Here is a 288358-nt window from a genome sequence, read left to right on the forward strand (position 1 = left end):
AGACTCCAGCTGTACGTTTTTACAGGGTTTCTGTGATCGAGTGTCTAAAGTCAATAAATGCGACGTCACACTCGAGATGTTAATCATGTGACAGTAAAGAGTTTTTAAATAACTGTCTGACAGCAGAAACAGCTGCACGTTAGACTGCAGCCAGTGTTAAACCAGGATTACTGCACAAAAGGAACGACGTTTAAACTGCTTCATGTTTGTTCACGTCTTTGGTTCAGAGCTTTGATCTGATCGTCACATTTACATAAAGTGTCATTAAGCTACAGCGAGGCTGCTTTTACAGACACTCTTCATCACACTCCTCTTCCTCACTTTGTCTGCAGATCAGTTCCTTCATTTATTCCTGTCATAAAAAGTTTCAATGGGAGTTCTCTTTGAATTCAAACTTTATTGACTGTTTGATTTTCAGATAGGTATGGAAGCCTGTTTGTGCCAAAAAAAGTATAAAAATGACTTTATGTTGCCAGAGCTTTAGTCTCATAATATCAATAAATTGACTAATTATGACTTTCGTGCTATCATACTTACAATTATAACCAACATGTATGTGGTTCCATTTTATGATGAGAAAATTGAGGTTTTAAATTTTAAATTCATAAAATTGTAACAAAGTAAAAAAAACAAAAAAACAAAAGATGTTTTTAATTAATTACAGCAAAAAAAGATTTTGAAAGCACAATATAACATCTTTGCTTCTGTTTTTTATAAATCCACAGCTGAATAATCAACAATGAGAACTATTTGATTTAACCTCCTAAGACCCGAACTCTTCCACGGCATGCATTTTTAATTTCTCTTTGATATTTGGGCTGAGTGGGGCTCGATGAATGTAAAAACAAAGAATTACCAGATTTTTTTTTAACCTTATTTTTGTTTTTAAGAAAAATAAGAGCCACATATGAGGATATTCGTTTACAATTTTGATAGAACAGTAGCAGTATAATGTCCTCGTAAGTGGATATCAGGCCCATGTAGAGCAAAATTGAGTATTTTAGTCTAAATAACCCAAAATGTGATGTCCACATATGTGGACGCCAGGTCCTAGGAGGTTAAAGCTTCAATAATATGTAACGTTGGAAGTTTCTGTGTATATTAAAAACATAAACGTGGTTATTTGTCATCAACATGAAACCAGAGTGCAGAGAGAAAGAAACTTGAAATAAGAACATGAGTGGAGACAAACGTGGAAACCCCACAGTGACGCTTGTCACAGCACAAACGAAATCATAAAATTCATCAAAGATTTGTGTTAGTCAACATTTCAGTCCAAATTCTGCCATGAAGAGATTTTAAAACTAAAACTCTTCAACATAAACACAGAATCATGTCTAAATAACAATGTGGTGGATAAAAACACTCCACAGCAGGCTGTGTCACATGTGGCCTGAAGTGGAAACAACAACGAGCTCCATTTATTTAAAGATCATGAACCTGTGAGAAGATCCACTGCATCACTGCACTGACTAATAACATCCATCATTGTTGTTATTATTATTATTATTATGGTTTTTAATCAGCAGTAAAATCAGGAACTAAAGAGTTAAAACAGCACAAACAGTTTTTAGATGTTTGATGTTTGATGGTTATAATTATTTGGAAACAGCTCATTAAATGTTGAAGATGATGGATGAGTTTACAGTATGAAGCACCTTCAGCTGACTGCTGTTGTGACTGGTGCTGCATAAATAAAGTTGAATTGAATTTGTGTTTATATCAATGAAGACAAACTGGTCCATGTCCACACTGAGGACACAGCAGAGTCCGTCTGTGGACACGATCAGTGTTTGGTCAGTTGACCTTTAACAGTTCACACCAGAAAACATTTGAGTTTTTCATCAGACTTTCTGTTGTATTTTCAGGGAAACTTTTATTTCTATTTAAAACCACATCAGTTTGTTTTTGTCCAGCATGCTAATCAGAGTCATGTTGTTCATCTCTGTGTTAGCATAAATGTTCTTTGTAAAAGTGCAAACCTGCAGCTGCTGCCGTCCGTCAGACATTTATAGCCGCCGTCCGTCTCACCTGTCTCACAGCTCTGAAACTCAAACCTCTGAGTGAAGCTGCAGAGACACTCAGCACATTTCCATCCAGCTGCTTTTAACTACATGTAAATGTGTCCCTCAACACAAACCCGAGTAGAGTTAATTACTTCATCAATTAGTCAAATGCATCCTGTGTTCCTACCAACCCAGGCAAGCACGACATGCAGATACAACTCTGAATGCAGAGCTCAGAGTTTGGGTCACCTCAGTGTAAAAACTGGATTTCTTCTTCTACTCTGTTATTTACAGCAGTGTAGTTTAAACTATTCTATAGTTTATACTAAACTGCTTATCAGCGCGGGGACTCAGTTTGTGCAGTGTTTAGATCATAATAGTCAGTTAATGCTGCCACTGATGAGCCTTTGAAACACTTTGTCAGCGTCTCTGATCGTTTGAACACTGCTGTGAGTCCGCAGCTTGTTCATCGACGTGCTCACGGAGACGTTACTTAGTTTGAAGTTGTTATTAAACCAGTTTCACTGACAGGAAAAAGACTCTGTGTTAAAAGGAAGCAGCTCTGCCTGACTGTTACATCATCCTGCTGAAGGACTGATGAGGCGTCCTCACAGGAATCACTTGTGACCCTTTCACACAGTGGTTATCTAACACGTCTCCACCCAAAGTGTGCTCCATGAGTCGCAGTAGCTGCTGCGTCGGTGTCTCGATGGGCTTTCACAGGTTCTCGTTTCCTTCGTGGTTCTAACGTGACAGAGCTTTCTGTGACACAGACGGGCTCTGTGGACCGATGGACGGAGCTGAAAGTGTACGAATGTTCTTCAACCTTTACAAACAACGACTAACATCAGAAAAGTGTTTTTGTTTTATGTTGGTTACATCTAGAAACACAGTTCTGGTTTTCCAGAGGATCCACAGCACCATCCCAGCGGGGGATGAGCTACACCTTAGCATCGTCACAAAGCTATGACATCACAACAACACGGCCAATCAAAGGACTGAGAGAACAGAGAATATAACAGCCAACATACCTGAGTGCACGTCACAACCATTTACTCACCTGTGGACTGTCCAGTGTGAAGAATAAAGAAATCTAAAGGTTTAAACAAACAGTCTGGGATATGCACATGTAGGACATCAGAGACATTTGTACATTATTAGGAAATAAATGTATCACACAGCAATAAAAGCAGCAGAAAAACATGTTTGTGATTGAAAGCAGAGAATGGAAGCTGATTGGTTCACAGAAGGCAGGCAGAGTGATGATGTCAGCATCAGCATGGGAAACAGGAAGTGATGTAAAGACTAGGATGAGCGATCAGCACTAGAAGAAAGAAATGACTGAATGAATCATTTATTTTATCTCAATGAAAGTAAAATTTGACAAAACAAGTATTTAATATAAAACTTGTTTTATTAGTTTTAAATTTGATTACAGACGATAAAGTTCAAATACGGATTAGAATAAACTAGTAAACAAAGGTTGCAACAAATAACACAGCAGCTAAACTGAAACTGAATCATTGAAGTTTTCTGGAGAAACAACATCATGAGAAGAAGCATCCACAATGCTCCACCTCCGTCTGCAGCTTGGCCTCCATCTGCTGCTCCACCACCTCGGCTCCCCTGCTCCAGCCTGAAGCCGTCTGATTGGCTGTTCTGCTCTCATGTTTCTCTGTATTTGCTCAGATTAGGTTCCGCTCCGGTTCCTCCGCTGCTCTGCACGCCCAGCTACACCCACAGCTCTCCACACTTTTTGACCCAGTCTGCACCATCAGCACTTATTCATCTTTCATCTCACTGCATCGATCTCATGCAGCCATAAAATCTACATATTTGTAAAAACTTGTAATCTTGTTTTTGTCCTGCAATGACTGAAACAAAGTGAAAATCTGATGATTTTTTCATTCGTATTAAAAAGGCTGCAGGTTTGTTTGTATCTGCAGCTGTTAGTGGCTGCTCTTCTCCTGCACTGGTTTAGTGGCAGCAGGTGGAGAATTAGCTCCACCTGCTGCTGGTCTGTCAGTTTCTCTGCCAATGAAACCATGTAAAGCCTGTTGCTGTTTTCTTTATTCTGGGCTGATCACCTCGTTTGTGTTCCAGGGTGCCGATCATCATGTCAACTCAAGCGCCGACGTTCACGCAGCCGCTACAGAGCGTCGTGGCACTGGAGGGTAGTGCCGCCACGTTCGAGGCTCAAGTTAGTGGTAAGAGAAACCTGTGACGGTGATGATGTTTGACACTGTTGTGATTTACACTGGAGATACAAAGAATGAGCAGATGTTTGACTTCATTAGTTAGAAAGGAGAGAAATAATGTTAAAAAAGTTCATATAAAAACTATTAGACATTGAAGCCATGCAGCTAATACAGAGCTGCAGACTGTGCAACATTCATATCTGGACTCTTTGTATTTATAGAGAGAAATGATGGACTTTTGAGGGTTAAATGTTCTCGTCACCTTTCTTTCTTTTCTGGTGGCGAGCGAGGCTTTTACAGGCTGCTGCTGCTTTCAGGGACATTCTGACATTTGGGAGGTTGGAGTCAGTGCCTGTGATAAAAATAAAGGTGACAGAATTTCAGCAGATGCCTTTCCCTTTCAGGAACTCAGGGGAAGCATGTGCCAACATTTACACAGACAGCTCCTGATTGGCTCTTCAGCTTTTCTCCCTCAGTTTTCTGTTTTAAGTTCAAACAGCCCAAACCACAGGGAGCTGAGATGGTTGCTGCATTGCTGCATTGCTGTTTATTGTTGGTGGCAGTGTTTGAGGGGAGAACAGTCTGCTTCTTGTTGCTTCGACCCAATGACTGCTTGACTTAAAAGGAGAAATGTCATTTGTTCTAAGTTTAACCAGTGAGTATAAAAGCAGCCCCGGGGTACGTCCTTTATTCTCCTGACAGACTGGTGCAGTCAGTCACACAGGGACGGCTCTGCAGACACAGCAGGTCGAGCTGGTTAACGATAAAGCCACATGAATGAAACATGAAGCTTCTGAAGTTTAATCTTGATTCTATAACAAACCTGATGGTGACGTTTTTCTGCTCTGACTTCATCTCACTGACGGTCTCATGATTCAAAAGAATTACTCTTTGTTGTATTGATCTTAGTTCTTATTTCCTTTAAATTTCTCGTATATTTTAAACAGTAATTGTATTTTTAAATCCATCAAACACAAAATCAAAATTTGATCCCAGTTTTAAAATGTTTAATTTCTACATTAGCTAAATAAATGTCACATTTTCAGTTTCTATATTTTTAAACAATTTGAAAACCTCACGTGAACAACGTTCCATCTTAAAGATGATTTTTTAATTTCAAATGAAAAGTTGAACATGAAAATTTGCTAAACTCTTAATAAAGTTTCTCCCACTCGTTCACCGTTTGCTTTTCCTTTCACGTTTTTGTTTCACGCATTGAAATCTCACTGCTTCACTGACAGCACAGACTTTGTGGCTCAGGTCTTAGTCCTGGATCCTTTGGTGCATGTTGGTTTGTGGGTTCTCTGACAGAGTCTCATTCATCTCTTTGCAGGTTCTCCAGTTCCTGAGGTGAGCTGGTTCCGTGATGGCCAGGTACTTTCTGCTGCCGCTCTGCCCGGCGTTCAGATCTCGTTCAGCGATGGCCGCGCTGTTCTGAGGATTCCTGCTGTGACCGCCGCGCACAGCGGACGATTTTCTGTCAGAGCCACCAATGGTGCTGGACAAGCCACAAGCACAGCCGAACTCTTAGTTACAGGTGAGCTCACAGGAGGACTTCAGGTGGTAAACTAAAGCACTTCTGCTCCATCAACATTTCTTTTAATTTTCATAAAAGCTGCTACAAACAGCAAATTTAAATTTTAAAAATAATACACCTGACATTGATATTTATAGATGTTACAGAAGGTTCATCTGTGTATATGTTATCATTTAGCTGCCATCCAGATTCTCAGAGGATAAACAGCAGTGGATAACGGTCGGCAGACGTTGCAACATCATGAGCTGATTTTTAACACTCGTCTGAATCAAACTGAAAACAAACTGTTATTAAAAATTCAGTTTTCTAAAAAGTCATAAACTGGCTTTATTTTATTGTGTACTTGCACAACGAAATACTGAGATCAGCTGATCTAAAGCGACCTGTGCCTCCTTCTCCAGCGGAGACGGTGCCTCCGAGCTTCATTCAGAGACTACAGAGCTCCACGGTGAGACAGGGCAGCCAGGTGAGGCTGGATGTTCGAGTCACCGGGATCCCCGCACCTGTGGTGAAATTCTACAGAGAAGGGGCTGAGATCCAGAGCTCCACCGACTTCAGAATCATCCAGGACGGAGACCTGCACAGCTTGCTGATTGCTGAGGCCTTCCCAGAGGATTCTGGGACGTATTCAGTGACAGCCACCAACAGCAGCGGGCGGGCCACCTCCACAGCCGAACTGCTGGTTCAGGGTAAGAACCGTTCATCTCTGCTTCTTCTTCCTTTTGGAAATTGCTTTGATGACAAACACAGACTAAAGAAGAGACGTTTTCAGGCGAAGAAGCCGTTCCAGCAAAGAAAACAAAGACCGTGATTTCAACCGCCCAGATTTCAGAGACCCGACACACCAGAGTAGAAAAGGTAAAAAAATCCTCAAAGAAATGTGTTATTGTGTAATTTACTCATACTTAATCTAACCTCATGAACTCTGCTGTCCGTCCCCAGAAGATGGAGGCCAGTTTCCAGGCCTCTGCCATGATGGAGATGCAGATAGAGGGCGCAGAGCTGGCTCACAAGACTCCACCCAGAGTTCCTCCGAAACCCACATCCAAGTCACCAACTCAGCCATCTCTGGTGGCCAAGGTGACTGGGGGACGGCAACAGTCACCGTCACCTGTCAGACATGTGAAGGCACCCACACCCACACCTGTCAGGTGGGTGGAGTCTGGGAGGGGTTAACGCTGGCTGTTATTTGCCTGTTCGTAACTTTTACATGGAAAGAAGTCAGCGAATGATTACTGACAGAGATCTGTGATCCGGTGTGCTCAATGAATAAACCAATCAGGGCAGCTGTGTAACTCTCAGTCTCACCTATCAGGGCAGTCCCGTCCCCTATCACCGCACTCAAGCAGGCCGCCGGTGACGTCCTCCCGCCCTGGAAGCAGGAAGACTACGTGGCCGAGGGCAGGACTGTCACTCAGTTGGTCCGGGAGCAGCAGGTCACCATGGTCAAACAGGTGAGGGCTGGCATCCCTGGGGTAGCACGACCATATTCCCATCCACAGATAAACCATTCCAGGAGACACTTCACAAAAAATGGGCATTTTCAATTAAACGTGAGGTTCCCAGATTCCTGAGTCTTTCTTCTCTGGGTTCAGCTGCGTTACCCTCAGCTCCCTGACTGTGTTTGGTCATGAAATATTATTTCCACTTCTCTATTTGTGACGTTCATCTAGAATGTGCTGTCTCACAGCCTCTGTGGTGGATTTCAGGTCCTTGTTTAAAGGTACTACGGGTTTACTCTGAAAAACAGAACCCGCCATCCACCGTCCTCCACCTTACAGCCAATTCTTTTCCATGTGTTCCTTGTTTTAATGTGCCTGATTGTTTGGCCTGCTCATATTCACATCATTGGCACAGCATCACACAGCAGTCTGAACATTTGGTCTTTGAAATGAAAAGAGAAGCTGATGATGTGAGTTTTACCCTGGATGCTGAGGGATGGGACAGCTCTGCAGGCTGGGCGGGACTGTAACTTCTTTCAGCCCCACTCAGATTCATACGGTGAACATGTGAAAACTTTAAAAACCATGAAGCAACATCTTTACTCACAGAAGAGGAGGAAAAATACACCCTCAAAGAGCTGTGTCCTCTGTGTTTAACCACAACACTTTAGCACCTGTTTCCAGTAGAGAGCAAGCCTGGCTGGGTTCAGCTGACGATGCTGTCAGAATACCCGGCCTGATGTGTCTGAGGCTGCTTCAGCTTAACTCAGAAGACTGCTCTTATTGTTTTATTGTATCGCCACGAGATTGTGGCTGTCACTTTTCTTTGCAGTCTTTATTCTCCTTCAGCTAACTTCACTGCTGACAAACAGATGAACCAATGCGCTGCCTTCAAATGACTTTAAATCTTTAAGCTTGCATGGGTCAGGCTTTAAAAACAGGTTCAGGTGTTGAGCTGGATGTCAGTCATTATCTTTGTGCAAACCTGGTCTTATGTAATTGTGAGTTTTGACATTTGGGATTCCCTCAGAAGCAGGAGAGTGTCGATCAGTATAATAAAGCAGAATTTTTTCATGTTCTTTAAGTACTTCATTATCTCATTTAGATAACTGGAGTCAGGCTAAGCTTTGCAAAAAGCTGGAAGCTGGAGCAGCAGCTAGTCTGACTCTGCCCGTAGTCCAAGATCTACCTCTGAAGCTCATTCAATAGCCTCTTGTTTATTGGACAACCATCCAGCCCAGAGTTTTAGACCTGTGTTAATAGAGTCAAGCTAACTAAACCCAGTCTATATGCAAATTTGGGCAAATCAGGTCTTTCTCCCAGCTCTGTATTTTAAACACAGTTTTTCTTTGAACGAGGGGATGGAGATACTTACCAAAGTGATTTCCCCCATGAACCTGCCAGTTTCTGTACCGCTGTGCTGGATGTCCTGAGATCTGTTGTGTCTCCAGGCTGAGGGAGGGAAACGAGCGGGGGCAGTGGCCACCGTGGTGGCTGCCGTCGACCTCGCTCGTGTCCGTCAGCCCGCGCTTGTCGAGGGGGGTCCAGCTGAAGAGGACGAGGCTGTAGAGGTGGACTTAAGGCAGCAGGCCGCCGCGGTGGCTGCTGATCAAAACTATCAAGCTGCTTTGACATCAACGAGAGTGCGAAGTGGGCACATGCTTTCTACTGCTCAGGAGTTCACACGTGAAGCAGCCGTGCTGCAGCCTCAGGTTAGCTAGGCCTCCAGCGAACAACGATTACCAAGAGATTTGACCAAACTAGCAGATTTAAATTATTTCATTTATTTTTTATTTTGGTATTTTACCCCCCCCCCGCTGAAGAGAACAGATGGATGTTTTATTTTCCATCAAAATGAAAAAGTTACAAAAAATGATTTTGCACAATTACAAAAAAAGTATCTCAGAAAAAACAGTCCATTGGGCAAAGTTTTGTTTGAATTATTTGGTGAATAATGAGCGATTCATCTCTGTGATCATAAGTCACCTCAGAGTCAACCATGAAAAAGACATTTGAAGCACAAATCTCTTGATAATCACACAGTTATCTTCTAAATATACTGTGCAGATTCTAAAATCCTCCTGAGGTTCTGACTCCTGTTGTGTTGGTTGCTCCAGATTCAGGGAGTGACAGAAATCTCCTCCCGTGTGGACACTGGTCTCACCCCATCTCCAGTTCCACAATTCACAGTTTCTAAAGTGTCTGTCCCAAAACTCGAGTCTAGCAGTGAGGTAAGACAGGAAGCATCAGGCGAGCAGTGGAAAATAATAATGTGATAGGACCGTTGCTGTGGCAAGCTTATTGAACTGCTGATTGGCTGAAATGCAAACTTGTGTTTTAATGCAGTGTCAACGTGATCAAATATTATCCATAAAATAACTGAATCAATCCTCCCTTAACCTTCTTTTGCTTCATCCCCTTAATTAATACACTTGATTGATCCAATACCTTCTATTAATCCATCTTAATGAAAGTCCCTCTATCTGACCCTGTTGTAGCATTAATCAGACTAACGCGCCATAGCTCCTCTGTGCTGTGGTTTAACACACATTTCAGAAACGACTCAACAGTATTTTCTTGATGACGGTGTGGCTCTTCCTCTTTGGGTCGGTCAGGTTTCCATCGCCGGCTCGGCCATGGCCACTCTGCAGAAAGAGTTATCCTCGTCTTCTGCCACCGTTCGAAAGATCATCAAGCCCGTCAAGTCTCCCAGTCCATCTCGCAGAGTAGCAGAGACCAGAGAGATGCTGGAGACCATCCCACCACCGTTCAAACACTTCACTGACAAATATCAGAGTCGTTCTGAGTTACAGACCGGGGTGGTGTACTCAGGCAGAATGGAGAGAATGTATGAGGACTGGGGAGCCCAGGTTTGTAATGTAGCTCAGAGAGCTGGGTCTAAACAGGACAAGAAAACCTGATGTGGATGTAAACGTAAGATCTATACGATCCGTTAGCTGCCAACAGCTGGCCAAAGTATCGTGAATTTTATCAGATATTTTCAAGATGATAAATCCTAATATGAGCTGCCTGATTAGATCCTCGTTCACAGGCTGAAAAACCTCAATTTGAACTTTGGAAAAATCTGATTGAAAGGGCAGAAGTTCCTGTTACCTCGAGTTTGAATGCTCCTGATTTCATTTGTCATTTTCACCATTTATTAGACTAAAGAACAGCTGAAGAAAAATGTTGTGGGACACAGGTCATACTTCTGGTTTTTACAACTTCTCTTGATGGTTTTCTTGATTTCTGTGAAAATCCATAATTAAATATCCCTGTAATAAAACTTTAACTGGCTTCTCCATGCTATTGACAACCTCATTCTCACCTCTGCAGTCCATCCAGCCTTCCCTCCATCATATGTGCTGTGTTATCTCTTCTTCATCGTGTGTGTGTGTTGGTTTTGTGTCCATGTGTGGGATCTTACAAATAGCTGCTGTAGTTTTTCAGCCTAATGTTCCCAACATACCTGTGAATATCTTACAGGTGGTGGAGGCAGCTGCGGTGCCTTCTCCCGGTGGTGCTGTGGTCCCTCCCACGCTGATTTCTGTGAGTGGACTGCCCTCAGATCACATGTCCACACTGTTTAGGGAAAGACGCCTTTTTGTAAAGATGTTGTGATATTTTTTTGTGCAGGGACTGAAGAACACAAATGTGATCGAGGGCGAGTCTGTGACCCTGGAGTGCCAGATTAGCGGTCAGCCCACCCCCATCATTATGTGGTTCAGAGAGGACTACAAGATTGAGAGCTCCATTGATTTCCAGATCACCTATGAGAATGGATTTGCCAGACTGGTGATCCGTGAAGCATTTGCCGAAGACAGCGGCCGCTTCACCTGCACCGCTACCAATGAGGCGGGGACTGTCAGCACGTCCTGTTACCTGCTTGTCCAGGGTCAGTGCAAGCAGAACGCAGTGTCACTCACACAGGAAGTTTTCAGTAATCTTCTTTTGTAGTATGCTGTAACATACTGAGGAACGATGTGCAGCAGATATCAGGATAACTTTAATTTGAGCCCTTTTTTCCTCAGAGACTGTTCACATGCACGCACCGAGCCCTGTTCTTGATGCACATAAGACCTGAAATCTTCCCGTAACATAATCTCATCCCTTCCCGTCTATACGTTTTGCATATTCATGTGTTTACAGTGATGAAATGAACTGTCTTTCCCCACCAGTGTCTGAAGACATCGAGAGCAGAGAGGAGATTGCTGTTGTTACAGAACATGTTGAAACTGCTCAGTGAGTCACTTTGAGTTACATTCATCAAGTGCAAATCGTCAAACATATTGGTTTCTTATTTTACATCACTGAAACGGATGACAACAAGCGGTACAGGTTGGGCCTGAAAATAAGGAAACATTTTTATTTCCAGATTAAGAGAAACCAGAGAGGAGACCCAGGTGAGCGTGGTGGAGTCAGAGGCTGCTGCTGCTGCTCCCTTCTTTATCAAGAAACCAACCATCCAGAAGCTCGTGGAGGGTGGAAGTGTTGTGTTTGAATGTCAGATTGGGGGAAGCCCCAAACCACACATCATCTGGAAGAAGAGTGGTGTCCCACTCACTACTGGATACAGGTGAGTAACACCTGTGCTCAGGTTTTCACTGTCCTTACATGGGAAACCTTTGTGGTTTACGTGATCTATATTTTATCTGACGTGTGAATGCAGCTGTAAAACAAATCCCCTAACTCAAGGACTAAAGTGCTAAAGTCATCACTGTAAAATTGTAAGACCAACAGAAATGAACACGTCATTAGAGCTCAGCTTTCTACCAGAATACACAACTCGGACCCCCCCTCTCAAACCCCACTGAAACTGAAACCAATCCTAAAGTCCCTGTCACAGGATTAGCAAAACCAAACATCTGGTTCATGGTTCAGCTAAGGTCAACTGTCACACCCAGTAATGAGCCACCAGCACATTAAGCTACAGCTCCTTTAGACCTGAATCCATGAGTTTATCTTCAGTGGGCTCTTAGGACAAACGGTACTGGTAAGACTAAGTATGGGTAAAATATTAGGACACTGTTTGCTCCTATTGTGATACAACACGCTGCAGCCTTCAGGGGCCTGTAATGCTCATTCCCCTCCATCAGATACAAAGTTGCCTACAAGAAGGAGACTGGAGAGTGCCGTTTAGAGATCTCCATGACCTTCGCTGATGACGCTGGAGAATATGCCGTGTTTGCCAAGAATAAGCTCGGAGAAGTCTCTGCCTCCGCCAGTCTGCTTGAGGAAGGTCAGTAAATACTAGGGCTGGGTATCGTCACTGATTTCTAGAATCGATTCGTTTCCGATTCACAAGGTCCCGAATCGATTCGATCCACAATTCGATTCAATTCGATTTGAATCTGGGAAATTTTGACAGTCAGAAATATTATAATTCAGATCAGTACATTGACATATTTTTGTATCTATAAAAAGGAAGCTGACACACGCAAGACTTTATCAAAGGTGTGAGCGTCACAGCAGATGCGTTTGTGTCAAAGTAGCTGAAGGTAAAACACAGAAAAACATGAAGGTGGTTTTCCTGGCCTGGGATTTTATAAAAATATTCTGCAGTACATCAAAAACGAAAGAAAACCATTAATCAACATATGAACGTTACTTCTGACGTTACAGAGGTTTTATTAGAGACACGGCTAAGCCTTTTGCATTTTGCATAATTTTAAAAAGTTTAAATTTGTTCAGTATTGAACGGCAGAAATTAGGTTTTCTTTTCGGAAGTATGTAAAACGAAAAAAAACCCAAAAAACAGCGGCCGACAGCGCTGCAAACAACGGTAGACTTGTGCGTAACAAGCAAGCGAATAATGCAGAAAACAGATTTTTAGACGGGAAACTGTTCTTGAAGTACAGAGAGAGAGAGAGAGAGAGAGAGAGCTGTGCATGAAGTGTGATTTTATCGTGGGTAAAGCAAAACAGAAAAAGTCAGAGTGAATTCATGACGATGTTTATGTGAAGCGTAGTTTGGATCTTCTTTTGTTGCTGGTTCGGTCAATATTGTTTGGAGAGAGATCAAACTAACAGCTTTAGAATCAGCGCAAAAAGGGCGTGAACACAAAGCGCGGACCCGCCGAAACATCAGAATCAGCGAGCTGTCGGCTTTCAGCCCGACCGTGTCAGTGCCATCAGGTGAGAAAGGCGACAGCTCACTGATTCTGATCCGCGGGTCCGCGCTGTGTGTTTACGTCTCTGTGCAGAATCCGTGTTCCTGCTCTCATTTACTGTCTTAGCTGTTTGGTGGTTGTTGAAATTTTGTGAGGTTTCACCTGAGATTCTGGCGTTTCGGGCAAAATAAATTTATATTAAAAAATCGATTTCACGTTATCCAAGCCAGAATCGATTTTAATCGATAAATCGATTATCAAAACCCACCCCTAGTAAATACTGCAGTGATGGCAAACTGCTGTCCCAAAGATATAACACAAGGAGCAGCGATAAAGGGACTGTCAGTGGATATTATGCCATACAGCTGATGCAGAAACAGTTAGCTTACACAGTCTTTAAAGAGATGATGGAAACTACTTGAACTCATAGGATTATTTTTTTTATTTTGTTTTTTTGCCAACAGAGGAATATGAAGCCTACATGAAGAAACAGGAAGCAATGTTTAAGACTGAAGTGACATCCATTGTGCAAGAGCCCAAGGTGGGAGATATCCCCCCTGTCACTGTTACAACAATGGAGAAGATAACCACCACCATTATCTCTGGACAGGTAGAGAATCTTTAGCCATAGCTGTAATCATAATACAATACCAAACCATGTCAAAGCCGTCATAAGGAACTAGATGGTAATATGGAGTGTTTGTCACTGTCCTGTGTAATAGTTTCTATGAGCTCCAGTGAGCTGTTTACAAGAAAAAGGCTGGAGATGCCACAAAGTCTCAAATCCTGATAGAACAAGGGTATGAATGATGTTAGTATGTGGACACATTTCACCTCTATCATTTTGTTATATATCACATCATGACGATGAGTACAGCACAAACCTAAGTAAGCACGTTACCTTGAGATTAAGTAAAAAGCTGGGGTCCCTGTAGCTGCAGATACTGCTGTTGTCAGTAGTAACTGCAGCTCATATTGTAATTCAGAGCGCACTGTCAGACTAAGCTCTCATTAGAATTGGTGTCGTTGAATTTCCCACACTACCTGGTTGACTATCCAGCTTTAGTAGAACCTTTATGTGCCTTCAAATATGCGTTAAATATGCACATTGGGAAGAAAATGTAATAACCGATGCATAAAAATTAAAGCAAGCATAAAAATCGTCATTTTCGTAATCTACAAAGACCTTTCCTTGGGCTTGACTATGATCAAGACCCACTGACTGACATCATATCATATCTGCAGGAATTCCATCTGTCTGTCATCGAGCAGAGGATCATCCAGGAGATTGAGTTAACCATTATGAAAATCAGCTACAGAGAGATTGTGACAGAGGACGGAGAGTTGATGGTGACTGCCACTGAGACTGAGGCGGTACAGCCAGCCTTCGACACTCCAGTGAAAAGTTACAGGATCATGGAGGGGATGAGCGTTACTTTCCACTGCAAGATGTCTGGAATGCCGCTCCCCAAGGTGCTGAATCTTTAAGAAATATGTCACAATTAGAGAAATGGTCTCGAAATACATAAAAAGCTCTAAAGTAGAGTTCACATGATTTTACGATCACGTCGTATCTCTTGGCAGATTGCTTGGTTCAAAGATGGCCTGCGTATTAGGGCGGGAGACCATTACCAAATAGAGGTTCTTCAGGATGGACGGGCCAGCCTTCGCCTGCCTGTAGTGATACCTGAAGATGAAGGCGTGTACACCGCGTTTGCCACCAACATGAAGGGTAATGCTGTCAGTTCTGGGAAGCTCTATGTGGAGCCATGTGAAACAGTAACACCTCAGCAGTTCACACCACAGCCAGCAGTGCAGAGGATCAGGTAAAGCTTTTCTTAAACAACAGAGACATTCACAAAGCTTGAAACAGGGAACACTGACGATAAGGGAAATGACAAGGATCAATACATTCTCAGGTCCACATCTCCTCGCTCTCTGAGCCGCTCACCTGGCCGCTCTCCCAGTCGGTCACCTGGACGTTCTCCTGCTCGTCGGCTAGATGAGACTGATGAGGCTCAGCTAGAAAGACTCTACAAGCCTGTTTTTGTCATGAAACCTTCATCATATAAATGTTCTGAGGGACAAACTGCCAGATTTGACCTGAAGGTTGTGGGCAGACCAATGCCTGAGACGTACTGGTTTCACAATGGTGAGTACAACAAAGAGGAAATCTTCAAAAAGAGTTTGAACAACATTTGTTGATCTCACAAGCTATTCAACTATCTTCCTCTCAGGACAACAAATAGTTAGTGACCACACCCACAAGATCGTGGTTAAAGAGGATGGCACTCAGTCCCTGATCATTGTCCCAGCTTTGCCACAAGACTCCGGGGAGTGGACTGTGGTGGCTCAGAACAGAGCTGGACGCACATCCATCTCCGTCACTCTCGCTGTTGATGGTAAGAGTGCAACTTCATATTCTCTCAACATGAAGTTTCTTCCAGAAGAAAAAATGTTGGGGGATCGGCTTACTTTCATTTAACTTTCTTTTTCAGCCAAGGAAACCCTGGTGCGTCCACAGTTCACTGAGAAACTGAGGAACATCAGTGTGAAGCAGGGCACGCTGGTTGAACTGGCTGTCAAAGCCATTGGAAACCCACTGCCTGATATCGTCTGGCTGAAGAACAGCGACATCATCACCCCGCACAAGCACCCGAGCATCAAGTATGTTCTGTGACTTTAGCATTAAATGTAGATCACATCTGTTTGCTTCAATGACCTTGATGCAGTAACTTTTTCAATGAAACACTGTGTTTGTGGAGAGTAAAAGTATTCCTCAAAGCAACCTGAGATTTTCATTTCAATTAAAAACACGTGTCAAAGGTCAAAGCTTCTCTAAAGTGAGAATTTGATTTTCCAGGATTGAAGGAACCAGAGGAGAGGCTAAATTCCAGATCCCATCAGCAGCTGGCTCAGACAGTGCCTGGTACACTGCTACAGCCATCAATAAGGCTGGCAGAGATACCACTCGCTGCAGAGTCAATGTTGAGGTGGAATATGCTGAGCCTGAACCAGAGAGGAAACTCATCATTCCTAAAGGAACATACAAAGCCAAAGAGATCGCTCCTCCAGAGGTGGAGCCGCTTCATCTGCGATATGGTCAAGAGCAGTGGGAGGAAGGCGACCTTTATGACAAAGAGAAGCAGCAAAAACCGCAGTTCAAGAAGAAGCTGACATCTGTCCGCATGAAGCGCTTCGGTCCAGCTCATTTTGAGTGCAGACTGACTCCTATTGGTGACCCCACAATGGTGGTGGAGTGGCTGCATGACGGCAAACCTCTGGCTGCTGCTAACAGATTGCGCATGGTGAATGAATTTGGTTACTGCAGCCTGGACTATGAAGCCGCTTATGCTAGAGACAGCGGCGTCATTACCTGCAGAGCGACCAACAAGTACGGAGTTGACCAAACCTCAGCCACCCTGATTGTCAAGGATGAGAAGGGCCTTGTTGAGGAAACACAACTTCCTGAAGGAAGGAAAGGTGCCCACCGGATCGATGAGATAGAGCGTTTGGCTCATGAAGGTGGACCTTATGGAGTCACTGCTGAAGAAGAAACAGAGAAGATGAAGCCTGAGATCGTCCTTCTTCCAGAACCAATCAGAGTTTTAGAGGGTGAAACGGCTCGATTCCGCTGCAGAGTGACCGGATATCCAGCACCAAAAGTTAACTGGTACCTCAATGGACAACTTATCCGCAAAAGCAAGAGATACAGACTTCGCTATGATGGCATTTACTACTTGGAGATAACTGACATCAAATCATATGATTCAGGGGAGGTCAAAGTCGTAGCAGATAACAATCTGGGCTCCGTTGAGCACGTCGTAAAACTGGAGATTCAGCAGAAGGAGGACTTCAGAACTCATCTGCGCCGCGCCCCTGAGGCTAAGCCAGCCGAGGCTGCACCTGAACCTGGAAAAGTAACATTTGAGGTAGTTAAAGCTGAAAAGCCTACAGAGGACACTCAGCTGAAAGAGGTCGTCACACTCAAGAAGGCCCAGAGAATTGTCCATGAGAAAGCCAGTGAGGAGTCAGAGGAGCTGAGGAGTAAGTTCAAGCGCAGGACAGAGGAAGGCTATTACGAGTCTATTACCGCAGTGGAGCTCAAGTCTCGCAAGAGAGATGACTCCTATGAGGACCTGCTGAGGAAGACAAAGGAGGAACTGCTTCATCGTGCCAAGGAGAAGGAGGAGGCTGAGAAGAAGAAGGAGGAAGAGCGTCGCCAAGTTACTGCCAAGCCTCTAAAACCAGAGAGGGTCAAGCTCTCACCCAGCATGGAAGCGCCAAAGATCCTCGAGCGTATTACCAGCCAGACAGTCGCACAGGGTGACGAAGTCAAGTTTAGAGTCAGAGTTGTCGGCAGACCGGAACCTGAGTGTCAGTGGTTCAAGAATGGAGTTCAGCTGGAGAAGTCTGACCGTGTTTACTGGTACTGGCCTGAGGACCATGTTTGTGAACTGGTGATCAGGGATGTCACAGCAGAGGATTCTGCCAGTGTCATGGTTAAAGCTTCCAATACTGCTGGAGAGACTTCAAGCCACGCTTTCCTGTTGGTGCAAGGTAACACAGATCTTGATCATGTACATATCATTCTGATTTTAAATCCTGCATTCTCTGAATAATGCTCTGGTGTCATTTCTGCAGCAAAACAAGTCATTAACTTCACTCAGAAGTTGGAGGACGTCAGTGCCAAGGAGAAGGATACCGTGGCTACCTTTGAGTGTGAAACCAACGAGCCTTTTGTGAAGGTCAAATGGCTGAAGAATAATGTGGAGATCTTCTCTGGAGACAAATACAGAATGCACTCTGACAGAAAGGTTCACTTCCTGTCTGTGCTGATGATCGAAATGAGGGATGATGATGAATATTCATGCGTGGCTGTAGATGATGATACTGTCAGGACAGACGCCAAGCTTAATGTTGAAGGTGGGTTAGGTTCTTCATATTTTGTTCATTAGGTAATGAAATCAACACAGTTCATTATTAATTATTCCAAATACATCAACGGTTACCTCAAAGTACCTTATATGGTGTATATATACTTTGTGACTGACTTGAACTCTTGTTGTATTATGTGACCAATAGGAGCTCCCCTGGAGCTGTTAAAGCAGCTGGAGAGCACCGAGGTGCCTGAGACTTACTCCGGAGAGTTTGAATGTATTGTCTCTCGTGAAGATGCCGAAGGCAGCTGGTACTTTGGAGATAATCTGCTGACTCCCGGCAGTAAATACGTCATCTCCTCCCGCCGTGGAAGACACTCTCTCTCTGTGAAAGACGTCAAGAAGGAAGACCAGGGAGAATATACCTTTAAAGTGGGCGAGTTTAAGACAAGTGCCTCTCTGAAGATGAAATGTGAGTTGCTGTTCCCATGGCACTGAACTGGATATGGAATGATGAAACTCTATTATTGTATTTAAGAAGTAAAGTTAAGTCTACTGTTCAGACCACAACAAAATGTGTTACTGGAATTTGGGCTAACCATCTTCTCCTGTTTGTGGACAAACCATTTCCACTTTTCCTCAAAATACATTTAAATCTAAATATTAGGTTTTTATAAAAGTGCCACAAACCCAATTCCAAAAACGATGCGGTGCTGTGTAAAATAAAAATTAAAAACAGAATACTTTGATTTGCAAATCTCATAAAGCCATCTTTTATTCATAATCAAACACAGAAAACATATCAAGGGGTGAGAAAGGTGAGAAAATTAACCATTTTAAGAAAAGTTTATTTTGTATTCAAGGCAGCGACATGTCTCAAAAACAGGCCCACGTGTCCCATGGTGTAGCATCCCTGCGTGTTTGTTGCAGTTTAGCAGCGTGCTGCTCAAACACACGTCTGCATGGAGCAGATGTTTCTCTCAAACCTGTTCATACCTTTCAGCCCCGATGGAGCCTTTCCACACACACACACACACACATACACACACACACACATCGCATGTAGAGTGCTAACAGTGATATCTTTATATTTTAGTGCGTCCAGTGACCTTGATGCAGCCTTTGTCTGACATGATCGTCTGCGAGGGTGACATCGCTCAGCTTGAGGTCAAGTTCTCCCAGGAGAATGTTGAAGGAACCTGGATGAAGAAGGGGCAGCCCGTCACAGCCTCCAGCCGTGTGCATATCGTTATCGACAAACAAATTCACAAACTCCTTATAGAAGATACAACCAAGGATGACTTTGGAATGTATTCCTTCGAGGTTCCTGATCATGGAATTTCAACCTCTGCAAAGCTGGTCATTCAGAGTGGGTCACCTCAGATGCACGTGTTTTTCTTTAATGACTTTCTGTTTCAAAATAAAATCCTCTAATCAAAATATCTCGTCTTGCAGCTATTGGCATCCTGATCCCACTGAAGGACAGTCATGCAATTGAGGGTACAAAGGTCGTCCTCGAGGCAAAGATCTCTGCTCAGGACATCAGCTCAGTCAAATGGTACCACGATGACAACCTGCTGACAGCCAGTGAGCGAATCCAGATGGTGGCAAAGGGAGCCAAGCAGCGCCTGGTTTTCACCAGAACATACGCCTCAGATGAAGGATACTACAAACTGGTGGTTGGCCGAGCTGACACCAGCTGCAGATTTACTGTTGAGCGTAAGTTACACCATCATAAGGTCCAAGCATGTTTTGGATTTTTACTACTGTAGTTGCATCATCTATATTCTGGAATGACCTGGAAGCTAAGTTTATGAATCTTTAGGTCTAATAAACCATGACCACCACTAGTCACATGAAGTTTACCTGTAGAAAACTATTAAGAAACTACATGAGAGTCATGACATGAGAGTCTATGCTTTCAGCTTCCAGAAATCTTATTCAAGCTGATTACCTGAAAAGGGTCACTAATATTTGCTTGGCAACATAAGAAATCATTTTTCTGCTGAACACAATAGTTTCAGATTCTGCTGAATGCAACTTTCTTTAAAATCATATGAAAACTTGCACCTGCTTCTTACATATATAGTCTGACATGAACATCATGACCTCGTGGCATTTACAAAACTAGAACCGAGCCATGGAGCTCCATGTGGTACATCTTTATTATTACATGTTCAGTGAGTCAGATGGATAATTGTGAAAAAGTGAAAGCAAGTCGTCTACATTTCCTACAATTTTATTGTACATGTACAATAAAAGGGCTATTCTATTCTATTCTATTCTATTCTATTGTACTGTACATCAGTTTGAGGCTTAACTATCGTTCTGTCTCAACAGCTGTCCAGATTGTGACACCAATGAAAGGCAAACAGTGCTCCGAGTCTGAAAATGTCACCTTCGAGGTCGAGGTCTCTCACCCAGGCATTGATGCTTTCTGGACCTTTAAGAGGCAGCCGATTAAAGCTGGTCCCCAGTACAAGATGGAGTCCAAGGACAAGAGGCATAGGCTCACGGTCATGAATGCAATGAAGGATGAAGAGGGCGAGTACATGTTTGCTGCTGGTGAGAAGATGTGCAGTGCTTCACTCACCGTAACAGGTACGCAAAACACACTTTTATTGCACGTTTAAAAAGTTCAGAGGAGATTTCTGTCACCAGGCAGTAACTGGCTATCTCCTGTCCCCAGGTGGTGCCATTAAGAAGCCCCTACATGATTTGGTGGTAGCTGACTCCCAGACCGCTGTGCTGCAGTGTGAAGTTGCTAACCCGTCCGCAGAGGGCAAGTGGCTAAAAGACGGTCAGCCTGTTGACTTCAACGAGAACGTGCTGAGCGAGGTGGACGGCGCTGTCAGACGCCTCGTTATCATCATCACTAAGGCCACTGACGTTGGAGAGTACACTTACCAGGTCGCCACCTCCAAGACCTCAGCCAATCTGAAAGTCGAGGGTAGGTCCAGCTTTCACCGTGGAAACACACGTAGATCATACAGCCAATACGGATCAGGAGGTTAGGAAGCTGAATTTGTTTGTGAAGGTGCTTAAAGTGTTTCTTTGAACATGGGCTGCTTCTTTATTCATGTCCAGTCCAGTTTTCAGAGTAATTATATTTTTCTTTCTTATGTCTCTTCACTGATATGAAGAAATATTGTGTCGACACATAACAGACAACTGAGCAAAGAACCAGTTTGCAGTTGTTACCAGCAACCTGCCACAGAAACACACCATTTGTTGACTGTATGAGTGCAGACATTTCTTCCAAATGATCAAATGATACTTTAAATTTAAATCATTTAGATCTGGTCTGCTGACTCGTACCTGCCCATAGCAACAACCACAAAGAGCTACCCTGTCAGAGTTTAATTCTGGACTCAGCCACTTCACTTGTTTAACTGTTACCTTGCCTCTTGGTGTTTTTCTCCACAGCTGTCAAAGTCAAGAAGACCCTGAAGAACCTGAATGTAGTCCAGACTCAAGAAGCTACGTTCAGCCTTGAACTTACCCATGAGGATGTAAGGGGAGCACAGTGGATCAAGAATGGCGTTGAGATCCAGCCCAGTGATAAATATGAAATCAGTATTGAAGGCACACTTCACACATTGAAGGTCAAGAACTGCAGCACACAGGATGAGTCTGTTTACTCCTTCAAACTGGGAAAACTGTCTGCAAGTGCCAGACTCAATGTGGAAAGTAAGTATTAACTATTGATTTTGGAATAAACACAAAAAGCTTTTTGGCTCGGTGCCTACGAGGTTGGGAAATTTACCTAAACCACATGGGACCTCTAGATTCCTAAAGCTCTTTACCAACAGAAGACCTCTTTTCCCACAGCCATTAAGATCCTGAAGAAGCCAAAGGATGTGACAGCACTGTCAGGAGCAACAATTGTATTTGAAGTTGGCATCTCAGAGGATGACATCCCAGTGAAATGGATGTTCAATGACAAAGAGCTGGTGTCTGACGAGCGCTACAGCATCGTCTCTGAGAAGAAGAACCACAAGCTGATTGTCCACGACGTGGACGACAGCATGCAGGGCGACTACATTGCTGTTGTAGGACACCTGCAGTGCAGCGCTCACCTCATTGTTGAGTGTAAGCATTATCACATCAGTAGTTTTTGGACGTAAAAAATGCTAAAACACAGGCCAAGGTCACGTTAGGACTAAACATGTTTGTATTTTACTCTTAGCTCTACGTGTCACAAGGCCCATGAAAAGCGTGGAGGTCGCAGAGACTCAGGTGGCCACATTTGAATGTGAAGTTTCTCACTTCAATGTCCCGTCCACCTGGCTGAGGGATGGTGTGGAGATTGAGATGAGTGAGAAGTTCAGGATTGTGGTTCAAGGAAAACTCCATCAGCTGAAGATCATGAACACCAGCACTGAAGATTCTGCAGAGTACAGCTTTGTCTGTGGGAACGACCGCGTCTCTGCAACGCTAACTGTTAACCGTAAGTTACCATCAGTGAAACTTAAACCTTTAGATTTACAATGTATCAATTCATCAATTAGTTCTTCAGAGACGTTTGACATGTTGCCGAATCATTACAATGTATCAAACCATGGAATGTCTTTAAGTAACTTTAATCGGATTCTTTCATTTCTCCTCCGAGTTGGAAATCTAAACATTTTTGTTACTAAAAAAAAGAAATAATTAGTACATTGAAATTTTCTAACTGGATATTTATGACAAATTATAAGTATAAGCCACTTTCAATTACTTTGTAGTTTAAGGTCAAATTTGAAAACTCTAACAACTAAATAACTGATCAGATGTTTGCACTGAGGATGAAGTTACAGATTAAAAAACACAACTTTGTATTCTTCACTGTGCTTAAACATCTCTTCAAACTTCTTATCACTTTGCTGTTTTCCAGCTATTCTGATCACAACGATGCTTGAAGACCTGAACGCTCAGGAGAAGGACACGGTCACATTTGAGGTGAATGTGAACTACGAGGGAATAACGTACAAGTGGCTGAAGAACGGCGTGGAGATCCGCTCTACAGACCGCTGCCAGGCTCGCTGCAAACAGCTCACTCACTCTCTGAGCATCAGGAATGTTCACTTTGGAGACAGTGCCGAGTACACCTTCATGGCTGGCTCTGCAGTCACTTCAGCTAAACTTCACGTTGAGGGTAAAATGCTTTGATTCTAATTTAACTTTTCAATTGACTTTTCACATTAGATGTTTTTGGACTCCATCAACTTCAAATAAAATTATTTCAACACCTCACTGTGTTTTAGCTGGTTTTTAAATGTGTGTGTCTGTCGTTTGTCTGTACAACCATCTCTGTTACCCCTGAAAGACATTTAGAACATACTGAAAGACTCTTAAAGCTTCTCTAATGGACTATCACCAGTAACTCTGAAATAACCAGTAGAATCTAACACATTTGACATGTAGACTCGCTCACAGGACACTTTGAACTTTTCAAAGGACTTCTGGAAACTCCCCAAATAAGTTAATCCTCGTTAATGCCACAGGAACGCATACACGATTCTTTCTGTCACTACTAGAACCTCTAAAAGGTACCCTTCAGACCTTTTCTTACGGCCATTAATATTACTAATAGACATTTAAAACCTCTTTTATGTGAACGTGCAAACTTCCCCAAGGACTCCTTGAATCTTGTTCTTAGTGGTACCTCCTCACTGAGGAAGAAAACCTTGCAGAGGACGACTAGAGCCTCTGGGCTGATGAGTGATTTGTTTCCATAAGGTCAGACACACTGATAGATGTAGGGAAAGTAACTGTATCTATGTCCCTGTTTTAGCCCGTGTGGTTGAATTCACCAAACACCTGCGGGACCTGAAGATCACAGAGAAGAAGAGGGCAACATTTGAATGTGAAGTTTCTGAACCAAACATCCAGGTGATGTGGATGAAAGATGGTCAGGAGCTGGAGCTATCCGACAGGTAGAGTCCTTGATAGTCAGTTGTGGGAACTGTTACTGAGTTTTACCAACATAGTGATCAACTCTTAAACCTTCTACACCTTCTTTGTTTGCTACAGGTACAAAATGACATCGGACCAGTTTGTGCACCGTCTGGTTCTGCCCTCTGTGCGTCTGTCGGACGCCGGTGAATACACCGCTGTGGCCGGTTCAAGCATGTCCAAGGGCCACCTGGCAGTCGAGGGAAGAGATGTCAGAATCTCAGAGCCAGCCACCAGGGACATCACGGTAAGATTAGGTCTCCATAAAAATGCACCAAACCCTGGGATTTTAATACTGTCTGTCAGTTTATGTGTGACAATGACAGAAATATTTCTCAGACTTTATGATCTTTGAGAGCGCACGCTGCCGATCATTTAATATATTCTTTTTCAGATATTTTGTCCTGCAAAACAGGAAGCGAATTCTTAAAAATTATGACAATGATTATTTTTTAGAAATACTAGAAGGAAGTTTCTGGTGTTGAGCTAATCATGTGGTGTTTTTCAGGTTGTTGAGAAGCAGAGAGCCACTTTTGAGTTTGAGGTGAACGAGGATGATGTAGAAGGTCGCTGGCTGAGAAATGGAGTGGAGCTCCAGTTCACTGTGGAGGAGAGGTTCAATTATGCCACCATCAGGAAGCTCCACCGTCTCACCATCTCTGAGACCTTCAGGAGCGATGCTGGAGAGTACACCTTTTTAGCCGGCAAAAACAGGAGCTCTGTGAACCTCCACGTCAGATGTAAGAGCTCCAGTCCTGCATCAGTCCAGCACTGCTTTCCTTCTTTGCATGAAAATAAAAGTAAAAAGCTTAAAAATGATACTTGTACTGTTTAGATTTAAAAACAGATACATTTAATCTTTACTTTCTTCTATTATCATCAAAGTATTCTTTGACCAGCGGACCAAGCAGAGTATTAACCTTTCTTTCTTCTACTTTCCTTCAGTGCCAGAGCCACCTCAGATCATCCGGGAGATGCAGCCCCAAACCGCGATCTCAGGCAGGTCAGTTCGCTTCTCGGCACAGGTGAGCGGCCTTCCTCAGCCTCAGGTGTTCTGGTACAAAGATTCTGAGGTTCTGTCCACGAGCTACAAGTGCAAGTTCCTCCATGATGGAGATGAGCATACGCTGCTGCTGCTTGAAGTCTTCCCTGAAGATGCAGGCATCTATAGCTGCGAGGCCAAAAACAACTACGGAGAGGTGACGAGCTCTGCATCTCTCACTGTGGAAGGTACATATGGAGTGTTTTTCTGCTCTTTAGGCTTTTATTGGAATTATGAATTCTTAGCCACCAAATCGAGTGATGACTTACGGTGTCTTTGTCTTTCCTGCAGTTCCGGAGGTGGTTGAAGCCGTGGCTCAGGTTTCCCCTCCAGTCCTCATCACTCCCATGAGGGACTTGCTGATCTCAGAAGGACATCCTGCCCAGTTCCAGTGCAGCGTCTCTGGGGAAGGTATTGACCGTTACTCCCCTCCTTTACGGTCATACGGCATTTTAAATACTCATTGACCATAAATCCTCTCGCAGCTGTCATCAGTGTGGTGTGCCGTAAACGGTTTTTCCTGACTATGAGAAAACACTTTCTCTCCAGATCTGCAGATTTCTTGGTTCTGCAATGACAGAGAGATCCAACAGTCGGACATCTTCAGGATGTCTCATTATGATGACACCTGCCAGCTGGAGATTTCCCGAGCTCTCCCCAGCCTTGAAGGAGAATACTCGTGTGTTGCTACAAATTCGGCAGGAATGGTCACATGTGCCGCCACTCTGAATATTGATGGTGAGTTCAGCAGACGTTCGCATACTAATTGGATAAAACTGACAGGCTCTTACTGCACGTTCATCAGCTGCCAAGAAGGCCCTAAGTCGGTGCATGTTCCTCACAGGACTGATTTTAATTTTAGAATATCATGTGGATTTCCTGTAAGACAAGGTCTGATATGTATAATGTCCAACTTATCGAGAACCGATAGTCAAAGTTTAACAGCACTCACTGACTACGGTGATATGATGATGGCAGCATGTAAGCACGTTCTGATTAGCCAGGTGTGCTTTAAGTCTCCCTCCATCCCTCCGGAGCCATGAGAGCGTGTTACACAAGAAGTTTACTTACTGGCAAAATATAAAAGGAAGCATCTATTGGCAAGCAAAGCAAACCTTAACTGAGCCAATAGAAAGATGCATGGTTCAGCCGGGGGAAGTGGCAAGCATGTCAGCTGTACTGGAGACCAACGCTGCTGGCTGCACAAAGATTTTCCTTTTCTTTTAATATCCTCGTGGAGGATAGAGCCTAGCTTAGCATTCACAAATAAAACTGATCAATATGTAAAAACATTTAAAATGTCGATTCAGGACAAATTGAATCTACTGCAGCTGTCAGCGGCTAGCACTGACGCCATGTGGGGAAAACCAAACCATGAGCCCTGCTCATGTTACAGTCACTGTCTTGCATGACGTCTCCTGGATCTTTGTGCAACCAGCCCTTGGATTGGAACGATTTCCCAGCCACTCCATCAAACTCAGATTTCATACTTTCAGTGCGATGATGTGAGAAACTGACTCGTTTCTGTGAGCATGCAGCTGCTCCGCTCTGAATCTGCTCTTATCCTCACTGGAAGCATCGTCTTAAAGGTCTCTTTGCAATGCATGATGTCTTCTCTCCAACACAAACAGTATTAATGGTCTTTATTGCGAGACTGGAGTTTTCATTTCAGAGGAATGCCGCATGGTTCAGGCACTGCTGGACTTTGGAAATGTTCCTCACACTCAAGCACGGACGTGATCGCTGTTTTTCTGTTTGTTGTTGTTCTGTTCCAGTCAAGCTTGCATGATTGACAGCGGAAACCCACCACTGTCCACTCCCTCACTCATCATTATTGATCCTCAACGCGCCACTCCCACTGCACTGTTGGCAACAGGCTGTGACAGTAACCTGGAGAAATCCGTAGAGTGATGATGTGTTGACCTAATTCTTCTACTCTTTCTTATTGCCCAGATAAAAAAGCCTTAGCTAGCGTGTCAAGCACTGGGGCTGAGGCTAAGCTAATTCAGAGACTGGAGGCTCAGAGCGAGAGTTTCAGCTCTCTGTCAGTGGGACAAACAGCCCACAGTGTTGAGTTTACTGAGACGATCACTGAGAGCTCGTCTGTGTCTTGGAGCACGATTGAGATAAGCTCGATGGAGAGGAGCTCTGAGAGCAGCTTTGACTTCAGACTCTCAGCCAGCCCGAAGCTGCTGATGGAAATGAGCGATGTCCGAGTGAAAAGTGGTGAAATGGCAGAGTTCAGCTGCTCATTCGACGGCCAGCCCTTCTCCGGGGTGGTATGGGAACATAACGGTGAGAGCCTGGTGGACACCGAGCGGGTGAGAAGCTCTCAGAGCGGTGGCTTTTTATCCCTGGTCATCCAGGGCGTCCGTGTGGCGGACCAGGGCGTGTACCGCTGCACCGCTACCAACGAACATGGCCAGAACAGCTCCTCTGCTCAGCTCACTGTTGAAGGTGGTTAATCTTTCTTTTTTTATCAGCCTGTCTCTCCATCTGGTCCATCCCACCTTTCCAGCTGCTCCTCCCGCTTAGTGCTCCCCCACCCCATGACTTAATATTTAATATGTTATCCTGTAACCTCTTGTAGTGTAATAAAATAACAAACCCTAGTCCAGTTTATCCTCCCCTCCTGTCAGCTTCGCTATGCTAACCTCATCATTCATCCTATTAACCCTTTAGCATTTAGAGTCATGGCCATGTACTCTGTGACCCCTAATTACTTTTCCTAACTCTATTCTTACCCAGCTAAAGAAGCAAATCTCAAAGCAGAAACCCCCATCCCTACCGATTCAGTGCGCAAAGTGTCACAGGCACACAGGGAGACCCCTAGAGATCCCTCTGACCAAGACAAGCAGGAGGTGGTGGAGAAGCCGGGACCATCACCTCCATCTTCCCAGAGACCTTACAGCCTCATCAGCCTGTTGTATTTCCCTGACGTCGTGCCTAATGAATACCGAGGTCATCGCCCTTCCAGCTGCCCCGACTTCCTGATCAAACTCCCCCCTGAGCTGCTGATCAGAAACAAAGGCAGTGGCTCCCTGAATTGCGTTGTGAAGGGGCTTCCCACTGCGTTTGTCATTTGGCTTTACAACCAGTTGAATTCTGAGGAAACTGTGTGTTACTCTGTGAAAAATGAAGACCCCTCGAGCTGTATAAAAGTTAACAATGTGGGACCTGGAAAAGGGGGCTCTTACGTTTGCAAAAATATCAGCTCAGCCGGGGATGCTGAGCGCAGCACGGTGACGAAAGGTTGGCATCTGCATGCTTTGGTCCTTCTGCTCGCTAAGGCTTCTTTACACCACTCATTCACACTGCTCTTCACCCACACAGCCAGCAGAGGCACACTTCTTCACAGGGTAACAACACTTCTTCAACAAGGTCATAACCACTGTGTGCTCACACCACTTAGTGTTTGAAAAAAAGCCCAGCGGTGCTGCACACTAAAAGACCAAAAGGGAGCATGCACAAACGTCAGCTAAACGAAACAAAAAGCGGACGGATGCACGAGCCACCACAGGTTCTAACAGTCTCCCGGGCAGCTTTAGGAATGTTTTTAATTTGTGAACATCTGTGTCTTTACAGTCACTACAGAGGAGAAGGAACCTGTGATTCAGGTCCAGGAGGAAATAAAAGGTAAATATGGCTTTTATCCGTGATGTCTCCATCCTTAGTCTTAGTTGAGAAGTTGTTTTTGTTCTTTGTCTACAGGTTGGGTTGGTAAGAAGTTCAAGGGCACTTTTACGAGTTTACTTGTAACTGAATCAAGTTCAGAGTGGACTCGGGACTTTTATTATCTGACTCTGATCATGTAGAATTTGTTTTGATTGAGGAAAAATTCAGTGACAGACTCTGAATCATGGATGCAGCGTTATAAACTGTAAGAAGTTTTAGTCAAACATGTAAAACAGTGCTCCTGTACTGGGATTAATTGAACTGCAGTTTTTCTGTTTTCAGCTGTACTGTGGTTGGAGTGTGTGGCTCAGCTGATTTAACCTGTGATTATTCCACTCAGTCTTCTCTAGCTCAGCCGTCAAAGTGGAAGAGGAAACCCAGGAGTCATACTTCACTGGCATAAAGTTAGCAGACAAAACCAAAACACTTGAACTCGAACCAGAGTCTAAACGCTTCTCCAGCACTTTGGAAAAGAAAAAGGAAAAACCAGTTTTCCTCAGTGAACTTTCTCCAGCATCTGTGACTGTCGGAGAAACGGCTACGTTTACCGTCAGAGTGTCCGGCTTCCCTAAGCCCACCGCTCAGTGGTTTCACAACGGGCACACTATAACCAGTTCATCTGTGTATACATTTATTCACGAACACGACGAGTATAGCTTGGTGATTAACACAGTTCACAGGGAGTGTGAAGGAGAGTACTCCTGCACGGTCAGCAACAGATTTGGCCAGGCAACCTGCACTTCTTACCTGCACGTTCAGGTGAAGGAGCCAGAAAATGAGAGAACATTTGCAGTGACTGGTAAGCGCCCAGAATTCACTAAAACTATAGAATCTCTTCAGCTGCAGGAGGGGGCTCAGGGTTTCTTCAGTTACACTGTGACTGGAGATCCTCTCCCTGAGCTCCAGTGGCTTAAAGGCACTTCCCACATCCAGCCTAGTGGGTTCTGTATCATTGTGAACAACCCGGATGGATCCGGTTTTATTAACATTAAGAGTGTCAAACGGGAGCACAGCGGCATTTACACCTGTAAGGCCTCAAACCAGTACGGGGAAGCCTCTTGTACTGCAGAGCTGCTGGTGTTCAGGGAGAAAGCTCAGGAAGAGGACACGTTAGTGCAGAAAACAAAAGGTCTGACAATATCGATGGCAGAACAAACCACAGAACTGAGATTACACCAGGAAAGATCCCGGTCTGAACACATGATCTATACCATTAGTACTGAAGACCGACAGATTATTCCCAGTGAAGAGGTGGAAACGCTCAGAGAGCTCAGTATCTCTTCTGCCACCCTTCATCGTGAGCAGCTTACCCACCAGGCAGCGGTGCTGCAGTCCCATGAAATAGAGGAGAGAGTTTCATTAGCCCCCAGCCATCCACCTCAGGTCTCAGCTGTCCCTATTAAACAGCATCACGTGGCCGCTTTCTTATCCTCGGTCCAGGAGAGACAAAAGATCACAGAGCAGCACTCTGAACGGATTCTCAGCCCCGAGGTAGTTGAGCTGGAGTCGGCCAAAGAGCAACCGCCCAAGCTCGCGTCAGCTACGTCTGAGGAGGTCCTTCCCCTCAGCACAGTGAGAGCTGAGGCACTGATAGATCAGAGTCCAGAACACGTGAAGACCTCCAGCGAGCCGAGGCAACTGGTTACTAGTCACCAGGTCGAGCTCGCTGTACCTATCGCTGATGAAATCTCAGAAGACATGCACAGACAAGAGGAGGAGAGGAGTTTCAGAGTCACAGAGGGGGTAAAGATTTTATACTCGGCTCAGTATGCAGGACAGCTTCAACTTACAGAAGGACACACTGAGCATCTTCCAGCTTTAGATGCAGACATTAAAGGTTCAGCTGGCAAAGAGCAGCCGAAACCAGTGGTAGCACCAGTGAGTGAAACCAGAGTGGCTTTATCCAAAGAGCAAAAGCTTGAAATACAAAGAGCAGAGCAGGAGAGCATTACCCCATGCAAAGACATGGTTTATAATTCAGCCGTACATACCGAAGAGAAATATGAGCTCTGTGCTGATCAAACAGGACAAGTGCCACATGGGGCATTTTCTGTAAGTGTGCAGCCACAGCAGGAGGGAGAACAGCTTCTGAATCTGCAGGTTATCAGTGATCAGGATGTTTTACTGTGTGAGGGAAGGTTGAGCAGTGAAAAACCTCCAACTGAACAAGCAGAAGCGAGGAAAAGTCCGACTTTGCTGCATTCAGTGACTCAAGAAGAACAGAGGACTGTAGTTTGTGAGGCAGCTTCAGAATTCGAAACACAGATTAATGCCACCTCTGTCCAGCCAAAGCAAGAGTTGGTGCAACCAAAACGCCTTCAGTCGGTCCATGCTCTAACAGTTTTACCAAAAGAAGGCATACTCGCTGTCACCAAACCTGACCAGCAGGTGGCAGCACAGAAACTGGAAAAGGCTAGATGGCATGCAGCTACCTCAGAAGAGAGAATGGAGGTCACTGCGGATTACCACAAAGATCTTGACATGTCTGTGATCAGCACTCGACCACAGCCGCGTACTGAGTCCAGGCCTCTGTGCAGCCTTGCTGTGTCCTCCCAGCCCATGCAACTCCCAAAAGAGACTCCTTTTGCTACGAGCGTCACGCAACAGCGAGCATTAGTCCAGAAACAGGATTACTGGAATATCATGCAGTCTTTGATCATCACAAACAATCAAAGTCTGGAAGAGGGTCACACTACTAGCTTCGAAACCGATGAAAAATTTAAGCCTGAGATTAAAATTGAGGCCAAGATACCAAAAAAGCCAGTTTTCATAGAAGAAAAAGCAACGGCCACCGAAAGCTGCACTATCTTAGAGGCGGCTGAGGAGGACTTTGCAGTCCAGATCCAGGAAGGTCAGTCAGTCCGACAGTCAGTGTTTCTGGAAGAAAAACAAGTCATCGTAGGAGAGCGGTCGAGTGAGATTCATAAATTCGAGGGCTCCGCGGTCAGTGTTAAGACACAGCCTAAAGGGTTTCTTTTTGTCCCAGAGGCTCAGGATGCTCTGACTCTACCTAAGGAACTGAATTTCATCATTTATGCCCCCAAACCATCTAGTTTGAATGTACGACATCAGCTCAGAGATGCTCTTCACTCAGCTGTGGCCAGTAATCCACCAGTTTTATTGGCTGATGTTGTTGGAAGACTAGAGGCAGCGGAGGTCCATGAGGTCAAGGTTCAGAGAGAGCCCAGGCAGGCTGCATGTACCTATCTTATCACATCTCCGGGTTCCCCCCTGGAGATCACGCTGACTTTTGAAGGTGATTACCCTCAGACAGCTGACCTTAGGCATGAACTCCAGGTAGCTTTGCATGCTATGGTTTCCCAAGAACTGCCAAGTCTTACATCAGAGCAGCCGGGCACCATGCACATCGATAAGCCTCAAAAAGTGCAGGTCAGCTCAGTGTCCTCCAAGGAGGTGTTGTCTTCTGTGGTGGACTCTGTGGTGGTGGCAGAGAGCGCAGGCAGTTTACTTCCTGCTGTATCTCAGTCTGCAGCTCTGACGACAGAAGCCAGGGCTTCCTTTCAAAGTGCGACACTTCAGAGCCAAACTGAGGTCCACGAGTCCAAGAGCAGCAGGACGGTTAGATCAGAGAAGGACGTCACAGTATGCCAGGCTGAACAGCATGTGGACATTTTTGTCCACAGAGAAACCAGAGAGGAATATCTTTCAGAGGCAATCATGATCAGTGAGTCCTCGGACAGTATCACTGATTATCCCGTCATCGCAGATGTTGTGGAGGATGTCTGTGCTGAGGAAAATGGCAAGGCTGTATTTACTGCCAGTGTTAAATACGTCACCAAAGTTAGCTGGTTTTTCAATGGGAAGCTGGTGAAATCTGGCAAAGAGTTCAAGTGTTTTAAAGACCGTGACACATACACACTAGTTATTGACAAAGTTGTCAAAGACCGCCATCAAGGAGAGTATGTCTGTGAGGCTGAGAATGAAGTCGGCAAGACTACGACATCTTCCAGGCTGACTGTGGTCCCACGAGGTTTGATGATGGGAAATTCTTTGATATCATCATCATCCACTAACTTCACGCTGTGGTGAACGTCTGCTGTCTGCAAACCTCAACCAAAACTCAAAGTTTAGCAAATGAGCACAAAGGCTACGGCCTGTAAAACTGACTAATGTGCGCACTTATGTCTGCATTTTTATTTTGTTAAATACGAACACAATGATAGCAGAAGTGCTGCCACGTGTGTGGGCAGGCAGAGAGGACCAGTGACGCCTCATTGAACTACTAAACAAACACAGTTAGTGAGGAAAAAAATTTCTCGTTATAAAATAGTTGAAATTTTGAAAAACAAACAAAACATTTTCAGAAGTATTTGTGGGAGTTTGCTTGTTTGCTTTTCTTGTTCTACTTGAACACTAAAGTGGCCGTCCAATGAGAGGACGCTGCCAGCCCACAGCTCATTTACCTTCGAGACACAAAGAATTTGGACTTTGAGGCTTTGAGCAGACAGCAGTGACATGATCACATCCCATCTACTCCTCTACAACCTTCACAGCCGAGGAGTCTCCTTTGACCACCTGCCTTTAATCATTCGTTCATGTTTGCATGCCTTCTCTCCTTTTGTCATCACAGACTTCCTGTTCATCACTTCAGCCTAAACCAGTGCATTTTTTCTCCTCCACTTTCATCCCACCATAACTTTGTGTGTGTCACTTTCCGTCCCAGGTTCACTACATCACCGTCTCCAGTACAAACACTAATTTTTGTTTCTATTTCATTTCAGCAGCTGCTGTGTATTCACATGTTCTTGTTGCCTTTTTTCTCTCTTTTGCAAACACAGTGAAGCCTGTGTTCAGGCACAGAATTGTCCCAGTGGAGATAAACATCGGCAGCTCTGCCAAGTTTGAATGTGAAACTGAGGACGCTCCAAACGTGAGCTTCAAGTGGTTCAAAGATGGACACCCCATCAAAGAGGGTGAAAAGTACAGGATTATCAGTCGCTTCAGCTCTTCCTCCCTGGAGCTTCTGAGGACAACCAAGGATGACAGTGGCGAATACACCTGCAAGGCGTCCAATCAGCACGGCAGTGATGAATGCTCCGCCTCCCTCAGTGTCACAGGTAAGAGCATTTTTCCTTCTTCTTGGCTGGTTGAGTTTGGAAGTCATGTTGTTTTTATTCCCCCTCCGAGGGGATGGACGGCGTGTTTTCGTCTTTGTGCTGGCGTTTTGTTTGTGGAATTGTTTTTAAGCTTTCTTGCCCTGTTGGTTTGATTTTGGTAAAACTTATTAACACTGATTTGTTTCTCTTCTTCTTAATCCCTGTAGAACAATTTCCTCCTGTCTTTATAAGTAAGCCTGACCCTCAGACTGTGTATGTTGGAAAGAGGGCTGTAATACAGTGTGTAATAGCAGGAACTGCTCCTCTGAATGTTGTCTGGCTCAAAGACAACCAGGCCTTACCCAAAGTGCCCGCACACTACCAGAGCTCTTGTGAAAAGAATAAGCACGCTCTTGAGATAACCAGTGTTGAGGCAGCTGACAGCGGGCTTTATGTGTGCGAGGTATCTAACAAAGCTGGGACAGCTGAGTGCCACACGGAGCTGTGTGTTATCCATAAACCCAACTTTGTCAGGCCCCTGGGTTCAGTCGCCGCTGTGGTCGGAGCTCCTCTGCACCTTGAGTGTCAGGTGGATGAGGACACTGGAGTAACTGTCACCTGGACCAGAGATGGCAGAAAAGTCCACCAGTCTCCCGACTGTAAACTGTTGTTTGAGGATAAGACAGTTACTCTTGATATCCTAAAGACCACACTGAAAGATTGTGGAAATTATGTGTGTACAGTGGCAAACGAAGCTGGCAGTGCGTCTTGCTCCACCACGGTGAAGGTACAAGGTAAGAGCTATCTAGTTAAGTTTCAGGGAAACTGCAGCATTTGTAACTTTTGCAAATCTGCAGTCCTGGAAGTTAACACAGTTCAATTCTCTGGTGTCCTTTTTAGATGATAGACAGCAACTTAAATCTCTCCTCTTTCATTGCGTGGTTGCTGTTTTTAAATGCATTCTTTGACTTCACAATAGCTCTTTCTTAACCACACACCTCTGCAGAGCCACCGGTCTTTGTAAAGCGGCTGGAAGCCACAACGATTTGGAAGCAGGGCAGCACCGCTCGCCTGCAGTGCACCGTCAAAGGATCCCCCGAACTCCACACCACCTGGTTCTTGAATAACAGTGAGCTGTCCACTGGTGGCAGACATGCTGTCGGTCTGAAGGACGGTGTCGCCACTCTCGAGATACACGATGTCATGTTGACTGACAGTGGAAACTATACCTGTGAAGTTCTCAATGAGTGCGGGTGTGAAAGCTGCAGCATTAAAGTAACAGTGAAAGGTGTGTAGAGTTTTTGGCAACAAAAGGCCCAAGTCTGTGCAAAAACGCATATAACCGAATATGTTCCCCTTTAGAACCTCCGTCATTCAGAAAGGAGTTACTGTCCACTGAGGCAGTCAGAGGGTCGGTAGCTGTGCTGGAGTGTGAGATCGCAGGCTCTGCACCGCTCGAAGTGTCTTGGAAAAAGAATAGGAAACGCCTGTCCTCAGATAAGAAGTACAGAATAGTGTCACAGGGATCGCTGGCCTCTCTGGAGATCCAGTCCTTTGAGAGCGCTGATACTGGTGAATACGAATGTGTTGTATCCAATGAGGTTGGGTCAGTAACCTCAAAGTCAGTACTTAAACAAAAAGGTTAGTGGTGTAAAAAAGGACTTTCATTACAACGTCCCACAGTCTGGCAGGTGCTGACATTATTATACCAATCGTGTTATTTCAGAGCCACCTGTGTTCTCAAAGAGGATTGAGAGCGCTACAGCAGTTTTGGGAAATACAGTGAAATTACAGGGAACCCTGAAAGGTTCAGTTCCCATCACCATTAAATGGATGAAAGACTCTGAGCTCCTCAGAGATGATGATCCCAATATCAAAATGTCCTTTGTGAACAACATCTCTAGTATTTCCTTCTCGTCTGTTGAGCTAAAGCATGGTGGGAAGTATACTTGTCTCGCTGAAAATGAGGCAGGACAGCAAAAATGTGAAGCTATCTTAACTATTCAAGGTTAGAAAACATTCCATTACAAATGTTTACAGAGTTCAGATCTAACTGTTTGTTAAGTGTAAAATTCAATGTGTTTTAGAACCTGCTCGGATTTTAGAGAAAGCAGCCTCCATCAGCGTGACTGCAGGCGACTCTGCCACGCTGGAGTGCGCCGTTTCTGGAAGCCCTGAACTCAAAGTCAAATGGTTCAAAGACGGCAAGGAGATGATCAGTGGTCGTAAATATAAAATAGCAGTTAAGGAGAACACTGCCGTTTTAAAGATTCTCGCAGCAGATAAAGGCGACACTTCGGAGTACAAGATGGAAGTGTCCAATAAAGTTGGAAAAGACGAGTGCACGTGCTCGGTTACAGTTATAGGTCAGTTTTAGTCAATAAAACATCATTAACATCAATTTGTCCCATCAGCACAAGTGGAGCTTGTAATATGTTTGATATACTTCCCTACACAGATCGTGCAGTTCCCCCATCCTTCACCAAAACTCTAAAGAAAGTGAATGGGAGCATTGGCAGTAATATCACACTGGATTGCAGGCTTGCTGGATCTCAGCCGATGGCTCTTTCTTGGTACAAAGACAATAAAGAAATCCACAGCCATGCAAAATATAAGCTTGATTTCAGTGAGAGTACAGCCTCTGTGACAATAACTGGCCTGGATCAAAGCGATGGTGGAGTTTATACATGCAAAGCTTCTAATGATGCTGGAGAAAAAGAAACCAGTGGTACTCTTTCCATCAAAGGTCAGAGAAGCTGCATTACCTCAAGTTAAGCAGTAGCCATTATAGATCAGCACAGGCTTAATGACAGGGTGTGAACTTATTTGCTGTATTTCTTCCCAAATGACTCCAGAACCTCCAGCCTTTACCTCGAAACCTGAACCTCTCGATGCATCCCCGGGATCAAATGTTGTCTTAAAGTCTGACTTTAGGGGATCGGCTCCACTTATCGTTAAATGGTTCAGAGAGGAGAAAGAGATTTTCACTGGGGGAAAGTATTTCATAAAGAAAGACTCCTCTTCCAGCTCCCTGGAACTTCATTCTGTGAAACCCAGTGACTCTGCCAAATATACATGCCAAGTGTCCAACGACGCTGGGAAGGTTGACTGCACTGCAGCGCTCTTCATAAAAGGTGCAGAAAAGCTGCTGCTTTCGTTCTTTCTTTAAAAAGTGTTAAAAAGCTGTTTTCCTTTAATTAACCTCTTTATCTCATCTATAATTGTTACTCTTAATTTACAGAAGCCCCAACATTTATGATGAAGCTTGAACCTTCAAAGCTGCTGAAAACAGGACAACCTCTGAAGTTGTCCTGCAAAGTGCAGGGCACTCCTGTTATTACTGTCACGTGGTTTAAAAATGGCTCAGAAATGGTTTCAGACCGCAGACACAACATGTCCTTCGACGGCTCGTTGGCCACTGTGGAGGTTGAGAGTTGTTCTGTAGAGGATAGTGCAGATTACGTCTGTGTGGCATCCAGCGAGGCCGGCAGGGAGCAGTGCAGCAGCTCAGTAACAGTGAAAGGTTGGTTCACTCTTCACCGGTCAAAGACTCAGTTTCCAACACCAAGATTAAACCTGGTTCAAGACGCAGGTCTTCATCTTCATCTAGGTTTAGTTTGTGAAACTTGCTAATTGATTTTACTCTTGTTGCTGTCCTCAAACTTTAGATTTGTTTCCATCTAAAGTCTGGTCCACATGTTCAGTGCTGCATGCATTATATGGAAGTCAGTGCAGGGTTTAGTTACTCTCCATCAAAGCAGAGATTCCCAGTAGCTAGGAGGGGATTACTGGGGTTTCTGGCCTGACTGTTGGTGTAAATGGTTGTCAGCCATGTTATTAACAGCTGACCTTTTCAGGTGTACCTCCCAAGCACGTACAGATGTTTAATGGACAGACTGCATTAACTGAAATGCTCTGAAATGTCCATGTTTTATGAGCGTGTGTCGGCCCTTTGCTTCAGCAGATGGTCTAAAGAAATAAACTCATGACACATTACCTGTAACCCAAGGATTACTAGTCATTTAAAAACCATTGTCCGGTACAGGTTCACTGTTACCTTCTAAAACTAGAATTTAAAGGCACCGAACAGCTAAGTGAACTCTGTGGACCAGACTTTCCACATCAGACTAGAATTATTTCTTCATGCCTGTAAATGTAATTTTATTCTATCTGTTTTTAGAGCCTCCATTGTTTGTGAGGCCTTTTGAATCAGCTGAGCTTGTTACGGAGTCTGAGATTATCTTGGAAGCAATCGTTTCAGGTTCCCCTCCGTTTGAAATAAGCTGCTTCCTCAACGATAAGCTGATCAGAAATGACAAAAGGCATAAAATCAGTGTGGAAAATGATACAATCACTCTTCAGATCTCACACTGTGAGACCGGAGATGAAGGAACGTACAAGTGCACTGTTTCAAACGATGTTGGGGAGACATCTTGCTCTTGCCAGATTTCTCTAAAAGGTCAGTGGCGGGAGAGTTTGCCTCGCTGCATGCGTCCACTTTCTTTGCAAAGGCTTAGGATTTCAATTTCATTTAGACTGCCTGTGGATGATGACAACACATGTGTTTTCTCACTAGAACCACCATCATTTGTTCAAAGACTAAAGGACATGTCCTGTATTGTGGGCTCTGAAATCTCCATGAAGTGTATGTTGTCTGGGTCACTTCCCATGACTTTGTCCTGGATCAAGGATGATCGTGAACTTACGGAAGACGAGCATTTTAAGATGTCCTATGAAACCAAAAGTGCCATGTTGAATTTGAAAAATGCTCAGTTGTCACATGGCGGGAAATATGTCTGTCAGGCGCAGAATAAAGCCGGGACTCAGAGATGTGCCGCAGTGCTCATAGTGACAGGTTTGTACGATCTTCATGGGTCTTAATCGTCCGCTTTTGCCTTTGTGTCAAGCTTGCCGCTTCATCTGTCGCATGCAGCGCAGTGATCTAAACTAAGTTACCTTTGAATCATTTTGTTATCGCAGAGCCAGCAAGTATTTCAGAGCACCCAAAGTCCATCAGTGTAACCCATGGCGACTCAGCCAGATTTGAATGCAGGTTTTCAGGCACTAAACCGCTGAAGGTCAGATGGCTTAAGGCGGGAAAGGAGCTGACGTCAGGGCAGAGATACAGAATACAGAGCACAGACACGAGCTCTGTGCTCCAGATTATAAAAACAGAGAAGAGCGACAGCGGTGACTACACCTTCGAAGTTTCAAATGTTGCTGGGCACAGTTCGTGTGACGCATCAGTTACAGTCTTAGGTCGGTTTGCCCAAAGCTTTGTTGAATCTGTTTGCAGTTCTCTCTACAGTCACCCTGACAATGGTTTGTTTTTCCAACTTGTATGTAATAGATCAGATTATTAAACCGTCCTTCACAAGGAAACTGAAGGAGACTGAAGGTATAAAAGGATCGTTTGCTCATCTAGAGTGCCTCGTGTCTGGTTCTCTGCCGATGACGATACAGTGGTACAAAGATGAAACGGAGATCCAGACCTGTCAAAAATATAAATGCACGTTTTTCGAAAATGTTGCTTTCCTGGAAATCGGCTGTCTCGACAGTAGAGACAGCGGGAGCTACACTTGTGTGGCTGAAAACGAGGCAGGATCTGCCCAGTGCTCCGGGATTTTGTCTGTTAAAGGTTTGATCTCATGCATCATCAGTATTTTTTCATAGTTTTTTACAGACTTGTGTTGTATGATAGCATTTTGGGGTTTTTCCACCAACAGAAGCACCACGCATTCTTGAAAAACCGGACTCCAAGAATGTGTTGCCTGGATCAAAGGTTAGGTTTACTCTTCGTGTCTCTGGCACACCTCCGCTCGCCATCAAATGGTTTAAAAACAAAAAGGAAATCCTTCCGAGTGCCGAGTGCTCTGTAATCAAAGACAACACTTCAAGCTTCCTAGAGCTCTTTGTTGCCAAAACCTCTGACTCTGGAGAGTATGTCTGTGAAATTCAGAATGCTGTGGGCTCCACTTCATGCAAGGCAACACTCTTTGTAAAAGGTTAATATTGGAGCTTCATCCTTTTTCTTCACTTTGAAAATGATGACCGTCTTTAAGTCACTTCTTCATGTATTTATTTCAGAGCCCCCGTTTTTCACTGAAAAACCTGAAGCGGTGTCATTAGTGAGTGTCGGAGGCAGCAAGGTGTTTGAGTGTAAGGTTGCTGGTACCCCAGAGATCTCCATGAAATGGTTCAAGGATGGAGTTCAGATTCACCAAAGCCTCAAATACAAGATATCATTTTTTACCTCTGTTGCCGTTTTAGAGGTTTGTGTAGTTAGTCAACAAGACAGCGGGAAATACTTCTGTGAGGCCTCCAACGAAGCGGGCACAGAGAGTTGCATTTTTGAGCTTGTAGTGAAAGGTTGGTTTTCTTTTCTCTGTTTATGTTATGTTAAAATGAAGATCAAGTTAAATGTTAAAGTTCTGTATGTTATTATCTTTAATTGATCCAAAGGTTTCTTTAGAGCGCTTTGCTTTGCTATTTTCAGAGCCTCCGTCGTTTGTTGAAGAGCTATCATCTCTGGAAGTCGTTAAAGGCTCCACGGCAGCGTTTGCTAGCAAAGTTGCAGGAAGCGCTCCGTTCAGTGTCACATGGTCTAAAGATAAAAAGGCAGTTTTATCCAGCCAAAAGTACATTATTGTTGATAGTGAAAATGTGGGCTTAAAAATCCAGGACTGTGACGTGGATGATGTGGGCACCTACCAATGTGTGGTAGCCAATGAGGTTGGGAGCTGCTCTGGCTCGGTGGTGTTGTCTCTGAAAGGTTGGTTTTATTGATGACTCCACACTCAATGTGTTATATATGCTCTGGTATTACAACAGTGTCTTCTCCCTGTTAGTGCCTCCAACGTTTATTAAGAAGATAAAGAATGTCTCCACTGTTGTGGGAGATGCTGCAGTGTTTTGTTGCTCTGTGGAAGGGCCCCTGCCACTCTCTGTGCTATGGAAAAAAGATGAAAACTGGATCCAAGATGATCCGAAGATCAAGCAAATTTTCCAGAACAAAGAGGCCACTCTCAGGATTCTTGCTTGTGAGGCTATTCACAGAGGGAAATACACCTGCCATGTTGTAAATGAGGCTGGGCAAGATGTGTGTTCAGCAACACTGACTGTGCAAGGTACATTTATTCAAGCAGTTTATCTAATATTAGGCTGATTTCCAACTACACCAACAAGTACATTCACTTCTTCTTTTTTTGGCATCTTAGAGCCACCAACGATTCAAGAGAAACCGGAGTTTGTTAAGGTGACTTGTGGAGATCCAGTTAGCTTTGAATGCAGGGTAGCTGGAACTCCTCATATAAGTGTAAAATGGATCAAAGATGGCAAAGAGCTCCAGTCGAGCAGAAAGCATAATCTCTGCTATGGGGGCAACCTCAGTAGACTTAACATAATGTCCTCTCAGCTGGAAGACGGTGGAGAGTACATGTTTGAAGCCCAAAATGCAGTTGGGACTTGCAGATGTAAAGTGAAGCTGGTTGTTTTGGGTTGGTAGACTACTTTTTACAGCTTTACATGTGTATTTACCATAGTACAAATAGAAGACACGAATATTTGAAGTTTTTCTCTGACATTAATTATCTTCTGCTATCATTTTAAACAGAAGAGTTGATTCCTCCCACATTCATTAAGAAATTAACAAACATTCAAGGAATTATGGGTTCAGTGGTGACCATGGAGTGCAGAGTAACCGGTTCGCTTCCTCTGACAGTTGAATGGAACAGAGGGAAACAAAAGATTACAGAGAGCTCCAAGTACAAACTTGTACACATTGAAAATAGAGTCTTGCTGGAGTTAAAACTTACTGGGAGTGTTGACACAGGAGAGTACTCCTGCAAAGTTACCAACAAAGCAGGCAGCTGTGTGTGCAGTGGAGTCCTCACAGCTAAAGGTTAGCATTCAAAGTTTATGGATTTATCAGCTCACGGGCTCTTAGTCACGTATCATCATCATTCTTCTCTGTTGGTTTTAGTGCCGCCAAGATTCATAGATGAGCTTAAGTCTCAGGCTGTTGTTCCCAAGTCTGACGTATTCTTCAAAAGTGTCTTTGAAGGGACGTCTCCGTTTATGGTGAAATGGTTCAAGGATGACCTCGAACTCATCACCGGGCCATCGTGCAGAGTTAGACTGGAGAAATATTCCTCCTCTGTAGAGCTCTGCTCAGTGGGTACTCTGCAGTCTGGGACTTATTCCTGCCAAGTTAGCAACGAAGCAGGCACGGCGAAAAGTGCAGCACAGTTACTGGTGAAAGGTTGGACTATTCTTTTTTTGTCCACCATCATCACCGTGCATTTAACTCCATCTTTTTTCTCCATTTTTCACAGCTCTTCCCTGTCTTCATTTGTCTTTTCTTTGCTTTATTGCCTTCCAGAAATATCTGTGTTATTTTCAGTCCCCTGCCACAGCAGCCAGTCATTTGTCTGCATCCTCCATCCGTCCCATTACTGCTCAAGTGCTACTTTATGCTGAGGATAGTAACTTGATATTTTTCTTACTTTGCAGAACCACCTCAGTTTGTCCTGAAACTGCCTCCCACTACGTTTGTGAAACAGTACGAGGGACACTGCTTTGAATGCAAGGTCACCAGTGTACAGTCCCTGAGAATATGTTGGTACAAAAATGACCAGCTGATAACTGATGGAGGGAACTATAAAACAATGTGTGTTGACTCAACTGCATACCTCCAGATCTCCAATGCAACATTTGACGATAACGGAGTTTACACTTGTGAGGCTCATAATGATGCTGGCAGTGCAAGCTGCAGCAGCGTTCTCACAGTTCAAGGTCAGCTTCTGAGTAGAGACTTGGCTTGTGGATTTTGCCTCCTCTAAACATATGTTGCATGAGGAAAAGGAAAATTCCCTGTGTTGGAAGCTTGAATTCGCTGTTTCTTTCTGGAATCGTGTCTTTTTTCTTCAAAATCAAATTTCTTCCAGTATGTTGGGGAACACGATTTAACCTACTCTCCTATCATGAATATTAGGACTTTGTCTCTCATGATGCGCTTTTCTTTTTCTGTTTAACCCTCCACAGTATTTCAATTGGTTGAAACTGTCCGGATGAACTGCTTGCTTCGTGTCAAGTCTTCATGAATGCTTCATCTGTTAATATATTTCATTGTATTTTCTAGAGTCCCCAGCCTTTGTTAAAACTCCAAGCCCTGTGGAGGGCATAAAAGGCAAAGATGCTAGTCTGCATTGTGAGATCTCTGGCACCCCACCTTTCCAGGTTAACTGGTACAAAGACAACAGGCCACTAAAGGAGGATAGAAAATGTAAGATGGTCAATGTGGGCAGCTTTGCTACACTTCATATTATAAAGCTGGAGCAAGATGACGCCGGGCTTTATGAGTGCAGGGTGTCAAACAATGTAGGAAGTAAATCGTGCCAAACTGCCATTACTCTGAAAGGTTAGTGTAATATTAGTGGTCATTTCCTCAAAGCTTGGCCACGTGTGATCACCTCTCCTCATCTGTGATCTTTCCATCACTGTTCAGAACCACCAGTGTTTGTGGAGAAACTGGTCGAGCAGTCAGTGAGACTCGGTCAGCAGCTGACGCTGACAGCTACCGTGCATGGCTCGGCACCACTGACTGTGTCTTGGGTTCAGGACAAAGATCATATTCTCAGAGAAGATGACAACAGGAGGATCGCCTTTGAAAACAATGTGGTTGCTCTGGTAGTGCCCAAGGCCGACTCAACCACAGCTGGTAAATACACCTGCCAGCTGAGGAACGACTGTGGAGCGGTAGAGTCTGTCTGCCAAGTGACGGTTCTAGGTTTGTAGAACTCCAAAGTTAATTGCATTACCATTGCAATTAATTACCAGGATTTCTTTAGCCTAATACGTTCTTACATAATCTTTAGAACCTGCTGCTATCGTGGAAAGCCCGGAGCTGTTGAATGTGAAGTCAGGAGAAACTGTATCTCTTGAGGTAACAGTATCTGGCTCACCAGAACTGAAAACTACATGGTTCAAGGGCAACAAAGAACTCTCTGCTAATGCAAAGTATCATCTGAGCTTCAAAAAGCAGCTCGCCACCCTGAAGATTCTGTCTGCTGACAAAGCAGATGCTGGAGAATACACACTACAGGTTACAAACCACGTTGGAACATCCTCTTGCAAAATTAAGCTCACAGTCTCAGGTTTGTGTTTTTTGTGTTCGCTGTCCATTTGTGAGCTTTGTCTTCTTAATGTCACTCTTTTTAATGAGCAATCAGCTCTCCATGTTGTTGTTTCTTTACAATAGATAAGTTGATTCCACCGAGTTTCATAAAGAAGCTGAGAGACACCCACCTTGTTGTGGGTAAGCCTGGTGAGATGGAGTGTAAGATTACCGGTTCTGCTCCTTTAACAACTTCCTGGTTCCATAATGGCCAAGAGATAAACAGTGGGCCAAACTATGAGATTAGCAGCGTGGATAATGTGTGCACACTGAGAATTCCAATGATTAAGACATCAGATTCTGGCAAATACACATGTAAGGCTGTGAACGCTGCAGGAGCCAGTGAGACAAGTGCTTCAATGAATGTGACAGGTCAGTAATCCAGAGAACAGAATATTTTAAACATGGTTTCCTCAGCCAGGATCAGAGGTTTGGTTACAACAAATCTTTTTTTATTTTGAATCTTTTTATTGGAAACCAGAACCTCCATCTTTTTCTGAAACGCCTGAGGCTCGAGAAACGTTGCCTGGCCAAAGTGTGTCTTTCTTGGCTAAAGTGAAAGGCAGCATTCCCATAAAGGTCAAATGGTTCAGGGGAGCCAAGGAAATGCAGCACGGGAGAGGCTGCGAGATCTCCCTGAAGGATGACGTCGCCACACTGGTGCTTCATAAAGCTGAAAAGTCTCATGCAGGAGAGTACACCTGCCAGATCATTAATGATGCAGGAAAGGACAGCTGCTCAGTTTTTCTGTTTGTGAAAGGTTTGTTATCATTATATATGCCCGTCTTACAATTCATGCACTGATTTTTATTTAACTGACGATGGACTTACCCCTCTCAGAGCCAGTCCACTTTGTGAAGAGGCTGAGGGACATTTCCATTGAAAAGAGCAAGCCTCTGAGGCTCCAGGTCGCATATGCTGGAACCCCAACTGTAAATGTAACCTGGAAAAAGGATGGTAAACTCATCCAAGCCTCTTATCTGTACAATATGATCGCCACAGACACCTCTTGCATCCTGGAGGTTCTTAACTCTGAAAGGATGGAGGCAGCTGGTAGATACTATTGTGAAGTAGACAATGGAGCCGGAAGTGACAAATGTGAAGCGCAAGTTACAATCCTCGGTAAAATGATTGGTTGTGCATGTAAATGTGGATCACTCTGTTTTTCTTATGGTGACTTATGACCACACATTCATTCATTTGGCCATTTTTTTTAAACACATTTTTTCATTTATATGTTTACACATCTGTACTTAAACTAAACCACCCTGATCTCTCACTTTAGAACCACCTTACTTTGTTGACAAGCTGGAGCCAGTGGAGGTATCTATGGGTGATGCGGTGACCTTAGAGTGCAGGATTGCAGGAACTCCTGTGATCTCTGTCGCCTGGTTTAAAGATGATGGAAAGCTGCGCAAGTCCAACAGTTGCTCAATGGACTTTGCAGATGGCGTTGCCACTTTGAAACTGTTCAAATCTACCAAGTCTGATCACGGTGAATATATCTGCAAGGCCGAGAACCGGGTTGGTTCAGCCTCCACCAGCTGTAGCGTGACTGTGAAAGGTGATGCTCGCGTTCACTACTTCATTTTTCTACATTAATGAAGCCTGGTGTGACTGTGAATATTTTAAAGACATTTTTCGAGCTGCTTTGTTGAGTTACAAGGAATCTTAAAAGTCAACAACGGGCTTTAGTCCAGTTTCATATTTAGAGGTTTCCCACCTTTCAGACAAGTACTGCAAAAGAGCAGTTGAGATTGAAGATATACTTGAAACACCCAGAGGACAATTCCCATGTTTATGTAACATGAGTGAGTGAATAATTCATAGATGCCAGTCATGTCAGAAAAGGTGGTCCACGAACCAACACGTTTCCTTTGACTTTATCTGATTCCCAGATATCGTTCTAATCACTGATGCTAACTGTTGAATGTAGCTGTTTCCTGTGGTCTGCTGACCAAATGCCCCTACATTTCCCGAGGTTCAGATTGAAGCACAGGGATTGGCCCTTTGCTGTGGCTTCACCTAAACTGTGGAACATTAGACACTTTCAAAACCCGCCTGAAAACCCTCTTATTCTCTTTTAAATCAGAAGAAGTTCTGATTACTTTTGTGCTATTTCTTACTCAGATCTTCTCATTTTATATTTACTTTCTTAAATTCTGTTGTCTTTTGTCATCTTTTTATGCCATTTGACTTTTCTTTTAGATGTACAGCACTTTGGTGACCAGCTGTTGTTTTAAAAGTGCTATGGAAATAAATTTGACTTCCTGTGATCTTGTGCTTGCCAGGAATAACCAGGATGATATTTTAGGGTGCATTTTCAGTGCTTTAGAGTTGGCTGGCTCTGCGTTTTGTAGGTCTTGAAATAAAGATTTACTAAGCTTTGAGAGATGCCTGAAACCAAGAGCGTTCTCCGGCTGGGAACGCCGTAATGGTCAGATAATGGTCTTTTTCATAGACAGGAGATTTTTGGTCAGAATCTCTGATGTTTAGTATTTCTTTGCTTTTGTGTTGTTTGTATGTTGTCTCGTGTGCTGTGCCAGACTCTTTCCTGAAGCTGTGGTAAAGGCCCAGTGGCCTGAACTCTTAAACTGGAATCTCAAACTTCCAATGCCACTGCATGGCATGATTTTCTTTCTTATTTTCTTCCCCACTAACAGAGCGCAAAGTTCCTCCAAACTTCACCAAGAAGCCTTCTGAGTCCATGGTGGATTCAGTGGGTAAGACTGTAAAGATCGAGGGCCGAGTGTCCGGCTCTCAACCTCTGACCATCTCCTGGTACAAGGACGACAGTGAGATCCACGCCTCGGACAAATATGATATCAGCTTCAAAAACAACATGGCCGTGCTGTGTGTCAGAGGCTCCACGGGCTCTGACGGTGGTGTTTACACCTGTGAGGCCTCCAATGAAGCTGGCAAAGCTTCTTGTAAGGTTTCTCTCACAGTAACAGGTAGGACTCTGTAGGATTTGATCCTTTTCATCCATGCAGCTAAAGCTGATGTGACTCTACAGGATGTTCTTATGACACTAAAGATTAAAACCTGATTATGACACCTTTCATTGTATTAAAGTAATGTTTGGGTAATATTTTACTATATTTGGGTAAAATTATGACTGTTTTCAGGATGAAATACAGTGACTTGTTTTGTTAGCATCCATCCAAAGTTTTCTGCCAGATTTTGGACGAGCTTCAATTTAACAGTTCACTGTTTGAAAGGTGAGTATTTGTAGTCATCCTGTCGGTTTTTCCACCACTTCTCCAGAGACTGGCCAGGCTCCCAAATTTGATGTTCCTCTGGAACCAGTGACTGTGGGTGAAGGGGAGAAGCTGAGCCTCCAATGCCACGTCACCGGCTCTACTCCAATAACCATCCAGTGGATGAAGGACAGGAGAGAGCTCGTGTCCAGCGGAAACACCAAAATCACATTTGTTGGTGGAACGGCCAATCTGGAGGTCAGCCAGGTGTCAAAGGCGGATGCTGGAGATTACCTGTGCAAGGCCAGCAATGCAAATGGCACTGACTTCTGCAAGTCTAAAGTCACTGTAAAAGGTAATCAATCTGTGGTTCCAGTTTTGTGTAATGAACAATGAACATTTGCACATCTTGTCTCTCCACTGCACGGTGGGAAAAGTATTTACTGCAGTGAAGCTAAACCAACATTACTACAAAACTTTGTTTTTAAAGTTGTTTTATGAGAAATGCAGTGCGTTTATTTCTTTCTGCTGGTTATGTGTTTCACAACATTTAACTCACTTTCAAATCCTTTCAGATAAAGGTGCTAAGGCCACACCCGCTGAGGCTGCTGCCCCGGCTGCAGCCGCCCCGGTCAAAAGGCTCGACAATCTGTTCTTCATCGAGGAACCCCAAAATGTTTCTGTCACAGAGAGTAAGCACGAGGAGCCCAGGCTCTTTTTGCTCTCATTCATTATCTCTAAAGGTTTCCATTTTGAACTAACTTTGTGTATTTCTGATTTTGGCAGAGGGTACTGCAACCTTTATCGCCAAGATTGGAGGTGACCCAATCCCCAGTGTGAAGTGGATGAAGGGCAAATGGAGACAGATCACCCCCGGCGGTCGAATCTCCATCGAGCACAAGGGCCAGGATGCCAAACTGCAGATCAGAGAAGTGACCAAGTCTGATTCTGGTCATTACAGATGTGTTGCCACCAACAAACATGGAGAAATTGAGAGTGGCGCTGATATGGTGGTGACCAAAAAGGAGGAACTGGGAGAAGTGGGAGACTTAAGAACGAGGCTCAAGAAGTAAGGCATTAAGATATGGTGGCAGTGTGAAATTCTTTTCTGTGCAATGGCTCTTTTATCAAAGCCTAAAGGAAACAGAAGAGCAAACATCTGGCAGATATCTGCTTCAGAGAAAAATCTGATCATGTATTTTATTTTTTCAGGACTCCTTCCAAGCAGAAGAGTCCCAAGAAAGAAGAAGAGGTCAACATTGTAGAGTTGCTTAGAGGTCACGACCCCAAAGACTATGAGAGGATCCTGCGGGAACATGGAATCCATGACTACCGTGCCATCCTGCAGGCCGTGGAGTTCCTGAAGAAGGAGAAGGAGATGGAGACTGGAAGAGCGGTAAGACAGAAAGTGTCAGCGCAGATGACCGGACATCGTCCCACATAGTACAGCTGTGTGAGAAAGCAGCAGAATTAATATCACGGTTCAGCTTTACAATCTGTTAGCAGGAAGGATGGAGACAAAAACTTTACCTCTAAATTCCACCAAATAAAGGGCCAGATGGCCCTCAAGCCTCTGGACTGGTAACTCACTTCTGGGGTCTCCAACATTTTGGCTTAGCTGTGGAGCAGATAACAATTTGCCAACTTTAGTCTGCAAAAACTCACTACCAGCAGCTTCTAAGTGTGAGTATTTGGTCCCATATTTAAACTAAACCTACTTTGGGGCTTCTTAGTCTGAGTTGAGAGCAGCTGAACATAGTTGATGCAGACAAATAAGGTAGAAAAACAGGCATTTTACATATACTTCTCCTTTCCAGAGAGAAATTTGGACATGGCGAACGTGATCTCTCCCTATTTTGTTCCTAAAGCAGAAAGTAACAGTTTGCTACCAAGCCAACTTTATCTGTAAAGCACTTTAAAACAGCAAGTGCTGACCAAAGAGCCGAGAACAGAATAATGCAAAGTTAAACAAATTAATAATAATAATAAAAAAGCACGAATGAATACCATGGAAACATGGAAAATATTCCCTGAAGCGACTCTCACAGACTCTGTCCTGCTGCAGGAGGTCGAGAGTGGGGCACGAGTCGAAGAAGAGGACATGGCCCGACTCATCGAGCAGCTAGAGGGACGCGTCAGCATGGAGGTAAAAGCACCATCTAATTATGAGGCCATTAAAAAATAAACACATCGTGTTTCAGTATATAATACTGGAAAACTTAATATGATTCCTGATAATCAATGATTTGACAATACACAAACGGGTTTTTCTTGCTCAGCCTGTCTCTGTGATGGAGGACATCACTGACCAAACCATCATGGAGAACCAGAGCGCCACCTTTGAGTGCCAGATTAAGATCAACTACCCAGAGATCACGCTCACCTGGTACAAAGGCACCCAGAAACTGGACAACAGCGAAAAGTACGACATCAGCAGCGTGGGGGACCGCCATTATCTGAAAATCAAGAACTGCCAGGTCAAAGATCAGGGCAACTACCGCGTGGTGTGCGGTCCTCACATCTCCAACGCCAAACTGACGGTCACAGGTAAGAGTCAGAGCGTTTGATCCCGATGTCTCTGTGTGTCTGTAACATGTCCTCACGTCCAGCTCTTCCATTTTATTATCAGGAGCTGCTCGTAAGACAGGTAAGAAGGATGAGTCCAAACTAACACGACTCAGACTGACCTCTTTGAACCTGAAGCTTCTCCTCTACCTTTGTGTGTTTGTTTCTGTGTCTTTTATACTGAATCTGATTTTAGTCCAAAGTCTTAACACTTAACTGTGACATCAGATCTTCACATTTAAAATGCATATATCGGAGGCTCACTCTTATTGTCTGGTTCTAGTCGATCAAATTCAGTTCACTAAAAGCATCCGAAGCATCGAGGTCAACGAACGCCACTCTGCCACCTTCGAGTGCGAGTTGTCCTTCGACAACGCTGCCGTCACGTGGTACAAAGACTCGTGGGAGCTTAAAGAAAGCCCAAAATATAACTTCAGGACTGAAGGCCGACGGCACTTTATGACAATCCACAACGTAACTGCAGAGGACGAAGGTTTGTTACGCAGCCAAGTTACTGTTTCCTCTGGAGACACTTTCTAATAACTAGACCAAAGTTTAGCTATTTGAGTAGTATGCATCATCTTATAGATTAACATCTGGTTTTAATGGTGCACAATAAAAGTATTAAAAAATAAAAGTATTCTAATCATGTCATTGAATGCATTTAGCCGTTTTAGCTGACTCACAAACACACAACAAACAGCAGCTGAATATCTTTAAGCTAAAAAGATGTTAGTGGGCGCTTGAAGGGGGCGAATTCTGCTGTTACTGATTCATAGTAAACACAAAGTTCTTTGAAAAAATACTGTTTCCAGCACGTTTTGGTATTTTATCAGTTTTATTTATACAGCACCAAAACACAACAACAGTGACCTGAAGGTGCTTTATACTGTAAAGTAGACCCTACATACAGAGAAAAACCAACAATCACATGAATCGATTTGGCCAATCGGGAAAAAGTTTGCTTTTAGGGAGAGGGGCAGTAAAAAATAAAGGACCTGAAGTTATTTTTAAGCAGACAGAAGACAAACTGATGATAAAGTAAGAAATAATTGAGAATTTTTAGGAGGAGAATAGATCCCCTGTAAAATGAGTACATGAAAAACTAATCAAGGACCAAAAGAAGACCTGTCTGCTAACCTGGTAACGTTCAGCCTCAGCTGCACAGACTCAATGCAAAGATGTGAAATCTGAGTAAAGTTGCGGTCACACCAGCATCGTTTAGTGGATCCTGCTGCACATCGACCCGCCATCGTATTACAGCCGAGTCGCTGTCAGAGTTCAGAGCAGCACATGTGCTTTCATTTAGCTTCTTAAAACTTGAGCTTTACTCAGTAATCAGTTTTTATTTTTCATTTTTTGAATGAACCGAACAGGATACCGTCAAATAGCAAAACTAGCCAACGACCATATTTGTGTACCAGCAGCGGTTTAGCATATATGACTTATATAAACAAATGTAACTTCACCTGGACGTTACTGCAGTGCTGACGTTTAGAGAGGATCAGCTGGGCTCTCTGGTGTGACCGGCCTTTACCGCGATTTCTTCTGTGAGTGTTTAAGGGACAGTTTGGCCTGAACTCCCTGATGTTTCCCCATCAGGCGTGTACTCGGTGATTGCTCGCCTGGAGCCACTGGGAGAAGCTCGAAGCACAGCCGAGCTTTACCTGTCAGGCAAAGGTCTGTACGTTTTTTACACATTACTGACATCAGCGTGATGTCATCAGCGTGATGTCATCAGCTACAATAACGCTTCTGTACTTTGTCCTTTCACAGAAATTGAGTTAGGGAGGGTTCCTCAGGGTGAGTATCTTAAAAAGTGCAGCAAATAAACGACAGTAAACCTGAACACGTGTTCACCTGCAAACTCAGACACAGGTTTACGATTTTACAACAAGGTCGAGGTCGCACTGGTCATTTCACGGACACTTCTCCATTTTCACAAGAATCACGGCTCATCCTGTTTGCGAGGCTCCTTGACGTCTCATTGGTTTGTGCAGTACAGCCGAGCACTGCCAACAAGGCTTTCACTGTACTGTGACCGTGACTGTGGGGTTCAACAAACATTATCCTGACTCACTGCATCATCTCACACGTCACTGTGATTTCAGTCACACCGAACAAGTGTTAAGTTTTACTGTCAGAACATAAAAACAACAACAATAATAATAATAATAGTAATGATGATAATAATAATAATCAAAGTGTTTGTGGCTGAACCTTTAGATGTCCCCGACACAGCCGTTCATGTGTCAGAGGCAGCGTCTGTGCTCGCGTGCAGAGGTGAGTCTGGGACCGTTCAAACTGATCACAATTTCAGTAACTCTGCTCGTTTCTGTCATTTACACGATTGTTTTCTGCCACAAGATTCCTCCGAGTTTTATCACTTTGAGGAGAGAACAGAAGTGAAAGGTACAGCAGTCATCACTCTAAGATCAGCACTAACCGCCGTCATCTCTACAGTTTGCGTGACGAAACGTGAAAGACGGATTTTCTGCATTAAACCGTTTTTTTTAACCGTCATCACCCTCAACTCCATCATCATCATCATAACCATCATCATCACCTTCTTCCTCCTCCTTTAACCTTCATCCTGAGTAACTGTGTGCTTATTTTAAACATCATCTGTACACGACCCGTTTTAATATCCCAAATATAATTCAGCTTTATTATCTGAGCTGTGCAGACGAGGTCATGTCAGTGTTTTCAAATTAATCCTGATATGACGAGATTTAAAATTCAGCCAGTTTAAAGATGCGCAGTTCTTTTTATTTTATTGTAATAAAGAATTACAAGTTTCTGACTATAATTATGATTTTAATCACGTTGTTTTCTGAATTACAAAAGTGTCAACATTCCTGTTTTAAAATCTGATTTATTATATTCTCATTATGGTTTTTGTTGCCTCTCAGACTTCGCTGCTCAGATTTAAAAAATAAAAATGAGGTTTTCAATAAATAAACAGTAAGTCAGATTTTTTTATTTTTGTTTTATTAGAAATGAAAGCTAAACTTAAAATTGGATTATCTCACCTCAAATTTTGAAAGTCTGAACTTTGATCAATTAACAGTATTTTCACATTCAGAATTGTGGAGTTTCATTTGAAATATTTAAAGGTTTCACGACCTGATCGTCGTCTGCACATAAACTGTTCACCGATCTGACGTCTAACGGATGAATATCTTTCCGTGGTCTGTAGTGTTTCAAAGTCTGACACATGAAGAAGAGATGCTTTCAGTTCAGTACTCGTCCGTCTCAGGTATCAGCTTTAATCACTTTATGAAGTCTAATGACTGTTAACGTGCTGTGGACGTGTTTTTGTCTGAACTGCTGTAGCGTGTTCATCGCCCGCACCCGTCTTCCTGTTTCGCCTGTTATTGTGTTTCGTTTTGTTTTTAGCAGCTTTGGATACTCGACGACCTGCAGCAGCTTTCACATGTCAGTCGTTCTTTTTCTAAGTTTACATTTTTTTCCTCACCAGGAGAGAAAAAACCTGTTGAAGAAACTGTTGAGTGGACTGAGGTGGAGGGCAGAGGAGAAATCCCTGAAGGTATAACTGCAAATGTTCTTCTGGCTGTTCATAAAGCTCGGAGCTGAAATATAATGAGGTGCTGCCAATCAGCTGACTGTTATGTTTGTCTGCCACTTAAATTCCACTTAAATGCTTCAAACACCAACTGCTGCTTACAGAAGCTGTTCTTCTTCTCCTCAGGTGTTACTTCTATGATTCTGCATGTTTCCTGTTTTTGTCATGTTTTGGTCTCATTATTATTCTGTTCTTGCCTTCATGCTCTTGTTAACCTTCACTGGAGCTTTCCATGCAGTAGATTTGGCAGAGTAGACGGTAGAGCTTGACTGAAGTAGTTTTAATGTGACCTTTCTTGATCTTTCAAGTTCCTGAGATTTACAGGATGCCAGAGGAGAAACCCTCTGAGCCTGAAGCTCCGCCTCCACCTCCGGTCAAAGGTATCTACAAATGTCTGTTCTTATTTATTCTTCTTCATGTGCTGTTTGTCTTGTTGGTATGTTACATCTTTTCTTTTTTATTTCCATTCTTTATTTTTTTCCTAAAGAAATAATAATAAAGAAACCTTGATGTTCAGTTTAATGTGGTGAGAAACTGAAATGAATGATAATGTTTTAAAGTACCTGAAGCAAAGAAGCTACAGCCTGAAGCCCCTGCTCCACCTCAGAGAGAGGAACGTCCAGCTGCAGAAGGTAATGTTCATGATGCAGTGAGTCACTAAAGATGTCTTATTTTATGTGTTTGTGGGTCTTTATTGGCTCACGTTCTCAACTGTTTATGTAAATGATGCGAATTACAAATGTTTACCAGAAAGCATCATACTTTTACACAAACTTCAGGAAATCTCATGATATATTATATTGAATATTTACACTATATTTAAAGCTTTGGTCAAGTTTTTGTAGCACAAACTCACCAACTTTAGCATCAATATGAAATTCAAACTATTCACAATTATGCTCTCAAGATCTTTCAGATTTAAAGAATATTTTTTAGGCTTTTTTTGTCTCTTTAATTGTTGTCTGAAGTATTTTCTTGCTGTTCTTACAATGCGTAAATAGCATTGAGTTCTTGCTGTCAGGTTTTATGTGTCTCCTCTTTGCCCCAAGCTCTTACAACTGTGTGTTTCCTGTGTTAAATGATGGTAATATTTCTCTGTTAACCTTGAAGAACCAGTAGTCTTCACCCAACCTGAACCTTACCGACCCAAACCAGCAACACCAAAACTGGTTCATTCAGAACCTGAAGTGGAACCCGTGAAACCAGTGATATCTAAGCCTGAAGTGGCTCAAATTAAGCCTGAGCTCCAAGAACCAAAAGCTGTCCCCACTAAGAAAACGCCAGAGTCCCCAAAACCAATAGGTAATGTAATGAGCACTTTGTTTTTCTGCTGTTCAAATGGAAAGCCATTACATCCCAAGTTCTTCTAGTTTTGTTTCATGTTGCTGTGACCTAAGTGTGCACTTCTTAACGTGTTCTTATATGTCATGGATGTCCTAACCTCTTGATCTTTAAGCATTAACACTGTCTATAGTGTGGACCACACGTGGTGTTTGGAGTGTTTGAATATAGCCTTTAATAAATACATTGCTTTGGTGTATCAATAACAAATCTAACAAATTTTGACCATGAAAATAATTCTATGGTAAGTAAAAGAGTAAACCTTTAAACATATAAATGTTGTCCAAAGTGCCAGCTGTAGACAAACTAGCAGAAGCCTCAGTTCAGCCAGTCTCTACAACGATTACTTCAACAAAGACTGAAGCTAACAGGGGGTTGGGAAGCTCATCTGTAACTGGAAGGTTGCCAGTTCGATCCCCCAGCTCTCTCTGTCCTGGTCGTTGTGTCCTTGGGCAAGACACTTCACCTACTGGTGTTGGCCAGAGGGGTCGATGGCACGATATGGCAGCCTCGCTTCTGTCAGTCTGCCCCAGCTGTGGCTACAACTGTAGCTGCCTCCACCAGTGTGTGAATGAATAGTGGATTTGTAAAGCGCTTTGGGTGCGTAGAAAAGCACTATATAAATGCAATCCATTATTAAAAGGTAATGAAGGGACATGTTTTTCATGTGTGACACTAACTCTCTTTACAACAAACACGGCTTGGCTGTGTATTTAATGTACTGTGATTGTGTCTTTCTCTAAGCACTCGATAGAGTGCTGACGCCATCGTGGTTACCAGTAGGTTACTGAACATATACACTGTATGCATTTTTTCCTTTAAAGTACCAAAACCACCAAAGTCAGAAGAACCTGTACTTCAACCAAGCGCAGTCCTTGCTTCTCCATCATTGGAACATCTTCCAGCTGAAGGTATAGATTGTTAACCAAAGTCGTGTTGCTTCTTTTTCTCTAATATCATCTTCCCTACTTTGACTTCACTCATTAAGAATGTATCTTTGATTCCATATTAATCTTAATTGTTAGCTGTTGGATAAAAAATACACAATCTTCTCTTAAGTGCAAGAAACACCAAGACCAGAAGAACCTGTACCTCAACCATCTGCACCCAAAGTTACTCCACAAAAAGTTGAAGATGTCCCAGTTAAAGGTACTACAAAGAGTTTCTTGATAGGTTGCTGTGTTGTGCCGGTTTCTTTTATACTTGTTAGTATAACTTTTGCTTTTCTGAAATATCTTACATGAATATCTTTCAGCATGCTAAGCACTCGTTAGAGTGTGACTACAAATTTTTGGTATTAGAAAAAAAATCTTAAATATTAAATAAATCTTCTTTTAAGTTGCTTTAGAACCAAAGATACTCGAACCTCCAAGAAAACCATATCTGCTGGCTGATAAACATCAGCAGGAAGTAACTGAACCAAGGGACCTGGAAGCTCCAGAAAAAATCAAGGCTCCTGAGGTTCCTGAAGCACCAAAGAAGCTTCCTGAAGCACTAAAGGTTCCTGAAGCAGCAAAGAAGGCTACAGAGGAGCCAAAGCAGGTTCCTGAAGAACCAAAGAAGGTTCCTGAAGCGGCAAAGAGGGCTACCGAGGAACCAAAGAAGGTTCCTGAAGAACCAAAGAAGGTTCCTGAAGCAGCAAAGAAGGCTACAGAGGAACCAAAGAAGCTTCCTCAAGAACCAAAGAAGGTTCCTGAAAAACCAAAAAAGGTTCCTGAAGAACCAAAGAAGGTTCCTGAAGAACCTGAAAAGCCTCCCAAGGAACCAAAGAAGCTTCCTGAAGAACCAGTTCCAGAAACACTGAAGAAAGTTGCAGAAGTAGCAAAAACGGCTGTGGTAGAACCACAGAAAGTTCCAACAGCACAGGTTATAGAACGATCAGCAGAGCCAGTGAAAGATCTAGAAGTGTCAGCAGAACCACAACATTTGGAAACACCAATACAACAACCGCAGGTCAAAACGTCTGAAGGTAGATATGTCTGTCAATACCATTTGGTTGGTCTTATAACCACTTACTAGTAACTCATCTTGACCTATTAACACAATAAGTTGGCCTTGTTGAAATGCCGTAGGCTGTCTTCAAAGATTTTGTTATGATTTGTGTGTTGACCTGTATGTTCACTGTTTGTTACTTCAGTCATCCAAACAGTCAAACAAAGGGGGATACCAACAGCTCTAGCTAAACCAAAGCTGGAGGCGAGTACACCAGTCAAAGGTATGCTTTGACTTTCAAAGTTTCCCTGTGGATAATCAGCATTTTTATGAATTCCTTAGAACATGACTAGATATGTTTGCCTCTATAATCAGATGAGATCGTTGCTTCTGGAAAAGTAGAAGACGAGCCAAAGGCCATAGAAATCCCTCAGCAGAGAGGTAGAAATTCATAATACTAGTAGTTATAAAATAAGGGTCATAGTTGAATATGTACCACACTAAAGTTTGTATTTTTGTGTCTTGGTGGTGTGTATGTGTCGTGTTTTCTTCTTGGCCACCGCTCCATGGTGCATTTCTTCAATCTTGGGTAATATCTTAAAATTGATCCCAGTTCCTCTGAAGCCTCACCTGAAGCCAACAGCTGAGGTTGAAGGCAGAAAGGAGTGTCCTGCAGAAAAAGGTGTTGAAGAAAGGATTTCCCTCACAGAAGCTGGCTACAGGAAACAGGAAGTCGACACATATAAAGAAGGAGTCAACAAGTCAACTGCAAGAGAAGAAACCATTTTGAAAACTGAGATAATGGAACAAATTGAAAAGACAAAGGAGGTGGTTTCTGTATCATACAGAGAAGATCATCAGGTAGAGATTATAGAGCAATCAAAAACAGATTATGAGGCTGAACAACTGGAGTGGACTGGACCTTACAAACCTGAGAAAATAGAGAAAGAAATGTCTCTGTGGTCTGCTTCTCCAACTCTAAAGGGGTCTGCCCATTCTCCTGCAGAACAAGATGTCGCACCTCCACCTGAAATGTCTCATCTTTTGCAGAAAAAGGTTTCTTCTCCTGATGTTGGAGAGGCTTACAAGAAGAAAGAGCAGGCCGAAGAGGCTGACCTTCCTACTGCGTATTTACAGACAAGAGTTACTGAATCATTACATCATGAAGAAATTCAAGAAGACTCTGCAATAGAGGAACTTAAGTCTAAAAAGGTCACCACATCAAAGAAGCCTAGAGCTCTTACAGAAGTAATTTGTTTGAAGCAAGATGGGTCTGTTGAAGGTAAAGCAGGTGTTCCCCAAACCACTCTTTCTCACCCTGCAGCAGTTTCTCCTACAATGGTATCTTCAAGTCAAGACATGGTGAAAACTCCTAAAACTTCCATATATGTATGTGATGAAGATATTCTACCTCTGGACAAGCCAAGTCTTGTATCAGAAGATGCATCGATTAAACAAAGTAGGGATGGATCACGTTTTGTTACAGCTCAAACTCCTTCACCCGAGGAGAGACGCTGTTCGGAGGAAGAAATTTCTCCAGCAAAGAAGTCTGTTCTGCCAACCAAACACAGCTCCCCTACACTCTCTGAGGCGGTTTTGGGCCTAATAGAAGATCTGTCCCTTGAAGAAGACACTCCTGTCAAGAAACCTATTCCTTCTGTGCCTGCTCCAGTAAAAACACCTCAAGTTCAGCAAATCTCTCCATCTTTGAGAGTTTCTGAGGAAGCAAACAACACTGCAACTAAAGCTAAACCAACAAGAGCAGATGACAAGAAAGCAAAGAAGCCAACACAGAAGACTGACCAACAGGCTCTTGATGCAGGTATTTGAGCCACACAGGCTCACGATCGCCATAAGATCATCCTCTCTTAAACTTTACTTTCACTAATGTCTTGTACTCATCGTGGTTAACAAGAAAACCTTAGTCCATATTAAGCTGATCATTTTAATGATGATTCGAGCCAGTCTTGGTCTGTTAACCTCTTTTACTGCTGGGATTTTGTTTTCATTCATCATCTTCATTCTTCAGCTTTCTTCCACATCTTTATCTCTGTCGCTGTTTCTGCCTGTTTATGATGTTTGGAGAAATGTGCCTGAAACATCTGTGTGTAGTCTTGGCTGACTGTGCTGTTGTCTCGGTTGTGACCTTGACATCTTGTATTCCTAAAGCGCCTCCTCCTGAGGAGAAGAAGCCATCTGCACCAGTGCCAAAGCCTTCACCTACTCCTCCTCGTGAGCAGAAGGTGGCTCCCCCTGCTCCTGAACAGAAAGTAGCTCCCCCTGCAGGTAGCCTGTTCAGTTTGTTCCTCATCTTTGCTGAATCTTAATGGGCCAAACTTTTTCTAATCTTCACCTTTATTTGTTTGTCCTTTCTGTCTAAGTCATCTTCAGATTTCCGTGTTTATTTTTTGTTTTATGTACTTACTGTGTGTCAGTTTGTATTGATCAAGCTTACTGTTTTCTTGGTCGTGACCTTGGCATCTTGTATTCTTAAAGTATCTCCCCCAGAGGAGAAGAAACCATCTGCACCAGCACCAAAGCCTTCACCTCCTGCTCCCCCTGCTCCTGAGCAGAAGGTGGCTCCCCCTGCAGGTAGCCTGTTTAGTTTGCATGTTCCTCATCTTTGCTGACTCTTCATGAGTTGACCTTTTTTGTCTTTGATTTTTTGTATTCTTCCTCTTTAAGTTGTTGGATTTTTTTTAAATTAATGTACGTATTATGCGTAAGTTTGCACTGACCAAGCTTATGGCTTCTTGGTCGTGACCTTGGCATCTTGTATTCCTAAAGTATCTCCCCCAGAGGAGAAGAAACCATCTGCACCAGCACCAAAGCCTTCACCTCGTGCTCCTGAACAGAAAGCTGCTCCTCCTGCAGGTAGTTTCTTCACTCACTTTTGTTATTGTTGTAAATGTTGTCTTTCTGTTTGGTTTCATTTGGTGGGTGACAATCGCCTCACGTTTGCTGTAACTTCACTGGCTGACTGTTGTTAGTCCTCTCTGGTGTCTCTACTGACCATGTGGTAACCTTGGTCATGATCTTGGCATCTTCTATTATTACTTCCTTCAGAGGAAAAGAAACCATCTGCTCCAGCACCAAAGCCTTCAGCTCCTGCTGCTCCTGCAGCCAAAGTTGCTCCTCCTGCAGGTACTTCTGTTATACTTCTGTTTGTTATTATAAAGATTCTCCATGTTGTCTTATTCTGTTTCTGTTTGAGTTACTTTGCTGTTATCTTTGTTGCCCATGTAAACTTTTCCTCCATCTTAACATCTTTATATTGTTCTCTGTCTGTTCCAATTTGTTGGTACTTTCGTGTCTTCTCTCTTGGTCGTAACCGTTGATATTTTGTACTTCTAAGTGTCTCCTCCTGAGGAAAAGAAGGTACCTCCACCAACAACCAAGCCAACAGCAGAGAGAGTGGTTCCCCCCGCAGGTAGTTTCTACTGTTTATCATTAATCTTACTGACTGTTCTGTTTGTCCTGCCTTTGAGAAATCTGTTGTGTCTTAACAACAGTGAATTCTGTTTGTCAGTTGGTTGTTGCTTGTTGACCAGATCTTTGCCAGTGATTTAATCATGTTGGCATTCTTGTAGCTGAAGTTGCATCGTTGGAGAAGGAAGCTCCTGCACCAGCCGTAAAGGCTGAACCAGCTCCAGTATCAAAGGAAATCTCGCCGCCTGAAGGTAACATCTGTTCTTTCATGTATGCTCCTCTCTTATGTTTGTCTTCTACTTTGAAGCTTTTTTAATATCACAGCTTCAATCTTCATACCAAACATTTTTACCTTTTCTTTTAAAATGTGTTTCCTGTTTACATCTGTTGGTCTGTTTCTATACACAATAGTCCACTTCCACGCTTTGATCCAATTCACTTCTTTAATATTAACACAATTTGCTGAATGAAGCCAAATAACCTTTTAAAGGATTTTTAAACATCTGGGTGCATCATATTTGCAGTAATGAAACGTGTTAAACAGCTGATGAACTTCCTGCTTCTTCTTAAAGCTCACTGTCTCTGTTTCTGCAAAGTATTCTGCTGAAAGCTCAAAACAATAAAACAACCCCAACAACAGCTGCATGCCGCAACCTCTGTTCCTCAAACAAATGAACCATCTCTGGCTTTGACTGAGCCTTTTGTCTAACTCTGTTTGCATTGTTTGTACTTATAATGATTTTATATAATTTTTTTGCAGACAAGGAACCAGTGTCAGCACCTGGACCAACAAAAGGTATGCAAATTATAAAAAAAGTACAACCTGCTTCAATTTTTTGTAGCCTTTTAGGATATTTTAGTTTCATCTACATGTGTAAGTGTGATTCTGTGTTATACTGTAGAAAATATTTTATTTTTTTCTGTGTTATTATGGTGATATTATAAAAGGTGTATCTGCTGCCCAAACCACAGTGCCGTCTCTTAAGCAAAAGGGTAAGATTCCTGTTCAGGAGGCAAAAACACCCGAATCACCTAAGCTGAAGAGTAAGTTCACCAGAATACCGAAAGAGAAAGAACCAGAACCAGAGGTCATTAAGCTGAAGAAGGTTCCAGTGAAACCTCCAGAGCCGGAGAAACAAGTCGTAACTCATAAGGCAGAAGTGACGAGGCATCACGATCCAGAGCTAACAGTTCGTGGGCTTCATGACAGAGACGATCGAGAGATAATCACACTTGGTAGAACTGAACGAGTATTCACTGCAGATGAGGAAACTATTGAGTTAAGCCATTTTGAGCAAATGGAAAGCCTTACAGTTGTGCAAAAACCAGAATCTGGCGAATGGACAAGAACCTTAAAACCTCAGAAAGACGAGGCGCCGGAGGAGCCGCACGTCGCAAAGAAGAAAATAACTAAATTGCCAAAAGCAGATGAGCAACAAGAATCAGTGAAACTAAAACCATTTGAAACATTTGGGAAACAAGATGCTGAATTACAAGCAATCAAACTGAAAAAGGTGCCACCTAAACCAAAGGAGCCTGAAAAGGAAGTCGTAACTCATAAAGTTGAAGTGACAAGGCATTATGATGCAGAATTAACAGTCCAGAAACTTCGTGATAGAGAGGATCGAGAGTTAGTAACAGAGAGAAAGGAACGAGTTTTCACAGCAGCTCAGGAGACATCTGAACTCAGCTTTGCAGAGGAACCTGAAAAACTGGAGGCAGAAGATGAGAAATCAAGATGGGTAAGAGCCCCGAAAGCACCAAAAGAAGATGAACCTGAGTCAGATTTAAATAAAAAGAAAATAAAAAAATTACCAAAGAAGGACGAGGACCAAGAAGTAGTTACACTGAAACCATTTCAAAAACCTCAAAAACAAGAAGCAGCTGAACCTCCGAAGGCTAAGACAGAAGCTGAGGCAAAAACAGATACTGAGCGTAGTCCTTACATGAGAGGTGAGCTGCCACAAAGAGATCAACCTGCCGCTGCTGGAAAACACCAGAAAGATGATGATGCTCCACTGATGAATGACAATGCATCTCCAGATATCAACAAAGACCAAAAGGAAATCCCACATAAGAAAAAGGTTGATCAAGTACCCAAAGATGTAGAAACTACAGCGGCCGAAAAGCTCCGCGGAAAACCTAAAATGATTTCTACACCAGATAAAGAGAAAGAGCAGGTTGTGTTGAAACCATTCACTAAAATCACCAAGCCTGAAGAAAAGCCAGAAAAAGCATCAGAAGAGAAGAAGAAGCCTTTGGACACAAAGGTACCCAGTCAAGCAACTAAAGAGCCGAAGGAACAACTTAAGAAAGCTGAGAAGACTGTAACGCCTAAAAAAGACAACGAAGCCCCTCAGGAGAAGGAGAAACCAGCTGAGAAGCCCAGTCCTCCAGGTCAGAAAGAAGAAGAGAGACCTCAAAAGCAAACCGATATCCTGAAGAAAAGTCCAGAAATCAAAAAGACTCCTTCACCCAAAGCCAAGATAAGTAAAGATAAGCCTGAAGAGGAAAAGCCCCTCAAACCTATTGAGCAGCTGAAGAAGGTTGAACTAAAAAAGACCCCATCACCCAAGATAGAGAAAATAAAGCCAAATGAAGTGGAGCAAATTCCCATCGAGAAGAAGCCAAGTGGGGAAAAAGTCAAAAGGATTCCCAAGACTGTTTCGCCAAAAGACTCCACTGAATCTGTGACACTCAAAAAGGTGCCCAAGAAGCCCTCGCCAGAGGGGCCCTCAGAACCCGAAAGGCCTGATAAAGGGCGGATCCCTCTGGTGAAGGAGATCTCTCCTGGAGCTGTGGAGATGAAGCGGGTGACAACCCAGCCAGAGGAGGAGGTATTTGAGGAGGAGGGTGAAAAAATGGTAGCTGACGAAGATGAGGAGGTCTGGGACTGGGAGCTGGTTCCACCAGAAGACTGGGAAGGTGAAGGGGTGGATGGGGCGCTGGAGACTCCTGGCATGCCCGGCGCCAAGAGAGGTGAGGTGAAGGCCGGTGAACTCGTCCAGCTGATGTCTCTGGAATCGCCTCATCCCATTTCAGACGATTCATCTAATCTTCATTACATCCAATTTTACGTTTTTAATCACGTTATATACGTGTTCATCTATTTGTCTGTCTGCTCATTGTCCATCCATCCATTGTGATGTTTAAGTGGTCATCATCTTAAATCTGTCCTCAGGTGTGTCATCAGTCATTCGATGCTCATCTTCATCACTGTTTTTATTATTCACTGTAACAGTTTTTCCGTTTCCACCTTCATCCTCATCACTGAACATATTTTTTTACATGTGTGTAATTTGATGTTCAGCTGTGACGTGGATACGATCTTGAATCTTGACTGTTGGTTTTGTTAACATCTTTATCTTGGTTTGTGTTGGAGACTAGGAGAGAGCTCTTGCAATGAAGCTTAAAACTTGTCTTACTCTTTCTTGTCCAGATGGAAAACCAACAGAAGAGCCAGCGAAAGGCCGAGGTCGAGGATTTGGGGGTGAGAGCTCACTAACATTAGACCTCATCAGCACCATTCGGCACTTTAATTTGCTCCATACACACTTGTAAAGCAAAAGTTGGTTTTTTTGTGTGTCTTTCGAACAAAACCAAAAATATATTTTATGTTACGATTTTAATTTTGAGTTCAAAGCTCATTTCTGATTGACAGCTGTGTCTGTGTATCGTCGTCAGCATAAATCTAAAGCTTTTTTGTCCCGTGGGATTCGTTGTTTGTGTGGACTTTTAGTTCGGTGCTTCTCCAGAAGAATATGTTAATAGAGATTGAAAATGTGACGTCATTGAGGGGTAAAACCGCAAAGGATTGTGGGTATCCGTGGCAAGAGGTACTAGCGCACGCAGGCTTTCAATTGAAATCAGTTACACAGCGATAAAAAGAAACAAAAAATGGCAAGAAGCTGTTGTATTATTAACTGCAATAGCCGGTCGCATGACAGCCACGGGAAGTCGACGGGTAAAGAGATCGGTTGTTATCGGATTACGTCGTTGAAGAGAAATTGTTCAAGCCATGTTTCCGAAGTAAAAAAGAGCCGACCGATGGCCTGGATTGCAGCCATTCAAAGACCAAATATAACGTCCCAGAACACTCCAGCTCACATGTTAGTCTGCTCCAAGCATTCCCACAAAGGTCAGTGTTTTGTAGTAGTTAATACGTCATTTTTCATAACATAATTGGTGATATAGGTTACAAGCAAGTCTGGCGCTGAACAGAAATTGTCGCGCTATGCTCCTTTGTTGATTGTGCATAAATAGTGAATTGTCCTGACAGAATATTGCGTTTCGCTTCTGTTATTACCACGGTACATTGACAAAAACGTATACTTTTATTCACAGGATAAAACAGTTTTTTGTATCACTAATTGCCCAGTACGATTACAGCATACAATATTATTGTCACTGCTACATTTCTGTAATGCGTACCAGAAATTATTTCCACTACTAATTAATTACCGTTGAGCTCAAAGGTTATATTAATAAACGGTTAACGAATGTGTATTTATGAAGACGATTTGTGAGACTGGTAAACTTACGATAAGTACGATGGTCTTGTGTTCTACACGGTGCATTTCAAGGTCCTGTACCCATCCGTCGGTAAACTGTACCTGGGCTTGTTGCAGTGACCTGAAGTTACTAAAAACTTCATGAGTGTATGCACTCACTCCAAGAACCGTATAATTATAAATCTGAGCGTGGTGAAAGTTGGGCAGCACGCTGACGTCTTTTGTCCACTCTGTGTGCTCCTAAGGGTCTGACCCTTTCACTCCTTTGATTTTTTCCTCGTACCTTTTCTTTGCCTTTTCGTCGAGTCTGTCTTTGTACGGTCCGGCATTGTTCTCCTTCGTTTTGTACATTCCTCTTTTGGGGGGCAAAGAAAAAGCAAGAAGGTATTGAAACCGGCGAATGAACGTTTTGTGGTGCTGCAAATGCTTGCATTTGATGCGGTACTTTGATTGTTTTGCCACGGGTTTCCGGCATGCAATGCGCGAAAGTCACGTGGTCTGTCAATCTCTATTCTTCATCGGTTTTAGGCAGAATCTTATTTTTTGTGCTTATTTAACATTAAAATCTTTTTACTTTTTAAAGATGTTTAAGTCACAGTAGGTAGCTCACAGTTTCAAAGTAAGCTGCTGTCTAATTCGTCACTTGCCCCAACATCTGAATCAACAAGAGGAGTTCTTGTGTCTGATGTTGCAGCGAGACAAACTCCATCTCCTGGTGATGGAGGCAGGGGCCGGGGTCTAAAGCCAGGTGGAAAAGGCCCGTCACCTCCCGAGGAACCATTTGGAGGATTCAAGCTCAAACCTGTCCAACTGAAGTTCATTAAGAAGCTTAAGGACATTGTGCTGCAGGAAGCTGAGTCCATCGGCTCCTCTGCGGTGTTCGAGTGCGAGGTCTCGCCTTCCACGGCCATCACTTCGTGGATGAAAGATGACAGCAACTTGCGTGAGAGCCCCAAGCACAAGTTTACATCTGATGGCAAAGATCGCAAGTTGCACATTATTGATGTGCAGCTATCTGACACTGGAGAATACACGTGTGTGGCTAAGAATGCGGGCAAGGAAATAACATGCACAGCCAAGTTAATTGTTGAAGGTAAACGATTGTTTTAATCCAACATCAATTTTAAAAAAAATTATTTGACATTCATGAAAACACTTTTAATCACCTTTTTCCCACAGAGCTGCCTGTGAAATGGGTGAAGGAACTGGAACCAGAGACAACATGCATTAAGGGTCAGCCAATGTATCTCACCTGTGAGCTGAACAAAGAACGCGACGTCATTTGGAAACGTAACGGTCAGGTTCTGAAAACAAAGGCCGGAAAAGTGGCCGTTAATGTAATTGGCATGCAGCATGCTGTGACCATCCAGAACTCCACCGATGAAGACGGCGGCGCCTACACCTGTGAGGTAGATGGACAGGAGGACGTCAAGACTACAACTAACGTCAAAGTTATTGGTAAGAAGTCTGCAGAGTATAAATACAGTCACTGTACCGTCCATCATTCAGGGTGAGTCAACCTACAAGCTGGATCAGTCCCAGGCTGAAACTGTCCCCCAACAGTTAAAAAACAATATGAAGGGTAGCTACCATGAACAGTAGAGCTTGTATTTATGCACCATTTAAAGCCTAAGTTGATCACTGTTTGAGTTGCCTTATGCTGCACCAGAGAAAACAGTGGAGACCATGGCACAACCAAAATTACTGTGACGGTGTGCAGTCTCATTGTTCTGGCAAAGATGGCTGCTCAAAGACGGGGACCCCTCGCCATCTTTAATCTGACCTTGATGCATCAAGATGGCAATAAAGCTGCAATAGGACAGTGTCAGTCTGCACACTCAAGCTCTCTTGCAGCCAATCTACCGATCCAGTTAACCAAAGATTTTGCCTAGTTACACAGAAGTCGTTGTCATATTTGTTTAGTGTGACTGAGGCATAAGAGTGTGCCTTGTTGAGCAGTTTTTCACTGTAGGAACAAATATAATGGGAACCCTTCCTCCTCAGAAACCATCAAAGACTGGCTGGTGAAGCCTCTGAGAGACCAGCATGTGAAACCAAAGGCAAAGGCCACATTCAAGTGTGAGCTGTTCAAGGACACGCCCAACTGGAAGTGGTTCAAAGGAGAAAACGAGCTTACTCCCTCTGACAAGGTCGAGATCACTAAAGATGGAAAGGACATGACGCTCAGCATCAATAACTGCCAGCCTGATGATGTAGCAGACTACACCATCCAGGTGGAGGATCGCAGATATACAGCCAAACTGACACTTGGAGGTTGGTGTATCCACGTTGGGAAAGCACGAGGACCACGCTTTTCCAATCGCAAAGATTTCTAACTTTAAATTTCTTTGGGTACTTTCAGAGCGTGAGGCTGAGATCCTGAAGCCACTCTCCAGTGTGGAGGTGGTTGAGAAGGAAGAGGCCAACTTTGACACTGAAATATCAGAGGACGACGTGGCTGGCGAATGGAAGCTGAAAGGCCAGGTGTTGACTAGATCTCCGGTAAGATATTTAACAATGCTTTGTCTCAGAGTAAATTATTGGAGATAAATATCTGAATTTCAGGAGTGGGACCACGCCTCCAAACACGCTCCGTCCAGTTCTCATCTATATAGGTTCCCCCAGTTCACCAAGCTGTTCATTCTCGTTTACGTGCCCCACCCTCCCTCCGCTTTTCAATTCTTTAACTTCTTCACTTCTGTTTAGTACACGGGGATCCTCCAGGAGCTGTCGTCAGCTCAACTCATGTCCAAGTATCACCTTTACCTACTAACGTGCTGTCAAACCTAAAATGAGGACGTGGGCCCAGCTAGTGAAATAGCAGCTAAACATGTGGGCTCGTTGCAGGACTCAGGCCACTCGAAACCACAAATGAGAAGATTATATACTTCTGTGCTGTAGTAAATTTAGTAGCCTGTGAAATGTGAATCAGGAAGTAGCACTCATGCCCTCTGCTGTTTTTCAGACCTGTGACATTAAAGCTGAAGGCAAAAAACGTTTCCTCACACTGAAAAACGTGCAGCTGGATCAGGCTGGTGAAGTGACATACCAGGCTCTGAACGCCGTCACCAGCGCTATGCTCACCGTCAAAGGTATGGATTTACCAGAGACAAAACTTTATCTGTTGCAACCTGCTGCATTTTGTTGGTCATGGAAAGCTGATGTGTTGCAGAGCAAACACGGTAAGAGAAGCTGTGGTTGTGTCTTTGTTTCTGTTATTAATTGCCAAATCGTTCGCACCTCTCAGAAATCGAAATGGGCTTTGTTGACCCGCTCAAGGACCTTTCTGTGCCTGAAAAGAAGCAGGCTAAGTTTGAGTGCACCATCACTAAGGACGTGTCAAAGGTCATATGGTTCAGGGGGACAGAGATTGTCACCCCAAGCCCTAAATATGAAATCATTGATGACGGGAAGAAGCACATGCTGATCATAAACAGCTGTGAGTTTGATGATGAGGCTCAGTACACCATCGAAGCGTTGGGTCAGAAATCAACGGCTCAGCTGATGGTGGAGGGTAAGTGGCAAAGAGAAGCGCCACGCTTCATGTTGTTCATGTTTCCTCTGTGAGCTCATTCAGTGGCCAATGTCTGTCTGCGCTGACTCGATGTTTCCAGGCATGAGGCTGAGTTTTGTCCAGCCGCTTCAGGACCAAACGGTCAAAGAAGGTAACTCGGCACGCTTCGATCTCGAGCTGTCTCATGAGAACGTGCCAGTGGTCTGGTACCGAAACGAAGTCAAACTCCACGTGAGCCGAACGGTTCTCATACACGTGGAAGGAAAGAGACACACTCTAGAAATGAGGACACTGAGTCTAGATGATACCTGCCAAATTAAGGCAGAGGCTAAAGGCATTTACTCCATGGCCAAGCTGACGGTCGTAGGTAACTGCGCTCCCTCGTTTCCTGTTTCATTTCACAGTAGCGTGACTTACATGACTCACTTTTTGCATTTTGATATTGTATACTGCATTACAAGACTGCTCTTCACAGAGAAAAATTACAAAAATCAACAAATTATTTGTAATAAACCAAAACCACCTGACTTCCTGTCTGCTCCAGAGGGCGACCCCATCTTTGTGGTGAAGCTACAGGATTACTCAGCCACCGAGAAAGAAGAGGTGACCCTGGACTGTGAACTGAGCAAAGACGTTCCAGTGCTTTGGTACCACGAAGAGAAGGAAATCATCGCCTCCAAGATGGTCATCTTGAGGTCAGAGGGCACGCGCAGGTCTCTGGTCCTGAAGAAAGTGGAACTGAGCGACAAAGGCAAATATGTATGTGACTGTGGGACAGACAAGACGTCAGCCAACATCAATATTGAAGGTAAGCACGGTGACGTGATTGCCTATATTCTTTTAAACATAAAAATCAGTTGAATCATAAATTAATCGTAAAGCTGTCAAAGGTTACAGCCGCTCTCAGATTTACAGGTTGTTAGGTCAAAATAAACCCGTTCAAGCCTTTCACTGCACAAGGAAACATGACTCCAAAGGGAGGTCCAGGCCTCGTCAGCCTAGTGAGCGACCCCGTAGCAACCTCACGTCTCTAGGAAAAATGCACATCTCCACACCGGTCTGGGAATGACACATTGATGCCTGCAGTTCACATCAAAGACAGCAGCTTCTCTGCAAACACTCACTGAGCAGCAGTAAAACCTCAAAAAGAGATGCAGAGAGCACACAGGCAGAGAGCACGCAGAGAGCACGCAGAGAGCACGCAGAGAGCACGCAGAGAGCATTCACCTTCAGAGTAAAAGTTGTGCCTCACTGCTGAAATCACCACAACTTTAAAATGAATGAAAAATAAAATCTTTGAAGGCGAGCGTTCACAGTTTCCAGTTTGTTTTGAACTTTTCATGATGAGCTGTGGGCGAGTTTGCAGCCGAGTCAGCGTCTTCCATGGGAACTGCAGGAAACCATGGCAACGTGACCCAAAAATCACTCGGCAACCAGAATCCACATTTTCCCCTAACGACTGACCGAGGCCGCCGAGGCCTGCATGTCTGTGAGGACAGACTGATGGATTTACTTTTTTAAAAATCAAAATAAAAAAAGAACTTTGGAATAAAATGAGAAATCCGAGGGAACAAAGTGAAACTGATAGTTTCCAGTTTCTTCTTCCATGTTTTGTTGTTTAGCTGTAAACATCAGTCCTTTCTTCCAGAAGCAAAACAAACACTGCATTTTCATATCGTGACCTTTTTTTCCAAAAGCACGCGACATCAAAGTTGTTCGGCCGATTTATGGCGTGGAGTTGTTTGATGGAGAAACGGCTCGTTTCGAAGTGGAGATCTCTGAGGACGACGTCCACGGACAGTGGAAGCTGAACGGAGCGGTGCTCAGTCCGTCCTCTGTGAGTGCTTCGCTTCATCACAAGCGCCTCATTGGCAGCGCTCTCCATAACAGGAAGCCGGTTTATCAGTGACTGTTTACGTCTTTGTTTAACAGGATGTGGACATCATCGAGGAAGGAGGCAAGCACACGCTGATCCTCTACAACTGCAAAGTGTCCATGACCGGCGAGGTGGCGTACTCTGCTGCTAACGCCAAGTGCTCCGCTAACCTCAAGGTCAAAGGTAAACCAGCCCGCTGACCTCATCATATTTCATAAAAAACATTTTAAATCATTGTAACCTAAAAATGTGAAACTAAAAATGAGAGCGTCTCATAGAATAAGCCAGAGGGGGATCACAGCAGTCAAACCTCCCTCTGAGCTTCACCTTCTCAGGTCTGGTTTCTCATCAGACACTGAACAAAGACACCATATATAAAAACGTCAATACTTTTTACTCTGTGTTGGTTACTGCCACAGTTTGGGGCTCATTATGACGAGAGGTATCCTCAAAAATGAACTATACTGATAATTACTTATGATTATTTAAATTCAACTAAGAGGCTAAGTTTTTGCAAATATACGATAAATGCCAGTTTTCTCACTGTTTTTCTTCAGAGCTCCCGCTGAACTTCCTCACACCCATGACTGACGTTCAGGTCTATGAGAAGGATGATGCGAGGTTTGAGGTCGAGGTGTCGAGAACTCCAAAGACTTTCCGTTGGCTCAAAGGCTCACAGGAGCTGCAGAGCGATGAAAAGCACGAGGTGATCCAGGAGGGAAATTTGTACGTTCTGGTGATCCGATCGGCCGCCTACGATGACGAGGCAAAGTACATGTTTGAGGCCGAGGACAAGAGGACGACGGGCAAACTGGTTATACAAGGTAACGTCATGGTTTTATTCACTTTTTTTAAAAACTCCTTTGGCACCAGTGAAACCTTAAAGAACCTTCAGAGAGTCAGGGCACATTATAATCATATTTAGATCAAATTATTATAGTTTTAATTTGCCAGATAAACACTTCTGTCCGAACCTTTTCGATGAATCTTCTCCAGATGAATTCAGTTTGGCAGATTTTTACCTCTGCTTTGCTTTCTGGTTCGGTCAACTTTGAATCACAGCGCTGGTGCTCATTTCTGTTTGTTTGTGAGTCACAAATACAAATCTGCTTCTACTCAAAGTTAAATGTACCAATGTCTGATGTCTTCCTGCGGCAGGTATTCGCCTAGAGTTTGTCAAAGCAATCAAGGATGTGACAGTAAAGGAGCGTGAAACAGCTGAATTCAGCGTGGAGCTGTCACATGACAAGATCCCGGTGGTCTGGTACAAGAACGACGTCCGACTTCATCCCAGCAAAGTTGTTCACATGTCGGCACAGGCGAAGGTTCACACGCTGGCCTTCAAGGAAGTCATCATCGACGACACGTCCATGATCAAAGTAGAGGCCATGGACAAGAGCTTGACCGCCATGCTCACTGTCATCGGTCAGTGCCTCCTTTCTAAAGCACATTTGAAACAAATGACATAGAAACATAGGACCAGATGACAGGACTTTAGAAAGAACAAACATTAAAGCAATCACAACTCATTCTGATTTAAAAGCCAAAGAAAATGAGTTTAGATTGAAGAAAACAGGTGTAAACAAAGCAAACGCAAACAGGTGACAGCAAGCCACACCCACCAACATCCAAGAGTTCATCTTGTCAAACTGATTCAGACACGCTTCTCTGACGCCTGATTTTCATGATGAAAGTACGTTTCCCCACACAGAGGGTGACGCCTACTTCACCACTAAGCTGCAGAACTACACGGCAGTGGAGAAGGACGAGGTGAAGCTGGTCTGCGAGTTGAGCAAGGCTGTCGCTGATGTGAAATGGTTTAAGGATGGAAAGGAGATCACCCCCTCCAAGAACATCGCCATCGTCACCGATGGCAAGAAGCGCATCCTGATGGTGAGGAAGGCAGAGAAGGCCAACATCGGAGAGTACACCTGCGACTGCGGCTCAGACAAAACCACAGCCAAGCTGAACATTGAAGGTAAACCGTGGATCTGATCAAACGCCTCAGAGTTTAGTTCAGACGTTATATTTTTATAACAGTTAACAATGTAAACGTCCCAGCTCTCATGCTTTATGCATGCTGCTTCTCTCACTGATGTCCTCTGAAATTCTCTGAACATGTTCAGCTTTTAGCTGTTGGTAAAAACCCATGTAAATACAATCAGTCTGACCTTTGACCTGACAAACAGACAAACAGAGAAGTGTTTGGTAACGAGCTGAGACGGTAATAAACGGATTATTTGGCATCTGTAGCCATCGTATCTGCATATGTGCTTTGTTAGTTACAGTTCAGCTGTTTGAAGACCTTTGATGTTTTGTTCTGATGAGCACAGAGGTCACCAGGCTGTCAGAGCTTTGTCAGCATTTCTCCTCCCCTCTCTGTAGAAATGTTGGAGAGAAGCACCGGTTGGGTTTCTTGGTGGATCCTCAGCCTTGTAAATTAGAGCCTCAACATTAGCAAAGTTAAATTTGACTGCTTTAACAAACAGACGCTCCAGGGGTGACGATGTTGCTGGTTTTTATAGTGATTTCTGTCCTTTGACTTTTGCAGAGCGGGATATCAAAGTTGTCCGTCCGCTGTACAGTGTGGAGGTCACGGAGACAGAAACAGCCAAGTTTGAGACGGAGATTTCTGAGGAGGATGTCCATGGAAACTGGAAGCTGAAGGGAGAAGCTCTTCATCAGTCAGCTGTGAGTCTGCGGCGACCCGCCTGGCGGTCGGTTTATATTCATCGCCACAAAGATGCGCTCAGCTGACTTTCATGTGCTCGTTTTTACCTCAGGATGTTGAGATTAAGGAGGAAGGAACCAGACACTTGCTGATCCTCTACAACGTCTGCATGGACATGGCAGGACCCGTTGACTTCTCTGCAGCCAATGCCAGATCCAGCGCCCAGCTCAGAGTCAAAGGTCAGAGGTCATTTTAGTCCTTACTTTTTTAAACGATGGACAAAACGTCTCTGAAACCGAGGAAGCTCCGTGCTGTTTGGCTGAAGCTTTAAACGCACAAACAGCAGCCCTGGTTTCTGTCACACACAGGTGTCGCATGTCTCTGTAAATGTTCAGCCAATCAGGGCCTTTGGTTATTTTCACCACTTCAGTCTTTATCTGGAGGCAGGCTGCTCTCTGATTGGAGGAGCAGTGACCTGAAACACGAACCAGACCACAGGATCTCCAGCAAGTGCACGCCGGTTCATTTGTTGAAGGAGCTAACCATGTCTTTACCCTCAGCTCGGTCCATCACGCTGGTCCATCCTCTGAAGGACGTGACGGTGACGGCTGGAGAGACGGCCATCTTTGAGTGCGAGCTGTCGTACGAGGGCATCGCGGTGGAGTGGTTCCTGGGAGGGCAGAGGATGGAGGCCAGCGACCGGGTGAGTCTGACCACAGCAGCGCCCGCCTCTCCTGTAACTCGCTCCACACCGGAGAAACCCCGGAGCTTTACGTGAAACCCTCACAGAGCTTTTCCTCTTTTTTAACAAAATGTTTCTCTCGAAGAATTCGCTCACTCATAAAACTTCTAGTTTGCCACAAAAGAAGAAGGAAAAGAAATGGGACAACAGAAATAAAGAGAATTAGTGTGAATCCAGTAAAACAATAAAGAAATAACGAGCGTTACTTTTATTAAGCTTTGAGAATTTTAGCGATTTCCTGCAAAAAACCGAGTCAGTGCAAAAAGAAATGATTTTATAGTTTCTGTTGTGATCACACAGACAACATTTAATGAAATACTATCTTTGTGATAAGAAAGCTATGCTTATATGATTTATATTTCTGTTCTCACATTTTTAACATTTTCACTCCAGATTTGGAAACTTTAACTTTTCTCTTTGGTCAGAAAATCCAAGCATACAAACCTTTTTTAATGTGATTTATCGAAAATGTGAGATGGGACCTTTTAGTGGAAACAGTTTTTCTTCAGGCACGTTTGCCAGGCTCTGATTTGTTCCTGTCTCTGAGCAACAATGCTGAGTTTTAAAAGGATTTCATAATCTGAATCCCAGTTTGGATTATGAAGAAAAGAGACGAGTTTTGTTTTGCAGAGTTGTCTTTGTGATGTTTGATGTTTCTCTGTGTCTGCAGAGGCTAAAAATATCCCGGAGATAAACATGCGGCTCTTATCTGTAACTCTGACCCTCGAGTGTCACCTTACATGCACAAAGCCCTCAGATTCATTCATCTCCATTAAATACCTCAAACAAACGTTTCTCAGCAGGTCGAGATCATTTTGTGTGTTTCCGCAGAAACCCGAGTTGTTCCTGGTAGTTTCTAAACATATTACATGTGCACATGCTTGAATTCATAATCATGTTTTGCATTATAAGGAGTGTATCAGTCAAACTAAATCTGCATACTACTCGACCATTATTTGTTCGAACGAAGATTCCCCTAAGATACTGTTTTCACTGTTTAGGTCCTCTTTTAGAGCACCAGATCCTCTCCCTGCTCACCTTTACTCATCGTCCTTTTGCGAGTCTCTAATGTTATTTTTCTCTAAGAAAATCCACAAAATACACCAAGTCCTGGCCTCTGAAGTTGCCTGTAGTTCTCCCTCTGTAATTCCTCTCCCATCACACTGTTTTTCTGCTTTCCAGCTTCCCTCTGTCACTGATATCTCAGATCTCATCTGTGCCTACCTGTCAGCTAGACCCCATTCCTACAGTTTGGGTCAAAGCCTGTCGACCCTCTCTGCTTCCCCTCATATCTGCTATCATCTACTCCCCACTTACCACTGGATCTGTTCCTGCTTCCTTCAAAGTTGCTGTCATCACCCCAATACTGAAAAAAAAACCAGGGTTAGATCCCAGTCATTTTGATAATTTCCAATGATAATGATTGATAATCTCCAATTTACCATTTCTATCAAAAATTCTTGAAAAGACAGTCGCCACACAGCTCCACTCACACTTAACCAATAATAATCTGTATGAACAGTTCCAGTCTGGTTTTCGTCCCTCCCACAGCACTGAAACTGCGCTAATAAAAATACCCAACGATCTTCTCGTGGCAGCTGACTCTGGTTTACTCTCCATTCTTATTCTCCTCGATCTCACTGCTGCTTTTGATACTATTTCTCGCTCAGTTCTCCTCAGTAGGCTAGCCTCCATCGGTCTCTCCCATACTCCACTAGGCTGGTTTAAATCGTACCTGTCTGATCGCACTCAGTTTATTCGACTTAAATCCTTCACTTCTCAGCCCTTTCTGGTTGCAGGCGTGCCCCAGCGATCTGTCCTGGGGCCTCTTCTTTTCCTTATCTACCTTCTTCCACTTGGAGACATTTTCTGTAAATACAATATTCAGTTTCACTGTTATGCTGATGACACCCAGCTTTATCTGTCCACTAAACCTGATTCTGCTCTCCCCCCGTCCTCCCTCACCCTCTGATTAGCCGAACTAAATTCATGGTTCTCTTCCAATTTTCTCAAACTCAATAGTAACAAATCTGAGCTCCTCCTGGTCGGCACTAAACAAACACGATCCACAACTAACAGCTTTTCTATTACAATCAATAACTCGCCGGTCTCCGTTTCCCCATGTGTGAAAAGTCTGCATGTCATCCTCGATGGTACTCGATCTTTTAACTCCCACATCAGTAACATCTCTCGGTCTGCATATTTCCAACTCCGTAGCATTAATCGTCTCCGTCCTTTTCTCTCCCCACATGCTGCTGCCATTCTTGTTCATAGCCCGGTCACCTCCCGGATCGATCACTGCAACTCTCATCTTTTTGGTCGTAGTCAAAAATTTATCCATCAGCTTCAACGTGTTCAGAACTCTGCTGCTCGTATCATCACCAGGACCCCTTCTATGCACCACATCACCCCTGCTCTGCAGCAGCTTCACTGGCTTCCGGTTAAATACAGCATCAATTTCAAGATACTTTTGTACACATTCAAGGCTATCCATCATCTCTCGCCTTCATACCTCTCTGACCTGGTTCAGATCACCGTCCCTTCCCCCCGGTTAGCCACCGTGGGGCGCAGGGCTTTCTGCTGCTCTGCCCCCCATCATCCCTTCCTCCTGAGATAAGAAACATCACTTCCCTCCCTCTTTTTAAGTCCAGACTCAAAACTCACCTGTTCACATTAGTCTAGTCCACAGAAACTTTTCCATCCTGCTACTTTAATTTATTTATTTGTTCAACGTTTTATCCTTATTATTTTATAAATTGTTATGTTTGTTGTTGTTATTGCTTGTGTACAGTGTCCTTGAGTGTTTCGAAAGGCGCTTTCTTAAATAAAACGATTATGATTATGATTATTATGATTATTATTCCATCCATTCACTTCCGCTTGTCACGGGAGGCGCTGGAGCCTATCCCAGCTGTCATAGGGCGAGAGGCGGGGTACACCCCGGACAGGTCGCCAGTCTGTCGCAGGGCCAACACACATAGACAGACAGCCATGCACTCCCACATTCACACCTATGGGCAATTTGGATCAATCAATTAACCCATCCCCACAAACTATTATTATTATTAGTATTAGTATTTATTAATTATGACGTTTTTTCAGAATTTTAAATATTTGGCTATTTTTGAACAGTGTTGTTTAGCAGGTGAGTGTCTGAACCCAAATAATGAATTAATAAAGCTTAATTATGAATTAAACATCACAAATGAGTTTTATTTAAAAACACAAAGGAGTTTAATTCACTGCTGGAGAAAATGAGGTTAAAGTGGAAAAAACAGCCGGGTCATAAAAACCTGCCTGATCACCGCTGTGTGTGAAACAGAGCAGTTCTTCTTCTTTCTGCTTCTCCATCAGCTGAATAACAAATTAGTAAAGTGAAATGTATTCTGTTGATATGAACAAAGTTTTTCACTCATTTATAAAAACACATCTGCAGAAAATTCTTAAATATTTTATTATGATGTAGCTTCTCAAAGTGAATCAAGGCTGAAAGTTTGTGGACAATAAAAAATAAAAATGGTGTATTTTACCCTGATTACATCAGTTATCACTCAGACTCACCGCCTGTTAAAAAACGAAGCAGAATAAGTGTAATTATTATTTATAATGATTATTTAAGTGACCGTCCTGTATCTGTGTTCATGGTAACGCGTTCAGCTCGTGTTGGTGTGTAAGTGTAACGGTCGGTTTGTTTTCGGTTTCTGCAGGTGAAGACTCGGGTGGCGGGCCGAGTTCACACTTTGACCGTCCGAGACGTGAAGCTGTCGGAGGCCGGCGAGGTCAAACTAACTGCCAAAGACTTCCAGACTCAGGCTCAGCTTATCGTCAGCGGTACGGCACTCGCTCAGACCGGGCTCCGAGGATCGAGGACAAAGCATTTCTAACAGGAGGCTGTGGTTATCACCTGTTAACCACGTCTGTCTCTCTGTACATTTAGAGCCACCGGTTGAGTTCACAAAGCCTCTGGAGGATCAGACGGTGGAGGAGGAGGCCACAGCCACTCTGGAGTGTGAGGTTTCCCGTGAGAATGCTGAGGTACGATGGTTCAGGGAGGGACAGGAGCTCAGAAAGACCAAGAAGTACGACACCATCGTGGACGGACGCAAGAGAGCTCTGATCATTCACGACTGCTCTCCTGAAGATGCCAAGTTGTACACGTGTGATGCCAAAGACTTCAAGACCTCTTGTTTCCTGGAAGTTACACGTAAGGACCTTAACCAGGCTTTAATCATTCAAATCTGTTGTCACACCTCCAGCTGAACATTAAAATAATCTAAAATATGAATCTGAACCATAGTGTAAAGCATAACTGTGCTCATGCTGTGGTCTTTTCCATTCACAGCTCCGTATGTTGAGTTTACGAAGCCTCTGCAGGATGTTGAGGTCAGAGAGAAGGAGTCTGCCAAGTTTGAATGTGAGGTTTCTCGTGAGTCTGCCAAGGTGAGCCCAGCAGGATGAAAACAGTCGCTGCTGTCCTGTCGATCAGACCGAAACTGCTCTCACGCTCTCGACTAACCCTCGTGTCGTCGTTTTTCAAGGTTCGCTGGTTCAAGGACGGTGGCGAGATCAGGAAAGGAAAGAAGTACGAGATCATCGCCAAGGGAGTCCAGAGAATCCTTATCATCCACAAGTCTGTGTTTGATGACGAGGCCGAGTACGAATGTGACGCGAGAACCTCCAAGACCTCTGGCATGCTCACCGTCATCGGTGAGGAACATTATTCATCTATTTCATGTGTTTGATTCATGTTGAATTTCCAGTTTCACCAATCTTCCAATGAGAAAAAAAGTGACGTTTTTATTCACGTCGGCCACAGATGTTTGTTCTGCTGGGAAATAAAACATCCTTCACTGATGATGTTCAGCTGTTGTGTTGCAGCTCCGAGATAAAAACTATAAACATACAATTTTAGGCTTGACTTGTATGAAATAATAGATGAATATTTCTCTGTAAATGAACTCCTGGTGCTCGTGTTTCCTTCAGAGGAGGCAGCCAGGTTTACAAAGAACCTGTCCAACGTGGAGGGAACAGAGACGAACACCGTGAAGATGATCTGCGAAGTGTCGAAGGCCGGCGCTGAGGTTACCTGGTATCGAGGGGACGAGGAGCTCCCAGAGGGAGGTCGCTATGAACAACAGACGGACGGACGCAAGAGAATCCTGATCATCCGGGACCTGAGGATGGAGGACGCTGGCGATTACAACTGCAGGCTGAGTCCCACCGTCAGGACATCCGCCACGCTCAAACTCAACGGTAAAAAACATCGCTTACTTTTTGATTTTATAGAAGAAACTGAAGTCACCAATTACCTGCCCAAGTCATTATCTTTCTAAAGTATTTTCTTTGTAATGATTTCTAAAGCAATCTGAAGAGCAAAACAAAGAAGAAATCCACTAATCCCCCAACCTTAACTCCGTCTTCTTCTCCTTTCCAGAACTGGCAGCTGAGTTCATCGCCCGGCCTCAGAACCAGGAAGTGGTGGAGGGGGAGAAGGCAGAGTTCTCCTGCTCTGTCTCCAAAGACACCTACGAAGTAAAATGGTTCAGAGGAGACAAAGAGATAGAAGCTGGAGACAAGTACAGCATCATCAGTGAAGGAAAACGCAGAGCTCTTATTGTGAAAAGCTGTGAGCTGAAGGATGAGGGAGGCTACACTGCACACATTGGCTCTGTTAAAGCCGTGGCAGATCTGCTAGTGATCGGTAAGACACTTATTGTCTTTGTCATATCTTATTACAGAGATTTCAGGTTTGGTTTTATTAAGTTTGAATTCTATTTTAGAAAAACTGAGGATCATAACTCCGATCAAAGACACCGAGGTGAAGGAGGGAGGCGAGATCGTGTTTAACTGCGAGACAAACACGGAAGGAGCAAAGGCCAAGTGGCTGAAGAATGAGGAGACCATTTTTGAGAGCAGCAAGTACATGATGGCTCAAAGGGACAACGTCTTCTCTCTGAGGATCAGAGACGCCCAGAAGGCTGATGAGGCCGTCTATACCGTTAGCCTGACCAATCACAGAGGAGAGCACGCCAAGTGCACTGCCAGCGCTAAAGTGGCAGGTAAGTAATGTGGGCAGTAACGGTATTTGAGTGAAGTTACAGGCTGGATTTGACTCTTTAATGAAACCAGGGCCAGTTTCCACCAGAAAAAACAGAGTTTGCATGTTTGCTGAGTGCTGAGCTCAGCACTCAGATTAAATTGCATTTTGTAGTTGTTCTTGTGACTCTACTGTACACACAGCCTTATTTTATTATCTGTATGTGGCTCACAGTAATGTTGAAACATATTTAGGAGTTCATACAACTGCTGTCTCCATTATGTTTAATATTATAGCATGGTTGTTTTTGGCAGGTCAGTGTCCTAAACCGGTTCTCAGTAATCGCAGACGTGACTTTGAAAGACAGATGGATGTGTCAGCTTTGTTATAAAGCAAAGAAAGCTGAAAAACTGTGAAATTCAAATGATTCACTGTCATCTGAAGAATTCAGAATAACTAAAGTTCTGTTTCTTCCAAGAGTATCAGTACGTTTGATCTAAAGCAGCCGTTTCTTGCTCAGTGACTTTGTTGCACGTCCTCCTTTGTTTCTTTACGTTCACCCTGAAATCATTTGGTCCCCCACAGAGGAGAAACTGAGGTTCTTGGAGCCCATCGAGGACAATGAGACTCAGGAGAAGAAGACCATCAGCTTCGTCTGTAAGGTGAACAGGCCCGGGGCGACGGTGAGGTGGCTGAAGGCTGGTCAGGAGGTGACACTCAGCAAACGCATCGTCTACAGAGTCGATGGCCTGAAGCACAGCCTGACCATTAAGGACTGCGTCATGGAAGACGAGGGCGAGTACACGGCCGTGGTCGGAGATGACAAATGTGCAGCTGAGCTGATCATTAGCGAGGCGCCCACAGACTTCACGGCGCAGCTCAAAGACCAGACCATTACAGAGTTCGAGGATGCAGAGTTCACTTGCAAGCTGAGCAAGGAGAAGGCTGCCGTCAAGTGGTACAGGGAAGGACGCGAGATTCGAGCGGGCCCCAGGTATGACAGATCTGCGTCTGCTGTTGTTTCGATCCAAAGGAACACAAATCAAATGCTAAGAACTTCAACCAAGAAAATATTCAGAAACTTAAAATTTGGGATACGTGGTCATGACGGAAAGTGGATTACAAAAGCCTAAAGCATCTGGGACCTTGTGCTACCTTTGATTTAAAATAAAGTGCAGTGGTGTACATAGGCAAAATGACACAACTGATGCTATTATCTAACTCTTATAGTATCATATACATGACTGTACCAAGTTCCTGATGTTTGTTGTGTTTTTACAGATATCAAATGGAAAAAGAAGGAAAGACATGCAGACTGATCATCAAGGTGTGCAGGCCTGATGACGAGTGTGAATACGCCTGTGGTGTGGACGAGAGGAGGACGAGAGCGAGGCTCTTTGTTGAAGGTGAGATATTTGTTTCTTTTTGTCTTCAAAAGCAAAGATTTATTCGATGAATCTTCTTGTGAGATGTGTTTTTATGTTCCGCAGAGACCCCGGTGGAAATCATCAGACCACCTCAGGACGTGTTCGAACCTCCAGGTTCAGACATCGTGTTTGAGGTGGAGCTCAACAAAGACAGGGTGGAGGTGAAGTGGATGAGGAACAACATGATCATCGTCCAGGGAGACAAATACCAGATGATCAGCGAGGGTAAAGTCCACAGACTGCAGGTCTGTGAAATTAGACCCAGAGATCAGGGAGAGTACAGGATCGTGGCCAAAGACAAGGATGCCCGGGCCAAGCTGGAGCTGGCAGGTGAGTCAACAGGAAGTGAAACGCATTTCAAGAAATGTTAAAGAAATCACTGATTTAACAGACAACTTTTTAGAAAGCTGTAAACAAACAAAAAGATTTGTTTGTTTACAACTTTTTAGAAAGTTGTAAACAAACAAATCTTTTCTTGACACTTTATGAAGCATCCAAGTTGTTTTGGGAATATAGTTATAGATGCAAATCATAACAAGCAGTTTTATTTTAAGATAATATTCACCAGTTTGGACTGCTCTGTGTTATGCAGGGCAAATTAAACAGTACAAATGTGTCCGCTGTCTCTCCTGCAGCTGTTCCAAAGATTAAAACCACCGACCAGAACCTGGTGACAGATGCCGGTAAACCCTTCGTCATGACTGTGCCTTATGACGCGTACCCTCGAGCTGATGCCGAGTGGTTTTTTGAGGGCACCAGTCTTCCCGTCCAGAATATTGACACCTCTTTGGAAAAGACCGAGTACCGCCTGAAGAGCCCTGCCAAGGAGGACCAGGGCCGGTACAAGGTGGTAATTAAGAACAAGCATGGTGAGGGTGAAGCCTTTATCAACCTGGATGTGATTGGTGAGTCTGGAGGGTAAATTAGAGTCATGTGGTCAGATAACTGCTCAGTCCTCTGTCTGAGGATATCACCAGAGTTTCTGAGTGTTGTCCTGGTGGTTTTCCAGATGTACCGGGACCCATCAAGAACCTGAGAGTGGTTGACACTGTTGATGGCGAGGTGAGTTTGGCCTGGGAGGAACCTGAGAATGACGGTGGCAGCAAGATTATCGCCTATGTTGTAGAAAGACGGGATGTGAAGCGCAAGACCTGGACTGTGGCTACAGACCGTGCCGACACTCCAGAGTACTGCGTCAGTGGCCTGCAGAAGGAATCCTTTTACCTCTTCAGAGTCTGTGCTCGAAACAGAGTTGGCAGCGGACCCACTGTTGCAACCGAAGATGCCGTCCAGGCCAAAAACAAGTTTGGTAGGCAACACCCTGAGATCCCCACTCCACTAATCCTAACCCCGTCTCCACACTCTCGTCCTAATCATGTCCGTCACATTTTTGTTTTCTAACTTTAGATGTTCCAGATGCTCCTGAAAATGTTGCAGTAGAGTCAGTGAACAAGTTTGGTGCCACCATCACTTGGGAGCCCCCCAAGTTTGACGGTGGCTCTGAGATCACTGCTTATGTGATTGAGCTCCGTGACAGAACATCTGTTAAGTGGGAGGCAGCCTTAGTCTGTGCTGCCGATGACCGCTTGGCTATGCTGAACGACGTGGTGGAGAACAAGGAGTACATCTTTAGAGTCCGAGCAGAGAACAAGGCTGGCATCGGCAGGCCCAGCGCTGCCACCAACCCCGTCAAGATCATGGATCCCATCGGTGAGCTCACTTTCAATGTTTATATCTAACTCCTGTTTAGAAATATCAAACAGTCTGATTTTGCTCATGTCTTGTGCCCACAGAGAGGCCGAGCCCACCACTGAACCTGAACTTTAGTGACCAAATCAAGACGGCAGTCACGTTGACCTGGGAGACGCCCGTGAACAACGGTGGCAGCATGATTACAGGATACATCATTGAGAAATGTGAGGACGGCTCTGACAAGTGGCTCCGCTGCAACGCCAGACTGTGTCCTGACCTCTCCTACCGGGTATGCAGCTAACCTGAAGAGTCTACCTTCACTCTGATTTGACCTCAGCGCAGTTACATTTTTCTTCCTGGTCTGGATTGTTTTGTTGTTTTCTTCAGGTGTCTGGACTAAAACCTGGTCAGAAGTACCTCTACAGAGTTTGCGCTGAGAATGCTGCTGGTGTCTCTGATCCAGCTGAGCAGCTGGGACCACTGCTTGCCGATGATCCTCATGGTGCGTACAACAAGCATAAACTCAACCAAAAACACTTTTTCTTTATAAATCCAAGTAGTTCACTGGATGGCAGCGTGCTTTCACAACCAAATCTCTAATAAATAAAATCTTTCTCTCTTTGCAGTTGGTCCAACCTTTGACCTGAGTGGCTTCAGGAAAGGCCTGGAGGTGATTGTTCCTCAGCCTCTAACAATCAGAGTTCCCATTACTGGATACCCGACCCCTGTGGCCAAGTGGACCTTTGGCGAGAAGGAGCTGACCCCAGCAGATGAGCGTGTCTCCATGGTGACGAAGCCTACGTACACGGAGCTGACGATATCTCCTAGTGTTCGTCCAGACAAAGGCATCTACACCCTGCAGCTGGAGAACGACGTATCCTCTGTCTCTGGAGATATTGATGTCAACGTCATCGGTAAGAACCCATGACCATGTGATCAAGTTTAGCAATCATGGTGGTTATTTTAATAGACAGCTCATTTTATTGTGGTAGAGAGACGTCTGTTACTCCCCTAATCATCTAGAAACAAACCCAAAAGAAGAAAACTGATGGAAGTCTTTTTCATCTTATTTTCCCAGCATGCCCCAGTTCTCCAAAGGACTTCAAAGTGGCTGAAGTGACCCGTCACCATGTCCACTTGATGTGGGAGGCACCTGAACACGATGGAGGAAGTCCAGTGACACACTATCAGATTGAGAAGAGAGAAGTTTCTCGCAAGACATGGGCCAAGGTACTTTCACCTCATTTCAGTAATGTCATCTTTGGCGCTTTACCGAATAAAAATATTTCAGCTCATCACAAAATGTAAACTGAGTGAATCACCTGGTTTTGTGTGAAAAAGTAACTGCCTTCTAAAAATAATACATGAATGTGCAGCTCCTTTCTGAGCTACCAAAGAAAAGCTTTAGAGGTTTACAGATGGTGCAAAATGCAGCTGCTCGCATTTGAACTAAAACATTACCCCTGTACTGAAATCCCTTCATTGGCTACCTTTATCTCTTTATTTTCAAATAGCTGTACAGCACTTTGTTTGAAAGTGCTTTATAAATAAAGTTATTGTTATTATTATTAAGAACGGCAATCACGTCTTTGTGATAACCGATGCTGACCAGCAGCCGTGTGATTAGGTTTCAGGGCCTGGTTCAAACATGGCGCGTGACATGTTGGCTTATTTTTAAAAACAGAAAACATCACCTCCACAGTGTGAAATAATGTTCACAGATCCAGAAGTCTACGCAGGTCTGAGTTTATTTGCTCAGCAGTGACAGTGACATGTTTCCAGGTGGCTGCTGGCGTCCTGGACCTGGAGCACACGGTAACAGACGTGATTGAAGGAAAGGAGTATCTGTTCAGCGTCTCTGCATGCAACAAGTGTGGACCTGGAGAGCCAGCCTACATTGATGAGCCCATCAATGTCTCTTCTCCTGCAAGTGAGTGTTTTTACACTTCATGTGAAATTAATTGTCTTTGAGTGGAGAAACTGACAGATAACTAGAATCTCACCTGTTTGACATTCATGTATTTTCTCTTGCAGCTGTACCTGATCCACCTGAGAACCTTAAGTGGCGCGATAAGAGTGCCAAGAGCATTTTCCTGTCCTGGGAGCCTCCAAAATACGATGGTGGTGCCCATATTAAAGGCTACGTGGTGGACAAGTGCCAGCGTGGTACTGACAAGTGGGAACCCTGCGGTGATCCCATCCCTGAACTCAAGTAAGACTTAAGAACTTGTAACTGCCGGTTAAGTTTTTTGGGCCACACGTTATTAGTGTCCCGTCTTTATTTTGGTACAGCTGGATATATTATATGATTTGAACTCACAGGTTCCAGGTTACCGGCCTGGTCGAGGGCCAGTGGTACGCCTACAGAGTCAGAGCTTTTAACAAGCTGGGAGCCAGCCGACCTTGCAGGGCTACCGATGAGATCCAGGCTGTGGACGCTAAGGGTAGGACGGGTTGTGCTCTTCCAGACAGTCACATGACGCTGTAGCCATATACTGCACAAAGAGTGCAGCAGTATAATTAATTTTTGTAATGGATCACTCAGAAATGTGCAGCATCTCTCAGTGATACAGGAGCAAAACTTTCTTATGACAAATACAAATAAAGGAATAAGTGAGAATGTTTGGATTTTAAGGATATTAGCATCAAGGTTTCAGGTATAGTTGTGATAATATAATATAAGATACATTTCATTTCTCCAAAAGTTGGGAAATTCATTGTTAAAGTAGAACAATTTTATAACTAATTGGCTTAAATAAGCAGAATTAGATCAGTCAAATAAAATGCAGTATGGCATATATCTGCCTAGAGTAGAGTGCCTTTATTGTCACTATACAGTGACACGGTTTTGCAGCACTATATACACATGAACAGTATTTAGAAAAAAGGAAAAAATATATATATTTAATGTACAAATATACAAATCTGGGAAAAAAAGGAATTAAATACATAAATGGTGTTATGTATTTACAGTTTAGGTTATTGCATGTAAAATTAAGTATTGCACAGTTGTGATTTATTGAGGGGAAACTGAAATTAAAATCTATTTATATAAGCACAAATTGAAATGAAACACAGTAATGAGGTTGGGACTACTGTGACCATGTTTAAAAATTCCTACAGAACCTCCTGAGATCCAGCTGGATGTGAAGTTGCTGGCTGGTTTAACCACCAGAGCTGGTACCAAGATTGAGCTTCCTGCAGATGTGAAAGGGAAGCCCGATCCCCGGGTGAAGTGGACCAAAGCAGACGTGGTCCTGCGGGCTGATAACCGCATCGCCATCGACACCCAGCCAGGACACTCAAAGGTTTCCATTGACAACACCACCAGAGGAGACACCGCCACCTACATCATTGAGGCAGTCAATGCCTGTGGACGTGCCACTGCCACTATTGATGTCAACATCCTGGGTACAAAAGCTGATTTCTTATCGTAGAAGACAAACGATAGCTGTGATGGCAATAAAAACATGAAAGTAAACTTCCTTTACTGTAGAAACCCTAAAGTTCCTTAGAGCTACAGGATTTTCATGCTACCAGGTGATTTTAGGTTAGTCAGAAAATGGGAAAAGCATCTCCTCTTTTGATTAAAGATATGAAAATAATCTTAGCGTAACATACTGGACAGACCATTTTATGGGGTTATCTTATATCGCCGAGCCTGCTAAGGAGTTGTGGCACCTCCAGATGTCTTGCATTACCATTATCTTGGTTCACATGATTTTAATTTTGGCCCCTCCTCTTTAGATAAACCGGGCCCTCCAGCTGCTTTAGATATCTCTGAAATCACCAACGAATCCTGCGTCCTGGCCTGGAACCCTCCCAGAGATGATGGTGGGTCTCCCATCACCAACTACATTGTGGAAAGTCGTCAGACTGACAAGGAGGAGTGGGTCAAGCTGTCAGCCACGGTGAAGCACACCACCTTCAAGGCCACCAAGCTCACAGCATTGAAAGAGTACATTTTCAGGGTCAGTGCTGAGAACCAGTATGGTATTGGTGAACCTGCAGAGCATGTGCCAATCACTGCCAAGTATTCCTTTGGTACGTTGTTTTATACTACTCTCCGCTGATTTATTTCCAGCCTGTGCAGGTGAACCGTGAATAAATCCTCTTATTTTTCATCTGTTTCAGATCCTCCGGGTCCTCCAACCAGAATCACTCCCTCTGACATCGCCAAGGACGCTGTCACTCTGACCTGGTTAGAGCCTGACGAGGATGGCGGTAGCCCCATCACTGGATACTGGATTGAGAAGTTGGATCCGGAGAGTGACAAGTGGATCAGATGTAACAAACTGCCCATCACGGACACAACATTCAGGTAACTAAGTACCTGAAGGTACAAGGACAGGAGTGATGGTGAAAGTTCTTCAGTGTGAACCATTTTTTTGTCAAGTATGTTTCTAACTTTGAATTTTGGGCTGTAGGGTAAAGGGTCTCACCGCCAAGAAGAAGTACCGCTTCCGTGTTCTGGCTGAAAATCTAGCTGGACCTGGAAACCCAAGTGCAGAGACTGATCCCATCCTCATCAAAGATCCTATTGGTATGTCACATGTCAGTCAGTCTGCTTAGGCTGAGTCAGATGTTGTGGTATCAAGATTATAATTTCCTTATTGTAAAGCACAGCACAAAGATCAGGAAATAAAAGTATTCATATAACTCTTCTTCAGATCCTCCGTGGGCTCCTGGTAAACCTGTCATTAGGGACATTGCCAAGACCTCAGCCCTGTTAGGATGGACTCGTCCAGAGCACGATGGTGGGGCTAAGATTGAAGGCTACATCATTGAGTTCCAGAAGGCTGGAAGCGAGGAATGGATCAAGATTGCAGAGGATGTTCCTCAGACTGAGCATCAGCTGAAGGGCCTAATAGAAAAGCAAGAATACTCTTTCAGAGTCAGGGCCGTCAATAAGGCTGGTGAGAGCGAACCCAGTGAGCCCAGCGACCCCGTGGTCTGCAAGGAGAGACTCTGTAAGTTGATACCAGTGTGAGCAGTGGGCAGCAAATGACTTCTGTAGAGGTTATAGACTATAAAATATAAGCTATCAAGAGTTGTTTTCATTTGGAAAACCATAAGACCTTGAATTTAATTTTTTAAAGTAAAAGTCTTTGTGTTTGCTTCAATAGATCCTCCATCAGCTCCTCAGTGGCTGGAGGTGGCGAACATCACCAAAATTAACGCAGACCTAAAGTGGCAGCCTCCCAGCAGTGATGGCGGCTCACCCATCACCAACTACGTGGTTGAAAAGAGGGACGTGAGGCGGAAGGCGTGGCAGACTGTCGACACCACCGTCAAGGAACAGAAGTACACGGTTACCCCTCTCAACGAAGGATCGCTGTATGTGTTCCGGGTTGCTGCAGAGAATGCCGTTGGGATGGGTGAATTTTGCGAGCTGGAGGATGCCGTGCTTGCCAAGGACACTTTTAGTGAGTTTTCTGTCTTTGAAGTCAGCATTGGTCTTCCCGTTTTAATTTACTTCTTTGTGAAACCCAAGGAACCACTATCTCTACGTGTTAATGCTTTTCACTTTTTCTCCAGCAACTCCCGGACCTCCTTATGCACTGACGGTGGTGGAAGTCACCAAGAGACATGTGGAGCTGAAGTGGGAACCTCCCAATAGCGATGGTGGAAGACCAATAACAAAGTAAGGCAAACTGCTGTAAAGCCATTCAGTCAAGTGATACTAGACGAGGACAATTATAGGACACTGACGTAAGTGTGCTTTTTGGTGGGTTTTTTCCATAAAGCAGCGACTTTCTTAGCATTCAGGCTTTCAGTAAGAGAACTCTAAAGTGAGACAAAAGACATAGTTTATCTCATACTGTTCCAGAGCTGTACTTGACAAACACCATCTGCCTAACAGGTATGTGATTGAGAAGAAAGAAAAGGTGGGAACTCGCTGGCTGAAGTGCTGCAAAACTCCGGACAGAAAGACTCAGTTCAAGGTAACGGATGTTGATGAAGGTTCAGAAGTGCAGTTCCAGGTCAGAGCTGAGAACGAGGCTGGAGTTGGAGATCCAAGTGAACCCACCGTGATTCTCACCATTGAAGATCCAACCAGTAAGATATTTTTGACTGGATTTCTTTATTCTTTTGGTGCTCAGTGTATTTAAGCAGGGATATCCCCCCAAAATAACCCCAACAATAATAAAATAAAGACAAAAAGTTATTGACTTTCTGCAGATAAATGCATGAATCCAACCTCCTTCCTCTCCAGGTGCACCATCACCTCCACTTGAAGTGGTCATCCCTGATGCCAGCAGGGAGCACATCAATGTCACCTGGAAGCCTCCAGTCAAGGACGGGGGTTGTCCTGTCACTGGGTACCATGTGGAGGTGGCAGAAGCCCGTCCAGAACTAAAGTGGCTCAGGGTCAACAGCAGACCCATCAAGGAGCTAAAGTTCAGGATAGATGATGGAATCAAACCTGAGAAAAAGTATGTCATTAGGGTTCGGGCCATCAACTCTGTCGGAGTCAGTGATCCCTCTGATGTCTCTGATAAGGTCGCCACCAAAGATCCTGACTGTAAGCAAGGACGCAATTCAAATTCAGAACTTAAAGCACAGATAATACAAATCTAAGTAATAATCCTGTGTTCTTCTCACAAGGTGCTCCAACCATGGATTTGGAAGCAAAGGACGTGATAGTGGTTGAAGGTGAGAAGCTGCACCTGAATGTTCCCTACAGGGCAATCCCGACACCCAAGATGGTTTGGCAGAAGGACACTGTGGAGTGTAAGGCCGGTGACCGGCTCTCCCTGACAGTGGAGATGAACAGCGCCCACCTGGAGCTGCTCAAGTGCACCCGTGATGATGCCGGCGCCTATGCCATCACTCTGGAAAACAGTCTGGGAACTGCCACTGGAACCGTCAATGTCAAAGTCATCGGTAAGGCGATTCGATGCTTAGAACATATAACGCTGTTAATATGCCGTTCAGCAATGGTGTCCTCTGTAAACCAAATTTAAAGTTTACCACCAACAATTTTCAAGTTTGGATTTAGATCCATTCTTAGTCTAAAAGTCCTCAAGCAGACTCACTATTTCTTTTTTAATCAGACACAGACACTCTGCAGTAATCTTCTTAAACAATTTTGCTTCTTTCCCAAACCGTGTAGGACTCCCTGGTCAGTGTAAAACTATCACCTCCAGTGACGTCACCAAGAACAGCTGCAAGGTCAGCTGGGAAGCTCCAGAGGATGATGGCGGCACACCCATTGTCAGCTATACCCTGGAGCGCCGTGAAGCATCCAAAAAGACTTACATGCCCGTTATGTCGGGAGAAAATGTCCTAACAAGTACCGTCAAAGATCTCTTTGTCAACTGCGAGTACTACTTCAGGGTGAAAGCTGTCAACAAGGTCGGAGCGGGAGAATATCTGGAGTTACAAAACCCGGTCATTATAGAGGAAATAAAACGTAAGTTTCATTTTATGTTCAACAACTAAAATCTGTTTTATTGCTTTGAGCATTAACATTACAGATAAAGTCTAGTCTGAAAAAGCACATAAATACTTTCCAAAGTATGCTGCAAGGGAATAAATATTGGAGTGGACTGAAAATGAAATGATCTTCATAAACGTACTGTCCCATCACTACAGAAATGAGGACTGATTTAGTTGGTAGTCAGGTGATTCTGATACAGGACAACTGACAGGGGGTCCAAGCAGATCAAGTGTAACTCCTAAAATATGAGGCATACACAACTGGAACATCATAACATCAGACATTGACTCTGTTGTTAATATTGATTGCACAGAGAAACCAGACCCACCCATCCAAGTGGAGGCTCATGACCCAACGTCCAAGTCCATCACAGTCACCTGGAAGGCTCCAGACTACGATGGCGGCTGTCCCATCCAGGGCTACATCATAGAGAAGATCGAGAAGGACGGCGACCGCTACGAGAAGGTCACACCAAGCCTGGTTCCTGGTTTCTCCTACGTGGTGATGGGCCTAAAGGAGGACATGGAGTACCAGTTCAGGGTCAGAGCTGAGAATGCTGCTGGAGTCAGCGAACCATCACGCAGCTCACAGCCCATCAAGGCTGCAGACCCTGTTGGTGTGTGAAAGTCAAATGCGCTAACATCAGTAACTGTAAATGTGTATTTATGTTAGAGCTAACATGTCAAAATCGTTCATTCCTTGCAGAAAAACCCAAGGTCACCCTGCATGCCCGTGTTCAATCTGGGCTCTGCATCAAGAAAGGTGAGGAAATCTGCGTTGACGCCTACATCTCTGGCTCCCCATATCCCAAAGTCACCTGGCTGAGAAATGATGAGGATGTCACCAAAGAGCCCACCAAGAAGTTCACTCCTGTTATCAAGAAGAAGAAGACCAAAGCCAAGGTTTGTGTCTTCACTGAGACATCTGAAAGTCCTGAATGTTTCAAGTGTTTCACCCTTTCTGATTTCTTGCTACAGGTTCCAGAACCAGAGGAGGAGTTTGTGACTCCCCTGCGTGAGCGTCTGGGTATAGACCAGACCAAGAGGGGACAATCTGCACTGATGATCCGTGACGCCGTCAGATCCGATCACGGCAGCTTCACTATCAAGGTGGAAAACACACATGGTGTTGCCACCGCTTCCTGCGTCGTCAACGTCCTAGGTAATAAAGCCACATGATTATATTTCGTAACTAGTATATTCACACAATTAAAAGCGTCTTTGAGCTTCTCCATTATATGCAAGGAATCACAACAGCAGATGGATCCACATATTTAATTTTGGCACAGTGTTTCTGACATAAGCCTGCCTGGGATTCTTTCTTCTCCCAAGTTTGATTCAGAAATTGAGTTCAGTTCAGATTTTTTTCTTATAGAACCAATTCTTAACAACAGTCGGCTCAAACCACTTTTCAGGTAAAGAAACATATCAAAGAGAAAACCTCAACAATCTTGATTAGGCAAACATGTTTACTACAGAGCCGCTAGCAAAGTTAAATATTATTCATTTCCAAAATGCCGTTGAGATTAAACATCGGCTTGACTGTCTTGTATTGCAGACAAACCTGGTGCTCCGATTAACTTCACCTTTGATGAGATCAGGAACACGTCGGTCATCTGTAACTGGGAGCCTCCTGAGGATGATGGTGGCAGCGAGATCCTGAACTACATTCTGGAGAAGAAAGACAACAAGAAGGACGAGATCGGCTGGATCACCGTCACTTCTACCCTGAAGGGCACCAGCTGCCCCGTCACCAAGCTCATCGAAGGGAAGGAGTACATCTTCAGAGTCACTGCTGAAAACAAGTATGGCTGTGGTCCACCGTGCATCTCTGAACCACTCGTCGCCAAGAACCAGTTCAGTGAGTAAAAGCATAAAAATAATAAAGACTGTAAAGACTGATAACAATAACAATCAGCTGTAAAAACAAAACGTCAAAAGTAATTATGCCTTCTTTTTTATGTAATTTAGTGGTAATTTAATGGTGTCAAAATAATGTATTTTGGATTTTCAAAATATAAAAAATACACAAATTTCTTAAAATTGATTCTTTATATTTTGTAAGAATAATTTGCATTAATTAATAGATGCAAAAATGTCTGAATTACTCCAGTTACTGGTATTTCTTTAAAACATGTTCTATGTCACATATGAAAATAAGCATCTATACAGTATGTAAAAAAAATCAGTGTGTTATTTATAAATCTGTTTAGCTTTTATTTTTAATTATTTCATGTATTCAACATTTTGTGCTTTCAATTATAAGTAATTTTTTTTGTTCCACAAAGGTTGATTCTGTTCGTCTGGATGTTTTCAGTGGGAGAAACGTTTCGTCATCATCAGGTGACGTCTTCAGTCTCAGCTGACTGCAGGTTTCAATCTTATAAACAGCACATTTGCATAATGACTGAAACCAGCCCACTGAAGGAACAATGGGCTGGGAGGTCAGTTCCTTCATCATTAATATACAATTTGTCATGACCATTGATCAAAGACCACTGATCAATGGTCATGAGTCCCATCCACAGAGAGTTGGGGAATGGCTGCAATCACAGCATTGTAAGATGGTGACAGATGTACCCTTAGGCCCCCTCCTTGATTCAGAGATGGTCTTTCCCTTTTCATGTAAATGGCCTCCTTGACTCGATATACGTCAGCTTTTCACTGATGGAAATCTCACAGTCTAAGAAGGCTAACCTGCCACTTTTCATATCCTCCCTGGTGAATGTGATGTGTCGGTCCACCGAGTTAATGTGATCCGTGAAATGTAGTACGTCCTGAGATTTGATTTTCACCCAGGTGTCATCCACATATCTGAACCAATGGCTTGGTGGTGTTCCAGGGTAGGATAGCAAAGCCCTCTTTTCCACTTCTTCCATGTACAAACTGGCCACGATGGGTGAAACTGGGGAGCCCATGGCACACCCATGTTTCTGCCTGTAGAACTGACCCTGGTATGTGAAACAGGTGGAATGAAGACACAGTCCAAAAGCAAATTCTTAGGTTTATATTGTTGGATTGTCATTTATGCTTAGAAATATATAATCATATATGCTTAGAGGTATATAATCGATTGCATAATGATAGAGGTCTGATCCTTAGTAGGCTGCAAAGACTCTGTGTGCCTTCCAGAGTGTTCTGGCACACTAACACATCCTAAGGTCATGAGGGAGGTCGTGCCTTCTCTTACTGTTTCATGGTATGGTAAGCACATCCATGTCCATTTAAGTACAAGTGCCTTTTGTTTAGATGAACTGCTGGACTTCCAGGCCCATCTTGACCCCCCCCCCCCCCGAGAGTGATTGGGGTTCGGCGGGAACAGAGCTCGTCTTGGGCATCTCCCTCGTGCACGTGATCACACAAAGAGCTCTGGTGACTTGTTTTTGCTGTTGTAGTACAATTGTCTCGTAGCAGCAATAGGTCTGTGCTAGACAAACCTATCACAAACACACTTGGTCGATGCTGAGAGTGGTCCTGTTGCTGAGGTTGGGGTCATCCTGTAATCTCTTATGAACTACCTCCAACGCTTCAGTGACTGGGATGCAAGTGAAGAGAGATGTAACGTCGTACGAGACCATGGTTTCATCTGCCTCCATAATGACATCTCTCACCTTCTCAACAAAATACAGGGTGTAAGGGTCCATCTGTCACCATCTTACAATGCTGTGATTGCAGCCCCAACTCTCTGTGAATGGGACTCATGAATATTGATCAGTGGTTGTTGATCAGTGATTGCTGATCGATTGTCAATGCATATTAATGATCATAAACTGTCCATTATTCATTCAGTGGGCTGGTTTCAGTCATTGTACAAATGTGCTGTTTATAAGGTTGGAGACCTGCAGTCAGCTGAGACTGAAGACGTCACCTGATGATGATGAAACGTTTCTCCCACTGAAAACATCCAGATGAACAGAATCAACCTTTTGGGATTTACTAGCTGGATGACTGAGTGTACATCCAGACAATATTTACATTTAAATACTAAAAGTTAAATAAATCCTTAAAATACTAATTAATTCAATTTTTAATCATCAATTACATGTTATAGTGAAGTTAAAAAATATGGAAACATGATTGACATAAACTGACTTTTAGTTTCTGTTAAAACAAATGATTTGTTAAAGCAGTTGTTTTTCTTTATACAACCAGCAACATTGTTTGACTCTGGCACAATATGGCACAACCTTATGGCCGTATTGTGAAGGTAACAATGAAGACATCTCTTCCCTGTGTTCGTCAAATGTGCAAAGACCGTTAAATATAAAGTCACCCATATTCTCCTTTGTGCTCAGGTCCTCCTGATGCTCCCAACACTCCCAGAGTCCACGAGGTGACGGCAAGCACCGCGCACATCTCCTGGCATGAGCCAAAGGACAATGGAAGCCCGATCCTGGGTTACTGGATCGAGAGGAAGGAGGTGAACAGCAAACACTGGACCAGAGTCAACCGAGCCCTCCTCAACTCTCTCGAGGTGAAGGTGACTGGCCTGATGGAGGGCTTGACCTACATCTTCAGGGTCTGTGCTGAGAATCTGGCTGGCCCCGGGCCCTTCAGTGATCCAACCGATCGCATTGTCGCGATGGATGAAATCCGTGAGTTTTGTAAAAGTGCAATACCAAAAGAGAACTTCCAAGAGAAAGCTCACATTTTCTTAAGTGTAGCATCAGATTTTTTGGTTTGATCTACTTCTTTCTAGTCACACCTGAGATGAGTAAAGTTAACACATTCTTATGACTGATAAAGATGTTTCAAAAGTTGTCCTGCAAACTTCATTAAATCTTCAAAATCTTCATCGACAAGAAGTTATTTTAGTCTTTTTTTAGTCTTTTTTATCAAAATTATGAATGACACATTTCTCATAAATAGAAAAAACTGCATATATGCTGCTGAAGGCAAGAACTTGATTGTGTAACAGTAAAGACCAAGTGCAGCCTATCATTGTTCTTCCACTCAGTGCCTCCTGGTCCACCGATTCCATGGATCGTGGACACCGGAAAGGACTCTGTTGTTGTGGCGTGGAAGCCCCCGCTGTACAATGGTGGTGGAGACATCCTGGGATACCATGTTGAGAAGGTCTGAAAAACTCAGTGAAGTAACCTCCCTGAAATACACGTTTAATAATCAGTAAATCTCCAACTGTGGGTCCTTTCTTAAGAATCATGGCTGTGGATGTGGTCAAACTCTTGTGCTCTTGTCACAGGTTCTGGCCGGAGAGAAAGACTGGAGCCGCAGCACCGAGTTCAGGTGTAAAGAGCTGACGTACACTGTGACCGGCCTCACTGAGGGAGCAGATTATTATATCCGGGTTCTTGCAGTCAATGACGCAGGCCCAGGAGCTCCTGGTGTTACTGAACCCGTTACCGTCAAAGAGCCCCAAGGTACCAAAAGTTCTATTACAGGGCAAGACGCACTTTTACATATGCATTTTTAATGTGGGACAGTGTTTATAACCTCACAAAACAGATGGCTTTCCAGTTCTGATTAACGGCTTGTGTCCTGCAGAATCCCCTGTTGTGGATTTCGATGACTCTGTGAAGAACGGCGTCATGATTAAGGCTGGCGAGTCTCTGAGGCTTCCCGCTGTGGTCCGTGGTCGACCCCAGCCGGAGGTAAAATGGGCCAAAGATGAGGCTGAAATCGACAAAGAGAGGATGATTGTGGAGACCGTGGGGAAGAACAGTACATTGTTCATCAAGAAGGCTGTGAGGGCAGATCACGGAAAGTACCAGATCACCGGCACCAACAGCAGCGGGAGCAAGACCGCCGAGACGAGAGTGGATGTTATGGGTTAGTGTTACATAAATTCAATTATTTTAGGACTAATAAACTTGCTTTTTGAACGCAGAACACAAATGTGCATTTTTTTCTTTTGCAATCCAGAAGCTTGTTGTGGTCTTTGAAGGGAACGATAGAAATGACTTCAGATCAGACTTTACTGTTGAAATATAAATTATGTGATAAATACTTCTTATTTCAGAGAAACTGTTCACATGAAATATTTTTGCTGGTTCCTGCAGATGTTCCTGGGCCGGTGGTTGACTTGAAGGCTGTTACAGTTACCAAGAAGAACATCGTCCTCACCTGGTCTGACCCCGTGGATAATGGTGGCAGCGACATCATTGGTTATGAGGTGCTGAGGAAGGATGCCAATATGAAGCTCTTCCGCCAGCCCATTGAGACTGCATCCTGCAAGTGTGATGTCCAAGGCCTGCTGGCTGGCGAGGAGTATGATTTCAGAGTCGTTGCCAGGAACAAGTATGGTGATGGACTTCCAGCAGACCTGGGTCCCATCTTAGCTGAGGATCCAAAAGGTGAGCTTACCAAATATGACTTGATGCTGCTGTTAGCTCACACTTTAGGGCATTAATCAAGCCTGATGGAAAATTCAGTGGCCTGATGATCCAATTTTTCAGTGATGGCTAAATTCTTTCAAAATGTTGCAGGTACACCATCTGCCCCAGAGAAACTGCACTACACCAACAGAAGCAAGAACACCATCACTCTGGCCTGGCAGCCTCCTCGCACTGATGGTGGCAGCCCCATCAGAGGATACTATGTGGAGAAGATGAGGTCCGACAGCACCGAGTTTGAAGTGGCCAACCGCAAGATCTTCACTGAGTGCTGTGGAACCATTGAGAACCTGTCGGAGAACCAGGAGTATGACTTCCGTGTCAAAGCCGTGAACGAGGTTGGAGAAGGAGATCCATCCAAAAGAATCACCGTCAAGATCCAGGATGATGAGAGTATGTTCAAAGTCTTAAGGCCCTATCACGTTCACATACCTTCGCGAAACCAATAGAAATAAAGTGTATAGCTGCGCAAAGTTCAACCACAATATGAAGGAAAAGATTCTGTGTTTGAGTTCGAGCCTTTAAGTCATTCCTTCAGCAGCTCTGCGGACCTCGGGAGGAAAGGACGCACTCTTCACTAGTCGGGATAGTGACAAAGCTTTCTTCTTTATGAATAAGTGATACATGTTTTATGAAATATTTGAACATAATACAACACGAGCTCTCGTAGAGGATATAAAGTCAAAGAGATGTTTTGAAATGATAAGCAGGCACGTTTATAGTACATGCAGAGCGGCTGCAAAAAACAGACTTCCAAGCAGAGGCCCCACAACGTTGCAGTCAGTGCAACGCATGCCATATCTGATGTGAAAGGTTATGATGATACTTTACTTTTGTCAGGCTGATAAAGATTTTGACACAATTTCCCAATTTTGTTGGCCAAAGTTGCTCCCAGCATTACAATCTTGAAATTCATCAAGAGCAACGCCATCAATGTGAGGAAAGGCGCCGCCATCGACATCCCGGCAGAAGTGAGGGGACTTCCTCTGCCGACACTGCAGTGGATGAAGGATGACGTCGTGATTGAGAAGACTGATGAGGAGAAGATGACGATGGAGACTGAGGAGGTCAGAACTAGTTTGAATTTGATGGTATTATTATTCAGTGGAGCTACTGGTTTCACAGGAAGAAGTTCCCAGATTTATTTACTTATTCATTTACTTTTCCCTCTTTTTGTCTGACGAATGAATTTAAGCCACACTGTTGTTCATTTATATCTATTTGTCATGTAATTTGGTTGAATGTTGGAGCAATGGAGAACATTTTTTACTGTTTCATCATTGGCACAGTTAATATCAAAGCAAAATCCTGCTTTACAGAGGATGAACTGATCTCTGACCCTTAGCGCTCTGGATTTATCTTGTTGTTAATAGTTAAATCCTCAACAAATTAAGTTGTTTTATCTTCAGGTGGACCGGACAACCATCAGGACGAAGATTGCCATCCCAGAAACCATAAGGCAGGACAAAGGCAGCTACAAGCTGGTTGCTGAAAACTGCCACGGGAAAGCTCAGCAGATCATCAAAGTCGAGATCCTCGGTAAGACCTCAAATTTTCCAAGTCAGGTTTTGTTTGTATAATTTTAATGGCTTGTGTTTAACACGGCAATGTTTCACATTAAATATGCAGTGTTTAAACATTATTTTTCATCCCGAATTGCTGAGCTGTACATGAATTTAACACTGCACTTTCAGACCGTCCTCTTCCTCCACGGAACATCGTGGTCTCGGACATCAAAGCCGACTCGTGCTACCTGACCTGGGACGCTCCAGAAGACAACGGAGGAAGTGAGATTACCAACTACATTGTTGAGCGCAGAGATGCAAGCAAGAAAAAGTCTGACTTTGATGTTCTGACCATCAACCTCATTGACAGGAGATACGGGGTAAGACTGCAGAGCATGGATGCTACACTTTGAGACTTATTCAAAATGAATAATAATGAATCATTTTGTTGTATTAACAATAAAAGCAGTTTGTCTACAGACAAATACACAAGTCAAAACATTAAAAACTATTCCAGTAATCAAACGTTTCTGTTTGTTTTTATTAGAAATGTTATTATTATCACAGTCGCACAATAGTCCTACACAAACAGCTATTCATCCATAAAGCCTTATCAAGAACAAAGTGTGTAATGAATGTCCTGCTTCTTCAGGTGTACAAACTGGACTTGAATGGTACCTACCAGTTCAGGATCAAAGCTGAAAACAAATATGGCGTCAGCGATGGCTGCGACTCAGAGAAAGTCCAGCTGCGGGATCCATTTGGTCTTCCTGGACCTCCACGTAATCCAAAGATTATCGCTGCTACAGCGACCACAATGACCGTGACTTGGGATCCCCCTCTGGACAACGGTGGTTCCACCATCCAGGGATATTGGCTGGAGAAGAGGGAACGTGGTGCTGTGTACTGGGGTCGTGTCAACCGAGCTCCAGTCACCAAACCGGCAGTGAAAGGCCTGCAGTACACCGTGCTGAAGCTCATAGAAGGAACAGAGTACCAATTCAGGATTTCAGCCTGCAATGCTGCTGGTGTTGGACCGCCCAGCGAGGCCACAGAGTGCCGCTTTGCTGTGGATCCATGCAGTAAGTGACCCCCAGACCAGCTTTGTTAATCCATTATGCAGATTTAGACTTGAAGATAGAGATTTGGATAAAAACACTGCTTTATGTTTTTGGGTTATTGGAAAATGCAATGTGTTGTCTTTTTTTGCACTCTAATTTAGATGATTTCATATGAGTAAAACCAAAGTTCCCTTTTCCTTCTGTAATAATTAAAGGAAGGCAGATACACCAATAGCTAAAATCTCCAAAACTAGGGAACTCACACGAAACCATTCTAGGTGATAGACAGCACTTCAGGTTTAAAGGAAAAATGTGTACGTTATTATTAGGTAAAATATCCCTTTGCAATGCAAAACAAGTCAAGTTAGAGAGCCTGACCCCCTCCGTTCTTCTTCCTTAGACCCCCCAAGCATACCTGGAAATCCTGAAATTAAAGACAAGACCAAGAACAGCGTCACTCTAACCTGGACCCCACCGGACAAAGATGGCGGGAGCCCAATCAAGGGTTACATTATTGAGGTTCATGAGGAGGGCTCTCCTGATTGGAGGAGAGTGAATCCTGCTGATAAGCTCCACCCCTCCACTGAAATCACTGTACCTGACCTGAAGGAAGGCAAGAAGTGCAAGTTCAAGATTTACGCGGTGAACTCAGCTGGAAACTCAGAGCCTGCTAGAACTGGTGACATCCTGGTTCAGGACATCCTGAGTAAGAGATGCAAACACAGATAAGAACCTCTTTAATACAGACATGGACATAACAGACATAACAGAGTTTTAATATTCTCATTCTGGTTTGTGCAGCATAGTTCAATACTGATTTAAAAGCAAAGCTTGCATTAAGGACAGGATCAAACAGGACAGTGTGTCATGAACTCAAGGAAGGGATTTTTTTCTCCAATATTTTGTTCTCCAGTTGAGCCAACGGTGACTCTCGATGTGACTGCTCACGACCTGCTGAACTGTAGAGCTGGAACCACCATTAAGATTCCTGCCACCATCACCGGCCGACCTGTCCCCAAAGTCACCTGGACTTTCGATGGAACGGCTGAGACTGAGAAAAAGAACGATCTACACACTCTGCCAATTGACTCAGAGGTCAGACGTCCACATATTCTGTCCAAATGACATCATATTTTAATATTTTAAAATATATAGAAGAAGGGTTTGAAAGATTATTCAGCCCTAATAATCTTAGAAGACAAAAAATTTACTGTTTTTATGGTTTGCAATCTGAATTATGGCTCAGCCAAGTTAGTGCTGAATGTTTTAAGGAGAGGGTGAAATTCTTTCCGCAGATACATTCCACCGACACAACCTCAGTGATTGTGATCCCAGCCTGCAAACTGAACCACAGCGGCAGATACATCATCAACGCAGAGAGCCCTGCTGGACACAAAGTGGTCAAAGTCAGAGTCAGCGTCCTCGGTATGTAAGGCTTTTCACACTGAGACACGTGGTGCTACAAAGTGTTTCATGACTACAATATAAGTAAACATACAAATTAAAGAAGGATATGTTAATTAAGTTAATTATGTCCAATTAGCACTTTAAAATATGGCAAAAAACACTGAGTCTCTCTGTCTTTGATCGTTACCCGGACCTGCAGACCTGCCCGGACCTCCCAGAGACCTGAAGATTAGCGACGTGACCAGGGGAACATGCAGACTCACCTGGAAACCCCCAGAGTGTGATGGAGGAGAGAGGGTTAAGAGCTACTTTATTGAAAAGAAAACAGCAGAGGGAAAAGCATGGACCAAGGTACAGCCTGCAGAATAACGTACATTAAGCTATACACTGTTTTGCTCCCATGTATTTGACGCCGATCTTGTTCTTCCAGGTAAACCCGGCCTGCGCTGCTCAGTCTCTGGTGGTTCCAGATCTGAATGAAGGCCAGGAGTACTTTTTCCGTATACGTGCTGAGAACCGCTTTGGCTTTGGCCCCTACATCGCAACCATTCAAAGGACCAAGGCCAGAGATCCAATCCGTACGTTCGATTTTATTATCTCATCTATTGTTTCCTGCTGTGGCTCATCTAAACACATGCTTATTACATTTTTTTTCTATTTTATACACAGAAACCTTTAGTATAGCATAATACCTTACAGTTTTTACACAATGTACAAATCCAAGATAAACTAAACTATCTTATCTGTTTTCTACTTTTGTATCGTGATGTTCAGAGCATGTGCAGATGATACTGTCATACATACACAGAAAAAGCGCACGATTCACAGCAATGTGACAAACATCTAACAAAATGTTGCTGAACAAAGTAAAATTGCTTCTGTAGTCTGTAATTTGATTTTATAGTGTAGACTGACTCTAAACTCAATTTTAACCCACACACTAGTTATGTGATAACAGCTGAAAACAAGAATATGAATCTTGAGCACTATATCATAGAAGAAAACGGTATATCCTGAAGTTGATCAAATCATGACAGAAATGACATTTATCAGCAGCAGCATTACTCCTGATGAAACAAGTGTGATGGACATCATGGCTGTTTGTGATCTGACACCCGTCTGTAATGTCTCCAGATCCTCCCGATCCTCCAACAAGGTTGAAGATCCAGAGCGTCAGGAAGGGCACGGTAACTCTGACCTGGAAGGCTCCAAAGAACGATGGTGGTTCACCTGTAACCCACTACAGCGTTGATCTCCTCTGCTGGGACAGCAGTGGCACCCAGAAGGAGTCCTGGAGGAGGTAAAACTTCACCCGTCTGCTCTCTCGGTTTCTACTGAGACTCGATTTGAGAACATGTGGTATGGACTTACTCTAACTTTCTGACTACAGACCTAAATCTGTTAAAAATCTGGAAGATTCTTTTTTCTTTGTAAACCAATAGAGACTACTCACCTTTACCTTCTCAAGCTGCTGTTGTGTTGGCTTCGGCTGTAACTCCATGTTGTGCTACATCCAGGTGCAACAGGAGAGACGTGGACACCACCAGCTTTAAAGTGGAGGACCTTACAGAGGGAGACGAGTATGAGTTCAGGGTGATGGCTTACAATGAAGTCGGACCCAGCCGACCTTCATCTACTGCTGGACCAATCATCATCCAGGACCAGAGCTGTAAGAGAAATTTAATAAAATAGGCAGTGGAGCTGCAGTGTCAGAGTTTGATTTTCAGTTCAGTGTTGAGTCCGTTCAACAGTAATCTCAGTGCTCCTTATATTATCACTTAAAACCCTACATAACGTACACCTCTGCACATATGTACAGTATATACTGTGTAGTAACAGTACACTTCAGTACTTTAGTCATATTTGTCATTTTATGGGCGCTAACCTGTGAAATGTGATGGATGCAGAGCTGGATGTTCTGTTTGTAAATTATGTCCTTTTTAACCTCAAGTTACAGTGTGTCCCAACAGCAGTATGTAATGACTATCAATACCTTTCATAAAATAAACAAAGCCTTGAATATTTTATGGACATTACCTTGAGTATTGCCCATATTTACTTTGGTCAGTGTATTAGATTTCCACCTAGAAACCAAGCTGCCAAAAATGCAATTAAAAAGCAAATAACTGTCAAGTACTTTATTTCGTCCTCCAGGTGCTCCATCCATCGAGCTGAATGAGTTCATGGAGGTGGAGCAGGGCTCCGACATTAGCATTGTGGCCCAAATCCGTGGCTGTCCATTCCCTACACTCACCTGGTACAAGGCTCCACCCCACAAGTCCGACGCCAAGGTGGAGGTTCAGTACGACGAGCATATAAATAAGATTGTTTCGGACGACAGCTGCACACTGCTCATCCAGCAGGGCAAACGTCCCGACACAGGCCTGTACACGCTGGTGGCTTCCAACAGCCTCGGCAAGGCCTCCAAGGAGATGAGGCTCAACGTGCTCGGTACAACACACTGCAAATATATCTAAAATATCTCATGTTTTACTTTAACTTTCATTTGAATTATTTATTTTCATGATAGTCGGTGTGGTGGAGTAAATTACTGGAATTACAGTCATCGTTCACCAGAATAATTTCCACAGCGTTATTTGAGTCTTGATTTTGTGTGCCTGCAGGCCGTCCCGGTCCTCCCTCTGCTCCCATTAAGTTTGAGGAGATTGGAGCTGAGAAGATCACGCTTTCCTGGCTGCCGCCGAAGGACGATGGTGGCTCCAAAGTCACAAACTACGTCATCTGGAGGCGGGTGGCCAACAGAAAGACTTGGGTGCCTGTCACCAGTGAGCCGAAAGAGCGGATCTGGACAGTGGAGAACTTGATGACGGGACATGAGTACGTGTTCCGCATTATGGCACAGAACAAGTATGGAGTCGGACAGCCATTGGACAGTGAGCCCGAGGTGGCCCGAGATCTCTACAGTGAGTTTAACCATCTGACTCTCAGCAGAAAACAAAGCTATGAAACCATTAATGGGTCAATTTAAAGTCAGTCACGTTTAAGGAAGCTTCATTTATGCCAAATTCATATACAGCATGCAATAATATAATTCTTCTGTAATATAAATCTTCTGTTGCATTGTTTTGCTAAAAGACAGCAGGAGGGCTTTGTAATAGAGGATGAAACTCAGAAAACATACCAAGCAGTAATCCATCTTTTAGTCATTCTTAACCATCAACACAATAATAGCTGTGAGATTTTAACAAGTCATGCGAAACAACAACTATCAAATCAAATGTTCTTATTTAAAAGTGAAAGTGAGGATCAAAATGTAAAAGATGAAGGGGGACGACCTGCATCAGGTCTTCTAATCTTCTAACCTTTAATGCTATGTGTCTGCGCACCTGCAGCTGTACCTGGTCAGGTTGAAAAGCCGACAGTTACCAGCGTAACCATGGACTCCATGACCGTTAACTGGGAAGAACCTGAGGACGATGGGGGGTCCCCGATCACTGGCTACTGGCTGGAGCGCAAGGAGACAACTGGCAAACGCTGGACCCGTGTCACCCGCGACCCGATCCGTCCCATGGGCCTGGGCGAGTCATTTGTGGTGAGCGGACTCATTGAGGGATCCCAGTATCTATTCCGAGTCTCTGCCATCAACGCCGCTGGGCCCGGACTTGCCAGCCCTCCCACTGACCCCATCTTTGCCAGAGACCCTATCAGTAAGAATTACACTCTGAAATCACTGAATTCATACAGGTTTTAAGGACACAATATTAACCACCTCTGTCTCTTCCTGTAGCGCCGCCATCTCCTCCAACCCCAAAGGTTTCTGACTGGACAAAGTCTACAGTGGACCTGGAGTGGATTCCTCCTCTGAAGGATGGAGGCTCCAAGATCATTGGTTATTGGGTGGAGCACAAAGAGGAGGGCACTGAAGCCTGGGTCAAGGTAACTGATAACTTCATTGACTGGCACATCTATGATGAGGCTAAACTTAGCAAACAAAAGAAGCCAAATCATTTCATGAGGTCCCAACCCAACATGAATAAACCGCACCTTCTCATGAAGCACAAAGCCTTAGTGTCTTATTAGAATAAATGCATCTGTCTATTGATCCATCCATTTTCATGTCTTTTAGGCCAAGGACACGGAAATCCGTGGCACCCGGTTTGTGATCACTGGTCTGAAGACTGGTGGTAAATACAGGTTCAGGGTGATTGCCTTCAATGCTGCCGGCAATGGTGAGCCAGGAGAAGTCCCAGAGGTTCTGGAGGTGAATGACAGAATTGGTAAGTCGGTCCGCTAAGCTTGTCAAAATTCTCCCAGCAATGACTTAAAAGACCTATATGGAGTCCTTTTGGAATAGACTACTGAGTTTCTTCCTTCCAGTTGCGCCTGAGGTCGACTTGGATGCCTCGGTGAAAGAAAGAATAGTGGTCCACGCTGGCGGCGTGATCCGCATCATTGCCTACGTGTCAGGCCAGCCATCCCCTGATGTCACCTGGAGTAGAGATGGAGCTGCGCTGCCTCCCGAGGCTAAAGTGGAGACGACAGCCATCAGCTCATCTCTTGTCATCAAACCTTGCACTAGAAAACACCTTGGTGTGTACATACTGACCGCCAAAAATGCTGGAGGAGAGAAGACAAAGAAGATCACAGTGGAAGTTCTGGGTAACACACTGTTTTCATTCAAACAGAATTGTTGGACATTTAAAACCCACAAAAATTGTAAATATGTATTTATTACATTTGATTGTGTCCTTCTCAGATGTTCCCGGGCCAGTAGGCATCCCCTTAGTTGCAGAGAACCTGAGCACTGACTCCTGCAAAATCAACTGGTTCTTCCCTGAGAATGATGGCGGCTCACCTATAAGCAACTTCGTTATTGAGAAACGTGAGGCTGAGCGCAAAGCCTGGACGTCGCTGTCCTACACCGCCAGCAGACAGAACGCTGTGGCTCATGACCTCACACTTGGAAAGGCCTACTTCTTCAGAGTAGCTGCAGAGAACGCCATCGGTATTGGACCCTTTGTGGAGACTGCAGCTGAGATTGTCATCAAGGAACCCATCAGTGAGTTTAATTAAACAAACATAGTGACCATTGGACACTAGAGGTCTTACTGCAGTAAAGAAATGAAGAAGGTTATCTGATCCAACCAAGAGTAGAAATCTAAATCACTAAGTGAGTTCCTGTCTTCAGATGTGAAGAATGTTCGTATGTTTGTTTTTAGGTGTTCCAGATCGTCCAGAGGAGGTGGAAGTCACCAAGGTCACCAAAGATTTGATCAGCATCGCTTGGAAGGCGCCCAAGTATGACGGTGGCTCAGAGATCACTATGTATATCCTGGAAGCACGCATGATTGGCAAAGACAAATTCACTAGACTGACAAAGGAGACCCTGATGGACAGGAAATACACCTACGATGGCCTCAGGGAGGGTGACACCTATGAGTTTAGGGTCATTGCTGTCAATGAGGTTGGCCCCAGCAAACCATCTTTCTGCACCAAACCAGTCACCTGCAAGGACGAGCTAGGTAAGCGGTTTCCCATATTAGAACTGGATTATTATTGGCAGCGAACAGGGTTCAGTAAAACATGCCAGTGTCATCAACAAAAAATAAAAATGAAAAACAGTGAAATGATTGATTTCCATGAGGAACATCATATCAGAGGGTCTCTGAGAGAGGCCACTGCGGTTTTCTCTGTCTTCTTTGTATTATTATTGTACCTTACAATATAAAGCAACTTGAGCAAACTGTTATAAATAAATATATAAATATAAAAATAATATTGAAGTGAAATTTCATTTCTTGATTCACAGATCGTCTTCATCAGGTTACACAGTCTGCTCCAAAAATACAGTCAGAATAAAAGTCCTACAGTTTCACATTGCCGTACATAATAAAAATGTTCTTAGTCGGTCTCAAAATTAGGTAAACACAACCTGAGATGAACAGCAACAGAACATATTGCACCATGTAAACACTAGGCCAAAATGGAGAAGCAGTGAAAAAAAACTGTATACTCTAAGTATAACCATTATTACTGAAAGCAGTGACAATTCAATGGTCAACATCACTCGTATTATAAAATATCCATTAGAAAAAATGACAAGAAGGAACAACAAACAAACAAATGTCCACATGCCAGTGTGGCTTCTTACTCCCAATAAGGCAAAAATAGAAAACAGAAATGCCAAGATCATCCTAAATGTATTAAATATTAAAAATGATGCTTTCTGTTTTCACAGAGCCGCCTACCATTGAGCTGGATTTCCGCGATAAGATCATCATCCGTGTGGGGGAGAGCTGCCTGCTGCAGGGCCGCTATACTGGTAAACCGCCTCCATCCATCACGTGGCATCGTGACGACAAGGAGCTGAAAGCTGACAAACACATCATGTTTAAGAACACGCTAACCACCATGTCGCTGGGCCTGATGAAGGCAGAGCGTGAACACAGCGGCAGATACGTGGTCGTTGTAGAGAACAGTACCGGATCCAGGAAGGGAGTCTGCAACATCACGGTTGTTGGTACGTCTACACAGATCTCAAAGAGACGTAGCAGCTAAATGACTGATTTATTTTACATTTACTGCTTTCAAGCAGACTGAAATACAAGCTTTCTAAATAATGCAGGAAGTGCGTGATCACACAACAGGAACTCATTTCTCTTTGTCTTTTTCTTCTGCCCTCCAGACCGTCCGACTCCTCCTGTTGGCCCAGTGGTGTTTGAGGAGGTTCACAGGGAATACATGGTGATCTCCTGGAAGCCTCCTCTGGACAGTGGTGGTGTTGATGTCTCTAATTACATAATTGAGAAAAGAGACATCAACAGAGAAACCTGGACCACAGTAACATCTGCCACCACCAAGACCACATGCAAAGTAGGTTGATGTGGCTCTACAAGATGTTCAGAGGTCCTGTTAAAGGTTTGCTGCAGTTGAGAGATGCTTACATGTTGTTGTTTCTTCTCAGATCCCCAAGCTGACAGAGGGCAGGGAGTATATAATGAGAATCTGTGCTGAGAACATGTACGGTATCAGCGACCCTCTGGACTCTGAGGAGATGAAAGCCAAAGATCTCTTCAGTACGTTCATGGAGTGCTATTTTTTTTCCAGTTTGAGGTGTCAAATTACCAGTGAGAAAAAATATGTTCTTTTTAACTGGAAGACGTATGAAGAATTTACCAAAAAAACACTCTCAGTAAAAGAAAAATGATAAATGATCTGCAAACAACTGGTATGCTCAAAGTTACCAAATGTCGTTCCCTATGTGTCTGTTTGCTCTTGCTGCCTTCCTGCAGGAGTCCCCGAAGCCCCTGAAATGCCAACAGTCAGGGAGGTGTATGGCACCAATGCTCTAGTGCTGTGGAACCGACCTCGTGATGGTGGAAAGCCCATCACCAACTACATCCTGGAGAAAAAAGAGACCACAGCCAAGAGGTGGTCCAGGGTCACCAGAGACCCACTGTACCCAGCCACTCAGTATCGAGTCCAGGATCTAGTGGAGGGCTGCGAGTATGAATTCAGGGTGATGGCTGAGAATGAGCTCGGACCTGGAGATCCCAGTGTCCCCTCCAAGCCCATACTTGCCAAAGACCCTATTGGTTAGTGTGTCAAAGACATTAAATATTTGTTAAAAACAGTACTATAACTCAGGTGTTCCTTGTGCATTAAAGGTCCCTGCCATAAAGTTAAAAATATTTTAGGTGTCCATCTTACTACTAATACTAGGATTAAGAAAGCGTTTCAGATTTTTAGTTTTTTTGCTCATATAAATCCTCTTTTTGCTCACAGTGCGCCCCAGTCCTCCTGTGACCCCCGAGGCCTATGATAAGACCAAGGACTCCGTCAGCCTGAAGTGGAAGATGCCACGCCACGACGGGAGGGGACGAATCTTTGGATACCTTGTGGAGTACCAGAAGCCTGGTGCCGTAGAGTGGATGCAAGCCAACGAAACCCCAGAGCAGTGCCCTGACCTCCACTATGTGGTGACAGGGCTGGCTGAAGGACACGAGTACAAATTCAGGATCTTCACTGTCAATGCTGCTGGCAAATCAGATCCTGCTTATGTCAAGGACACCATTAAAGTCCATGACAGGCTTGGTACTTGTTTTTTTTTCTGTATTTTAAGTTTTTTGAACAACATATTTTTTAAATACAGAAACATATACTAAAAAAACAAATGACAAACCAGCACTAAAAGATTTGTCATTTTAGCGACTATTTGCACCATTAAAACATATTCTGTCCCCCCAATTTATGACACGTAATCTTTGCACAGTTATTGTTCTCTGAACAACCAGAAAACATTTCTTTACCCAGTGCACAATATTGAAATTTATTGAAAAATAGAAATGTACAAAATAAACAAATTATATTACAATATTTTCTTTTGTATTAAAGATTTATCATTTGAATGCATTTTTGCTTAGCTGCCAGGGCTTTCTGCCCTTTTCCCCTACATTTACTAAATTCTGTAAACTTTTTCCATTTGCCTCCACAGAGGAACCAGAGTTGCTGCTGGATGCCAACATGGCACGTGACCACCTGGCCATGCTGGGCACTGACATCACCCTAAGTGCCACCATCAAAGGTGTGCCGACGCCCACAGTCAGCTGGAAGAAGAATGATGCAGACGTTCCTGCTCACATCACCGTTGCTGTTACTGCCACTGGCAGCAAAGTCTTCATCCCGAAGTGCGTCCGTGCAGACTCTGGCAACTACACCATCACTGTTGAGAATGCTGCTGGAAAGAAGACAGCAACCGTTGCTGTGCTTGTGCTGAGTAAATTCACTTTCTGTTAATACGATGAATTATTGAGTTCAGATCATATTTGAGTTTTACTTGACCACAAACTTTTGTTTCCACTAGACAAGCCTTCTCCTCCCAGGGACTTGGTAATCTCTGATGTGACCAGTGAGTCCGCCTACCTCACGTGGAAGGCTCCAGAGGACAATGGCGGTGCCGTCATCTCTCATTACATCGTGCAGAAGAAGGACGTGGCTGCTGAGCAGTGGGTACCTGTTGCTGCGGCCAATAAGAAACTGAGTCTGATGGCCATGTACCTGATGGAAGGAATCCAGTACTTGTTCAGGGTAGCTGCAGAGAACCAGTTTGGCAGGAGTGATTATGTAGTGACCAAAACACCCATCAAGGCTGTCGATCCTCTCTGTAAGTGAAAGTCTGCATGACGTGGTCTAATTTGACACACTTTTAAATAGTGATTCTTCAGCTATTTTGGTAAATTGATAGTTGTATGCCATGTCATTATTGTGGGGTCTTTATCTTACAATAAAAAGTGTCTTGAGGCAAATGTTGTTTTTGGCGCTAAATAAATAAAACTGGAATAAAGTGAAGCTTTAAAAGTGTAACTGTAAATTTATACATTTGAATCCCATCAATAAAAAGCAATTAATTTCTTATTTCCTGGCTACTTTAGATCCTCCTGGCCCGCCCAAGAACCTGCACCACACTGATGCAGATAAGACAGAGGTTTGGTTGGCATGGGAGTGGCCTGACCGCACCGGCGGAAGTGAAATTACTGGCTTCATTGTGGAGCACCAAGAAGAGGGTCAGACTGACTGGGTCACCTTCAAGACTGTAAGCAACAATCACACCCATGTCACAGGTCTGGAGGAGGGCAAGACTTACCGCTTCAGGGTCAAAGCTCAGAACGCCATTGGCGTGAGCCGTCCCGACACCAGTGTCCCTGTCACATGTCAGGAGAAAACATGTAAGAAACATAACTTTGCTGTACTGTAAATGCTCAACATTCTCCTGAAATAATTATAATATTTCTGCTCTGTTACTCTCTTTCAGTGCCACCTACTATTGAAGTTGATGTAAAGCTTATTGAGGGTCTCATTGTCAAAGCTGGCACCACTATTGCTCTTCCAGCCAAGATGGTGGGCATCCCTCTTCCCACTGCCAAATGGATGACTGATGGCAAAGAGATCACATCTGAGGGCCGCTATCACATTCAGTCAGCTGACTCCACAACCACCCTAAGTATCCCTGAGTGCCAGAGAGCAGACACTGGAGAGTATATACTCACTGTGTCAAATCCTGCAGGCAGCAAAACTGTTGCCCTTCATGTGACCGTCCTGGATCTTCCAGGTCCACCCATTGGACCCATTAATATTTTGGAAGTCACCCCTGATTACATGATGATCCAATGGAGAGCCCCAAAGGATGATGGTGGAACACCTATCACCAACTATGTGGTGGAAAAGAAGGATGTGAAAAAACCATGGGAGCCTTGGTCTGTGGTTAGCTCCAGTGGCACAGTGACCAGAGCCAAGGTGTCCAGACTAGAGAAAGGCCGTGAGTACATTGTCCGTGTGCGTGCGGAGAACAAGATTGGTATTGGTGCTCCACTTGAGAGTCCTCCAACTATTGCCAAACACATGTTTAACCCTCCCGGCCCACCAGGCCTACCAGAATGTTCTGATATAACAGAGAATGCTGTAACAGTGTCATGGAGCCTGCCTGACTATGATGGAGGAAGTCCTATCAGTGGTTATGTGGTTGAACGCAGAGAAATGACAGGAAAGTGGATCCGTGTCAATAAAACACCTGTTCTCGACCTCAGATATAGAGTCTCTGGGTTATTTGAAGGGAACACTTATGAGTTCAGAGTATTTGCAGAAAACGTTGCTGGTATCAGTGAGCCCTCGCTTACCTCTGATCCCATCAAGGCCACCCGAGCCATCACCAAACCTGGCCCCCCCGGTAATTTTAAACTGAAAGACTGGAGTAAGTCCCATGCTGACATCTGTTGGACCAAGCCTACAAGAGATGGAGGTAGTCCCATTCTGGGGTATGTAATTGAGGCTCAGAAGTCAGGAACTGCCCAGTGGGACAGAATCAACAAAGACCTTGTCAAGATGTGTGCCTATAGAGTTCCAGGCCTCATCGAAGGACTAGAGTACAGAATCCGCATCAGAGCCACCAATAAGGTTGGAGACAGTGAACCCAGGGAGCTACCTCAGACTATCTTGGCAAAGGACATCCTGGTACCACCTGAAGTTGTTGTTGATGTGTCATGCCGTGACTCTGTGACAGTCAGAGCAGGTCAGATTATCAGTTTGATCACTAGAGTCAAAGGCAGACCAGATCCAGAGATCACTTGGACCAAGGATGCCAGAGCTTTGGCCAGGGATAAGCGCACACAGATGAACAACAACTACCCACTGTGTGAACTCATCATAAACGATGCAGTCAGATCAGACTATGGTAAATATGCTATTCTGGCTAAGAACAGCAGCGGGCAGGCACAGGCTACCGTTCTTGTCAATGTCCTAGACACACCGGGAGCTTGCCAGAATATAAAAGTGGCTTATGTGACCAAGAAATCCTGCATGGTTTCCTGGGAGAACCCTGAAGACAATGGAGGAACTGAGATCACTCAGTACATTATTGAATGTCGTCAGCCCAGCCAGCGAGGATGGACAGTGGTTTCCAATGACTGCACTAAGCGTCTGATAAAGGCTCCTCTTACAGAGAGTTGTGAATATTTCTTCCGGGTCAGCGCAGAGAACAAGATTGGCACTGGTCCACCTACTGAGACCAAGACACCTGTATTGGCAGTTGATCCCATTGAGAAACCTGGTGAACCCATTGACTTCCATATATCTGAGATAGGCAAGACCTTCTGCTTCCTCAAGTGGAAGAAGCCAGATTATGATGGTGGTAGCCGTAATCTGGGTTATCATATTGAAAAGAAACCAAAGGAGGCTGATGAGTGGGAGAGGCTTCACAAGGGTGCCATCAAGGAGACTTACTTCATGGCTGACAGATGTATCGAAAACCAGATCTACCAGTTCAGAGTTCAGACTAAGAATGAGGGCGGTGAAAGCAACTGGGTTACCACAGCTGAAGTCATGGTTAAGGAACAGTTAGTGATGCCTGAGATCAAGATTAAATTGGATGGAACCCTTATAGTAAAAGCAGGAGACTCCATTCCTATAGAGGCAACAGTGACGGGCAAACCCCAGCCTGATATCAAGTGGACCAGGGATGAAAGCACAGAGGAGATTAAGAAGGGCCCCAGGCTTCAAATCGAAAGTGGTGCAGACTTCTCTAAACTTCTGATTACTGGAGCAAGGCGCACTGACAGTGGCAAATATGCTGTTACTGCCTCCAACAATGCAGGAACATGCTCTGCTCATGCCAAGGTCATTGTACTGGATAGACCTGGCCCCATCAGGGATCTCAAGATATCCGGTATCACTAATGACAGGTGTCATCTGGCCTGGGAAATCCCAGAGGATGATGGTGGCTGTGATATCTACAACTACATAATTGAGAAATGTGAGACCAAGAGGGGAGTCTGGTCTGTTCACTCCAATGCCGTCATCACCAACAAAGCGAAGGTAACTCGTCTTATTGAGGGTAATGAGTATATGTTCAGAGTTAGAGCCGAGAATAAGATGGGCTCTGGACCAGCAGTACAGAGTGAAGCCATTGTTGCTGGAACGCAGTTCAGCGTACCTGGTGCTCCAGAAGCACCAGAGGTCACCAAGATTGCCAAGGAGGAGATGACTGTTCAGTGGTCAGAGCCAGAGAAGGATGGTGGAAAGCCAATCACAGGATATCTGTTGGAGAAGAAAGAGGAGCATGCTGTTAAGTGGTCTCCTGTCAACAAGGATCCAATTCCTGGAACTCGTTTCACAGTTACTGGACTCCTTCCACTTCATGAATACCAATACAGAGTGAAGGCGGTGAATGAAATTGGCATCAGCAACCCAAGCAAGGCTTCACGTGCAATCACTGCTAAGGATGCAGTTGGTATGTTGTTAATAATAATGTTTACATTCTGCTTAATGTTGATAGTCTAGAAAGTCTCAATGGCTACACAAACCGTTCTTCTCTTATTGCAGAGCCTCCTGCACCTCCTACTAACTTGAAGGTTTTGGACAGCACCAAATCCACAGTCACCTTGGGATGGACCAAGCCGGTGTCAGATGGTGGAGCTCCCATCATTGGTTATGTTGTGGAGATGAGGGCAAAGGGAACTGTTAAGAAAGGTGAAGATGGCTGGAAGAGGTGCAATGTGGCAGCTCAGCTGATCACATGCGAGTTCACAGTCACAAGTCTGGATGAGAACCTTGTGTATGAATTCAGAGTGTCAGCTCAGAACCAGGTGGGCATGAGCCTGCCATGCAATCTGGAAGGTGCCGTGATTCCCAGGGAGATTCTAGGTGAGGACGTAATTGAATTGAATTATAATAAAGTGTAACAGAAAATATATTTAGACTCGAGAACAGTGGATTTACATTAAAATGTGATCTATGCTTGCTACTAAAAGATAACTCCACTGTTACTCTTCCAACAGAGACACCCGAGATAGACTTGGATGCCAACCTAAAACAGGGATTAACCGTAAGAGCCGGTTGTCCCATCAGATTATGTGCCACCATCAGAGGCAGACCACCTCCAAAGGTGATTTGGAGGAGGATGGGTATTGACAACGTGGTCAGGAAGGGTAAAGTTGACATCATTGACACCATGACCTTCCTGGTCATTCCCAACAGCACACGTGATGAATCTGGAAAATACTGCCTGACTCTGCAGAATCCTGCTGGAGAGAAAGCTGTGTTTGTCAATGTGAAGGTTCTGGGTAAGTCCTGGTCATTAAGAAATCCATGCAGCTACCATACAGTTTATTAAAAATGCTTTTATTTTGGTGAAGTTCTAAAATAATCGCAATATCATAACAGACACTCCTGGACCTGTGATGAATCTGGAAGCTACAGACATCAAACAGACATCAGCAATGCTGTCTTGGAGCCCTCCAGAGAACAATGGTGGCAGTGACGTCACACATTATATCGTTGAGAAGCGTGAGATTGACCGCAAAACATGGGCGACTGTCAAGGCCGAAGTAGCACTCGATAAGATTCCATTCAAAGTCAACTGTCTGATACCAGGAACAGAATACTACTTCAGGGTCACAGCTGTCAATGAGTATGGTTCTGGGGTTCCCAAAGTGACACCCACTTCTTACCTGGCTTCTGATCCTGTCAGTATGTATCATGTTGAAATTTCATCAACACAAACAGCCCAGCCACAACTGATAGCTACCCGTTAAACACAGATATGGTGTTTCATCAGTCACAGCAAACAACTGAACACAAGTGTTTTACTTTGTTTTTTTAGGCAAGCCAGATCCTTGTCAGAAAATTGAAGTCCTAGAAATCACAAAGAACAGCGCTTTGGTCGGGTGGGTGAAGCCTGCAAGGGACGGTGGCGCCAAGATTGATGGTTATGTAATTGAATATATTGAGGTCAAACCTCCTCCAGAGCCTCCAGCAGCTGTGGAGGTTTGTTATGTCACAAAAGTAATTCTTTTCAAAAAAGCTTCAATAAACTTTGATTTTTTTTAAATGTGAAATTGTTTCATATATAGTATTTACTTTTGCTGTTTTTTGTTTTTTTTACAAGAGCATATTCTCTCATAGCAACTCATTAATTCTATAATTTACTGCAGGTTCCTGAAGGAGAGGAAGCTCCTCCACCACCTCCACCACCACCAGTTGAAGAGGAGGAAGAGAAGCCAGAGCCTGAAAAGGAAGTGTGGAACGCTTATACTACAGTTAAAGGTTTGACAGTCAGCATCAGTGGACTGAAGGAGGGCAAGAGGTACAAGTTCAGAGTGGCTGCCAAAAACACCATGGGTCTCAGCTTGTTCACTGAAACCAGAGACCCTGTCGAGATCAAGGAACAGATGTGTAAGTTGTGTCTAATTAAACACTAGTTTTACTGAGAATTTGTCACACTGTGGCCATTTGTGTTGCAATGTGCAATATTTAGAAATACTCAACCGTCTTTTCACTTTTTTAACTGCTTGTTAAATTCAGGCTGAGGGGTGAGGCTCACCCTAGGACTGATTTCTTTCATACATTTATTACTTCATGTCTCTCTAAAAGGTTCCTGAAAGGCTTCAGATGATCCACAGTGCTGCAGGGAGAGTAGTAACTGGGACTAGAGAGACCACATTTTTTTCATTCTGGCTTCTTCTCATTCTCATCCTGTTAAGTTCAGAATCAATCTTAAAATTCTGCTCCTCACCATATCACCCTATTAGAGGACTTCGCTCTCACAGTGCAGGCTTACTTGTTGTTCCTAGAGTATTTAAAAGTAGAATGGGAGGCAGAGCCTTCAGTTTTCAGGCCCCTCTTCTGTGGAACCAGCTTCCAGTTTGGATTCAGGAGACAGACACTATCTCTACTTTTAAGATTAGGCTTCAAACTTTCCTTTTTGCTAAAGCATATAGTTAGGGCTGGACCAGGTGACCCTGAATCCTCCCTTAGTTATGCTGCAATAGACGTAGGCTGCTGGGGGATTCCCATGATGCACTGGGTGTCTTCACTCACTGTGTTTGTGTACCCTCTTATATTTAATCATTAGTCATTTTTAAACTGTGGCTCTGTCTGCTGTCCTGCTTCACTCTGCTGTCTTCTTCCTTCCATCATCCCCAAACATACCTGGCTGATGGCTGCCCCTCTGTGAGCCTGGTTCTGTCATTAAGTGCTTAGTCAATCTGATTTTGGGGATTCTTTCTAATGTTGTATTTTTACATTATAAAGCACCTTGAGGTGACTGTTGTTGTGATTTTAATCCACATATATATATAAAATATAACAGAGTTGTGCTGAATTAGAAGCTGCTTTCTGCATCCCAGAGTAATATCTCAAATGTACTAAGCCAAATGTTCACATCCTGTCCTCCAGTGGAACCAAAGATTGTCATGCCAGAGGCAGCAAGTGCTAGAGCTGGAGCCAAGCTTAGAGTGGAGGCAGTGGTTTCAGGAAAACCGACCCCAACCTGCAAGTGGCTGCGTGGCGAAAAAGCCGTGGTTCCATCCAGCTGCCTGGCTGTGCATCAGTCAGGCAACTTGTGTGTGTTGATCATCAAAGACGTATCAAGGAATGACACTGGAGAGTATAGCCTTGTGGCTGAGAACAGCACTGCAAAGGTGACCCAGACCATGAAGATTGTCATCAGAGGTCAGTGCCCCTACATTAAATAATAATAATTTTTAAAAAAGAATTTGCATATTTGACCTCAGCAACAGAAAGCACGAATGTGATGAAGAACATGATTGGTGTAACTGTAACCGTGTGTATTTCAGATATACCCGGGCCTCCTGAGGGCCCTGTAGAGATCAGCGATATTGACTCTGATGCTTGTTCCTTATCCTGGAATAAACCTCTGGAGGACGGAGGGAGCAACATCACTAACTACGTGGTGGAGAAATGTGATGTGAGTAGAGGCGACTGGGTGACTGCTGTCTCTACATGCCCAAAGACTAATTGCAGGCTGGGAAAGCTTATCCCTGGGAAGGAGTATGTGTTCCGCATCCGTGCTGAGAACCGCTTTGGCGTATCAGACCCCGTTCAGTCCGACAGGATGGTCGCGAAGTTCCCCTTTGGTAGGTCTACCTAAAATATGCTGCTTGGTAGAGATTAAGGTTTATGCCTAGAGTTGGTCAATTATGTCATTGAAAACTGGTTTACAGTACAGAATATAGATTAACTGTATTTACTGTCTCTAGATGTTCCAAGTGAACCCCTTAACTGCCGCATCAACAAGACCAACAAAGACTGTATGTTTGTGGCCTGGGATAAGCCAGAGAGTGATGGAGGCAGTCCCATCACGGGTTACTACATTGAGCGCAAAGAGAGGAACAGTCTGCTGTGGGTGAAGGCCAATGACACTGTTGTTCGAAGCACTGAGTACCCATGTGCTGGCCTCATCGAGGGCCTGGAATACACCTTCAGAGTATCAGCTATTAATCGCGCTGGCCAGGGCAAACCAAGCAAGAAGACTGACTTTTTCACTGCAAGAACACCCGTTGGTAAGTATGACTGGCTTCATATTAGATTAGAATAGGTCATTCATTTTATTTAAACTAATATATCTGTTATGCACTACAGACACTCCAGGTAAACCTGAAGTCCTGGATGTAACCAAGAACTCAGTCACTCTGGTTTGGACCCGTCCTAAGAATGATGGCGGTAGCAAGATCATTGGTTACTATGTTGAGGCCCTGCGGGTACCAGGAGACACTTGGATACGCTGCAACACAAGTAGCCAGAATGTGCCTAAGGAGGAGTACACAGTTACTGGGCTGGAGAGAGACTTGCAGTACCAGTTCAGAGTCATTGCTAAAACTGCTGTCAACATGAGCAGTCCCTCAGAACCCACAGACCCTGTCCTCGTGTGTGCTGAAAATGGTTAGAAGTTTTGACAATATCATATAGCCATCTTTCTACGACAGTTTTGAGCTAAGTGTTCATTTACCTCCTTTTCATTAAATATAGTTCCTCCAAGGGTGGAGCTCAATGCCAGGATGCAGAAGGGTTTGAAGGTGAAGGCTGGAACTACAATCCTCCTGGAGGCTGATGTGTTCGGTAAGCCCATGCCCAGAGTGACCTGGAAGAGAGGTGACGACAATCTGAAGTCAGGTGAAGACCAGGTTATTACCCACCAAAGAAATCACTTTCAGTTGGAAATGACAGATGTCACCAAGGAGCACACGGGAACATACACCATCTTGGCTGAGAATGCCAGTGGCTCCAAGAGTGCTGAGATCCAGGTCATTGTGCTAGGTAAGATCTTTAACTTTCTATGAGAAAAAAATATATGTTGAAACTAAACCAAGATCCAAGTTGGAGTTAGAATGTTTAATATTACATTTTACATTAACTTCAACATGATTTTCACAAAAAGCTGATTGGTTTTGTACATTTTCAGATGTACCTGGTCCTCCTGCAAATTACAAATGTGTTGAGGTGTTTGCCACTAGCATCAAGTTGTCTTGGGAACCTCCTCTTAAGGATGGTGGTGCCCCGGTCACCAACTATATTGTGGACAAGCGTGAAACCAGTAGACCTGAATGGGCTCAGGTTGCAGGTAAAATCAAGGGTGACATCCTTGAGTTCACTGTGGCAAAGTTAATTGAAGGTCGTGAATACCAGTTCAGAATCCGCGCTGAGAACACGTGGGGAGTTGGAGACCCTCTTATCACCGGCCCTGTCATCGCCAAGAACCCATTCAGTGAGTCATTACTAGAATTTTGTCCGAGTTCATATATCACAGAAAGGATTTATGGTATTGGAGAATTGTAACAATCAATAATTTAAACTAGGTCTAAACCTGTGACATAAGGAGACAAGCAGCTACATCAAACCAGCTTAACGTCATTACAATATTCTGTTATCATATAGAGCTTCTTTTCATAACATTTCCAGATTGAATAGCATATATTAAATTTCATTTAAAAAATGCCTCCTAAAGTCGTACCTTTGGTGTCACTTCCAGCTGTCCCTGGCCCCTGTGAAGCCCCAGTGATCACCAATGTGACCAAGGACCGTATGACCGTGAGCTGGAAGGAGCCTGCAGATGATGGAAAGTCCACTATCCTGGGTTACATGTTGGAAAAGAAAGAGACCAAGGAAATGAATTGGACCAAGTTAAATAGGAAGCCACTGACAGAAAGAAGTCTGGAGGTTACAGGCCTCACAGAGGGAATCGAGTATGAGTTTAGAGTTATTGCTGTCAACGTGGCTGGGCCCAGCAAACCCAGCGAGCCTTCTTCTGGCACTGTTGCACAGAATCCTATCAGTGAGTCGGAACTTCATTAGCTCTGATAACTCTGCATAGATCTTTCTGTGTTACTTGAACTTATATGTACTTAAATGTATATATAACCTAAACTGGGTCAATCTGCTCTTTTTTAGCTCCTCCTGGACCTGTTGTGAATCCCAGTGTGACTGACACCACCCACAGCACCATCAGTCTTGCCTGGACTGCCCCCACCAACGATGGTGGAAGCCCCATTATTGGATACTTGGTGGAGTGCAAGAGGACAGACACCAAAGACTGGATCCGCTGTAATGTCCCAAGGAACCTGCAGGAGACCCACTACGTCATTCAAAACCTCATTCATAAGTCAGAATACCAGTGCCGCATCACTGCTGTCAACAAGATTGGCTTTAGTGAACCAGTTGAAGTCCCCGGGAAACATGTCGCCAAGGACATCGTTGGTATGTATTTTCAGGCTGCATATATTTTAATTCTGACAAACAGTGATTAAGTAGTACATCTACAAAATAATTTAAGTACAACATAAAAAGAACTGCTCCTGGACAAATGCAGATTACGCATAGTTGTGAGGATCATGACCAAGACAGATGAAAATAGAACGACCAGAATTTCAGACTTTGTGACTTCACGTTATATAAAGCAGGCACTTTCCTTAAACATACTCATGAAATCATTCTCTCTCTGTGTTTGTACAGTTGCTCCTGAGGCAGAACTGAGTGCAGAGCTGAAGGATGGCCTGGAGCTACGTGCTGGTGCCACCATGAGACTGCATGCCACCATCAAGGGTCGTCCCATTCCCAAGATAACTTGGGCAAAGATGAACACTAACATTAAAGACCGTCAGGGCATCATCATCAAATCCACCCATGTTGACACCATGGTGATAGTGGAGAAAGTGAACAGATATGATGCTGGCAAATACATTCTGAGCTTGGACAGCTTAGCTGGCATGAAGATGTACACCATCGTTGTCAAAGTTTTTGGTCAGTACAGGAGGTTATTTCACTAAACAAATGCATTAATATTTTGCAGTGACTATAGTCAAGTCAGATTGATATTAAGATAAGATAACCTTTATTAGTCCCACATGTGGGAAATTTGTTACTAATGGTTAGTCTTAGTTTCTTGATTAGTTCAATTTTACCCCCCCCCCCCCAAAACAAAACATTAGTATGAAGTGTTGTTTTATCTTTCCAGACACTCCTGGACCACCAGTTAATCTAATGGTGAAGGACACATGTAAGGACAGTGCCTCCATCTACTGGGATGCTCCTCTGATTGACGGTGGCTTTGAAATTACCCACTACATAGTACAGAAGCGTGACACTGAGAGGAAGGCTTGGTCTACCGTTTCCACCACCTGCAATAAGACATCATTCAAGGTTCCAGACCTCGATGCTGGGCGGTCCTACTGCTTCAGAGTGGCAGCAGTTAACCAGCTGGGTATTGGAGAGTTCTGTGAGACTGATGATTCAGTCAGAGCAACAGGTGGGTTGGATCATAACAGGTTATGTACTTGGATTTTGTTTCTCCAACTGTCATACTAATTACATTTAATTTTACAGAGGAGCCTGGGCCTGTTATGGACTTCAAGACCCTGCTGGTTACCAAGGATTCTTGCACTTTAAGCTGGAAGAAACCCCTCACTGATGGTGGTAGTCGCATCATCTGTTATGTACTTGAGGTTCTCAATGGTGAGGATAAATACAAGGAGCTAATGAGGTCTAAGAATATGCAGTACAGTGCCAAGGACCTGGTGGAGGATAGAGAGTATACCTACAGAGTCAAAGCTGTGAATGACACAGGAGAGAGTGCTCCCAAGGAGCTGAAAGTGGTTGCCAAGGACCAGATCAGTAAGTATCCCCTTTTATGAAACTTTCAGACAAAGAACTTAATAAGTAAGCACATAAAGTCTTTAAATATGGATATATTAAGTAGTTGCTCCTTTCCCATAAAGTTCTTCCCAGTTGTGACTTGAGGGAGTTGCCCAACATGTGCTACATTGCCAAGGAAGGCAGTACCGTCCGCCTGAAGATCCCAATTATTGGCAAGCCTACACCCAAGGTAACCTGGAAGAAGGGAGATGATGAAGACCTGACAGACACCGGCCGAGTGTGTGCCGAGTCCTCAGCAGTTAACACCACCCTCCTCATCAGGGACTGCCAAAGGACTGATGCTTCCAAATACACCATCACCCTGAGAAACAGTGCTGGAAGCAAAGAGTCCACCATCTTTGTCAGGTAAGGATTATATAATAGAATTTAAAGGGTATTTTCCTCAAAATGAATTGCACCATATCCATACGACAGTGTCTACACATAAAAAAGGTCCAAATGATCCTTTTTCCTTATTAGGGTGGTGGGTAAACCTGGCATTCCTGGAGGACCAGTAAAGTTCAAAGATGTTGCTGCTGATGGTGCCACACTAAAGTGGGGTCCTCCCAAGGATGATGGTGGCTCTGAAATTACCAACTATATCCTAGAAAAGAGGGACTCCATCACAAACATGTGGGTGACTGTGTCCTCTGCTGTGGAGACCAACACCATGAGAGTAACTGGTCTTCATGAGGGCACAGAATACATCTTCAGAGTATGTGCCGAGAACAAGTATGGGGTCGGCGAAGGACTCAAATCTGAGCCCATTGTAGCCAAACATCCATTCAGTAAGTACTGTATACTGTTTCAAAGGCTGAATTGTGTTGTTATTCAATATTTATTTGTCTTTTTGGACTGCTAATCACTCTTCATCACTATTTTTGTACAGATGTTCCTGATGCTCCTGCTCCTCCTCAGATTATGAGCATGCGCCATGATTCGGCTTATCTTGCCTGGACTGATCCAAGGAAGACTGGAGGATCTCCTATTACAGGTACGGTCTGCTTTAACATGGTTGCAGATGGCCGCTCCTCCCTGAGCATGATTCCCCTGAAAGGGGATCGTCTGATTGTCGAGGTTTCTCTGCACAACTGTAGGGTTTACCTTACAATTTAAGTGCCTTCAGATGACTGTTGTTGTAATATTGGGTTGCATAAATAAAACTGAATTTAATTGAACTATCAACAAGTATGTTATTCTGCCCCAGTATTCTTGATACATTTTATATGTAAATTTTGGTTTATTTTGCTTTGGTAATATGTGCAGGCTATCATGTTGAGTTCAAGGAGAGAAACAGTATGTTGTGGAAGAGGGCAAGCCCAGCTGCCTTGAAGATGAAAGAACATAAAGTTACTGGGCTGACTGAAGGTCTGGAGTATGAGTTCAGAGTGATGGCAATTAATTTGGCTGGAATTGGTAGACCAAGTGCCCCCACTGATCCACAGGTGGCCCTGGACCCCATTGGTAAGTAAAAGAAAAAATTACAAACATCTTTAGAAAAATGATTTTCAAATATAAAACAATACATTCATTATTGTCATATCTATACCGCTAGATGCACCTGGTAAACCAGATGTAATCAGCATTACAAGGAGCACTGTGACCCTCCAGTGGACTGAACCTCAGTTTGATGGTGGCCACCGACTGACGGGCTACATTATTGAGAAAAGAGACCTTCCTTCTAAAATCTGGGTAAAGGCAAACAATGTGAATGTTGTGGAACCTGCATTCACTGTCACCAATTTGCAAGAGGGCTGCAAATACGAGTTCAGAATTCGGGCAAAGAATGCTGCGGGCGCTCTCAGTCCACCCTCTGAGCAGACAGATACCATTATCTGCAGAGATGAATATGGTAAGATGAGATATAAATCTATATTAAAACCATTCTGAATGTTTTCAGGCAGCATGATACAAATAAATGTTTCCATTTGTCCTCCATCAGCTGCGCCAACCATTATAATTGATGCTCAGGTGATGGAAGGCTTGACTGTCCGAGCTGGCGATACTATCGTCATCACTGCCACAAGCATTTTAGGGAAACCTGCACCAACCTCCTGCTGGTCAAAGGGAGGAAAGTACTTTAAACCCTCAGATCTTGTTCAAATTGAGACCACTGCCACATCCTCCACTTTGTCAGTCAAATATGCTAGCAGGAAGGACTCTGGAGACTACATAATCACTGCCAGCAATCCCTTTGGTGTAAAGGAAGAAACTGTGAAGGTCAAAGTTCTGGATGTTCCTGGTGCTCCTGGACCCATTGAATGCAGTGGTGTATCCTCAGAAAAAGTGACTCTTACATGGACAGCTCCTACTGAAGACGGAGGCTCTCCTATCAAGTATTACACCCTGGAGAAGAGGGAGACCAGCCGTTTGCTCTGGACTATCCTGGAAGATAACATTATTGATTGTCACTATGTGGCCAACAAACTCATCCAGGGCAATGAATACTTCTTCAGAGTCTCTGCTGTTAACCAGTATGGTGCCAGTGAGCCATCTCACTCTGAGGCAGTTAAAATGGTAGATAGATTTGGTATGTATCATTTATTTTTGTTCTACAGTATATCTGGAAGAAGAATGCTAAATATTTGGATTCATCAATATATTTCTTTTATGGATGCATATAGGTCCACCTGGTCCACCTTCCAAACCAGAGGTTGAAAAAGTCGATGGACATTCAGCCACTGTGACCTGGAGAAGACCAACTGAAGATGGAGGAAGCGACATCATAGGTTATTGTGTTGAAAAGAAAGAGAAAAAAGGCATGAGATGGGTCAGAGCATCCAAGAAATCCATCACTGAACTCAGCTTTGAAGTCACAGGTCTCACTGAGGATGTGGAGTATGAGTTCCGTGTTCTTGCTGAGAACAGAGCTGGGTTCGGCGAGCCAAGTGAACCATCTATGGTTGTCAGGACAATAGTTGTTGCCTGTAAGTAAATAGATGTGAAAAGCAAAAGGCTACCAGACTCTGACATATTATTTCAACAATATAACAACAGTTTTGGGGGTTTTTTTGTTTAAAATTCTCGATTTATTTTATTAATTATAATAATAATAATTTCTTCTTTTATATCTTATAGATCCACCTGGACCTCCAGTCAATCCAAGAGTTACAGACACAACCAAAACCACTGCCACTCTGAACTGGGGAAAACCTCTTCATAATGGTGGACTGGAAGTTACTGGATATGTCATTGAGCACAAAAAAGAAGGAACAGAAGAATGGGTTAAGGATACCCCATCATCTCTACTTAGGATCACAGAATTTGTTGTTCCTGAACTAGACACTGGTGCAAAATACTGCTTCAGAATTAGTGCTGTGAATGCTAAAGGAGTGGGAGAACCTGCCGAAACTAAGGAATTCACTGAGATTGTGGAGCATGCAGCTGAACCTGCAATGGAGCTTGATGTTGAGCTCAGAAGAACTCTTGTTGTTAGAGCTGGCTGCTCCATTCGCCTTTTTGTGCCAATCAAGGGCCGTCCTACACCTACTGTCACCTGGACCAAGGAAGGCGGACCTGTTCCACGTGCAGTCATTGACAGCACTGAATCATTTACGATGCTGATCATTCCCGAGAGTTCAAGAATTGATGCAGGCAAATATGAGCTTACCCTCGAAAACTCAGCTGGAAAGAAGAGTGCTGACATACACGTGAGAGTTCTGGATTCACCTGGGCCTCCGCTTAACCTAAAACCAATCAAGATTGACAAAGAAAGCATTACGCTTCAGTGGGAAATGCCTCTCATTGATGGTGGTGCAAAGATCACAAACTATATCATTGAGAAAAGAGAATCAACACGCAAGGCTTTTGCTACTGTTGTTACAAAGTGCCCAACTACTTCAGTCAGAATTTGTGACCTGGGTGAAGGTTGTGAGTACTATTTCAGAGTGTCTGCTGAGAATGAGTATGGTATCGGTGAGGCGGTTGAAACTTCTGATCCAATCCGTGCATCCCAGACACCAAGCTCTCCAGAGAGCATTATTCCTACTGATATCACCAAGAACTCTATCAGCCTGGCTTGGACCAAACCTAAACATGACGGTGGAAGCAGAATTACAGGATATGTCCTGGAAGCCCAGAAGAAGGGAACTGATCAGTGGGTTCATATTACAACGGTCAAGAACATGGATTTCACTGTGAAGAATCTCAATGAGAATGAGGAGTACATTTTCCGTGTAATGGCTGTCAATCACTCAGGTAGAAGTATTCCAAAGGAGAGCAAACCCATTGTTGTCAAGGATTCTACTTCTTTGCCTGAGTTTGACCTACGTGGAGTTTGTCACAAGACTGTTATTGCCAAGGCAGGAGATGATATCAAGGTTGAAATTCCAGTTATGGGACGTCCTAGACCAACTGTCTCTTGGCAGAAGGATGGCGCAGCCCTGAAACTCACACAGAGGACCAATGTAGAAACTACTGCTGCTACGGTCATTATCAGCATCAGTGAGTGCACCAGAGCTGACAGTGGTGTATACACCATGACAGGAAAGAACATTGTTGGATCTGTGACAGACAGCATCACTCTGAAAGTTCATGATGTACCTGGTCCACCCAAAGGACCCGTTAAGATTGTGGAAATATCTCGTACTTATTGCATCTTTTCATGGGAAGCTCCTGAGAATGATGGAGGGGTTCCCATCAACAACTATGTCATTGAAATACGAGACACCACTTCTCAAACATGGACTGAGTTGTCGTCTACTGTCATCCGCACAATGTTTAAAGCCATCCGGTTAACTACTGGATCAGAGTATCAGTTCAGAATAAAGGCTAAGAACAGATATGGTGTTGGACCTCCTATTACTTCAGAGACAGTGGTGGCTGCCTATCCATTCAAAGTCCCTGGTCCTCCAGGTACTCCTAACGTTGTTGCATTTACCAAAAACTCAATAACAATTGGCTGGAATGAGCCTGTGTCTGATGGTGGAAATGAAGTCATTGGCTACCATGTTGAGAGGAAAGAAAGAACCGGCATAATGTGGTATAGGATTAGCAAGGGTCTTGTGAAAGGAAATATCTTTAAATCCTCTGGACTTGAAGATGGAGTTGCTTATGAGTTTCGTGTCATAGCTGAAAACATGGCTGGAATTGGTAAACCCAGCAAGGCCTCAGAACCGATATTGGCCTTGGACCCTGTTGACCCACCAGGTCAGCCTGTGCCAATATCTGTCAACAAGAATGCCATTACTATTCAGTGGACAAAGCCTGAGTATGATGGTGGGTTCAAAATCACCGGCTACATTGTGGAGAAGAGAGAACTGCCTGCTGGTCGCTGGATGAGAGCCAACTTTACCAACATAATTGAAACAACGTTCACTGTTAGTGGACTGACTCAAGATGCCTCATATGAGTTCCGTATCATAGCCAGAAACTCAGCAGGTGCAGTGAGCATACCTTCTGAGCCTTCAGATCCTATTATCTGCAAAGATGACATTATCGAACCACGCATTATGGTGGATGCCATCTTTAGGGATGTTGTTCTACTAAAGGCAGGAGAGTCATTCAAGCTTGAAGCTGATATTGCTGGTCAACCAACACCATCTATGGTTTGGACCAAGAATGGAAAGGAGGTTGAGAATACAATGAAACTGGAAGTTAGGTTCACTGAACTGACAACTACTCTAACCAACAAGGACTCTGTAAGGCCAGATGGAGGTGAATTCATTTTGACTGCCACTAATGTTGGTGGATTTGCAAAGCACATTTTTAATGTTAAAGTGCTTGACAGACCAGGACCACCAGTTGGACCTCTTAAGGTGACTGATGTCACAGCTGAGAACTGTGCACTCTCCTGGGCTCCACCTGCAGATGATGGGGGTTCCAAGATTGAAGGATATGTGATTGAGAAGCGTGAATCAAGCAGACTGGTTTGGACCAGTGTTGTTTCAGACCTCCAAGATACGCAATACAAGGTTACTAAGCTGCTCAAAGGAAACGAATACATTTTCAGAGTAATGGCAGTGAACAAATATGGAATTGGTGAGTCGCTTGAATCACAACCCACTATTGCAGACAACCCATATGTGATTCCAGATCCTCCTGAGAATGCTGAGGTGACAGCTATCACTAAAGATTCAATGGTTGTCATGTGGCAAGCACCTAAGAGTGATGGTGGAACTCCCATCACCACCTACCATATTGAAAGAAAAGATAGAATGGGCCTCCGTTGGGTCAAATGTAACAAGAGGAAAGTCAAAGATCTGCAGTTCAAGGCAACAGGTCTTGTTGTTGGACATGAATATGAATTAAGAATTATTGCTGAGAATGCTGCCGGATTGAGTATACCAAGTGTGTCTAGTCCATTCTACAAGGCCACTGATGGACTATACAAGCCAGGAGCTCCATGCAACCCCAGAATCTTGGATACAACCAAGTCTTCAATTACTGTGGCTTGGAACAAACCTGCATTTGATGGTGGCTGTGAAATTATGGGCTACATTGTAGAGACATGCATCCCATCTGAAAAGAAGGAAGAAGAGGAATGGACCATTGTGACACCCAAGGAAGGTCTTCTTGCTACCTCATTCACCATTGTTAACCTGAAGGAGAATCAAGAGTACAAGATTCACATCTCTGCTGTCAATAGTGAAGGAATTGGAGAGGCAGCATCTGTACCTGGTAATCCAAAGGCAGAGGACAGGCTTCTCCCTCCTGAGATTGATTTGGATGCTGAACTTCGGTCAGTTGTCAGGCTTAGAGCTTGCTGTTCACTTAGACTGTTTGTGCCTATCAGAGGCAGACCACCCCCTCAGGTAAAATGGACCAAAGGAGATGGGGAGCCAGTTGAGAGGGCAATCATTGACAGCACAACATCATACACATCACTGATAATTGAAAATGTCAACCGATTTGACAGTGGAAAGTATAATCTTACTGTTGAGAACAGCTCTGGCTCCAAGACAGTTACAGTACAAGTCAAAGTGCTTGATACACCAAGTGCCCCACAGAATCTGAAGATTACTGCTGTGACAAAGGATGCTGTGACTCTGACTTGGGATCCACCAGTGAATGATGGTGGAGTTAAGATTAAGAATTATGTTGTTGAAAAACGCGAGTCTACAAGAAAAGCATATGCCACAGTCAATGCTCTCTGCTATCAAACCACCTTCACTGTTGACCAGCTCCTGGAAGGATGCAACTATTACTTTAGAGTTTTAGCGGAGAATGAGTATGGCATCGGCTTGCCCATTGAGACTGGTGAATCAGTTAAGGTGTCAGAGAAACCACAGCCTCCTGGCAAAATCACTCTTAAGGATGTTACCAAAAACAGTGTCACTCTCTCCTGGGAGAAGCCAGAGCATGATGGTGGCAGTAGAGTGGGCTGTTATGTTGTTGAGATCCTGCCTAAGGGTGCTGACAAGTGGACCCAAGCACTGATTGCAAAAGAAACAGAAGCTACTATTAGTGGACTAAATGCAGGTGAAGAATATATGTTCCGTGTTGCTGCAAGAAATGAAAAAGGAACAAGTGATCCACGTCAGATTGGAGTTCCTGTGATTGTAAAAGACCTTGTTATTGCACCTGCTGTCAAAATGTTGTTTAACACATTTACTGTGTTGGCAGGAGAAGACTTGACAGTGGAGGTTCCTTATATTGCACGCCCCAAAGCAACAGTTTCATGGGTAAAGGATGGTCTCCCTCTTAAGAGAACTAGCAGAGTAAACTTTGGTGCAACAGACACAATGCTGAACCTCACTATAAAAGAAGCTACTAAAGATGATGTTGGACACTACATTATTACTCTTACCAACACAGCAGGAGAGACTAAAGCAGATATTGGCATTGTTGTTCTTGACAAACCTGGCCAACCAGGTGGTCCAGTTAAGGTAGAGGAGGTCACTTCTGACAGTGTAACCATCTCCTGGAATCCACCAGAGTATGATGGTGGTTGCACCATCAAAAACTACATTGTGGAAAAGAGAGACACATCTACAACTACCTGGATGGTTGTATCTTCCAACCTAGCAAGGACCAAAATTAAGGCAGGCAGGCTGAAAACAGGTTCTGAGTATCAGTTTAGAATTACTGCAGAAAACAGATATGGAAAAGGCCCAGCTCTTCTATCAGCATGCATTTTGGCTCAATACCCATATAAACTCCCAGGCCCTCCAGGTACACCATCCATTGCAGTCTGCACCAAAGATAGCATGGTGGTCACCTGGAATGAACCTGTCATTGATGGTGGAAGTTCTATCTTGGGCTACCACCTTGAACGTAAAGAGAGGAACAGCATCCTTTGGGTCAAACTAAACAAATCTCTTATTACAGACCAAACCTTTAAGACCACTGGCCTAGAACCAGGAATGGAGTATGAATACAGAGTGTATGCTGAAAACATAGTTGGAATAGGCAAAGCAAGTAAAGTGTCGGAGGGCTATATTGCTAGAGATCCTTGTGATCCACCGGGCACCCCAGAGGCAATAAAGATTACTAAGGACTCAGTGACTATTGTTTGGACCAAACCTGAGTATGATGGTGGTGCAAAGGTTACAGGCTATATTGTGGAAAAGAAGGAGCTTCCAGAGGGTCGTTGGTTGAAGGCTAATTTTACTAATGTAATTGAGACAGAATATTTAGCAAGTGGACTTGTGGAGGGCAATCAATATGAGTTCCGTGTCGTTGCCAGAAATGCTGCTGGTGTTTTCAGTATTCCTTCTTACAGCACTGGTCCAATTACTGCCAGAGATGAGATTGAGCCACCGCGCATAAGCATTGACCCAGAGTATACACAGAATATTGTGGTCAGTGCTGGCGACAACTTCAAAATTGATGCAGATGTTCATGGAAAACCACTGCCCTCTATCCACTGGATGAAGGGAGAGCAGGAACTAGGCAACACAATTCACAGGGAAATCAAGAACACACCCACCAAAGCTTTTATATCTGTCAAAGAAGCTAAACTGTCTGATGGAGGGCAATACATTTTGCTGCTGAAAAATCCTGGAGGAGAAAAGACTGTACAGGTCAATGTTGTTGTTCTAGATAAACCTGGAGAACCACAAGGGCCTCTTGTTGTCACAGGAATAACCAAAGACAGATGCTGCCTTGCATGGAAACCACCACTGCAGGATGGTGGCAGCAAGATCTGTCACTACATTGTGGAGAGAAGAGAGACAAGCAGACTAATCTGGACTGTAGTTGAACAAAAAGTGGAGAACATTTATCTAAAAGTTACTAAGCTCCTGGAGGGAAATGAGTACATCTTCAGAGTCCGTGCTGTCAACCAATTTGGAGTAGGCGCACCACTTGAATCTCCTCCTGTCATAATCAAGGATCCATACATGCTACCTGGATCGCCCAAGAACTTAGAAGTTTCAAATATTAAAAAGGATTCAATGGTGCTTACCTGGGAGGCTCCTTCTGAAGATGGTGGCAGTCCTGTAACTGGATACATAATTGAGAAGCATGACAAAGAAGGCGTAAGATGGACTAGGTGCAATAGGCAAACAGTCACTGATTTGAGTTTTAAGGTCAAAGGACTTTTGGAAAGCCACAATTATGAATTCAGAGTTGCAGCTGAGAATTCTGTTGGTGTTGGTGAGCCAAGCTCCCCTACTGTTTTCTACAAAGCTCTTGATCCTATCTTTAGGCCTGGCCCACCACATAACCCAAGAGTTACAGACACTACAAGAACATCAGTATTCCTGTCATGGGGAAAACCCATTTCTGATGGAGGCTGTGAGATTCAGGGATACATTGTTGAGTGCTGCTCTACTACTGCTGAAGCACCTGCTGCTGAAGGAGCTGCCACAGACACAGTTGTTGAAGAATGGATAATGTGCACACCAGCCACAGGTGTTAAGAAGACTAAGTTTGAAGTTGCAAATCTGAAAGAAAACCAGGCATACAAGTTTAGAGTATGTGCAATCAACAAAGTAGGAGTTGGTGAGCATGCTGATGTCGCTGGAATTGTTGTTGCTAAGGACAGAGCAGATGAGCCAGACCTTGACATTGACCCAGAACTAAGAAAAATTGTTACCATTAAAGCTGGTGCATCCCTAAGACTCTTCATTCCTATCAAAGGCAGGCCCACACCTACTATAAAGTGGGACAAAGACGAAGCTCCCCTTAAAGAGAGTGCTCAGGTTGAGATAACCAGCAGTTATACATTGCTTGTGATTGATAAAATGAGCAGAAATGACAGTGGAAAATACACAGTCTCTGCAGAGAATTCCAGTGGAACCAAATCTGCATTTGTTGTTGTCCGTGTCCTTGACACACCTAGTGCTCCTGTTAATCTTAAAGTGAAAGAAATTACAAACCAGTCAGTAACATTGGAATGGGAACCACCTCTGTTGGATGGCGGATCCAAGATCAAAAACTACATTGTTGAAAAAAGAGAAAGCACACGCAAAACTTTTGCAGCTGTTGTCACAAATTGTCATGCTCTTTCATGGCAGATCGAACCACTCCAGGAGGGCTGCAGTTACTACTTCCGTGTACTTGCAGAGAATGCTTATGGTGTTGGTCTGCCTGCAGCAACTGTTGATCCTCTTAAGGTCTCAGAAGTGCCCCAGGCTCCAAAGAGTTTAATTGTTACAGATCAGACAAAAACAAGCATCTCTCTGGCCTGGGAGAGGCCAGAGTATGATGGTGGTAGCAGGGTCATGCAGTACTTGCTTGAGGTGCAGCTGAAGGGTCAAGAGAAATGGTCTGCTGTAAACGCTTTTAAGACAATGGAAGCAACAGTCTCCAATTTGAACCCAGGAGAGGAGTATCTTTTCAGAGTTACAGCTGTCAATGATAAAGGGAAGAGTGACCCCAAAGTCCTTTCCGGGCCAGTGATGACCAAAAACTTGGTCTTTGAGCCAGATGTCCGTCCAGAATTCAGCAGCTACAGTGTTCACGTGGGCAAAGACATTAACATTGACATTCCTATCTTTGGACGTCCTAAACCTACCATCACATGGACTAAAGATGGGGCTCCCTTGAAGTTTACTACAAGAGTCCATATTGTCAATACACCAACACATACAACACTAAGCATAAAAGAGGCAGCAGGCGATGATGGTGGTATGTACAGCATAAATGTTGCCAACTCAGCTGGAAAGAAGGACTCAACAATTGAAGTCATTGTACTTGACAAACCTGGCCCTCCATGTGGCCCTGTGAGATTCGATGAAATCACAACACAGAGTGTCACTATATCATGGGACCCACCAAAACACAATGGTGGATGCCAAATTTCAAACTACGTTGTACAGAAAAGAGATACGACTACTACAACATGGGAGAATGTTAGTATCAACTGGGCCAGAACCACCATAAAAGTACCTAGACTAAAGACTGGAGCTGAGTACCAGTTCAGGATCATTGCCCAGAACCGATATGGTAAAAGCCATGGTCTGGATTCATCTGCTGTAGTTGCGCAGTACCCATACAGAGAGCCAGGCCCTCCAGGCACTCCTTTCATCTCTTCTCTCTCTAGGGACCACCAAATTGTTGAGTGGCATGAACCTGTCACAGATGGAGGCAGTCCTGTTCTTGGCTACCACCTTGAAAGGAAAGAGAGGAATAGTATTCTCTGGGTCAAGATCAACAAGACTCTCATCCACGAGACAAGTTTCAAGAGTTACCCCTTGGAGGAGGGTGTTGAATATGAATACAGGGTTTATGCTGAAAATATTGTTGGAATTGGAAGGAGCAGCAAAGTCTCAGAGGGATGTGTTGCCCGTGATCCATGTGATCCTCCTGGAATACCAGAGGCCATCCATGTGACCAAAGACACCATTGTCATTCAGTGGACTAAACCAGAATATGATGGTGGAAGCAATATCACTGGCTATATTGTGGAAAAGCGTGATCTGCCCGAGGGCAGGTGGGTAAAGGCAAATTTTACTAATGTGATTGAGACCCAGTTTATAGTGACTGGTCTGACTGAAAATGCACAGTATGACTTTAGAGTCATTGCTAAAAATGCTGTTGGCACTGTCAGCAAACCATCATATAACAGTGGACCTATAACTGCAAGTGATGCTGTGGAGGCACCCAAATTCTCCATTGATCCTGCATTCACTAAGACCATTATTGTCAATGCTGGAGAGACATTCAAGCTAGATGCTGATGTACGTGGCAAGCCGCTGCCAACAATCCAGTGGTTCAAAGATGACAAACCAGTTGAAAACACACTTCGACTAGAGATCAGAAACACAGAAAACCATGCAATGATTGTCATTAAAGACTCCATTAGAGTTGATGGTGGAACTTATACACTCCAGCTGACAAATGAAGCCGGCAGTGAGACTGTTCCATTTAAGGTTTTGGTACTGGATAAACCTAGCCCATGTGAAGGACCACTCCACGTCACTGGAGTAGCTGAAGATAGATGCACACTGGTATGGCACCCCCCTCTACATGATGGAGGTAGTCCTATTACACATTACATCATTGAAAGAAGGGAGACAAGTCGTCTAGCTTGGACTGTTGTTTCTAGCAACTGTGGCACCACATGCTACAAAGTTACCAAATTACTGGAAGGTGATGAGTATATGTTCCGTGTAATGGCAGTTAATAGTCATGGTGTAAGTGAGCCACTGGAGTCTGGTGCAGTAATAATGAAAACTCCATTTGTTCTTCCTGGTCCACCTCACATTGAGGATGTATCTAACATTGCCCATGATGGTATGACCATCTCTTGGTCTGCCCCTGAGACTGATGGTGGCAGTGAAATTACAAATTACATAATTGAGAAAAAGGATAGAACCGGGATCAAATGGACCAGATGCAACAGACAGAAGGTCACTGATCTCTCATTTAGAGTTACAGGCCTGACCACAGGCCATGAGTATGAATTCAGAGTGGCTGCTGAGAACATAGTTGGAGTGGGAGAGCCAAGCCTTGCAAGTTCATACTACAAGGCCTGTGATCCCAAGTACAAACCTGGAGCCCCAGGATATGTGCATGTGATTGACTCAACAAAGACTTCTATTACTGTGTCATGGGGTAAGCCTCTGTCTGATGGTGGCAGTGTCATTCAAGGATATATTGTTGAAGTCTGCAAGGCTGAAGAGGAACAATGGATCATGGTCACTCCTCCAACTGGCCTGCGTGTCAACAAATATGAAATTACAAAGCTTACTGAGGGTCAGGAGTACAAGATCCAAGTGTGTGCTCTGAACAAATTGGGAGTTGGTGAGCCGGCAGTTCTCTCTGGAACAGCTAAGCCTGAAGAAAGGGTCGAACCACCTGAGATCCACCTTGACTCTGAGCTGAGGAAGGGCATTGTACTGAAAGCAGGCGGCTCTGTTAGAATCAATATTCCATTTAAGGGCAGACCAACACCTGAGATAAAGTGGACTAAGGATGACGGGAACCTGACTGAAAAACCAGTGGTCGAGAAAGCTCATAATTTCACACAGTTGTCTATTGACTCATGTGACAGAAGTGACTCAGGAAAATACACCCTCACACTGACTAACAGCAGTGGCACCGTGTCTGAGTTTGTTTCAGTTAAAATTCTGGATGCCCCTGGGGCCCCACAGAACCTTGTTGTTAAAGAAATCAGAAAGGACTCTGTCACTCTTGCTTGGGATGCTCCATTGATTGATGGAGGTGCCAAAATCAAGAACTATGTCATTGACAAACGTGAATCAACAAGAAAGGCATATGCAAATGTGTCCACAAAATGCAGCAAAACAACATTCAAAGTTGAGAACTTGATTGAAGGTGCTATGTACTACTTTAGAGTCATGGCTGAGAATGAATATGGAATTGGGCCGGCTGTGGAAACAAAGACTGCCTCCAAGGCCTCTGAAGTACCACTGCCTGTTGGAAAGGTCTTCCTCACTGATGTCACTAAGTCCAGTGTCTCACTGGCCTGGGAGAAACCTGAGCAGGATGGAGGAAGCAGAATTGCTGGCTATCTAATTGAGATGCAACCTAAGGGTACAGATAAGTGGGGAGTTGCAACAAATACAAAAACATGTGAAGGTACTGTCACAGGTCTTACAGCTGGAACAGAATACCTATTCCGCATCATTGCTTACAATGAAAAGGGAAAGAGTGAGCCAAAAGCACTTGCTGCACCTGTGGTTGCCACTGACATGACCATGGAGCCCAGCATCAAAATTCCATTCAACACTTACAGTGTATTAGCTGGAAAGGATCTAAAGTTAGAGTTTCCTGTTCTTGGCAAGCCAAAACCTAAAATCACCTGGGCCAAGGATGGTCAGCCTTTGAAGGTGACATCAAGAATGAATATAATATCCACTTCAGCAACAACAGGAATAGAAATTACTGAGGCATGCAAGGAGGACTTTGGCAAATACACAATTACAGCAGCCAACACCACTGGAACAATCGCAGAGGATGTATCTGTCATTATCCTCGACAAGCCTGGTCCACCAAAAGGGCCAGTCAAGATTGTTGAAGTGAGCAACACCTTTGTCCATCTCTCCTGGGACCCCCCAGAGTACACTGGTGGATGCCAAGTAAAGAATTACATAGTGGAAAAGAGAGACACAACCAGTACAACATGGCAAACAGTCACCACTCAGCTAGCTAGAACAGCTTTTAAGGTCAGCAAGCTGAAGACAGGTTCAGAATATCAGTTCAGAATCATAGCTGAAAATAGATATGGAAAGGGTGTGCCTCTGGATTCCAAGGCCATTGTGGTGCAATATCCATTCAAACCACCGGGTCCTCCAGGAACACCACATGTGAAATCTGCAACTAAAGAAATGATGATCATTGAATGGAATGAGCCAGTCAATGATGGTGGAAGTGCAGTTATTGGCTACCATTTGGAAAGCAAGGAAAGAAGCAGCATTCTATGGAACAAACTGAACAAGACTCTCATCACGGACACCCAATTCAAGATCTGTAACCTTGAAGAGGGTATTGGATATGAATTTAGAGTTTATGCTGAAAATATTGTTGGCATTGGCCGATGCAGTAAAGTATCCGAGTCCTTTGTTGCTCGTGACCCATGTGATCCTCCTGGTACCCCAGAAGCTGTATCTATTTCTAAGAACCAGATCAGGATTCAGTGGACTAAGCCTCAGTATGATGGTGGTAGCAAAGTGAATGGATATATTGTGGAAAGGAAAGACCTCGCCTCTCCTGATGGACGCTGGGTAAGAGCTAACTTTACCAATATAGTTGAGACTGAGTACACTGTCACTGGTCTGACAGAAAATGAGCAATATGAATTTAGAGTTATTGCAAGAAATGCAGCTGGCATCTTTAGCGAGCCATCTGACAGCTCTGGACCTATTACTGCTACTGATGAAATTGAACCACCAAGGGCCTCAATGGATCCTAAATACAAAGATGTTATTGTTGTAAATGCTGGAGAAAATCTGCTTCTGGATGCAGACATCTATGGAAAACCAATTCCTGAGGTGCTCTGGCTAAAAGAGGGCAAGGAAATGGACAAAGCCTTACGCATTGAAGTGAAAACTACACAGAAACGTGCAGCAATGACGATTAAGGATGTAACCAAGCTTGATAGTGGCCACTATGACCTCATCCTCAAAAATCTGGGTGGTACAAAAGTGTTCCCTATCACAGTTAAAGTCCTTGATAAACCAGGTCCACCCACTGGACCCATGAAGGTTACTGGAGTCATGGCCGACAGGTGCATTCTTGCCTGGTCTGAGCCAGCTCTCGATGGCGGAGCCAGTATCACTCACTATGTGCTGGAGAAGAGAGAGACTAGCAGGTTGTCCTGGACAGTGGCTGCATCAGACATCAAGGGTCTGTACCATAAAGTAACAAATTTGCTTCCTGGAGATGAATACATTTTCAGAGTCAGAGCAGTGAACAAATATGGCATTGGTGACTATCTGGAAAGTGAACCAATCATTGCACGCAATCCATACAAGCCCCCTAGTGCTCCTGGATCTCCAGAAGCCAGTCTGATCACAAAGGACTCTATAGTTTTGTCATGGACAGCTCCTGAACAGACTGGTGGAGCTGAAATTGAAGGCTACCATCTTGAAAAACGTGACAAAGACAGTGTACGGTGGACAAAATGCAACAGACAAAAGCTTACAGACACTCACTTTAAAGTCACAGGTCTGATCACAGATCACTTCTATGAGTTCCATGTTGCTGCTGAGAATGAGGTTGGAGTGGGAGATTTCAGTGAGCTGTCCCTGTTCTACAGGGCATGTGATGCCATAACACCACCTGGGCCTCCGCACCATCCTAAAGTAACAGACTACACAAAGTCCTCTGTCTCTCTGTCTTGGGGCAAACCTGACTTTGATGGCGGTGCTTATATCAAGGGATACATTGTTGAAATGAGGGAGTATACACCGGTACCCGAGTCAACAGAGGAGGCAGAGATAGCACCAGCAGTGGACGCACCAGTTGAAAAAGAATGGACAATGTTCACTCCACCCAGTGGCATTCAAGCCACCAAATTAACTATAACAGACTTGAAGGAGGGTGGAGAGTACCAGTTCCGTGTCTATGCAATAAATTCAGAAGGAGTGGGGGAGGCTGCTAATGTCCATGGCACAGTGGTTACTTCTGACAGGGCAGAAGCACCAGAGATAGAACTGGATGCTGAACTCAGAAAGGTTCTATCTGTCCGTGCTGGTGGAACTCTACGCCTCTTTGTCACCATCAGAGGAAGACCTGAGCCTGCTGTAAAATGGGAGAAAGTTGATGGTACTCTTACAGAGCGTGCTGTAATTGACACTACTAGTTCATTCACCATGCTTGTCATTGACAATGTTAATCGCTTTGACAGTGGCAAATACTCACTAACACTAGAAAACAGTAGTGGCAAAAAATCTGCAATTGTTGCAGTGAGAATTTTGGATACACCAAGTGCACCACAAACCTTTACCGTGAAGGAGCTAAAGAAGGATTCAGTGACTCTTGCCTGGGATACTCCACTTACTGATGGTGGCTCTAAAATCACAAACTACATCATAGAGAAGAGAGAGTCTGTTAGGAAGGCCTATACTGCTGTCACCAGCAACTGCACAGCAAACTCATTTAAGGTAGAAGACCTGCCAGAAGGTGGAATTTTCTACTTTAGAATCTGTGCTGTTAATGAATATGGCCAAGGCCAGATGGTTGAAACCAAAGAAGTAAAGGTAGCTGAGGTACCTTTGCCACCAAGCAAGGTTACCCTTGTAGATTTGACCAAGACCAGTGTGTCACTGGCTTGGGAGAAACCTGCTCATGATGGTGGATGCAAAGTAATGTGCTACAATGTAGAATTTAAGCCTAAGAGTGGGGATAAATGGGGCACAGCATGTACAGTTAAGGTACCGGAAGCAACTATTCCTAATTTAACTCCAAATGAAGCTTATTTATTCAGAGTTGTTGCAATCAATGAGAAGGGGAAGAGTGAGCCAAAGGATCTTGGCTTACCTGTGGTTGCAAAGGATGTTGCTATTGAACCATCTATCAACTTGCTGTTTACCACATACACTGTGAAGGCTGGAGATGACCTCACTTTTGAGGTTCCAATAAGAGGCAGACCAAAGCCCGCTGTGTCCTGGAAGAAGGATGGCCTTCCTTTGAAGCAAACCACATCAGTTTCTATCTTAAACACTGCAGCCTCATCCAAAATCATTATCAAAGAGGCTAAGAAGGAACATGTTGGGAAGTATGAAATTACTTTGGCAAACACAGCAGGAACTGTTACAGCAGATATTGGAGTCATTGTCCTTGATAAGCCAGGTCCACCTAAAGGAATTAAGGTGGATGCAGTGACTTCAGACAGCATCTCCCTTTCCTGGTCCCCACCAGAATATGATGGTGGCTGCTCCATCAGCAACTACATTGTGGAGAAGAGAGACACAAACACACAGGAATGGCAGATGATAGCAAGTAATGTTGCTAGAACAGCTTTCAAAGCTGGCCGCCTTACACATGGAGCAGAGTATCAGTTTCGTATTTATGCAGTTAACCGCTATGGAAAGAGTAGCTATCTGGATTCACCTGGAATCACTGCTCAGTACAATTTTAAACAGCCCGGACCTCCTTCTACACCCATAGTGAAACTGGCCACCAAGTCTTATATGCTGGTGACTTGGAATGAGCCAGTTAGTGATGGTGGTAGTCCTGTTCTGGGCTACCACCTGGAGAGGAAGGAGCGTTCTAGCATTCTTTGGACAAAGATGAACAGAGGAATGATCAAAGATACAGAGTACAAAGTCACTGGAATTGAAGAGTGCATGATGTATGAATACCGTGTATATGCTGAAAATATTGCTGGTATTGGTAAATGTAGCAAAGCTTGTGAAGCTGTAGCAGCAAGAGATCCATGTGACCCTCCAGGTACACCCATTATCATTGCAATCACCAGAACATCAGTCTCCTTATCTTGGGAAAAACCAGAATATGATGGTGGAGCAAAGGTTTCTGGTTACACAATTGAACGCAGAGACCTTCCAGAAGGACGATGGACAAGGTGCAACTTCACTAATGTACCTGAGACCCATTATGATGTGACAGGCCTTACAGAGAACAGCCAGTATGATTTCCGTGTCATTGCAAAGAATGCAGCTGGACTGTTTAGTATACCATCAGACAATACTGGTCCCATCACTATTAAAGATGATGTGGAGCCACCACGCATCATGATTGATGTGAAGTTCAGAGAGACAGTGTTTGTGAAAGCCGGAGAAACTCTAAAGATTAATGCGGATCTTGCGGGACGTCCTGCTCCTGTCATTTCATGGACCAAGGATGGCAAAGAAATCGAGCTAAGAGCTAGAATTCAAATTGTTTCAACAGACACCAGCACATGTCTCACTGTGAAGGATTGTATCAGAAGAGATTCTGGACAGTATGCCCTGACTTTACAAAATATTGGTGGAACAGTTACCATGCCAATAAACTGTGTAATTCTAGATAGGCCAGGACCCTCAGCAGGACCACTTCAGATTACAGGTGTCACAGCAGCAGAGTGCACTCTGTCTTGGGGTCCACCTCAGGAACCTGGTGGTGCAGACATCACTCATTATGTTGTTGAAAAACGTGAGACCAGTCGGCTGTCATGGACACTGGTGAAGGCAGATGTCACAAAAACATTTCTTAAAGTCACAGGCCTGCTCAAGGACAATGACTATATCTTTAGGGTTCTTGCTATTAACAAGCATGGTGTTGGTGAAGCTCTGGAGAGTGATGTTATAAAGGTTACAGAGCCATACACCTTTGCCACTGCTCCAGCTAGTGTTGATGTCACTACTATAACTGGAGACTCAATGACCCTCACCTGGTGCAAGCCAGCCAATGATGGAGGCAGTCCCATTACTGGATATGTGATTGAGCGGCGTGAGAAAACAAGCATGCGTTGGGTCCGTGTGAACAGAGATGCAGTTCCTGAATTTACCACAGTAGTAACCAAACTCCGCAAGGGTTGTGAATATGACTTCCGAGTTTATGCTGAAAATGCAGCTGGTTTGAGTCCACCGAGTGAACAATCTGCAACATTCAGAGCAGTAGATCCTCTGGTCGTTCCTTCTCGACCAACCAAGCCAAAGATTGTGAATTCAACCAAAGACAGCGTGTCTATTGTCTGGAAACCACCAACAGATGATGGTGGTGCTCATATCCTTGGATACAGTGTAGAATACAGAGACTACATCCAGAAACCAGAGGTAGAAGAAGAAGAAGAATATGAGGAGGAAGAGGAGGTACTTGAGTCACCTGAAGAACTAGCAAGATGGGTTGAGGCCATCCCTCTTACAAAGAGCTTAGAATTCACCATCACTGGATTGAAGACAGATGCAGAATATGAATTCTGTGTTAAAGCAATCAATAAAGTTGGCAGCAGTATGCGTAGTCCATATTCAAATCCATCTGCCGCAAAGGACAGAACTGCAGAACCATCATTTGATGTTGACATTGAGATGCGTAAAGTTCTCTCTGTTAAGCATGGTACAGCATTTACTCTTAATGTGCCATTCAAGGGAAACCCTTTGCCATCAGTGACATGGGCTAAGGAGGGTGTTGATCTGAAAGTCAGAGGAACCATTGAATCAACAGAATCCAGCACTTCATTGACTATTGAGAATTCAACTAGAAATGACTCTGGAGAATACACTGTCACAATTGAATCACCAATAGGAAAAGCAACATTGCCTGTGGTTGTCAAAGTACTTGACTCTCCAGGACCCCCAGTGAATGTTAAAGTATCTTCAGTGACCAGGGATTCTGCAACCCTCACTTGGGATCCTCCAGAGAATGATGGTGGTGATGCAGTAAAGGCCTACCATGTTGAAAAACGTGAGGCCAGTAAGAAAGCCTGGGTGTCTGTGACTAGCAACTGCCACGCTCTGACTTACAAGGTGGAAGACCTACAGGAGGGAGCTATCTATTATTTCAGAGTTATTGGAGAAAATGAGTATGGAGTGGGTGTCCCTCAGGACGCTAAGGCTGGGACAAAGATCACAGGTAACATATGCACTGAGTGCTTCTATTTGTAAAAGCTTTTTCTTTAAAAACATCATGAGTCAATATTATGGACTTAATAAAATTGTCCTGCTGTCTGTTATAGAGGTACCAAGTCCACCTATGAAACTTGGAGTTGCAAATGTTACCAAGGACAGTGTTACTATTGCCTGGACCAGACCAGAATATGATGGCGGAAGCAGAGTCACTGGTTACCTTATTGATGCCCTGGAGAAAGGACAGACCAAATGGGTGAAATGTGCCACTGTGAGGTCCATGACTCACACAATCAAGAGCCTCAGGGAAGGTGCTGAGTACTTTTTCAGAGTCCGTGCTGAGAACCATGCTGGACTTAGTGAACCCAAGGAGATGATCGTTCCGGTTATTGTCAAGGAAATACACGGTATTGTTGCTGTCTTTACTTTAAACTTTTTAGATTAGACATATTACATAATGTACATTTCTGACATGCTATGTCTATGTATAATTAATCCTAATTATAATAATAATTATAATAATCCTAATTTATATAAATGGGCAAGTTTTTAAAAGCTATGGTATTTCCGAAATAATAAACATTATTAATGTTCTACTAAGCTGCCATGACTTACCACAGTCCTGTGTTATTATTTTTCTTTTCCAACAGAGGCTCCAGAGTTTGACCTAAAGAACTACCCCAAGAATACAGTTTATGTAAGAGCAGGATCCAATCTGACCTTTGAGATTCCATTAACTGGCAGGCCCATGCCAAAGGTCACTGTTTCCAAGAACAATGTTGTCATTAAGGGATCCAAGAGGCTGCTGACAGAAGTAACTCCAGATAGTTTAATCATCACCCTAAATGAAAGCGTTTCAGTGGATGCTGGCAAATATGAAATCACAGCCTCAAATGCAGGAGGTACTACCAAGATTTTCATTATCTTCGTTGTGCTGGACAGACCTGGACCTCCTGTTGGTCCAGTTCAGATTGGAGAAGTTGGAGAGACCACAGTGTGTCTGAAATGGACTCCTCCAGAGTACGATGGTGGCAGTCCTGTTACGAATTATGTTGTTCTTAAACGTGAAACCAGCACTCCTGCCTGGGTAGAGGTGTCGACTACCATTGCCAGAAGTGAGATCAAGGTGACTAAGCTGACTAAAGGAGAGGAGTACCAGTTCAGAATTAAGGCTGAGAATCGTTATGGTATCAGTGATCATATTGACAGCAAGCCGGTCATGATAAAGCTTCCATACAGTAAGCCACTTTATCCTGTATCTTCAATTCCAATTCTCCTGTTTTATGAACAAGGCATCTTTGTTAATGTATTCTAACAAGAGTGTGTTCTATAACAGCTGTGCCTGGACCTCCATCCACACCTTGGGTTAGCTATGTATCTAGAGAGAGTCTCACAGTCTGCTGGAATGAGCCAGTCAATGATGGTGGAAACCCTGTGGTTGGATACCATCTCCAGATGAAAGAGAGGACCAGCATCCTTTGGCAGAAACTCAATAAGACCCCAATCCCAGGAAACCAGTGGCGTGTCACAAACATCTGCCCTGGTCTTATCTATGAATTCAAGGTGGCAGCTGAAAATTCTGCTGGTATTGGAAAAATGAGCAAAACCTCAGAAGAAGTGCTTGCTATTGATGCCTGTGGTGAGTATTTTAAGTATTAATTTTTGCAGTTTTATGCCTTAATTATATGAGCTTACAACTGAAAATCGTTGCAGTTATTTTATTAAACTTGGATCTTTCTCACTTTAATAACACAGAACCCCCAGCAAATGTTCATGTCACTGAAGTCACGAAGAACTCGGTCAGTCTGGCCTGGCAGAGGCCTCCATATGATGGTGGCAGTAAGATTACTGGTTACAGTGTAGAAAGGAGGGAGGCACCCAGCGGCAGATGGGTGAAGGCCAACTTTACAAACATCATTGAGATGGGTTTCACTGTATCTGGACTGACCCAGGATGAGTCTTATGAGTTCAGAGTGTATGCTAAGAATGCAGTTGGGTCTGTCAGCAATCCATCTCTCATTGCTGGACCAGTGACTTGTGTTGATGCATGTGGTGAGCATATAATCCAAAATGATATGGACATTTATTAATTACTTGTAATAATTTTATTTATACACTTGTATAAATGTTTCTTGTCACAGGTGCCCCAGCTATAGACCTTCCTCCAGAGTATCTGGATGTAGTTCAGTACAAAGCTGGAGCTACAGTTAAGCTCAGAGTAGGAATTATTGCCAAGCCTCTACCAACAATTGAGTGGCTCAAGAATGGAAAGGAGCTAATAACAACCTCCACTGTGTCTGCTGAAAGCACAACGGACTCTTCTGCTGTTCTGATCAAGGATGCAACTCGCAATGACACAGGTTCATATGAGATCAAGATTAAGAATGTTCTGGGGTCAGCATCCGCAACCATCAGAATTGAAATCCTAGGTATTTATAAGTTATTGATTCTCACATTTCCTTACATCTGAATTCCTAACCAGTTTAAATCCAGACTATAAAGCCTCCATCATCTCATCCATCCATGTTATTTTAATTTTTTATCTTTCCTTAGACAAACCTGGACCCCCAGCTGGCATTATTAACTTCAACTCCATCACAGCAGAAAGAATTATGTTCAGCTGGGAACCTGTGCCTGAGTGTGACCAGGGAGGCTCCAAAGTCACCCACTACATTGTTGAAAGACGTGAAACCAGTAGAGTGGTGTGGTCAACAGTTTCTGAAAGGTGTGAACAGACGTACATTGCCGTTGGCAAGCTGGTCCGTGGAAATGAGTATGTATTCCGTGTAATGGGTGTTAACAAGTATGGAGTTGGAGAACCACTGGAGTCAGAGCCTGTCATCGCTAAGAATGCCTTTGGTAGGTTTCACTAGAGTGGCATGGAATCCACAGCAGCTATCCTGCGTGTTTCTTCTTCTTTTTAACACCTTTTATTTTTATCAGGCTTTTTTGTCATTAACTTCACTGTTATGTGATCTTAACACACCTATTGTCTGTTCTTAAAGTAACTCCTGGGCAGCCTCATACCCCTGAGGTGACCACCATTACAAAGTCCACTATGGTGGTGGAATGGGGCAAACCAGGTGTGGATGGAGGCAGTGCTGTGACAGGCTACTACCTGGAGAGACGAGACAAGAAGAGCTTGCGCTGGATCAGAGTTTATAAAGATCCTGTCACTGACACCAAACAGACAGTTTATCACTTGACAGAAGGAAATGAATACCAGTATCGTGTGTGTGCCATTAACAAGGCCGGAGAGGGACCGTTTTCTGATGCATCAGACTATTATAAGGCTGCTGACCCAGTTGGTGAGTACACTTAGATTCACAGATTTACCACAAAAGTAAGGATTACTAATCTACACTCCACTTAACAAATACATGGTACTTACAGATCCCCCAGATGAGCCTTGCAAGTTAAAGGTGGTGGACTCTACCAAGACTTCCATCACTTTGGGCTGGTCCAAGCCAGAATGGGATGGAGGAAGTGAGGTCACAAGTTATATGGTGGAAAAGCTTGTGGAGGGAGAAAAAGAATGGGCTATGATTACCTCCAAAGGAGAGGTCAAAACAACAGAATATGTTGTCCACAATTTAAAACCAAATGTCAACTACTTCTTCAGAGTCTCTGCTGTCAATTGTGCTGGTCGCGGAGAGCCTCTGGAGATGACTGAACCAGTGCAGGCTAAGGACATCCTGGGTAAATTCATTACTTATTGAAAATAAAATAAATTGTGTGTTCAGTGTACAGCATGTATTTCCTGTTTGGTATTCATGTTGCCCACATATAGTTTCCCCTGTATGACCTTCTATATACTCCCTTCCCAGAGGAGGCCCAGATTGACTCTGATGTTGCCATGAGAACTCACTACATTGTGAAGGCCGGCAAGGATGTTGAGCTGTCTGTTCCATTGAAGGGCAGACCTGCGCCCACTGCCTCTTGGAGCAAGGGAGAAGAATGCATTGACCACAATCCCAAATATGAATTCCACCATTCAGACACAAGCACAGTCCTTGTTATGCGTGAGGTGACAAGGCTTGATACTGGAAAATATACAGTAAAGATAGAGAATGGTGTGGGTGAGCCCAAGACAGTGACTCTGTCTGTCAAAGTCCAAGACACCCCAGCTCAGTGCAGGAACCTGGTCCTGAAGGAGGTGACCCGTGGAAAGGTGACTCTCTGCTGGGAGGCCCCACTTCTTGATGGCGGTGCAGAGATTACTAACTATGTTGTGGAGAAGAGAGACTCATCCAAGAGATCATACTCTGCGGTGACAAACAAATGCACAGACACAACATACACCATTGAAGATCTTTCTGAAAAGACATCCTTCTTCTTCCGTGTCTTAGCAGAGAATGAGAATGGTATCGGTGATCCATGTGAAACACATGAACCTGTTAAGGCTACAGAAACTCCAGGCCCAGTCAAGGAGGTTTCAATGAAAGATTCATCAAAGACCTCCATCACTCTCCAGTGGCTTAAGCCAGATTACGATGGTGGTAGTATAATCTCTGACTACATTATTGAGAAGAAGGTCGAGAAAGAAGATTGGTCATTAGGAGGAACAAGCAGACAGTGTGAGTGTGAGGTAAAGAAACTGAAGGAGCACTCGAACATGTTCTTTAGAGTTGCTGCCAGGAATGAGAAAGGACATGGAGATTTTGTTGAAATTGGACCTATCAAGGTCATTGACTACATTATTACACCAGAGGCAGACCTTACAGAATATCCACATGGTAGCGTCAGCATTCGCCTGGGTCACAATGTGCACATTGAACTGCCATACAAAGGCAAACCCAGACCTTCTATTCTTTGGATGAAGGACAACCTGCCGCTTAAAGAGAGTGATCAAGTACGCTTCAAGACAACAGAAAACAAAGCCACCCTAATGATTAAGAATGTGAAAAAGGAGAATGAGGGCAAATACACCTTAACCCTTGACAACAAAGTGAACAGGAAATCCTTCCACATCCATGTCATCACACTGGGACCACCATCAAAGCCTGTTGGACCTATCCGACTGGATGAAGTGAGAGCAGAGAGCATTATGATCTCATGGGATGAACCAAATGACTATGGTGGTGGAGACATAACTTGCTACACCGTGGAGAAACGTGATACCTCCCAAAATGACTGGAAGATGGCCTCCTCCAGTGTACAGGATACTCAATTCAAAGTAACCAACCTTATCAAAGGTGTCCAATACCAGTTCAGAGTGTGTGCTGAAAACAGGTACGGTGTCAGCGAGCCTCTGCTTTCGCAAATGGTTATTGCCAAGCACCAATTCAGGCCACCAGGCCCACCAGGCAAGCCGGTTGTATACAATGTTACCAACGATGGTATGACCATTCAATGGGAGAAACCTATCTATGATGGTGGCACCCCTATTCAGGGCTATCATGTGGAGAAGAAGGAGAAGAATAGCATTATGTGGCAAAAGGTGAACACTATGTTGATCAAAGAAACAGATTACAGGATTTTGGAGCTCATTGAAGGCCTTGAGTACTCCTTTAGAGTCTATGCACAGAATGATGCTGGGTTCAGCCGAATGAGTGATGAGAGCAAACCAATCATGGCCGTCAGTCCAGTTGGTGAGTATGATTTCAGACCATGACATAAATCCCTTTGTTACACTTGAAAAATACAACATGCTGGAAATTTTGCATGTTTTGTATAAAATCTGACTAAAATGTTGTTGGAGTAAAAACACTGTGGCAAAGAGTTAAAAGGTGCATTATGCATTTCAGATCCTCCTGGCCAGCCTGATTACACTGATGTGACTAGTGACTCAGTGTCACTGAAATGGGATGCACCCAAACGTGATGGCGGTAGCAAGATTGTTGGATACAATATCGAGAAACGCCAAGGACATGGACGCTGGTTCAAGGCCAACTTGACTGATGTGCATGACTGTCAGTATACTGTCACTGGATTGGCAACAAATGAACGCTATGAGTTTAGGGTCATTGCTAGAAATGCCATGGGTGTTGTGAGTCCTCCATCCAACTCTTCTGGCATGATTGCTGTCAGAAGTGAAAATGGTGAGTAATAGCAGGAAAGAGCTTGGACAGTGTAGATATTGGGGAAGCATTAAATCAGAGTTTAAAGGGTAAATAGTATAGTTGAAGTTCAATGCTTTTGCTTCCCTTGGTTGCTACCCATGTTTTTCTCAGCTCATTTTTCCAAGAATTACCTCTACATAGCTTACTAAAGCTGCCTGCTGTAAACTAATGCCTTTTTTCCCAAACCAGCTTCTCCAAACATTGAGTTTGGCCCAGAGTACTTTGAAGGTTTGACAGTCAAGGCAGGAGACAGCATCAGACTAAAGGTGACCATCACTGGACGCCCAGTTCCCAAAGTTGTCTGGTTCCGAGAAGGTGTGGAGATTACAAAAAAGATGATGGACATTATTACAGTTCCTGGATCCAGCACCCTCTTTGTCAGGGATGCTGATCGTTCACACTGTGGGCTCTACACTGTGGAAGCTACCAATGGGTCTGGAACCAAAAAGGAAAACATCCTTGTTCAAGTCCAAGGTTTGCATTTTTGAAGGTTTTCTCCCTATACTTCAGTCTCAATATTTACCGTTCTATTAATTTGTATTCTAACTTAACTTTCTCACACCTATTTGATACAGATACACCTGGCGAGCCTGTTGGACCGATCACTTTCAGTAACATCTCAGAGGGCAAGTGCAGTCTGTCTTGGAACCCACCAGAGAAAGATGGTTGTTCTGAGATTTCACATTACATCATTGAGAAGCGTGAGACAGCCAAGATTTCGTGGGCATTGGTGTCTGATGAATGTAAGGAGTGCACCTTCCACGCAACCAAGCTCATTAAGACTAATGAGTATCAATTCAGGGTCTCTGCTGCTAACAAGTTTGGAGTTGGCAGACCTCTGGAATCCAGTCCCATCATTGCACAGATGCAATACAGTAAGTTGTCATTTTGGAAGGTTTTAAAAATCAACATATGGAAGTTTTCAAATCTATATTACATTAGTCATTTCCACTCACTATTAACATTGTTTCCCCAGCCACTCCTGATGCTCCAGGCACTCCTGATGCAACTGAAGTTACAGGAGAGAGCATCACCTTGTCCTGGACTCCTCCAAAATCTGATGGAGGAAGCCCTATTCATTATTACATCCTGGAAAAACGAGAAAAGAAGACTGTCCGGTTCTACAAGGTGATCACCAAGAAGCCTATTACTGACTGTGCACATAGGGTTATCAACCTGACAGAGGATATGGAATACGAGTTCCGTGTTATGGCTGTAAATGATGCTGGTGTTGGAACTCCTAGCAACATCTCTTTACCCATCAAAGCCGCTGAGCCAAAAGATATTCCTTGCGCTCCATCAGTGGTCTGTGTTTCGGAATCCACCAGTACCTCCATCAGTTTGGAATGGACCAAGCCTGCTGACGATGGAGGCATGGAGATTCTTGGCTACATAATTGAAATGGTGAAGGGAGAAGGGGTGGAATGGAAGAGAGTAAATGAGGAGCTTGTAACTGAAACAAATTATGTGGTGACAGGTCTGCAGACAGGGGCTGAGTACAAGTTCCGTGTTGCAGCTGTCAATCATGTGGGTAGAGGTGAACACAAGGAAATTCCAGAGCCTGCTCAGGCAGTAGATAGGCTAACAGCGCCACAGGTAGATATTGATGCTGCCTTTAAGCAGACACACATTGTCAAAGCGGGAGGTTCAGTGTGCTTGGGCATCCACTTCAGAGGAAAGCCTATTCCTGCTGCCACTTGGGTGAAGGAGGAAGGAGAGCTCAGTGTCATGTCAGAGGTAACAACTACTGATGGTTACAGTTCTCTGAGCATTGAAAACTGCTCTAGAAATGATACTGGCAAATATACTGTAAACCTAGAAAATTCCAGTGGCAGCAAGGCTACTACATTTGTTGTAAAAGTCATGGACACTCCTGGACCTCCAGAGGCTGTTGCCTTCATAGAGGTGACCAGAGGCTCAGTCACACTTATCTGGAAACCTCCTCTTAATGATGGCGGAGCCAGAATCCATCACTATATTGTTGAGAGGCGTGAGGCTAGCCGCCGCACTTGGCAGCAGTCCGGTAGCAAATGCACACAGCACTACCTAAAGATACAGGACCTGCTGGAAGGAGTGCCATACTTCTTCAGAGTCTCAGCTGAGAACCAGCACGGTGTGGGTGAGGCATTTGAGCTGACTGAGCCTGTCATTGCCACTGCAGCACCATCAGCTACAAAGAGACTGGATATCCTCGACACCACAGATAACTCTGTGTCACTAGGCTGGCTGAAACCAGAGCATGATGGCGGTAGTCGCATTCAGTGTTACGTCATTGAAGCTAGGCCAAAAGGTGCAGACAAATGGGTAGTTGTTGGCAACACCAAAAATCTGACCTATGTTGTTGAAAAGCTCAACAAGGGTGATGAATATGACTTCTGTGTGAAGGCTAAGAATGAAGCTGGTTATAGCAAGCCCAAGGAAACTCTGGCTCCTGTGCTGGTCAAAGAGCCTCACATTGAACCTGCTGCTGACCTCAGTGAAATCACCAACCAGCTTATCACATGCAGGTCTGGAAGCACTTTCACCATCGATGTTCCAATCAGTGGCAGACCTGCTCCTAAGGTCACCTGGAAGTTGGAGGAAATGAGACTGAAAAACACAGACAGAGTCTCAATCAAAGTTACTAAGGACAGAACCAATATCTCAGTTAAGGAGGCCATGAGAGGAGATGGTGGGAAATACCATCTGACTCTGGAGAATGTGGCAGGAACCAGAACGTTTACTATTGAAGTTAATGTCACAGGCAGACCCAGTCCTCCAAGTGGACCAATAGAAATCTCATCAATTACTTCTGAGTCCTGTGTTGTTAACTGGCATCCACCAGAAGATGATGGTGGCACTGACATCACCAACTACATCGTAGAGAAGCGTGAATCTGGCTCAACAGCCTGGCAGCTCATCAACTCCAGCGTGAAGCGCACCTCTCTCCACGTCAGTAACCTGACCAAATACATGCAGTACACATTCAGGGTCTCTGCAGAAAACAGATTTGGTGTCAGCAAGTCCACTGAGTCTGAGACTATTGTCGCTGAGCATCCTTACAGTAAGTGCTACTCTATAATGTTACTTTTGAGCTTATGAATTTATAATATTCATTTCCATCCTATTCCATAAGTTTCTTATGTTGAACTTGAATACAACAGCAATATCTAATTTCTGATCACAGCACCTGCAGGTCCACCGACAAAGCCTGTAATCTTTAATGTCACTGCTAATAAAATGACACTGCAATGGGAGGAGCCCTACCATGATGGTGGAAGCAAGGTGACTGGTTACTGGATTGAGAAGAAGGAAAGGAACAATATCCTGTGGGTGAGGGAGAACAAGATCCCTTGCTTTGAGTGCTCTTACAAGGTGGAAGGTCTGGTGGAAGGCCTGGAATATCAGTTCAGGGTTTATGCCATGAACAGTGCTGGACTGAGCAAAGCTAGTGAGGCCTCAAAAGGAGCAGTTGCTCAAAACCCTGTTGGTGAGTTTAGTATCACACCATGGAGAGTTTCTAAATTAATATGTGTTTAGACAAAAATGTCTGACAAACATTGTTGATTTGTTGTTTAGATCCACCGGGTAAGCCTGAAGTCACCAACGTAACAAGGACCACAGTATCCCTGAAGTGGTCGTCTCCACTGTATGACGGTGGCAGTCCAATTGTGGGCTACATCATTGAACGCAAGCCATACACGTTGACTGGCGAGGGCCGCTGGCTGAAGTGTAACTACACCAACGTGACTGACAACTTCTATACTGTTACTGCGCTGGGAGAGGGAGAGCCCTACGAGTTCAGGGTTATTGCCAAGAATACCAACCAGGTCTTCAGCAGACCGTCTGAGTCCACCGGCTCTGTGCAGTGCAAAACTGACTTTGGTAAGATTTGAGACCATGACACAGTTTCATCAACATGCCACAAAATAAATTCACAGTAAAATGAAACTTGTGTTTTCTGCTAAATCAGTGTAAGCAACCAAACCGAGTCCCCGAAAGTTGATCATCTGGACGTTTTCAGTGGGAGAAACGTTTCGTCACTCACCCAGGTGACTTCTTCAGTCTCAGCTGACTGCAGGTTTCCCCAATCTTATAAACAGTACATTTGACTCAGTGGTGCTAGTTTCAGTCATTATGCAAATGTACTGTTTATAAGACAAAACGTTTCTCCCACTGAAAACGTCCAGATGAACAGAATCAACTTTTGGGGATTTACTTACCTGAATGATTGAGCATGCATCAAGACAACCAAACCAAGACCAAAATATTTTCAAGACATGTCAATTCAGTTTAAACAAAGTTTCAAAACCCTGTACTTCATCACCACTTGACAGAGCCTCCAAAGGCCCAGCTTGACAGCAAGCTGCTCTCTGAAACTGTGATGGTCCGGGCTGGTTCAGACCTGGTTCTGGATGCTGCAGTGGGTGGAAGACCTGATCCTAAGGCGTCTTGGTCCAAGGGGAACAGAGAGCTGGACTTGTGTGAAAAGTACCACTTGCAGTATACCCCGACTAGAGCCATGGCCATCATCAAATTCTGTGACAGAGATGACACTGGAAAATACATCCTCACAGTCAGGAACGTAAGTGGAACCAAGACTGCAGAGGTCAATGTCAAAGTGCTTGGTGAGTGGCTTTTTATTTTTAACCATTTATTTTAATGCATTCACAAATTACATTGGAGGTGTTAATTTTGGACATCCTAGCATCTAAGCATTCGTACATCTGGGTTTTTTTTTTTCAGACACACCTGGAGTTTGTGAGGGCAGCATTGAGATCAGTAAGATAACGGAGGAATCCTGCACTCTGAGCTGGAAGCCTCCTCTTGAAGATGGTGGTGATGACCTCTCTCACTACATTGTGGAGAGGCGTGACACAAACAGACTTAACTGGGTAATAATGCATGCCGAATGCAAGGAACTGACCTGCAACATCACCGGGCTGATGAAAAACACAGAGTACCTGTTCAGAGTGCGGGGAGTCAACAAGTACGGGCCTGGAGTCTATCTCCAGTCAGAGCCCATGGTCGCCAGAAACACCTTTAGTAAGTATAACAGCCACATCCTTATGAAACAATACCTGGTTAGTTACTGACATCATCGTACAATCCGAGCGCTGTTTTTTTAAATGTCAAAAATCCAAATTTACACAAAAATTTGCTGGATGGTGTGAAGTTAAAAACCCAGCTTCTTAAAGAAGGACAGTAAATGTCTCGAGAGTTTCAGGAGCTGTGTGATTTTTGCTGTGCAGTGGAGTCCTAAACAACTATGCCTATGTTGTAACAGGGTGCAGGCTTAAATGTCCACTGTAGTTGTTGGAAAGAGCTGAGGAATGCTGAACTGATAAATGTAAAATGTTGAGATACTAGATAGTGCAATCATTTTTATGGTATTAATGCATCCCACCACTGAAAGAGGCAAGTCTGTTTCATTTTCCTGTCCCAGAAGTATTTCTTTTTTCTTATGCTAAACAAAAGTAAATGGAGATACAGAAGCTGTCAGGTTTGTGCCTCCATATAACCAAAAGGTTTTTGATGTATTTTGATTTGCAACAATAGTTTGTAAATGAACTCTGCATCACCTGTCATCTCTCCTGCAGCTGTGCCATCTCCTCCTGGTGCTCCAGAGATCCTGGCATCAGGAAAGGACTTTGCCACCATTGAGTGGCTGAAGCCAGAGAGCGATGGAGGTAGCCCATTAATCCATTACCTAGTTGAGAGACGTGAGAGAAAGAGTGCTCGCTGGGTGAAGGTGAACAGGGATGGTGCTCACTTAGACACCACGCTGAAGGTGTCCGGTTTGACTGAAGGCAACATCTACCAGTTCAGAGTGACGGCCATCAACAAGGCTGGAGAAAGTGAGCCCAGCGAGGTTTCTCTATATGTTGTCTGCAGAGTGCCAACATGTAAGTTCAGTAACAAAAAAATTCCACATTTTTATCCATTTATATTTAATTATCAGTGAATGCTTCATGATATCTCTACTATATCTTTTTACGATGTTCCTTCAGGTACCCCTGCTCCTCCTTCTATTCCTCGTATCACTGACACACACGCTGACAGCATCAGCCTGGCCTGGTCCCGACCCGTAGAGGATGGAGGAGCTGATGTGATTGGCTATATTCTTGAGATGAAGGAAGTGGGAGCAGAAGAATGGAAGAAGGCCCATGAAAAGACCCTGCGTACCACAGAGTATGTAGTAACTGGACTTTCGGCAGGCAAGAAGTACTGCTTCAGAGTGGCCGGCATTAACATTAATGGTACAGGAGACTTCAGTGACCCATGTGCTGAGACCGAGCCAGTGGAGAGAATTGGTAAGTAAAACCTTTGAAGAGCATAAACTTAAATGCATTTGCATTTGATTTAAAGTTGCGGCATTTCTTCTTCCACTACAGTTTATTTGCAAGTCTTTCCAGATATGGTAACTTTGACATTACTTTATCACCAAGATTACAAACCTGTCATTGTCACCTCACACAGAAACTCCTGACTTTGAGCTCCACGATGACCTTAAGAAGACTATCTGCTTGCGGGCCAGTGGCTCCCTTCGCTTATTTGTTCGTGTCACTGGTCGTCCTGCTCCTACAATAACGTGGAGCAAGCCTGGTGTTGACCTCCACAACAGAGGCTTCATTGAGGTCACCAACACTTCCACCACTCTCATTATTGACAAAGTCAACCGCTACGATGCTGGCAGGTACACTCTGGTGGCGGAGAACTCTGCCGGGAAACAGGAAGTCAGCATTTTGGTCAAGGTTTATGGTAGGTTGAATGGATTATTTATTTTGATTTTAATGTGTTAGAGGAACTTTTATGAACTGGCCTTTTGACTAAAATATGTGCTTTTTTTAGATACTCCTGGACCAACTGGGCCAATCAAAATGAAGGAACTGACCAAGGAGTCTGCAACCATCTCTTGGGATGCTCCAACTGTGGATGGCGGTGCTCCTGTCAACAACTACATCATTGAGAGGCGTGAAGCGTCCATGAGAGCCTACAAGACAGTCACAGCCAAGTGCAGTAAAACATCTTACAAGATCGATGGCCTGATGGAGGGCATGCTGTATTATTTCCGTGTTCTCCCTGAGAACATCTATGGTATTGGAGAGCCCTGTGAGACACCAGATGTCATCCTGGTTTGCGAGGTGCCTCTGCCACCACAAAAATTGGAAGTGATCGATGTCACCAAGAGCACTGTCAGCCTGGGCTGGGAGAAACCGGAACATGATGGTGGCAGCAGACTGATAGGCTATGTCGTTGAAGCCTGCAAGTTTGGTACCGACAAATGGATGAAGGTGGCTACATTGAAGCTCACTGACTTTGAGCACACCATTGAGAAGCTGAATGAGAAGGAGCAGTATTTGTTCAGAATCAGAGCCATCAACAGCCGAGGAGCCAGTGAACCCAAAGAACTTGTTGCAGCTGTAACTGTACAGGAACAGAGAGGTAACAAACAAAACCAACTTGTACTACGTTCAGTTAAAAATGTTTTTACAGCTTAAGGCAAAGCAAAATTGACAAAAACTCACAAAGTTGTTGTTCAGTTCACACTTTTTCCGAACTATATTTTAATCTCTCTCTTCCAGTAATGCCAGCAGTGGACTTCTCTGGTATTCCTCAGAAGGTTGTCAATGTGCTGGCTGGCAAGACCCTGGATCTGGACCTGCCTGTCATCGGCAGACCTCCTCCTGTTTGCTCCTGGTACTTTGGTGACAACAGGATAAAAATCACAGACCGTGTCAAGATCAAGAGTACTGGCAAGTTCACCAAACTGACGATGTCTGACACCACCATCGATGACACTGGTGACTACACCCTGGAGGTGAAGAATGCTGTCGGTGTCATCACTGAGGTCATCAAAGTCGTCGTTCTCTGTAAGAAACCAACCCTGATTTAGTATTGCTTATATTTTTGCTACCAAGTCAAGTTTAGCTATTTCTGTTATAGGTATAGGTAATATTAACATTTAGCTTTATGTACATTCAGGTGAGTGTAACGTTTAATTTTATGAAACTTTATTTACTAGCTAAACCTGATGAGCCAAAGGGACCCATCAGGTTTGACGAGATTGATGCCACCACCGTCACTTGCAGTTGGGATCCTCCAATCAGAGATGGTGGAGCTCCCATCAGTGGCTATGTGGTGGAGCAGCGTGATGCCCACAGACCTGGTTGGGTGCCTGTCTCTGACTCTGTCAGCCGACCATTGTTTAAATTTGATAACCTGATCGAGGGAGATGAGTATGTCTTCCGTGCAGCTGCTGTGAATCGTTACGGCACTGGAGAATTCCTGCAGTCTGAGATTGTCACCTGCAGAAGCATGAAGAGTAAGACCGCTATCATTACTTCAAATATTATATTTGGTCGATACATATGATGGTAACAGTGGTAACGTGTTTTCCCTTCCCTCGTCAGATGTTCCTGGACCACCTGGCCGTCCAGTTGTTTTCGATGTTTCTCGTGATGGTATGACTGTGGCTTGGGAGCCGCCAGATGAGGATGGCGGCCTTGAAGTTTCTGGTTACATCATTGAACGGAAAGAAGTCAGGGCTGATAGATGGGTGCGTGCCAACAAGAACCCTGTAACCATGACTAGATACCGGTCTACTGAGCTGATCGAGGGTCTTGAGTACGAACACAGAATCACTGCCATCAATGCCAGAGGACTTAGCAAGCCAAGTCTGCCATCTAAACCAGCAGTGGCAACAGATCCCATTGGTAAGACAACGTTTTGATATAAATCTAGAATTTTAGACATATGTGTGTGACATTACACTTGACATTGAAAGTCACAAAAGAGCAACAGACTACATACTGATATTGTTCTGTTCCCCAACCAGATCCACCTGGCTGTCCTCAGAATCCAAGGATCACTGATACCACAAAGTCCTCTGTGTCACTGGCTTGGAGTCCTCCTGATGATGAGGGAGACGCTAGGGTAGATGGTTACCTGATTGAGATGCAGAAGGTGGGCACTGTGGCCTGGATCAAATGCAACACCACACCATCTCTCATTTGTGAGTACACACTGACCAACATGCCACAAGGAGAGCAGTTCAAATTCCGTGTGATGGCCTGCAATGCTGGTGGCAGTGGAGAGCCCGCTGAAGTGCCTGGAACAGTTACTGTGACTGAGATGCTTGGTAAGAACAAACAGACTTTCTCCAAGATGATGTGTGTACAACTAAAACTAGTACAGAATGGACCTAACTTTTGGTATCAATATTTTCCAGAATCTCCTGAATATGACCTGGAGCTGAAATACAAAGATCTGTACGTGGTCCGCTACGGAGGAGTGCTTAGATTATCTGTACCCGTTAAAGGTAAACCTCAGCCAACCTGCAAGTGGTCAAAGGATGGCGGTTTAGTGTCTGCCAGGGCTATGATTGCCTCCACTGAAGATGCCAGTGAGCTTGTAATCAAGGGAGCTGAGAGGAGTGACTCTGGTGTCTATGATCTCCTGCTGGAGAATAAGGTTGGCAAGAAGAAAGTCCAAATCAAGGTGAAGGTCATTGGCAGACCAAGTGCTCCAGAGGGACCAATAGTCTTTGAGGAGATTCAGGCCAACTCTGTCAGGCTGTCCTGGAAGGCACCTACTGATGACGGTGGCTCAGAAATCCTTGGTTATATTGTGGAAAGACGTGAGGCAACCAGAAATGCCTGGTATACTGTAGACTGTAGAGTGACTGAAACTCAGCTGCTTGTTAAGGGCCTGAAGGAGGGAACAGAGTATCACTTCAAGGTCACAGCTGAAAACTCATTTGGTATCAGTGCATCCCTGAAGTCTGAACAGCCACTGGTACCCAAGACTCCTCTCTGTAAGTATTCCTTGATTTTTTTTTGTTTTTTTTAAACCCTTCAGGCTTGTATTCAGTAACAATTTAAAAATTCTCCATCTTTCAAACCAGGTTCCCCTGAGCCTTCAACTACCCCACCAGAGATTATGGATGTCACCAAGAGCTCAGTGGCACTTGCATGGTCCAGACCAAAGGATGATGGAGGATCTGCTATCACTGGTTACTTTGTTGAGTACAAGGTGGTGTCTGCTGAAACATGGTCCCGTCATGAGGCCAAGATAACCTCCACCATGTTTACTCTACCTGGACTCACCCCAGATACGGACTACCAGTTCCGCATTGTTGCTGTCAATGACATAGGCGAGAGTGAGGCAGGTCCTGTGTCGGACCCAGTCACATGCAAAGATCCATTCGGTGAGTCTCATGTCCTTAAAAGTTTTTGTTAGGTTTGGGTTTTGTTTCTGCCACATGCAAATTTTCAGAAACTAGAAGTGGGTAACTTTTGTCTGGAATTTCACACATTTTGGCATTTTTTTGTGAAACCTTTTGCATTTAGGTATTCCAAATAAGCACACATTTTAGAAACATGAGGGGACCTTGAGCTAACATAAACCCTACCACTAACCTGTGATTGGTCTTTGGTAACCGATGTTAGAAGTGAAATGCACTAGGTCGCTGAGGGATTTTAAACAGATGTGTTTAAATTACATTACATTACAATCTTATGTAATCTTATGTAATCAGTGTAATGAGTTACAGTTGTACAATCGATTACTTGATCTTGTCAGTCTGTTGAAGTAGGTAGGCTGAGAGTGCAGACCCTCTCTCGCTGTGTTTTAAAAAGAGAAAAAAACATTAAATAGACTCACCCTTTTCTCTCCTTTCAGACAAGCCCAGTCAACCAGGTGAAATTGACACTGTGAACGTGAGTAACAACTTCATCACAATCCGCTGGCAAGCTCCAGAGTGTGATGGTGGAAAGGAGGTGCTGGGCTATTGGGTGGAATACAGGAAGTCCACAGAGAGCACCTGGAAAAAGTGTAACAAGGAGAGACTTAAGGAAAAGGAGTTCACGACACCTGGACTGGCTGAGGCCACAGAATATGAATTCAGGGTGTTTGCTGAGAATGAGACGGGAATGAGCAGGCCTCGTAGGACTGCCACATGTATCAAAACCAAGCTGACTTGTGAGTACCTAAGAATATATTTATATTTATTTACAGGGATAATACATAGAAACATTCCTATTTGTGATTAAATGGCAACTAGTGATATACCAGTATATACAATGTATGCCCACTGGTACAGACCATATCCATGGGTATGGTTTTAAGTTATAATGTTATAATTCAATACAATACTATTACAAAAAAATAAACAGTATGAAAAAGACATATTTAGACGGAGTTACCATATATAGAGTATGCTGTTTATTTTTTATAAATATGCTTCTTTGTTTTGTATTTCCAGCTGAAACTAAACCAAGCCTGAGAAAAGAAATGGATGAAGTAACTGCCAAACTTGGCCAGCCTGCAGTTATGAAGTGCCAGATTATTGGAAGACCTGTTCCTGAAATAAAGTGGTATCATGCAGGCAAGGAAATTATCGAGTCTCGCAAGTACGAGATGAGCTCTGACGGCCGCAACCACTCCCTGTCAATTATGACTGACCAGCAGGAAGATGAAGGCGAATACACCTGCAAGGCCATCAATGACGCTGGAGAAGCAGAGACCACAGGCATGTTGGTTTTGGAGGCGGCGCCATCATTCCATCCTGACTACCCACTGAAGGAAATCTATTTTGCTGGCCTTGGAACTACTCTGCGTATCCATGCTGTTTACATTGGCCGTCCTGAGCCAAAGATCATGTGGCTGCAAGGGGCAAAGACTCTGGAAAACACAGAGGACATAAGCATTGAGACCACTGAGCACTACACACATCTGGTCATCAAGAACGTGCAGCGCAGAGTCCATGGAGGCAAATACAGAATAAGACTGCACAACCACTTTGGCCGAGCTGACACCGCATTCACTGTTGAAATCTACGGTATGTTCTGTGTTAATTACCTCCAGAAATTCAATTCAATTCAGTTTTATTCACACAGCGCCAAATCACAACAACAGTTGCCTCAAGGCGCTTTATATTGTAAGGTAGACCCTACAATAACACATACAGAGAAAAACCCAACAATCGTATGACCCCCTACAAGCAAGCACTTTGGCGACAGTGGGAAGGAAAGTGCAGCGATGCATGCATTTGTAAGCGTGAAATTGTCCGATTTGTAAATATATCATACCTCTATTCCTAGACAAACCTGATATACCTCAGGGTCCCATTGTTCTGGATGCCCTGCTGAAGAACTCAGTGATCATCAGCTGGAAGCCTCCCAAAGATGACGGTGGCTGCATGATTACGAACTATATTGTGGAGAAGCGTGAGGACAGGGAGGGCTCAGAGTGGGAACTGGTGTCGTCATCCATCAATGGCACATCCTGCCGTGTGCCCAACCTCATCGAGAGCGCTGGATACTTCTTCCGGGTCTATGCCCAGAATCGCTATGGCAACAGCGAGCCACTGGAGCTAACTTCCCCGATCCTCATCAAGAGTCAGCTGGGTATGTTTATTAAAATTTCATATTTTAAAAAGTAAAGATTGAAAGGCAATATTTCACAATGGGTCATATATACAGAGACAGTGGTTTCATAAATACATATTCCTGTTCACAGAGAGACCATCGCCACCTCTATCACCAGTTGTTTCTGGAATTACTAAGGATTCCTGTGTGGTTTCCTGGAAACCTCCTCTCAGTGATGGTGGATCCAAGATCAAGAGCTACTGCCTGGAGAAGAAGAACAAAAAGGACAAGCGGGAATGGACTGAATGGACTCCAGTGACCACAGATGAAATCAAGCAAACAGTCTTTTCTGTGAAGCGCCTGACCGAGGGTGTCGAGCACATCTTCCGTGTCAAATGCGAGAATCTTGGAGGGCAAAGTGACTATAGCGAGGAGACCACTCCCATCATTCCAGCCGCAGCTGTCGAGATCCGTGCTCCTGCCTTCAAGGAGGAGCTGAGGAACATGAGTGTCAAGTACAAGAGCAATGCTGCCCTTGTCTGTAAGATTACAGGACAGCCCAAGCCTGTAATTAAATGGTTCAGACGAGGAAAAGAGGTCCATTCTGATGGAAAGAAGATCAAGATCCAGGAGTTTAAGGGAGGTTACCACCAGCTGGTCATCACAGAGGCTGACGAGGAAGACTCCACTGTTTACCAGATTAGGGCCACCAACCAGGGAGGCTCCATCTGTGCCACTGTCTCTCTGGATGTTGAAAGTAAGCTCCGAAATGCTATCTTACACAAAAAATAACTATGACATGTAAAAAACAAAAAACGATGTAATTCTAAGAGCTATTTAGATGCAGATATATCATGAAATCTCAAACAACTTTTTTCTGATTTCTAGTTCCTGCCAAGATCAACCTGCCAAAGAACCTGAAGGACAAGGAAGCCATCCCTGCCCTGCGTGGAGAGGTGGTTAATATCAAGATTCCTTTCAGTGGAAAACCAGATCCTGTCATCACATGGCAAAAAGGACAAGATCTAATTGACAGCAATGGACACTACCAGGTCATTGTCACCAGATCATTCACTTCTTTGGTGTTTCCCAATGGAGTGGAGAAGAAGGACGCTGGTTTTTACATCGTCTGTGCCAAGAACAGATTTGGCATTGACCAGCAAACAGTTGAGCTGGATGTAGCTGATGTGCCTGATCCTCCACGTGGTGTCAAAGCCAGTGATGTCTCGAGAGACTCTGTGACACTGAACTGGGTGGCACCAGCAAATGATGGTGGCAGTAAGGTCATCAGCTATATCATTGAGAAGTGCCCCACCACGGCTGAGAGGTGGCAGCGTGTTGCCCAGTCCCGTGACACCCATTACACAGTTACCAATCTGTTTGGCGGAACGAGCTATCAGTTCAGAATTATTGCTGAAAACAAGTTTGGACAGAGTGCCCCATCTGAGTCAAGCGGACCTGTCATGACGAAAGAGGACAAATCCCGAGTTCTGCTCTATGACAGGGAGGTGGATGATACAGGATATGTGCCCAGGAGCAAGGCTCCACACTCTGATGCCAAGAATCTGCACAACAAATTTGCCATTGCAGAGGAATTGGGCAGAGGGCAGTTCGGCATTGTCCACCGCTGTGTTGAAATTAGCTCTGAAAAGACTTACATGGCTAAATTTGTCAAAGTGAGAGGTGCTGATCAGACATTAGTAAAGAAAGAAATTGCAACACTGAATTTGGCCAGACATGCCAATTACCTTCTCCTCCACGAGTCCTTCGACAGCCCGGAGGAGCTGGTGATGATCTATGATTTCATCTCAGGTGTTGACATATTTGAGCGCCTCAGTATAGCAGAGTTTGAGCTTAATGAGCGTGAAATTGTTAACTACATCAGGCAAGTCTGCTCAGCTCTTGAGTTCCTTCACACTCAGAGTTATGGACACTTTGATATCAGACCTGAGAATATTATATACACTACTAGAACCAGCTCGAATGTGAAGATTATTGAGCTGGGACAGTCCAGACACCTGACTCCTGGAGACCAAATCAAGATTCAATATACCACAGCAGAGTATGCTGCCCCTGAGATCCACCAGTGTGACATGGTTAGCACAGTCACTGACATGTGGTCGGTTGGTGTTCTCGCCTATGTGCTTCTCAGTGGCCTTAATCCATTCACAGCTGAAACCAACCAACAGACGATCGACAACATTTCCAGTGCAGCCTACAGCTATGATGATGAATCCTTCAAGCAAGTCAGTGTCGAAGCGTTAGACTTCACAGACCGCTTAATGACAAAGGAGCGTAAGCATCGGATGACTGCAGCTGAGGCACTGGCACATCCTTGGCTCACCAAGCCTGCAGAGGAGATCAGTGCCAGAGCAATCCCAACTGGCAGGCACAAGAGATACTACCAGACAATGGTGAGGAAAGAGTGGAACACTGTTGTCTCTGGTGCCCGTGTGGCTAGCGGGGGTTCCATTAGGTCTCAGCGTGGCGTCTTTGTTGCTAAGGTGAAAATTGCACCATTTGAACACGGTCCTCTTGCAGGGCAGATTGGCCACGCAGTGGTGAATGAGGGTGACAACGTGAAGTTCATTTGCAACATTGACAACTATGATAGCACTACTGAAGTAACATGGTACTGTGGTGTCAGGCAACTTGAAGCTAGTGACAAGTATGAAATTGAATATGAAGACGGTCTGGCAGTAATCACCATCAATAAGGTCACAAGAGCAGATGATGGCACGTACAGATGCAAGGTTGTAAATGAGTATGGTGAGGACAGTGCCTACGCTGAGCTGTTTATCAGCAGTGTTAGGTCTTACCGCGATTTCTTCACTGCCCGTGTGGTTAAGAGAACAAAGCGCAGAGTAGACACTGCCAGAATGCTTCAGAAGCCACCAGAGTTTACACTTCCTCTGGTCAACCATACAGCTTATATTGGTGAGGATGTGCGCTTTGGTGTTACCATTACTGTGCACCCTGAACCTCGTGTCATCTGGCACAAATCTGGACAAAAGCTTATCCCTGGACATGATGACAGGAAATACACTTTCATCAGTGACAAGGGCTTGTACCAGCTGATTATCCACAATGTGGAGACTGAAGATGATGCAGAGTACAGTGTTGTGGCCCGTAACAGGTATGGGGATGACAGCTGCAAGGCTCGTCTCACTGTTGTTCCTCGACCTAAACCAGCAGATCTCACCCTGAGGCCCATGTTTAAACGTGTGCTTGCAAATATCGATTGTAAGGAGGGCCAGGACATACGTTTTGAGATCAGAGTATCTGGTCGTCCATCACTGAAATGGGAGAAGGATGGCACGCCTTTAGCCTTTGGACCATCCATCGAGGTTGTCCATGAGGGCCTGGATTACTACATTCTTCATGTGAAGGACACTCTTCCTGAGGATTCTGGTGTGTACAGAGTTACTGCTACCAACTCTGCTGGATCCGCCAGTTGCCAGGCCACACTGAAAGTGGAGCGCACCACTCATGTAAAGAAGGAATATGAGCCCAGTGAAAAGGAGAAGCAAAAGATTGCCGGAAAGGAAGAATTAGACAAAAAAGTTCGGCTCTCTCAGATTTTGGCTGGCACTGTTGTCACCCCTCTACCACCTGCAGCAGTAGAAGCTGTCAGGGAAGCCGCCACCATGTTTAAACCTGCTGTTACAACTAAGAAGGGTGAGAAGACTGAAGCTGAGATACAGAAAGAACAAGAGGAGAGGAAGAAGAGAGCAGATGAGAAGAGACTGCGTATGCCCTATGTTGTCCCCACACCTCGTATCGTTAACCCAGCTGTTCTTGAAGAAGATGTCGAAATAAAACACTTCAAACCACTTTCTGACATGAAATGGTATAAGAAACTGCGGGATCAGTATGAATTCCCTGAGCCAATGGAGAAAATCCCACAGAAAAGGATGAAGCGTATCCGTCTGTCCCGGTGGGAGCAGTTCTATGAGGTACCAATCAGGATTAAGGACCAATATAAGCCAAAGTGGCGCATTTCATCTATGACTCAGGATGACTTGGAGACTGTGAGGCCAGCAAGGCATCGCACTCCTTCTCCTGAGATGGAGACCTACCGCAGAATCAGGAGGAGGTCTCTAGGTGACCTGTCAGATGAGGAGCTGCTGCTTCCTGTGAATGAGTATCTGTCCATGAAGAGAACTGAGGAGGAGAGGCTTCGTCTGGAGGAAGAACTGGAGCTTGGCTACTCCGCTTCTCCACCTAGCCTTAGTCCAGTTCGCTTTGAGTTGTCTGCCCTGCGTCCCTCATCTCCTAGAAGGGTCTACGGTGAAGAGGAAGAGGAAGAAGAAGTTCACAGATATGATTCCTACAGAATTCCATCCAAATATGAGGCTGGCCCAAGTTTTGTTGATCTCCGCCAACGTCATGACAAAACAACTTATAAACCTCCAAGACAAAAGCAGAGGGTGTATGAAGAAAGAGAGGACCAGGAGCTGCTGCGGCCACACATGACTGCTCAGAGAATCACCTCATACAAGAGTGAACTCAAACGAATGGAGTTTGAGGAGAAGACACGAATCTCAAAAAAGGAAAGCACTGTTGCTGTTTCAAGAATCTCTGAAGTCGCAGAATCTGAGCACCTGACAGCTTTTACCTCAGAATATATCCCTAAACCAATCAAAAAGCTCCCAGAGCCCGTGAGGAAAAGATCCCCTACCCCAGAAAAGGCTGTGAAGACAGATGTGACACTCCCTAAGGTTGACTTCATGTCCAGGTATGAGGAGAGAAAGCAGGTTCTGAGATCAGAGAGAAGATCTGTAGAGAGAAAGGTTGAGGTGGTGACACAAGCACCCTTCAGCCTTGACCATCCCCCACGCATTACTGTCAGGATGCGATCTCATCGTGTACCCTATTGGTCCAACACAAGATTTACCCTGAATATCCAGGCCAAACCTGAACCTGAGGTCACGTGGTTCCACAATGGAAAAGAAATCCATGAGAGCAGCAAATATACCATGACCAACATCAGTGGAGTCCTGACACTCCAGATCATCAACTGTATGACTGAAGACTCTGGCACTTACCGTGTGGTTTGCAAGAATGCCAAAGGAGAGACTTCTGACTATGCCACACTAGATGTAGCAGATGAATACGCTGCCTTCTCTTCACTTCGCAAAGATGAGGAGCCTCCATCTGCCCATCTGCCAGAGATGACCAAAACAGAGGTATATCACGTCTCATCCTCCAAAACATTAGTAACGGAAGCTGTAACTGAGACTGTGAAGGAAACCACTACTGTTGTTGAGAAGCCAAAGGAGAAGCCCAGTGTCCCTGCCAAAATTCTGACTAAGCCACAGTCCCTCACTTTAGAGGAGGGACACACTGCCAGATTTGAATGTGATGTGGATGGTGAACCAGCACCTTCTATAAGCTGGCTGCGTGAAGGAGCAGTTGTTGCTCCCTCTGCCCGACACCACATTGTGTCTACTCAGTACAACTCCTCCTTTGAGATCTCCTCTGTTGAGATGTCAGATGAAGGCAGCTACACTCTCTTAGTCGAAAACGCTGGAGGCAAACAAGAAGCCCATTTCACCCTGACCATCCGGAAGTCTGAGTCAAAGGAGAAAGTGGTTGCCCCTCCCAGAGTCACTTCTCCAGAAGCTAAATCCCCTCTTGCAAAGTCCCCTGAACCGGTCAAATCTCCCCAGAGGGTGAAATCCCCTGAGCCAGTCAAGTCACCACAGAGAGTGAAGTCTCCAGTCTCACCAAAATCCCCAACACCGAAATCTCCAACACCAAAGTCCCCAACCCCAAAATCTCCTACTCCCAAATCCCCAGTCACATCTCAGAAGGAACAAGCGATTTCTCCAATCAAGCCAAAGAGAGTGATGTCACCGCCTCTTGGAAAGAAGCCGTCCTTCTCTGCTGGGCTGAGTGACATCACAGCGTACTCTGATTCTGTTGTGAAGCTGTCAGTAAAGTTGACAGGAGAGCCCACACCTACAATCTCGTGGATGAAGGCTGGAAAGGTAACCTAATCAAACACTTGAACTATTCCAGAATTTGTTTTTAATAACATTTAAGGGAAATGCATCATATTTACCTTATTTAGAAATCCAGTCATATTTTCTGTATGGGCAGGTTTTGTCTCAAGGTGGAAAGTATGAATTATTTGAGGATTCTGGCTCAGCTCATCTCGAGATCTATGAATTGGAGGCCTCTGATAGTGGGGTGTACAAGTGCACTGCTACAAACAGCGCTGGAGCAGTTTCAACTATGTGTACTGTCAGTGTACAAGGTAAGTCTACACCTGATTTGTACACCTACAAATGTTTAAACCAGAGGTGTCAAAATTACATCTGCATTTCAGTGAAATTGGAAACTGTAGAATTTTTAAAAATTAGGAGCTGGGTAGAGTGATACCCATTTTTATTTTCAGCCATTTTCCATTGTGGTGGACAAAAGGTCCAGGCCTTAAACCTCATGTGTGTTCTCCCATTTAACTCCAAAGAGTCGTGCTGACAGATTTCTTTCTTTATCACAGCAGCTTTTTCGTTATCATGTGGAGCTGTGTGTAAAATGAGTTTGACACGTCTAGTTTAAACTCTTTCCTGACATAATGTCTTTCTTACGTCTTTTCTAGGCTCAAAGAGCTCCAAAACAAAAGCTGAAATCTCTGGGGAAGTTGTAAAAAGAGAAATGATCCATGAAGAAATCTCGTCTTCTGTAAAGGAGGTGAAGACCTCCCACAGCCAGATGTCGATCACAGAGGGCCAGTCTCTAACACTGAGGGCGAGCGTCCCTGGTGCCTCTGACGTCAGATGGATCCTAAACGGGGTTGAACTGACCAACTCGGAGCAGTACAGATATGGAGTATCTGGAAGTGACCACACCCTAACCATCAGGACGGTGACCGAGCATGAGCAGGGGATCCTCACGTGTGAGGCGCAAACACAGCGAGGACTGGTCCGGTGTCAGTTTAACACCACGGTCACCACCAAGCGATCAGACGCGCCTCATTTTCTGGTGCAGCCCAGGTCCCAGAATGTTAATGAAGGACAAAATGTGAAATTCACGTGTGAAATTGCAGGAGAGCCTTCTCCTGAAGTGGAGTGGTTGAAAGACAACATGATTGTGAGTGTTTTCTTCAGAACATTTATGGAAAATCAGTCAGTTGAATTAGTCTTTAAGCCAATTCTAAATTACTTAACGGTTTGCAGATATTTGTCACATCAAACTTGAAACTGAGCCGCTCTAAGAATGTGTATACTCTGGAGATACGTGAAGCCACAGTTGCAGACAGTGGGAAATACACAGTAAAGGCCAAAAATCAGTTTGGACAGTGCTCTGCAACTGCGTCCCTCAACGTCCTCAGTAAGTTCCCGCCGCTACATTTCAGCCACCGTGTCACAGTGTGTTTAATTAGCTTGTATGCTAATGAGTCTTGGACTGCACCAAAGCCACTATTTAGTGGAAATCCAAGGCACTTGAGCATCCTCAGCTTACACTCAGTGTACGCAAATGGTTTGCAGTAACTGTGCACATTGTGATATGAGCCATGTGCTTGTCATCTGCATCCTTACAGCTCTTGTTGAAGAACCGACAAAAATTATAATCGCAGAACAAAGAGCTTCTACTGACACTGCAGCGAGCATGCAGAAAAGATTCATGGCCTCCTCAGTTCACATGGAAGCAGCTTCCATGCAGGCCAGCAGTGTCAGCAGCAGCTCCCGCTCTGCTGCTGCCGGGTTTTCATTTGAGAGCATGTCTGCGACTAGCATGTCAGCCTCGATGGCCGAGTCGGTGGTTTCCATGAGCTCCAGGAGCACGATGATGGAAATGTCTGCTCATACGCATGCCGAGTCCTCGTCCTCACTGAAGGCCCTCACCACGGGGATTAAAAGAGGTGAGACGACTTTCAAAATGTGCATGTAAACTTAGACAGCAGGATCCGAATGAGTTTCTGTGTGACAGCAAGTGTAATGGTGAAAGCATTGTGGCATTTCTCCTTTCCTCCTCTCACCGTTATCATCAGCTTATGATTCAAATATCTGCACTGATATGTTTGCAACAACATACGAGGGAAGACAAACACATGGTTGTCACCAGCAGCCTGCTGTTCTCACACAGCCTTTGACCGTAACAGAGTCTTCATCCAACGTTCTCTTCTCTAACAGGCACTCCACCAAAGGTCGAAGCTCTTCCAGAGGATGTGTGCGCAGAGCCGGGGAAGTCTCTAACCGTAGTGGGGATGTTCTCCGGAGACCCCGCACCCTCTGTCCAGTGGGTCCGCTCAGGTCGGACGCTCCCCAACGGGGATGAGCGATACCACGTGGAGAATACCACCGACCTCTCCACCCTCGTGATCTCTGCAGTGAAGGAGGCTGATGCCGGAGCGTACACCCTCAGACTGTCCAACGAGCTCGGCTCCGACTCTGCAACCGTCAACATTCGCATTCGGTCCATGTAAAAAGGAAGACAAAGTCAATTCACGTCCCCCGTTTCCCTCATCCAGAACCTCTTTATTTAGTGACGCAGCACCAATAATCTTACTTGATAAAGATCTGGATTTCTGTTCTTGTAAATATGAACTATTTTTGACATTAATTTATGCCAAACTAGACTAAAGTCTAAAGTTGTTATAAAATGTGCCATATTGGACAGTTATGACTTAGGATTTTTGACAGACGTTTCTGTGACATGTACATAATGTATATAGCCGAATTTAACGGTTATGGGAAATGTATGCATTGTTATTTATGACAATATAATATTAACTGAAACAAAAGAACAAATGTTTGAACAGGAGAAAGTTTCCGCTGGAACGAATACCCTGTGAAACCAAGAAACTAAAATCTGTGCCTCAACGGTAAGTTGAAGTCTTTAAGATTGCCTCGGCAGGTAGAGAGGTTCCCTGCTGACGTTATAAACCAGAAACAGAAGGACAACGTTTTTTATTTTATTTTATTGTTTTTTGGATGCGCTCCTGAGCGTGGGATATTACAGTTTCATATGAATTGTACCATGAGCGTAAGACCCCGAGTGCTGTTTTCACTACCCTCGTGTAAGCAGTGCAAAACGGCCTTGCGCTCAGACTGACTGCGTCGTACCACCACAATTTGATGACCGGCTCCGAGTGTGAGCGGCCTGCACTCGGAGCGTTAAGATCATTTTAATGAAGAGCGCTGCTTCTGGCGCAGGACGGCCGGCCTGGCTTTTGAAAACAGAACATCTCCTGGCCAAATAAGTGAAGAGAAAGTCCGAGCCGGCTCTTCTGTGCAGAAGCAGCGCCGTCTCTCGGAGGACAGTTAGCAACATGCTTTGTGTGTTTGAGTGTTTGTAGCTTTTAGTCGTTTCACCTTGTCAGTAGTCAGGGTCTCCTTCGTTTGCCACAGGGACTTCATGTCCCGTGAAGAGAAAAGCAGTTAAGTCTCGCCCTGCACTTTGAGTTCATTGATCTGTTGATGTAGAATTATGTTTCCTCCTCCTTGAGATTTGTGCATTACTGATTTAATAAAGCATGATTTCAGCACTACACACACGCTCGTCTGGATTTATTGTGTGGAGATGATAATGCTTCAATTGCTGCTGCGCCACGCTGGAGCATTTTCACAGCGATCTGAGGATTTCCTCCCGATTTTCCCATTCAGAAAATTATTAAAAATGTTTTGCTACATTCAGCTGGATTGAAACACGATAATTCAGTGAAGTTAATGGAACTGTGCTCTATTTAATGACTTTTATATAGTTTTTTATTCAGTGGCCCGTTGCTTGTTGTTTGTCACATACAGAAAACAAACCTTCATGTCGGTGTTGTTTTGTCATATTTAACAGTCAGAATAAAGTAACTCCTGAATATCAGGGCGAGTTACGAGCGGTTTACATGTTGACACGACCAGGACCAGACTGATGAGTCTCCGTGGGAAATATGAATGTGGGATTAGACTAAATCCAATTAAACAAATAACCTAATGATCTCGCCCAGGACCCCACGCCCCGGAGCCAGGCTCTGGAGGGACTCCTCAGATACACCTGCAGGAGGAGCCATACAGGTCTGATGTTCCAATGTAGAGACGTGGACCATCACCTCTCATCGCCTTCTTTTAACCCTCAGGTCTCTATCCTGGCCATTTGTGGCCACTTTGCTTTTCGCTTTTCAACCATTTTTGTTCTGTTAATGCAAATGGAATGAAACTTCCCAAAGGTGTGTATTTCTTTCAGATTTTTAAATTTTCAACATCAGCTCCTTAATAATGTCAATAATATTCACTATACACTAAATTGTTCCTCTTGGCTCTATCGTGGCCATTTGTGGCCAATTGAAACCCATTATAACCACCTTTTTTGATTCCTTGTTACTGACAGTACTATATCATGCGATTTAGGTAAAATTGCTTTCATTCTAAACTCAACACATGAAAATTGTAGTTTTTAATGTTTTTTACCAAATTACATCATTTACCCATTTTTGGCCAAGCAAGCAATTTCATGTAATATTCTGAGTTTCTAGTAGCGGCCTTTGCTGGCTTACCACACTCCAATGGACCAAAATAATGAAACAATTTTGACATAGGTTTGATCTTAAGGATCTAATAGTTTGTGTTTGTGCATGACATTGCAGTACAAACATGTATTTGCAAGATAGACTGGAATAAATTCAAACATTACATAGGCTGCAGTGAATTTCTGTGGATGCAGGATATTGAGCTTTGAGGTTCCCAGTCAAACTTAGCTTTGAAGCACATGTTAAAAGCACTTTTACTCTTGTATTTTTCATCAAAAGATACCATACCCAAAATATCAACTCTAGAAACAAAAACAAAAACAAAAAAAACCCCAATCACAGGACATTTTGCAGAGTTCAAACCTGCAGCTGCAGCTGGAGCGCAAACAACAACAAACACTATTTGTAAACGTGTCCTGGAGTTTATGCAGGTGCAGACAGAGCTACTGCTGTAAGTAAGCCTAACAGCTTCCAGATCATTTATTCTGGCAATATGGCAATTAGATCATCACTGCTTCAAGCACTGCCTATATGATCTGGTCAGAGAGCAAGGACAGCAAGCGGTCCTCTGCCCTTGAAGAAAATACATCTGCCCAAGATGAAGAAACCTCCTCTCCAGAAGATGAGGGGACAATCTTCAAAGAGGCTGACTGCATCACCACTGATGATGAGTACTAGCCAGTGCCCGAATCCTCTTCTTTGGGGGAGGATTGGGGTTGGGGGGCATGGAGGTGGGCCTCCACCTCCATGCCCCCCCCCCCCCCCCCCCAAAAAAAAAGCATTTTCTGAGACCGAGGAGCCGGCGACTCAGTGGATCCGCCATGAAAGGAAAACCACGTGGGTCCCACTACTGAAGAGAGACTGCACCACAATCCAGTACCCACTGGTATCAAACTAGGGGTCACCCTGTATGCAGTTTCCTGCATTAGCAGCCTGAGATCTACTTTTGACTTTTTTATAACAAAGGAGATCTTTTAGCTGCTGTGCACCCTTACAAACCTGCACGGGAGGCCAAGGTGTGAGGATTGGAGGATTATAGATGAAGTGGAGATAAAATCTACACCAGAATAAAGCAATACATAGCATGTTGGATGAAAACACTGGAAGTTCTCAGGAAGTAAAAAAGGCATGGGGTTCAGACTCCAACTGACGGAGGAGCTCCGAGGACAACGTCTTTCCTTCGGTCACATTGGCAGAGGAACTCCTCAGATGAAAACCGGCACAGGGGAAACAACCCAGAGCTTCCTCCTCAGCTCCTCCAGTTGCAACAGAGGAAGATTTTGTTGTCTGTCTTTGGCTTCACCAAAACTACCACAGCAATATCCCACATGCCAAAGCAACGGAGGAATATGCTTCTTTTGACAGCAACACACAAGGAACCAGCAGTCGGTGATGGGGAATAAAGGATGCGTGAAAGGAACGGAACAGCAGCCCCTTGAACCAGGTGTAGAAAGTGTGCCTACAAAAACCACTCTAATGTGGTTAGTACATCTTGCTGCTAATGAGGATGCACACAGAAGCACACAGATACTGGAATATAAATTTTGATCATTTTATTGGTGATTGCAGGGATTATTTGGTCATTAAATTGCCTTTCTGGCAACTAACACACCATGTGTGACATTGCTTTTGGCCATTCAATGTAAACAGGGGGTGGCCATTTTTGGCCACGAACAAGCTGAGAGGGATTTTTTTTTGTTTTTCTCTCACTGCACAAAAAAACAAAGATGCATAAAACTCATTGATACTTTTAATTATTGCTATGCATCTAACCTCCATCATGGTTAGAAAATAAATCAGTTTGCATGTATTATTTAGAAAAAAAATGTGGATTTTATGCTTTTATCCCTATGTAAATCATTAAAATTATGTGATTTAACTGGTATTTAAAGGGTTAAAATTATGAATTTGATTGAAATTTTGGTCTTGATGAACAGCACTGATACTAATCTAAAAAATCATGTAAAAAAATGGACATTTTTCTTAATATATATGAATTTTATAGCATTTTGTAAATGTAAAGAAGGGGTGGCCATTTTTGGCCACGAACAAGCTGAGAGGGAGTTTTTTGGTTTTTCTGCCACTGCAGAAAAAAACAATGTTGCATAAATGTCATTGATGCTGTTAATTATTGCTATGTATCTAACCTTCATCATGGTTAGCAAATAAATCAGATGGCATATATTATTTAGAAAAAAAACTGGGATTTTATGATTTTCTCTATTTATGAGTTGTTATGATTATGTGCTCTAACTGGTATTTAAAGGGTTAAATTTCAGAATTTTAATGAAATTTTGATTTTCATGAACAGCCCTGATGCTAATCTAAAAAATCATGTAAAAAAACTGGACATTTTTTTTAATATATATGAATTTTATAGCATTTTGTAAATGTAAACAAGGGGTGGCCATTTGTGGCCACGAACAAGCTGAGAGGGAGTTTTTATGTTTTTGCTCTCTCTGCACTAAAATAACAATGCATTATAATCAATGTTGATGTGAATCAATTATATGCCCCAGACTCTACTATTAATAATACAAGAAATTTCCGTAGCAATGCAATTATATAAAATTGCGAGATTTGAGGTTGTCGTCCAGCTGGTGCAGTGGACAAACAAACTGGTGTTTAAAGGGTTAAAAAATAAAAAAGTAATAATTATTTTATATTTATGGAAAGAACTGAAGTTACTTAAAAGCTTTATGCAGAAAAAATGGCAAAGAAACAAACAAACAAAAAAATTACAGGCCTAACCTGTAGGTGGCCACTTTTGGCCACGATCAAGCTGAAAGGGTAGTGATTTTGAACAAGACCTGAGGGTTAATGGGCTAACAGCCCACTGTTAGCTTCAGCTGCACACAACCTGTACAGGTCCTCCTCAGTGGGCCCATCTGGGCCCACAGTTCCTCGTTACATCCATTTCATTTGTCACTCTTTTTCTGAAGGCCCAATCCCACCTGTAAGGGGAGTTTTCTCAAAGATGTGATTGGGCCAGCTTGGTGTGAGTCTAGAGGGTCTCAAACTCACGGCCCTACTTGTGGCCTGTACATTGACGTGAAAAAATATAACACAGTTTGACGTTTGAAGTGACTTTTTTTGTTAGGGGGGATTTGTTTGTTGTTGAGTGCAATGTTAAAATAAGTTCTTTAAAAAAACAAAAATGATTGAATATGAAGGCAACATGAGCAGAGAGCACAAACATGCTGAGGGATTGGCTGTGTTAGCTCAGTGAGAGAGTCACAACTAATGTGTACACTTATGTCTGCGCTTTTATTTTGTTAAATACGAACACAATAACAGAATTGCTGCCATGTGTTCATTTGGTGGTTCAATGAAAGGCTTCAGTTAGTTAAGAGGGAGGATAAAAAGATTTGTCTTTTTATACAATATTTGAAATTTAAAAAACAAAACATTTTAGTAAATCTTTGTGGGTGTTTACTTGTTTTTTTTTTTTTTGTACTACTTGAACACTAAAGTGGCCGTCCAATGAGACGACAGTGCCATACGGTGGCCCTGAGAGGCCAAACGGACTGCAACTTAAGAAAACACCAGCAGTAAGAAAAACGCTGCAAAAGCACACAAAACACAACAGAAATAGGAAAAAACAGATTTCCAAAAGCACAAGGGAAGTGTTTCTGGGGAGACAATAACCTGACGGACCAGTTACAGGAACCAAAATATGGTAAGAATTGTGCTGGGAGACACTTAGAAGAAGTGGAGGATCTATCGGTTTTGTGAGGAAAGAAAAGATGAGAGGTAAGTGTGTTAGCCTGACTATTAGCCTAAAAATCCATCATCAGTATGATATGAATCATGATAAAACACGCCTACCATGTTTTGGGTTCCTGCAACTGGTCCGTCGGGTTGTTGTCTCCCCAGAAACACTTGTGTTTTTTCCTATTTCCGTTGTGTTTTGTGTGCTTTTGTAGCGTTTTACTTGTTGCTGATGTTTTTTTAAGTTGCAGTCTGTTTGGCCTCTCAGGGCCACCGTAGTGCCAGCAGTGTCCCACAGCTCATTCCAGTTTGAGAGCCCTGCTTTAGAGGAATAAAACACCTGAGCACAGGTTCAGGTGTGGACCTTTGATTAAAAGGTAAAAAGAAGCATTTAATCAGATATCTGTTTGATTTAAATATATATTTGCTGTTTAGATCTAATCATGATTTCTTGTATTAAATATCGTCATGTTTGTGATTTAACCCTTTAAAGCCGGTCGGAGCGGGCACGCTCCGTTTTGCGTAATTACTTTTAAATCCCTGTAGAACCGGAACCACGTAAGCTAGCGCAATAAATTTTTTTTGCATATAAAACCGGAGGAGTTGTACTTACATCTTATGCCATCAACTTGTCCTAGGTCACAGTTTCCTTCCACATATAGCTTTGCAAAGATTCCATAGAAAGCACTTGCAGCAACAAAAACATAATATTCCAGAAACAGGCTTTGCCATCTGATCAGCTGCTCCTAACACTTCCTAGTCCATCAGCGCCAACTATCACATGTCCGGCATGACCTGCCCGAAACCGGAAGTGACGTCATTTTGCGGAAATGTAGTTTTTTACCATCGGGGCCTTATGAGCCTATACTGGTGTTTTTAAAAGTTATATTTGACTTTATGACTTTCTGTGTCGATTTTCAATTTTTTTGGTAGTTTATTGCACTTCCAAGTCCGGTGTGAGCTCTGAATGAGTCCATTAGAAGCAACAGCAACATATTTCAGTGTCTATATTTTCTGCTTCTTAATCCTTTACTCTATCACATTTCAGGGGGAGCTCCTATTTCCTGCTTTACATCATGTAAGTGACAGCAATGTTTAACTCTGCAATACTGACATTACGCCACTGCGTTGCGCTATTGTCACGTAACTCCCGCCAGACTCCAGGTAGAAAATGTCATATTTAAGATTTTCCTCCCACGCTCAAAATCTAAACACGTTGTTGATAGCAACTTAAAAATAGGAACAATTAAAAAGGCTTTTTCTATAATTGGTTTCCAGTAAAGAATACAATCCAAGTAATGTGTGTTCTGTTCACCCTAAACATGCAATAAAACTATAAAACATGACACATAAAAGCTGTTTATACAGTAAAGTTTGTGTGGAAGTTTCTTTCTATTCCTTTATGTTCTAAAATATGTTTACTTTATTTTACTCCAAACTCTGTTTGAAGCTCTTTTAAAATTCATACCGTATAACTGAGGACACACTCTCCACTTCAGTCTGTATAAAATATCCAGCTCCACCAAATAAAATCCATCAGTATTTTCTTATTTTTCTCAGGTTTGGATAACGCTCAGATATTAAATGTTATAAATATCAAATGATGACTCTTCTGGTCTGCAGGTGCCACTACATAAAACCTGCTTAGAGAAATGCAGACGCACAGAAACAAATGTTTGGAAGTCACAATCATGCACTCTGTTTGCTGCAGTTTCTCACACTTCAGTCAGAAATCTTCTGAATGAACACCTGCTCACAGGAAGTACACATAATAAATGAAACTTGTGCACACACGGATCCTCTGCTCTTTATTTCATGATGAAGTGAAGCGTGCGATACTTTATGTCTACATGGAGATACAACATGTGGGGATGGAAGCATGAAGCAGCAGCTTTAATCTGCAGCTTTGTACAGCATGCTGTGTGGGAGGTGCTGTGAGCATGTATACAGTATACAGTGTGGTAGTTGGTCCCATATGAACGTACACAGAGTATTTACAGTACTGGAAGCTATCATACACACAGATGGTTATCAGGTTAAATCATCCACTCCTCCACCACGGGAGCACAGAACGTTCAAACTGACCAATGACAGAACTTCAGTTCAGTCACGTGATCCTTCATGCAGCAGGCTAAATGTGCTGAATATGTTCATCTAAATGTGTTTGTACAGGTGGAGAGCTTAATCTCGGAGCATTATGAGGACTACATGAGCTACAGCAAAAGACTTTAAAGGGAACCTCAGCGGCGGTACAGCGCCACATTCTCAGCATCAGCACTAGCCACGAGCTAAACGCCACAACGAGAACGGAGAACGTCCAGCAGTCCACAGCTTCAATTGTTTCTGCAGGTGCTTCAGTAACAAGACCAGATCTAAATGTAAGGTTTACATCTCATACTAACTCTCACAGGCAGTATAACAGATGGATGCAACTGAAAACTGCTGCCAGAGCAGAAATGCCTTAAACCTGCACTCATTTTAAAGGCCACCAGGGGGCAACAGCTGTGGGTGCAACAAGACTTCCTGTCCTGTGACCTCTGTAAATACTTCCCCAACGAGTTTGAGCTCCATCAATTGTTTCACGTCAAGCTGAATAAAAATTTAAATTCATGTTATAATTTATTCATTTTTTTAAACTTTTGCTCAGAAATTGTTAGCCAATGAGTGAGCGGTATCAGTCAGACCCGCCCCTTTTTGTCACACTTGGTTTCAAAATGTCACACGCAGATCTAGAGGCTTCAGACATCAGCGGGCGACATCACTTCCGTCTGTTATACTGTCTGCGGTAACGATGGAGCTCAGCGCTATGCTAACCTCTCTGTTGTTCTCTGAAACGATGACATCACCACTCAGACGCTGTAAGTCACAGCGTCAAAAATCCTTTTACCTGTGAGGCTATCGCTCAGCTGGCAAGCATCACGAGAGGAAACGATCGAGAGACGTTTGTGTGCCGCACAGAAACGCAGCGGGAGCTTCATAACTGTAAAATAAAATCGCAGGCAGCCTTTTTCCTGTTGGCTAGCTTTAAGCCAAAGTCCGTATACACAAACCAGTTTTATTCTACTGAAACACATCTGACACGGAGTTGCTTGTTGCTGGTTCATGTTGTTTCGAAACCTGTAATTACCACGTGTGGGCACAGGGGGCGCTGTTCAGCCAATGCTACGTCACACAGAGGTGGTGGTAACACCACAGAGACCGACGTGGTTTTCTGGACAGAAAAAAAAAGAAGAACTTCTTCTTCAAGCTGATAGAGCGTGTTTTCTGAAGGTTCGCTCTTTAATCGAGGCTGGAGAGAGTGAGTCTGAGCGAGTTAGTGGCCTTTGTTCTCTGGAAATGATCACTAATTATTTATCTGTTAGTTAAAACCGGTTCCGGAAAGCTGCTTTCATATTTGTTAATCAGGTTCAGTCAGTAAGTGTGAGAGATCTACATCTAGTCCTGGACTCGGTCAGGCTGCATGATATGACCCACACAGTATACACACATCAGCATCTAAAAACAGTACAAACGGTATAAAACACAGACATAACAAAACAGATCATTTTGAAAGGCATCAATAAAAGTTAACAGTATGATCATATTTCAGCCGACTGCACTGATGCTGTAATATTGTTAGTTTGAAATGTGCTAAATGTGAATAACTTGCTGTAGTAAGTGCACATTTAAAGGAGAAGTGTCACATAAATACATATAAATGTAAAAGGTTACACGTGCATTTATAAAAAATCGAAACATTCGGAGAAACAGGAGCAAAGAGTCAGTTTGGTATAAAAAACTGAAACACAAAGTCAAATAAAAATAAAGACAAAGAAAGCAGAGTTCTGTTTCCTTCCTGTTTCTGTAAAACTCCAAAGCCCACGTTTACATGAACTCTGCTGCGAGGAGCACACATCAAATGGAAATCAGCAGAACATACGTGCTCAATGCTCAATGATGAGCTGCGCCCAAGGACCGATAGGTCTGATAAACCCACGTCTTTGATGGGCGGAGCTTATTTACTTGCTGTAACGATGTAGCAGTAGTGTTTGTTAGCATATATGTTCTTCGAGAAGCACAGAGATGTTTTAGCATGTAAAACGTGAGTACATTTGGTTTTCCTGGAACAGTCAAAACGAAAGTGACGTGTTAACAGCCTACACACGGACCTCCACCCAGCTCGAAGCAGCTACACCTTTGGTCTGAAACTGAAAGGATGGAAGCGTTTACTTGGATGTGGAACAGGAAATGAGACGTGACCTAACGTGTTGTGATGAGCAGGAACAAAGTCTGAGCTGTACAGTCTGATGGCTGCTGTCAGACAGCATTTCTGTCCTTCAGAGGCGTCCTCCTCTTCTCCTCGTTTCATCTCCTGCTCATCATTTTACAAAGCAAACAGGTGTTCCTGCTGACGTCAGTGTTGTTACCTGAGAAGGTCGTACATGGCCGAGGTTTCGCAGGTCACGAGGTTTAATAAAGTCCACGGGACGCTGGCTCGTCTTTTCTCCAGCGCTGACTGCAGCAGACCTCTGAAGGCAGTCGAGACTGTTTGGTAAAACAAAGTGCGGATAAAAAAGAATAAAGGTTCTCCAACAGTAAGGTTGTCGATCTGTTGCACATTGAACCAAACAGACCGTCAACAGGAGGCATCGTGAGCAGCTGCATAGCTAGATTGACTGTTTCTTCAGATCACACCATTACTGCACAAAGACACACCAACACCGACACGACGTCCTACATACGTCAATGTTACTGCTAAAATTGCACCAGGTATCCTTTATAAGGTCTGTCCCTAAATAAATGTCATTGTTAAAGTGCATAAAGATATGACTGCTGTTTTGATAACATCACCTCTGGTCATTCAGACTACCTGCACTACCAGCCCAGAGGTGCATGAACCTTTCTACCAAAGCAGGGAAGTTCTTAAGTCTGTGCTGGGTTCAGGCCTCAGCCAGCATCGAGCTCTCAGGGAGGACGACCCCTGATCCACGTCAGACCCAAACAGTTACAGTTAGTCCTGTACAACGTCCTGCAGCAGCAGCACAAACGGTTATAAGTGAAAGAAGATGATACTGAGTGCATCCAGATCCCTCTGTGGGACAGGACACAGCAGGAAAACAAGCCTAAAGAACTCAAAGGGAATGTCTCACTCAGACCTACGACGAGCTCTCGGCCATGCCCTTCAGCAGCCGGCCACATCCTACTCACAACAGGAAACATGAGGGAAAACCTCCACCCACACTGACAGTCACAGCTGGAGACACTTCAGTCCTACGACAGGGTCAGTGACACACCTGCAGAGATAAAGAGGCGACAGACTGTAGATACTCAGATTCTTGAGCTGGGGGTGAGTCTGTGGAGCTGGAAGCTTCTTTCATTTGGACACCAAATGAGATCTCTAGGCTCGCAGCTACAACTAGTCCTTCGAAGCCTGAAAGTATTCCGGAAAGGAATTCCTTCACTTATCCAACAGAGATTCCTGTAGATCAAGCCCACCCCCTACAAACAGCTGACCACACCCACCAGCCACAGAAGAATCATTTGGCCTCATCACCAACACCACCACTGTTTGGTCATCACAGGTAACCTGATCTAGGTAACATGTCAGAGGTCAGCTGATCACAGGACAGGTCCTGTCCATGAACAAACACATACTAGAAAATTCTGTCATTTGATGAAAAGTTCCTGCAGAGGGACGGATTTTGCATCCAGCTCCGAGTCGGCTCTGCGGGGTTTGGTTCTGGTTTGGAGCTGCGGGGGCCTCACAGGTATCAGCTACCGTCTCGTTTATCCACAACAAAAGAAGAGGAAGACAAAGAGCAAGAAAATTAATGAGATCTTAAAGAAAAGCAAACTTCGGATCACTTTAGAAGCAGGTCATCCCGTCGGGCTCAGAGGTGGTGGTCGCCGTGCCGCCGCTTCCAACCAAAAAGACGGCCATGCTGGATTTGGACTGGTTTAATTTAGGGATGCCGACACTTCCTGCTCTACAAAGACCGGACGAGAACTGGTTCTGGCTGCTGTGGCTGCTACTGGCGTCAAACTCGAAGTCCGGGTCAAGAGCCGTATCTGTGGAAACCACCCAGGAGGCCGGGCGCCATTTTTTCAGGGTGTATGGAGTCTTGACCCGACGCTTGATTTTCTCCCCTGAGGCGCTCAGACTGCCGTTATCCACCACCAAAGCATCATCTGAGGAGAAGAAAGTGTTACAGATGTGAGGAGTTTGCACTGTTTTTGCATCTTTGTGGAGCTGCAGAGGTCACCCATGCTGCAGATCCCTCACAGAAAACCTGGAGTTCATGCCTTCGACTGATGATCTGACTGAGTCCTGACACACTGATAATGACGGCTGTAGTGTCTGACTGACCGTCGGACTGCGCTGAGTTTTAGAGACAGAGATCACTGTAATCAGTTTGTCTCTGATGACCTGGTTACGTCGTGCTACACGGTGTAATCAGCTACAGACTGTCCAGCTCGAGCCAGTTTTGAAAAACTATAAAAGTGGAACCTGCAGCTTATAAGTTTGTTTCAAAGTTCAACTACAGAACAAACATGACTCACCTGAGGAGGTGCAGGGAGAGGACAGGTCCAGGGAACAGGGCCGCTCAGGTCTTCTGGCTTTGGTCTGTCCCACCTGGGATCGCAGCAGACCTGCTGTTTGTGGCTCTAAAGCTGAACTTTGGAGACCTGCAAGTTGTGCACCTGAAGCTTCTGCAGGAGCTGTGGTGTCTGAATCTTCAGATCCCAAAGCTTCGAGGGTTTGCTCCTCTGGAGACGAAGCTCCTGGAGTTTCTGGTGATGAAGGTTTCTGAAGGAGGATTAATGCTTCTGTTGGGGCGTCGGGTGCTGGTGAGGCCTGGGTTACTGAGGGAACTTTGTCTTTTTCAGCTTTTGTTAAGTCAGAATCTTTGCAGCCTCGGGGCAAAGCGGCGGTGACACAACGGACTGGTTGACCTTTTGAGTTTTGGGCACATCTGGGGGTCGACGTGGTTTCAGAGTCTTCCTGGAAACACAGACCTGTATCCACACCTTCGCTTTGACTGTGGGTGGTGGGAGGGGCCTGCAGTAAGAGGGCTTTGCTGGGTGAAAGGAGACCAGAAGGAGCAGAAAGTTGAACCTTATGTTCCAGATCAGAAGTTGGGGGAGGGTCAGCTGATGAAGCCAGGGCTAGCCGGTTGTTGTTGTTGTTGGAGTTCGAGCCTCGGCCCGATAAGATGCTTCCAGCGCGGCTGTGACGATGACGAGCAGGAGGAGGGGCTTCGCTCTCAGCAGGAAGCTGCTCTCTGCTCAGCAGAGGTTCATGTTCATCAGGACTGAAGTTGAGCAGATTCAAACGGCTGTCTTCTCCTCCCCTCATCCCTCCATCCATGGTCCCCTCCTCTTCCTCCGTCTGCGGTCCCGCCGGATTGGTTCGACCTCCGCCTATCACACCGTTCGTCACCAGGGTGGGGACGCCTGCGCTGTGACTGCTGCCGGCCGCTGTGATAGGCTGGACCTCTTTTCCAGCCGCAGCGCTGCTTCTCACGTTTGTGCTGTTAGTAACCGTGGTTACCAGGTGTGGTTCTGCAGCCATAGCAACCGTCACTGTGTTCATCTTGGCAACACCTGTTTCCACCTGGAACATGAAACATTTTGGATTAGTGACATAGTTGATACAGCTTCAGCTCACCTGGTGAAACACCGAGTCGAGTCACGGTGAAGCTGTCTGAGGATCGGGTGGAGAACTCGTCTGACCCGGTCACATCTAAGCCCTACCTGTCGGTGGTTGGACTTGAACTTCCCCAGCTTCAGCCGTGACGAGGTGAAGCCGCTCTCCTTGACTTTGGGCAGCAGATGGAGACTGGTGGGCCTCTGAGGCAGATTCTGCTGTTTGGGGAGTGGGTGGATGGAGGAAGGAGGGCTATCTACACCTCTAACAGCCTGCAGGCCACCATGAGAGGTGGATGGTGAGCTGTTCACCTGGAACCAAAGCAACAAGCATGAGCGTCTGATACGTTCATTCATCAGCAGCCAGGCGCTGTACAGGCCCTCAGCTGTGTGTACCTGATGGTGCAGCACGTTGGTGGGTTGTGATTCGGAGCCAAACTGCTTCTGTGAGTGCTCCATCAGGTTTTCATCAGAACTCTCCCTCAGGTTCTTATCCACCTGCAGACACAGATGTTGGCAGATGTTAGTGTGTCCGGATGGAGGGCACTGAAACTGATAAAAAAGACTTCAAGGTTCAAACCTCTCTGGGGTCGAGCTTTGTGGCCTCCAGGTCTTCTTCTGTGAGATGCAGGCAGACTGGGACACTGGGCACGGCGCCACCTGGAGGACGGCGGGAGCAGAAACATGTGAGGTCATAGCAGCAGAGCTGTGCTCGCTGCTTTAATGAGGTGCTTGGGTTTATGTCGGGGGCGTGGCTGTTTGTTACCTGTGTGCTGAGTTTCAGAGATGGTGCAGAGTAAGGTGGGCGGGGTCAGGATGGTGGTGGTGGACACGCTGCTGTCTGTGGACAGCCGAGCCTGACGGACAGACGGACACAGAGTGATGAGACGCGTCCACGGTAACGGTTCGTTCAGGTGTGCTTTAATGGTGGCCGAGCTCCTACCTGCGCCTGCTGCCATTCGTAGTTGATAGAGTTCCTGTTCTTCTCGCCGCCTTCTGCTCCATTCACAGTCGTCTTGATGACTGATGCCTGGTGGTCATCTCCCTGGAGATTTCTGACCACGCCCACATGAAGATCCTCAATGAAGGGGGAGGCGGAGCCACCGTGAGGAGGCCACCGGCCATGAGACAGATTCCTGAGTGACAGACAGGAAGGCATGAAATCAAGACTTCCTGTCTCTCAGTTTTACACTGTGCATTTACTGTGATACAGTACCACAGGTATCGTGTGTACTCGTGGTACTGTGTGTACCTGTGGTTGTGTACTGCAGTGTGTGTACTCAGCAGTGTGAGTTCATAGAGCCTCTCCTCTGCACACTGAGCGGTGAGCCGAGCCTCAGCGTCCTGATCCCAGCAGTCCTCCATCGTCTCCTTCAGCGAGCGCAGTAACTAAAGTACACAGAGTGAGAGACACGCTGGGATTACTCTACATCCAAAATACTTTTGGGAATTAACCTTTGAACCTTCGTCTAACTTCAAAGGTTTATGCTCTGAGTTCAGGCTGTGGAGCAATCTGACGACATCAAACTGAAAGACGGACCAGGCTGTTCTCCTTCCAGGCCTCGGGGAATCTGGGTCTGTATTTCTCTCTGACCACCAGGCTCTGCATGTCCCCGAAGCTCGGATGATTCCCGAGCTCGGCCTGGAACGCCAGCTGGTACTCTGGCACGGCTTCCCCTGAACGAGCGGTGAACACAAACACGCTGTCAGCTGAGGTGGTGCTACTTTACTGTGTGTAAGCAGACGGTGTGCAGGTGAGCGCGCTGCGTACCTGGGAACAGGTCGGAGCACCTCCTGAAGCTCTCCCAGTACAGCAGACCCAGAGCGTAGATGTCCACCTGCTTCAGCGCCGACTCGCAGTCTCTGAGGTTTAGAGCTCCGCCCAGAACCTCCGGAGACATGTAGCGCACTGTCCCCACCTGCACACAAACACACCATCCATCAGCTCCGCCCTCTGCTCATTCCTCACCTGCACATCCAGATCAGAGCGAACGTTTATGAACTTTAACCTCAGATATGGCCATGGTGTCGTCGTCTCCGGGGCGACAGGGCCGGGGTCCCGTCAGTCTCATGGACAGGCCGAAGTCGGCGAGGACGCAGGACAGATCGGCTCGGACCAGGACGTTCCTGCTGGTCAGGTCTCTGTGGGCGACGGCCGGTTTGTGCTGGTCTGAGACAGTCGGGGTACACGTGTTTGTTGTTGTTTACAATCGACCAGGTAAACAAACAAAGACAGCAGGAAAGAAAAGCACAAACAGGAAGAAACAAAGAGAGCAACGTGCAGACGTTTCACAGCAACGCAGCCGAACGATGACGACGTTCACGTCGTGAAGCTGCCAATGAAACAAAGAAGGCGTTCTGTTTCCTCTGACACGCGTTCATCACAGCGATGGAAACATGAAAGAAGGACAAACTGATCCTTTTAATGTTTTTACTGCTAAAGAGAAAAATAATAATTTCATCAGAAACATCATCCTTCGTTTTCATGTGACAACGACATATATTAGGTTCATAAACAGCTGACCGTTATCCACCGATACCTAGGGGTGGGTTTTTATAATCGATTTATCGATTAAAATCGATTCTGGCTTGGATAACGTAAAATCGATTCATTAAAATCCTGAATCGATTTTTTAATATAAATTTATTTTGCCCGAAATGCCAGAATCTCTGGTGAATTCTCACAAAATTTCAACAACCACCAAACAGCTAAGACAGTAAATGAGAGCAGGAACACGGATTCTGCACAAAGACTTAAACACACAGCGCGACCCGCGGATCAGAATCAGTGAGATGTCGCCTTTCTCATGGTCGGGGCTGAAAGCCGACAGCTCGCTGATTCTGATCTGTCGGCGGGTCCGCGCTTTGTGTTCACGACCTTTTTGCGCTGATTCTAAAGCTGTTAGTTTTATCTCTCTCCAAACAATATTGACTGAACCAGCAGCAAAAGAAGATCCAAACTACGCTTCACATAAACATCGTCATGAATTCACTCTGACTTTTACTGTTTTGCTTCCACCACACTTCATGCACACCTCTCTCTCTCTCTCTCTCTCTCTCTCTCAAGTCTACTGTTGTTTACAGCGCTGTCGGCCGCTGTTTTTTTTCCCTTTTACATTCTTCAGAAAAGTATACCTCATTTCTGCCGTTCAATACTGAACCAATTTAAACTTTTTAAAATTATGCAAAATGCAAAAGGCTTAGCCGTGTCTCTAATAAAACCGCTGTAACGTCAGAGGTAACGTTCATATGTTGATTAATGGTTTTCTTTCGTTTTTGATGTACTGCAGAATATTTTTATAAAATCCCAGGCCAGGAAAACCACCTTCATGTTTTTCTGTGTTTTGTCTTCAGCTACTTTGACACAAAGGCATCTGCTGTGACGCTCACACCTTTGATAAAGTCTTGTGTGTGTCAGCTTCCTTTTTATAGATACAAAAATATGTAAATGTACTGATCTGAATTATAATATTTCTGACTGTCAAAATTTCCCAGATTCAAATCGAATTGAATCGAATCGAATTAAATCGAATCGTGGATCGAATCGATTCGGGACCTTGTGAATCGGAATTGAATCGATTCTAGAAATCAGTGACGATACCCAGCCCTACCGATACCTGAGCCTCTGCTGTCAGAGAATTAATCCTCCAAGCTCAAAATCAGCACCATTCATCCCAATATTTAGATATTTATTATTCCAGTATTCCATTTATGTCATTTGTTCTCTAAATAAACAAATAAAAGCAGCAGACTGGGTCTGTTCCAGCCAGCAGGGGGAGACACAGCACCTGTTTCCAGATGCTCCTCACATGGACCAATCCGCTGCTGAAAATAGACCCTGAGAGTGGCACCGTTTCTTCCTGTCTGTGCGATTAAAGCCTGTGATGAAGAAACGAGGATGACTCTGCACGAGCGACACAAGGTCGTCTTACCTCCTCGGTGCAGCTCAGTGTGCAGGAAGGCGAGGCCTCTGGTCACGCCGTGAGTCATCCTGCAGCAGGTCAGCCAGTCCACAGTGTGGAGAGACAGGTAGTGAGACAGGCAGCCCTGCAACACACACACACACACACACACACACACACACACACACACACACAGAGTTTGACCCTTAAATGCAGCTTTGTCTGATCTTTTTGACACTACAGGAAGTTCCTGCAGCATGGATGATGCGTGTTGTACACTACACTGCCAAAAGTATTTGCTGCCTTCGCACACACACATGACCCCGAGTGACATCACATACACAGGGTTTAATATTATGTCGCCTGGCCTTTGCAGGTAGGTTGGTCTATAATTAGCTAAGACAGAACAGAACAGGCCTTTATTTTCACTGTTTGTGTAACAGACAGCAGCAAAAAGGAGAAATATGAACAAAACTGAGGCACACAGTAGACAACAAGTTGCAAAGTGTTTGGAAGGAGTTCAAAGAAAAGACTTTGGTGTCTGTGTGAGTGATGGGGGTCACCCAGACCACGGCCATGACTAGTGAGGTGGGTGGGCAGGGTGGGGGTGTGGGGGGACAGTCTGAATGGCCCAGAGGAAGAAGCTGTTAGTGAGTCTGGAGGTGTGGCTGACCTGAGGGCAGCGGGTCAATCAGGTGGGGGGCGGGGTCACCTATGATGGGCCTGGTTTACCTGAGACAGGAGGATCTGGGGCCACTTAGATGCTGGGTCTAGAGATGCTTTTTAAGTAAAGGTTTAACTACAGCCAGCTTGAAGGCCTGTGGTACATAGCTGATTATTAGAGATAGGTTGATCATATTTAAGATTGAAGCATTAATTAATGGCAGGACTTCTTTGAGCAGTTTTGTAGGAATGGGGTCTAAAAGACACGTTGATGGTTTGGAGGAAGTAATTATTGAAGTTAACTCAGAAAGATCGATTGGAGAAAAAGAGTCTAAATGAATATCAATGGTACTGAAAGTAACTGTAGATAATATTACATCTGTGGGATGATTATTGGTAATTTTTTCTCTAATGGTTAAAATTTTATTATTATTATTTTATTTATGAAGAAGTTCATGAAGTCATTACTAGTTAACGTTAAACGCTGGCTCATTGGCTGATGTGAGACCTTAGTTTTCACAGGAGCTACAGTATCCAGAGTCGTACGTAGTGAGGAGGTAAAGTTATTACCACGATAATTGACCTCTGTTGGAGTAGAGTTCAGGTAGCTGCTCTGTGTTGGTACAGTTTATTTTTAATATTCATTTCTTATTTATTTATTTGTTGATGTTGGCGGTTCCATATATTCACTCTGTAACTGGATACGATGAAAGCAAATAAAGTTCAAAGACTGCAGAAAGTTAAAGTGGTGACTTCATGGTTGCTGTTCAGCCTTAAGATGAACCGTGTGTGTGTGTGTGTGTGTGTGTGTGTGTCTGTGTGTGTGTAAGAGCAGACAGTTAAACAAGTAATTACTGTCTGAGGGCTGCAGAGGAATGCAGAAACCCACCAGACCAGACATCACTGCATCTGTGTGTGTGTCTGTTTGTGTGTGAGATATAGACTGATAACAAGAGTCTGAACATGTTTTCACATGTTGGGAAACTTTGGAATGTTTTGAGCCCTGATGATGTCAGATGGGTGCAGACTGTAAAAATGATGTGAGGTCATCTGAAGCGTGTTTCAGGTTCAAGAGACGAAACAGTAAAGTCAGCTCGTGGCTGCCTGGAAGCAAAGAAATCAATCTGAAGACTGACGGAGGTTTGGAAGCTGATATATGTGTGTGTGTGTGTGTGTGTGCGTGTGTGTGCATGTGTGTGAGGCTCCAGACAGGAAGAGGGTGTGAAGGCGCCGTCTTCCAGCACAATAACAGACTAATGGAGAGCAGAGGTGAAGGCTGACAGCTGCACTGTGAGACTGTGTGAAGGTGCTGCTGGCACCCCCACAGGCTGCAGACCCCATTACACCACAAGGCAACAGCAGACAAGCTGAATGTGTGAGGTTTGCCCCGAGGGGGCGCTAGAGGCATAAACGTGGAGGGTTGGGGTCAGACAGCAGACGCAGTCAGATGTGGTCCAAACACACCTGAGGCTCAGCCAGGTCATCTGACCAATGGCTGAGCCTCAGCAGTCAGACTCACTCTGAGTGGGCTCATTCTGAGTGGACTCGGTCTGAGTGGGCTCGGCCTGTCACGCCTGCTTTGGGCCAGATTTGCTCCCCTGACAACCTAAGCCTTCCTGTGTGGGCTCTCTCAGTCCTCCAGTGGGTCCACGGGGACCTGCTGTGACCGAGCTTCAGACCTGCTGTGATCAACTCACGTGTGGGTAGTACTCCATGATGATCAGAAACTCGGGGCGTCCGTCTGCCGTCGTCCTCTCGTCCGCGGTCAGGAAGCGGGCAATGTTGTCGTGCTGCTGCAGCAGCGGCACGCAGTAGATGGAGCGCTCGTTGACGTAGTTCTGTCGGTTAGCTGAGGCGAAGAGTTTGGCAGCCACGCAGCGCTCGTTAAGAGAACCGCGAAACACTGCGCCGTAACGGCCTCGACCAATCAGCTGCCAGGACAGAGGATAGAAACAGAAAAGTGAGCTGTGGCGTTCCTCAGGGATCAATCTGAGGTCCTCAGACGTTCGTGGGTCATGTTTTTATGCTGCATTCACTTGAGGAGCTCAAACACGAAGAAATGAGGTTGAATGTTTTAAAAAAAAACTGTAATCATATCATTCTGATTGGTCTGTTTTTAATGGCTGCATCTGTGTGTGTTCCCTTAAAGGAACAGTGCAACAAAGGGGTCAGAGGTTCCAGGTGGATGGTGACAGGTGACGGCGTCGTCGTGCTGCTGTTGTTCCTGCTGTGATGGAGTTTACCGACTGACAAGTATTATCCAAATAAACCTGTGCAGCTGCTGCAGGGTGTGTGTGTGTGTGTGTCTGTGTGTGTGTCTGTGTGCGTGTGTGTGTGTACCTCCAGCAGTTTCAGGTTGTCGAGGTCGATGGAGGACTCGGCGTTCGCCGCCTCCATCACATCCACAGCAGACAGACTGTGTTTCTGCTTCCCTGCACAAACACACACAGCTGATCACTGATCACATGACCTCAGTCTGGCGAGGACCAACATGGCTGCCGGACATGTTTCCAGGTTAGAAGTGAGTTAACATTGATTTTTATGTATTTGTTATAATTACTGCTGTTCTGACTGGAAGTGTCAAAATCCACAATCAACAAAACACAAAGTACAGATGTCACTGCAGCTCATATCATGTGACTAATTTCACGTGTGATTTCAGGTCAGAGGTCGTCAGATGGGCGAGTTTCCTTTGATTACAAAAACCACAGTTGTGAGCTAGCGCCACCTCCCGAGGACTTCAAAACTCCACACACTAAAACAAGTCAGCTGATCGCTCAGAAGGCACTTCCTGTTTACAAAGAGCACAGGATGTTCAGGCTATTGTGCTCTAAAGATTACTCTGAGACGACAAACCTCCGCCCAGCTGGAAAATTCCCTCCACACGTCATAAGAACTTAAGTTCCCGGACCTTTCAGAGTGTCTGACCCTCACTGTGTGAGGTTTGCTGAGAAACGTCCTGTCACATGGTCTCTTCCTTCAGTGTGACGTGTGCTTCAGTTCAGATCCAGCTGTGAGCCTGTGAGCAGCTCCGCTAACGTTTTCATGCAGATCCATCGATCCTGCTTTAATCTGAAAAACTCATCACATGACTTCCTCATGACCTGCTGCATTGTTTCTTCACAAAACACTAAACTGTGTGCATGTGTGTGTGTAGGTGTGTATATACGTGTGTGTGTGTGTGTGTGTGTGTGTGTGTGTGCGCGCGTGCGTACGTACGTTTTATTATGCGGTATCCCAGGAACAGCGCCACAATGAGGATGGCTGCTATGGCGATGGTTACCAGGGCGATGAGCACCGTCACCTCTGGCGTCAGCTGGTGATCTGAGGGGTTATGATGTCATCATCACATCAGTGTGACACACATGTTTGTACTTCTGTCTTTGTGAGGACCTGCGCTGCTCTGTGTAACCTGCGCTCTGAGGTCAGTTTGACAAAGAGGGGCCGGTCTGCAGGTCAGACTGAGGGGCTCGTACAGATCAGACCTCAGACCAGCTGTCAGTGACACTTGTCCACCGCACCAGCAACCAAGAGGACAGAAAGCTGTGGCTCATTAAATCATTAAGTGTGTTACTGTGGGGTCTACCTTACCATAAAACACACTTTGAGGCGTCACTGAAGTTCAACTTTCAATCAGACCGTCTAAACTGTTGTATCCAGTGTTTGGGAACTACAGACATTTTTACCAGAGATGGCACCAGACCACTTTTTATGTCCGATACCGATATCATAAATTTGGATATCTGACATAGACATCCAGAGTTTAAAGCAGTGCAAATAAATGCAAACACGTCTTCATGACACTCGTCTTTATCAGGATCAGGGCTGGACTGGGACAGAAAATCGAGACCCGCCCCTGCACAGTTACCAGCTGTCAGCTACTTAGAAAAGGATCCTGGTGTTATTTGTCTCTCAGAAACAGTTCATAACTTCCCTTCAACTCATTCATGTCACCTAAAAGGTAAACCTGTTTCTCCATCACCTGTTCAGCTCTGATGATTCAGTAAGGACATCTCCTGGTTTCATCTTCATGTTTCCCTCTCACCACATATCCAAACCGACATCATGACCAGCAGCTTTTACAGCTGTGGCTCCAGCAAACATCAGCTGATACTAGAAATTAATATTAAATACATTCTAACAACAGCTGATCAAGCTTAAACGTGCTGCTGTTGTTTGTCCGCTGGTTTCCTCTTCCGGGCGCAAAGTGGGCGATAAACAAACGAGAGAGACGATCAGCTGATCATTGATCAGTTTCATGATTGAAGAAGCAAAAATAGAGGGAGGGGGAGAGAGGAAGAGGCAGCGTAAAGACACAGAATAACTCCAGCTTTGTGTCTTTGTTTCATTCGTGCTTAAGTCCGGGACGAGTGTGGATGTACTGGTCCAGCCCAGAGTCGATCGTGACCAACTGGCCAATCCACCACCTTTTATTGTTTATAAACAAAACAAACAAACAAAAACAGCCAATAAAAACAAAAAATGACCATCGGCCTGCCAGGCGGCCAGTCCAGCTGTGATCAGATGGATGTCAGTGTAAACTGTTTCTATCTCATTTAACCTGAGACTGAATTCTGTGTCATTTCTGTACAAAACTTAACACAAGTATGAAAAAACGTGTTTTTCATATTTTTTTAAACTGTTTAACAGCAACACTGCGTTTTGTAAAACTTGAGTGTATCCATCGTACAGTCAGACGTAGCAATGATGCACAGACGTCCGAGCTCCATATATCGGTTGTTAAGCTTAACGTGGGCGTGCTTTACATTCACAGGTGAACTTGCACACTTGCTTTACTTCCTGGGATAGCCCACTCGCAGATGAAATGCCGGTTTGGCAGCGCTCTATCACGTGACACATACTCCTGCGATGTGCTGAGGTCCTGAGCTGGGTCACGCCATGTCACGCCATGCTTTTGTGATATTTAATGGATCGGGTTACATTTTTAATTTCTCCCCGATATCCAGTAATTTAGGTCAGGACCGATACCGATACTGCATATGGGATCGGTCCATCTCTAATTTTTACATACAGCTGCTGTTCCCTCGACACGTCCTGGTGAACGAAGCAGAGACAGGAAAGTGTTTTCTAAAACAGAGAACGGCGTGTGCTCTGTCTCACAGGGCGTTTGCTGCTAATGATGAGTTAGCTGCTAAGAGAGGCTAACAGGAAGTTAGCTTCCAACAAACAGCAGCGTCATAGTGAAATAGAATAAATAGATGCTTTATGTTTTGTCTCTTCTTGCTGCTGCTCAGTGGAGGTGTTGCTAACGGTTACACTGCTGGGTCACATGATGAGTTATTATGGAGCAAGACTGAACTTCACAGCGGGGACCACTGATTGGTGTCAGTGCTTCTCACCTGTCTGTTCCGCCCGGCCGTCCGTCCTCATTGGTTTCAGAGCGGGTGTGTCGGCGGTGGGCGGGGCCTCGGTGTAGTTTTCGTTGCAGAGGTCGTGGCTGCAGCAGCAGAAGCGATAGCTGCCTTTCTGCGTTACCAGGATACAGCGGTCGGCTTGACACTCGTGCAGGTGAGTCCAACACCCTGAAAGCAAACCGAGGCCAAACTGTAACCAGACACAGTAGAAGAAGAATGGAACAGAGGTCAAAGGTCAGGGAGTAACAAACCCCGATGAGCTCACCTTGGGTCAGCAGGTGCATTTCTCCATCAGCTTTTTTTTCCCACAATCCATAGCAGCGGGAGCCGTGGCTGCAGCGGATCGTGCCGTTCTCCAGCACCACTCCTCGCTGCTCATTGGCAGGAACAGGCTCCACCCCCTGGGGGTTACTGCTGAAAGCACACAGTCTGTCCTCAGCATCACTGGACTGCAGACCTGAAAACACAGAGACTCACCTGTCAGCTAACAGACTGTATATTAAAGAGGGTCAAACCCTGCTCTCTGTCTAACAGCCAGCAGGGGGGCGATGTCTGAGCTCAGTGACCTTTGACCCGTTTCAGGTCTGACTGAATAAAACAGGAAGTTTAGTTTGGAACTGATGGTCAGAGTCACAGAGAAACAGGAAGTGCTCTTGTCCCCGCGCTGTGTGACGCGTCCACTGACCTCTGACCTCAGCCTTCACAGAGATCGAGCTGTGAGGCCGTTAAACTGTAGCGAGGCCTCACATAAACACTTCTGACAGTTACTGTCCTCCATCATCGTCGCCTCAGAGCGAGCGGCGAGCAGTGACAGAGGTCAGAAATGATCTTTGTTCTTGTTTGTCTCGGGTTGTTTGTGGTTGGAGGTTGGGCTCGGTGACATCATTACACGGATCTCTGTGATCGGCGTCCACGTCAGCCTGAAGGAAAACTCTGACAGCAACAAATTAACATGCAGCGTGGCGCTCCGAGAGAGCGGCGTTCTCGCCTCGGGCCACTCAGCCGCCTTTACAACAAAAACCATTAATGTGATGTCCCAGCAGCTCGTCTGCACGCATCCCATCAGCCCACGCGCAGCTTCAGATGCCGCAACGACCGAGGAACGCTGGAAGGAAGCGAGAATCTGAAAACCAGCAAAGTTTGATATTTAAACGGTGATGTTTGCTCGCTCGCGCTGTCAGAGCTACAGCTGAAGAAGCCCGAGGCTCAACAAGAACACGGGTGAGAAAAATCATGTCCATAAACACTGAGGTCAGCTCCTGCTGTCCGCCTGAGCGTCGTCATGTCATCAGTCAGGGGGTCGCGCAGGGTGACGGCGGTCTCAGGGATCGAGTCATCACTGAGGAACGAAGCTTTGTTTTTAATATCAGTCTGATTAATAATTAGGACCTGGTTTAATGTGAGAGTGCAGCAGCCACAGGTATCATCATCATCATCATCATCATCATCATCTGGGCTGGACTCTGAATCACGGACACTTTACTAACCCCAGAGGGAAACGGAGTCGTCATAGCAACAAACATGACAGACCACAAAGCCCTCGTATGAAGCGCAGAGACAGAGGACATCAGAGGACATCAGAGGACAGCAGCGCTCACACTGATGTCTCTGCTACAGGTATCATCACTGTTTGCTACAGGAGGTGTGACAGCAGCAGCGGGGACGCCGTCCTGTGCCGCTCGCTCCTGCTGATGTCACACAGCTCGCCGGGCCACTCCACCTGAGGGGCCTCCACAGTGAGGCCGGTGGCTGAGCAAAGCCTGGTCACACAAACACACCTGTGTACCTGAAACCTGAGCTTCTGGCTCTTTCTGATTGGACGCAGGTGTTTCCAGAGTGATGGATTAACGCGCTCACACAGCTGGACTGTTGTCATTTCCAGATGTTGTGTGTCTGCATTTCTACATCAAACTGAAGCCCAGAAATAAAAACTTTTAACTGTTTCTTATGTCGTGCTTCATCAGACAGCTCATGTCTCGGGTTACCGTGGCAACAGCAGCAGCTGCTCAGCCCACGTGTCTTTTGAACAACGACAGAGAATCGCCTGGACGCACATCTGGATGTTTCTGTGTTTTCAAGAAGAAAGTCAAACCTTCACACACACACACACACACACACACACACACACACAGAGTCAGATCCTGCTCTCGCTGTGTGTGTGTGTGTGTGTGTTATTTTGGTTTACATGTGAATGAGGAGCTGCATTCCTGAATGGAGTCTTGCCGTCTCCACCCGGGCGGAGTGGAGCCAGCACAGCGCTGTGTTTAGTCTGCACCGAACACACTCACAGCCAGAGGAAGGTGTGTGTGTGTGAGTCTGTGTGTGTGTGTGCATGTGTAGCCTTATCAACCACATCGCAGCACAAACACAGAGCACGCTCAGACTGCCTGACGACAGCGTGTGTGTGTGTGTCTGTGTGTGTCTGTGTGTGTGTGGATGCACAGTCATGAAGTGAGAATGCAGGAATGTGAACACACAACAGGGCGGCTTCAAGGCCACACACACTGATTTCCTGCATCACTGAGTCTGTGTGGATGCTTCCTGCCCGGCGGGGCGACAACAGCACGCCATCAGCTGTTTAAGGCCGACAGTACAAACAGCCGAGTGAACTCTGTGTGGAGCATCACAGTCACTCTTCACGGACATCAATCTGCTCGGTGTGTCTCATGACATCCTTCACTCACGTCTTCAGTCTCGGTCCACAAACTGAGAAAACATGCACGCTTTCACAGTTAAGCTGAACTTTGACCCTTGAGGTCAGTTAATAACTGTACCTGATCTGAGATCAGTGAGGAACCCTGTGCTATCACAGACACACCGTTCATGTTTGTGTGTGTGTTACTGAGAACAACATACACAGGCTCCACCCGCTGCTCCTTTATACACGTCTTTATACACATGACTCCACCCAATCCACTCCACCTGTGGTTGGACTAAGCTTATAGACCTGACTGTCAGGGTGGTGCTCAGCTCTAACCTGACACTGCAGTAAAACCAAGGAGATGGTTACTGACTACAGGAGGGGCGGAGTCTCCATCAAGATTGTCTTCAAACACACCACCTCTGGTTAAAGAGCCATCAGAGGCCACACCCCCCGAGAGCTGCACAGGAATCACACCCACACAGTCGGGCACGCTTGCTGCTCAATGGCACACGGGCAGCCTGTTCAGCAGCCTCCACCCTCTCGGAGGACATCTCCAACCTGGACAGCAGATGTGTGACATCATCACTGTGTTTGTAGCATCATCAGCTTCACCCAGTCCCGCCCTAAATGCTCATCACGTGTGGCTGCGCCTGAATCCTTATTTACTCTCACTGATATTTATCAAATCTTTTTGTCTCACTGACAATAACCATTATTATTATTATTGTTATCATGATTATCATATCCAGCTGCTTATGCCGTTATTTTTGTGCCACTATTCTGAGCGCACGTAAAAAAAGGTTTGCAGGTGCAAGTGTTGCATTTTGAGGAGAAATTTATTTTGAGTGAAGAAAAGCTGAATTTGAGTGAACAAAATTCATTTCTGCGTGCAAAAACTGTATTTCAGTGTTTGCTATTATCCACACACACACAACAGCAGCCCCTCTCGCTCAGTTTTTGCATTTGCGCTCGCTCGCAGTGTGTTGCTCGCGCTCTCAACATTTCTGCCCGTGCGCGCTCAACTCTTTCTGTACACCGTTATATTTGTGCCACAAAACCAGCCAATCACAGACTTGGATGCAAATGAGTATGATGATGAGTACAAATGATGAGTACACAGACTCAGTCTGCGGATTTATCAGAAAATGCGTGGAAGATGTCGTCCCATCCAGAACAGTTAAATCCTTCCCAAATCAAAAACCCTGGATTAACGGAGATGTTCGCACGGCGCTGGCGGCACGGAGCACCGCTTTTGCCTCCGCGAACACATCGGACTACAAACACGCACATTACCAACTCCGGAAGACGATCAAAGCAGCCAAACGTGAGTACAGGGACAGGGTGGAGCAACAGATTGACAACCCTCGGAGTATGTGGCAGGGACTAAACACGATCACAGACTTTAGAGGGAAAACCAGCACACCGCAGACCACGGCCTCTCTGTGTGAGGATCTAAACGTATTCTACGCTAGATTCGACACAGCGAACACCACGAGACCGGACAGTGTGCGCACCGCGGATGACGTCAGTGCGCACACTGTGTCTGAGGAGGATGTGCGGAAGTGCTTCAGGAGGGTGAACGCACGCAAAGCTACTGGTCCGGACGGGATTCCCGGCCGCGTCCTCAAGTCATGCGCGGCTCAGCTGGCTGGAGTGTTTACACACATCTTCAACCTTTCCCTCTCTCTGTCTGTAGTCCCAGCCTGCTTCAAAATGGCCACCATCGTCCCTGTACCCAAATCCTCCACCATCTCCTCATTGAACGACTGGCGACCCGTAGCCCTGACCCCCATCGTGAGCAAATGCTTCGAGAAGCTGGTCAGGGACTTCATCTGCTCTGCACTACCCGACTCACTGGACCCTCTACAGTTCGCATACCGCCACAACAGGTCCACTGATGATGCCATAGCCCTGACACTCCATGCTGCCCTGTCACACCTGGAGAAGAGAGACACGTATGTGAGAATGCTGTTTGTAGATTACAGCTCAGCATTCAACACCATCGTTCCCTCGAAGCTGGACAGGAAACTGCAGGATCTAGGACTGAGCAGCTCCCTCGGCAGCTGGATCCTTAACTTCCTGTTTGACAGACGCCAAGTGGTCAGACTGGGCAGCACCACCTCATCCCCCATCACACTGAACACTGGTGCTCCACAGGGGTGTGTACTGAGCCCTCTCCTGTACTCACTCTACACCTACGACTGCACGGCCACTAGAAACTCCAACATCATTGTGAAGTTTGCGGACGACACTACAGTGGTGGGTCTTATTACCAACGGTGATGAGACGGCCTACAGGGAGGAGGTCAGCGCCCTGACCCACTGGTGTCAAGACAACCATCTCACCCTCAACGTCGCAAAGACAAAGGAGTTGATAGTGGACTTCCGGAGGTGCAGAGGAGTACACACCCCCATCACCATCAACGGCGCCGCTGACATCATCAAGCACAGCTGAGGTCGTCCAACATCATCAGGCAGCTACAGGAAGTGAGGTGATGATGTCACAGTGTTTAAAATCTCACTTCCTCTGCTGTCCTGATTGGCTGGAACATCAGAATGATGTAATGCTGACAGAGAAGTTCAGGAACAGGAGACCCACAGCTGCCCCCCCCCCAAAGCCTAAACGATGATGTGTTTGATACTGACCGGTGACAGCAGGCAGCAGCAGCACACACAGGCACGCCTTCAGCGCCGGGGACGCCATGTTGGATCCACCTCACAGGACGACGGGCATCACTGATCCTGGGCTCGCTGCACCCCTCCCCCACTGAAACACAGACAGGAGCTCGGTTTGTTCTCAGCAGACGAGACGCGCACTCATCCATCACACACTCCACCTCTCTCCTCCAGCTCGCTCCGACAGCAGCACCATCCTGCAGGTCTGACAGCTGATTGGTTGTGAGAGTTGCACAGACATGCTGACCCCCCCGAGTCAGTGTGCAGCTCGTCCTTTTACAGTTGAAGATTAAGGAGGAGCTGCCAGAGGAGCACACAGAAACATCCTTTAAACAGCTCCGTCAGTGTCATCCACCCAGGGTGGAGCTGCAGCTGTGGCACGGCTCATACACGCTCACGTGAACACGGTTACTGGTTCCCTGTTCCTGCATCGATGGTTTCTGTGTGTGTGTTCACTCACACACACTCACACTCTCTCTCTCTCTCTCTCACACACACACACACACACACACACACACACACACACACACACACACACACCTCAGGACATCATCACAGTCTCTGGTGTCTGTGTTCACTTAAACAGTCCTTTAATATCTTTTTACTGTTCTGTAAAACAACTTTATTCATAATTTCACATGTACACTCATCTTCCTCTTCATTAGGTACACCTGCTCATTAACACAAATATCTAATCAGCCAATCACAGAGCAGCAGACATGTCCTGCTGAGGTCAGAGGTCAAACTGTTTCAGACTGACAGAGTTTGGAGTAAACATGAAAGCACGGCTCCACCAGGCTGCTGCTGTGACACTGTGGGGTGAAACCAGTTCACTCCACGGTCACAGATCTCAGGTGGTGGAGGGGGAGATGTCATCATGGGAGCAACAGCTGTGTGATGATGTCACAACATTTCCAACAGCTTCCTGAATCTGAGCCACAGAATTAAAGCAGCTCTGAAGGAAAAAGGCTCCGCCCTGACAGCGAGCCAGGTGTACCTAATGAAGTGGCACAGGAGTGTGTGCAGCAGCGTTATCATTCATACAAAAACCTTCAAGAGATGTTCCACAGTGCGCACACACACACACACATCTGTAACATCTGCATCAGCTCACCGTAAACCACGCACACACACTGAGCTGTGTGTGTGTGTGTGTGTTGCAGGTCATGACAGGTGCGTTATACACGCATCATGAAGGTCACGCACACACAGCATATATACCATCACGTCATACAGAGGTCACGTGGCCGCCGCTGTACATCACCTGTATGTTTGTCCGCAGGTACGTTTAACGGCGCTTTTACAGCTGAGACTGGAGGGGAGTGGCGCGCGCACACACGCTCTCTCTCTTACACACACACACACACACGCACACACGCGCACACACACACACGCACACACGCACACACACACGCACACACGAACACACACACACACACACGCACATACACAGCGGTCGGTCAGATAAAACGGTTCTTACCGGTGATGGAGGCTGGCTCGGCTCTGCGGGAGGAGACGAGGCCGTCTGTCTGTGTTCGGTCCCGGCTCGGCTTTGTTCGGCTCGGTCCGGTTCGGACTGTGGTCTCGGGTGTCTGTCCGGGCGCAGCCGCAGTTTTGTGCCGCAGAAAACGAAAATCCGCAGAGACGAAGCTGCGCTCAGTTTTTCTGCGGCCTCAACCAGACTGTCAAACTAAAACACACACCCGAAACATCCGGTCACAGCCTTCAAAATAAAAGCACCGACACCTCCCAGGCCAAACCACGTGGTCTGACATTAATACTACCGTAAATTTAACAGATATAATCATCAGATTCAAACTCTGTTTGATGCTTATACTTATATGAAATAAATACAACCTCTATTTTCAATTTAACCTCCACTAAATCAGAAAACCTTTAAAATTTGACTGAAAATCAGCAGAAAAAAACAACAGAGGTTTCACCTTTCATTCTTTTCATTTTTTATTTTAAAAAAATAAAATGAAAGGAGCTAACATGCACCGTTTTATGTGTGTAGGGTAAAGGACTCCAGAAACAGTATAATTGCGTCTCTTACTGACCCTGCACTCAGTTCAGTTCGGTTTTATTCAAAGTTATGGAGCCACTGGTGTTCTAGCCTCTATGTAAATGTGTGACACTGTGGAATATGTTTTAAATTGTCTTTTCTTTGTCATGTATTTATTTATTTTATTTGCTACCCATGTGTGTCTCTAATAAAGTGAAACTGTAACAAAAACACAACAGGAAGTTACTGAAATTGTTTAACAAATGTCTGACTGACTCTTAATCCACTTCTTTGAACCCGTTGATGAGGCATTGATGTGCTCTGAAAATAAGACCTGTCTGGTTCTCAGGGAGGTTTCACACCCTGAGGAAAAACTGAACCCAGCCTCAAGAGAACCCTTCCTACTCTTCAAAATAAACCTGTTCTGCACTTCCTGTTTCCCCCATCATCTGATCTGAGGTTAGTGCGCCCACTGCTGGTCTGCTGCTGTAACTTCAGTCTGCAGATGACCATCCACCAGCACAGGCAGCTTCTGAGCTACTGCTGCCCCCTGCAGGCTGCACAGGTTATTACAGACCGAGGATGAAGGTGAGACCTGCAGGTGTGTCCTGGACTTCTGCTCCTGATCCAGGTCCCTCTGCTCGTCCCTGCTCTGCTTGTTTCTCCTGGTTTAACATCTGTTTTGTTTCTGTAGACATCAGAAATATTTTATGGACATGTTGTTGACAAAATAAACATCAATAAATAAAAAATACACAAATAATGTAAAAAAGGAAACAAAGTGAGAAAGAGCGACGTCACAGAGCAGACCCTTACCAAAGGTTCATAAATCAAACACACCTGTATTTGATTTATGAACATTAGCAAATACAAAGGTGTTCTTCTGGCCCCAGGTTTAAACTGTAGGACATAAATAAGGATGGAGGAACATAAGGTTTAATGTCATAACAGGCGTCAGTCACACACTAAAAGTTAGTGTGTAGCACTTCGAATGCACAGATGTCAACATTTTATTGCCACTAGGTTTTTATATTGTTATTAATATATTTCTATACTGTTGATCATTGGTTTTTCCTCATATGGATATACTTGATCCTACATTATTACTACAGTTTCTGGTCTATTATTACTTGGTTACATGAATGTAATATTACCCAGCTGTAGTTTTACTAGGACATTATTTATGTAACAATAATACCATGCTGTTGTCCAAATTATTTGCTTCTTGTTTCCACTTTATCACTGCACTATTACCACATTATTACTGATCTGTAATAGAAAAGGCTACAAAGGCAGTAAGGGGAGTCCGACTGCACTGAGAGGCCGAGCTGGTCTGGCCCATCAAGTCTTATCCAGATTCTCACTGACACAGAATAATACACAAGTAAATTATAGGACTTTACTTCAGTGAATGGTAATTCAGACAGTAATACAAAGTAGAAGAAAGAAGGACTCTGGCTCCAGACCTGAAGCACTCCCAAACACAAGAACAGAACACATGATATAGCATGTTCTCAGTCAGAACATGCTATATCATGTTTAGGTGGAAGCTAGCGAGCTAACTTCCTGCTAACTTCTAACTCTGTTAAATATAATAAATCCTGTTTTCATGGATGTTAAACTTAATTGTCAGAGTGCAGTATCTTTGTTTTTCATTATTTTACACATTTTATAATAACAGTACACAATATCAGCTGAGTCTGTAAGTCGAGCTTTCGTCACTATGAGCCCTCCACCAGATCTATTTTGGTCCTGTTTGGCACTAAATATTGTTTGTTGTGAATCATCAACAGCACAGTGAAACCACAAATGCACCATTAAAGACACTGAAGGATGAAGAGATGCTCTCGTATGAATTTTCACAGCAAATAAAAAGAAATTTCAGTTTTACACATTCGTTTGCCGTTTTATACAAAGACAAACTTGAAAGAAATGAGTGAAGAAAAACAAAGTGAAACAAGAACAGGGGGCGGGGCTTACAGGAAGAAAAACAATAAATCCACAGTGACTGTTGCTCTTCGGCATTCTGACTGTTCTCCTCTCCTTCACTTGTTGGACCAGTTTCTACAATGTATGACTTTATCATAGCCATAGACTTTGGCACTGCATACAGTGGATATGCCTTCAGTTTGACACCCAAAGGGGCAGAAATAGATCCCATCATGAGGAAGTGGGGTAAAGAACTCGGACTGGACACTGTAAAGAATCCAACCTGCATTCTGTTCAATGAAGACAAAGAATTTATCAAGTTTGGTTATGAAGCTAAAAACGCATATGTCAGGATGCGAGGAGAAGAAGCAAAGAAAAGCTACTTCTTTGAAAACTTCAAGATGGCAATTGTAATATTTAAAGAAATTAGTTTACTGCTGAACTGTATATAACCATCATCCTTAACATTACATTAATTATCATTTCATCAAAGTGTTTATTGAAGCTGCTGGCATTATGTTATAAGTTATATTATAGGGGTTATCATAATCAAATATTAACATGTTTATTACAGGTGCAGTTATAACTACTTTAAAATGATTGAGTTAATATATATATATCATAAGTCAGAGCCTGAGTATATGGTTACAGTAAAATAGTAGCTGAGCAAAGGCCTGAATGTATTCAGCTTCTTGTGGTATTTGAGTTTGCTTAGTTACAGGTGACGAAAGGATGTCCAGTCCATGGGGACCTCAAAGGCCTGAGATCTTCACCATATTTGGATGGATGGGGAACTTCTGTGTCTGCAGTTATCTCTTAAAATACATGAATGTTCTGTACATGCAAATTATGTGCTTGTAAACGCAAGAAGGGGCGTTACAATACCCTGATGGGATAAAAGCAATCTAGAGTGTATTTTGGGCAGAGATGTACAACTGATGTTTTGCAGTTTGCACCTCTCCACGCTGCGTGCATTCATTAAAATCAATTGTTTGAACGACCTCTTCTGGACTATCATTGTTTTACTCTCATCCTCAATTTCGAACCCGTAACATTTGGTGCATTGGCCGAGGGTTGAGGGGGAGAAAGTTGGAGGTTGAGACTGAGAGGGTCCAAGGTGCTCAAACAGCCAGACACGAGTCAGTGGTCGAAGTGAGTGGACATAAGCCGGCTTATTCAAAGGTAAGGCACTACCTGTTGAATTATTTCCAAACAGTGCTGAATTGGTTCTGACAAAATTGAAAGTCTACTCACTGAAAATTACTGGTAAAGGTCTGTTTTGATTTTGGTGAAAATCTCATGAGAATTGAAGTTGAAGTAATGATAATGTAAGGTTAAGTGACAGTACTGATTAAAGGAAATGCAGTTGGACTGCTAAGGAAAGAGAATTTAAAGTAGTTGGACTACTGAATAGGAATAGGTAAAAGTAACGGAAATAGGAAAAGGACAAGTTAAAGTAGTTGGACTACTGAATTTAGGATATAGGTCATTTGAAATCTGTATATGGTCATACAGTTATAATTGAATATAAAGCTGGGCTTGGACATCAATACAGTCGGTTTTGTGGTTTCATAGGATGTCTTTAAAATACAAGTAAATTTCTGTAGAACGGAACTGTGGGAAGTTCTAAGAAAGTGCATTGTTCGGAGGTGACGCTCCCAATTTCCTGAGGACGCTCAGGATTTTCCGTTGGACGGGATAGTTCGATTGGCAATCGTGGACAACTGAGGACGGTCCAAAATAGCTACTGATTGGATCAGTTGACCGTTTGGAACGGTGTTTGCACTTTTTTTGGGTAGTAAAGGTTGGACCTTGGGCGTTGGACGCTTTTAAATTGATGTAGGAACTTTAGCAATTAGACCAGACACAGGTTGGACCTGATACTGGGTTATTGACAATAAAAAACTTGGAGTTTATCCCTTGGAGGGTTAATTAAAATTTTGTCTAAATTCTGTAGGTTATGCACTTTAAGGCCTTGTAAATATTATTTCTTTTATCAGACGTCTCTGTGTTATAATTTCTACTTATAATTTCTATGTTTGTATATATGCTCTGTCTGCCACGGGCACTGCAGCAAGCTGGTTATTTTGAGAGTGTGTGTGTGTCTATGTAAATGAGGTGCCTGTGACTTTTTACAGTGACATTTCCTGTTTACTAATGAGTGGCTAATGACTGACTGCAGAGCCTGGGTTAAGGATGACTTGTATTGGTGTTTTAAGGGAAGAATTGCTTTTATTTCTACTTTGTTGGCATTACGGTTGTTAGATACGATGACTACCTTATGATACATGTAGAATTGGAGTATGGGTTTTGCTTTAACACGTCCTTGAACGACGTAATACTTGTTGAAAGTAATAGGATTTGTGTTTTATTGACTCTTTGTACTGACACCGTGTTTTTTGACTAACATTTTATAACAGTTTGTGTAAATACACATGTTGGATTCAGGGTATTGTGTAGTTGAATATACATGGACAGGAGGTGTTTATGATGTAACCTGTCGATGTCACGCTGTGGTTTCAGATATTCATTACGGCTTTTTAGTAACTTCAGTAATAAGGCGATCAGAAGAAGCATTATTAGATTTTGCATGTAGTAGTATTGTTATATTTCGGGCCCTGGAATTATACTGTAGGCAGGATAGAAATCTAAATCCCACTGATGCGGATTGAAAACACATAAGTATATGCACTTAGTACACCCACTCAAGAAATGATTGTGTGACTGATGCTACAAAACTGACCTAAAGAATGGTGATGTGTGTGGATAATGTTAGTTGTCCTGATGTGTGAAAGAGCGCTATTAAAATGTGTGTGAGTGAAATGAAGGCATATTGCTTTTAAATAAAGATTTAGTAGAATTACTGATTATTTGTAGACTGTGAAATTAAAAAAAAAGTCTCTGCAGAAGCTGTAGAAACAGGAAACCGTGTGTGTGTCTGGGACAGGAAATGCATGCCCATAAAAGGGAAGCTCACAGTGACAAGTGTGCACCCAGAGTAGAGAGAGAGATTTAACTATGGGCAGATGAAGCAAAAAGGGAGGTTTTAAGATAAACAATGAATATGATACTAATTATATGCTTTAGTGTGCCAATACAGGTGGACTCTCTCAACTTTGCAACCTTGAGTTCAGCAGCAGAAAAGTAGATTAAAAGAATTGGGAGAAAATAAGCCAGTCTTTGGCTTGAAATTGTGCAGCTTGAGCTCTCACTTTGTCCTTGACCCCGAGAAGAAACGCAAAGGACAGTCAATTTCCTGATGAAGACCGATAGAACATCGTGGACGTGAAGAAGTAACGGAAGCTAAAAGACAGTGCAGGCGAAAGCAGTAACACTGACAACGACTGATGAGTCCAGCAGCATGGAAGAAAGCACGTGATGCAACATGCCTGCTGGTGAAGAACAGCGTGATATGTCTGCTTGAAGGCACTGACTGTCATATTTGCCAAGCTTGGAGCAATCTTGGAAGAAAAGACTGAAAAGATGAATGGAGAAGAAAACACAGCAAATGAAAATAAGACTGAAGGAAGAGGAAATACTGAAAGATCAAAACAGAGAAGAAACACACTGTGTTTGCTGGAGCTCTGAAGCCCGAACAGGACACTGTGAATGGAAAAGGACCAGTGAGAGATGAAGTTGGACGAGTTTGACTGCGAGAAGATAGGAGATGATTGGATTGACATTGAACCCTGAACTCGGGATAGTTTAGGGATGTCCACCACATCACAACAAAGAGGTAAACAATACAAAAGGTAAAGATAATCAAAATAACTGACAATTATATTAATGAATAGAAAACACACATATACAAATTGTTACATGTGAGATTATTTTTGAAACGAATCAGAAGTGAGATAGTTTGAATGTAGAGCTCAGTGAAAAGATGCATAAATTAAATATGAATACATAAGGATGCAATGAAGAAGCAGCTTACACTCACGCAATGAAGAAACTGCTTACACTTAATTAAGATGATCACCTGGCATGCAATGAAGAAAACAGTTTACACTGCATTTACATGACCACATAACGCAAGGAAGAACACGCTTACATACATGACATAATTGGTATTTTGACTAGAGAAAGAGAAATGGGTGGTTTAGTGGGTCGTTTAGGCACCCGTGATAATAATGCAAATGTCTTAGTTTGTTATTTTTAGGAGCAAAGCAGACCCGGACCAACTCTCCAGATCCAGCAGTTGGAAGAAAATTGTAGGTTAACGCCAATGGATATGTTAAGGCAAGTTTCTGGTTGAATTGTTCACAGAATCATGTGTCCATGAACCTGGAAAACAGGCCCTAGCTCCCGGCTGAAGATTAGGAGTGCTTATTTAAGGTGGGAAATTAAAATAGAGGGTTAGTAATTCGGGGAAAGAAAAAACTGACTGCTTAACTGGAGAATTGGGAAGGAGTTTGAAAGACTGCGAAGCCATAGATGCATAAATAACACACACAAACAGAAAATGCATTAACTCTAAAAAGACAAGCTCATGAAGTTTAATGCATAGAGACATTGAATAAACCTGGTTAAGAACATAAGCATATGCAATGAAGATCTGCTTGCTGCTTGTATGAGTGAGAGAATGGTGTGAATGGTTAATAAAATTGATGGAAAGATTTAAAAAGATGGAAAAAACACAAGAAAAGTATTAAAGCAGTTTTAAAAGGGTGACTTAGGAGCGCTGTTGCACTGATTGATAAAAACAAGTGATTAGTATAGAAAGAAAATGAAAATAATTGAATAATGTGATGAGGTTTAAACATGTATTTATCTTGTGACTGAGTATGAAAATTAGTTGGAGAGCTAATGTGAGTGATGACAGAGGAGCTTGCTGTGTGTGTGTGATTGAGGCCTTGAGGAAAGGAAGCAAAGTAGACTGTTACGAGGTGAAAATTTGATTAAGAGGTTTATAAATTAGTGTTGACACATTGTTATAACGTGTTTATATATTAGGTTGAATGTGAGTTTGGTAAAGTGCTTAAAGGGGGATATTGTGTACGAAACGGTGTAGCTTTTTACGTTTTGGGTGTGTTCTATGGCTGAAATTTAAGATTGTTGAAGATTTTTGAGGTTGTTGTTTTATTTTTAAAGAGGGAGTTTTAATAAACATGGACATGTTTAAGGGGTTTTGTAACAGTGCACTTATAAAGAAAAAACCTGCCAGGTGATTTTGTTTTGTACTTTGATGAGCTAATACTCAGCTCTCTTTTTTTTTTTCTCATTTTTGTCCTAAGCAGGCCTGCAAAAGACAACAATGAATAACGGCGCCGACAATAGTCTCAGGAGAACAAAAAGTAAGGTGACCTTTTCCGAATTACAATGGGTCAGATTGTGGGTCCCTGTCTAAGAGGATTGCAGCGAGCCAATCCAGTCTAAAAGTATAAAGAACTATTTTCCTAGAAACGAGTAAAAAAGAAAATAAATGATTATATAAATACACTGAGTTTGCTGAAAGTGGAAAATCTGATTATTGGTGCGGAAGTGTACCAATACCCGATGTTAATGCGTGTGAGTGAATGTGTGGGTGAATGGACGGACCAGGAAGACCATAGGTTGGACCGACTGGACACTGACAAAAGACTGGACTAAGGTTGGACACATGACTGATAATTGTTATGTTTTAAGTTTTGTTTTATAACACAGGTTGGATGATAAGTGGAGAAAGTGAGTATAAAAGGTGATGTTCTGGTTAACACACAGGCTTTTGTTTATAGGACGTTTCAAGGATGCAGGCTGTGGATGGAGCCAAGAAGGGATTTTGACATGATGATTAATTTGATTTCATTCCTTAAACACAGGTTTGAAGGCTTGGAGCATCTATACCTAATATGATATGATTAACCTTTTCTTTTAATTCCCTAACCTGAGTGAAGGATTTTGAGTTTGTAACACATGAGATGTGTCACAAAAAGGGGGGGAGTTACAGGATTTAATGTTTAAGTTGAAATGGGTTTTAGGATTACTTGATGACGTTCGGGGTTTTTGATAATTTAGGTATGGTAAAACTGAGGCAGAAAGTGTTATTTTCAGGTTATTTTTGATTTCTAGAATAAGAGGTTATAATTTAGGCGTGCACATACAGATATGTTAAAGGAAAATTGTATATATGTGATTAGCTACATGAAATGTGCTCTTTTAGGGTTACTAAGCAAATGTCTACGTGACCTTTACCTAACAACCTTTGTGATGATAAACTTGTTTACCGACTTGCTTTCTTGTAGAACATACAGACTTAGGAAAGGGGAACCTCAGCTCTGAGTTTTGAGAATAACTCTGTTAAGTTGACAGGAAACACGTCGGAATAGCCATATAGGGCAAATGTATTAGAGCTTGTAATTAAATGTGGGACTTGAAAAGAGGAAGAAAATTTGGTACAGGACGTACTTGAGATGATCAGATGAGAGAAGGAGAAGGTCAGGAATAGTTTAAAGTAAGATTGAGAAATTAAATGGGGTAAAAGGGGGTGTAGCTTCAGGGCAGTTCACAGCCCGGCGTAAACGCAAGGTGCTGTCACACAGCTTAAGTTATTTGGTTGATTTATTTTATGACAAAATAATAAGGAAATATTAAAAATATACAACACGTTGAGGAGATCTCTTTTGTTATATTTTAGTGTTTAACATGGAAGATGCCTCTCTGGAGCTTCTCTCCTGATGCTACCCCACCAAAAGACGCTTATCCATAGAGACCATGTCAGCTCCCAAACAGACAACAACAAACCAAGACTAGCAATAAACAATCTAAACATAAATAATAACAAATAAAGAACAATACAGAATAAAAATTTGAACCGAAGAATAAAATAGTGAAATGTGGATTATTAAATATTAAGTATTTCTCTTCAAAAGTCTCTGTTAGCTGACGCCAAGCGGTTGCAGCAGATGGCTGCCCGTACCTGAGCATGGTTCTGCCGGAGGTTTCTTCCTGTTAAAAGGGAGTTTTTCCTTCACACTGTTGCCAAGGTGCTTGCTCAGTAGGGGGTCACAAGATTGTTGGGTTTTTATTTGTATATATGAAATATTTTAAGGTGTATGGGCTCATTATGTTGTTTTATGTACTTTAATAATGAAGGCTGGCTTGTAGAGCAAGGCCACCTTTTACTCACAAACAAGTGCTCAGCCAGGCTGAAAATCAGGAAGCTTTAGTGCACAAGGCATATTAATAAATATAGACACAAAAAGAGGAACTCCCCATATAAACAACATTCAAAATGTGTGAAGTATAAAGTACCGAAATAACACTATATAAGTCACAGCTGATGATTCTAATGTTAGAGAGCTCTTGCAACTGGCGTCTGAGCTGTGCAGAGGTCGCTCTTAAGACAGGTACTTATGTAGGTTAACATAAGGTTGAGTCCAACAGAAGCAAGGCACAGCATGCAGCAGGGGTTGCCAAAATAATATAGGAAACAGCACATGTAGGGAGAGAACACTCACTAAAAGTTCTGACTAACATAGTGTGGTGGCTTATGTGAACTTGCAGGCGTTCACTATGACATCATTAGCACAACAGAGACTGAGTAAAGTTTTAGATGCTCGAAATCTGACACTTACTAATGAAGAAATAAATATGGCAGATTTAATGGGATTAGGAGGACCTAATTATTGTACTAAGACAGCAGAACTTGAAGGGAGAGTCAGGGAAGATTTAAAAGCAGGACCTGTTGGGATTGGGGATTTAGAGATTCTTTTATTGCTATGATATAATGTGCGTTATGATGACTGCATTAATAATAGGTTGTACAGTATAATTTTAATAGTATTGAATATGTTTGTGATAACAGTGATGTCTCTATTTACAGGTTGAGTTTATTTCATACACAAAGCATAACTGTGCTTGTTTAGAGTTGATGTTCCGTCCAAAGGGTTTTAAGCTTCACGGGTGAGAGTGTCCAGGTGATACATGTTGAGGGAAGATGAGAACATAGTAGGTTAATTGCATGCACGCTTACAAACACACATGATTTAAATATAGGCCAGGCCGAAGGCCTGGACTTTATGTAGCTTTTAAATTTACAGCTCCTAACTTGCAGGAATGGCGTGGAGTGTAATGAATGAATGCAAAACATGCTTACAGACACAAGCATGACATACATTTATTTTGGAGGGTAAAGGTGGAATACATGGTGCTTTGTTTCTGCTTAGCCAGTACTGAGGTAAAAGGTGTTAAAGATACATATGCAATAAGTGAACAGGAAATGTGTGAGGGTGAGCCGGGTGAAACAAAATGTTGTAGAAACTTGTCTAACTGGTATTAACAGTAACTTTGGCATGTTATGTATATGCTTGAAGCAAAAAGAGGAGTAAATGATGATAGAAAATTTTGAAGTGTGTTTTCTAGCGGACATGTAGGCTGACATAGGGATGGTGTATATTTTACCCGGGGTGTTTTTAAATAGAACTAAAAGCGTTGCTCACACACATAAAGAGTATTGAGATTAGGTAAAGTTAATATAATGGATAGAGCCCAGAACATGATATTGTCAACCAACTTTGAATAATTAAAGGAACATTAGATGAACACAGTAGGTTAGTAAGGTGTAGCAGAGAGAGGCTGTTTGTTTTTTATCCCTTACAGGAGAAGATTTCCACTAGAGAGGGACCCAGAAAAGGAGCAGAGACCACTTAAGCATGAAGTGTTTTCAAGTGGGAGCTGGTGTTTTATTACTGGACCACCTAGAGGACATGAGGTGGTTTTCTGATTTGCTGAGTCAGAGGACGGCTAGAGAGGGTCAGAGCGAAGGCAGTGGACCTGGGAATGGTGGTTTCGGGGCCCATGATGCCATTAATGGATGTAGAGGTGACAGAGTGGGTCGAGGAGTGACCCAAGGAAATGGTGTGGTGATGTCTCTGGAGAGACATCAAGAGAGGGAATTGTAATATTTAAAGAAATTAGTTTACTGCTGAACTGTATATAACCATCATCCTTAACATTACATTAATTATCATTTCATCAAAGTGTTTATTGAAGCTGCTGGCATTATGTTATAAGTTATATTATAGGGGTTATCATAATCAAATATTAACATGTTTATTACAGGTGCAGTTATAACTACTTTAAAATGATTGAGTTAATATATATATATCATAACTCAGAGCCTGAGTATATTGTTACAGTAAAATAGTAGCTGAGCAAAGGCCTGAATGTATTCAGCTTCTTGTGGTATTTGAGTTTGCTTAGTTACAGGTGACGAAAGGATGTCCAGTCCACGGGGACCTCAAAGGCCTGAGATCTTCACCATATTTGGATGGATGGGGAACTTCTGTGTCTGCAGTTATCTCTTAAAATACATGAATGTTCTGTACATGCAAATTATGTGCTTGTAAACGCAAGAAGGGGCGTTACAATACCCTGATGGGATAAAAGCAATCTAGAGTGTATTTTGGGCAGAGATGTACAACTGATGTTTTGCAGTTTGCACCTCTCCACGCTGCGTGCATTCATTAAAATCAATTGTTTGACCGACCTCTTCTGGACTATCATTGTTTTACTCTCATCCTCAATTTCGAACCCGTAACACGCTCTATGGAAAAGTAAGTAAAAATCACTGAACCTTAATATTCTGGTAAAGATTACACTCATGTGAATGAGACGGTTAAACATGTCTGTTATAAAAACTCCACTGAAGAGTCCATTCAGTCCACACAGAGACCGTCTGAGCTGAAAACACTGATTCAGCAGATAAATGTTAGAAAGCTGCATTAAAAGTTTTGTTAGTGCAGCAAGAAAAAAACTCACTGATGTGTTAACGTTTGAATTCAGCCTGCAGCGATACAGTAAAGGTCATTATAGGTTGTGTTATTCATACAAACGTCTGTGGAGATGAAACTTAATGAACCAGAGGAACAAACGGACTCATGAAGATCTCTAACGACCGTCTCACACTTTGAACTAATGAAGCCTGTCTGCTCTGTGGGACTTCAGATAAACATCTGTGTGTTTGTGACCTGACATTTGTCCACAAAGGTTTAAGGTTAATAACACTAAACTGATAACTGTGTGTATCCACACTACCATCACCTACAGAGAGTCAGCAGAAATGTGGAGATTACAGCTGCAAACAGGAAGTCAATGAAGGCCTTGAAGGTGTTCACAGAAGCTCTGAGATACCTGAAGGAGGACGCTCTGAAAACCATCACAGAGAGCAGAGAAGGGAGGACGTTCACGGCCTCTGACTTCACCTGGGTGCTGACTGTACCTGCCATCTGGAATCCTTCAGCAAAGCAGTTCATGAGAGAAGCTGCGACTCAGGTAACATCATTTATTAAGAGAGCTCTGAGATCCTAAAATGTTCAGAGGATTCAGTTTAATGTCACTTGCAGGCAGGAATTGTTAAAGAAGGAACTCAACACCACCTGATCATCGCACTGGAACCAGAGGCAGCCTCAGCCTGGTGTAAGAAGCTGCCAGCTGATGGCTTCATCACTCAGAACCATTGTGGAGGATCACTGGATCAGTGTCCAGGAACACAGTTCATAGTGGTGGACTGTGGAGGTACTGTATGTGACTCTGTTACACTCACAAACATTCATCCACAGACACGCTGGAAACATCTGACTGTGTCTGCTGCTGCAGGAAGTCAGCTTTCATCACTTCCTGTGTGTTTCAGGTGGAACCATCGACATCACAGTTCATGAAGTCCTGGATGGAGGAGCCCTGAAGGAGCTGCACAAGGCCTCAGGAAATGATTTGGGGGGACAAACTGTGGACAGGAAATTCAAAGAGTTCCTCAGAGAAATCTTCAGTGATGGTGTCTGGGATGAATTTGAAGAAAACTTTCCCAGTGAGGTTCAGAGGATAATGTATGATTTTATGTTTCTCAAACAGTTAGATGATGATGTTCAGATAGTGTGTCCATTTAATCTGGGAAAACTGGCTCAAAGATGGCAGGAAACAGAAAAGTTCTTTGAATCAGTGCGAGGTGCTTCCTGGGATGAAGGATCCATCAAAATCTCCAAAGAGAAACTGAGGTCTTTCTTTGCTGAGAGTCTGAAGGGCATCACTGACAGTCTCAAAGAAATCCTGAAGAAACATCTAAACATGGAGTATATTCTGTTAGTGGGGGGCTACGCTGAAAGCCAGATTCTACGGCAACATGTTATTGATCAGTTTGGTGATCAGTGTAAAGTCCTGTGTCCTTGTAAGCCCCAGGAAGCGATCCTGAGGGGAGCTGTGGAGTTTGGAAGAAACCCAGCAGTGGTGGCATCTCGAAAATCTGCCTTTACTTACGGGTTTGCTGTAGCTGAGAATTTTGACCCGTCCAAACATAGGGTAGACAAGAAGTTCATAGGATGTCGGGGGGAGGTTTGTTGTGATATTTTCAGGAAACTGGTGGAAGAAGGTGAAGATGTGGGCTGGAATGAAACCAGAGAGGTCATCTTAATTCCCTCAGAAGCAAATCAGACAAGTATGAAAATCAGTCTTTATCGTACAGAGAGGAAAAATCCAAAGTATGTGGATGAAGTGGGAGTGGAGGAAATTGGTTTGTTCCAGGTTGACATGCCTTATACTTCAATCAGTCAGAAAGTCAAACTACAGCTCAGGTTTGGCTCCACAGAGATGACATCCACAGCCGTTGATTTGGTTTCTGGGTTAAAGCGATCAGTAAAGCTTGACTTCATGACCAGATAATGAAAATGTTTACAGTTCAATTTTATTTATATAGCGCCAAATCACAAAAACAGTCGCCAAGTGGCTTTATATTGTAAGATAGACTCTACAATAATACATGCTGAATGATGGGAAACATCCAGAACGAAAGGTCACAGTGATATGTAGTGTAACAGAAAATGACACATACACATACACTCACATGCTCACATGTGAGTGTCTTATCTGTCACATGATTAATGAGATGTTTGTGTAACTACTGTTGTTAATAAAAGGACTGTGAGGGGAGGCTGGAGTTTGGAGTTGGCTGAGATTAGGTGAAGAGTTCACAACTCTAAGACCCTGACGACTCCCCTTGCAGCAAGTAAAAGACAAAAGCCCTGTGGTCATCTTGCTTTGTTTGCAGTGATTGGTCCATGAGTCAGCGGGGTCTATCGCTTTAAGACCCAACACTTTTTACCACAACACATCATGAATATGTGTATTTTGTAGTTTTGAGGATGTTTTAAGGACCTGTGTAATATTACAGAGTTGATGTGTTTGCTGTGGTTCTTGTAACATGAGGTCTTTGGTTCCTGTGTGTTCTCTGTTCCAGCGATGACTCTGAGCTTGGTTCTTGTATATTGCTACTGTCAGTCATAATCTCCTGTTTCTGTGTTCTCCTGTTCTCTGGCTGTCTTCTTCAGTTGTCTTCTTCAGAGGTTCTTCTTCAGAGGTTAGACATGTGTGTTTTGGTTGCTGCTGTGCCCTGTTTCCTTGTTCTTGTATCTAGATGGCTGTGTGCGGGTGTGTCAGCCAAGAGCCTGGCCACACCTGCGGAGGAAAATTACACACACCTGCAGTTCATCTGGCTCGTCGGGGGAGCTACATAGGAGCGTAGCGGAGAGCTCCTCGTCGCTGGATCGTACGCATGACTACCCGTCAGTTTCCCAGCTATAGTAAGTGTGAGTCTGCCACGACTGTGGGATTGTATTAACGGCTGCCTCTGTTGTTTTCCCCAGGAAGAGAGAGTGGAGCACAGGAGGGCAGTAGACACGAGTACAAGGGAACGGAGACGTGGCGCACGGGGGGAATGGATACTGCACGGGAGTCGGGAGCACACAGGGAATTATTATTGGATTATTGTCACTCACTGTGAATAAAAAACACACTGCATTCACCTCAAGAGTTCAGCGTTTGGGTCCTATTTTCCCCACATTCCCCACGCAGACCATGACATCAGTGTTTTAATGTAGGTCTGTTTTTTCCCTGTTTTACTTTGAAGGTCGGTTTTCTGTTGTTTCCTGTGTGAGCTTTGCTTCCTGTCTGTCCTCACTGATTGTTTTCACCTGTGTTTCACCTGTTGTCAGAGTGTCTCTGTAATCTTCACACTGTGTGCTCACTTCTCTATGGAGCGTTTGGAGTTATGTTGGTGTAGCAGCCCCACAGCCATTTGTTTTCTTCATCAGGATAAACAGGCTCATTCTCTGGACGTCATTTGAGCACCGTGAAAGTACAAAATAAGGAAAAACTGCTACTCACACAGTCCCTTTGAATTATACTGTAGCAATAAAGGAATAATAATGAGTTTAAATAAAGTCAGACAAATCCAAGCATAAGTACTCCTGAGATTAAATAAAATATCACATCCCTCGGTCTGTTTGCAAAGGGTGTAAAACTCCCGTGAACACTTAAACAGTTGGTCTCATGGAGTGCTGCTAGCTTAAATGACACATGTCTGAGCTAAAACTAGCACGTGGATTCATGCAGTGTAAATATAGAAAGAGAGAGTTTACAGACATCTCACGATGCAAACACACCAACATACCTCCCATTAGGAACAGAGTAACACTGAATTTATACCAAAGACTTAATGCAGCTTATTCCTGCACATGCCAGCATGTGCCTTACAGGTTACAGGACACGCCTCTCACGCTACTGCACACAGAACTCCAACAACTCCAGGAACAGTTTTTATGGAGCAGAGCAGCGTTTCACTGGATGTGGTTTTATCTTTGTGAGTTTGTGGTTCACACTCTGCTGTCTGTTCTACTTTGGTTTGTTCACATTACCGTTTTTTTATTCTATCAGTACACCATGGTGGCATTTCAGATTTACACTGTGTTTTCTATCATTTTACATCAGAACCTTAATGTTATGATATTGTGTGAAGTTCCAAAGTCTCTGAAGGTTCTCAGTCATCCAGGTCATCTTAGTCTAAGGAGCTTGGAAAGAAAAGCATCTGGACTTCTTTAAGTTGCTTGAAGCAACTTTTTTTTTTTTTTTATGTTTATTAAGATTTTTGATATAAAGAAAAAAACAAAAAACCAAACAGACAACACAACAGCAATGAATAATGAAGTCTGTGAAGCACTTTGAATTGAATTAACTGATGCCTTCAGGGCTGTACAGTGCGACCAAATTTTTTAATGGTGCGACTAAAAAAAATCTTAGGTTGCACCGGTGTGACCAACTGTTCGAGTAACAAAAAAAATGAAAGAAAAAAAAGTGTTCGCAACTCTGAAAGTCTTCCTGTGGTCAACAACAGACACACATTATGCCCCTATCGTGGTCTAAACCAATCAGAGATAGTCAGGGGCGGGACCTCTGTGATTGGCCGTGGTCCTGTAGTTGTCCCGGAGTCCTTCGTGTACGTTTGAAAGTGCAGGTGGAGAGAGAGAGGTGAGTAGTAGTGATGGTAAATTTGATTCTTTTTACTGAATCGAGTTTTAATGAGTCACTCACCAAAGTGAATCGGGTTTGTTGAGTCATTTGAGTCACTGAGTCAGTTGACCAGAGAGTGCAAAAAATGTATATTTTCACTCAAACTTAATTTGTTTCTCTTTTCATGTAAATCCTACTGCTAAGATGAGTGATTCTAAAAGAAAACAACTATTTTATAGAGCAAAAAAGAGCAAAACAATTTCTAAAGGGAACATTTATTTTGTTTATTTTTATTTTATTAGTATTTTCCTTAAATGTGTCAAATATATGTTTTCTCATCTAAATGTTCACTGAGCTGTGAGCCAGGGGGCTGTAATGCGCCTTAACATTGGTTGCCAACCAAGAAGAAGAAGAAGCTGTGAGCCAGGAGGGAGGGGGTGAGTGAGTGAGTGAGTGAGTGATTCGTTCGCTCTATGATTCAGCACAGGAAGGGAGGAGGTGAGTAGCTCAAATGTGCTGTTAGCATGTTAGCAGAGCGATGCTACTGTGAACCGAGGAGCTATTGTCTTGATGTGAGCTTCTACTCAGGGTTTTTTCTTCCAGTTCAGAGCAGAAATGTTTTTGTTAAGATACTGGATGTTGTGTTTTTCTCCACAGTTTTAATTACAAGCTAGATATATTGCTGCTAACAGCAACAGGGATGAGTCAGTGAGTCAGTTGGGCTTGTGAATCATGATTCATGAGTCAGTAAAGTGATTCTCGAGTATTGAACGATTCGCTCATGATTCGCGCATCACTAGTGAGTAGCTTGAATAAAGCGATATCGATTCATTAAATCCTGAATCGACTTTTAAATATAAACTTATTTTGCCAGAAACGCCAGAATCTCAGGTTAAAGCTCACAGAACTATTTCAACAACCACAAAACAGTAAATGAGAGCAGGTAACGGACTCCACACAAAGACGCAAACGGAGCGGACGCATCAGAATCAGCTTTGTGTTCCTCGGCTTTCAGCCCTGACGGCGTGTCCGTGTACGGGCCGTCGGGGCTGAAAGCCGACAGCCCGCTGACTCCGATGCGTCGACGGGTCCGCTTTGTGTTTACGTCTTTTTTGCGCTCGATTCTGAGCTGCAGGTTTTGTCTCCAACCAAATTCACTGAACCAGCAGCAAAAGAAGCAGCAAACTACGCTTCACATTTGATAAATGTCATGAATTCCCTCTTACTTTTGCTGTTTTTCCTCCACCATGTTAAAAATCACACTTCATGCACAGCTCTCTCTCTCTCTGTGTGTACTTCAAGAACAGTTTCCCATCTCAAATATGTACATAAAGATATTATATTCAGTCCTGTAGAAAGTTATATATTTAAAAATATATGATCCTCTCTGGTTACTCTGGTATGAATAACTCTGAATCACTTTATGGTAAATAACACACTACTGGCAGAAAACTGTGAAAGAATTCCAGATCACAAGTTTTTAGTTCAAAATACAAGTGACGACCTTTGACCTTCATCAGGTTTTATTTAATTGTGTCAGAGAAAATCTCATATGCTCTTCATGCAGCTGAGTACATCAAGTGTTTAAAACAGAAGCTGTGCAGGTCTGAGATCAGCAGCTTTGTGAAACACCAAACTGAGGTCCTGTTAATGCTGATATATAGTGACACAGTTACATGAGTGATTAATCCTTTTGTTTTTTTGTCTTTAACTTTATCAATAAAGCTGCAGCTTTCACTACAGCACGTGTGGTACTTTAACCTTTGTACTGTTTTCATCAGTTCATTTTGCAGTTAACATGTTGGATGATCTGTCTGCTGTCACTGGGTGGTGCTGAGGTCTGAATCTGAGGGCAGCTCCTGTAATCACAACGAGAACACAATCATCACAAACTGAAATATAAAGTTTATCCCTCAGATCTGAAATACAGCTGATCCTCTCTGTCCTCACACACTCAGGATCTGAAGTTCTTCTCTTACATTTTTTCAACAAACATTAATGCTTCAAATGATTTCTTTCAAAGGATGTAAGCTGTACTGAGTACTATACATTTAACTGTAAACAATACTTCATTAAGAATTACCCAGACTGTTTTTTAACCTGAATATTTGAAACAAACTTAATAAGAAAAAAAAGTGAGTGCTAAGGAACTCATCAGTGGAAAAATGTAACATAAATTTAAAGCTGCCAAACGGCCGTATTTAGTTTCACTGCATAAATATTAGGCTTTGCTATTTTAATCCATAGTTAATGATTAATGAGGTTACTTAACTTAACAAGCTTCTTTTTTAAAAATTTGGTGTTACTGTCTTTACAGATGTGGCAAGAGACTGAAAACATGCTGCTGTTTGCACATATTTAATGATTGGCTCTGCACAGGAGCTAAATTCTGTTGCTCTTACAGTATAATACTCATAATAAAAGTACAGTAACGGTAGTTAGTTACTGACTGAGCAGCAGGGTGCTTTTCTTTAATCAGGCTAAATTCATCCACCTGCACGGGTTAGCTAAACAGACTTTACAAAACAAGTTTCCCGACAGCCGAGTGCTCATTTTAGCTAGCTAGGTCTCAGGACCGAGCTAAGGACGGTAGTTACGGATTAGCTTACAAACACGTTTAACTTACCGAAAAAGTGCAGCGGGGCCTCGGGTCTTCTGTCGGGTAGTCCAGTTTACTGAAGAACACCTCAGGCTGTCAGGTTAAAACAGTTGGTCGTATTTTCGTAACGTAAACGCTGGAGCTCCTCTCTGCACCCCCGGTACGGTGTACATTTTAGGACATCGTCAGGTCTCAGGAAAAAAGTCGTCAGGTATCAGACAAAAAAATGTCAGGTCTCAGTTCTCAGGAAAAAAGTTGTCAGGTCTCAGAACACGAGCTATCAGACAGAGAGAAAATCTTCCTGCAGGTGGTGCTGTTGTGCCAGCCGAATTGATTTCCAAGTGGTTGACTGAAGCATGCAGAAAATAAATAAAATAAAACTATTATTTTATCATTGATTGGTAACTGATTGATAATTAACCACATTCACAGAAAAAACAAAACAAAAACAAACAGAAATGGTCAAACAGGAAAATGATGTTGTGTTTGCTGTGTTACAAGGAGAGGGGAGAAACGCTGGGCCGGGCCCTGTGTCAGCGAACTCCCCCCCCCCCCCCCCCCCCCCCTTCCTTGTACATGATCTTGAGAATTTAAACATGTACATGTTTAAATTCTCAAGATCATGTTTAAACTCACCAAAGAGAATTTCCTTCCTTCAGTAAGTCACTTGTGTTGTTCAATGACTTACTGAGGAAATTATTTCAGCATATTCTTGCTGTGCTAACACTTCATGTGATTTATCAACAGCAATGGATAAACAAAATGGGTCTAGTGGGCTGATTTTATGGCAAATAATCAATTTTAATAACATTTAGGTTATGTTAGCATTAGCACCATAAAGGGACAAATCAACTGTTTGGTTGACCACTTTTTAAAAAAATTATTAAACATTTAATTTCACTTTTTTAATGCTGTCAAGTGACATACATCTGTTTAGTAAGTCCTCTGACACTATCATATATCAAAAAATGATATCTTCCTACCTTAATTTCATGAAAAACACTCAAAATATATTGGGTGGTTTTTTGTTTCTGACTTCCTTGTTGGGAGAGGGACTAGTGATGTGTCGGTCGCGAACGAAATGGCTCTTAGATAAGATTAGATAAGATAACTCTTTATTGTCATTGCACAGTCATACATAGTACAATAGTACAATGAAATTGGAAAACTGTCCTACGTCGGCACTACATATAATACAACACGACACGATACGACACATCACAACTCAACACAAACAACACAACACAGTATAATAACTTAGTAATAAAAAAGAAGAATAAGTGTATTTGTATTGCACACTGTTATTATTGCACATTAATTATTATTGCACCTTGTTATAAATATAAATATTATTATTGTTACTGTTTTTACCATTGTTACCTCCCCTCCCAAAAAGTCCAGGTAGGTAGCCAGTCAGGTCAGCTATTTGCATTGATTAGGGCTGTTGCCCTGTTGTAAAAGCTGTCCTTGAGTCTGTTTGTCGGGGACCTCAGCAGCCTGAACCTCCTGCCAGATGGCAGCAGCTTAAACACCCAGTGTCCTGGGTGTGTGCAGTCCCGTAGGATGCTGCGTGCCCTCTTGAGACAGCGAGTGCTGTACAGGTCCTTCAGGGAGGGAAGAGGATGTCCAGTGATTTTTTGGGCCATATTGATGACCCTCTGGAGTGCCTTTCTGTGTGCTGTGGTGCAGCTGGAGAACCACACACTGATGCAATATGTCAGCACACTTTCAATGGAGCAGCGGTAGAAGGCGGTCAGTAGCTCCTTCTTCAGGTCCATTTTTCTGAGGATTCTCAGAAAGTGGAGACGCTGTTGGGCCTTCTTTAAAACCGCAGAGGTGTTAGAGCTCCATTGGAGGTCTGTGTCTATGTGCACACCCAGAAACTTGAAACTGGAGACCCTTTCCACACACTCCCTGTTGATGCTGATAGGCTGCAGCTCAGACTTCCTCCTTCTGAAGTCAACTACCAGCTCTGTTGTCTTGGTGGTTTTGAGGTCCAGGTTGTTATCTACACACCAATCTGACAGCCTCTGAACTTCAGCTCTGTACGCCGTCTCATCTCCCCCAGAGATGAGCCCCACCACGGTGGTATCATCTGCAAACTTCATGACTGCGTTGTCTGGGTGGGTACTAACACAGTCATGTGTGTACAGAGTGTACAGTAGAGGACTCAGTACACAGCCTTGTGGAGAGCCGGTGTTAAGGCTGAGGGCTGAGGAAAGATGAGGCCCCACTCTAACTCTCTGTACACGGTCTAAGAGGAAGTCTCTGATCCAGCGGCAGGTGGTAGAAGGAAGTCCGATTTCCAGCAGTTTAACTATTAGTCTGTCCGGGAGTATCGTATTGAAAGCAGAGCTAAAGTCAACAAAGAGCAGCCTGGCGTAACGGCCCTGCACTTCCAGGTGAGAGATGGTGGTTTGGAGCGTTGTAACAATGGCATCTTCAGTTGATCTGTTAGCTCTGTGTGCAAACTGGAGTGGGTCGAGTGTGGGTGGCAAGCAGGACATGATGTGACGTCGGACCAGTTTCTCAAAGCACTTCATTATCACAGGTGTTAGAGCAACTGGTCGGTAGTCGTTGAGGCTGCTAATGTTAGTACGCTTTGGCAGTGGGACAATTGTGGCTGACTTTAGGCACGGTGGGATGCAGGACTGGGACAGTGAAGTGTTGAAGATCTTAGTGAAAACCCCAGCCAGCTGGTCTGCACACTCTTTTAGGACCCTTGCGGTTACCCCATCTGGTCCGGCGGCCTTCCTGGGGTTCACTGCCCTCAGTGTGCGCCTCACCTCATATTCCTGCACTTTGAGGCTTGGGCTGCTGCTGCTGTCTGATGTTTTTGCTGCTGCTGCCTCTGGTCCCTTCACCTCAAAGCGTGCGAAGAAGTGGTTCAGCTCCTCCGCAAGCGCCGCGTTACCCTCAGTCAACGTGGTATTGCAAGGTTTGTAGTTGGTTAAGTGCTGAACTCCCTGCCATACCTGTCGTGAGTTGTTGTTGCTGAAGTGATCTTCGATCCTTCTCTTGTGCGCTGCCTTGGCTTCTCTGATGCCTCTTTTCAACTCAGATCTGGCTGCACTGTAATGCATACCATCACCGGATCTAAAAGCGGCGTCACGTTGCTTCAGCAGGACCTGGACCTCTTTAGTCATCCAGGGTTTCTGGTTGGAACACACCCAGAGACGTTTGTCCATAGTGACACTGTTGACACAGAAGTTAATATATGAGAGCACTGATGTTGTGTGCTCTTCAAGGTCCTGATGTTCGAACACGCTCCAGTCCGTGTTTTCAAAACAGTCCTGCAGCTGATGTGATGCGCCTTCTGGCCAGGTTTTCACAGTTTTTGTGACTGGGGGGGCTCTTCTCCTAACGGGAGTGTATGCAGGGATCAGCAGCATGGACATGTGGTCTGACAAACCTAGATGTGGTAGAGGGGTTGCTCTGTAGCCTTTTTGGATGTTGCTGTAGGCTTTATCCAGTGTGTTTTACCCCCTCGTTGCACATTTAATATGCTGTTCAAATCTGGGGAATACTGACCTTAAATCAGCATGGTTGAAGTCCCCAGCTATAATGTGCACTGCGTTTGGATGGGAATTCTGCTGATTGCTTATTGTCTTGTGCAGCTCCTCCATGGCCGAGTTAGCATTAGCATCGGGTGGTACATACACGGCCGTTACCATGAAAACAGTAAACTCGCGAGGTATGTAGACGGGTCTGCACTTCACAGTCAAGTATTCCAAATCCAGGGAACAATGGCTGTCTACAGTCTTTGTGTTTTTGCACCAGCTGTTATTGGTGTAGATGCATAAACCCCCTCCTTTGTTCTTTTTTTTTTTTTTTTTTTTTTAAACCTGTCCCGTTTGGTTCTTTTGCCATCAGAATTATTGTCTAAAGGCGAAGAAAGATGCCCAACGGATTTACTTTACCAAATGGACCATCCCAGCCTTGCCGTAATGGTCCATTTGATTTACCTTTTATTGTTTATTTTATTTTATTTTATTTTTTTTACTTGCTAGATACGGGACAGGGGAAAAGAAAAGGGAGAAAGAAAGAGGGGGGAAAAAACAAAACAAACAAAAAAAAAAACAGCGGAGAAGAGGGACGGGGATAAAGGGCAAAAAACAAAAACCAACAAAATAAGCAGACAAAAAATACATATATCGATCACCTGGATCACCTGTTGAGAAAGAAAAAAGAAAACAAGCAGAAGAAAACGAGAGTAATAGAATAAACAACATCACAATGATATATGGGAATATAACACTAAATACTTAATATTAAACATTATTGTGCAGCACGTAAGATCGACAGCGCACAGTGTGCTTTGAGGTAGGAGCCAAAAAGGGTGTAGTTTGTGTGTGTGATCACCTGTGTGTACACCTGTGAGCATGAGCGCGCTTGTATTTAAAAGGTTCCTTAATGTAATGATCTGCTAGAGGGTGTGGGGGGCCACAGCCCCGTCCTCCAGGGCATGAAGCAGGTATGGAGGAGATCAAAACTCCAGACATCCAGAGGCCCCCAGAACACAAGAGACCCACCCCCGGACACAAAGAACCACCAACGCATCGATGTCTGAGGGCGTCTGCCACCGGCAGGGGAAGTGGTGGGGGGAGATAGGCCTCCAAACCTTGGAGGGCCTGAGATGTCCCCAGAGAGGTGGCGTCTGATACCCAACCTGACATATAGACACAGACATACAGGCACACTCAAATACAAACATCCATTCCCACCCTCATGCTCTCATAGGCAATTACTCCACACTCAACCAACGTAGAGACAGACATAAAGAGACGCTGTACACACAATCACACTCCCCAAGCGTACTCTAAGAACCGGGTCTAGGTACCCTTGCCCCTGGAGGGGGAAACTGCACCCAGACCCAGGTGGTGTTACCCTTTTCCCTGCAGTGGGGAGAAGCAGACCGCCCCGACTCCGCAGCAGCAGGGAGGCCCCACACACCAGACCCCAGTCGGACGGCCAACTCCTCCTCCTAGCCCCCCCGCTCCAGCAGGCCGCAGAGACCGGGGGTGTGAGAAGACTCCAAACCTCCCTCTACCCGCTCATATGTAGTGTTGATGTATATGTGTTCTAAGGTGCAATTAAAACCCAGGAGGGCATGGAGCTACCTGCCAGAGAGCAGCAGGTAAGCGCATAGCCCCTCCTGATAGCCCTCAATGTCTACGTGTATTTAAAATTGAGAGGTGGGCAACGACGCCAGGGGTGCGGTGTACACCCTGATGGTAATTTGGAGTCCGTGTTGTGAGCCCACCCCCAAGATCCTATATGTATGTGTTATGAGAGTGTGAGTAATGTGAATGTCTAAGTTGTGAGATAAAATTGAGGCAGAGGCAGCCAGAAGGGGACAGAGGGGGGGGATGCCTCCTCTGCACCCTGGTGACATACCCCTACCCCAAGGCCCTGCATGTGTGGGTGATTGTGGTGGAGCGGGAAGAGGGAGGCCCCTCCTTTGTTCTTACCGGAGTGGCCGTTCCTGTCGTGACGGTGGACCGTGCAGCCTGCTAGCTCAATAGCCGAGTCCGGAATTGATGGCTGCAGCCAAGTCTCTGTGAGTAATATTATTCTGCTGTCCCGTACATACTTGTTGACTGCAATCTGTAATCTCAGTTCGTCGATTTTGTTAGTTATGGACCTGACGTTGGAGAGGAAAATACTCGGAAGCGGTAGCTTAAATGGCTGTTTCTTTAGCCGTGCTAGTGGGCCCGCCCTGCAGCCACGCTTTTGCCTCCTTTGTTTACGTTTCCTCTTTGTCTTGCCGCTGGGAAGAACCAACCACGGAGACCCTGGAGCTCTCATTATGTCCTCCGGAATGCCGTGAAAGTGGTGGTAGTCCGACGTAATGCTCCTTGAACAGCGTAATCCCAAACTCAGAAGGTCCTGACGACTGTAGGTGGACTCTACTCGATGTATAATAACAAAAAACACACATCCACACAGATACACGTAGAAAAAGTAAAAAACAAAACACCGAACGTGAGGAGCAGTGAGCCGCTGCGTCTGTGCGCGCCGCCATCTTACTGTAATGTCGGATCTTTGACGTGAACGACGCGAGCCGGCTCCTTATCGCGAGCCGTGTTTTTTTTTTTCTTTCTCTCACCCTCTGTCTCTCTCTCGCACTTATTTTCCACTTCTATGGGCTCAAAATGTGGTCATAAATATTTTGTACTTGTAAATCAGTTTTGTATGTGTAAAAAGAATTTGTGTGTGTGTAAAAAAGATATGTGTAAAAAGAATTTGTGTGTGCGTAAAAAAGATTTGTATGTGTAAAAAGAATTTGTGTGTGCGTAAAAAAGATTTGTATGTGTAAAAAGAATTTGTGTGTGCGTAAAAAAGATTTGTATGTGTAAAAAAGATTTGTGTGTGCGTAAAAAAGATTTGTATGTGTAAAAAAGATTTGTGTGTGCGTAAAAAAGATTTGTATGTGTAAAAAAGATTTGTGTGTGTGTAAAAAAGATTTGTGTGTGTGTAAAAAAGATTTGTGTATGTGTAAAAAAGATTTGTGTGTGCGTAAAAAAGATTTGTATGTGTAAAAAAGATTTGTGTGTGTGTAAAAAAGATTTGTGTGTGTGTAAAAAGAATTTGTGTGTGTGTAAAAAAGATTTGTATGTGTAAAAAGAATTTGTGTGTGTGTAAAAAATATTTGTATGTGTAAAAAAGATTTGTGTGTGCGTAAAAAAGATTTGTATGTGTAAAAAAGATTTGTGTGTGCGTAAAAAAGATTTGTATGTGTAAAAAAGATTTGTGTGTGTGTAAAAAAGATTTGTGTGTGTGTAAAAAGAATTTGTGTGTGTGTAAAAAAGATTTGTATGTGTAAAAAGAATTTGTGTGTGCGTAAAAAAGATTTGTATGTGTAAAAAGAATTTGTGTGTGCGTAAAAAAGATTTGTATGTGTAAAAAAGATTTGTGTGTGCGTAAAAAAGATTTGTATGTGTAAAAAGATTTGTGTGTGTGTAAAAAAGATTTGTGTGTGGACTTAGCCAAAAAAACCCTGCAAGTTACATTTTGACCCTATTTTTCTTCCTTTCATCTGATTGGTCAATGTCATGTCAATCACAAATGTAACAATCCAATCAGAGAACAGATGGGTTTGCCTGTCGGAGGGGCGCTTTTTTTTGAACTGCAGGTCTTTGAAGGGAATAAATGCCCTTTTACATGCCAACCCAGCGTTTTCCTTCATCACCACGAAGGAAAACAGTCTGTGGTCGTCCGAGTTTGGTGATTTTTGTGTCACAGGTCTACGTGTTTAATACAGGGACTTCCACAGCCTTTTCAACAGCGCTGCGGGCCGCGGGGGGGGGGGGCAGTGTTTTGGAAATGACAGTCTTCATTAGAAAGCTTTCTTCGTTATGAATTAGCATACATGTTTTTATTGAACATTTGAAGAACTAGCAAAAAAACCCAGAAACTCTTGTAGAGGACATAAAGTCAGAGATAGAAACGACAAGGAGCAGGTGCATCTAGTACAGGTAGAGCTGCTGCAAAAACACACAGAGCTCAGCAGCCAGCGCAACAAATTCTGGATCCTTAGCTTTTAGTTAGCAGTTAGCATTAGCAGCACATCCTGCGTCTGATGTGAAAGGACTTTTATGCTACGCACTGTGACTCACAGCAATGGTCCCGGGTCAGCCCTGACTTTGTGTTAAACTAATCCTAAAGTAATGATGGTATTTCTAACCACTGATATACCACAACTTTATCCTTTCAACAGCTGCTGAAAGTTAGCGGACCTAGCTGCTATCGGATATTTATATAGAGATCCTCCAGCTTCAAACTGTATCACCCTTCAAGGACCTGCAGTTCAAAAAAGCGCCCCTCCGACAGCCAAACCCATCTGTTCTCTGATTGGATTATTACATTTGTGATTGACATGACATTGACCAATCAGATGAAAGGAAGAAAAATAGGGTCAAAATTCGTATGTGTAACTTGCAGGTTTTTTTTTTTGGCTAAGTCCACACACAAATCTTTTTTACGCACACACAAATCTTTTTTACACATACAAATCTTTTTTACGCACACACAAATCTTTTTTACACATACAAATCTTTTTTACGCACACACAAATTCTTTTTACACATACAAATCCTGATTTACAAGTACAAAATATTTATGACCACATTTTGAGCCCATACACTTCACTCCGCGTGAGCCTTGTGCTTTGCGCTGGGCAGAGGGGGGAGGGGCGGTAGTTACACTGGCAGTAGCACAGGAACAGAGCGGGAGGGAGAGAGAGAGAAAGAGAGCCAGGGACAACAACGTCACATTAGAAAGGTATAGTAATCATCCACAACTATTTTCAGTTGCAGATGATAAAGGATTCAGAAAGTTTATTCATGCAGGCCCATATGACAGAGAATGTGCATCTTCTTTTTGTTTTCATATTTTAATTTATATTTAATTGTGTTGTGGTTTGCAGTGTTTTGTGTTGTTTCACTTTAAATTTGTTTAAAGGAAAAAGCTGAAAATTTAAATAGTTAAAAGTTGAACTGTGAATAGTTGGTTTTTATATTATATGATTTATTTATTACATTTTATGTGGAGTGAATAAATAAAAGTATATTTACGGTGACCCCTAGAGACAAAACACGTACAAACTTCAAAACACGTAAAAACTCAGAAGCACGTAAAAACTCCAAAACACGTACAAAACACAACAGAAGTGCTCCAGGATGCTAGGCGCAGTGTTGAGCTTTTGTTACCTAGTGGCTACACAAGCCAGCAAGTACCAACGACCGGATTTGGTGTGTGGTAGTAGCAGGTAAATGAACATTTTTTAAAATTATTTGAATATATATGAGTGCTTGTGTATAAATACACAAACAATACACATATGCTTTCAATTGTGTAATTTAAGTGATCTAGGTAGCTCTGTTTTGGAAGTTCAGTTAAAGCTAGAAATGTGTTTTGGAGTTTGTACGTGCTTTGTCTCTAGGGGCCACCGCTTATATTTATATATAAACATATATAAATAAAACCACAGGTTTTTTTTACATTAGTAATTCCTTTTGTGCATAATTTTATATTATTGTTAATAATAAATTAATTAAAGCAACAAAACAACCTGAAGAGCCGGTTCGGAGCCAAAAGAGCCAGCTCTTTTTAGTGAGCTGAGCCGAAAGAGCCGGTTCTCTAAAAAGAGCCGGAAATCCCATCAATAAGAGGGACAAGAAGAGCCAACCCTTTACATTCACAGCGCCTTCTGGTGGATTCCTTTGGCATTACAGATGTAAACCAATTCGTAGAAAAAAGTCACTAAGGTAAGTCAATTTCAGTGAAAGCCTCAGTTGGATATAGGGAATGAAAATTTGCTCTACCAATTGGTTGAGCAGAATGCTAAAGGGTTAAAAAGCAACAAACTATTTCTCCAGGCTAAATGGTGATCTTCTAAATTTGTGACACGCCATTTCCTCGCCAGCTTACGAGTTATTTGCTTTAGGCTACGTGTGGCACCCTGAGTATTTTGAGCATTAAGAACAAGTCTCAGATGTGTTCCTTATGTGTTCATGCCCCCCCCCCCCCCCTTCCCATCATCTTTTTGCTATTTGTTGTGACAATAGTTTGCATCATAACACAAAGCTCATTTGCTCCCACCTGATGTGATGTTAGGGCGATATTTAGTTGCACCAGTAGGTGGCAGTGGCGGCTCAGCCAAACGAGTAACTGGCAAAATAATCCCTCACAAAAGTAACGCAGGCCAGTTATTACAATGGAAGCCGTCAGTAACACTGAACTGTTTTGCTGTGTTTCAGGTGAGAGCAATATACAAGCACTACATATATTTATGTAGAGTTGATGCTTATTGTTGGGAAGGAAGTATTATTTTTTGGTTATTTTTATTATTTCCATTTATTATTTTATTTTTATTAATTCTATTTTTATTATTTTGTTATTTTGTTATTACTGTCATTACTGTTGCATCATAATCATATAGCAAGCCTTTGCATTGACACATTTATTGAAGTATTGATACTGTATTCATAGGTTTAAATATATTAGCCTTTAGTACAGGTCTAGTAAGAATCACTTTAAATTGCTGAGCTGCAGGGACAGGAAGTATACTCTGTGCCAAAATGAGACAGGAAACTGCATGCTTCTGCAGAAGTGAAACCGAAACCAGAGTCTGAGTGAAAGTTAGTCTGAGGAGCATTTTGGATGATGCTATTATCATCTTTTATGCATTTATATCTTTGATTAAGCTTTGATTAAGTTTTAAGTAGTTGTATTAGATTGAAACATTTGTTTTATACATTTTACACAGAAGTCAAGATTATTATACACAGGATGGCCTTAGCCTGGTTGCCTAAGCCGAGGTCAACTAAGGTGCAGAGAGCATATGCACACTCTGTGCACGCACAGATAGACATACACACACATACATACACATACTGTTAGGGTGTAGGTGAAAGTTGAGCATGCTTCCTGTGACTGTTTGATGAAGAAGCAGGTACACGATGCGAGAGCTGAGCTGGCTTGCGGGAAACCACCGGGGAGAGGATGGAGGCCAGTGTACTTTGATGGTGTCTCAAGTTGTCAAATAGAACATTTGTGGTTTTGAAACCGATGTCTGTGATTGACGCAATGAGGGGGCGTCACAAAATATACTCCGATGCATATAAAACTGTATTTTGATGTTTGGAGATTGAGATTTTGATGCTGTCTGTTTACAGAGTTACTCCCACGCGTGTCATTTCATTAAAATCATCGTCTTTACCCTTTGGACCAGTGTGGTTACTTGCATTCCGCCTGTATTTACTTCCCTATATTTTTGAACCTTAACATTATTTAACATGTTTGGAGTGTAATTCTTGTTTATATGGTGTTCAATGTGAGCGAATAAGAGAGTTGTTTCACGTTATCTGTGGGTAATGCTAGCAACGTTTGTGCGCTAGCTAGGTCATGTTAGCCTCCTGCATTAATCTCTGTAACCGTGTTGTTCCATCAGTAATGTGAAAGAAAACTGTTAGCTGGTTTCAGTCAAAGTTATAGGAAATAGACCAGCCAGTACATGTTATGTTGTCTATTGTTTACTGGTCATTTTCTCTGTGTGCTAATTGCTGATTACTACAGGGCCATTACACATGATGCTTCACAAAAGCAACGCAGGCCAGTTATTACAATGGAAGCCGTCAGTAACACTGAACTGTTTTGCTGTGTTTCAGCGCAATAAACCTTAGTGTGCACCTGGATGAACCTTGTCTTTCTTCAGTGTGTAACATACGTATTTCAGAATTATACCACGGAGTCAGGTGCTTCTGATTTGAGGCCTTAATTTCTTGTTTTCACAGGAGCTACAGTATCCAGAGTCGTACGTAGCGAGGAGGTAAAATTATTCACAACATGATCGACCTCTGTTGGAGCAGCGTTCAGGTAGCTGCTCTGCTCTGTTAGTACATAGATGCTCCTCTTGAGTCTCTCTGTCCTTGCCCGGATGGTGCGGAACCTTCTGCCAGATTTCAGAAGTTGGAACTGTTTGTTGCCAGGATGGGATGCAAGCATATCACCCCAGTTTTATATTCACTTCATTGGCTGCCGGTGCATTTTAGGATGCATTTTAAGCTGCTTTTATTCATTTTAAATACATACCTTCCAGGTCCCTCAGGTCGGCAGACCAGCTCCTCCTGAGCGAGCCCATGACTAATCGTAAGCTCAGAGGGGATCGGGCGTTTGTTGTGGCAGCACCAAAATTGTGGAATGAGTTGCCTTTACATGTTAGACAGACACCTTCCTTATCTGTTTTTATATCATGTCTTAAAACATATTTATTTACAGGACTTGTTGATGTCTCTTAATATGTTTGTTATTAATTATATTACTTTTAATTTTAAGATATACTGTATGTAATTTAAACTGTTTTCTCTTTGTTTTATATTTGTAGCACTTTGGCCAACATTGTTGGATGTAAAGTGCGTTATAAATAAAAATGCTATGCTAAGTATTTGAAATGTAGCTGATATCATTACAGGAGTGCACTCACGTCTGTTCCTAGGGTCAGAGCTTGATGTCAGAGATAAACATCACAGATTCGGGAACAAACTGGAAGATCTTCATTCTCAGTCTCAGTGGGCGGAGTCAGAACTCACCTTTGTTCATTTCTCTAAACTCGTTCCTCCAAGAATGTTCAACCTTTTATCCACTTTGTTTTTTCTTGAACCTAAAAGGCAGAGGTGTGAATCCAGGAGTTCATCTGAGTTGTTGTTGTTGTCATGCTAGTCAGATCCCCACTGAACCTGTTTAACCTGTGAGGGTTTATGGTCTGTTTCTAAGAAGTTCACTCGTTTGACTCAAATGAGGAAGTGGGAGGAGACAATGTACTCAGTGTTTCAGTAAGAACTAAAAAGAAGAAGAGCCTGTTTCTGACTTTCATTTACCAGCTCAGTGTTGGTGAAGTCTTCATACAAAAGGTACAGTTACATTATTTCAGTATCATTGTTGCTTTTTGGTATATTGAACTCTGACAATGATAAATGAGGATTATATAGACTTTATACTGTGCTAATATTAGCTCTCCTTGTATGTTGCAGACATGGCTGCTGCTGCGTCGGTGTCTGAGGACAGCCTTCTTTGTCCCGTCTGTCTGAGTGTGTTCACTAAACCTGTGTCGATTCCCTGTGGACACAACTTCTGTTTGGACTGTATCACAGAGTACTGGAGCTATCTGTCTGTACTCCAATGTCCGCTGTGCAAAGAGACGTTTTACACCAGGCCATTGCTTCGGGTTAACCCTGTCATTGCTGAAATGGCTGAAAAGTTTGAAAAATCTCATGAAATGAGTTCAACTGAAGAAACAGGAAATGAAGACGTGCTCTGCAGCATCTGTGCAGGGTCAAAGGTCAGAGCCCTGAAGTCCTGTTTAATGTGTTTAGTGTCCTACTGTCAAACACATCTGGAGCCTCATCAGAGGATTCCAGCTTTGAAGAGACACAAGCTGATTGATCCAGTTCAGGACCTGGAGAGCAGAGTGTGTCAGCATCACGGTGAGCCTTTGGAGCTGATCTGCAGACTGGATCAAATGTTCCTGTGTCGGTCCTGTAGATGTGGTGACCATAAAACACATGAAACAGTGAGTCTGGAGGACGAGGCTGAAATGAGGAAAACCCAGCTGGGATTAGAAAATAACAGCATGGATCAGATGATCCAGGAGTATGAGCAGAAAATCCAGAAGGTTCAACAGTCAGTGAAGACCAGCAGAAGAAAAGCTGAGGAGGCGTTATCGTGCAGCAGGAAGGTGATGACCGCTTTGGTGCAGCACATGAAGACAGAGTTCACCAGACTGTCTGAGGCGATCGAGACGAAGCAGAAAATAAACGAGACGGAGGCAGAGAGCTTTATTAATGAGCTGCAGGGAGAGATTACACACATGAAGAAGAATAAGCTGCAGCTTCATGAAGCTTCGCTCATCAGAGACCCCTTCAGCTTCCTGGAGAACGTCCTCCCTCTTACCTACAATAAACCCCAGCTGAAGGACTGGTCTGCTGTGACTGTAACCAGTGACCACTTTATGATTCAGGAGACCCTGGCCGAGCTGGAGACAGCAGTCAGAGAAGAAGTCAGCATGCTGCGTGAGATCAACTTCAGAGATGGGAAACAACAACACAGGTATGATCTGAATGTTTTGATGACTTGGTGCAGATACAGATTCTCCTTGAATCACAGTGAGGTCTCTCCATCTCCACACGCTCAGCTGATTTTCTCTGTCTCATTTTTTTGTATATGAACTTTTGTTTATTCAGTAAAAATAAAGAAGTTTATTTCATATCTTAAAAATCAATCGTAAACTTTGTAAGTACCATAAAGAGGTATTATATAATAAAGAGACTGTAGAGAATTCTGTGTGTGTCTGTTAGACAGAGAGCTGGGTGTTAAATAGCGCAGAAGGTGGTCAGGTTTATGGACTGGTTCTTATATAGTTTTTTTTTCTACTTGAGCTTTATGCATCTTGCCTCTTTCACCCATTTATACACGTTTGTTTTTACTACCTACGTGCTTGCTCTGATTAACACATCGGAGAGCAACCTGGGGTTCAGCATCTTGACCAAGGATATTTTTCCAATTAAGTTCAAATGTTTCTCAGGATTATAATCCAACACAGAAATTATGTTCTACATCAGTTTTATATATATGGCACCAAATCACAACAATAGTCGCTTCAAGGCGCTTTATATTGTAAGGTAGACCATACTATAATACATACAGAGAAAAACCCAACAATCATGTGAAGGAAAAACTCCCTTTTAACAGGAAGAAACCTCCAGCAGAACCAGGCTCAGGGAGGGGCGGGGCCATCTGCTGTGATTGGTTGGGGTGAGAGAAGGAAGACAGGATAAAGACATGCTGTGGAAGAGAGACAGAGATTAATAACAGATATGATTCAATGCAGAGAGGTCTATTAACACATAGTGAGTGAAGAAGAAATCCCCAGTGCATCATGGGAATCCCCTGGCAGCCTACGTCTATCCGGTCGTTAAGTGATGACGTGACGAATCCTACTTCCGGGCCTAAAGTAGTCTGCGTTTAATATGGTTTTTGTGTTGTTAACATGTTTAATGTTTTGTATTTTCTTCTATTTAATCTCAAAAAGCTCCTAAAAACAGTCAGTGATCACTGTTGACCTCCCTCTGCTTTTATTACCGCTAATCATTTATTTAAGCTCAGTTTTTAAAACCTTACGATGTAACTACAGCCCAGCCCATGCAGCAGTATATTAATGACTAACCTGGTATTGTGGATGGATTATCTCAGTTGTTCTCCTGGCTGAAGTTTGGTCCGTTTACACCATCCTGCCATGCGATTACATTTGTTCCTGACCACTGAGAACCCTCACGTTAACTTTTATCGAGTGGAAAAAAAGTTAGCTTGTTTATATTATGCTAACATAGCTGTGTTGCTAGCGGTCACGCAGCACATCATTATATACCAGCTAGCCAAACTTCAGTAACCCTACAAACGCTGCTGTTTAGTTTTCTGTCTTCATTTATGTTGGAAGTGATAGCAGAGCTGTACGTTTGAATTTGTTTCCAAAACCCCGCAGTCAGGACATGCTATATTGTATTTAGATGGAAGCTAGCGAGCTAACTTCCTGCTAACTTCTAACGCCGTTAAATGTCATAAATTCCGTTTTCATGGATGCCTGGATGTTAAACTCAATTGTTACACCTGGTAGAGCAGAACGCTGATCATTTTATTAAAGATGAAAGACTTAAGACAGTTTTTCAACTCTCAGTAATGCCACAGTGATCATTTGATATATGGACCTGCAGTGGAGTTTAGGCCCAGACACGGCTAGTGACGTCAGACTTAACGACCGGATTGCAGCATAACTAAGGGAGGATTCAGGGTCACCTGGTCCAGCCCTAACTATATGCTTTAGCAAAAAGGAAAGTTTGAAGCCTAATCTTAAAAGTAGAGATAGTGTCTGTTTCCTGAATCCAAACTGGAAGCTGGTTCCACAGAAGAGGGGCCTGAAAACTGAAGGCTCTGCCTCCCATTCTACTTTTAAATACTCTAGGAACAACAAGTAAGCCTGCAGCGTGAGAGCGAAGTGCTCTAATAGGGTGATATGGTACTACAAGGTCATTAAGATAAGATGGGGCCTGATTATCTAAGACCTTGTATGTGAGGAGCAGGATTTTGAATTCTGGATTTAACAGGAAGCCAATGAAGGGAAGCCAATACAGGAGAAATCTGCTCTCTCTTTCTAGTCCCTGTCAGGACTCTTGCTGCAGCATTTTGGATTAACTGAAGGCTTTTCAGGGAGTTTTAGGACTTCCTGATAATAATGAATTACAGTCGTCCAGCCTGGAAGTAATAAATGCATGAACTAGTTTTTCAGCATCACTCTGAGACAGGATATTTCTAACTTTAGAGATGTTGCACAAATGGAAGAAAGCAGTCTTACATATTTGTTTAATATGTGCATTGAAGGACATGTCCTGGTCAAAAATGACTCCAAGGTTCCTCACAGTGTTACTGGAGGCCAAGGTAATGCCATCCAGAGGAAGAATCTGGTTAGATACCATATTTCTAAGATTTTCAGGGCCAAGTACAATAACCTCAGTTTGATCTGACTTCAGGAGCAGAAAATTAGAGGTCATCCAGCTCTTGCTCACTTCTTATAATTTCATTTTTAAATTGTTATTTGCACATTAATTTTGTTACTGTAATCTTCTAAATTTTAAATCTGTAAATTTTGTAAATTTCTTTATTAAAGTTTAATGGTCGGGCATTGCACAGCATTAAGCATTTCACTACATGTCATACTGTGAATGATTGTGTTTGAATTTGAATTTGCCCTTTCTCCTTTTTGTGTAGTCCTATGACCAATATCCACCCCTTCCAAAGTTCCACCTCTATCCTTGCTTCATCCTGGCCTGCTGCTGCCTCTCCACTGATTTCCCTGTAGTGCATAGAAAATAATGTTTGGGGGAGATGAACTTGTCTTAGCAAAGTATTGTTACATAGTGCACACCGAGGGGTGGTGTGTGCTTGTTACTTCATTGTTAACATGGGAGAACTTGGTTGTCCTCCACTTTGGCAAGGGGAAGGATGCAGCCTTTTGCCTGGAAGGGGGCCTGGGTCAACATTTTCTGGCTTCCCAAACGCTCGGGTGTTCGGAGAATAATAATGGATTGCATTTATATAACGCTTTTCGAGACCCCCAAAGCGGTTTACAATTCCACTATTCATTCACTCTCACATTCACACACTGGTGGAGGCAGCTACAGTTGTAGCCACAGCTGCCCTGGGGCAGACTGACAGAAGCGAGGCTGCCATATCGCGCCATCGACCCCTCTGGCCAACATCAGTAGGCGGTAGGTGAAGTGTCTTGCCCAAGGACACAACGACCGAGACTGTCCAAGCCAGGGCTCGAACCGGCAACCTTCCGATTACAAGACGAACTGCCAACTCTTGAGCCACGATCGCCCTTTAATACTGTGTGGGTTAAGATTTCATGTGGGCTCAGGTGGGGTATTATCTCCCCATGACCTCACATTGATTTTTGCCCTCTCTTTTAGTTTGCTTGTGTTATTCAGCTTCTTAAAACCACACAAGTGCATGTGCATGTCCAAATTTCTCTTATGTGATCTTACTTTGGTCTGTTTTTTCCCCTATTTTTCCCACTGTTTACTGTTACATATGAGCAGAAATGGGCAGCGCAATCCGATTACTTCTTTCAAGTAACAAGTACTGTAAGGCAGTCTTTCCCAAACGGTGGTACGCATACCACAAGTGATACTTGGGCTCTCTCTGCTGGTATGCAGGAAATCTCCCTCCTGCAAAGGCGCCACGGCGCTGTGACACTGATTGTAAAAACACTGCCCTTTTCTGCGGTGCCACGATCCCAGCCACCATCGATGAGTCGGAGGCTCCCAGGAGAATTGGTGGGGGCATGGGAGATACCGTCGGTGAGTCTGGAACTATCACCTGGATGCTGAAGTTCCTGGTAGCCAGGAGAATGCGATCCGCTTCATCTGCAAGAGGGCATTAATCCTTCGCGGCCAGCAGCAGGGAGTTGGCGAGGCCACCTCACGCCGGCAACTGTTGGAGGAAGATGTGAGTGAAGAGGAATCCGCTACCATTCATTCCTAGCAAGGACAGCGTGCTCTCCATGAGCTCGAGAGCGGTACCATCACCCAGGTCCAAGAGGGAGAGGAGTTTCACGGCCCACTCTGTGTGAGAGAGGGAGTAGCGCCGCAGCAGTGGTGTATTGAGAGCGGTGTATTTCCCTTGGCTGGGGGGATCCTGGAGGAGGGTCATCACATGGTGGGTGAACAGCGGATTCAGCAAGGCCACCACATTTCGTGTTGTCGACTGAAACGCCATGAAGAGCAAACTGAGCAAACTGAGTTTTGATGTACATGAACTACGAAGAAGGGTCGTGAAGCCAAAAAATCCGGCAGCTTAACGGCCACAGCAAAAATTCAAACGTACAGCTCTGCTATCACTTCCAACATAAATGAAGACAGAAAACTAAACAGCAGTGACATTTGTAGGGTTACTGAAGTTGGGCTAGCTGGTATATAATGATGTGCTACGTGATCGCTAGCTACACAGCTATCAACAATTTTCAGAAGACTTAATGATTCTGTTCATTTATTTAAAAAAACAAGCATTTTTCCAAACAGGCTGGAATGAAACATAACAGAATGGAAGATCAGTTCTGCTATCACATCAAAGTTAGCGGCCATCCAGATCTTTATGTCTGTAAGACATTCCTGCAGTTTAACTAATTGGTGTGTGTTATCTGGCTTCATGGACAGATAGAGCTGGGTGTCATCAGCATAGCAGTGAAAATGTATGCTATGTCTTCTAATGATGCTGCCTAAGGGAAGCATGTATAATGTAAACAGAATTGGTCCTAGCACTGAACCCTGTGGAACTCCATAATTAACCTCAGTGTGTGAAGAGGACTCTCCATTTACATGCACAAATTGGAGTCTATTAGATAGATATGATACAAACCACTGCAGTGCAGTACCTGTAATACCTACAGCGTGCTCTAATCGCTCTAATAGGATATTATGGTCGACAGTATGGAACGCTGCACTGAGGTCTAGCAGGACAAGCACAGAGATGAGTCCACTGTCAGAGGCCATAAGAAGATCATTTGTAACCTTCACTAAAGCTGTTTCTGTGCTGTGATGAGCTCTGAAACCTGACTGAAACTCTTCAAATAAGCCATTCCTCTGCAGATGATCTGTTAGCTGTTTGACAACTACTCTTTCAAGGATGTTTGATATGAAAGGAAGGTTGGAGATTGGCCTATAATTAGCTAAGACTGCTGGGTCTAGAGATGATTAAGTAAAGGTTTAACTACAGCCAGCTTGAAGGCCTGTGGTACATAGCTGATTATTAGAGATAGGTTGATCATATTTAAGATTGAAGCATTAATTAATGGCAGGACTTCTTTGAACAGTGTTGTAGGAATGGGGTCTAAAAGACACGTTGGTGGTTTGGAGGAAGTAATTATTGAAGTTAACTCAGAAAGATCAATTGGAGAAAAAGAGTCTAAATGAATATCAATGGTACTGAAAGTAGCTGTAGATAATATTACATCTGTGGGATGATTATTGGTAATTTTTTCTCTAATGGTTAAAATGTTATTTGTGAAGAAGTTCATGAAGTCATTACTAGTTAACGTTAAAGGGATGGTTGGCTCAACAGAGCTCTGACTGTTTGTCAGCCTGGCTACAGTGCTGAAGAGAAACCTGGGGTTGTTCTTATTTTCTTCAATCAGTGATGAATAGTAAGATGTTCTGGCTTTGCGGAGGGCTTTCTTATAAAGCAGCAAACTATTTCTCCAGGCTAAATGATGATCCTCTAAATTTGTGACACGCCATTTCCTCTCCAGCTTACGAGTTATCTGCTTTAGGCTACGTGTTTGAGAATTATACCACGGAGTCAGGGACTTCGGATTTGAGACCTTAGTTTTCACAGGAGCTACAGTATCCAGAGTCGTACGTAGTGAGGAGGTAAAATTATTAACAAGATAATCGACCTCTGTTGGAGTAGCGTTCAGGTAGCTGCTCTGCTCTATGTTGGTACAGGTCATTGAAGATGATAACAGTGGGTGGATTATATTCTTAAACTTAGTTACAGCGCTTTCAGAAAGACATCTACTGTGATAAAGTCTACTCTCCACTGCTGTGTAATCAATTATTGTAAATGTAAATGTTATCAGGAAATGATCAGACAGGAGAGGGTTTTCAGGTTACTGTGGTCTGTTCTTAGATCCACTAGCCACTGAGCATTGCCATTATGGCGTGTGTCCTTCTCTCATATGCTCTTCCAGTATTGCTCCGTCTCCAGCCTTGGTGCTTCTGTTTTCATGTTGTTCCGGTGCCACTGAGAGTACACCTTGACTGGTTCTGTGGAGAACAGCTGGTTAATTCTCCTGCCTTCTATCGCTCTGGTGTACCTCTTCAAGCAGCTGGCCAAGGCTGTGAGTCCTTGCTTGGCAGTTTCAAAGGCCTCAGATATGGGCAGCTTGCTATACTTCTTATGTCTGCAGCAGTAAGGACATTGTTTTGGGTACATGGGGACACACTGTCTGTGTCAGATGAACAAGGCACTGTTCTATCCCTTGCCTGCAGTGCTCGGACAGGTGGCCCGGCCTCGAAAGGCAAATACTCCTAGCCATATGGTTACCATAATTGAAGTCTCATGCACCATCTACTTGGTCTGCCTATTTGTACCAGTGGAGGCTATTTGCCATCTAGTGTGTAGCTTACCAGAGATTGCCCCATCAGGCTACAGTGCAGGTCATAATTCAGGTCTTGCAATGCTAGCTGGAGAACGGGAAGTCTGCAAGGTATAGTAGCAGCAATTAATACAGGTTATTTTTGGACAAATGGCAATCGATGAGGATAAATCTTTATCAAATTCCCAGTTTCTTAGTAATATCCAGACCCTTGATGTGTGCAGATCTGGATCTTTTGTTCCACCATGGGACATGGAATTAGCTCTCAGTGTACTTTAGCATCCCCCTGTGAGCTTGTTGAGCTAAAAACAGCCATTCATGTTTGGATTTGGACAGATTATAGCTGTGTCCCAAAACGTCGGCTGCATCCTTTGGAGGACCCGGCCTTCGCGGTCTACGTGGGCCGGGTCCTTCGAAGACCGAGAAGGCTGGAAGTGCGAGGCTGTGAAATGGGATGGTCTAGCCTTCAGATTAGCGTCACCGCTGTGTCGGTGGAGTTTAACAAACTCGGCCGTCTGCTCCTTGCTATCTAAAATATAACAGGACACTGGTGTAAATTCTCGACTGTCTCACACTTCTGTTTAATCAGTTTTCTGTTTAACATTTATTCAGCTGTGTGAAAATCCCGGAGGAACCCACCCGATGGATTAATAAAGTTTTATTTAATCTAACAATCTAATAACTTTGATCTCAGCCAAACCGATTTACTCCGGAACAAATAAAACACCGAAAAAGGCAAACAATTACATTTTTAAGTTATCCGAGTGACTTATATATCATGTTTAACCTGAGTAGCAAAAGAGTGGGAAGTCAGATGAAGCCGGAAGTCTGCTGCTCTCGCCGGCTGGAGTGACCATTGAACCCCCCGGCTTGCTATCGAGCGGGTGGGTAACAAACGTCTCCAAAAACCTCGGCACACTTTTGCAAATATACGATGTCTTGATAAACCAAGCAGATATTTGTAATTTACACAGCTACTTTATTGCCTGAAAATATGTTAAAAGTTTATTTTGTGACCCAGAAAGATTAATAAGACTAATTTTAAAACTTAGTAGCAGCTTGGCAGCTGAAATTTGGCTGGGCCGCGCTATGAATTCTGGGATATGGTGGGCCACGAAGGACACACCCGACCCATCCTTCAAATTCGGGGAAATGAAGGACGCATTTGTCGGCCGCATTTGAAGGAGTCGACGAATTGGGACAGCCTTCGTCGCCTGGCTGTGACGTAATCGGCCTTCAAATGCGGCCTCCGGAGGATGCAGCCGACGTTTTGGGACACAGCTTGTATCAAGAAGACTGGCAAGGGTCTGCCCAGATCACCAGCATTGAAGGAGCCAAAATTTGGTCAAAGCCCAGGCTGTCCCACTGGGTTATAAATGAAATTCAGCGGGACCTGATTGGAGTGGTTATTCTGCTCAAGGATTGTTTCCATGTGTCTTACAGGGTCTTCATGGTGCCAGTTTTGTGCAGACTCACAACTGTTCTGTCTTAAAGAAGGGTGTTTGCATCTGGCAGGGACTAGCCCTGGTTGACATGCTAATATGTACACTTGCAAATGGTTTGTTATATTACTTCTTGGCTGCATCATCTCCTGTAAGGGTACATTGTCTGCGTGAAGGAACTAGCTCTTCAACTTCATGGCCACTCAGAGTCACATTCAGATCCAACAATCAGAGTTTGTTCATAAAATGTTTGTATTTGTTGACCTGAAAGACTGTCAATATTAAAACCTTTAGTTGTCTGAACATTGACAATCTTTAAATAGCATGTTCAGAAGAATTTTAGTAAACTACAAATGTTTTTACACAGATTTAATGAGATGGAAACATTTTACAAGAAAAAACTCTCTGAAATGAGGTAAGTATTTTTCTTAAAGTTTAACTACACTATAAAAAAGATACAATATTTCGTTAGTGCAACCATCAAACTTTTTTACACGATGACTTTCACCCACAGCTCAGCTGTGAAAAAAAAGATGATGAGCTGAAATCAAACAAACAAAGTTAATGAATCTGCAGAGAATATAAACAATATGTTATTGTTTAATATATTAGTGATTTTGAAAATAATTTCCAAATCTATTTTTTTTGTCTACATTTAACCTTTCAGTGTCTTTATATTATTTTTTATGAAGTAATGGGATTCCCTCTACAATTAAAGCATTTTTTTTCTATGACATGCTAAAAGATTGTTTCTATACTTGATGACTTCTATATCCCAAAATCTAATGAAAAAAAATGTTTCTCATGTGCATAAGCAGACTTGAGAAAGAAGCAGATGTGAGATGTGCACAAATAGAACGCGAACATCAACAAAGGTTTGTTCACTGAACTTGTTGACCTGAAAGACTGTTTAAAGATCAATGGTCCAATGACTCACAATTGTTCACAGAGCTGGAGATTGTAATATTGATACAGTATGCTAAAGGCATTTACCAAACTAATCATGTTGTTTTAACACAGATTGACAGAGATGGAGACGTTTTACAAGAACAAACTTGATGAGACAAGGTAATTGCTTCTCTGAAAGTTTTACTAAATCGTACAAGAAATTTAATAGATTCTCAGAAAATAAAGAACTTTTTCACATATTGCCCCCCCCCCCCCCCCCCCCCCACAGGTCTGCTCTGAACCGTAAAGATGAAGAAGTGAAGTCATTCAAACAAAGGTAATACATATGTAGAGATCTATAACATGTTCATATATAACATATGGATGGTCTTGAAACTCAACACGTTCTCACTCCCAAAGCGTAATATTTTACGCTAGGTGACAAATCGTTAACATATTACGCTTCCCGGTACCCAACACGTCCCTAAATGACAAGATCAGTAAAGTGAGGAAACATGAGAACCGTTTGGAATCAGTCTACACATGTTCGTTCATTTTACTTAAATCACTTTGGAAAACACTGTTTAACGTCATTAAAGTAATGGATAAGATTAGGGATAGGGTTAGGGTTAGGGCTGGAATACATGGCTAGAACGTGTATTACGGCAGGACTGTCATTCTACCGGATTTCACCCATAACCCGGCTCATAGCATAAGAACGCGGAAGGTCACCTTTCATGTTCCTCACGAACGCCGCGGGACGTGACAAATCGTCAGGATGTTGCGCCCCAGGAGTGAGAACGTGCTGTGAAACTAATCTCAGAAATTAGACATGACCTTTTTTCTAAATGTAGTGTTCGATTTCACTCCTCAGTGGAAACAGCTTGTTGCTGGGAAATGATGTAAGATTCTGTCTTTAGTTGTGGTTCTCTATGATATAACTACTGTCTCTCCCTCTACAGTGGGTTGGTTTGTAACTCAAAGTGTGCTGGGTTCCAGCATTTAGTCCACTTACATATTTGGACCTCTCTCTGTTGACAGCCCAGGATTGCTGTTTTCCTCACTGTTGTTTCACAGTTACTGCTGGCTGTGATTTCTCTTACCAACATGTTGCTTGTCCTGCTATGAGCTATTGCACTCAGTGGGGCCCTGCTGTGGCTCAGACTTCTGTCAGCTCAACTTAGTAACAGCTTAGGAAAAAATGCTTGTGCTAATGGATGTGATTGAGTGAATGAACAAGTTGTGTAAATTCCTTTGAGTGCTCAGAGTAGAAAAGCGCTATATAAGAGCCAGTCCATTTTGTGAGCTAATGCACTCGGGGACCTGTTAGCAGCCAATGTAAAATTCTCACTGAGGGGGTTCAGGCCTATGCAGAACAGCAGTGGAGACAAAGCATTTCCTTGGTAGATCCCGCACTTGATACTGACTTGTGCTATGGGCTTGAAGTTGGCCTCTAGTGTTGTATGCCACATCCCCATTGAGTTCCTGATGAAGGCTCTTAGGGTCCTGTTGATCTTGTATAGGTCGTGGCATTCCAGTATCCAGCTGTGGGGCATTGAGTCATAGGCCTTCTTGTAATCAATCCAGGCAGTGCACAGGTTGGTCAGTCTAATCTTTAGCCTCGGCTGATTGTTCGGTCTACCAGTAGCTGGTGTTTTGCGCCTCTGCTATTTTTGCCAATTCCTTTCTGTGCCCGGCTCATGTATTGAGCCATGTGGCTGTACATCTTAGCCACTATGATGCCTGGCAGGAGCTTCCATGTGGTGCTGAGGCACGTCATTGGCCAGTAGTTGGATGTATCCTTTCTCAGGGTCCTTGGGGATCAGGACTGTCCGGCTTTCGGTTAGCCATTCCGGGTTACTCTCATGGATTAGCAGCTGGTTCATTTCCGCTGCTAGAAGCTCATGGAGTGCACTGAGCTTCTTTAGCCAGTAGGCGTGAACCATGTCCGTGCTGTCCAGCTCTTCATACTGGAGACCCTTTCTTGTCTGCCACTGTGATGGTTCCTGAACCCTGTTCAAGGAGATTACTGCGGTCTGTTCTTAGATCCACTAGCCACTGAGCATTGCCATTATGGCGTGTGTCCTTCTCTCATATGCTCTTCCAGTATTGCTCCGTCTCCAGCTTTGGTGCTTCTGTTTTCATGTCGTTCCGGTGCCACTGAGAGTACACCTTGACTGGTTCTATGGAGAACAGCTGGTTAATTCTCCTGCCTGGCAGGGACTAGCCCTGGTTGACATGCTAATATGTACACTTGCAAATGGTTTGTTATATTACTTCTTGGCTGCATCATCTCCTGTAAGGGTACATTGTCTGCGTGAAGGAACTAGCTCTTCAACTTCATGGCCACTCAGAGTCACATTCAGATCCAACAATCAGAGTTTGTTCATAAAATGTTTGTATTTGTTGACCTGAAAGACTGTCAATATTAAAACCTTTAGTTGTCTGAACATTGACAATCTTTAAATAGCATGTTCAGAAGAATTTTAGTAAACTACAAATGTTTTTACACAGATTTAATGAGATGGAAACATTTTACAAGAAAAAACTCTCTGAAATGAGGTAAGTATTTTTCTTAAAGTTTAACTACACTATAAAAAAGATACAATATTTCGTTAGTGCAACCATCAAACTTTTTTACACGATGACTTTCACCCACAGCTCAGCTGTGAAAAAAAAAGATGATGAGCTGAAATCAAACAAACAAAGTTAATGAATCTGCAGAGAATATAAACAATATGTTATTGTTTAATATATTAGTGATTTTGAAAATAATTTCCAAATCTATTTTTTTTGTCTACATTTAACCTTTCAGTGTCTTTATATTATTTTTTATGAAGTAATGGGATTCCCTCTACAATTAAAGCATTTTTTTTCTATGACATGCTAAAAGATTGTTTCTATACTTGATGACTTCTATATCCCAAAATCTAATGAAAAAAAATGTTTCTCATGTGCATAAGCAGACTTGAGAAAGAAGCAGATGTGAGATGTGCACAAATAGAACGCGAACATCAACAAAGGTTTGTTCACTGAACTTGTTGACCTGAAAGACTGTTTAAAGATCAATGGTCCAATGACTCACAATTGTTCACAGAGCTGGAGATTGTAATATTGATACAGTATGCTAAAGGCATTTACCAAACTAATCATGTTGTTTTAACACAGATTGACAGAGATGGAGACGTTTTACAAGAACAAACTTGATGAGACAAGGTAATTGCTTCTCTGAAAGTTTTACTAAATCGTACAAGAAATTTAATAGATTCTCAGAAAATAAAGAACTTTTTCACATATTGCCCCCCCCCCCACAGGTCTGCTCTGAACCGTAAAGATGAAGAAGTGAAGTCATTCAAACAAAGGTAATACATATGTAGAGATCTATAACATGTTCATATATAACATATGGATGGTCTTGAAACTCAACACGTTCTCACTCCCAAAGCGTAATATTTTACGCTAGGTGACAAATCGTTAACATATTACGCTTCCCGGTACCCAACACGTCCCTAAATGACAAGATCAGTAAAGTGAGGAAACATGAGAACCGTTTGGAATCAGTCTACACATGTTCGTTCATTTTACTTAAATCACTTTGGAAAACACTGTTTAACGTCATTAAAGTAATGGATAAGATTAGGGATAGGGTTAGGGTTAGGGCTGGAATACATGGCTAGAACGTGTATTACGGCAGGACTGTCATTCTACCGGATTTCACCCATAACCCGGCTCATAGCATAAGAACGCGGAAGGTCACCTTTCATGTTCCTCACGAACGCCGCGGGACGTGACAAATCGTCAGGATGTTGCGCCCCAGGAGTGAGAACGTGCTGTGAAACTAATCTCAGAAATTAGACATGACCTTTTTTCTAAATGTAGTGTTCGATTTCACTCCTCAGTGGAAACAGCTTGTTGCTGGGAAATGATGTAAGATTCTGTCTTTAGTTGTGGTTCTCTATGATATAACTACTGTCTCTCCCTCTACAGTGGGTTGGTTTGTAACTCAAAGTGTGCTGGGTTCCAGCATTTAGTCCACTTACATATTTGGACCTCTCTCTGTTGACAGCCCAGGATTGCTGTTTTCCTCACTGTTGTTTCACAGTTACTGCTGGCTGTGATTTCTCTTACCAACATGTTGCTTGTCCTGCTATGAGCTATTGCACTCAGTGGGGCCCTGCTGTGGCTCAGACTTCTGTCAGCTCAACTTAGTAACAGCTTAGGAAAAAATGCTTGTGCTAATGGATGTGATTGAGTGAATGAACAAGTTGTGTAAATTCCTTTGAGTGCTCAGAGTAGAAAAGCGCTATATAAGAGCCAGTCCATTTTGTGAGCTAATGCACTCGGGGACCTGTTAGCAGCCAATGTAAAATTCTCACTGAGGGGGTTCAGGCCTATGCAGAACAGCAGTGGAGACAAAGCATTTCCTTGGTAGATCCCGCACTTGATGGTGACTTGTGCTATGGGCTTGGAGTTGGCCTCTAGTGTTGTATGCCACATCCCCATTGAGTTCCTGATGAAGGCTCTTAGGGTCCTGTTGATCTTGTATAGGTCGTGGCATTCCAGTATCCAGCTGTGGGGCATTGAGTCATAGGCCTTCTTGTAATCAATCCAGGCAGTGCACAGGTTGGTCAGTCTAATCTTTAGCCTCGGCTGATTGTTCGGTCTACCAGTAGCTGGTGTTTTGCGCCTCTGCTATTTTTGCCAATTCCTTTCTGTGCCCGGCTCATGTATTGAGCCATGTGGCTGTACATCTTAGCCACTATGATGCCTGGCAGGAGCTTCCATGTGGTGCTGAGGCACGTCATTGGCCAGTAGTTGGATGTATCCTTTCTCAGGGTCCTTGGGGATCAGGACTGTCCGGCTTTCGGTTAGCCATTCCGGGTTACTCTCATGGATTAGCAGCTGGTTCATTTCCGCTGCTAGAAGCTCATGGAGTGCACTGAGCTTCTTTAGCCAGTAGGCGTGAACCATGTCCGTGCTGTCCAGCTCTTCATACTGGAGACCCTTTCTTGTCTGCCACTGTGATGGTTCCTGAACCCTGTTCAAGGAGATTACTGCGGTCTGTTCTTAGATCCACTAGCCACTGAGCATTGCCATTATGGCGTGTGTCCTTCTCTCATATGCTCTTCCAGTATTGCTCCGTCTCCAGCTTTGGTGCTTCTGTTTTCATGTCGTTCCGGTGCCACTGAGAGTACACCTTGACTGGTTCTATGGAGAACAGCTGGTTAATTCTCCTGCCTGGCAGGGACTAGCCCTGGTTGACATGCTAATATGTACACTTGCAAATGGTTTGTTATATTACTTCTTGGCTGCATCATCTCCTGTAAGGGTACATTGTCTGCGTGAAGGAACTAGCTCTTCAACTTCATGGCCACTCAGAGTCACATTCAGATCCAACAATCAGAGTTTGTTCATAAAATGTTTGTATTTGTTGACCTGAAAGACTGTCAATATTAAAACCTTTAGTTGTCTGAACATTGACAATCTTTAAATAGCATGTTCAGAAGAATTTTAGTAAACTACAAATGTTTTTACACAGATTTAATGAGATGGAAACATTTTACAAGAAAAAACTCTCTGAAATGAGGTAAGTATTTTTCTTAAAGTTTAACTACACTATAAAAAAGATACAATATTTCGTTAGTGCAACCATCAAACTTTTTTACACGATGACTTTCACCCACAGCTCAGCTGTGAAAAAAAAGATGATGAGCTGAAATCAAACAAACAAAGTTAATGAATCTGCAGAGAATATAAACAATATGTTATTGTTTAATATATTAGTGATTTTGAAAATAATTTCCAAATCTATTTTTTTTGTCTACATTTAACCTTTCAGTGTCTTTATATTATTTTTTATGAAGTAATGGGATTCCCTCTACAATTAAAGCATTTTTTTTCTATGACATGCTAAAAGATTGTTTCTATACTTGATGACTTCTATATCCCAAAATCTAATGAAAAAAAATGTTTCTCATGTGCATAAGCAGACTTGAGAAAGAAGCAGATGTGAGATGTGCACAAATAGAACGCGAACATCAACAAAGGTTTGTTCACTGAACTTGTTGACCTGAAAGACTGTTTAAAGATCAATGGTCCAATGACTCACAATTGTTCACAGAGCTGGAGATTGTAATATTGATACAGTATGCTAAAGGCATTTACCAAACTAATCATGTTGTTTTAACACAGATTGACAGAGATGGAGACGTTTTACAAGAACAAACTTGATGAGACAAGGTAATTGCTTCTCTGAAAGTTTTACTAAATCGTACAAGAAATTTAATAGATTCTCAGAAAATAAAGAACTTTTTCACATATTGCCCCCCCCCCCCCCCCCCCCCCCCCCACAGGTCTGCTCTGAACCGTAAAGATGAAGAAGTGAAGTCATTCAAACAAAGGTAATACATATGTAGAGATCTATAACATGTTCATATATAACATATGGATGGTCTTGAAACTCAACACGTTCTCACTCCCAAAGCGTAATATTTTACGCTAGGTGACAAATCGTTAACATATTACGCTTCCCGGTACCCAACACGTCCCTAAATGACAAGATCAGTAAAGTGAGGAAACATGAGAACCGTTTGGAATCAGTCTACACATGTTCGTTCATTTTACTTAAATCACTTTGGAAAACACTGTTTAACGTCATTAAAGTAATGGATAAGATTAGGGTTAGGGCTGGAATACATGGCTAGAACGTGTATTACGGCAGGACTGTCATTCTACCGGATTTCACCCATAACCCGGCTCATAGCATAAGAGCGCAAATATCAACAAAGGTTTGTTCACTGAACTTGTTGACCTGAAAGACTGTTTAAAGATCAATCATCCAATGACTCACAATTGTTCACTGAGCTGGAGATTGTAATATTTTTTTGTTTTTGTTTGTTTTTTTTTTGCCTGTCCCGTTTGTTTGTTTTTGCCATCAGAATTGTTGTCTAAAGGCGAAGAAAGATGCCCAACGGATTTACTTTACCAAATGGACCATCCCAGTCTTGCCGTATTGGTCTATTTGATTCACCTTTTATTGTTTATTTTATTTTATTTTCACTTGCTAAATACGGGAGAGACTTGACTGGGGAAAAGAAAGGGGAGAAAGAAAGGGAAAGAAAAACAGCGGGAAAGAGGGACGGGGATAAAGGGTAAAAAACAAAAACCAACAAAAAAACAGACAAAAAATACATATATCAATCACCTGGATCACCTGTTGAGAAAGAAAAAAGAGAAAACAAGCAAAGAAAAAAAGAGCAATATAATAAACAACATCACGTTGATCTATGTGAATATAACAGTAAATACTAAATATTGAATATTATTGTGCAGCACGTAAGATCGACAGCGCACAGTGTGCTTTGAGGTAGGAGCCAAAAAGGGTGTAGTTTGTGTGTGTGAGCACCCGTGTGTTCACCTGTGAGCATGAGCGCGCTTGTTTTTAAAAGGTTCCTTCATGTAATGATCTGCTTGTCTCTCTCCCTCCAGCACAGAATGGCCACACAGTTTGCTTAGCCTCACAAAAGCCTAATTTTCGCTTTAAGCTTTTACACCTCTGTAGCACATTTAGTTTCGGGCTCCAAACAGCGACTTTTAAGATTTTGCACTCCAATTTCTCCTGACTAGCCTGTTGGTTGGTTGCTGCTTGTATGACAGCGACTCTTTTCATGTCCCAGCTAGCTACTGAAACAGTGCACAATAATTATTTGTCTACTTACAGCAGCTGTGCCACTCATATCACCTCACGCTACTCACTTAACCATGCAGCTCCACTTCTTCTGTCTGCAACTCAAAAATGACCACAAGGATCAAGAAAGTGATTTTAAATTAATAGATTTTGCCTACAATGAATCACCACTTTATCATGACTGAGAGTTTTGTGTGCTCTAGCCCAGCGGTCCCCAACTTTTTTTGCACCATGGACCAGTTTATGTCCGACACTATTTTCACAGACCGGTATTTAAGGTGTCGCGGATAAATACAACAAAATAAAACCAGTACTGGTACTGAGAAAAAAAAGAAAATTTATTCATAACACATGGGAAAAGACCCAGGGAAACTGAGTTAATGATAAAAACGCTAAAAAAAACTGATAAAATCCCTGAAAACCATAAATTTCACACCCAAGTCGCAACTCTTGTTGCCCCGGGGTTGGGGACCGCTGCTCTGGTCTTCCTTCTGGGAATCGAGGAAAAAAGTATTTTCCTGTTGAACTTTTTTTTGTGATTTCCTCCCTCTTTATGGCTAAAGTAGCCCACATTAACACATGAGACATCAATGGAAAGCCCAGGATGTCCTCTGTTACCAACATCATCAATTAGTAGGGCAGCTCAAATAAGTCAAAAGATATAGATGAACAACTAATGTCCACTACTGAGGACATAGATGAATAGGCAGGTTTTCAGCAAATTTGAAATCACAAATAAAGCCATGCAATGTTTAAACTTCCCCACATTCACTGAAGATAGTTCTCAGAAGTCCATCAGGATTATCCCATCAAGGACCAGTCAGCTCCACCACCCTCTTCAGATAAAAAAACTCATGCAGCCAGCATGCTGCCAAACAGTACAAGTTTTTCCAAACCAGTGCAGAGAATCACCCTGCCATTGTCTCCCCTTCCTCAGCAGAAAAAACACTCTTATAAAAAGCTGAAGTGAAGAGCTCAGCTTGCTCAAGTCCATCAGAAACAGACATAAATCTAAACCCATGGCACCAAGCTGCTGAAGAATACTGCACGATACCCTTCTCCATACTATATCTGGGGGTCCTGTAAGTAGCCTTTGATTAAAGCAGCACCCCTACTGGCCAAATGGACCAGGCTCTGTCCACCTTCCTCCCTAGGGAGAAAAAGGACACTTTGAGGAATCCAGTGCAGCTTATCCCCCCCAAATATCCACCAGGATCCTTTGAATGTTGGATAAAAGAGGAACTGGGGGCTCAACACAAGTCAACCAGTGCCACAGAGCAAAAGAAACCATACCTCCTCCCTCACAGAGAGAATTATGACCTTGTTTTCTGCTTGGCCGTCACCTAAGGATTTACATCCCTGATAAGCAGGAGTCGTACCACTATCTGTTTAACGTCTCCCATTACAATGGCCTCACTGTGTTAACATTCCACATGCAACTGGTGACAGGAGTGCTCTTACTATAGTAAAGTGAGAAAGTGATATTACTATAACTAGTGTGATATGATTAAATATGTGATTAATACATGAGAAAAGAAATCTGCCACCACATTCCACCCTTTGTGATACCACAATTAAGAATTAAAAATAATTAATTAAGAATCACATAAAAAGAGATTTATTTTCTAACTACTGAACATCAGCACCAATGTGTACTCAAAGAATTCACAATGTGCATCCTCCCTATAGTCAGAAGGAAACAACAAATTCACATTTTATGGTCATCTTCTCTCCGTCTGAGTCTCCACCCTTTGTTCGAAGGATGGCAGTTATATCATAAAAGAAAACACAATATGAGATCATATATAGAAATGAAACAGTGTTCGTTTTTCATCTGCAAAGAAAACTTCAACCTTGGTTACATCAAGCAGCTCTTTCATTCCATTCCATTCAATTTTCCATTGTTTAGATAAGGAAGTCTTTCAGTGTGTGATATATTTTCCCACATTATCATTAAATCCATCAACCCATGTTCCCAATTTTTATTAACTGTTTCTGTAAAAAAAAAAAAAAAAAAAAAAACCCTCCTCCCCAGTGTTATTAGGGATTGAGGCACACATGCCTCACCAAACACACACTCCTTCGTGCCATTTGCTTTGCCCTGTGCAGATGTTTGCCATCAAGGACAGTGAATATGTCTGCACCTGTAGGTAAATTAATACCACAAACATATACTAACACTGATGTTAGTGCTTCTCGAGTTTTAGAGTAAAACCCAAAAGTAGCCATGAATTTCCACTCAGCCAACACATATCAAACACTTCTGAGCTACATTTTACAACAGAATTATAGGTCTTTCCCCTCTATCTATGCAGTGTACTGTACTCTGTACTATTGTAGGGCCATCAGCCTATTTAAAAGGTGTAAACCCTCTCAAGGGCATTTACAATTATCTTTACTGTGCCCACATCAGTGACTGGTGAAACCAAAACAACCACATTTAACTCTGGAAGAACAACCTCCTTCTTTAGGTGCTTCCAGCATGTTTGAGGCTGATCAAAATCCCTCAATGAAATGTGATAAACCCAAAATCCTACTTTAGGGTGTCAAATGTGTCAAAATTGAGTACACATGTCAGAAGAACTCACAACTGTTGTTACTATGTTTACTCAGACAATGAGGGCCTAATGCACTTACGCATCAGGAACTGCCTACCCTACAAAATGCGCACAAGTTGCTGTAAAACTTGCATGCTATAGTATGTTAGTAACTTAAAAACATACTAAGCTTTCCAGGGAAACTGATTGGCTGTTTAAGCAGCTGCTATCTGCATTCATTCGCTGATCCCTGTTAGGTGCCACAGAGTCTGCTCTGCAGTCGCTGAGTTGGAGCTTGGCACACCTTGTTGGAGGAGGGCGCTCTTTTCACCCCTCACCCTCCTGTTCCAACGCAGCTTTATGGTTATTGCTGTGGTTCTGGAATCTTCTCATGCTGACTAGTAGGGCCCCAAACCGCACGACCTTTGACCTCAACCACTGCCTGGGCTGTCAGCTCTGCTATGAATGGTCCCTGCTTCTCGCTGGGTCTCTGAAGACTTCTGATCAGCACCAAGTCTCAATCTGGAGATTCCACCCTTGGGATGATTTCTTCCAGCAATGCTCTGGCTGCTGCACCTGTATCTCTGTACTAGGAGGAAAAACTTCTAACCATTTGGAAAACATGTCAACCATCATCAATCCACATTTTCCTTTCAGTTCAGTGAAGTTTACTTATAGGTCATCAAAACCTTATCTGAACATGTCTGTACCCCATGTAGAGGTTTAATACCTGTACATGAACTGTTAATCCCACAAATCACAGTAAAAAGCCAAAATCACTATGAAAAATCTCATGGAGAACATTGTTTCATGTTAAACCTGGAATCCCTCGTTTTGACACATGGTCTCTCCCATGAATCAACTCATCAGAACTAGGAGAATAACAAAAAAAGGGTTAGTTAGATCATTTCACAGACAACATCAGGGCTTCTCCTCTGGAGTAACTTCGCTCCAGCCCAGTAAACCCTGTGTTAGAGAATAAAATTAGTGTTAATGTCATGTTAAGTGGGTCTAACTCTTGGCTCCGCCTGGAGCCTGCATCCACACCACAATTACCTAGAAACCAAAATCTGTGAGTAAATACAAACTTCACACTTGCAAACAACTGTAGGGTCATATGAGTAATAAGGCATCCAACACCACAGACACCAGTGTACCATGTACAGTTTATTTACCCAGATAATTAAAAAAACTACTGTTACCATAATTTGCCCAAATCATGAATCATCCCATGTGTTTAATCAAAACTACTGTAACCAGTGACTTTTCTTAAATAATGTCACTCACTTGTTTTCACACTATGAGCTCAACAGTGATATGATACACTAAGATGTTCTGTGTTCACTGCACATCCTGTTTCATTTCACTCATGTCTGTGTCTGTGCCGAATCCTCCACAAAGACCCTCAGAAAAATATAACTTTAGCAGTGGAGCGTCCGGATGTCAGGTCTGGATCAACAGATTCCAGAGGTGCTGCTGTTAATCATGTGGTCAGCCCTCCTTTTCTGTGAAAGGAGTGATACTGATTTTAACACAGTATGTGTTTCACATTGAATACACATTTTCCCACTGTACAGTGTGTTACTATAACCAACAAGCAGCCAGTAAAACACAATTTCCTTCACACAAAATCAGTAAAACAGAAAAGTGGCAGCAAAAGGGTAAAGTCTGCAAGGCCCACCCACACTCATGTGAACCCACAGGTCTCCTCCTCCTCTGGTCTCTTCCATCCTCCTGCTCCTGCAAAAACAAGCAAACAAAAACACATACATCCACCTTTTTTCACTGTTTGGGGTGGATTATGCATTAGAAAGGACTAACCCTAAAATAGTTACCGTCTTCTCAATTTCAAGTCAGTCACACTTACTCCACATCATCAGTCCAGTCACATGCATTCGTACCAATTAGGGCTGGGCGATATGGCCTAAAATTCATATCGAGATATAATTTGAAGCATGTACGATAACGATATATATCACGATATATTCTTTTCTTCTGTATAACGTATTTTCCACACTATAAGGCACACTTAAAATCCTTTAATTTTCTCAAAAATCGAGAGTGTGCCTTATGTATGAATTCTGGTTGTGCTCACTGACCTTGAACCGATTTTGGCGTGTAGAAATCTGTTAAAAAATGTTTTAGTACAACTTTGGTAAGCCTGCTGATGGACTGCTTGATGGATTGTCAGAGCATTACGGCTGCCGTAGTGAGGAGTAATCTGGGTCCAAAACTCCGTCCCCTTCTGGTCCCAAAGTCAAACGAACACTGAGAGTTAAAAACAGTCTAAATTCTTTCATCTTTAATTAAATCATCAGCGTTGCTGCTTTATCGGGTGTAACAATTAAGTTTAACATCCATGCATCCATGAAAACAGAATTTATTAAATTTAACGGAGTTAGAAGTTAACAGGAAGTTAGCTCGCTAGTTTATACCTAAACATTTCATACCATGTTCTGACAGAGATTTTTGAAACTAATTAAAACGTACAGCTCTGCTATCACTCCCAACATAAGTGAAGACAGAAAACTAAACAGCAGTGGTGTTTGCAGGGTTACCGAAGTTGGACTACCTGGTATATAATGTTGTGCTACGTGATTGCTAGCGACACAGCTATGTTAGCATAACATTAGCAGAGTGAAGCTGGAGGATGAACGGCAACTTTTTTTCCACTCGATAAAAGTTAACGTGAGGAATTCTGGTGGTTAGGGACAAATGTAATCGCATAGCAGGATGCTATACACGGGCCAAACTTCAGTCAGGAGAACATAATTTACTGATGATAATGGTTGTAGCCGCTGTGATACTTTCTACCAAAACAGGCGCAGCTTGATGACATCATCAACATGCGCTATCGCGATAGAGCGATATAGTCAAAATCTCTATCGTTGGCCAAATCTATATCGTTTCTATCGTATATCGTTTATATCGCCCACCCCTAGTACCAATCATTGCTGATTGTGGAAAACCGCGCACTAATTTAAGTATCCACTGACAGCACTATTATGTTCTTCCAAAAATAAAAAAATAATTCTTATTGCTTTTGAAATGGATTGAATCGCTACAATCCTTTTAAACGCAGGACTTACCATCTAATATGGTCAGCGTCCTAGGTAGGTGTACTTCTCCTAAGCCATTGAAATCTGGAGAAGCTCACCTTGTATTTGCTCTCAGTAAAGTATTTTATAGCGCTTTTACTCCCAATCTTGCAGGCCTGCTTTTAAATCATCAGCACACAAAATATCACCCCCAGAGGGCTGATACCTGGCAGGTTTTTTCCTAAGTGCACTGTTACAAAAAAAAAAAAAAAAAATATTAGGCCTTGTTCAGGACATGTCTAAATATATATATAAAAAAATAAACCTGTGTTTCTCTTACAAAAAGAAAACAACCCTAACAGAATCAGCCTGGTACTAAAACAAAAAAACCCAAATCTGCCAGAAAAATCACATGAAAAGTTTTGCTTTCTGGTGACACAACATGCTGTAGGGATTAGAACCTGCCATGCAGTGCTGCAGTCACTGCTTCTGTTCATGTTCCCCACATCATATTTACTGGTTGCCCACAAACGCTCCAGAATATCACACAATTCTGGAAAGTCTGGGGCCAACAAACATAGATCCACCTGCTAAATACACAGAGAAATTTTCCCCTTTTTTATTAGCAGCTGCTCAGTTCACACAACACTAAAAGCTTCCTAAACACTTCATATCAATGTTTTATCACTGGAATGTGAATTTCTTTCTTCCTTTTTTCACTTATTTTTCATTTTCATTGACCCAATCATTTTATTTAACTTTTCTTTTCTTTTTCCAAAAATAAACGTAACATGTCATCATGTATTTCACAAAACAAGTTTCTTCTCATGTATACAGTGTATATCTGGGTGCAAGCTTCTCCCATACATCAGAAACAGGAAACTCAACCCTCTGCTACATCTTATTGACTTGTTTTATAATCCAGCCATCTTCCCTGATCCAGTAACAATCAACTGATTTGCATATCATCTCATAACCCACTAAGTTGACAGGACAACAGAAATGCATGTTCAAAATATTATCACAAAGGAGAATTTGGTTCATACAGTAAATTACTTGTGCTGCTCCAATCAAGCAGAAAACACTTCATAATTTATTATATTAACAATTAAATTTATTGTCTGATCACTGGTTGTTCAAACCAGAATCTCTTTTTTTTTCTTTTACAAACGTTAAACTCTTGTCCTGCAACCTAGAAAGTTAATTGTCAGCAGTGGATACACTCAGCATTTGATAACAAGTGTCTGTCAAATTTACACTATTTAACACTGATGAGAGATAACAAGCTGATCTTCATTGGATGTGTGTGTTTATGTGCGTTTTATTTTTACCTTTGTTGTGATCCTACGGACTCTTTATCAGCCACCACAAGACAGCCGGCCACAGTTTTCCAACCCAATTTTCATGTGCTCTCACATTAACAACAACAGATTTCATTTTTCCTCCATGCTCTCTTCCCACTTCTCACAGCTGCTGTCTCTCTCCCACATCTGCAGCAGTTCACGGTTGTGGCGTGTCAGGGGCCCAGTGGGCCGTTCTTCTGCATTGAATCATATCTGTTATTAATCTCTGTCTCTCTTCCACAGCATGTCTTTATCCTGTCTTCCTTCTCTCACCCCAATCAATCACAGCAGATGGCCCCGCCCCTGCCTGGTTCTGCTGGAGGTTTCTTCCTGTTAAAAGGGAGTTTTTCCTTCCCACTGTCACCAAAGTGCTTGCTCATAGGGGGTCATACGATTGTTGAGCTTTTCTCTGTATGTATTATTGTAGGGTCTACCTTACTGTAGATGTGATTTTGCACTATATAAATAAAACTGCATTGAATTGTCAGATCCCCAAACCACCTCAACTGGCTCCTTTCGATGTGGAGGAGCAGCGGCTCCTTCTCACTCTATCTCTAAGGGAGAGGCCAGCCACCCTTCGGAGGAGACCCATTCTCGCCGCTTGTATCCGTGATCTCGGTCCTTCGATCACTACACAAAGCTCGTGACCATAGGTTAGGGTAGGGATGTAGATCGACGGGCAAAATGAGAGCTTCAGTGTTACACTGTCCTTTCACCACAACGGACGGGTACAGTGTCTGCATCACTGCAGCCACAGCCACCAATCCTTGAACTACTCCACTTGGGGCACGGACTCTTCCCCGACCCCGGGTGGGCACTCCACTTTTTTCCAGCTGAGGACCATGGCCTCAGATTTGGAGGTGCTGATTCTCATTCATGCAGCTTCACACTCCGTGTTATTACTGTTTTAGACCAGAAAATGATTATTTTACTCCAAAAATAATTAAACTTAAAAAAAGGTACTTTTAGGCCACAGAAACCTGAGAGATAACACAATTCCTGAAATATACATTTACAGATAAATCCGCTATGTAACACCTAAAGTGAACCGTGATGTGGCATACTGCAGTTTGACCTGCAGGTATACTGTAGTTAAATGTAAGTTTTTACATAGTTTATAAATGAAATACTTTTGACAACTACTAAAAAAATGTAAGTATGTGCTTGCACAAGTCATCAAGAATCAACTGTAGTCAGTTTGTCTGAGTCTGCTTTGCATCAGCACAAACACCATTACCAGCTGATCAAAGTCACTCATGAGCTACTCAGTGAGTAGCTACAGCATGTTTAAGTCACTATCATCCATAATTGGACGTTAATTCAAAGCACCTGTCTTCAAAAAACAATAAAGTGGCTCTAATATTTCATATGCAGTTTTACGATTTTAAATTTAATATAAGCAGTAAATGATTTGAGAATCTGTCCTTTGAAATTATTTATATTTCATTTACATTCCATCTGTGTTGACTGTGTGATGAGGATCTGAACATCTTTGCGTCCTCAGTCTGCTGTGTGTGTGTGTTTGTGTGTGTGTGTCTTTGACGTCACGCCGCAGTGCATTGTGGGATCGCGGCGCCATGACAGAAGGCCACAAATCAAAACAAACACACTGTGTTGATAGCAGGACTGCCAGAACCATGCTTAAAATCAGCGCAAAAGACAAAGGGCTGCATCGCGAACGATTGCGCCCAGACGCCAAGAGACGGTACTTTGAAAAAACAGCGTGGATCGGTAATGTGGACCCGTATGAAAAAAGGCAGTGGAGCGGAAACCCAGACGGCCTGCCGCCGTTGTCCTATCCCGATATCTTCGCGTACCTTGTCTGTGGAGTCAGCGCATACACGGCGAATCATTTTCGGAATTATAAATTCCTGGAGGAGCACATCTAATTCACGAACGGTTGGGTACAAGATTTGGCCGTTTTTAAGCCTCCAATTTGTGAGTACGTTGACCATATGACCAAGATACAGCCAGAGGTTGCCAGCTGTGCGTTGCCATGTAAATAGTTTGCATTTCACGTGTATGTACTTGCTAAGTACATGCCAACAGATCTTGAATAAAAAAAAATAAACATACTTTTCTTTTTTGTTTCATATTTCATATGCTGGTTTGCCTGCAATAATGCCAAATAATACGCTACTCCGTCAACATGACGTGGTTCTGCAGCATCACACATTAGGATGTTTTATCTAATTATCTATGACCTCAGCGCATTCAAAATAACACTAAAAGCCTATTAAGAGAGATATGAATTTATTTAGAACTCACCGGAAAGAAAATGCCGCGAGCAAACCAAAAAAAATTGGGGATGGCAGAGAACTCAATATCCGCTCGTCTGACCGCTGCAATCCAAGCCTGACGTCTTCGTTTAGTAATATCGGATACATGAGATCCCTCCCGTTGCCTCCAGGAGGGGAAACGATGAAAAGAGAGCCCATTTTCCAGCTTCTTGCCTTCCCTATCGTGTGATCTAACGTTGCAACACAAGCACGTACGAACCATAGCTGACGCTTCCGTGTGCTTTCTTTGGCCTACTGTCATGGCGCGAGGGGGCGTGGCCCCCTCCCGTGACATCACGCTCCAAAGCCCTATTAATACACATGCAGTCTCCATCAGAGTGACGGCAGACACTTTGAACGCTTTCAGGCACTGTTGCAAAGAATGCATCGCTTTCCATTATTTTCTTCTCATCCAGCAGTTACAGTGGGATGCAAAAGTTTGGGCAACCTTGTTAAAAGTCATTATTTTCCTGTATAAATCGTTGGTTGTTACCATAAAAATGTCAGTTAAATATATCATATAGGAGACACACACAGTGATATTTGAGAAGTGAAATGAAGTTGATTGGATTTACAGAAAGTGTGCAATAATTGTTTTAAAAAAATCCGGCAGGTGCATAAATTTGGGAACCACAAAAAAAGAAATGAAATCAATATTTAGTAGATCCGCCTTTTGCAGAAATTCCAGCCTCTAAACGCTTCCTGTAGGTTCCAATGAGAGTCTGGATTGTGGTTGAAGGTATTTTGGACCATTCCTCTTTACAAAACATCTCTAGTTCATTCAGGTTTGATGGCTTCCGAGCATGGACAGCTCTCTTTAACTCACACCACAGGTTTTCAATAATATTCAGGTCTGGGACTGAGATGTTCCAGAACGTTGTACTTGTTCCTCTGCATGAATGCCTTAGTGGATTTTGAGCAGTGTTTCCGGTCGTTGTCTTGTTGAAAGATCCAGCCCCGGCGCAGCTTTAGCTTTGTCACTGATTCCTGGACATTGGTCTCCAGAATCTGCTGATACTGAGTGGAATCCATGTGTCCCTCAGCTTTGACAAGATTCCCAGTCCCTGCACTGGCCACACAGCCCCACAGCATGATGGAACCACCACCATATTTTACTGTAGGTAGCAGGTGTTTCTCTTGGAATGATGTGTTCTTTTTCCTCCATGCATAACGCCCCTTGTTATGCCCAAATAACTCAATGTTAGTGTCATCAGTCCACAGCACCTTATTCCAGAATGAAGCTGGCTTGTCCAAATGTGCTTTAGCGGCTCTGTTTGTGCTGTGGGTGGAGAAAAGGCTTCCTCTGCATCACTCTCACATACAGCATCTCCTTGTGTAAAGTGCGCCGAATGGTTGAACGATGCACAGCGACTCCATCTGCTGCAAGATGATGTTGTAGGTCTTTGGTGCTGGTCTGTGGGTTGACTCTGACTGTTCTCACCATTCGTCGCTTCTGTCTATCCGAGATTTTTCTTGGTCTGCCACTTCAAGCCTTAACTTGACCTGAGCCTGTGGTCTTCCATTTTCTCAATATGTTCCTAACTGTGGAAACAGACGGCTTAAATCTCTGAGACAGCTTTCTGTATCCTTCCCCTAAACCAGACCTTCCCAAAGTGTGGGGCCCGCCCCCTAGGGGGGGCGCAGAGCCATTGCAGGGGGGGCGCAGTATGAAAAGGGGGAAAAAAATAACAACGCTTGGACACTGCTAGCACGGGGCGCCCACACAAACACAAAGGAGATGAAGCATCGCTGAATATGTTTCCAAACCAACTTCATTCTAAGCCAAAGACTAGAAAATATGGTGAAGCATATCTTCCCTTTGGCTTCACCTGCACAAGTGCTGAGGTAGGTCTCCCATGCAGAATTGGTTTTCCCTGCATCGGGAGCAGCGCTGGGCTCTCCAAATCACGGACAATCAGTATCCCACAGCTGTTTATGTTTTTGAACCCATTTTGCACAGAGAGGCATTTTTTGAAAAATGTATTGATAGCAATGTTGAATATTAGTGGTGCAACGGATCACGGTTGATCCGTAATCCGAACCGATCCCACTCCACGGTTCGGCACGCACGTGATCCGAAGATTCGAAAAAGAAGAAAAAAGTATGTGTACGGTGCGCGCGGTCAGTCTGTCAAGCGGTAGCTATGGTCAGCGCTAGCGGTCCAAGTGGAGGAGCAGAGGAGTTTGCGGTATTTAAGCAGCCCTTTGCTGCCCAGTCCGACCGGGCTAAAGCTATAGAGATTGACAGACCACGTGACTTTCGCGCATTGCATGCCAGGAACTGGTGGCAAAACAATCCAAGTACCGCATCAAATGCAAGCATTTGCAGCACCGCAAAACGTTCATTCTCCGGTTCCAATACCTTCTTGCTTTTTCTTTGCCCCCCAAAAAAGGAATGTACAAAAACGAAGGAGAACAATGCCAGACCGTACAAAGACAGACTTGATGAAAAGTCAAAGAAAAGATACGAGGAAAAAATCAAAGGAATGAAAGGGTCAGACCCTTACGAGCACACAGAGTGGACAAAAGACGTTAGTGTGCTGCCCACTTTCACCACGCTCAGATTTATAATTATACGGTTCTTGGAGTGAGTGCATACACTCATGAAGTTTAGTAACTTCAGGTCACTGCAACAAGCCCAGGTACAGTTTACCGACGGATGGGTACAGGACCTTGAAATGCACCGTGTAGAACGAAAGAACGAAAGTTTACCAGTCTCACAAATCGTCTTCATAAATACACATTCGTTAACCGTTTATTAATATAACCTTTGAGCTCAACGGTAATTAATTAGTAGTGGAAATAATTTCTGGTACGCATTACAGAAATGTAGCAGTGACAATAATATTGTATGCTGTAATCATACTGGGCAATTAGTGATACAAAACAACTGTTTTATCCTGTGAATAAAAGTATATGTTTTCAATGTACCATGGTAATAACAGAAGCGAAACGCAATATTGTGTCAGTCAATTCACTATTTATGCACAATAAACAAAGGAGCATAGCGCGACAATTTCTGTTCAGCGCCAGACTTGCTTGTAACCTATATCACCAATTATGTTATGAAAAATGACGTATTAACTCCTACAAAACACTGACCTTTGTGGGAATGCTTGGAGCAGACTGGGAAGTTATATTTGGTCTTTGAATGGCTGCAATCCAGGCCATCCGTCGGCTCTTTGTTACTTCGGAAACATGGCTCTAACAATTTCTCTTCAACGACGTAATCCGATAACAACCGATCTCTTTACCAGTCGGCTTCCCGTGGCTGTCATGCGACCGGCTATTGCAGTTAATAATACAACAGCTTCTTGCCATTTTTTGTTTCTTTTTATCGCTGTGTAACTGATTGCAATTGAAAGCCTGCGTGCGCTAGTACCTCTTGCCACGAGTTCCCAGAATCCTTTGTGGTTTTACCCCTGAATGACGTCACATTTTCAATCTCTATTACAAAAGCTATTGGGGTGTTTAGCTGCAGACAGGAAGCTCTATTATGTTGCGCAAAACAAGGGATTTAAACTAGTCAACGCGTTAGTTGACGCATTGACGCCGTGCAGCCCCATGCACGGGGCGATCCACGGTAACTAGTTAACGGAGATTTGCCGCGTTAATGCAGTTATGGCATTAACGTCATTTTAACGAGATTTACGCTGACAGCACTAGTTTAAACTATGATGAACGTGCTTGAGCCACGCTATGATATCCCATCGCGCATCCACTTCAGTGACAAGATCGCTCCAAGCATATATGAGCAGGAAAACTTTAAAGTTATGGCTGAGCTGTCCCAGGCATCTTCTGTTGCCCTAACTACAAATGGGTGGACCTCCAGGGCAACGGAAAGCTACGTGACCGTGACCTCTCATTATATCACAGCGGAGTGGTAGATAGAAGCCCTGTACTGCCCTATATTGCACCTTAATTTGTTTTTATATAATTGCGTGGAATGAGTCTTGAGTTGAATGCTTTTTAATAGGGAAATTTTTTTTAAAAAAGTAAATGACGAGTTAAATTTTTGTCTTCTTTTTTTTTTCTGCTGATCCGAAAATTGATCCGATCCGTGACGAAAAAAACGTGATCCGATCCGAACCGTGAGAGTTTTGATCCGTTGCACCACTATTGATTATTATTACACAGGAAAAAAACAACTACACGTAAAATAATCACACCGTGACGCCTCTGCCTTTCTAAATGGAGGCACAGTAACTGCGTGTGTGTATGTAAGCGTGTAAAACCTGCAGACAGTCAGATTAACAGTATTTTGTCTCTATCTGCCATTCTGCCATTCATCTCATGTAAACAATAACATGGGGCACAGCGTGACGTGAAAAAAGGCACATACCTTTGACGTTGCGTGACGAACTCTGTATTCCTCGTCCACACGTAAACGCAAAAAATGAGTTTTAAAAATCTCCATTTTCGGTGATTCCAAACGCCGTTTACGTGTGGACGAAACAGCTGCGTTTTCAAAAATACCCGTGTAGGTGCGGACGCAGCGTAAAAGAGTCAGTAGTTTATTTTATTACTACCTGTAATTTATTCCAGTTTACTTGTTTTTGCTTAATTGTTTACTAAATGTTTGAGGTGTGAAATAAATTGCAATGGAGCAAAATAGGGGTGTGTGTGGTTGGAAGATGAGTTTGTGTGTGGGGGGGGATTTTTCTTGTAAAACAAAGGGGGGCCCAGCAAAAAAAGTTTGGGAACCACTCCCCTAAACCATGATGGTGAACAATCTTCGTCTTCAGGTCATCTGAGAGTTGTTTTGAGACCCCATGTTGCTACTCTTCAGAGAAAATTAAAACAGGAGGGAAACTTACAATTGACCCCCTTAAATACTCTTTCTCATGATTGGATTCACCTGTGTATGTAGGTCAGGGGTCATTGAGCTTACCAAGCCAATTTGACTTCCAATAATTAGTTCTAAAGGTTTTGGAATCATTAAAATAACAACAGTGCCCAAATTTATGCACCTGCCTGATTTTGTTTAAACAATTATTGCACACTTTCTGTAAATCCAATAAACTTCATTTCACTTCTCAAATATCACTGTGTGTGTCTCCTATATGATGTGTTTAACTGACATTTTTATTGTAACAACCAACGATTTATACAGGAAAATAATGACTATTAACAAGGTTGCCCAAACTTTTGCATCCTGCTGTAAGATACCTGAAGAAACCTGTCACAGTTACCACAGTAATTTTTTTCCCATTTTTGTTGCACACTCAACCTTTCATTCAGATGTCAGTGTTCTCTTGATGCAGAGCTGCTCACTGGTAAATGCAGAGTCTTTTACCTGCCAAAGGCATTTACCACTTATCATCACGACTGTGCACATCCCCCCAATGCAATCACAACGGGAGCCCAGTGTGTTCTTTATCCGACCATCACTGAGTTCTAAGCCACACAGCCAGAGAGTTTTTCTTTTTTTAATTGTACCAGGAAACTTCAATCTGTTCCTGAAATATGAGGTACCGTAAGGGACATTATTACTAAAATTTTCTCACACACTCCACTGAAACCCAAGCCATTTCAGCTGAACAGGAAGTTGTTTACTTACAAGGAAACTGAAGGAAAAAGTGCTGCATTTCAAACCACTACACGGATGTCTACTCAACAACCTGCTAGTACAGCGGTCCCCGAACCGTTTTTGCACCACGGACCAGTTTATGTCCAATAATATTTTCACGGACCAGCCGTGTCGCGGATAAATACAACAAAATAAAACCAGTACCTTTACCACAAAAAAAAAAGATTCATTCATAACACACAGGAAAAGACCCAGGGAAACAGAGTTAACAATAAAAACGATTAAAAAAAGATAAGTTATTCCTCCTGTTGTTGCTCGGTGCTGTCGTATTTTTACCCTTCCTCTGCTGGTCAGTTCTCTCTTGTTTTTAATCAGGACTGCAGCCTTCCTGATTCCATATATGATTCCGAAGAGCTGAGCACATGGTTTTACTCAGTCTGCCAAACTGTTTTAGATTCGGTGGCCCCCTTTAAGCTTAGGCAAGTTAAAGCCAAATCTGAACCCTGGCTGAATGAAGACACCAGTGCTGCCAGAAGAAAGTGTAGGTAGGAGAGCTGAACGTAACTGGAAGGATCAACTTCAGCTGTCATACCAAATATTACAGTATTACTGGAATTGTTATTAGAAAACTGTAAAAGATGCTAAGAGGAAACATTTTCTGCTATTATTTAGGCAAATAGCCATAAGCCTCATGCCTTATTTAAGACTATTGACATGGTCCTTCATGCTCCACAGACTGTTGGTGTCGAGTCCTCTCAGGAAATTTGTGAAAACTTTCTTTATTGATAAAGTGCTATCTATGAAAGCGCAGATTTCCCAGTCCGTTCTCGACCTTTCTATCCCTGTCCTTAGCTCTGCTGTCTTTGACAGGTTTGAGACAGTTTCTTTGCTCTGCCTGCAGGAGTTGGTTTCTCACCTGAAGCCCTCAGGTTCCCCTTAGGCATGGCCCTTTTCAAAAATTCTTGAAAAGGTAGTTTACAAGCAATTAATGTCCTTTTTAGAAGAACACGGTATTTTAGAAGTTTTTAAATCTGTTTTTAAAGCTTTACATAGTGCCAAATCTGCCCTTTTAAGAGTTTTTAATGATGTGTTTTTAGCATCTGACTCAGGTGACTGTGTTATTATTGTGCTGTTAGATTTACCTGCTGCCTTTGATACAGTGGATCATAACATTTTAATTTCCCGTTTAGAGCAGTTGGTGGGTGTTAGCAGTACCGCACTGCAGTGGTTCAGATCCTATTTGGCAGAGCGAACTTTCTCTGTGAAACTCGGGGAGTTTGTATCCTCTGCTGCTTCTCTTCAATGTGGGGTCCCACAGGGTTCAGTTTTAGGCCCGCTTTTTTTCTCCCTATATCTCCTACCCCTTGGCTCTATTTTCAGGAAACATAGGATTTCTTTCCACTGTTATGCTGATGACTCCCACATTTATTTCCCTCTTAAAACGATAAATGGTTTCTCAGTAGACCCTCTGCTCACATGCCTTTATGAAACAAGGGCCTGGATGGTTTTGAACTTTTTACATTTTAATGAGCAGAAAACAGAAGTGATGTTTTTTTTGGTGGCGTTTCTGAGGCCACTACTACACTGCAAAAACTCAAAATCTTACCAAGTATATTTGTCTTATTTTCTAGTCAAAATTATCTCATTACACTTAAAAGAAGACACAATCAGCTACAGGGCAACATTTCAGTAAGCAAAAGGAACTTGTTACAAGACCGTGAATCCTGAAACTAGAGAAAAACTAGAGAATTTTCACTTGTTCCATTGGCAGATTTTTTTCACTTAGGCTATGTTCACACTGCAGGCAAAAGCGCATCAAATCCAATTTTTTTGACCCTATGCGACCCATATCCGATCATGGTATGACAGTGTGAACGGCACAAATCCGATATTTTCAAATCCGATCTGGGTCACTTTCGTATGTGGTACTGAATCCGATACATATCGGATGTTTTAGAAAGCGACTGCTGTGTGAACGGTCATGTCGCATTAAATCCGTCTTTTACGTCACTGACACAAGACAGACGCCGATTATCAGCGCCGGAGAAGACATCGTGAACTTCCTGGCCATCCAGTGAAACTGTTGGGAAGACAACGTTGGAGAAACGTGAACATTTTATTTGTACTGTATAATCTGCAGATTCTGACAGAAACCTGCAACTATCCTTTGAAGCACCGCTCCTCTAAAACAGCAATAAGGATCATTATTAGGTTATTTACATTATTATGTAAATAACAAAATAACTTAAAGCAAAAATTGGGAAACGCAAAGTCCGAAGTCTTTATATTAAGGGCCATCAGTCAAACAATATTGTTTGCTCTGGGTCTAAACAGAGCGCGTTGTGTGTGACGTCTTCTTTTGCGCATGCGGGCCGCTTTGAGGGTTCACACTGGAGAGCGTTTGCTGTCGCGTTTTATTTGTAGTGTGAACAAGCAGACAAAATTCATTAGAGATAGGATGCTGGGTCCAATTGCGCTGAAGCAATCCTTAACTATACGAGATGGAAGGATGTCATAAGCAGGAGAGGTATTCTTAGATTGTTCAATAAGTCGCTTGAGAGTATGGAGTGACACCGGCTCAAACTGTTGGAATGATGATGAACAACCAGGGGTGGGAACAGAACTCAACAGTGAAGGAAGCGAGTACTTAATATATGAAACTTTATCAATATAGTGAGTTAGAAATTGTTCGCAGAGAGCAGGAGAGCCGGATGTAGAGGTGACATGGGCCGCGAGATTGAGACACAGCCATTAGAGCTTCTTAATGTGTGTTTTGTTTGGAATTACCAAAAACAGAGAGAGCATAGCCGAACATATGAAACAGGAAAATAATTTATTTATTTCAATTTATTTCAATAAAGTAACTGTATTCTGAATACCACCTTTTTAAACAGTAACTGTAACGGAATACAGTTACTCATATTTTGTATTTTAAGTACGTAGCGCCAGTACATGTACTCCGTTACTCCCAACACTAGTTTAGGATCATTATTATGTAAATTCTCATGACCATTGATCAAAACCCACTGATCAATGGTCATGAGTACCATTCACAGAGAGTTGGGGAATGGCTGCAATCACAGCATTGTAAGATGGCGAAGGATGTACCCTTAGGCCCCCTCCTCGATTCAGAGATGGTCTTTCCCTTTTCACGTAAATGGCCTCCTTGACTCGGTACACGTCAGCTTTTAGATGTCCCCCATTACTGATGGAAATCTCACAGTCTAAGAAGGCTAACCTGCCACTTTTCATATCCTCCCTGGTGAATGTGATGTGTCGGTCCACCGAGTTAATGTGATCCGTGAAATGTAGTACGTCCTGAGATTTGATTTTCACCCAGGTGTCATCCACATATCTGAACCAATGGCTTGGTGGTGTTCCAGGGTAGGATAGCAAAGCCCTCTTTTCCACTTCTTCCATGTACAAATTGGCCACGACGGGTGAAACTGGGGAGCCCATGGCACACCCATGTTTCTGCCTGTAGAACTGACCCTTGTATGTGAAGTAGGTGGAATGAAGACACAGTTCAAACACACTTGGTCGATGCTGAGAGTGGTCCTGTCACTACACCCAGAGGAATATAATCAACCTTTTGGGATTTACTTACCTGGATGGTTGAGCATGCATTAATAAATTTTAATCCACTGTGGCTGTTTTTATTTGGCATACACATTTGTTTTCCTCTCCTTAACTAGATGGAGCAGATTCTACAATGATTCGTTCATCATAGCCATGCAGTTTGGCAATGAACACAGTGGATATGCCTTTAGTTTAACAACCAGAGAAGCAGAAATTGATCCCCACACCAAGTATTGGGGTGAAGAATTTGGACTGCAGACTCCAAAGACTCTAACATGCATTCTCTTCAATGAACATGAAGAATTTTTGAATTTTGGATATGGAGCCAAAGCAGCATATCTCAAAATGCGAGGACAAGAAGCAAAGAGAAACTACTTCTTTGAAAAGTTCACGATGACCCTCTACAGCAAAGTACGTAAAAATCTCTAAAGTTAAATGTTCCATACATACTGATTTTTAAATTACACAGCCCTTAATGTGAAGAACATGAATTAATGTGCAGGTAAAGAATGTGCTTCACTATGTCTTAAAAAAGTTCTGCTGAAGTCGTTTAATCCAGACAGAGTCTGTTAGTGAGTGGAGCTGAAATGACAGACAGGCAGCTGAAAGTTGCAATGTCCTGGCAAAGAATAAAAATAATGTTTTCAAAATTATATGCATTAGAAATCAGATGACGTGAACCCGAACTGTACAGTGATCACTGATTAAAGATCCTGTTAATAGTTCATTAATATTTAAACATCTGTTTGTGGAGATTAAATTTAAGTGGACCAGTAAATAAAACATACTCATGAGGAGACTCTAACAGCTGTCTCAGTGTCATGAACGCTGGAGAGCCCTCAAATGCAGGACTCAAGGTTATCACAGTTAGGTGTGCGTTTACTTGCATCCATTTTTCACTCAGTCTTCACTGAACAGTCGCTCACAGGTAATCAGGCTCACAGCAGTCCAAGGGAGGAGAAACCAGGGAGGTCTGCACAAGGGAGAGGGGGAACATAGACATGAATAACAAGAGCAAAAGTAGTCACAAAGCCTGGCTTCACTAACTACAGAGTGAAGCAAAGACTGCAGGCCAGTCAATGCACTAAGTGGTGGTAACTTGAAGAGCTCATGGATCACAGGTGAGTTGGTGGTAGGCAGGTGTGGAGCCAAAGCCAGGAATGCATAATAATAATAATAATGGATTGCATTTATATGCGCTTTTCTAGGCACTCAAAGCGCTTTACAATTCCACTATTCATTCACTCACTGGTGGAGGCAGCTACAGTTGTAGCCACAGCTGCCCTGGGGCAGACTGACAGAAGCGAGGCTGCCATATCGCGCCATCGGCCCCTCTGGCCAACACCAGTAGGTGAAGTGTCTTGCCCAAGGACACAACGTCCAGGACAGAGAGCCCGGGGATCGAACCGGCAACCTTCCGGTTACAGATGAGCTTCCCAATCCCCTGAGCCACAGTTGCCCCGATGAATACCAGCTCAGCACAGAGAAAGGCAGAACTGGGAGCGAGTAGAGGGTGAGAGAGGGGGTGTGGATGGTGGGGTAGAGAACAAACCTCCAGGGCATAGTGGGAGACCATGACACTGAGAGTGTGAACTGATGGGACAGAATAGAGTGTTCCCTCTGTTCTGTTGTTCATATTAGGAATACTTTAGTAAAACAGTTTCTACTTGGAGCAGCTTTAAAACTGTAATAGTGTAATATGAATGAAACTAATATTGATAACTGTTTGCATACACACCTGCAGCGTTTTCGTATTTCATATTTGGTGGGAACTCAAACAAAAGTTACATCCAGGTGAGGTATGCTGAACAAACGAGTGAAACAAACTCAGCAGAATAATGTAACATTGCATCACAGGGGGATTATAAAATGAAGATCATGTATAGGAGAATGAAAGGAATTGGGATTTATAATAAGTCCTTTGTAATAACATACCAGTCTTAATAACTGTTGTCCATGTGATGATGTTTTGTTCAGATTGGCTCTCCATTAAGGAGGAGGTAGGGTACATATGTAGACAAATTGTTTTTAAAACAAGATTCTTACATATATGTTAAATTATTTTATTTAAAAGCTGTAAATGTGTGTCAGGATCACCTGTTCCCGTCACACTGGTTTGATCAGCTGTAGATTTAAAGAAGGTTAGGTGGTTTCACTGACACAGAGCTTAACATGAGATAAACATGAGAACTGCCATGTTAAATGTTGGTTTAGTTTGATTTAAGGAAGTCTGTTAGAAACACATTTCCACCTTAAAACTTATCTGAATGTCTGATGCTGATCTCCAGAACCTGAACAGGAGTGCAACCATTAAAGCTGCAAACGGGAAGTCCATGAAGGCACTGAAGGTGTTCACAGAAGCTCTGAGATACCTGAAGGACGACGCTCTGAGAACCATCGGAGAAAACACAGCAGGGAGGAAGTTCACAGCCTCTGACTTCACCTGGGTGCTGACTGTACCTGTGAGCCGGGATCCTTCAGCAAAGCAGTTCATGAGAGAAGCTGCAGCTCGGGTAACCCTGATACTATAAAGAGGTCTGAAAGTTAATTACAGGTTTCCTCATGTGGGAGGACTGATGTTTCTTTTCTGTCAGGCTGGTATTGTGACCAAAGGAGAGGATGACAGACTGTTGATACCATCAGAGGCTCAGGCAGCCTCAGTGTGGTGCATGAAGCTCCCAGCTGATGGATTCATAGCAGGAAGTCATGATGCAGTCACACTAGAGCAGACTCCAGGAACAAAACACATTGTTGTGAATTGTAAAGGTACTTTATGTGGCACTGTTCAACCTCTATAAAGCTTTACACATAATTTTAAATCATGATCCACACACTTCATGTTTTAGTCACACTACAACACTGAATATCTTGATGCATGCTCAATCATCCAGGTAAGTAAATCTCCAAAGGTTGATTTTGTTCATCTGGACGTAGCGTTTTCAGTGGGAGAAACGTTTCTTCAGTCTCAGCTGACTGCAGGTTGCACTCTTATAAACAGTACATTTGCATAATGACTGAAACCAGCCCACTGAAGGAACAATGGGCTGGGAGGTCAAAGTCATTGGTTCAGATATGTGGATGACACCTGGGTGAAAATCAAATCTCAGGACGTACTACACTTCACGGATCACATTAACTCGATGGACCGACACATCAAATTCACCAGGGAGGATATGAAAAGTGGCAGGTTAGCCTTCTTAGACTGTGAGATTTCCATCAGTAATGGGGGACATCTAAAAGCTGACGTGTACCGTAAAACTACACATACGGATCAGTATCTAAGGTTTGACTCTCATCATCCACTGGAGCACAAACTGGGTGTCATCAGGACGCTACAACACAGAGCGAACACCATCCCCACTGACACAGCGGCCAGGGAGGCAGAAGAACATCAAGAAGGCCCTGAGTAAATGTGGTTATCCCAGCTGGACTTTTGTCAAAGCTGGAAAGGCTCCTAAAGAAAGCTCCAGGAGAGAATGATCCTGGATGTGTCAGGAGTATCGGAGCAGTTGAGACGCATTTTTTCTAAACACCGTGTCTCTGTGGCTTTTAAACCCCAAAACACGCTGCGCCAAAAACTGGTCCACCCCAAGGATCGGGTCCCCCGACACAAACAGAGTAACATAGTGTACGCTGTTAAGTGCAGGAGGATTGCCAGGATTTATACATCGGGGAAACCAAACAACCTCTGGCTAAGAGGATGGCACAACACAGAAGAGCTACCTCGTCAGGCCAGGACTCTGCAGTCTATTTACACCTACAGGCCAGTGGACACTCTTTCAATGATGAGGATGTACACATCCTGGACAGGGAGGAACGCTGGTTTGAGGGTGGAGTCAAGGAGGCCATTTACGTGAAAAGGGAAAGTTGATGCGTAGGAAACTAGCACCACTCAATGAACAATGGGCTGAGAGGTCAATTTATTGATCATTAATATGCAAATTCTCATGACCACTGATCAACAACCACTGATCAATGGCCATGAGTCCCATTCACAGAGAGTTGGGGAATGGCTGCAATCACAGCATTGTAAGATGGTGACAGATGTACCCTTAGGCCCCTCCTCCATTCAGAGATGGTCTTTCCCTTTTCACGTAAATGGCCTCCTCCTAAATGGTTGTCCTTCTCTCCTGGATCAGCTGGAGCTTTCTTTAGGTGTCTTTCCAGCTTTGACAAAAGTCCAGCTGGGATAACCACATTTACTCAGGGCCTTCTTGATAAATAATAAATAAATAAATTTTTATTTATATAGCACCTTTCAAGACAGAATCACAAAGTGCTGCACATAAGATTACAAGTCATAAAAAGATTTAAAAAGAGAAAATAAAACAGGCAAAAAATTAACCAAAAGCAGTTTTAAAAAGGTGAGTTTTGAGTTGTTTTTTAAAAACAGCTACTGAGTCCGCAGTTCTTAATGCTTGGGGGAGAGAGTTCCACAGTCTCGGGGCCACAGTGGCAAAAGCTCTGTCACCCTTAGTCCTCCTCTTAGTATTTTTTATAGCAAGTAAGCCCTGATCAGATGACCTCAAAGACCTGCTAGGGACATAGGGCTGTAGCAGATCAAAGATGTAGGCAGGTGCCAGTCCGTGCACAGCTCTGTAGGTCAAGACCAGGATCTTAAAATTGACTCTAAATTTAACAGGAAGCCAGTGTAACTGAGATAACAATGGTGTCACATGTGAGTACTTGGAGGATTTTGTCAAAAGCCTAGCTGCAGCGGTTTGCACAACCTGCAGACGATCCAGAGAACCTTTGATTAGACACATAAATAGCGAATTACAATAATCCAAGCATGACGAAATAAATGCATGTATAGCAATCTCCAGTTCAGAACGAGATAAAATCGGGCTTAGCCTAGCCACATTTCTTAAATGATAAAAACAAGACCGAACCAGAGATTTCACATGCCCATCCAATGTGAGACTCGAGTCAAAGGTGACACCTAAATTCCTGATAGAGGATTTAACATAGAGTGAGAGAGGACCAAGGGCTTTCACTATCTGCGATAGAAATCTATCAGGGGCGCATACAAGGACTTTGGTTTTCCCCTCGTTGAGTTGGAGGAAATTTGCAGCCATCCAACGTTTGATCAAATCTAAGCAATCATTCAGACGCTGAAGCTTCGATAAATCCTCGGGCATAAAAGAAACGTACAACTGAATATCATCAGCATAACAATGATAAGAAATGTCCTCAAAAGAGCCCATTATATGCTGGAGGGGAAGAAGATAAATTAAAAACAATAAGGGCCCCAAAACTGACCCTTGAGGGACACCATAAGTAAGGGAGGTACAGGATGACCTAAAATCGGAGACTGCCACAGAAAAGGATCGGTGATGGAGATAAGAGGAGAACCACTCTAATGCAGTTCCAGATACACCAACCCAATTTTTCAGCCTTTCAATGAGGATGTGATGGTCAACTGTGTCGAAAGCTGATGTGAGGTCCAACATGAGTAGAACAGAGCATTTTCCTGCATCATTATCCATTAAGATATCACTTGACACCCTAAGAAGAGCTGTCTCCGTGGAGTGAAATTGACGAAAACCGGACTGAAACTTATCGTAAATGCCATGTTTATCTAGAGCTGCCATAAGCTGCTTAGCCACAACCTTTTCTAGAAGCTTAGCGATTAACGGTAATTTAGAGATGGGTGTGTAGCTGCTCCAAAGAGAGGGGTCTAGTTGAGGTTTTTTTTAAAAGTGGGAGAATAGCAGCGTTTTTAAAATAAACCGGAACTATACCAGATGCCAGTGAAGAGTTGATTAAAGTGAGCACACATGAACCAATAGACTGGAAGACATTTTTGAATAATGATGCAGGTATAATGTCAAGTAAGCAGGAGGATGCTTTCACTGATTTCACTAATTTCACTAGCTCAGGTAGTGAAACCGGAGAGAAAGTATCCAAGACAATGGGCCGGGATGGGGTAGAGATTGAGACAGCAGGTGCTGAGTATGTAAAACTCATTCTCACGTTATGAATTTTTGCCAGCAAAAAAGAAAGAAAATTTTCACAGTCCTCATTAGAAAAAATAGGGGCCGCAGGCAGAGCAGCAGTAACAATGTCACTAATAGTGTTGAATAGCACCTTAGGATTGCCTCTGCTCTTTGTAACCAAGTGTGAGAAATGGGCAGCCCTCGCATCTCTGATCACATTATTAAAAGAAGCTAAAAGGTCCTTAAGATAGAGGAGGTGAACATTTAGATGAGTTTTCCTCCACCTGCGCTCCGCTTTACGACAATCACGTTTTAGACAACGAATACTGTCATTTAGCCAAGGAGGAGATTTAGAGGCAGAAACACTCCTCGTTTTAACCGGACAGATTTCATCTAAAAATAAAATGGCAATAATTATTAAAAAGACTAGTTAAGAAATCAACACCATTTTGAGGAGATAGCTGTAAGTTAAAAACATCCACAGATTTCTCTGCTGTGGAGGAGTTTAAGATGCGAAAGCTAACCATCGGTCTAACGGGGGACAAAGGCTCATTAAAAGACAGGTTAAAAACAATAACATAATGATCAGAAATAAAAATGTCCTCAGAGCAAATAAAATCAATATTTAGATCGAAAGAAAAAACAAGGTCCAGTGTGTGACCTTTGCTGTGTGTAGGACCGGACACATGCTGAGCAAAATGAAAAGAATCCATAATGCTCATAAAGTCTCTGGCGAATGGGTCGGAGTCATCATCAACGTGAATGTTGAAGTCCCCAACTATAAGCACCCTAGACAGCTTCATAGTAGCGGATAAGAAGTCGCTGAGCTCCGATAAAAATAACCTGTTATATCCAGGTGGACGATACACCACAGCACAGTAGAAAGGATCCTTGTTACCAATTTTAAGCATCTGCAGCTCAAACGAGCGAAAAAGTCCAGTTTTCACGGAGCGGCAGGAGAAACGGTTCTGGAAAGCCACGGCAAGCCCACCACCCCGACCAGACAACCGAGGCTGGGTAATAAAAGCATAGCCATCCGGGCAGAGTTCAATAAGTGACGAGTAGTCTACATCCCGCTGCCAGGTCTCAGTCAGGAATAAAAAATCCAGTTTTTTAGATAATATAAAATCATTCAACAAGAATGATTTATTAGACAGAGATCGAGTGTTAAAAAGCGCCATATTCAGCGAGCTAGAAGCCTCATTATTTGCAGAGGCTCGAGTTAAGGGACGTAAATACACAGGGTTCGAACCGTCACGCTCGTAGAATCCACTCACCGAGGGAAGAAAAAGCCAGCCTACAGAAGAGTCTGGATAAACCCTCCTAAGGTGGCAAGGTCTCAAAGAGCCGGGCCCAGCGTATCCAAACAGGGCCGTGGAAAACAAGTCCCCCTCCATGGAGCTTTTCTGGACACAGGAGACAACGCACGCTCGACGTCGCTTACCAGCCAAACCACGCCGCCAGTGCTGTTCTTCTGCCTCCCTGGCCGCTGTGTCAGTGGGGATGGTGTTCGCTCTGTGTTGTAGCGTCCTGATGACACCCAGTTTGTGCTCCAGTGGATGATGAGAGTCAAACCTTAGATACTGATCCGTATGTGTAGGTTTACGGTACACGTCAGCTTTTAGATGTCCCCCATTACTGATGGAAATCTCACAGTCTAAGAAGGCTAACCTGCCACTTTTCATATCCTCCCTGGTGAATTTGATGTGTTGGTCCACCGAGTTAATGTGATCCGTGAAATGTAGTACGTCCTGAGATTTGATTTTCACCCAGGAGTCATCCACATATCTGAACCAATGGCTTGGTGGTGTTCCAGGGTAGGATAGCAAAGCCCTCTTTGCCACTTCTTCCATGTACAAATTGGCCACGATGGGTGAAACTGGGGAGCCCATGGCACACCCATGTTTCTGCCTGTAGAACTGACCCTGGTATGTGAAGTAGGTGGAATGAAGACACAGTTCAAACACACTTGGTCGATGCTGAGAGTGGTCCTGTTGCTGAGGTTGGGGTCATCCTGTAATCTCTTACGGACTACCTCCAACGCTTCCGTGACTGGGATGCAAGTGAAGAGAGATGTAACGTCGTACGAGACCATGGTTTCATCTGCCTCCATAATGACATCTCTCACCTTCTCAACAAAATCCAGAGTGTTCTGGATGTGGTGTTCAGAGCTGCCCACCAGCGGGTTGAGGATCGAAGCCAGAAACTTGGAGATGTTATAGGTGACAGAGTTGATCATGCAGACAGTCGGTCTTAAAGGTGCACCCTGCTTATGTATCTTCATACAGACTTGGTGTAGACTCCCCTGGGTACCGCCTGTGGTATGAGGTCCGGTCAATAGCCTTGTCTTGTTCTAACTGCTTCAGACAGTCTATCACCCTCTTCCTGTAACCACTTCCTGGGTCTCGTTTCAGGGGCTCATAAGTATTTTCATCACTGAGCAGTGACAACATTTTCTCAAGATAGTCTTTCTGGTTCTTTCTGGATAATGTTGTTGTCATCACTAAGTGATGTGAGTGCCTTCCTCTCCTCCATGGTGATGTTGGATGCTGGGGGCTTTGCATTGCTGAGACAGGCCGAAACTTTCATCCGTAGTTGCTCTGCTTCCACTTCTGCAATATTGTTGTTACGAATTGTTGTTTCTGTGGCTGTGATCAGCTCCACTAGCGGGATTTGTTTCGGCATGACAGCAAAATCCAACCCTTTAGCAAGGATGTGTTTCTCTGTTTGGGTGAGCTGTCTGTCAGACAAATTCTTCACCCACTTGTCCACATCCTCAGTGTCACATCCTTGTCACTTCTAGCCGCTGAGGACACTCTCCATATTTTACTGTGGTTTCTGACGTACAACAAGTAAGTCAAACTTCCTGTGTTGCCTGGTCTTAGGCTTCTCATGCTGTGCTAGACAAACCTTGTTAGTGAATTCAAACGCCTTTTTAAGAGTATTCTCATCTAGAAGCATCGTAAGTCTCTGTCGGATCTGCTCCTCTTGAGATTTTAGTACATAGATAGTAAAATTTGTTTGTCTCACTCACTCATTGAGCAGCTGGTGCTGTGCCTTCTGGATGATTTTTATTGCTCAGAAGCTCTTAACTGAAGAGCTTATTTGCAGACTTTTAGTGTTTATAAGGTTGGGAAAACCTGCAGTCAGCTAACACTGAAGAAGTCACTTGGATGAGTGATGGAACGCTTCTCCAACTGAAAATGCTTCGTCCAGGTGAACAGAATCAACCTTTTGGGATTTACTTACCTGGATGATTGAGCATGCATCAGGACATTTGGTTAATGTCGTATTGACATTGTTAATCACCACTGTGCAGGTGGAACCATCGACATCACAGTTCATGAAGTCCTGGATGGAGGAGCCCTGAAGGAGCTGCACAAGGCCTCAGGAAATGATTTTGGGGGACAAACTGTGGACAGGAAATTCAAAGAGTTCCTCAGAGAAATCTTCTGTGATGGTGTCTGGGATGAATATGAGAGAAATTATCCCAGTGAGGTTCAGAGGATAATGTATGATTTTATGTATTTCAAACAGGTAGATGATGATGTTGAGATCAGCTGTCCATTTAGTCTGGGAACACTGGCTCAGAGAAGGCAGGACATAGAAAAGTTCTTTGAATCAGTGCGAGGTGCTTCCTGGGATGAAGGATCCATCAAAATCTCCAAAGAGAGACTGAGGTCTTTCTTTGCTGAGAGTCTGAAGGGCATCACTGACAGTCTCAAAGAAATCCTGAAGAAGCATCTAAACATGGAGTACATTCTGTTAGTGGGGGGCTACGCTGAAAGCCAGATTCTACGGCAACATGTTATTGATCAGTTTGGTGATCAGTGCAAAGTCCTGTGTCCTTATAGGCCTCAGGAAGCGATCATAAAGGGAGCTGTGATGCTTGGAAGAAACCCAGCAGCGGTGGCATCTCGAAAATCTGCCTTTACTTACGGGTTTGCAGATTCAGAGACGTTTGATCCATCCAAACATAAGAAAGAAAAGACATTTGTAGTCCAAGGGGAGGAGTTTTGTGGAGATATTTTTAGGAAACTTGTGGAGGAAGGTGAAGATGTTGACTGGGATGAAACCAGAGAGCTCATCTTTAATGTACTGGAAGCAAAAGAATATCACGCACATGTAAGAATCAGGTTTTATCGCACAGAAAGAAGAAATCCTCTGTATGTGGATGAAGAGGGAGCGGAGGAAGTCGGTTCACTCATTGTAAGAATGCCCACAACACGAGGCAGGAAGCATGAAGTCAAACTGAACATCAAATTTGGCTACACTGAGATAACGGTCACAGGCACAGGGTTAGTTTATGGGTCTAAAGAATCAGCCATGATTGACTTCATGACCAGATCATGAAGATCTTTACAAACACTGAGAAACCAGCAGCTTCTGTCTCTGTGTTCGTCCTGCTATGGACCAACCCTGCCTCTCCTCCAGTAACTGCAGCCTATCCCATCACCCTACTGTGGATAACTTTTATGGATGGATCATATTTTTCTTATGATCAAACTTTTGTGGGGGGTTTGTTTTGTTTTATCATTTTATATGGAAATGACTGTTATTAGTGTCATGGTACGGCTGTGTGGCAGCAATGAGAGTAACGTATTCTGAATACTTTGGATTACTTAATATATTATCATGCTTTTTACAACTACATGAATGTACTATTGCTGTGATTTATTACTATTACTGAAGGTTACTCTCCATACCAATACCAACTAGATGTTTAAATCTTAATATAAATGAGTAACAGTAGGTGGACATTAGGTAAGGCTGCACTTTTTGCAGCGATCTCATATAGAAACTATTCCGCGCGTATATAAAACAGGTCCGCGGCGTTGAAAGGCTGCTCCAGCGGAACTTATTGTTTCGGAGGAAAACACGAACACGGTGTACAGTTGAGTCTTAATAGCTTACTTACAACTGGGCTCGTCAGGCACTCTTCTTGGCTGCAGTGGTTATTATTATATTTACATGCTTCCAGCTCCCGTTTCTGCTCCGTGACAGCTTGGACTTTTCCTTTTTCTCCCTCCCTCGCTCACAGACACATAACGGGTATGGCAGTCCATTCTCCCTGCAGCACGAACTACACTGCCCATGAGGCTACATGCTTTAGGGCCATGCCTGTAACACTCGGCCTGTTGCCTTCATATTAAATAATTTTTGTATAATACTTTTTAAAGATATTTCTTCACGTCATTATGCGGGCCGGAAGTAGAGGTGACATGGGCCGTGAGATTGAGACACAGACATCAGAGCCTCTGAATGCGTGTTTTGTTTGGGTTTGTTTGGAATGACCAAAAATAGAGAGAGCATAGCCGAACATATGAAACAGGAAAAGGCCGCCGTGTAATCCATCATATGAGGACAATACATGTTGTTTATTCATACAGTGTATAAATATACAACATGTAGAAAATGTGGACCAAATAAAGACAAAAATAAAATAAGGACAAAATGTGTCGGCTTGAATTCTTCTTTGATTCTTCTAATAAAAACACCAGTAACTGTATTTCACCTGCTTGCAGCACACGTGTCATTGATCTCCACTGTACTAGACTCAGTGTATTAATCCAGATTCTCTGACTCATTAATAACACAGAGGTGTGTTTGAATGAGGTGTGCGACCTGATCCAATCACAGTGTAACTTACTTAGATCTATTCTTCACATCACCGTTTCCTTTCTTTAGACGATCACTTCCCTGTCATGGAGTGTTTGTGTCACGGTCCTGAGTCTGTGGACTCAGTGTTTTTCTGTTTGTATTAGTTATCCTTGATTTCATGATGTGTTTTGATTCTCTTGGTTTTATTTCCGTCTCTAGTATTCCCAGCTCCTTAGTTCCTTAGCATTTCTTCTGCCAGTGTGTCCCTTTGTTCTCTGTTAACTGTTTCCTGTTTTACTTTGAAAGTCTGTGTACTATGTCAGTGTGTTGAGTTTTGCCTCCCCTTTGTCTTGTCATGTCAGATGACTCCCAGCTGTGCTCTCCTCCCGTTTCACATTGCCTAATCACCTCAGTATGTATTTAAGCCCTGTGTTTTGTCTCTGCCAGTTGTTGCGTCCTCCACGTTTGTTGTGTGTCAATCCCAGTCTAGTTAATCTATCCTAGTTCGAGTTTTTGTTTGTTGTATTGTCAAGTTTGTCTTGCCAGCAAATGAAGCTGCCATCTTAAGTCAATGTGTTAGAGTGAATTGTTAAATGTTTGTCATTTTTATGCTTACCATCTCTACAAAAGGAATTTCACTGTCCCCCTCCCCAGATTCTCGAGGTTCTGGGTGGGGGGCTGTAGTCTTTTATTACAGGCAACATCCTTGTGAAGGTCTTTTTGATGTAAGCTTCCTGCCCAGCAGGAGGTCTCTGTCTCACACACACACACACACACACACACACACACACACACACACACACTCTTACTTACATACAGAAGTTCACACATATACATACAATGCCTTAGAACCATGTGGGCGTTGCTTTGCTGTGTTTTGTGTGAACTGTCTCTCAATAAAAGGCAGCGAGAGGAGGCCATCGTCGGGGTCATTTTCGTGCTGGACACAGACAGGCCTCCCTTGCTCAAGTAATCGATCGATCGCTGACTGTCTTGTTTTCTTTCATGATGAATAAGGCTCTCGAACTAGCGGGCTTGTGGGGACACAGACCCAACACAATGTTTTGTCTCGGAGTCCTGCACTTGGGTCCAGCTCATCGTGACAGTTTGTTTGTCTGAACATACTTCAGTATACTGTACCTCAAACACCAGAGTTATAGCCATAACCATACATGAGCTAAGTCTACCTGAGCACAGAGACGTACTCCACACCTCTGTGTTATTAATGATTCAGTCTAGTACAGAGAAGATCAATGAAACATCACTTGTGTTATTCAGCACCGTATTTCTCAGAGGAGTGAACAAAGCTGCTCAGCTGGTTTCTTTGCATTCCAGCTGCTGCTTCACAGGAAACAGTTCAAAGTGAAACTACATGAGTTTGAGCAGATTCATCCAGAGAAACGTCCGTGAGCTCCTGCTGTCAAAGTGCTTTAGAAGAGTGAGCTCAGTAAGAAGCTGAGAGGAAGATGAAGATGTTTGCTGTGTTTGTGATCCTCCTTCAGGGTAAGCTGTCCTCCCTCCACCTGACCTCAGTCAGATGTCATCACTTTAGTCCTTGCTTTTTAAATATTTATGATCCTCAAATTCTTCACTCATTTTTCACACACCCTTGCACTTCTGTAACAAAGAGGACTCAACATATTAAAATAATGCTGCTGCAACCTTTCCAGGTTTTATTTTGAAGAGTTATAAACAAAAATGTCAAAACAAATATGGAAACCATTTATAGACATCAATAATCTCATGAATTGTAAGGAGAAGGGTATTATTGACAGTATTAACAGCATGGCTACTGATGTAAGAAACTGCTCTGTATTCATTCTGGTTGACCTCAGTGGGGTCCGACCCCTGGCTGCTCTCCATGCCAGCATCTTTGGGTAAGATGTCCAGGAAACCCCAGGTTTCCCCCAATGCCTTCATTACACTGATTATCAGGATGTGAATGATAGAAAGTACTTACATGCACAAAAATATGCTCGTGTGAATGAAGTAATGAGACCTGATGATGACTTTGAGTGTCACAGTAGAAAAGCAGTGTAATAGAACCAGTCCATTTATCATTTCCTATAATTTTATGTTGATGATATTTAGCTGTATAAACCTGTCCAGTGTGTTTCAGCTTCATGACACCTCCTGTATGGAGAAACTCATCACATGCGTTGCTCAGGTGTGATTTTGACCCAATTTTCCACACAAACAGTCTGAAGGTTCTGTGGATGTGTTGAGGGGGCCAATAACCCAAAGTGACCAGCGTCCAAGACGTTCCAGCAGCTTTAATTTCTTTCTCTGAAACCAGCTGAATGTTTCCTCTGCTGTGTTTGGGATCATCCTCTTACCGAAACTCCACCCTCGTTTCATCTTTATCATCCTGGTAGATGGCAGCAGATTTTTATCAAGAATGTCTCAGAACATTTTTCCATTCGTCCTTCCTTCAATGATATGAAATGGTTTGGAACTTGGAACTTAAAGAAGTCCAGACGCTTTTCTTTGCAAACTCCTTTGATGCAGAGTGTAGGAGTTATGTTGGAAAGTCGAATGAGAACTTGGGAGGGTTATGAGTTTAACAAGCAGTTGTTCAGGGATGCCATGTTGGAGCTGGCTGATGGCTGGTAGGTGAGTGAGTTCCTTTGCAGAGTTCACAGACCACAAAAGGTCGAGACTTGAGCAAATCAAACTTCCACAGAAGGTTCAAACAGGATACTGCATGGAAAACAGAAATGTAAAGTAAGAGCCAGTGACTAAGGTCAAACAGAAAGATGAGGGATCTGACTGTCACCAACAGAGATGGGCAGTAACGCGTTACTGTAATCTGATTACTTTTTTCAAGTAACGAGTAATGTAAGGGATTACTATTGCAAAAACGGTAATTAGATTACCGTTACTTTCCCATAGGAACGCTGCGTTACTGTGTTACTAAAACCGTGATTTTTTGCGAGAATGTCTCATGACAGTGACGTAAGCGAGTGCGACGTTCGTGACAACAGCTGTGTGCTGATCAACAATGGACAGTGCGGGAGAGAGTATGAGCGTGCAGCGTTTAAAGCGTGGAAGTACTGACCTTACTTTGAGTTTGATTCCATTAAAAGTGACAAAAACATTAGTGTCCGTTGTGCGTGGGAAGAAAACTTCTTTTTACAGCGAAAAAAACCCCTAAACTTCCGAGCAAGCACCGAGTGCGCTACGAGAAACTCGCGGATTCTTCAACTGACCGCTGCGGCACACCTGCACCAGGGTAAACCTCCGCCTACCCCAGACCTGCTTTACAGGTGAAAATAGAGCAACAGGACCGCTGAGTCTTTGATTTTATTTATTTTCTGCTGTGTTTTACTTTCATCTATTTGAAAGACTGAGTGTAAATACAAAAAAATATTTTATTTTATGTGCTGGAATGTGCAGAAAATAGGTTTAAATGTTAAACAAATTTCTTCCAGTCAGAGAATGTTACATATAATTAAGTTTTTGCTTGATGCATAAAGTTAAAAGATTTAAAGTTTTAAAAAGAGAATTTTCCATTTGATTACATTTTGTATGATGGATTATGCAGAAAAAGTAGAATTGGGCTGAAAGTTCTATCACTTTATCACCTATTCAGGTTGTAAATCGTGTTTTTAAAAAGTAACTAAGTAACTAAGTAATTACTTTTGAAAATAAGTAATTAGTAAAGTAACGGGATTACTTTTTGGGGGAAGTAATCAGTAATTAGTAACTGATTACTTTTTTCAAGTAACTTGACCAACACTGGTCACCAATGCAGCAAAGATGAACTAGGAGAGAGCTGCAGCACCACCCCATAATACCTGCTCACTTAACTGTGATCAGGAACAAGTGCAGGAGGGAAAGAAGGAACTGCCAGGAAACCTCCACCCAAAGCTTCACACCAGCTCAGCAGCTCCACCTGATAATGATTGTAAAGAGAGCGAGTTAGAAAAAGGGAAAGAAAACAAACAAGACAAACAGCCCAGCAGAACCTGCCAGACCACAAAACTGATGGTGTGCTGACGCTCAACATGACTGCGGCTCACAAAAAACAGAAACGTGAAGAGTTCAGACTCCTGAACAACTGAGACAGAGCTGAAAGCTGTAGAAGACAGAAATATATGCAGGATAAGGAGAGGCTGGGTAACAGGTGAACACACAACTGGAATGAATGTGACTCAGTGCACCCCAGGGCGGCTGTGGCTACAATGTAGCTTGCCGTCACCAAAAAGTGCTATACAAATACAGGCCATTTACCATATTGAAACAGGGAAGCAAAACTAAACATAACGTACATGGGACAAGACACTATCACAATAAAACAGGAAACAGAGACCAGCCACAGGAAAATGAAACAACATCAGATAAATACTAAGAGACGTAGATTATTACAATAATAAACAAGGTCCAAAAGTCCAAAAACCAAAACAATGCTTTAACACCCAAGTAGCATAAAAAGAGGGGTCAGCCAGAATTATGCCTGAAGCTTGTTGATGCCAACCAAAGGGTCTGGTTGAGGTGAAAGTTGCAAAGGGGCCCGTTCAGTCTGTTCTGCCTGTACTGCAGGGTGAGAGGCGGGGTACACCTGGACGGGGTACACCTGGACAGATCTCCAGCCTGTCGCAGGGCTTTATGTTTTAATTATTAAAGGTGTGGTAGCAGTAGAAATGTTAACAAACAAACATCATTTCTATTAGTTTTCACTTGCTGCTTAGCATTGGCGCTAAAAACTACCTTGGTGTAGGTTAGTTTTAAAATATGCCCTTTAACTCCCAGTACAATGATGCCCACCCAGTGCTTTTAAATGTAATACTTGGGGTATTTTGAAAGCTTCTATATGTGACTGCTGTAACCTGGTTTATCAAGGCACTGCTGTGTGGCTATGAGGAACCAGCAGCTTTGACATCCTGTCGATGAGTTCAGGGGTAAAGCCTTTGAAGACTATAGAGCTGATTGATGGGGGACTCATGATACCATCTGCTGCCTGCAAAGCTGATTCTGTGGTTTGCTTTTCTCTCAGTGTACCAGGTGGAGGTGGATGCAGAGGTGGATGCTGTCCAACTGCCATGCAAAACTATAACTCACCTGCCTGAAGATGCTAAAGTGGAGTGGAGCAACAGTAAAGACAAGACAATCCACCTGTTTGAGAACTCCTCCGACCAGCATGATGAACAGCACTGGTTTTACAGACAGTGGACAGAGATGAAGAAACGCCCGCTGAAGGCTGGAGACCTCAGTCTGACCCTGAAATATCCCACAGATTCAGACACAGACACCTACACCTGCACCGCCCGCAGCAGGGAGGGAAACATCCTGATGAAGAAACAAGTACAGCTCCATGTCAAAGGTCAGGACTCTACACGATACCAATGACACGTTCAAAGTCAGTGTAAACACCAGTTTCAGAGGATGAGTGAGACGTCCTGATAGTGTTAGCAGCACAGGAAATGATGTGTGTTATGTGCATGAGTATCATTATCAGGCCTGCAGTAAACATCCACACACCTCACATTTACTCATTATTAAATAATCAGCAGTTCCTTTGTGATCAGGTCCAAACATTGTTAACCTCATACGTGTGATGAACACGAGTCACTTCACGACTGCTGCTGCTCCAGACCGTCTGTCATGGATGCTGCTGCTGTCTGATGCTGTTTAAATACATCAGGAGGAACTCTTTATGCTGTGATAATGAAATCACACATTGTGGAGTGATTAATGAGGAGTACCCTGGATATCTGTGACTACTACCATCTACATGTGCAGACTGTGTGGAGCGGTGAGTGGTGAGGACCTAAAAGCAGGTGCAGGGAGGGAAAACGAATTTCTAAAGAAACAACAGCCCAGGAACATGATTGGAGAAGAACAGACAAACTAACGAGGGACAAAGGGAAAGCAGAGACAGTATATACACAGAAGGCTGATGAGGGAAGTGGAAACACATGGGAACACAGCTGGGACGAACAGACATGACGAGACAGGGAAGTGAAACCAAACAAACTGAACATGGGATGAGAGACTGTCAAAATAAAACAGGAAACACACTAAGATGCAGACTAAGACCCACGACTGGCTGGGGAGAAACACATGGATGCAGATGACAGACAGAGGAGAAAGGATGAAACACAAGGAGGCGAACATGGGAACAGAAAAGGGAGACAAGACACAAGGACGTGACTAAGACCTGGAGAGTGAGACACACAGATGAAGACAACGGCATGAATGGAACCTAACAGAAAGAGAACATTAATCAGGAATTACAAATGATCTCAGAAACATAAAAATACTAAATAAACTCAATGACCCAGCACAAAGACAGTGACAGTTTTAGTATGTGTTGTTTTTAAACTGGTCTGTTTGAACTGGTGTGTTTGCTGTTAAAGTGTCTTTGCTCTTCATGCCTGATTTCATGCTGCATTGTCCTCAGTCTGTCAGGTGGAGGTGAAAGACGGGGAGGAGTCAGTCCAGCTGCCCTTCAAATCCACAGGTGACCTCCCCGATGACATCAGAGTGAAGTGGTGGCGAGATGACCCTGAACCAATGATGATGGTCCACGTGTATCAGGACAAATCAGATCAGCCTGACAAACAGGACGAGGAGTACAGAGCCCGAACAGAGACGAGCAAAAAGCTGCTGGAGACAGGAAACCTCAGCCTGACTCTTAAACATCCAACAGTCAGAGACACGGGAAGATACTGCTGCAGAGTCGACAGCAGGAACATCTGGAGAGAGAAGACCGTGCTGCTCAAAGTCGGAGGTCAGTATGAAGGTAGACATCAGCTCACCTTTCCACCTGTCTCCCTCTCATTCACACACAAATTGTGTGCTTTAGTAAGTTTGTAGAGTTAGAAACACCAGATTGATTACTCTACTGGCCTTTTTGACAACTTCTATGTATCATCTGGCTTCATATATAAATATATCTGTGTGTCACCTCCAGCAATGAAAATGTATGCAGTGTTTTATGCATAATCTCTGATGTAAACAGAATTGGTCCTAGCACTGAACCCTGTGGAACTCCATAATTAACCTCAGTGTGTAAAGAGGACTCTCCATTTACATGAACAAATTGGAGTCTATTAGATAGATATGATACAAACCACTGCAGTGCAGTACCTGTAATACCTACAGCGTGCTCTAATCGCTCTAATAGGATATTATGGTCGACAGTATCAAACGCTGCACTGATGTAACAGGTATTACAATTAAATAATATGAGATGGGTATTAAATTATTGTCTTGACAACTCTGGACCAGTATCAGAAAGTTCTAGGTAAGACTATGGAGCCTTGAAAGGATCAGCAGAGAAGGAACCACACAAGGATAGATAAGATATGATTTGAATAGAAACTGTATTGAAAAGTTATGAGGTTTACAAACCCTGCCTGTCTAAAGCCGGCTTCCTACAGTGCACAAACGCACATTAAAGGACCCAAAATGAAATCAAAACCAAATATCCTCTTTAAGGAAATTCTCCAAAGAGTTTCAATTAAAGAGCTTCCGCTCCTGTTGCTCAGTCCACTTCTCTTTGAAAAGAGAAATTAGAGTTCCTTGTGTGTGTGTGTTTCTGTCCACTGGTTCTAACACTACCCGGGTAGATTTTTAAAGTGTCAGTCTTATCTGTGTCAAGGGATGTAGTGATAGTCCTGAGGTTCGCTGAAGATGGATCCCACGGCTGGCCACACCGTACTCTGGTCCGTCTACAGTCACTCTCTTGGGATTGGCTCGCCACTGAACCCACAGGGTTCAGATCTCAAATGATCCAGTCCTGGTCAAAAACCAATCTATGCACACAGTGCAGAGTGCATACATTACTATTTTATCTATGCTTCTTCCATCACTCATCTTTCAGTCAAGTATTGCTCAAGTATAACAAATTATTTTAGTTATACAATGTCTCAAGCATCATGAAATAACTTGAGTTACATCACACAAGGTTTTAATGCAACACAAAATATAACTTATAGTTACCCTTTCAAGAATAAATAAACTTATAAGATTCACTCTCACATATTTATCCTTTTAACAGCTTGCTTGTAACTGTTCTTCTTTTTAAGATGTTTCAACCTGAATTATTTCTCGGAAAAATATATCAACTTCTTTAAACATTCAACAGAGTAATGAGATCCCTCACATTTTATAATCACATTTTAAGAACCTTTTGCATCTTTATCAAATGAATTAACTTCTAAGTCAACAAAACTAAAAGGGTGCATTTAAGCACTACATGACGATATTACTGCTTCTCCAACATTTTGGAAAGCTAACAAACTCAAATGAATCACAGTAATGTTAGAACACACAGAAATACACAGAAATCGCTAAGCAGTAGCTTAATACTAGTGGTTAGCCGGGCGCTATTGGCCCTAGAACATTTGAATATATTTTTTAGCACTTAAAATTAAATATCTGCACATCAGTGATGTTACAGTGCTTTAAACATAAATATCACAACTCCGACTGGTTGTTTTTAAACAGGAAATATACTAACAGCAGTCAACTACATGTCTTTATGGTGCTAACATTCATGTAGCATCCCTTACCGGAGCTCGTGGTGAGATAGCTCGCCCGGCTGACGCAGCTTCCCACGGCCGTATTTCACAGATTTCAGATCCTAATAAATAGCCATCTGTTAACAGCTAGTATGTGAAGATAAATTGCGAATTTAACTTTTATTTTAGCTTTTCTTACCAGGATCTTTCAGCTAATTTGGCGGTTGCCTCGTGAGTAATGGCTTTCACAACAGGAAATGTTGACTCACAGAAAGTCATCTCAAGGCATACTCGCCTCCTAGTGGCAGGGAGGGAAAATTACACCTCCAACCTTATGCAGCAGCACAACCCACAAATCTGATGTGGGTTACACTCTCCCCTCCTGAACTCTTGCACGTCCCTGTGCATGACAAGGTTCACACAAATGTTTCTTGGGGGGAAAGGCAAGAGAAGAAGCAGGTGCTTCACCTTCATTTACCATGTCATTCCACGCAGCGGTCAACCCTTGGAAGAAAGACTTTACCACGGTGACAATTGGTTTCCCCAATTCAGTGTAGTCGAGCCTCATTGGTGGTTGACGATCCCGCTCAGACCTCCTGACATGGATATCAGTGTCAGCACGTTCCTCTACTTCACCACTCTCCTCTTGTCCTTCAGTTCCAGGATCATTCATCACATCCTCCAACCTTTCCGGGAGGACAGGGATCTCTTTAGGTTGGTCCTCACTTAAGTCCTTGACCTCATTAAGCAAATCCTCTTCTCCTGAACTGCCATCCAGCGGCATCCTTTGTCCCTCAGATTCAGTGGATGCACTATCATCCATCTTTGCTTTTCCCACAGATTCATGGAGTTCAGGTGCTGGTACGTCCGCAGCAGGAGGTGAGGTCTGACCATCATCTGGAGTCTGCTCATCGCCACATTGATCTGTTTCATGGTAAATTGATGTGTCATCAGGCATAACATTGGCACCTTCCGGAACATCCGTTGACTCAGCGGAGATTGATGTCAGGTTATGCTTGGCGTGACTGGAACCTAGGTCTCTTGGGGCATTTTGCGTTGCAGCACCCCCAGTCGTCTCAGAGAGTGGTTGTATTTCGAACCAAGCAATGGGAACAATGTCCTCCTCGTCTGAAGACTGGTCAAGCTCCGTTGTGCTGTTGGGAGTATTCTGACGTGTCCTAGGCTTCCTAGCTCGTTTGGGCTGAGCATGCTCCTCCGTTGGTGCAGCAAGAAATCCGCATGGGAGTAAGAGGTCGCGATGCAGCGTGCGCTTGGGACCCTCGCCATTCTCTGGTCTAACTGTATAGACTGGGAGGTCTCCAGCTTTCTTCACTACCACATGGACTGTGGACTCCCACTTATCAGCGAGCTTGTGCTTCCCTCGAATACGCACGTTTCTGACGAGTACTCTGTCGCCAACGCCTAAAACAGAAGGACTCACTCGCTTATCAAACCGAATCTTATTCCTCTCAGCTACCTTGGCAGCAGTCCTTGTGGCAACTTCGTAGCTCTGCTCAAGACGAGATTTAAGGTCCTGTACGTATTGGGAATGTGACTTGTGTCGCTGTTCTTTCACTGGTAACCCAAATGCAAGGTCAACAGGCAACCTTGGCTGGCGTCCAAACATTAGTTCATATGGCGTGAACCCAGTCACCTCACTCCTGGTACAGTTGTACGCGTGGACCAACGGCTTTACGAAGTCCTTCCAGTGGGATTTTTCTTGACTTCCCAGAGTGCCAAGCATGTCTAATAGAGTGCGATTGAAGCGTTCCACTGGGTTGCCCCTTGGGTGGTATGGTGTTGTTCGCGTTTTACGGATGCCCGCAATCTGACAGAGTTCCTTGATCAACCGCGACTCAAAATCAGGACCTTGGTCACTGTGCAGCTTCTCCGGGAATCCATAATGGATGATGAAATTGTCCCACAACCACTTTGCAACTGTTCGAGCCTTTTGATTTTGTGTCGGTCCAGCTACAGCATACTTGGTGAAGTGATCAGTGATCACGAGGATGTCCTTTGTGTTGCTTCTGTCTGGTTCAACAGACAAAAAGTCCATGCATACTAATTCGAGTGGTCGCGTTGTCGTTATATTCACCAGAGGTGCAGCTCTCTCAGGTAGAGCTTTCCTGCACACACACCTGGTACACGTCCTTATTTTCTTCTCAATGTCCGAAGCCATTCTTGGCCAGTAGAATCTGGCTCTGACAAGATCCACGGTGCGTTCCTTTCCCGTGTGACCCATGTCGTCGTGCAGGCTTCTCAGAACCACGTCTCGAAGTTCTTCAGGCAAGACTAACTGATGTTGTGGGTGTCCCTCTTCTAGGCGTGTTCTATAGAGGATGCCATTTCGGAGCTCAAACTTGTTCAATTCTCTCAACAAGAGAGGCAGATCTGGAAGCTCAGTCCTTAGAC

General features: G+C 43.6%; 4 protein-coding genes across 4 annotated transcripts; 3 read left to right on the top strand and 1 right to left on the bottom strand.

Moving 5' to 3' along the window:
* Nucleotides 1–4122: 4122 nt before the first annotated feature.
* Nucleotides 4123–168163, top strand: ttn.1 (titin, tandem duplicate 1). Its single transcript, XM_063500209.1, has 237 exons — nt 4123–4213; nt 5538–5741; nt 6143–6439; nt 6520–6599; nt 6684–6892; nt 7057–7195; nt 8635–8895; nt 9301–9414; nt 9799–10053; nt 10670–10732; nt 10820–11078; nt 11362–11425; nt 11559–11759; nt 12280–12422; nt 13757–13866; nt 14496–14765; nt 14877–15118; nt 15212–15444; nt 15530–15694; nt 15791–15959; nt 16156–17852; nt 17937–18218; nt 18378–18644; nt 19269–19541; nt 19628–19891; nt 20513–20773; nt 20862–21122; nt 21599–21862; nt 22004–22264; nt 22362–22622; nt 23049–23309; nt 23949–24090; nt 24188–24356; nt 24618–24849; nt 25055–25339; nt 25443–25562; nt 25701–25889; nt 27105–27608; nt 27900–28403; nt 28737–28787; nt 29167–32817; nt 33626–33904; nt 34111–34677; nt 34890–35171; nt 35246–35524; nt 35610–35891; nt 35971–36249; nt 36342–36629; nt 36739–37017; nt 37125–37406; nt 38064–38342; nt 38460–38738; nt 38864–39142; nt 39234–39521; nt 39610–39888; nt 39971–40252; nt 40380–40655; nt 40732–41010; nt 41101–41379; nt 41496–41783; nt 41865–42143; nt 42395–42676; nt 43023–43301; nt 43389–43670; nt 43759–44037; nt 44142–44429; nt 44539–44817; nt 44898–45179; nt 45343–45621; nt 46721–47011; nt 47325–47612; nt 47833–47949; nt 48044–48326; nt 48470–48653; nt 49323–49403; nt 49537–49804; nt 50106–50315; nt 51425–51502; nt 53304–53386; nt 56157–56718; nt 56887–56964; nt 57057–57122; nt 57295–58503; nt 58851–58967; nt 59178–59273; nt 59469–59555; nt 59748–59825; nt 60037–60111; nt 60272–60361; nt 60871–60906; nt 63550–63600; nt 65316–65714; nt 65801–66079; nt 66626–66895; nt 66984–67123; nt 67587–67713; nt 67869–68135; nt 68236–68502; nt 68680–68943; nt 69833–69972; nt 70068–70194; nt 70569–70835; nt 71170–71436; nt 71723–71989; nt 72563–72702; nt 72795–72921; nt 73243–73385; nt 77132–77255; nt 77362–77628; nt 77767–77864; nt 77963–78131; nt 78408–78677; nt 78859–79125; nt 79205–79483; nt 80047–80455; nt 80743–80867; nt 80952–81218; nt 81524–81793; nt 81898–82197; nt 82296–82598; nt 82682–82869; nt 82968–83082; nt 83207–83494; nt 83659–83810; nt 84363–84510; nt 84615–84792; nt 84903–85024; nt 85704–85991; nt 86328–86624; nt 86715–86901; nt 87008–87123; nt 87251–87550; nt 87707–88006; nt 88119–88224; nt 88444–88640; nt 88798–89106; nt 89190–89468; nt 89698–89997; nt 90338–90640; nt 90730–90926; nt 91002–91185; nt 91582–91884; nt 94319–94618; nt 94981–95099; nt 95227–95404; nt 95529–95813; nt 96044–96337; nt 96470–96769; nt 97262–97443; nt 97786–97915; nt 98071–98261; nt 98534–98963; nt 99343–99648; nt 99856–100037; nt 100238–100367; nt 100549–100700; nt 100780–100927; nt 101484–101649; nt 101867–102018; nt 102504–102800; nt 102974–103273; nt 103703–104017; nt 104098–104246; nt 104437–104587; nt 104688–104969; nt 105067–105369; nt 105530–105832; nt 106549–106830; nt 106996–107183; nt 107275–107386; nt 107603–107905; nt 108096–108404; nt 108805–109086; nt 109174–109473; nt 109742–110035; nt 110122–113091; nt 113184–113504; nt 113639–113923; nt 114024–114329; nt 114463–114626; nt 114794–115034; nt 116037–116312; nt 116438–116737; nt 116861–117163; nt 117243–117542; nt 117630–117917; nt 118063–118365; nt 118630–118932; nt 119049–119354; nt 119610–119897; nt 120112–120402; nt 120480–120767; nt 120872–121154; nt 121269–121576; nt 121678–121782; nt 122055–122252; nt 122344–122640; nt 122731–123318; nt 123413–123715; nt 123867–141152; nt 141256–141552; nt 141796–142383; nt 142482–142784; nt 142901–143197; nt 143287–143574; nt 143699–144004; nt 144151–144453; nt 144539–144844; nt 144973–146736; nt 146893–147186; nt 147397–147681; nt 147783–148082; nt 148184–150250; nt 150374–150676; nt 150766–151071; nt 151524–151814; nt 151933–152232; nt 152787–153092; nt 153198–153500; nt 153667–153948; nt 154039–154632; nt 154773–155060; nt 155213–155512; nt 155601–155903; nt 156026–156328; nt 156419–157003; nt 157094–157396; nt 157870–158169; nt 158453–159028; nt 159291–159596; nt 159709–160314; nt 160446–165550; nt 165663–165819; nt 166165–166655; nt 166742–166895; nt 167107–167427; nt 167699–168163. The coding sequence occupies exons 1-237, from the start codon at nt 4123–4125 to the stop codon at nt 167989–167991; spliced, it is 93036 nt and encodes a 31011-aa protein (XP_063356279.1). The 3' UTR covers nt 167992–168163.
* Nucleotides 168164–175516: 7353 nt separating this feature from the next.
* LOC134644420 (bone morphogenetic protein receptor type-2-like) lies at nt 175517–198312 on the bottom strand. Its single transcript, XM_063497461.1, has 19 exons — nt 198102–198312; nt 196592–196712; nt 191568–191759; nt 191288–191470; nt 189147–189251; nt 188268–188359; nt 187625–187858; nt 185295–185409; nt 183372–183532; nt 183134–183281; nt 182903–183039; nt 182615–182751; nt 182306–182498; nt 182129–182219; nt 181943–182022; nt 181759–181860; nt 181471–181674; nt 180277–181330; nt 175517–179904 (listed from the first exon to the last, which is right to left on the bottom strand). Exons 2-19 carry the CDS (start codon nt 196647–196649, stop codon nt 179582–179584), a joined length of 3609 nt encoding a protein of 1202 aa, XP_063353531.1. The 5' UTR covers nt 196650–196712; nt 198102–198312; the 3' UTR covers nt 175517–179581.
* A 2383-nt stretch (nt 198313–200695) lies between these two features.
* Nucleotides 200696–212186, top strand: LOC134644425 (heat shock 70 kDa protein 12A-like). The gene is made up of 5 exons (XM_063497472.1): nt 200696–200965; nt 205521–205529; nt 210582–210806; nt 210878–211049; nt 211165–212186. Exons 1-5 carry the CDS (start codon nt 200696–200698, stop codon nt 212184–212186), a joined length of 1698 nt encoding a protein of 565 aa, XP_063353542.1.
* Nucleotides 212187–239900: 27714 nt separating this feature from the next.
* LOC134644423 (heat shock 70 kDa protein 12A-like) lies at nt 239901–276386 on the top strand. The gene is made up of 15 exons (XM_063497467.1): nt 239901–239933; nt 240079–240126; nt 240236–240283; nt 242461–242508; nt 242913–242969; nt 243115–243162; nt 243261–243308; nt 245486–245533; nt 245937–245993; nt 246139–246186; nt 246300–246347; nt 266055–266349; nt 268227–268451; nt 268533–268704; nt 275197–276386. Exons 2-15 carry the CDS (start codon nt 240089–240091, stop codon nt 276228–276230), a joined length of 2214 nt encoding a protein of 737 aa, XP_063353537.1. The 5' UTR covers nt 239901–239933; nt 240079–240088; the 3' UTR covers nt 276231–276386.
* The last annotated feature ends 11972 nt before the right edge of the window (nt 276387–288358 follow it).

This window comes from Pelmatolapia mariae, linkage group LG16_19, assembly GCF_036321145.2.
Source record: "Pelmatolapia mariae isolate MD_Pm_ZW linkage group LG16_19, Pm_UMD_F_2, whole genome shotgun sequence".
NCBI lineage: Eukaryota > Metazoa > Chordata > Actinopteri > Cichliformes > Cichlidae > Pelmatolapia > Pelmatolapia mariae.

Excerpts from the sequence above, each read along its gene's own strand:
- ttn.1 (XM_063500209.1), top strand. The coding sequence starts at position 4,123 with ATGTCAACTCAAGCGCCGACGTTCACGCAGCCGCTACAGAGCGTCGTG. Across the intron at positions 160,315-160,445 it reads TGTCTCTCTGGATGTTGAAA|TTCCTGCCAAGATCAACCTG; the intron begins GTAAGCTCCGAA and ends TCTGATTTCTAG. Across the intron at positions 165,820-166,164 it reads GTGTACTGTCAGTGTACAAG|GCTCAAAGAGCTCCAAAACA; the intron begins GTAAGTCTACAC and ends CGTCTTTTCTAG.
- LOC134644420 (XM_063497461.1), bottom strand. The coding sequence starts at position 196,649 with ATGGCGTCCCCGGCGCTGAAGGCGTGCCTGTGTGTGCTGCTGCTGCCT. Across the intron at positions 182,023-182,128 it reads CTCTGAAACTCAGCACACAG|GTGGCGCCGTGCCCAGTGTC; the intron begins GTAACAAACAGC and ends GCCGTCCTCCAG. Across the intron at positions 181,861-181,942 it reads CAAAGCTCGACCCCAGAGAG|GTGGATAAGAACCTGAGGGA; the intron begins GTTTGAACCTTG and ends CTGTGTCTGCAG.
- LOC134644425 (XM_063497472.1), top strand. The coding sequence starts at position 200,696 with ATGTATGACTTTATCATAGCCATAGACTTTGGCACTGCATACAGTGGA. Across the intron at positions 210,807-210,877 it reads TGAGAGAAGCTGCGACTCAG|GCAGGAATTGTTAAAGAAGG; the intron begins GTAACATCATTT and ends TGTCACTTGCAG. Across the intron at positions 211,050-211,164 it reads CATAGTGGTGGACTGTGGAG|GTGGAACCATCGACATCACA; the intron begins GTACTGTATGTG and ends TGTGTGTTTCAG.
- LOC134644423 (XM_063497467.1), top strand. The coding sequence starts at position 240,089 with ATGGAGACGTTTTACAAGAACAAACTTGATGAGACAAG. Across the intron at positions 240,127-240,235 it reads AACAAACTTGATGAGACAAG|GTCTGCTCTGAACCGTAAAG; the intron begins GTAATTGCTTCT and ends CCCCCCCCACAG. Across the intron at positions 240,284-242,460 it reads GTGAAGTCATTCAAACAAAG|ATTTAATGAGATGGAAACAT; the intron begins GTAATACATATG and ends GTTTTTACACAG.